Source organism: Phalacrocorax aristotelis, chromosome 3 (assembly GCF_949628215.1).
Source record: "Phalacrocorax aristotelis chromosome 3, bGulAri2.1, whole genome shotgun sequence".
Lineage (NCBI taxonomy): Eukaryota > Metazoa > Chordata > Aves > Suliformes > Phalacrocoracidae > Phalacrocorax > Phalacrocorax aristotelis.
This window is the reverse complement of record NC_134278.1, coordinates 51707916-51983877: the sequence shown is the minus strand read 5'-3', so window position 1 is coordinate 51983877 and position 275962 is coordinate 51707916. Positions and strand designations below refer to the sequence as shown.

At 41.0% G+C, this 275962-nt stretch overlaps 4 protein-coding genes and 1 long non-coding RNA gene across 6 annotated transcripts; 1 reads left to right on the top strand and 4 right to left on the bottom strand.

Moving 5' to 3' along the window:
- Window positions 1-16110: 16110 nt before the first annotated feature.
- On the bottom strand, window positions 16111-30043 carry RPF2 (ribosome production factor 2 homolog). Its single transcript, XM_075087450.1, has 10 exons — window positions 29913-30043; window positions 28928-29060; window positions 28056-28093; window positions 27325-27364; window positions 24155-24236; window positions 23986-24062; window positions 22682-22781; window positions 18183-18285; window positions 17100-17244; window positions 16111-16739 (listed from the first exon to the last, which is right to left on the bottom strand). Exons 1-10 carry the CDS (start codon window positions 29933-29935, stop codon window positions 16563-16565), a joined length of 918 nt encoding a protein of 305 aa, XP_074943551.1. The 5' UTR covers window positions 29936-30043; the 3' UTR covers window positions 16111-16562.
- Window positions 30044-33191: 3148 nt separating this feature from the next.
- On the bottom strand, window positions 33192-39291 carry GTF3C6 (general transcription factor IIIC subunit 6). Of its 2 annotated transcripts, none has more exons than XM_075087452.1 (6): window positions 39056-39291; window positions 37772-37852; window positions 34929-34992; window positions 34309-34353; window positions 34061-34171; window positions 33192-33853 (listed from the first exon to the last, which is right to left on the bottom strand). In XM_075087452.1, exons 1-6 carry the CDS (start codon window positions 39119-39121, stop codon window positions 33558-33560), a joined length of 663 nt encoding a protein of 220 aa, XP_074943553.1. In that variant the 5' UTR covers window positions 39122-39291; the 3' UTR covers window positions 33192-33557. The 2 variants fall into 2 exon arrangements, with proteins under 2 accessions (XP_074943553.1, XP_074943552.1); XM_075087451.1 differs by having other exon boundaries at window positions 34061-34174; window positions 39056-39221.
- Window positions 39292-60488: 21197 nt separating this feature from the next.
- AMD1 (adenosylmethionine decarboxylase 1) lies at window positions 60489-79692 on the bottom strand. Its single transcript, XM_075087449.1, has 9 exons — window positions 79169-79692; window positions 68341-68427; window positions 66703-66829; window positions 66094-66196; window positions 64712-64754; window positions 64470-64614; window positions 63384-63476; window positions 63151-63306; window positions 60489-62618 (listed from the first exon to the last, which is right to left on the bottom strand). Exons 1-9 carry the CDS (start codon window positions 79297-79299, stop codon window positions 62478-62480), a joined length of 1026 nt encoding a protein of 341 aa, XP_074943550.1. The 5' UTR covers window positions 79300-79692; the 3' UTR covers window positions 60489-62477.
- A 29687-nt stretch (window positions 79693-109379) lies between these two features.
- CDK19 (cyclin dependent kinase 19) lies at window positions 109380-245587 on the top strand. Its single transcript, XM_075087448.1, has 13 exons — window positions 109380-110033; window positions 128840-128915; window positions 159595-159705; window positions 173898-174038; window positions 204968-205025; window positions 206467-206598; window positions 225607-225750; window positions 226006-226075; window positions 227280-227352; window positions 231618-231715; window positions 233253-233331; window positions 237276-237542; window positions 241180-245587. The coding sequence occupies exons 1-13, from the start codon at window positions 109906-109908 to the stop codon at window positions 241309-241311; spliced, it is 1509 nt and encodes a 502-aa protein (XP_074943549.1). The 5' UTR covers window positions 109380-109905; the 3' UTR covers window positions 241312-245587.
- On the bottom strand, window positions 170048-191668 carry LOC142054643 (uncharacterized). Its single transcript, XR_012659634.1, has 3 exons — window positions 184281-191668; window positions 179018-179079; window positions 170048-170139 (listed from the first exon to the last, which is right to left on the bottom strand). It is a non-coding gene; the product is annotated as an uncharacterized LOC142054643 (long non-coding RNA).
- Window positions 245588-275962: the final 30375 nt, after the last annotated feature.

Below are 275962 nucleotides of genomic sequence, written 5' to 3'. Positions count from 1 at the left end.
AAAAACTGTTAATCACACTCTCAGTCTAGGAATTCATTCTCTCATTATAGTTTGATCGTATCAGCATGACTGGAAAGTAAAACATAGTATTTCAGTCAGTCTGAAATATTAAGTGTTTAAAGTAAACCAGCTTTTTTGGCAGGACCTGGGTTCCTCTTCCCACCCATTTTCCTTGTTTGCTGCCTTCAATCCTCAGTCTCACATCAGGGCAACTAAACTTTAAGCCATGCAAAGCTTCCTTGTTTTGTACCCTATTTATGTGTCTCGATGTAAAAAGGTCACCAGAATGATTTAAGAAACATTGGACCTCCTTCTTAACCCTTTCTGCTCCCCACAGTGAGTTACCACTCCTGAGCCATAGAAGCTCACGGCATTCCTTAAATACCCCATTGCAGTCAGCTGCACAGAGCCATTTCACTGTGAAAATGGAAGAGGAATTCAGGCAAGGAAAAGGATAATGTCGGTATATTTGTCCATTAACCATAGTTCCAACTTGCTGTCTCGCTGTCTTTTTACATCATCCCTGAAACATTTTCCTTATTCAGCAAAGAACCTAACCCGAGTTTACATTATTTTCCTGCAGCAGCTTTCTCTGCTAACCTGTTCCAGAAGTTTGCCATTTATGACATATATTATCCTTACTTGCATGCTCTGCTTTTTTTTTTTCTTTCTGAAATTAAACACCTCATTTCCCCTACATCTGTGACAACAATAGGAAACACACACACACATTAAATTTTTCTTTAACTTCAACTCCCCACGTTGATCGGACCCTTTGATGTGACAGGAAGCACCCCAGAAACAACATAGATTTTACAATACCATTAAAAAGGGACAAAAAGCTCCTGTACCATATGTTACACCAGCGTAACAGAGAGTTAAGTGCTGGGTGAACAAGTCAGAACAGCATTAAGTGCTTTTCTCCTTAACGTATAGCAGTACTTATTTCACAGACTGAGAAGCTCCAATATCTGATCTGTTAGTAGATGTAGATGACAGGGAAGCTGAACTCAATTTCCAGAGGTGTTTTTACACACAATATAATATTATGGAGACTCTTCTACTGCAAACTCCTGTTTCTGTACTCTTTAAAGGCCGCCTACGGATCTCTTGAAGAGCAGTAATTGCCATCTGCCGGCCAAGCCGGGAATGGTCTTTGTCTATAATTTATTTCTTCATCTGGCTAAATTTGGAAATGGATTTGAGCGAAGGAGACAGTGCAATGTGGGAGCAGGACAGTGCAACTGGCAGCTGAGTCTGCACACTGGGACAGACGTGTGCGGATACTTCCCTGTTTCACACTGGAAAGGAGGAGAAAAACTGTAGAGGAGGAGATGAGTTTGGGGGATCCATGACATTCCTATGGTTTGTTGAGGTGTTGATTTAAAAATAGATAGCCAGCAAAATTATTGTTAACTTCTCATCTGGAAATTAAACTTTACATTTTATACTTTTGAGTGACAAAAAGAGAATGTACAGGAAACGAAACCCTTGCTGCTGGGAGAGGAAGGCCAGGTCTCTGCAAATTTCTGTCTCTAGATCAGAGCTGGTTAAAGGCAGCAGGGAGGCACCACGGTAATATCTGCCCATTCTCCCCCCAAATCCTGTGTAGCACAGCATGATCATCCCCTGCCTCTCCCTTCTTATCTGCTTTTTCCCAGCTGCGACTTATCTCCCAAGCCCTTCTGCCTCCAAACTCATTTTGCAACCCCCCCAACTCTCAGTGTCTAACAATTTCTCCTCATCGTTTCAATTCGGAACACCCAACCTTCTCCATCTTTTCCCCCAGCCTTCCCTAATTTCTCTTTCTTCCCAAGAATTCCACCTTTTCCCCTAGTCTCACACTCCACCCCATCCCCAACCTTCCTCCCCCAAGATGCCCCAGCCCACAGGGCACACCGCTTGCCCCCAGTCCTCAGTGCAGGCCCTCACATCTGCCCCAGCTGCTCTGCCTGCTCAGAACAACTCCACCTCTCTAAAGCCAACCTGGGTAAGGCACAGGAGGCAGAAAGGCATGACAAATCTTGTGAAACACAGATGCAGGGTAGGTTTATTTGCATACTTCTTCTCTGATAACTACCCATTAGGTGGTAGAAAACAGGAATTAGAGCCCCCTCTTAGTCTTCTCAGCTATGTATCCCCAGCCTGCACTGGTTCATGGGGTTATGACATCCCAGGTGCAGGATTTTGCATTTATCTTTATTGAAGTCCACAGGTTTTTGTTTGCCATTCATAAGGAACTTGCTAAGCTGGAGGAACGATACTACCTGCTTGCCAGCAGATTGACTGCTTTCTCCAATTCAGTGTCATCCATGAGCTTCATGAAGGTGCAGAGCATCCCACTGCACAGGTGGTTGGTAAAGAAGTAAAGCAGTAGCTTCCTCTTAGTATTCCCTGACCTTAGTGGAATTGTGATAAATGGACTTGTTCTATCACCCGGTATTTTCTAGTAGGAGTTCCATAGCTTAACTGCTATGTATGAATGTATCTATGTATGAAAAAAAAAAAAGCATCCTTCTGTGCACCATCTATTTCCTGTAAGCCTCATTGGATAGTCCCAAATTAACTGCCTCTTCCTATATAAGAACAGCCTTTTTCTATTACCCATCTTCATATCATCCATGAATTCACGTATCTTTGCTGTATTCCCTTTCAGTTATATCTTTCCCAGGAAGAAAAGCTGTGCTGGTTTTGGCTGAGAAGGGGTTAATTCTCCTCACTGTGGGGGTCGGCTACCTTTCCAGCTTCCCGCGCTCTGCCGCGTGGCGTGGCAGGGGGGGCTGGGAGGGGCAGGGCCGTGGTGGGGACGGCTGACCCCGACTGGCCAATGGCAGGTTCATTCCATACCATGTGACACCATGACCAATATATTGGGGGGGGGGGGGGCAGTGGCAGCGCGGGGGCGGCGCGGCGTCGGGTCGGCGGGCGGCTGCGGCACGTGCGGTTTGTTTCGGCGGTTCGTTCCCCCTCTCCTCTCCCTTCCCCCTCCCCCGGGGCTTTGCGCCTCTCGTTGTTCTCCTTTACATTGCATTTCTACTGTTGTTTCTTTTAATTTTAATTATTAAACTGTTCTTATCCCAACCCACGAGCGTTACCCTTCTGATTCTCTCCCCCATCTACCGGTGGGGGAGTGAGCGAGCGGCTGTGTGGGGCTGAGCTGCCGCTAAACCACAACAGTCATTTTGGCGCCCAACGTGGGGCAGAGGTGATAGATAGACTCTGGGGTTACGACACAAATATCTCTTCCTCGCTTGTCTCTGCTGTGGAGAAACTATCCCAAGAGGTCCAGCAACTCAAAGAAGATCTGTCCTACTCCCCACCTCGACAGAGCAGTGTCTCAGCTGTTAGGAATAAGCGTCCTTTGGCTCAAAGAAGGGGATACACACCACGGGCCACCCTATGGTTCTACCTGCGTGACCACGGAGAGGACATGATGAGGTGGGATGGCAAGCCTACTTCGACCCTACAGGCACGAGTACATGAACTGCAAGGAAGAACAGTCAGTCAGGGAGGCTCTTCCAGGAAAGCTGCTGCTCCAGTTTCCAGCGAGCAAGTCCCCAGACAGAGGAGTAGAAGCGCAGATTTTATTTCTAAGTGTAATAGAGGGACTCCTGATTCACATTTACAGGAAGTGAGTTGTGGCTGCCATGATCAGGACTAGAGGGGCCCTGCCTCCAGCCGGGTGGAGGAAAGGGATAACCGGGCTTACTGGACTGTGTGGATGCGATGGCCTGGCACGTCCGACCCACAGGAGTATAAAGCTTTAGTGGACACCGGCGCACAGTGCACCTTAATGCCATCAAACTATATAGGGGCAGAACCCATCAGCATTGCTGGAGTGACAGGGGGATCCCAAGAGCTAACTGTATTGGAGGCCGAAGTGAGCCTAACTGGCAATGAGTGGCAGAAGCACCCCATTGTGACTGGCCCAGAGGCTCCGTGCATCCTTGCCATAGACTACCTCAGGAGAGGGTATTTCAAGGACCCAAAAGGTTACAAGTGGGCTTTTGGTGTAGCTGCCTTGGAGACGGAGGAAACTGAACAGCTGTCTACCTTGCCCGGTCTCTCAAAGGACCCTTCTGTGGTGGGGTTGCTGAAGGTCAAAGAACAACAGGTGCCAATCACCACCACAACAGTGCACCGGCGGCAATATCGCACCAACAGAGACTCTCTGATCCCCATCCATAAACTCATTCACCAACTGAGGAGCCAAGGAGTCATCAGTAAGACCCACTCACCCTTTAACAGTCCCATATGGCCAGTCCGGAAGTCTAATGGAGAGTGGAGACTAACAGTAGACTATCGTGGCCTGAATGAAGTCACTCCACCGTTGAGCGCTGCTGTGCCAGACATGCTAGAACTTCAAAACGAACTGGAGTCAAAGGCGGCCAAGTGGTATGCCACAATTGATATTGCTAATGCATTCTTCTCAATCCCTCTGGCAGCAGAGTGCAGGCCACAGTTTGCTTTCACATGGAGGGGCGTCCAGTACACCTGGAATCGACTGCCCCAGGGGTGGAAACACAGTCCTACCATTTGCCATGGACTGATTCAGACTGTACTGGAACAGGGAGAAGCTCCAGAACACCTTCAATACATTGATGACATCATTGTGTGGGGCAATACAGCGGAAGAAGTTTTTGAGAAAGGTGAGAAAATAGTCCAAATCCTTCTGAAAGCTGGTTTTGCCATAAAACAAAGTAAGGTGAAGGGACCTGCACGAGAAATCCAGTTCTTAGGAATCAAATGGCGAGACGGTCGTCGTCAGATTCCAATGGATGTGATCAACAAAATAGCATCCATGTCTCCACCAACTAGCAAAAAGGAAACACAAGCTTTCTTGGGTGTTGTGGGTTTTTGGAGAATGCATATTCCAAATTACAGTCTGATCGTGAGCCCTCTCTATCAAGTGACCCGGAAAAAGAATGATTTCAAATGGGGCCCTGAGCAACGACAAGCCTTTGAACAGATTAAACGAGAAATAGTCCATGCAGTAGCTCTTGGGCCAGTCCGGGCAGGACAAGATGTAAAAAATGTGCTCTACACTGCAGCCGGGGAGAATGGCCCTACCTGGAGCCTCTGGCAGAAAGCACCTGGGGAGACCCGGGGTCGACCCCTAGGGTTTTGGAGTCGGGGATACAGAGGGTCTGAAGCCCGCTATACTCCAACTGAAAAAGAGATATTGGCAGCATATGAAGGGGTTCAAGCTGCTTCAGAAGTGGTTGGTACTGAGGCACAGTTGCTCCTGGCACCCCGACTGCCAGTGCTGGGCTGGATGTTCAAAGGAAACATCCCCTCTACACACCATGCAACTGATGCTACGTGGAGTAAATGGGTTGCACTGATCACCCAGCGGGCTCGAGTAGGAAACCCCAGTCACCCAGGAATCTTGGAAGTGATTATGGACTGGCCAGAAGGTAAAGATTTTGGATTATCACCAGAGGAGGAGGTGACACGTGCTGAAGAAGCCCCACTGTATAACAGACTGCCAGAAGATGAGAAGCAATATGCCCTGTTCACTGATGGGTCCTGCTGCCTTGTGGGAAAGCACCGGAGATGGAAGGCTGCTGTATGGAGTCCTACACGGCAAGTAGCAGAAACTGCTGAAGGAGAAGGTGAATCGAGCCAGTTTGCAGAGGTAAAGGCCATCCAGCTGGCCTTAGACATCGCTGAATGGGAAAAGTGGCCAGTGCTCTATCTCTATACTGACTCCTGGATGGTGGCAAATGCCTTGTGGGGCTGGTTACAGCAATGGAAGCAAAGCAACTGGCAGCGCAGAGGCAAACCCATCTGGGCTGCCACATTGTGGCAAGATATTGCTGCCCGGGTAGAGAAACTGGTTGTAAAGGTACGGCATGTGGATGCTCACGTCCCCAAGAGTCAGGCCACTGAAGAACATCGAAACAACCAGCAGGTAGATCAGGCTGCCAAGATTGAAGTGGCTGAGGTGGATCTGGACTGGCAGCATAAGGGTGAACTATTTCTAGCTCGATGGGCCCATGACACCTCAGGCCATCAAGGGAGAGATGCAACATACAGGTGGGCTCGTGATCGAGGGGTGGACTTGACCATGGATATTATTGCACAGGTTATCCACGAATGTGACACATGCGCTGCAATCAAGCAAGCGAAGCGGGTAAAGTCTCTGTGGTATGGGGGACGATGGCTGAAATATAAATATGGGGAGGCCTGGCAAATTGACTATATCACGCTCCCACAGACCCGCCAAGGCAAGCGCCATGTGCTTACAATGGTAGAAACAACGACTGGCTGGCTGGAAACATATCCTGTCCCCCACGCCACTGCCCGGAACACTATCCTGGGTCTTGAGAAACAAGTCCTGTGGCGACATGGCACCCCAGAGAGAATTGAGTCAGACAACGGGACTCATTTCCGAAATAGCCTCATAGACACCTGGGCCAAAGAGCACGGCATTGAGTGGGTGTATCACATCCCCTATCACGCACCAGCCTCTGGGAAAATTGAATGGTACAATGGACTGTTAAAAACTACACTGAGAGCAATGGGGGGTGGGACATTCAAGCACTGGGATACACATTTAGCAAAAGCCACGTGGTTAGTCAATACGAGGGGATCTGCCAACCGAGCTGGCCCTGCCCAGTCAGAAATCCTACATACTGTGGAAGGGGATAGAGTCCCTGTAGTGCACACAAAAAGTATGCTGGGCAAAACAGTCTGGGTTCTTCCTGCCTCCGGCAAAGGCAAACCCATTCGTGGGATTGCTTTTGCTTGAGGACCTGGGTGCACTTGGTGGGTGATGCGGGAGGATGGAGAAATCCGATGTGTGCCTCAAGGGGATTTGATTTTGGGTGAAAACAGTCAATGAACTGAATGGCACAATGTGAACTGCTATATAATACTGTGTGTCACCTCTGTGTTGTATCAATGATATCAGAGTACGAGCCTCCCAACCCATGGAAGATCAACTATGAAACAAGCCGTGCAGCAGTGATGGAACGATGACTGACTCGGTATGCAGCAACCCACCGCCACACACCATCTCTCCCACCCGGAAAGACTGATACAACAGATGGAGCCCAGAGTCATGGACTGGGTGAACTCAATGGACATTTTAATGGACATTTTACAGGGAAGGTCCATGAACTAAGGGAATGATGTCTGTGTATTATGTTAAAGGATGGGAAGGGGAGGGGTGGTGGTTGGTACGGTTGTATTGCATCATATGGGACCTGGGCATGGTGTAAATGGTATGGAATAAGGGGTGGAGAATGTGCTGGTTTTGGCTGAGAAGGGGTTAATTCTCCTCACTGTGGGGGTCGGCTACCTTTCCAGCTTCCCGCGCTCTGCCGCGTGGCGTGGCAGGGGGGGCTGGGAGGGGCAGGGCCATGGTGGGGGCGGCTGACCCCGACTGGCCAATGGCAGGTTCATTCCATACCATGTGACACCATGACCAATATATTGAGGGGGGGCAGTGGCAGCGCGGGGGCGGCGCGGCGTCGGGTCGGCGGGCGGCGAGCGGCTGCGGCACGTGCGGTTTGTTTCGGCAGTTCGTTCCCCCTCTCCCCTCCCTTCCCCCCTCCCCCGGGGCTTTGCGCCTCTCGTTGTTCTCCTTTACATTGCATTTCTACTGTTGTTTCTTTTAATTTTCATTATTAAACTGTTCTTATCCCAACCCACGAGCGTTACCCTTCTGATTCTCTCCCCCATCTACCGGTGGGGGAGTGAGCGAGCGGCTGTGTGGGGCTGAGCTGCCGGCTAAATCACAACAAAAGCTGATTCAGTCGTTCCTCTTATAGAAGCCACTCCATATCTTTTGATCACCTTTGCCCTCCTTTGAACTAGAATCATAGAATGATAGAATATGTCAAGTTGAAAATGACCCATACGGATCACCAAGCCCAACTCCCTACTCCTCACAGGACCGCCTAAAACTAAACTGTATGATTAAAAGGTTCATCCAGACACTCCTTGAACTCTGACAGGCTTGATGCCATGACCACTTCCCTGGGGAGACTATTCCAGTGACCGATCACCTTCTCAGTGAAGAACCTTTTGCTGATGTCCATTCTGAACTTCTCCTGAAGCAGCTTCATTCCATTTCCTTGTGTCCTATTGCTGGTCCCCAGAGAGAGGAGGTCAGCGCCTCCTCCTCTGCTGCCTGCCTTGAGGAAGCTGTAGGCTACGATGAGGTCACCCCTCAGCCTTCTCTTCTCCAAGGTGAACAAGCCAAGTGATTTCAGCAGCTTATCCTAAGTCTTGCCCTTGAGGCCTTTCACCATCTTGGTCACTCTCCTCTGGACACACTCTAATAGTCTGATGTCCTTCTTGTATTGAGGTGCCCAAATCTGCACACAGTACTCAAGGTGGGGCCACACCAGTGCAGTGTAGAGTGGGACAGTCACCTCCTTTGACTAGCCAGCTATGCTGTGCTTGATGCACCCCAGGACATGGTTGGCCCTTTTGGTTGCCAGGGCACACTGTGGACTCGTACTCAACTTGCCATCAACCCAAAGCCCCAGATCTCTTTCCATAGTGCTGCTCTCCAGCCTCTTGTCCCCCAATTCGTACGTATAACCAGGATTACCCCATCCCAGGTGGAGAATAATTCAGCACTTGCTCCTGCCAAATTTCATTCGGTTGGCAATTGCCCAGCTTTCTAGTCTATCCAAATCTCTAAAACTAGATCTGTTGTAGCTCTTTTCGAGGTGGGGGACAGGGATAGCTGAACTGTGCACAGCAGGCAGGGTATGGGCACACTTTGAATTTATACAACAGCAAATGTCCATACTCTATTTAATTTTCCTCCTCCCATGCTAATTCTTAACATTTGATTTGGTTTTTCGACTGTATCAGAGTGACTTTTTCACCCTCTAATATAATCACAAGGTCTCATTCCCAAATACTCATGGTTAGCTCAGAACGCATCTTTTTTTTTAAGCTAGTGTCAGGTTTGTTCATCACTTGCACATACCAACACTGAAATTAATTTGACTGGCATTAAAATGGCCTTCACAGAAGAATCTTTTGGATATCTTTGCAGGGGGCACTCACCTTTACAACACCGACTTATCCAACATTCAACATCACCAGCAAGCTTTGTCATATCATTGTGTTATCAAACTTCAAGCTGTGGAAGAATTGGAATATAGCCAGTAACTGGGAAGCGAAATAGCAGGTTAAATTCAATACTGAGAAAAATAAATGTGAAAAAACCCTTCTCTAGGTACACAAAGTAATGGTCTCCAGCATGGTATTATCATTAGAAAGTTCATTAGAGAAGAGAGGGATTCGACTTATTTTGGCTCCTTCTCTGGCAGCAATAGCTCCCTAAGCAATCGTATCTAACAGGCACAAAGAACATTAATCACTACTAAGAAGAGAAAATCGAAAAGAAAGTCTTGCCCACATCAGAATTAGTCATACAACAATACCTTTGATACTACCTACAATTCTGTTCTCAGAAAGAATATAACAGAACTAGAAAAAGTGCAAAGAGGACAAATTTGCAATATGACGCCGTTTCTATGTGAAAAGCATTTAAATTGATCAGGACTCTTCATCCCATGAAAAAAATCAGTAAGGAAACTGAGGCCTGTAAAATCATGACTGGCATGAAATAGGTGAAGGGAAATGTTTAGCTGCAGCTCTGAAATGAAACACCTAAGGGAGATCCAAGAATATCAGGCCTCAAGTTTAACCCAATAATTACTATTTCACTCAACAAAACTGAATTATGGAACAATCAATACAAAGCATTTAAGATGCCAAAACGATACCTTAACAAACCAATAGGAAGAGTCACCAGAGAAAGATGTGGTAATAACAAGACACAACAAACTGGAGATTACCTCCAGCTCAAGAACTTTATAAACCACAGGTATCCTTATACTAGGAAACAATGGGAGAGATATTGAAATAAAGCTCTGCTGAGCTTCTCCCTGTTCTCATTCCCAAGTTCTCTTTCCCAAAGCACCTGGAAAAGGACAGTTATACTCGTTTTAAACTTCCAGGGTGAAGCACAAGCACAGTTCCCTGCTACCACAGATGCTGCAGTTTATTTTCCCGTGCTTGGGGAAATTGCACGGACAACGACAACCCATCCAGCACATAAGGGATGAGTCTTACTTTCGGAAAAGTCACCCTCTACATCATGTCCTCTCAATGAAAAGAACTCCTGATGTGAATTGGGCATGGTTGTTCTTTTGGTGTTGTGACATGGGTGAAAATCTGAAATGGGTAGAAGTAAAAATGTCCAAGTAAAGCAACGTGATTCCAATTAACTGAATTTATTTTTCTTCACCTTACAAAATGTTACTGTCAATGTTGCATTATCAGCATGTTAGACTGAATACAAAGGTGTGAAGTGCTTCCATGGTCACAAATCAACTTTCTCCCATCCCTGGAATTTTCATTCAATGGGAAGCTTTGTCTTTTCATTCTGATTTGGAGCAACACAAGGTTTGCAAATGTTGCAATTCCCAGAAATTCCGTTTTCCTAACAGCTCACTCCTCATCATAGACTGACCATGAAACACCAGTGTGTTTGTCTGGAAAAGGCAGGTTCATGTCACAACAGTCATCTTGTAGATACCTTTATTCATACAACTGCTAATCCTTAGTGTTCCCACTAAGATCTCTCCCTCAGCAAGAAGGTAGAGCAGCAGCGAGCCCATGTAGATTTTCTTGTCCATGGAAGCTGGAGGCAGCAATTCTGATGCAGCTGGATACAGCAATCCCACACCTGAACTATCAATCTAACACAACAAACCACTTTAATCACACAAGTACTTCTAGGCAAGCACAAAATACAAAAGAGGGATAATGGTTTTCCAAACAAAGAAACAGGAATGCTTGTTCTCATTAAGGGTTTCCCCTGAACTTTACTCAGCAGCAATAAGAAACAGGGTTCTCCAGGGCAGGCTGTGTTCAACACTCTTCTGCCAACGTGTGATTGCAAGTAAACAGGAGCCCTTGCAGGATAAGATCTTAAGGCACATTGTTATTTGTTTTTCAAGGAGAAGTGACTACAATACAGGAAAGCCATGCTCAGTCTCTGGAGAGCCATGCACTGCTTCAATGCCTTGGTGAGGACTTTTTCCTTACACTCTGTTTTGTACTACGCCTAGCACAACGGGGTTCTGGGATCCTTTGCGGAGGAACCTGCATATTACTGCCCTACGATAAATAAAAAAATGTGAGCATTCAAAACTTGTTCTTCTTGAAGGTTGGACTGTGACTTGGGTAAGAATAGAATCAGATTTCAGACAAACCTCTCCAACAAATCTGCCATAAAACTGCCTCTGCCAAGTAAATATAAAGTTGAGAAGTGTGGTTTGGGTTTTTTTTAAATAAGTCTCAATGGGGCCTAAGACCTTTTACAAATGGAACATGATTCACAATCCTTAGGTAAAAATGATATGTCACTTTATACTGCAGCACACTTACGGAGACCCATGCAGCTATGTGGGTGTGGGGAGTGGACAGCTTTCGCTGTGTGACATATGGGAAAAGGTCTTAGAGCTCTTGCTCCAACTTTCATTTTATAATTGACGATTCTTTCTCCCCTGCAAAAAAACACTTTTCATAGAGGTTTCAAAATTGGGTTTGCAGGTACGAATAAGTATCATAGAAGTTCTTATCTCTCCTTTTCCTATCTTCCAAATCAGATGTCTAGTTCAATGTCTAAGAGGGGACTTAGAAGACCAGAAAGTTTCTGATTTCAGTCATCTGGCTTTTGCTGTGAGAAAACACCTCTGCTAATTCCGTGTCTTAGGAGTTTGCCTGTTCTTTCTTAACACACATTTGTTTTGCTGACAGAGTTAGGCCCATGGAAACCAGCTCTTTACCTCCTAGGCTGAAAAGTTCATCCTGTTCTACTTTTTAATAGAAAAACAAAACTTTCCCATAAACTCAGTTCAGAGAATCCATTACAAGTCTATTATAGCTGGCTCTGATCAAATGCTGGCACCATTTTAATAAACCACAAATTTTGACAAGTTTTTTTCCTTCTGCTCTGCTAGCATTTAATACATCTCATCCTCCAGGCGTGCCACTCAGGTAGCATAAATCTGCCGCAAGCATGAGTCTCTAAAGGAACGAGATCTACCTTTGAAAGAATCTCACATGAGACCATTTTTAGGGTAGATTTACTGTGTCCTGTGCAGCCCACATGCTGAAAAAGCATTTCACCTTTCACTTTTTCATAATATTCCTTTAACCTTACTTTTTCCTCAACAGGGACAGCTTTGTCTATATGCACTTAAACTCTTCCGTCACTTTACCACGTAAGCCACAGAATAGATTTCCTTCCAGGAATTGAAAGAAAAGTAACTGAGAACCTAATCAGCTGTTACCTCCTGAAAACAGCAACATAGGTCTAACGGAATTTAAATGAAATTTTGAATATTTTTCGCAACTGGAGAAAATAACTAAATCTGTCTTCAAAAGATTTGCAGCTCATGCTAAGATGCAGCATAAGCTTTCCAAACGTAACATACCGCCATGCAGTGTTTCTGATCATGCTCAGACTAGAAGAAGCACAACTTAATCTTTTACTCAAGTTCATTAAATAAAAGCGTTCAAGCAGCATAAAAAGTCTTCTTCATCGCCATAGCTCCATGGCATCAGAGGGAAAGGAAGTACATTGAAAGATCTTCATAGTGGAGAAAATCCTTCTAGCTAAAACAGAAGCCACATGAGGACTTTTGTCAGAAGGTAAGTTTACTGAATATTATTTTGAAGGTTACCTTAAAACCAATCTGAACAGGTTTCTTCGTGTTTTGCTAAAAGGCACACAGATGAACTAGTGTCTCTCTTACTACTGACTGGGGCTGGGTGGTGGTGACCTTTGTTGACAAACCTCAAAATCTCTGAGGGGGTTTCTTTGCAAAGAAAATCACAAAATGTGAGTGGTTCCACTTAGGTCAACTTCTTCCTGGCCAAGCGCTGTTGACCACTGCTCCAGATCCGCCACAGCACAGACTCTGGCCACAAGACGGTACAGGAAAGCCACCAACAGAGACCACACGGACAGGGAACTCACAACTTTCACATTTTACCTTTGTTCCTAAAGCAAATCCCTTCTGAAAAAGTCAGTTAACCTTTGCTGCCACATCTGTAAAATGGTGTTAAAAATTATCTTCTCCACAGGAGAAGCTGTGATGAAGCTTACTGGCAGATGTAGGTCCCAAAAACCATAGTTTTTCTTAAGAGCAGACTCAGAACCATAGTAATTCTCAAACGTAGACACCATCTTACAGATATTACTGTAAGCAGCAATACAAGCAGCAGGAGTTCCCTCACGTCTCCCATCCCGTTCCCAGCCTTTTGCTTCCTCCCCAGTGCCGCAGTGCACCACCCAGCTGCGATGTGAGCCAGATCAGGGAACTGATCTAGCTTCAAAACAAAGAGCCCCCCCTTTTCTCCCCACCACCCCCTGCCTTTTAAAGCCAGTTTAATTCCCTGATCTGGTTGCCAGTCCCACAAGCAGCTGCACCTTCGTAACTCCTTACGTCAGCACTGCTGCTCAACTCCCCACATGGTGTTATCGGTAGCGTTGGGTTTGTGGGTTAGTTTTTTTAAGAAATATCACTACCTATGGCCTACTGCCCTTGAGAAACTGGAAGAGGCTAATGGCAGGAAGGGTGGGTATCCCTCTCTCTCTGGAAGGAAAGTGAGAAGGAAACTCTCAGCCATTACCAGGTCTTTGAATATTTCTTCGTGAGCCTTTCAGCTCAGCCCTGAAAAGCTGAGCATCTGGGACACAAACAGAAACCCCTCACTCATCAGCTACAGAGCGCACTTGAGTCAAACAGTTGTTTGCCTACGATATCAGTGAAGCCCCCAGGTATCTCAGGTATGTTCAGAGAAGAAAGAAGGAAAAAAAAAAGCGCCTATAGACTTCTTTTCACGACATAAAAAATTAAGCCTACCTAATATTTCATTCAAACAACCCTAATGAGTGAGGAAATATTCCCCTGTGCAAAGTAAGCCAACAGCAGCTGAAATCTGTCACCTCTTATGAATTAAAAGCTTATTACTGTTTATTGGCATGCTGCATGCACACTTCAGAGGGTCTCATTAATTCTTCATAATAATCTGTTTTCAATTTAAAAAATTAAACGGCTCTGATGGGAGGCGAATGCAAGCTCTGCATCGCACTTTTTGTGGCAAACCATCCCAACACAAACTTCCAGATACAGCAGATGTGACTGCCCGTCTTTTGGCAGTGGCACTTGCCAGACAGCTGCTTGCTCATGAGAACAGGGAGAGCTCAGCTTTGCTTAGAGATGTTCAGTGTGAATTTACACTGCTGAACACCTTACATTTCTTTGTTGCATTGGGACTAGTTTCTGTCACATATAAGAGCTGACACAACAGGAGAGAGAGGGGAGGTTTTGCCTTAATCTTTTCTTCTCCCCTCACTTCTGCATTCCCTTCCTCACCTTCCCCCAGAGGAGACAGCAACGTCTGAGCCAAGGAGCTCAGTTTCCACTGGAGAAAAACATTAGCAACTTGCAACCAAAACTGAAAAGACATAACTAACTACTTGTGGACTTTGTTGGATTAGGAGAACAGAAACCCTGACTTAGTACAAGGAATACACCTCTATCTGGAAAACAGGGAGGGAGAAGGGAGGCTTTTTAACTATCTTTTGGCAACAGCTGATGTGAGGCCCCAGCGTGCCTATCTACAGCTAACATAGGTAGTCACCTTTGCAGCAATAATTCCAGAGCACAAAGCAGCGTAGGTAATTCCTCTGCCATTTTACCACACAGGTACAGCCTCTGGAGCTGTGCTTTGCTCCCAGGGATTTTCTTGAAACCACATTTATTGCTACACTCAACCCATAAATAAAGCTATCTCCAGTGCGTTGGGGGTGGGGAAGATGAAAGCCAAAGGAAAGGGGTGAACATGCCAGTTATGCCTTGCCTGTAAACATGCCTGGGGCCATGTTTACATGTTTTCAGAGCATAGTGAGTTCTGGAAGCAAGGAGCAATTGAGGCAAGCCAAGCCCCTTTCATCAGCTGCCCTTTGAGCACCACATGTTCTGTTCCCCACACACACAGCTGCATTACAGCACCTGACAATTTCCTCACACTTTAAAGACTGTGGGAAATAAGAACATGCCACTAGAAAGGTTATATTTAGCTCTCCTATCTCCATTCACCTTGGGGTAAACCCGACACTCAGAATGTAGCAATTGCCTACTATGCAGAGGTGCAGTTGTACATGCCGTGCATCTGAAATCACACTAGCCACCAGTCTTGTGGCTTAATCATTGCTTCACAGCAAGGCTGAAACTTCCCTGGAAGAAATGGGGTGAACTCAGTTGCTAATTTGGCTCCATCCTCGTCATACAGAGATCAGTGTGGTTCATTTCTGGTGTGAGAACAGAACTTCCCACTCAGAGTTTGCACCAAATGACACTACTACATGAGTAGTACAAAGTATTTATCAGAAATTGAGCAAATTTTAATCCTTGCTAACCACACAACTTTAAAATTATTAGTATGGAAAAACATGGCCTAACTATCCTTACACTATACCCAGGTGAATTTCTCCTTGCCTCACACATCCAATGCATTTTGTCCACCACACGGCTGTATTTCACAAGAACAAACAGTAACAATAAAAGGCTATTCACACAAACAGCCACAGGTGTGGAACTTCAGGCTCTTGAAGTTCCACTTGAAGTCAGCAGAGACAAAGACCCTGCAAAGGGTGAATAAATGCACCAGGGTTCTCCCCATTGACCACTTTCCCATGCTTGAGGACTCTCTGAAGCTGCACAAACTGCAGGGGCTAAAGACTCATCCCCTCTACGCAAGTCTTTAACTGAGTCTTCACTAACTCACGAGCACAAACTTAGGAGGAAAGCAGGGTAAGACGCAATGACTTGTACCTTCCGTGGTTGCTTCACGGACTTCCATTCTGGGCACAAATCAAGCATCAATGATTGAACCTCGAACTGTACAGGTTTCATTTATGGCTACAGCAAACATCAGGTACTTTGGTACCATGGTGACGAACACAGTAAAAGCACCTTAATCACTCCTGATTCTGCAAGTGTAAAGTAGGGCTTGGTGCAATAGTTAAAAACGTGGTCTGGCATCAGACACACAGTGTGAGCTCACACTACAGAAAATAGTTTATTGAGTTGTGCAAAATCTGAAATACAAAAACAATAAACAAACAGAGAAGTTGTGCTGTGTATGTTATGTGTATGCACTACTCTGGCCCTGCGCAGAATTTCTAAGATGAGTTGATTGAAGAAGACATAATAGCCGTAAAACTGGGAAATGAGTCACCTGCTTGACTCGCATGTTTGCTAACTCTGAGAGAATAAACACTCAGCTTCGGAAAACTAAGCAAGTTATATCACATTTTTTATTTTAAATAACCAAGTTCCATGTTAAAGCTCAATACCCCCATGTTCCCTTTAAAATGACAAATCATTAAAAAGATTTTTTTATAAAACTAAAGCTAACAGCTGCTGAACCTTTTACGTCTGACACATTTATATTACAACATATATACTAAGTTTGAAGGTACAAAGTTTTCAAACTGTTCCAGACTATCAACCTGATTTTGACTTTTTGGGACTAACCCCATCTTCAGCTGACTTCTCTGCTGGCCTCTTTTTTAACCCTTTCATTTTTCGCGTTTGCAGTTTACTAAGATCTTGCTTCTGCATGTGGATTCGACCATAAGTTGTACCAAACACATCATGGGAGATATTCTTTTTCTTCTTAGGCTGTAAGGGAAGAAGAACATCAGTATTTCTGAGCAGAGATCGCCAGGAGCTCTGGTGAGAAGCCAGATACCTGGCCTTATCATCACCACGTTCGTCGGTAAGTAAGCCACCAAATCAAGTGCCTAAAAGCAAGGCCGCATACATTGTTTGGAGCTTAGAGATTAAGATTTGTTCTGCTCTTATATGCTGCCAGAGGAGGGTTTGTACACCAGCTGATCACCACAAAAGTGCGACAGACCCAGAAATATCAGTTGGTCTATATAAAAGTAAGCTTTGGTCAAATATACAATAATTAATACTTCAGCTTTTGCTCTTCCTCACATATAGACCTGGAAATAATAAACTTTCCAAGACAGGTACCTTCAGGGCTTTTGGTTGTTTTAAAGACAGTTTATAAAGGTCATCTGAAGCTAAATGTGTCCTCCTCATAACCAGGTCTAATGAAGGTCCCATCTCTTCCAGTTCAATCCTTGGTATTTTACAGCCAGATTTCTTCAGAAGCACCCTAGAAGGTAAAATCAACCAAAATCAACATTGTCCTCTGTGACAAAGATTTATCCATCTTCCTAAAGGGCAGGTTCAATCCTGTAAGTTCAGAAGACTATTAAAAACAACGGCTACTGATTACTCTATCATTGTGAAACATGTCTGTCAATAACAATTTACAATATATTAAACCTATTCCATCACAATTTAAACACACCCAAAATACAAAATACAACCTAATATAAGTTGTTTGGGTTTTTTATTGTGTGTGGGTTTTTTGTGTTGGTTTGTTTGTGGGTGTGGTTTTTTGTTTTTTTTTAATTGAGACTGGTATTATCAATATTACTGTTAAAACTCAGTCCCAGTACCCTGAAAGCCACTTCACTCCTCCAATTCAAAATAGCATCCTGGGTATTAACAGACATGAAAAACACTATTGTTTACAGCAACATAATCGGAGCACTAAACGAGAAAGTTTTTTGTTTGCTCGTTTTGAAGAATGAGACCGATAAAAGCGGTTTTATTGTAAAAGAAATCTAAATCGCATGGAACACAAGCTATGAATGCTCACAGCCTAAGACAAGATCATGAACTGTGAGGGTGAACACCAATGCAGCAAGACAGACTGTCTTGTCCTGCCTTTTCCTGTTTTCCCTTGCGTACCACTGGCTGCAGCCTGCCACCTGTCGTTCTCTGACAAACGCCTAAGTGGACAGACTAAGTCTAAGACTGTACTCTGAATTACAGCTAGAAGGGGGAAGCTCAACAGGGAAAGAAGCAGCAGGTTTTGGGCTTAGGTGTTTTCCTTCTGCTGTACAAGCTGCTCCGCGTTGTGCTGGAACACCTCTATACATCCCGTGTTTTAAATGCAGCAAACTATTGCTCAAGCCAGTTCAATCACACAACTATGAGCTAAATTTTGGGAACAGCAAGCAAACAGAGAAAACATATACTCACTTGTAGCTTCGCATGTAAATTTTCCCATCTACAGCTGTGAAATGCAAAACATACTCTAAGCCAGCCAGACGAATACTGGGCACACTAGGACCTCTGAAGAAATCTGAAAAGAGTATTTAAAAAGAATAAATGCCAGGTTTCTTGGCTGAAAACCAAACCAACAGATGACGGTAACAAATTGTTTTATTTCATAAGGGACCCGCATTCACATCATTATGTGAACTGCTTGCCTATATAGATATTTTTATTGCATCTAACTAAGCAAGGCTATACATGGGATGGCTCTAGAAAAGCCGAATCCATATGTTTAATGGGAATCTCATACAATAGCCGCTACTTAGAACTGCAGCCCAGCCAAAACACGGGAGAGAAACTTAACATTATAGATGTTGGCTCCTGCACTGGTGAAACCAAAACGTGTGTAGAAATCCTGACAGGAACACGGTGACTTCCCAGAGATAATTTGGCAGCAATATACCCACTATCCAAAAATAAGTGCATGGATAAGAGCAAATATATTTTCAGAGCAGTAACTTAGTCTTCTTAAGGTAATTGGGATAATTGCATTGTCTATTCTTCTAAATATTTGGCTCTGAAGTCAGAAAAATTAAATGTATCTTATTTTGTGCTTAGGCCAGTTCATGCTCAGCTAAACATACATCAATGCAGAGAAGCCATCAGCCAGATATCTGTTTAAAGACATAATTCAACAAACTGATACTTAAGATTCTTAATCAAAGCCAGATTTCAATCAGTACAAAGAAGATTAAAAACCAGTACAAAACAGATCGAAACTGTATCTTGTCTACTCTTACCTACATTTTCTCTCACTAGCTTGGGGAAAAAGTTTAGATATATCGTTTCTTCCATACCTCCCCCACAGCAAAGCACTTCTGTCCTTTAGGTAAAGCAGTATTTGTCATTACAATTCATGTTTTCTCTATTTAACAAGCAACACAACTATAAAAATAAGACACCTGAAATACTTCCTTAGTTTGCAGAGAGACTGCCAAAACACAGTTTAAATACAAAATGAGCCGTCTATAGCGAGGTTCTTATATCAGGCTATGAAAAAAATACCGTGCAATCAGACAGCTTGCAACAAGCACAGCAATCTGTCCAACATATGCAGAGGGTGGAGAAAGAATGTGACCTTGACTGAGGGAAGAAGGTGTGCTAATAAACATGACAGAGCAATGCTGAAACACAGAACTGCTAACAGATGCAAACACATCAGTCTTCTCTGCTCTGTCCCATTTTCAGATCCCTCAGCTAGCTGTCTTTTCCTCCACTACCTTTTTTTCCAAGAATATCAGCATTGGAGCAACATCCAAAACAAAGTCTTGCTGGCAGGTATCAGCTGGAGCCTAGCCAGGAAATTTCCTCCGTCGATTAAATACTCTCTCTCCTCCTCTTGTGGGCTGAGCTTGTAGGTAGGGGAAAAGTTGCAAATAAAATATTTTGTTCACTTCTGGCATGTATCTTCCCCTTGACTAGTTCTCTGCGGGTCCACGAGCTTACATCTACAGTGGTTTTATTGCCAACATCTCCCTTTCGAGTTTTCCTGTGGCACCATACATCTTTTCACCCACAGGATCGTCTCTTCCAATAAGTGCAGGTGGTCACGAATTTCTGGTTCCTGGCAGCACTGAACAGCTGCAGAAACCTTCCACTTCAGTATACCCAGAGAGTTGAAGTTTTTTTTAATGTATTCTTAACTCACAGCTCTTGCTTTGGTTGGACTACAGACTTGCTTTCTCCTTTCTTTCCATTCCTACTTCTTTCTCCGCCTTGTACTCAACATGCTTCCAGAAGTTCTAATTTACTTTTTCCTGCCGAGAGCTTCACCGGACCTTTCCATTTCCACATTAAATCCCTAAACTATTTTGGAACATGAGTCTATAGGCTTCTTTCTGTAACAATTTGTATCAAAAAGCTGGTAACACTGTAACCTATGTAGCTATGATTAGCATTAGCAGAGTTCAAACTATCCCAGCCATTTCCCCTTCTTGGCCAGAAGGAACCCACAAATCTTTTGACACACTCAAAAAAGTCTGCATGAGGAAGGCTGAATGAAGAACAAGCTGATGTTCAACCTAAAATTGTGGAGTCTCCTGGAAACCAACATTTTAGAACGTGTATAAGCAAGTCACGTAGTGCCCAGACATTTTTAAGATGAAATGGGTGTGCAACAACAGAACTAGCAAGCAGGCAGTGTTGTAAGAGGTGAAACATTTTACAAATACAAGCATAAAAAGTTATTAGAATTTCATGAACTGCATTCCAAGGACTTGCACTGTAAATGAATTTCTACACTACCACATCAGTAGGCAACGAAAACCAAAAGAGAATGAGATGTCTTTGTCTTCCAGGTGTCTAAAGAAAAATGCAGCTGCCATTTATTTCTCCTCAATAACTTTTTCCACTACACAGTTTAAGCGGACTATAGGGTTTGGTTACCATGAAGACAATAATTCACTCTTGCCTTTAATTTTACAAAGGAACTGCTGTAAGATGATATTCCAAACACGTATAAACGCTTTTGATACCACAAAAGCCAATGAAAGCTTGGCTGTTCAACAGCATCGCTGGCATCACGTTGCTTTGGCAAGAGGAAGCTGTTAGCTATCTAATATTCCCTCTGGGATCCCAACAATAGTGCTACAGTAACAAAATATTTGCTGCTAAAGACATTTTTCTATCTTTCTTAGCAACAGAGTGGCAGCTTAAAAGCACTATCTGCTGCAGGAAGGGAAAGAACCAGTTCTTCCCTATCAGTTACGAGCAGTTTTGAAGCAGGTCAAATTACTACCCAGTGATTTTAATTGGTTAGCAATACCTTCAAGCCTGTGCACTCTTTTCCCTTTGTCTACTGTTTTGCATCTAGTTATTTCATAGAAGTCAGCAGAACATTAAGACCTGGAGAACTTTGAGTACATTTGAGAAGTAAGACTGGGTGTCGGTTTGGGTACATTTGACTGCAGAGTCATTAAAAGCAAATAAATAGGAGAGAAGAAAGGACAGATGAACATCAAAAGAAATAGGACAGGAAACACTTGTTAGTTATTTGGCAACTATCTAACGATGCATGTCTCCCCTCTAAGGCATCAGGCTGCTTGATCACAGGGTGCATGAGCACATCTGGATGCCAATCACCAACGTTGTGCAGATGCCTGAACGAGATACACTTCAGAAAATAATGCACCTGCTTCCTGCAGTGTAAATATTCCTTTAGAGTGACACAAACAGGCAGTATTAAAACTCACTATTCAACATTCACCCACCTCCAAAGGTTTATAAGCACAGTTACTAGCTTTTCATCTATCCCCAAGAACTAGTCAGCTGTATCGAGAGGATGCAAGTTTTCTCCCCTCCTGCTCCCTTTTCAGTCTCATTCCAGATGAAGCACCTTGCTTTAAGGAATGATAATACTAAGGTGGGGGGCAGGGGGGATCTAATTTTTAAGGTCTGTTTCTAAAGAGCAATCATTTATCCGTTTGCCTAGAAAAGAGGAGCCCAACCAATATTTATTTTATATGAAAGGGAGATCTTGCAAAGCTGTAAGATTATGAATTGGTACAACCCAAGAATGGAACTGAAAGAACAAGGCTGTTCTTATTGGGTCAGTTTCAGGTTTAGGGTTTGCTGGGTTTTTTGTTTTTGTTTTTGTTTGTTTGCTTGTAAGCTCTGGTAAAAGTAATCTACTTTTAGGAAACTTATTGAAAAGAAAAAACACACTACCGTACTTACTAGATCTAGTTCTACAAAACCAGATGCATTTAAACGTGTCAAGAGATACAGTACCATATGACTTCTATGTCCCAAAAAGCTACCCTAACAAAAGTAAAATAATTTTTTGTAGTTGCCCAGAAAGAACCCACGATGTGTCTCCAGCCTTGAGGTAGGAAAAAACTTTATGCTGTTTTGTTTACTAAGGTCCAAAGCCTGCCCTGAAGTCATGACACAGCTATTATCTACAGTTGATTTTTACTGCACATGTTCTTTCCAAGTACTTTAATCAATGGCACTTTTGTTAGAATTGGTCAAATTTCCAACAGAAAATGCTTTCATTATAAAAACACAAGCTCATTTATGCTTTGACTTTTTTTGTAAGCAAAACCATCCCACTTTCTGAACTTAATCCACCGATTTCAAATTAGACTTCAAAAATACTATTTGGCTAGAAAAGTGATGATCCAGTGTAACTACAAGGTAAAGACTTTTTGAAAAATACCAGAACTTACCCACAAAGTCATGAGTTTGAGTGAACACAAAGTTTCAACCTCAGCATCTGTTAGGCTAGTCTTTTTCCCCCCCTCTAACAGTCACGATGATTAGTTAACTTCAATTTCATGTGACATGAAATTTACAAGTGCCTGTTCTTGTTTTCTTTCTGTGCTGGACACAAACAAACACTTATTGACAAACCAGCATTTCCCAACAGATCATATGACTACAGATTTACGCAATCCTACTGCTGAAATCATCAAAATACTGACCGATAAGAAGGCTCTTCAGTCTTCTGTATTCTTCATTTACATCAAACATGTCACCAGCAAATATCAACATAGGTTTTGTTCCTTCAGGACATTTACTGTTCTGCAGGATAAGAATTTTAAAACAGAACAAGAGTTCAGACCGTGTTAGGGAGCATATTATTAACTTAATAGGTGGTTAGCTATTCCACACTGAATGAAAAATTGTTGTGACCCCGTCATCAATGTGTACAGAATAGACTTTTTTTTTCATTGAAAAACACTGTATGTGTATGGAAGGACTTTGTTTTTAAAATGGTGAATTGTATTATTCTTTGTGCTGGATTAGAAACAGATATTCTTTACTACAAAATATATGATAGCACCGTCTGGTGAAAACGAGTGAACTTGACTGCAACTACTGACAAGAAAACTAAAATTAGAGGCAAACAAGTCTATTCTACTTCTGAGACTGAAGAGTACATGAAAAAGGCTAAAGGAATAGTTTAGTCAATCACCTAATTTTAATCCTGGCCAACAAATACTTTTACTGAACTATAACTTCCCTGCTATAAACAGTGTTAAGATGATACACACTACAATCCAACTTGAAGGGGAAGATTCACTTTTATAAACTGTAATTTCTTCACTATCCCTCTAGACTCTCCTGCCAATTTATACACTGTGATGAGAATAAGGACCACAGACATTTCTTATTTTTGTGGTGGATGAACTGCTTGATACAAAAAGTGCATACATACGAAACATGGCTATGTTAGGCTCATTTTGGCAAGACTAAAACATAAAAGGTGAATTTTCTCTGCATTTAAATAATCAATATGTTCACTCCCTGCCTGAATTAAGTATAGTTCCCTGAAAACTGGTGTTTATGTTCTACTGAAAGCTAAAGAAAGTTTCAGAATCATCTCAGTCGGCAGAGTGACCCTCTTTGATTATAATTTGAGAAGAAGGATTTCAGTTTTCAAAGCCCACGCCAGTTTATATAGGAACCTACCATGAGCAGCACCCGACTCAGGAATTTTGTAAATGTACCTCTTTAATTAAAATGAAAATATTAGAGATAAACCAAGTCTAAAACAAAGAATCTGCAAAGTTGCAAGCTTGCTCAAAATGACCAAAATAAAATATAAAGCACATCCTAAAAACAATGTTCTGGGGTATACAAATTAGCAATCCTCACATACTGCATGAAACACTTCTTTAAACAACTCCTGTCCTTACTTCAAAGCACAAAAAAAAGCCAATGCACCAAAAAAAAAAAATCCACCAGTAGATGTCACTGAAACACTGAATTCGCAATTCTTTACCTTGACATCTTTTAGGGATACAAACTTCTCAACACCTAGCTCAATCATGTCTAGGACATGATAGTCAAACATGCGACCTGTGAAAGTAAAAAAAGAAAATCCAGCTATTTAAATATTATTTGAAAATTAGACCTTTCATACAAATAAAAACCCAAGTGAGACATATTACCTATTATCAGGTTGTTAGGTCGCTTCTTGTTATGAGAGCCAAATAGAAACAAAGAACAGTCTGATTTCTTGGAAAAAAATTCCTACAATTGAGGAAAAGAAAAAAACCCATGAATTTCAGTTTGTAGGATTTAAAATATGTGGTGAAGGTATGCATCACAAACATGCGAGTTTAAGAGCTGCTTAACGAGAAGAGCAACTACACTCAGCAGAAGAGTTTCAAGTATGTCCAAAATTGACAGCTGGATTCAAGGTTCAAATAATGATTAATTTCTTTTTTTATTTCCTACTGCAGTTTTAAAGATCAAGCCAGGCAATTTTTTCTTGCCATTTTATCTCTAATGCCCTTTTCCATAATTCCTCGTTATTATTTTTACATAAGATACTTTCAACCACTTCTCCTTGCCTGAGGAGTAAGTGCAAGTTAGTAGCAGTTGTAATGCCTGATTTTAGTTACCCAGATAAGCTTTATGCAGCATATTAGCTTTGCCTAACAGCTTCTGAACAACCAGTTAATTCCCTCAACAGCAAGCCTAGGGACATCTGCAAATATGAAATGCTCTCACACTTGGCCATGAGAGTCCTACTACAGAGCAACTTCACATCAATTTATTATTTAAGACTAAGATGCTGCTTAAAACCAAGCCAGTGGTGACTATCATAAAGAATATTTTTACTCCAGGTAGAGTAGATAGAGAACCCATGATGATATTATGTCCAGAGCCAACACTACAGCAACTCTTTCTGAGGACATCCAACTCCAAAACCTTTTTATGCACTGCTGCTTCTCAAGGAAGCCCCTCATTCTGTGTATCACCCACAGTTCTTAGATACACACACACGCTATTTATCCAGTACTTCCCAGAAGTACCACAGTTTCTATACATGCCCTTAGCAGCTGTGAAGCAGGAAAAGCCACTGCATCTCCTCCCACCCCTGCAACAGCAGCAGCAGCTCAGAGATGCCTTTGCAGCTCTGCCCCTCTGGGAGGTCAGGAGAGACAACCCCAAGAGCAATCCTAGGCTGGATTAACTGCACATACAAATCGCAAAGCTCAGCCCTGAGCCCTGCCGCCAGGTCTCTGAAAAATACTGACTGTAGGCATACCAAGAAAAGAACCATTCCCTTGAAACACCTGCTCATACAGCTCTGCTAATCACTGAGTGTTGATGATATATGTAAGTACTCTAATAGCTGTATATTTTATTAAAAAGATGCAACAAACTCAAATGCCTCAAATGTGTCCTGCATATACTGTGACATACATTGCAAAGTTGCCCTTTTAAAAAAATGCCCGTAACCTGATTAAAAAACAAACAAAATGGAAGCCTAACTTGATTTGACTTCCCGTATCTTTCTAGGGTCTGATTATTTGCTGACACTGTTCTCAATGACCCAGCCCCACTGTTTTGAGGTTACAAGAGTTAAAGTTCCCTGTAGGACCCCCTTTTAAAATATCAGAATGATTTTAGCTATCATGTTGTCCCAGAAACTATCAGAGGTTTAAAACAGTGGCCAGCTGATAATCAGCTAGCTCCTATGTGACTGTGAAATCAAATCATCCAGCTACAGGATTTTAAGAGGTTTTGTTTCAGCTGATAATGTTGCAAATCGTTCCTCACTGCCTACAGTAAGTTTTCTATTCCACTCATGATACTTTAGGGATGGCTGCATTACTGTGCTTCCTGCCAAGGACAGGAGAGAAGCACATACTACAACACCTTAGCATCTGTATTAAGGCAGATTAAGTAACTAACTTCGTTGGTGTATCTATGCTGCAAACACAATGATTTTTTGTTCCTAACACATTAAAAATGCTTTAACCCAACTGCCCAATACAATGTCAGCAACTCCTCCAGTGCTCACTATTGGCTGCCTCCACTTTTTAAAAAAGGATCCTTAGTGATCATTAAGAATCCTTAGCTACCTCTCCCCTTCTCTCCCTTTTTCTTTACAGAGAATTCCTCAGACACGTTTCCCCTTCATTTTAACAATCCCTTTCAGACAAATAAGTGCATTTGTGCTCAGTGCATATACAGGCATTTTTTTTCCCTTCACACACAGATTTACTTAATACAGTACCCCCAACTTCAGTGTGCATTTGCAGAGTTATTTCAAAAAGTGCCTCAGGCATTGGAAAGCTGACCCTCATTTCCCTATGAGGATCAGCACCAGCACAGAGCAAACATAACCAAATCATGATCACTGGGAACCAAACAACTTACTTGGGGATAAATCATTTTTGTCTTTATTGTATAACCACAGCTGTACTTCACTATCTCCCTTCTCTCATTTTGTTGAGGGAAATACCTTAACTGCTGAAATATGTCTGTCATAAACACAGTGTAAGTAATGCTTTGATTGAAGCGCAAATGTGTGAGATATAATCTTAGGATTAGCCCCTCTATTTTTTGCTTTCCTGCTCATAAATTATTTTGACCTTAAAGCACTGAATCAACACCAAATCCAGACAGGGGCATATCACCAAATGTATTGCCAAACACACCCCCCCTTCCAAAGTACCCTCCGAGCCTCTGAAGAGCCACTTTTCCAACTCTTTGCAGGCCAAATACACATATTTAACTGAAATTGAGCATTCTTCTGACGGTTCTTGACTGAATGTTGGAACAAAACTCTCAGCGACCATCTCACACTTGCACAGCTGATGCATGTGTTCCCCTGTGGTACTCTGCTAGGCTTTTCTTCCTCTATTCAAACATGAGGAAGTCGCAGAAAGCTACAACCCCTCCATTTAACTATTTTAACCTATGAATTCACCAAACTGAAAACAAGTTGTTCACAAGCTACAGCACTTCAGTGGACTGACTTCTAGAAAACTAAAAAAAAGTGGCTTTATTCTTCCTTTCGTATCAAGCACTGTTCCTTACAATAGTGTTACAGACTCCCACGTTTGCCTGTCAGTTTACGGAAACATGCATTTAAGGTAAAGACAAAGTCCTCACGTGACAATTCTGCCTTGCAGCCAGAGGAAAAATATGCCTACTGATGCCACAAATCTAGACATAGCCCTACCTTCAACTTATCCAGCTCTCCATAAACTTTGTTTCTCATCTAGTTCCTCACGGAGTAATATCAAATTATCCTCCAATAAAGTTCTTCATGACTTTAAGGCTGTAAAATGTCACAAGAGAAGACGTGGTTTATACTTACCAATGATGTCTGATCTTCAAAAGGCCTAGTAATATTTTTCCTGAGAGGATGGAAAAAAAGGAAGAAAAAAAAAAGAACAGGCTGAGACAAGCACTTCCAATTAGTTCTCCAATAACAAAATTCTGCATTCTGCTGGGAACTCCAGCAGCAGAGGTTCAGTTTTAGTTCAAAGCATAGGCCACATTAATACTGCCAGGAGTTCCTTGGTGCCGCACTTGACATTTTAAGTACTTTCTTCCACGCTTCCTATATCCTGGGGCCTGACCTCTAGACTATCACCAGTGACATTTCATAAACAACTGCCTTTGCTTGTTCATCCAACAGTAGATTTGCTCTACACCATACAGATACCGGGTTCCCATTCTGAGCAAGACATATCCATCATTACAGCCTGTAACTTGAATTCGTAAGAATTCGGATATAAGAACTCCATCCTACCCAACAGACACCGAACCTCGCTAGCTGTTTGCACATACCACTCAGAGAAGCCAACTGTTCAAGTCTGCTGAATCCTGCTCCACAAGCCTTGGGACAGAACTGGGCTCAGCACCAACACCGATCATGTGTAGCTTGTTTCCAGTCTATTGAAAGTTATGACGAACCTCAGTCACCTTCTGCAACCCTTTCCATTGTTCGAGCCCCCAGGCTAGCCAACATCTCTATTCATGCTTTGAAATTACCAAATGCTGTCTTGTCAGAGGACTCAAAGATGTCAAAGTGAGACCACTTACTTTTTATACAGTACAGCAAAAGGCTTCTTCACAGCATACTGCAAAAGACAGTTTAACACGTTATCTCTAATACATTTAAGTGCACAGCACTGCTTTTTCTAAAACCCTGCAACTTACACAATCACATGAAATAGAGTAATTGTTTGTGCAAATCACTCTAGAAAAGAAGTCACTTCAAAAGGTCTGCTTATAATAATACTCTTCAAGTTAGGAGTACTAATCTTGGTTTCAAATTAATTGCAGGAGGACTTATTTCCAGAAACCAAGGGATAACAAAGTAACTGAGAAACAACTGAAATCAAAGACATGTAATGGAATCTCTGCTTCTAGTGGCATGGGGAAAACCAGGGAGTGAACCACCACCTGATTATCAGCGTAAGATGGTAAGAGAATGACAAAGCAAAGGGAGAAGAGAGTGTATGAACAGCTATAATATTTTCAGGTATGGAGTTAGGAGACAGGATTGGTAAGTTTAAATTTTAGGAGAGGTTGAAAGCAAGCAGGTTACAGGATTTAGGATATTACTTCAGCTGTGTGATCCAGTCCCAACTCTGTACCTACTTCTCTTGTTTTCAAATGGACTTGCAACACCTCACCTTATTATACCGACAACCATGGAAAAATAATGAAAAGAATAAGCTCAAAACTTCCGGCAAAGAGAAAATAGGAAAAAAAATCTCTATCAAGGGGTAGGTAATGACACCTTTGGAATACCAATCAATCTGAAATTTGGGGAACAGAGAGAGTATGAAAATAATTGATCTTGCAGCAGACAACATGCAAACTCTAAGAAAGAGAAGGAGGAAGGTACCCTTGGTGTAGCACAAACGGTAGCACAGTTAAAGGCTGCATACATATGTCCAACAACTTACAATGTCTTTAAGCACTTCAGTCACTGTTAAGTTTGCATTTCCTCCCTTTATGAGCATAGCATTTTTTGTGTTTTCTTTAAGTTTGGGTTCTCTCTTCTCAAGAAATCTTTTTGCTCTCTTAGTTTTAGGCTTTCTGTAACAATAAATTAACAGTTGAAAAGCGCAGTATTAGTAATAACACCCGACACCATAGAAAACATTAAAACAAAACAAGAATTGGACCAAGCTGTGTTCACGCAACTTGTTTCAGTGACTCAAACTAATCCCAACCTGCAGAATTACAATCAGTGCTAAAAGCCCAGTCTCAGGTGAATGTGTTTTACTGCCACTCCTCTTCCCCTCTGTCCCCCCCCAAAACTAGCAAAGGTGGTTTTACAGTTTTGGGCTTCCCAGTTTCTGCTAATTTAGAGCTTAAGCTATACCAGAATTCCCACAAGACTACCGACAGGCTGAAAGCTTCCCCTCACACCAGCTCCCTCCCCAAGTCAGGGACTGGCATATGAGAAAACAAAGTTCCTCAAAGACCACCAGCGGCAGTCAACAGCAAAGCTCAAGCACGGCACATCTGCCGGCGCGAAGCAGAGAGCAGCACCCCGCCGCATCTGGGTGAAACACGCCAGCCTTGGCAGCGGCACCGAGCTTGCAGAGATAACCGCATGGCTTAAGAACTACATTTCTCTGCTACAAGAACGTAAAGATTTTACTATCTTCTCCGTGAAGCATATCTATTTTATTTACAACCAAGAACCCCCACACAGGTACTTCCAACTACAGACGACGACTCTTCTTTCTTTCAAGCATAGAGAAATACATAAACTCAACGCCAGCTGGGGCGCCACGACTCCTTTAAGCCACCGAGTGCGGAAAGGCTGCCTTGCCGCCAAGAAACAGACGTCACCACTCGGTATTCCTCCTTCCCGCGGGCCTTTCCTCTCCGCCGGCCTCCCCCCCTTGCAGCCCCACGGCTGCCCCCCGTCACACTCACACCACCCGGTCCAACGCGTCCATCGCTGCCGAGTCGCCTCACGTGCGTGCCCCGCCGCCGCCAGGCAGCGTCATCCGGTACGTCACATCCGCCAAGGGAAGGGGGAGCGGGGGAAGGGCAATGCGGGCGCCAGAAAGCGCTCGGGGTGGGGCAGTGAGCATGCGCGGGGCACGGGGGCCGCATTGCGCACCTCTGACGTTTAAAAGCCGTCTCCCCCCTGTGGGGAGGTGCCGTGGGCGCGCTTGTGCCCCTGGTATTGGTGTTAAGTGGTCGTTTCCGGTACTGAAATGGCGAGTCCCCGCTAACCAGCGGGTGCAACTTAATAAACACGTTTTACAGTTTAAGGATTAAAAAAATAACGATGCAGTTTAGCAGCCGTACATAATTGCATTAGTTGCTGATCAAACTGTTTCTGACCTCCTCTCAGCCCATGTGGTGGGAAACACATGAAAGTTGTACAGCTAAAGCATACCCTTGTAAACCCAATTTACCCCCAACTTCACTTATCTGGAAAGACAGGTGCAACTATTACGACTGGAGAACGACCTTATATGTGATGGAGACCACATGCCAAAGATATATTTCTGCCTAAAATTCCTCATGGTAGCATCACTTTCAACTGGTGTCTACTCTTAACCTGAAAAGCTCAGTTGTTTCAAAGACTGCAGGCCTTCAGTCAGTTGGCATTGTTCAAATTTGTTCAGGGTGCTGCTGTTGCTCCTCAAGTTGGTGTTTAGAATAGAATAAGCAATCTGGTCGCTGACTTCTGTCCAGTTTTCTTTGGCTTATCTCCCCTTCCAGCTGCAGTCCTGGATATTGGTTTGGCTAGCCTGTGTCTTCACAGGACAAGAGAAGTATTTCTGTTTTCTCTCCTCTGAGAAATTTACACATTGTAGAATATAGAAAAGAGTATGAAATACTGAAAATTGATTTAGCAGAACTTGGATATTGCCTTTGATTTTAACTAGACAAAGAGCTTTACTACAACCTCTTTAAAGACAAGTCATTTGATTGCGACTTGAAAATTGAAGGTACAAGAAAGCCAAACTACCCCTCAAAATCCAAAGACCTAAAGCAGAAAAATCAGCCCCTGCCTGCCTACATCTAATTCGAAACCCATCTCCCAGCCTTCTTGTAAGCTCAACACTTCACATGCTGTGCTCTGCTGTTGTAAGCACACTTGTCTCTGAATCTTTTCCAAAGTTTTTTTTTCCTTTTTTTTCCCTCCAAGTGCTAACACTGAAAATGCGTGCTTATTTTACCAGTAGCCTAAATGTCACATGCACTGGTAACTGTCACAACATGCAAAAAAGTGCTTAATCCCAGACATGTCAAGCAACTACAGGGATGGCCCAGTGTCTTGGCACAAGGACAGGAACAATATATAATAACCAGGCAAGGACGATGACGGTAGTACTCCTATGGCCAGCTACCACGCTTACCCAATACTCTTTTTACTCCACACACCCCCTGCCCACCAACTTTGAGCTGTACTTGAAATAACCAACCTGATGGCCTTTTTTGGGTGAAATCAGTAAAGCTGAAGAATTTGCTGTCAGCAGCAGTGGACTCATAGAACCTGCTTTCTGGGCGGAAGGGGGAAAAGATGGTTAAAGAGTGAGTATGGTTGCAGAAGTCGGGGCTAATAACAGAAACAAAACCTTGAGCATTATCAATAAAATTTGAAATCTAAAAACCATTATTATGCAGGTACTCAGCTTATGATATACATAAAATGTTTTTTAAAAAACTTGATTCCCAGATAAACTAGAACAAACAGCTTCAGTATATATTACTGAAAGAAAAGGCTGAAAAAGGTCAGGAACCAATTCTGCTAGAATACTCCTTGCACACGGTAAAAAACTTTACACGTACATAGCAACAGGTTTAGCAACTGGTTAACAAAATATAGGAGAGAAGTTGCTATGTTCACACACTGACAGAGAACAAACTCTTGGAAGCACCAATCTGTTCTCAATGGCAGAAGCTACAATGGCAAGTGCTTTCCACCTGCAAGCACACCCAGTCTCTCTAGCAGGAAGTTCAGCTGTCAGCAGGTGCAGCCCAGCACTGCAAACGCTCCCCACTGCAGACAAGAGCGTATGTTATACCAGTTCATAATATTCCCAAGATTGTTAGTCCAGTTGTAATTATCCTCTGTCTATCAGCACCATACAAATCACATTTGAACAATGCTTTTAAACTGCCACGGTCTCAGTTAAATCCAGAGGGAAGGCTGAGCGGTCTCCCTGAAACCTTAAGCGGAGGCACTACCATGTGAAAGATCTGTAACCAGACTGGAAGCTTATAGAACATATTCTCTCTTCTTCCTCACCTTCCTCTCCCTGCCTCCCCTCCCCCCATGACTCAAGTTACTTCTATATAGAAAAATGGCATAGTGGGATGGATGGTTTGAAACTGTTGCACTGTTTTGATGACTTTACCAATCCTGTGCTGTGAAAAACACTGGGGGTGAACTTCTCCCCTGATCATAACTCATTAAAGTGTTACATAATTATGCTGGAATTAATTAGGCATTCCCATCCTCACAGCATCATTGCAGTTAAACTATTTTCAGGGAGACAGAGAAAGGTAGGAAGGAAGAAAGGTCAGGAAGAAAATGTCTTATGTTTAGAAAAATGCTGTGCTTTTAAAAACATTTTCATGAATGCACCACATACTCAACTTTTATATTAAACACTATGTGACAATATAAATGATGCAGCAGTATGTAGTATCAGCCCACAGACTAGCTAGGGGCCACAATACAGTCATGTGGCTCAGTTTGCGAACCACTGATACACGGTTATAGGATCTTAGGCATAAAAGCCTTCAGAAAAATACCAGAGAATATCAGAGCCACGAACTTACTGGGGGGGGAAGATTCTTTTTGGGTAATGTAACATACATTATATTATGTACAAAATGGGGGAAGGAAGAGTGACAGATCCCTCATTAAGACCTCGATTTCAGTTGCTGACTAGTCCACAGGGGTTTTCAAGACGTGACTGGACAAAGCCCTGAGGAACTTGGCCTGAATTCAGTGTTTACCCTATTGTAAGTAGGAAGCTGGATAGAGACCTCCTGGAGACCCTTCCCACATGAGGGATTTATAAGATCTGTCAAGGGGACAAAGGATGCTACAGAAAATCCAAACGAAGCAACCTGATGAGTAATTCAACAAGCAATAAAAGCTACACTTACTTGAATTTTTCTTTCAATAACTGCTGTACAAGAACAGACGCAGTATGCAGCTGAATATGACACACAAGGTGAAGCTATACTTGAAAAATTCAGGACTTTATTTTAAACATTTATTTTTTTTTCTTTTTTCTTTCTACAAAATGTTCCAGACTGTGCAAGACATCAACGTTTTTCTAAGGTGAGGTTTTTTTTAATGTAACCATTTTCTTTTCTTCAATTTTGAGGTAGAGACACACACATTCCAATCAGCATTTTTTAAAAACACTTAAGCCCTCCCCACTATAATCCAAGCATAAAAGCAATGCACAAGAACACAATGTCCATTTTTCCACCATTAATTGCTCAGATGAACTAGAAATCAGGTTACAGCCTATAAAAGTTGGCATTTATAAGTTGGCCCATTAACTCCATGAAGAAATCCTGAAAAGATCAGAGGTGATATTATGGAGGGGCATCATCTAAGGCAACACTTCCAGAAGGAGAATCCTCTGCCCCAGAAGCAGGGCTGTCAGGCAGAGGAATAGAGGCATCTACTTCCACGCTGTGTTGCTTCTCCAGATCACAATTCATGTCAGAATTTCCTCCACCACTCACCTCTCCCTCTGACTCTTCAGTGAATTTGTCTTGGGCCTGAGCTGACTCCTCAGAATCTTCTTTTTCACGCAGAAAGCTGCAAATTGTATTAGGCCTACTGTAGGAAAAGTCTCTGTCCTTGATCTGTAACCACTCCACTCCACCTGATGCAAAGAAGGAAAATTGATATTAGTGACAAAGGAGTTAAGAGTTAACAGCAGGTTTTTGGTTTTGTTTTGGTTTTTTAGTTTAAGCTCATTGTTATTAAGTTCCCCTAACTTCCTGCACACTCTTGAATCAAACTTAATCAAGGCTGACAGTCCTAAGCATAATCCATCCATGTCCCTATGCATCAGAGCAGGGGCACTAACCAACATTCTCTTCTCCTTCCTTCTTCTCTGTCAGAAGTGTCCGGGTCATGTTCAGCTTCTTCATTGTGTGGCACTTGTATTTCAGCTGTACTTTTTGGTTGCCCTCTGCATCTACTATGAAGAGAGGAGAAAAAACAATACCCAAACCCTAATCATTATAGTGAATTCCACTATCAACTGAAACAAGATAAATATTTTTAACCTCCCAGGCTACCACAATGAACAGGACATCAAATCACAACAATTACCATGCTCTGTGTTTTCTTCAAAAACCACACAGGTTCCCAAGGTATCTGTGGAAAACAAAGTGAGAAAGTCTTAGAGACAAATTTATATCAGCTGTAGATATTGCACCCACTGGCACAGCTCTGTGAGTGTTCTGACTTCCAGCCCTTTGCAAAGGCCCAGTGCTGGGGACCACACTGCCAACTCAGGAACAGGCAGGAGTATCACGGTCATTGGAAGTCACTACAAGGGAGGATTCCAGATCATTTTCTTCCAGACCGATGTTGTCACCGTAAGGCAAATGGGAGAACTACAGATTGCACAACACATCAGCCCTGCTTTTACAGGGGACAACAAGCACTTTATAGCATTTTACATCCTGCATTTTTCCCTACAGAAATACCAGCTGATGCACCTGGGAGTCAGCTTCCAGGCATACTTTCCAGTCAGTAACATGGGTGCACGGCTCATTTAGCCATGAACGCAGACTGGTGCTACTCTATATGGGTTACACAAACACCAGACAGAACTTCAGCACCTCACAGGACCATGTTCTTCATTCGCAGTGCAATTAATGGACATTAAGAAAATTCTATGATTCTATGTGAAAAAGGAGAGATTGTATCCACATCATTTCTCCTACCTTCATATTCTCCTGCAAACACATATCTGTCCACTTGTAAAATGGGCCTCTCTGTCTCTATTCCCTACAGAAAGAGGGACAAAATTGCACAGATGTCAGGTCTGTTAGCCCAGGCGAATTTCTTGCTGAAAGACCAGAGGAAACAGATATATCAGAACCCAGATTACATAAACTCCTGAAAAGATAAATAGTTTAAAAAAAAAACCAACATAATGTAAAAAGAGTAAAACAAGTATTCCATAACATGGTAAATGTGAAATAAAAAGTTTCTTTTGGTATTAAAGGAATGGATTCCAGACAGTAAAGCTTTCTCAAACTGTCAGCTTCATATGAAGAAAAGTACATCTTTAAAACAGGAATTATGGAAGCGGATAAGAGCGTTCTGCAGAGGATATAATTTTACAGAAGCTAGCAGACTTCTGAAAAAATGGCAAGACAGGCAATTAAATTAGTATTTATTAATTAAAAGTAATAAAAGTCGTTTTAGTCATCACAATTGTCCCTGAGGTCTTCCGCAATGTTAAACATCAGGGGTGGGCGGACAAGAGTTTTTGTAGGAGGCTTTGTTAAGCAGTGATAACAACTGTTACAAAGGGTTTGGCCAATCTTACTGTAGAATCAGTGTTCTGTGAAAAAAAAATATGTAATGGCAATTTTTCAGTCCATCATCATACATGTTACTTCAAGTACATTAAATACAAAGAATATACCAGATAATACTGTTCTAGTAATCACAACAAAAACAACAATGCTGAACTGGTATAGAAAATGTTCGAGTATATTGAAAAGGATCAAAGAAATTTAGATCAAACTGTTAATAACAGTAAAATAACACTGCTGTTATTTCCTCTAGAAAATTAATTTAACATTCATTTTAAATTAACAAATAAAAATACATATATTTGCGTGGAAAAAAAAAATCTTATTTTCTAAGCTCCAATTAATAAAAGCTCTATAAAGTGGAATAACTTTCTAAAGTCTTCAGACAATACACAAGGTGAAGAAGTCCAGCATAAAGCATTAAACCAGCACCAGAAGTGCAACTGCAGGGTCACAGAAGCTTCTGTGATCGCTGTGTCTGCATTGTGAAGGAGTTGGAAATTGTTGTTATTTAATTTTATTTTTTTAAATGAGTGGAGAAGTAAGGCAACAGCTCATTCCCTTCCTCTACAGCAGAGGTTTTCCAAATACAGAGTCCAGGAACCCATTATTTGTAATATAAGGTACACCTATAGACTGTATTTTGATAAAAATTAATGCCTGAACAGAATACACTAATTAAAGCCAAATGTCCTTTAATAGTATATCGTGAACATCAACATTATTCAGGACATGAAGATAAGCACATGCTAAAAGTTTTGAAGATGAGGCACTGTGGTAAATTGCATAAAATAGAGAATATCACACAGGTTAATAGGAATTTGTGCGATTTTCCTCTCGTACTTCTAAAAAACAGAAGTAGGTAAGATCAGCAAGATTTAAGCTCTGGGATTCTCTTTCTGCTGCATAAGGTGAGAACACCAATAGCATTAAGCTAACATGTAAACTTATTTTCGGTTGGTTTTTTTTTACTACAGGGAATTAATTAAAAAAATGAACACATCAGTACTAGGCAACAGCATTATGGTTCTTGAATATTCAAAACTTTATTCCTTTGGCCAATTTGCATTCTCTTTTTGGACTATGCAAAAGTGGAGACTGTCTTCCCCTTACGTGACCAGCATCACAGAAAACTTACTAAGCAGAATAACACAGAGTAGAATCTTTCATTGGAGTTTTAATAACAGTTGTCTGTTATGAAAAATCTGCTTACTCTGTGGAGTGAGTGCAGGTAGATTTGGATATGAGTAGGATACAGTACAGATACTTAAAGTTTCTAGTAACATTACAAGAGAATCTCAAAGCACAAAATTTAAAAGAATCCCATTAACACCAAGAGTGTTAATTGGTTAATTGGTATTTGGCCACCAGTGATGAATCTTCTGTGTAATACATTTCAAGCAACTTCAGTCAGATCCCAGAAGCAAATCTGCTTATAAAAGCATATTCATCCAAGTGATGGATAATTTATTAATTTTGTTTGTATTTCTACATTTGAAATTTTCAGAATTGCCTTTACCACCTCACACATATTCTGAGCAGTGGCATGCTCCGAGATGTTCTCTTCCATCTTTTCAGTCCATAATAAAGGTCTAGATTCAGAAAGTATTTGCAAATCAGTAGTACTTGTACTATCTATACAGTTCTCATAGCCAATGTAGGTTTTGAAGGGCAAATACAATTTATCCCATACAGACAATGCAATTAAACAACTCAAAAGGAAGACAGGTAAGCCAGATTCTTACAATAACCTCACAGCTAAGCAAACAACATCCAAAACTGTTTACCAAATGCTTAATACCCAGTTATCTTTTACAACACTTGAACTTGCCAGGCAGTATCTGCAAAAAAAAAAATACAGTGCAATTCATAAAGATTTTGGCTTTACCTGTCAGTTGTATTCAAGTTATTTGGAGAACTGTGCTTAACAATGTATTTTTTGAGTGTGTAAAATACATAATTTTAAAAAATTAACTTAGAGCTTAAATACAGATGGGGTAACAGTCCTAGCTTATATATATTTCTGAAAATATTTCCTTATATTTATATGATACTATATTCAAAGGTATATGTTATTTCTCAGAGAAGCCACAACATGCAGCCAAATACAGCCAAGAGACTGCACGTAATTATCAAAGATTTGATCTGAATGTTATTGACTTCAAGGAATTTAGAAACAGCCTCAGTCCCTCATTCACATGCGTACTGACTTACCCCTTTCCTATTGTGCTGTAATCACTCACCAAAATCTTGCATTTGTTTTCACATTTTTCTAAGAAGTCTGAATCAATAATTCCTGATAGTTCCACCATGACCAGTTGCTCCTACAACATAAGTTTATAATGTACATCTATAACTGATACATCTGAACTCAGGAAAAAAAGAAAAACCAAACCCAAAAAAAACCCCAAACAACCCAAACCGAAAAGAACAGCATACAATGACCCAGACCTTCAGAATAAACAGACCCCAAATCTGACTTATTCTGCATTTTGTCTAGAGAAAATAGATGGTAGACAGATATTGCAATACTCGGGGAAATGCCATGACCCACTACTCCATCAGACACCTGTTTCACACCTGAAATTCCTGGCCTTTTTTTCCTAGTTAGGAAGGGAGCTCCTTTTTCACCCTTGAAAAATGAGGATCTACATGGGTAAATGATTTATGCATTATAATATAACCAGTTACATATTCCAAAACACATTTTCCCAAAGCTTTAGTACCTATGTAAATAAGACACCATAACGAGAGGTTAAGCAACGTGTTGCTTAAAATGGTTACTTTTTATAACAAATTGCTTTGAAATTAATTCCTGTTTGCAATTCTGTACAGTTTTGGGTGAGAAAACGCAAAAACAAAACAAAAACATTGCCACCTTGAAAAATCTTTTATTGAAAGAAGGGTTTTTAAGAGTCACCATCTACTAAGCATCCATGAATATCTGCAAGAAGAGTAATATTTTGTATTTTCGGATTCTAGGGGGATAGGAAGCAACCGAAGCGGGAAGCGTGCTTTCCGACAACGCCGCTCCCCGGGAAACCCGAAGCAGCACAGCCGAAGCCGTACAGCGCTCGGGGCGCGACGGCTGCCACGGCAGAGGAACCCGCCAGCCCGCCGGGCCAGGCGCTCGCTGTGCCCGACCCCACCGCCCGCCCGCGGGCTACTACGGCGGCCCCCACCTCCCCCCACGCCTCCGGCCTGCCCCGCCGGCCCTCCTGCAGGCGGGGCGGCGGCGCCCGGGGGAGGCCTTGCAGGGAGAGCGGTGAGAGGAGAAAGGCCACCCCCTCCCTCACGGGAGTCACGGAGCTGGTGCCCAGCCCTGGCAGCCCGCGGGAGGGCGGGCGCGGAACCCTGCGCTGCCGCTCAGCGACCGCAGGGGAAGAGGAGCGAGGGGCCGGGCCGGGCCCACGGGCGGGACACGCCCCGAGGGGGGCCGGCCCGGCCGCGCCGCGTCCCTTCCCCTAACGCCGCTCCAAGGGAGGGGAACGCCCGGGGCGCGCGCCTTGGTGTCGGCATGCACCAACCTCCACCTCGTCTTCCTCATCTTCATCTTTCCTCTCGCCCTCCTCCATGCTCGCGGCCGCCGCCATATTGCCAGTGAATGTCTCTCTTTCCCCACCACACCCTTCGCCTCAGCGCGCACCACGTGGGCCCGGCGCCACCATCTTAGAGAGCGACCAGTCCTGCCCGCCCCTCTCCCAGCGGCGGCGGGAAACGGCGCCAACGGCGGCCCCGCCCGACGAGCTACCGCTCGCGCCAGCCGCCCCCAGCAGGAGGCGGGAGTGAGGCACGTGCCTGAGCGACCGTTAAGCGACGGGACGTAAGGAGCGGTCCCGGGGGCGGGGGGGGGGGGTAAGGTGGATGAAGCTGGGCCAGGGAGGAGCCCCGGGCCGTCGGGAAGGTGAGGGACTGCGGGAGCGGGGGGAAGGAGGAGGGGTGGCTCCCCGGCGCACTAGGCTGAGGTGGGGCGCGTGGGTCAGGCAGCGCCTTGCAGGGCCTGAGAAGCTCTCTTTCAAGCGGGCTTCGTGTGCCCGAAGCTTTCTGCCTCCGAGGCTTCCCACAAACCCAGCAGTTGTCCAGAGCGGAGTCACACCCTGATGCTGGGCCCTCGTTTTCCAGGTTGAACAAGGTGCTTCGTCCCTGCTAGACAGAGTCCTGGTTTCGCTCTTCATCCTAAGAGCCCACCTCTGCACCTGTTCCAGATATCTCTCTTAAAGGCTAGCCTTGTGTGCACCGTTATAGATTAAATCTTGCCAGACCCTTCTTTAGCAGAAGAAAGGGAAATTTTTGCGTTGTGCGTGTTTAAATTGTATTTGCTGTTTCCATGGCCTGTGCCTTATGCTTTCTGGTTGTTGGGTTCAGATATGCTCCTGTCTCACTTCTATCTGATAGGGATTTCTAAGATAATGTGATAATTTCTTTTTTTATATGTACAGATGTTGCACTACATAATTCTCAGTCTCATACTGTTTTTTGTAATGTAATTCTCCCTTGTTTTCCTTCTCTATGCTAGGTTCTGGTTTTGTGCCAAAAGTATCTTCCTACTCATTGTGTTGAAGTCATTAATTAAAACATTACATAAAAACTGATCCCAAGCAAGTTCACTATATATTTTCTTCCAGCCTCTACTTATCTCCATCTTATATAAGATAAACATAATTCTCAGCATAGTACTGTATCAGGTGTTTACCAATGTCCAGATATATGTAATCTAATGTGTTTCTCCTTTTTCCTAAAAAAATCACTGATTTTAAACACATCAGGTAAGTTTAGTAGGGTTTTTCTTTGGGAAGCCAGCATTAGGCTTTGTGTCATTTTCTGTTAAGCTTCATGTTTTTAATTTTTCTTTTCTCAGAGCTTGTTTTAGAATACTGCACACTGCTGTAGTAAGAACAGCCTGTAAATTTGGATTAGTTTGAAGTACAGAAGAAGGTGCTGGTCCATGTTACCTTTTGATCAGGCAAATTGCAAAGGCTTTAATTTTGACATTTACTTTTGACAGGGCAAAATAGCTGTGGAACAGATGTTTGGTATATTACAAGTGTTAATTATTAGATATTTTAAAATAACAGTTTGTATCATTTACTTAGTGTGGGCTGCTGTACTTTAACCATTTTAGAAAATAACAAAAATAAGTTTTTTAGTATTTGATTTCATGTTCTGCCACTAGAAGGAGATAGATAAATAAAAGTATGCTTAGAGACCTTGTTCAACATTTCTGATGTTTTTAATGAGCTTCTAACTTTTAAAGTTGTATGTAAATGTTGGTAACTTTAGCTAGTTGATCTTATGCTGTATAATATGAATACATGTGTAGTAAACCCAGTCTTTTTATAGTTCTTAACTACTAATTTATTAAATCCCTGTATTTGGCAGTTACATTTTTGCACCAGGTCTTCCTGTCTTTAGATAAAATTCTTCTTGTTTTAACAAATCTTTTCCTGAATAAAGCATAATAAACTTTCTATTCTGAATACATATTTAAAAATTGTCAGAACTGAGAGTGCTTCTGTAACTTTACATTAATACCATCGTTCTGTTTTTATAGATGGGAGGAGGGTAAGTGACTTAACTAAAACTACAGAAAGCCCTTACAAGAACATAAATGGGTGGCAGATCAGCCTGTGTTAGATTGTAGATCAGCATGAACTGCTGATGGAGCTGGTACATATGTTTGCTTTTATACCAGCCTAAGTGTCATGTAGTATCTGGGGTCATCTCAGTTTCCTAGTTATCATGAGTCAGGGTGTGCAGCTGGGTGATGGGAAATTTCTGGTGCATTAGTGCCAAATGCATTTTAAAAGAGACTACCTCATTGTCGGGCTAAACTTGCTACAGGCATTAGTGGTTTGCCTTGGTCTTTCATATCCTGGCAAGAGTATTTCAACAACTTACCCCTGAAAAAGAGGCTGTCCTTGGAGTCTGCTGGGGAGCTTGAACTGCTTGATGAGATAAATGTGGAGACACGTGTTTTGAGAATCCAGGTTTTGGGTTTCTGAGGCCTCAGCTAACAATCCTGTCAGTGCTGGAACAGATTTATGTGTGTGTGCTGCCAGAGGCAAGTACCTAGGTGGCACTTAGGTCAGTTGGAGTCAGTGACGACCAAATGGTAAAGTCAAAATAAATGACTGTGTTTGAGATCTACATACGTAATATGTATGCACTAGTTTTGTTGACTCACAAACGGGGTTCTTTTACCTGCCAGTCTTACACACAGAGCCGAGATACTTGTTTATTCCATTTGCGCAAAGACAGGTGCTAGGCGGTAACTCCACAAAGCTAGCACACCTGGTCAAAATCTCAGTGGGTATTTATCCAGTTAAATGTGTCAGTAACACCTAATATTGACTCCCTCCCCACCTAGCTAGTCATTGGTTAACTTTCTTGCTTCATCTTAAAGGTACAGCTCCTTTTAAATTTGCTACCCATGCTCAGAGAGCAAGTAGCTTATTCAAGTAGGGGGCTTTTTCTAGTTAGGAGGTGTGGTTTTCAGATTATAATGAGATGGCTCGACTTTGGGGCATCAGTTTAGGACATTTTGCTGATCTGGTACATAAACACTGATCCTCAAGGATATATGTCAGTTGTTTTAAATTTATGTCCTTCTTCCCTTCCTTGAGGTTCTTCTAGAGTTAATTATCTCCGTACACTTTATCTTAAAGGTCAAAATAACATTAAACAATCAGTTGTCAGTTTCAGTGAGTTCACTTGCAATTTATACGTATTTTATTTTGGCCTCTGCAAATTTTAGTTGCAGAAGTTAGTCTTGGACTATCTATTTTAGCCAATAAACGTTGCAGTTAAGGTGCATTACAGGAAATCAGAGTTCACTGAAACACATAATGAGTAAGTTCTGGCTTTCTACTTTGTCTCATTTTTCCATTTCTTTTTATTTTTATCTTCATGTTTGGAATTCTTTCTCAATCCTTTTGCAGAAGGCAGTTACCATTTCTTCATTCCCTCCTGAACACTTTCTTTGTGAGGCCCTGGCACTAGTGTATATAAGTAAAAGGTTTGGTGGGTTTTTTTGTAAAAACACAGGGTAAGATAGTCTTTGTTTTAAGTTCTTGAGTTTTGTCTGTTTAGCTGTGCCTCTGGTTGAAAACCTTTTGTATGACATAGTGAAAAAAACACAGAAGTTGGTATTTTAAAAATTATGATAGATTCTATGTGTGCATGTATACACACACACACAGAGTATACATATAGTCTATGTATCTGTACTATTTGCTGACTTGACTGCCTCAGGAGAAGGGTGTTGTAGTTCCTAGGTTTATTTTAAATTGGAAGTGTAACTAAAATCAATGATGTGACAAAAAGTGATTGCCTGTGGATATCGGAAGAGACTCCTCAGTAAAATGTTACCATGTGAAATGGCTAAATGTAATAATGCAGTGTTGTGAGGTGCAGAGAGATGCAGGAGAAAGCTTGTGAGACACTAGTGTGTATTTCTGACTCTAGCAAGGGTTACAAAAGGTGAATCAGCCCCAGGACAAAGGTAGTTTGCTGATTGCATTACAGAGGATGATTTCCATTTCCCTGTTAGGAATTTGCAAGCCAAACCAGCTCATAGGTGTTGCCAAAAAAAAAAAAACCAAAACAAAGGACCTGCTGGATTCCTTTGCATCTGTGTGTTGGACTTTTCAAAAACCTCCTTAAAAATCATATAAGGAAATCCCAGCAACCCAGTTAGACAAAGCACAGTCAGAGAAGAGTAGCGTATAGTAAGGGGTGCTTTATTTCCACAGTGCTTATTCTGTTTACTATGTCTAATCTAAGACTATGGGGTGAGATGCAGTACAGTAGGATGGAGGGAAGGAAGAAGTTGAGTGAAGGAGCCTTTTCTCTTCCACCAGTTCTTAATTTAGATGGTGTCACTCCTGTTTTCTTGGAATAAGCATAGTAAAAGCACAGTAAGAGGAGGGAACAGAGAGGCTGGGAGGGAGTCTTGGGCACAGGTGATCCTACCGTAGTCTGCTGGACTTCTGCTTTTCTTTTAGCAGCTGGAGTCAGATGCCAGCATAGAGAAGATAAAGACGGTGTTAGATGTTCCCTGAGTTCTGTGCTCAAGAGTCTGGAGGCTTTGTGCCAGTCTAGGTGTCATAGATTCAGTTGTTACACAAGGTAGTCTGCCCAGGTGCTTGTTACCTGGCCTCTCCTTCCCCAGTCTCTTCTGTTTCATTTCCACAGGCACTCAGAGCCAGATCTGTCATGGTAGGAGCAGGGAAAGTTGAGAAGTAGCATGTGAGAACATCCTACCACCCAGTGCATCTCAGCTGTGAAAGGGGAATTTTACTGGGAAGGGCTGGGGAATCGGAGGTAAAGAAGAGGCAGGCAAGGGCAGGTGCTTGCTGCTGAGAGCCCTGGTATGCCTGCCTTACATGCACGTACACTGCAAACGGCACCACTTCTGCCATTCCCCCAGACCATGCTGTCCATGGGAGAGGATGCAGGCGGGAGTGTTCTTCTCTCCTACTCCCTGGGCTGAGGTAGCAGATGAGAGGAGTTGACAGCAGGAGAAACTTAGGACAAATTGCTTTACTATTATTTTAAAAAATAACTGAGAAACCAGTTCTGCTTCTGGACAGGTATTAGTAACTTTTTGTATTTGTATAACGTATGTTTAAAACTGATATAAAAGGCACTTGGAATTTTTTTATACAATTATGTAAAAGAGAAGGTTATTTCTGTTTCATATTTATTTACTGATTTTTATCAATGCTTCCAGGGCTTACTTTTGATTAAAGTGAAATGTTTTTATTGAATTGCGTTTTGTTTTCTTTGTACATGAACATCGCTTTGCTTGTTAGTGAAGTGCTGTTAAAAATATTTTTACACACCTCAAGAACTGCCAAAGTGGTTGGCAGTGTAGGAAATAAAACACTTATTAGTCAATCTGCATCAGAAACATCAGAGTCTTAATTCAGTAGGCTTTTATTGAGGTGTAACTTGGCAGCAATTTGGAATTCCTGGTAGTTTAGTGCTTTTGTAGGTATGCCCACTGACCTACAGAAAGTGTTTCTCACCCAGTATAAAAAACAAGAATCAGATTGCTGAAGCCTGAGGGTAAATGCTATACAAATTTGTTTTTCTTACTGTAATATTACTACAAGCTGTTAGAATGTTGCTTTTTCAATGTTAGTGCATATTATGTGGGTAAAATCATAAACGCAATCTGTAGCTTCAAAGAACAGGACAGAATTGACAAAAGCGAGGTAGGACATAGTGAAGAGTAGTTGAACAAATAAATCCCATTGTATAGCCAACAGAAGGATGCACTGACTCAGTTATCTGTGTGTGCATCTCTAAGTACTAAAATTCTATTGCTCCATAAACACCAAAACCCCCAAATCCAGAAGAGGAGAACAAGAATAGCTAGTTTAAATAGGGATCGTGCAATACTGTACATGTTAGACAGTTGAGGGAAGGAGGATAAACACTAAAACACTCTAACACCAGTGTATAAATTATATAGGGAAGGTGAAAAAAAGCCTTTTGAGGATGTTGAGTCAAATCAGAGTTAAAATATATCTTTATAACAAGTAATATACAACTAATATGAATTCTAAACAGAAAACATCTTATTAGGACTGTACTATCTAGATGGTGGCAATCACCTCCTGATGACAAAAATCAGACACTGTAAAAGCAGAAAGCAAAAAAGTAAAAATTGTCTAAGTACTCTTGAGTATTCTAGGTAAATGTCATATTGATTGGAATTGTGAGACTAAAATTCTTGGTGCCATAAATTTGAGGGAACCTACAGGATAGAAACTAACTCTGGACTTGGTTCTTGATCACCATTGTACATGATCCACTTGAAACTGATTTTACAGAAGAGCCATTCTAAAATAATGATCTTAATGTACTTGCAGTTGATGGTCTTGCATCAGAATGAAGATCTGTTTGCTTTTAAAAGAAACTAAGCTGCCAAGGAATAAGAAGTTGTTCATATTGATTAATGGTTAACAAGTGGGAAATCAAGGGTAGGAGTAAATGGTCTGTTTTCAAAATGGAGATCATTAGTGGAGTTCCATGGAAATTTGTAGTGTTAAACATATTCCTAAGCTATTTGTTTTAAAAAAAAAAAAAAAAAGGCAATGGAAAGTGACATACTGAAGTTGGATAATAATACTGTGTTTTCCGGGTTGTACAAATGAAAGCCTGCTGTAAAGATTAGCACATGAATGATGGGATGGTAAAATGGCAGGTGAATTGCAACCATTCTCTGGCGAAGGAACTCCTGAGCCAAATACTGCTGAAGACTGAGGAGATTTACAAGGTGAAATACCTTTGCATGCTAGTCCTGCCTGTTGTCTCTTTTCCAGGCATTCCCTGTGGGCTGATTTAGGTGACAAGGGTGCTGGCTAGGTGGATCTTTGATCTAGCTCAGTGTGTGACTGGTTTGCTCTCTTAAATATTTGGTGCAGAATGACAAACCAGCCAGGCAGTCAACCTGTTAGATTCCTTTCCAAAGTTTGTAAAGGCCAAAATTTACATGAACTCAATGGGAGACTGGACAAGTACTTGAAGGAGGGATCCACTGGGGATTATAAAATGGGACAAAATCATATCAGGCTGAGTACATGAGTTGAGCTGAGAACAGTTGGGAGTACACTGTATATACTTGTGTTCTTCACTAGGTGACTAGTGTTGTGAACAGCACACTGAGGTAGCTAGACCCAAAAGATGAACCCTTGTATGAGCCCTAAATTCTGCTTACTAGCTTCATTTTTCATTCCTGCTATTTAACTCAACTCTGTCTTGTACAGAAGCAGAGGAATATAACATAGTAGATAAATCACAGCAAATGACAGAATGAGAGGTGGAAGTCCCTGTGAAGATCCCATTGTCAGCTAACATACCATGACATTTGGCATGCTTTCAATTACTGCTTTTACTCATGAAGGCATCAGTACCTGAAAAAGGCTGTTATTGAGCTCTTCAGGAATTCTGTGTGGGAGGACTGTGAAAAGAACTGTTGTGAATGACCTTTAAACCTTTAAAGCTTTTGGAAAAGTAATTTTGAGAAGTTGTGTTGGCTTGGTCTGATGCAAAGCCAGCACACTGACCCACTGACAGCATGCCTTGCCCCTGTTTTCAGGAGGAGGGGAGGGTAATGAATAGGGAAGAAGGACCTGCATCTATAGCAAAGCACGCTTACCATTTCCACTGCTTGAGGAATACTGTTCAGAAATGCCAAGCAAAGAGCTGAAGGAAGGAAATTGTCATGGTTGACCACATTCTTTCAGTAGTTCTTACTTTCCTGATTCGCCTCATTGTTTGATAGAGAATGTGTTTGGAAACCAAGGCAACTAATGCAACGTGATAATCTTTCCCATGACAGTTGGATCTTTTTAAACGTTTTACATGCATTGCTGTTTTAAGAGGAGAGTAATGCTTTAGAGGCAACAATGGAAGTGGCATGGTCACAAGTATTAGACGGCAATGTGGAAGCATTCTACAGAGGATCAGTTTCCTGATACAGGACAAGATGTAAATTTTTATATGTATTTTCAATAATAATGAAAAATTTTAAAATAAAGCAAGTTCATGGATCTGTTTAGTTTTTAAATTTGTTTTACAGACACGCTCAGGTGCCACACTGTTGTGCCTACGTTGACAAACACACTACTATATCCTTTAAGATTTTGTTGCCTCATTTCCAATATGGTTTTATTATGTAATAAAAGTGCAATTATTTGGAGAACCAATTCTTAAAAATAGCTTTTGTTGCAGCACACAATGCCGAGGGTCATTTGAGGGTGTATCTACATGGATGGGAGTGGACAGTGACACGTTCACTCTGCCTGTGCCCTGAACCAGCCAGCTGGGAGCCACCTCCGGTGTAGCAGCTGTGTAGCTGTGATTCGTGTGTTGCCGAGCCCGAGTTAATAACACTGGCTGTGAGGCAAGATATATTAGCTTGGGCTCAGAACTGTGCTAATGTGGCCACATGATTTCTGGAAAGAAGCTCATCTTATGTCCAGCTGGCTCAAAGCATGAATAGAGCAAAGACACAACTCTCTCTGTAAGCTAGTCAGAAATGCAGGTCAGGAGATGAAGTTTGAGAGAATTCCTCTACATTTCTATAGCTGCTGTCAATGAGATTTTTGCCTTTATTAAAAAGAAAAAACGTGATGCTGACAATAGCCTCATTTAGTTTACAGTATGCTCATGGTATTTTCAGTATTTAGGAATGTACACTTTTGATTTCTAAACTGTACCAGAGCAGATTCTTTCTTAAAAAGAGTAATTTAAAATATTCCCCCTCCCCAAAAAGCAGATGAACAATCTTTTAAAAAACCAAAGATCTTTTAGCCTTCAGGCTTAAAGACCTTACCATCCATTATTACTTACATCTGCAGGGAAGCATAGCTTTTTTTTCTCAGCAAGCAATTGAGGGAGGGAGATACAATTGTCAGCTCAGATTCCAAATTGGACCTAGGCAGCTCTGGAGGGAGTTATTAGCTGTCTGAAAATGCCTCAGCAGTACTTACTGCTGATTCGATTTTTTTCTTGCTGTAGAGTTCTGCTCTGAGAAGGGAAAAATTTATACCTTCTCTTGTGGATTTCTGAATGATGGATAGACCTGAGCCACTCTGTACAGGTCTATAACAAAAATGGAGAATATTGAATTCTGTTGGCCTTGGCCTTTTTAGCTCTATTTCCTCTCTTGGAGATTCTGAAAGCATGTTGTTTACACTTACATTCATCTTTTGCAGTCAGCAGCAACACACATATATTATACCCTCTACATATAATTAATTGAGGACTTTCTTTTCCTATTTCTGTTTTCAGGCATGTGTTGTATTTGTATTAGGTCCCCAGTGGGTGAGCTTCTAATACCTTTTGTAACTAATTTCATAACTTTTTATTGCAGTTCTTGCATTCTGAGTAGTTTATACTGAATAAAATATCAGTCACTGAACGGTGACTGATGCTAAAGTGCTTTCTTCTGAACATATGTTAAATGTTCATCTGAACATGTGTGAGTTTTTAAAAAGAGATTGCTGTAAGTACTGCTTTATCTGCCAGGACCTTCACATGGTAATTGAGCAACAGAATTATAGGAGGTGAGAGACGATGCCTAGAAGTTTAAAGTGTCACATCTGTGTTTTGATCTGATATTATTGCTTTATCATAGAATCGTTTAGGTTGGAAAGACCTTCAAGATCATCAAGTCCAAACGTTAACCTAACACTGCCAAGTCCTCCACTAAACCATGTCCCTAAGCTCCACATCTACGTGTCTTTTAAATACCTCCAGGGATGGAGACTCAACCACCTCCCTGGGAAGCCTGTTCCAATGCCTGACAACCCTTTTCGGTGGTGAAATTTTTCCTAATATCCAATCTAAACCTCCCCGACGCAGCTTGAGGCCATTTCCTCTTGTCCTATCGCTAGTAACTTGGGAGAAGAGACCAACACCCACCTTACTACAACCTCCTTGCAGATAGTTATACAGAGCAATAAGGTCTCCCCTGAGCTGGTCCTCATAAGACTTGCTCACCAGACCCTTCACCGACTTTGTTGCCCTTCTGTGGACACGCTCCAGCACCTCAATGTCCCTTTTGTAGTGAGGGGCCCACAGTATTCGAGGTGCAGCCTCACCAGTGCAGAGTACAGGGGCACAATCACTGCCCTGCTCCTGCTGGCCACACTATTCCTGATACAAGCCAGGATGCTGTTGGCCTTCTTGGCCACCTGAGCACACTGCTGGCTCATGTTCAGCCGGCTGTTGACCAACACCCCCAGGTCCTCCTCTGCCAGGCAGCTCTCCAGCCACTCCTCCCCAAGTCTGTAGTGTTTCATGGGGCTGTTGTGACCCAAGTGCAGGACCTGGCACTTGGCCTTGTTGAACCTCATGCAACTGGCTTCAGCCCATCAACCCAGCCTGTGCAGAACCCACTGCAAAGCCTTCCTTCCCTGAAGCAGATCAACACTCTTGCCCAACTTTGTGTCTGTAAACTTACTGAGGGTGCACTCAATCCCCTTGTCCAGATTGATAAAGTATTCCCTAAAGGAGTGAACATGACATTCCAAACACCAAATCTGAACACCTTAGCTGTAAGGCCCATCATTATTACCTATCATGGGGTCAAAATTCCCCTGCAAAGAAGTAAGAGACTTCTATTTTAACAAATAAAGAGTATGTTGGCATTTAGATACGTATGTTCTTATGGAAAAAACACCAGATACCAACTTTAAGATACCAAAACACTTCTTTTTTCAAGGGGACAGTTCTTTTAAAAGATATGGGAAACCCCAAGACGTTCTGTCTTCAATAGTTCTGTAATATAGTGCACTTCCACTGTGCATGAAAGCATGCCCGGTCACTTGGAAGCAGAAAAGTTCTCGTTGTAGAAGCTTAGACTTTCTCTCCCTTATAGCCAGTGCGTTAAAACACATGATGAAGTGTAACTGGCACCATCTCAGTTTCTTTAGGCTTATTCAGCCATCGCTGTTCTGGAAACCAGAAAAGGCAAGGCGAAGCATTACAAATACCCTCTGTCATCTTCATTTTGGGAGCAGTCCAGATGGAAAGATCCTGCTGATACCAGTCCAGCTTTGGGCTGGTCTGGGCAAGGGATTGTGTGTTTGGCAAAAGCTACAGAATGGCCAGTGCTGGCACTGCTAGCAACTACAGCAGTCACTGCCAACATCTCTCTTGTACTTCAGTTTCTCTAATCAGCTCAGAATTAGCAGGCAGCAGCCCTGAATTTGTGACTAGAAGCAGCAAATAATTTTCTTTCTTGTTTTCTGTGCTATTCCAATCAGCTCTTCCTCCTGTATTAGCGGATACACACAATGACCAACAGTAAATGATTCATTAGTTGGCTTTACTGCCTCTCTGGAATTCCCCAACTGCACCCTTTTTTCAGGAAGTGTTCTCAAGAATTTTAGAAACTATAAAAAAACTAATCCTAGTACAGCACTGAAACAAGAGATGCTATGAAGAGCTCTCTCACTGCTGGGGACAGCAAAGAACTTAAAAAAGGATTCAACCGTTACATCTTTATCCTGGTGACTTCAATCAATGTCATTTCAGTTACTCAGAAGAGGGTGAGTGGTTCGGATCTTTTGACCTAATCTAGGATACATATATCTATTCTTATGTAGCCTTAAGATTGGTTTATCAAAAGAATCCTCATTATATCAGGGAGTCAGTGTTGTTACTAATGAAGGATCATTTCATTCAGGCTCTGCATGTTGCAACTTTTTCTAACATTCTGGTTGCCACTGGTGCTTCTGTCAAGTGACGTAGAATATCCTTCTATTTCTGTACTGTGTAACTGGTTTATAAGACCGTGAAACGACTAAGGACTTCCGTTCCTGCAGGCAGTCCTACTGACTCCCTAGCAGTCCAAGTTTCAAGATGAAGACCTCTAGGTCATGTCTCATTCCCATTTGGTCCTTTCAGAGTTTAAACAGACCGTTGTCTGTTTTCCTGGGCGGCTTCAGATGATGTCAGTTTTAGTTGTATTTCAGGATCAGTACAGTAATACCCTGCATGCCTCTTTTGGATCGTATGGCAACTTGTGCTTGTGCTTTGTGCTGTGTTGTTCCTCAGCACCTTGGCTGCACTCAGCCTGTTCTTTAAGGGGGAGATGCGCATCGTATTTGTGTTCTCATCAGCATACAAGCAACTGTTCCTCAGATCCCTGTAGAGTCCCTGTGGTGGTGGAAGGAATGATCCAGCATCTGCAAAAAGGCCTAACTTAAAATCCTCCCATTCCATCCCAGGATGCATAAAAATATATCCTTCTACAGAAGGGTAGAGGCCCATTAAGAAATTGTATGGGACGTACGACTCCTGGAATAACAGAAACTTCACGCTGTCTCAGAGCTCAGGCTCTCTTGCTGCAGGGCAATTTGTTAGATTTGAAGATAGAGTGATCGAAAAAATTTAGAGTGCCTTCAGAGGCTTGAACAATCTTGCACATTAAGGATTCCAAAATAAAAAAAACTTGAAGAACTGTTACAAAAATGATATCCTAGAACTGTTTGTATTTTGTGTTATAGTTTGCATATTTATATATCAATATATACACGTGTATATTTATTTTGTGTCTAAAATATGTATTGTAGTTTGCACATTTATATGTAAGTATATACAGGTGTATATTTGTATCGAAAATATGTATTACATGTGGAACACAGAGATTGTATTAATTTATCAAGTCACCATCACATGAACTGAAAAAAATAGAATATTTTCAGAGATTCAGTATGAACTGATCATCTGTTTCTGTAACCATCTATTTTTCGTGATTTAATTCCTTTTCCAAAATCTTTCCAATTCCCCAGGGTTTTGCATACAGGATTGCAAAAACCAGTATACAGAGTCCTACTTCTCTGGACACAGGGGAACCAAGCTGAGACTTACCTTGCTCAGAGCTTCCACTCTTTTTCAGTTAGCACTCAGCCCAATAGTTTTATCAATGTGCTTTTCTTTTAAAAGTCATATTATTAGCCCTTGTGTGCCTGGGGCTGGCTCTCTGTTCCTTCTGTATATATCCCTGTGTTAGTTCTTCTCTCTAACAAGCACACGCACACATAGATACGCACAGAATCATACCAAGCAGAACCCTCCACTTACCCCCTTCTGATTTCTGAGCAGATTCGTACACGTGTTTACTTTAGACAATGACATATTTGGAGAACTCTTGGCCTGGACAAGCAGTGGCTGTAATAAATCATAGGTTTCAACAGATTTTAACCAAATGTATAATAACATGCTATGCTTAAAAAAAATACTAGCATGTTTCTCTGGCATATAAAGAAGTATATTTATGTTATGTAAGACAAAGTGCTCTCCTGCCTTTGCTTGATTGAGATCTCTAAGATCAAGAAACATATGTAAACTATAGGCCAGCTTTTACACTAAAATCCTATTGTCAAGCTTTATTACTGTAAGAAACTGAGAAGTGGCTCACTGAGATGGCACTGTCCAAATTTAGCAAGAATAACTAGGATTACAATTCTTTAAAAAGGAGTTAGGAGGGTTTTATGAAAGCTGGTTTAAACATGTGATTTCTACGTGTCTCTGCAGTGTTCTGTATGAAAAATAAAAATAGATAGCTTTTTTCCAGTAGCTGATTCATTTCTTACCTACTGCTTGACATAGTAACATGAGGAGTTAAATGGAAAATCACTCGTTTGTAACTTCTTGTCTGCTGAGTCCTTCTGGGTGGTCTGCATAGTTTAAATATTTCAGGAATGAAGTCTTTAACAGATTACAACATTAAGAGAGCAGGTAATCAGAAAACATATCTTCCTGTTATGTAGCAGCACATTAAATGGAAGACTTGAAAGGCACAAATATAAATTAATTGTTCGGTTTTTCCATGTCATGGCACTTAACAGCCAGACTACAGCTGCAAATAAACTTTTTACCAAGCTTAAAACTAGAATATTAAAAACTATGAATTTACAGTTGATTGTCTGTCTAAAAACAGTGAAAGCAAAGCCACATGAATTAAATACTAACATAAACCCCAATATGAATCATAGAAGAGTACAGTGAATTACAAATATGGCTGTTCGTTTGATTGCTTTACTGTTTTCACTAGTCATGTCAGCTTCATGCTCAGTATCCTTCAGTTGTAGGTGCTGTAGCTTCAGCAATTACACCCTGAAGCCTCTGTAGCTTTGTCTTGTTCTTACATACGCCAGCTTTCACTGCAGCACACTAGGTAAACTCTACCTTCTGTAACAGGAATGAGTCATTTTCTTTATCTTACCTTATTTTTCTGGCCCCCCCAGCATTTCACAACAGTTTGGAGGAATAAATACATTAGGTCTTCATTTAAATCAGCAACTCTATCTACATGTTTTGTTTTATATCAGGTTTTCACTCTAAATAATAAAATTTGAGAATTGGAAACTATAAAATGTTAGGTCTTCAAATCTGAAACACCCACCCCCCAACTTCTGCACTATCTGAATATGTCTGTAAAATACGTGTCTGTAAGAACCCTTAAAACTGGGAATTTTGGGCTACAAGAGAGATGGTTTGGTCAGAGTGTCCTATCTATAACCTAGCTAATAACGTGGTTTTAGGCAATATGCAGCATATAAAGAACACAAATCTCAAAATCTAATCAAATGAACGTACAACAAATACTCCTTACGATATATGCTTTGCAGGATATTGTAACAGTATTGGAAATGCTTTAATAACTGAATAAAAGCACATTCTTCCCTCCTCTCTCAGAAGATGCAGCAGCACTAGCTTTGCTTTAGAACGGCATCACAAAATAAAAACAGGAGACACACATCCTTAACAAAGAGAAGACAGTGAGCAGGGGGGTGTTTACCATTAGAGAACTGCCCTCAGAGGCTTAAGCCCTTGGGTTAGTTTTAAGTTTCACCCTGAAATAGCGTGGAAAATGTATGTTACTGCTGCCTCGGCTGTTAGGGATTCTGGCTGCGGGATACCAGGGCAGCTAAAAAGGAATTTTGTAGTTAAGTATAGTCTAGTTTTATCTACCTTTTTATAGCCTGGATTCTAACTTTGTAATTGGAAATCTGACTTTGTATTTGGCTAAACATTTTCTAAGCCTTAAGATAAAGTGTTGTTAAAGATGAGTCTAGTGAAGCTGACAGATACACAGTAAGTTCTGCTCTGAAAGAAACAAGTCCAAATTTAGGGACTGGAGATGGCTCTAAACTTGGTGGCTGGTGAGCTGATGGAGCTGTCACACAGCACGTTTTAAAGAATGATCTCCAGCAGGCAGCGAGGCCAGTGCCTCTTCTGGAAGAAGCTGATGATGAAGTGGCACCATATTGCTCTAAGTTTGTGAGCAAGAAAAATGGACTTGGAACACTGTGTCTTGTTCCGTTATATTGGCGTAACTCATTGGTGTAACTCTTGGGCGCAGTAGGACAGCACACTTTCTCTGCACAGAACCTCTTTTCTAGAGGATGGAATTTAAAAAGTAAAACAAGCACCAAAACCTTACTTTTGCCCATGAAGTAAGTCAATGAAATCTAAAGATGGGTATTAAGACAGTGGAGTCAGAACTTCCACTTTTAGGGCTACTTTACAGGCCCAAACCACAACTTTGCACCTTTCTAATGCACAGGCACATATCAAAATATCTGTGGTTATAAAACAGCGATCCTATTGTGATCCATTTGCGCAATAATTTCCATTTAATTGTGAAATAAGAACAAAATCATCCCAAAACCAAATAAAAAAACCAGTTCTCAGAAAGATGAGGTGTAACACGCAATTGCGTACCAGCCATGCCATCTGCGTAGCTGCAACTTAGTGACTCTATTGACGTTTAAGTGGCCAAATAGATTTAACAATAACGCTATCACTTTATTCACTCTCAAAGACAAAACCCCCTTATGTTTATTTTTAAGGTAGTTTGTTTTAAAGCCCCCTTGCATGTCTGAGTTACAGTTGCTAGGGATCATCTTACTCAAAATGCACCATTACTTTGACATCAATGTGAAATTTGAAAGATGTTCTGGAGCGCTACAGCAATGAGTCACGATTCCGTTTTGGAACATGCTCCCATATAAGTCATTCTGTTGAGTACCCTGGGATTTAATTCACAAGAGTAAACATGCATTACATTTCACCGCTCAGTGCCCCATCCCTTCCCCTTTAATCAGCAGCAGTATAGGCCAGGAGTTGAATGTGTGCATGATTTCAGAGAGTACTCTGAGCTACTTAAGGTTCTAAATGCAACTGCTTAAAAAAAGGTTTCTTTTTACAAAATACCTGTTTTCATCTTTTTAATTTGTAATATTCAGCAGTCTATTTAAGAGAATTAATGGGGTTTGCTTCAGGAAGCTTACACGTGTCTGCAAGTTCTGCTCACAGAAGGAGCTAATATTTAATGATCTGCTTTAAAAGTGGTTTAGGAGGAGTATCACATTGTTTTGTACCTCTACATGCTTGTTCTCAAGAGTGTAGGAAACTGAAGAGGAAATTGGCAGAAGCAGCATTTTCCTAATGTTTGGAGACTTTTTCCACATGGCTTCTGGAATCTAGATTTATTTCAGTGTCTCTGGAAACCTGCTGGCTTTTGTTTTTGTAAGTAGGCTCCCTGCAGCTCAGGTAACTTGCAGTTTTTCACAGGTGATGTCTAAATGGACTACTATAAACTGGATCACTGGGATCAAGCACTGTATCCATAATGAAAGCTTTACTTTGATCGGACCATTTCAGAAGCTCTGAAGAGGAGGTAGCTGCTTTTGTAACTCATCTTCAAGAACGGACCCATTTTTGGCCAGTGAGACCTTCAAAAGGAGGTCCTGCACTGTGGAGCTCATCTCGAGCAGCCTGATCGGTAAGTCTTGCTTCTGCTCAGATGGAGGCAGAAAATCAGAAAGCGTAGATACGCGCATGTCTGCAGGCGTGGTTCATCTGCCATGCACATGCCTTATGGTTTTGCATCCGAGTGATCTTCTCACTACCCTAGTGAAAAGATTATCTTAACTAACCCATGCCACTGCTTATAAGTTTACAGTAATTGATGTGCCAGCAACTACATATTTACACAAAATGTGTTTAACAGGTTATACCTGAGTCCATTAAATTGCATCTAACAGTTAATAGAGCAAAATGGGGAAAGTATTTTGAAAATCAGATTTCTAATTTAGCCTTTCTGAGGCCAAATGCTTTGCATATCATAAATCAATGATTTTTGTTTTCTAAGTATATAGATCTTCAAAAGTTGCTACTGAAATGAAAAATGAAACTTCATTGCAAGTCAGCCAGTATTAGGTTACATATTGCAGATAATCTGACAGTTGTACCTGGACTCCTGTTGATTGCAGTTAAATTAAGTTTCTGCAACTCTAAGAACAAGCAAAATAAAATTCAGTGGATAGCAGGGAAGGAGGAGAGAAGGAACAAGTTGCACTTTTTCTGTCTTGGGTCGCATTCAAGTCTGCAGAAGTCTAGGAGTTACTAAAGGAATGTGTGTCAGTCACAGGCTTCGCTGCCTGCGTAGCGTGTCTGGAAAGGTCACCAAGGAGCCAGCCTGACCTCTCTCAAGGCTAACTGTTTTTTTTTTCTGGGTTTGTTTGGGCACCAGGAACCTTGTACTGGCATGGCTACTCATTCTAGACTCAAAAGCAGCAGTTTCAGTGCATGCCTTCAGATGGGCAGATGCCTTGCATGCTGTTTTGAAATCTTACTGTTTTAGGACAAGTTTAGAGCAATGGACTGAGGGGATCAATATAATCTAGGAAAAGTTATGTGGGGAAAATATCAGGAATGCTTCAAATTACATAATTAAAGTTAGGGATTAGGTAAAGCACACATATTTGGAACTACGTAATGGCAAAAATGTGGTTTCATGTTATGGCTAATCCAGGAATGAAAAATGCAGATGATATTGTATTCACAAGTCTGATTTTCCTCCTAAATGTGATTTTACATGTTATACTTGCACATGTATATTTAAAATTTATAGCAGTTGCCAAAGGCAGAACTAAGCATGTTACTGAGAACGTAAAATTTGTATCAGGATGTGGCTCTTGGGCAGCTGCAGAAGCAAGACTCTCTAGGGCCTGCTTTTTTTTTTTTTATTAAATTTAACAGCTACTCTGGTATTGCAAGTACAGCATCTAACAAGAAATAGAAGAAAATTGATCAGTTAACTTGAAGTTTGGCTAAACCTCATTTCCAGCAGTGCTTCCTTGTGGGCATGAAGCATACTGACAGCAAGTATTAAGAGCAATTTTTACCCTAATCCAATCTCCCCCAAAGAGCAGAGGCCTGCCTGAACTGTAAGCCATAAGCAGAATACCCCATGGACTACACCACCGGCAATTCTACGGGGTGAAATGAAGCAGGATGGAAAAGTGCAAGCATAACTTAACCTGAAGTTAAACAGGTAATTGAAAGTCAAATGGAACAAACTGTCAGAAAATGCCCGTCTCCGTAGCTTTTTGATGACAGCACTCTCTTTCAAGTGCTCGGCTGTAGCTACGTTGACAGTGTGGCTGTGCAAGCATTTCACATGGTTAGAGTATTTAACACCATGCAGGTGATTCCCTGCATTCCTTTGCCTGTGAATCCCATTTGCTTAGCTCTATCTAGCTGAGTCAGAGCAGGTCCTCACTTGTCCATTAGCCTTCCTACTGAATCATCATTACTGTAGTCACCTGGGAGCTTGGCAGGTCAGCACTGGGCTAGCCTGTTCTTTCCAGGCTTCGGCCACAGGCTCTGATTTAACACTTCAACAAGCTTCAGGCTACACATGTGTGTTTGGAAACCGTTTTTTTCCACCTCTAATGTAGTTTTGGCTGTACGGCTCGGGAGAACTCCACACTTCTTAAGCACATCCTCAGCACTGTTTCCAAGCCTTGTGCCTTTAGGTATTGGTGGCATTGCTTTTAGGACTATCACCAGGGAAACCCAAGTCTACACCATGCCAGCTGGGAAGCTCCAGCATTTCTCTGCCAACCTGTAATCCCACACCACCAAAGCAGCAGCCAGACCGACAGCCGGTACCTGTTCCCAGAGTTACTCTGGGCTCAGGTCTGACTACTAGAGCAGATTCATCTCTTTGGCATCAACATGTTATAGGCCTATAACATTACTTATACTTATTACTTAACATTACTGGAACCTGGTGGATTGTAATGTCTATTCAAATGGCTCGATACCAGCATTGGTGCCAGCGGCTGTCTCCACCCTGTGTTGAAATTACCTTGGGGTGCTCTGACACAGAACTGCCCAGCCCTCTCTGTCCTGCCACAGTCTAAGGTCACAGAATAATCAAGGTTGGAAAAGACCTCTAGGATCATCAAGTCCAACTGTCAACCCCACACCACCATGCCTCCTAAACCATGCCCCAAGTGCCACATCTACATATTTTCTGAACACCTCCAGGGATGGTGACTCCACCTCCTCTCTGGGCAGCCTGTTCCAATGCCTGACCACTCCTTCAGTGAAGAAATTTTTCCTAATATCCAATCTAAACCTCCCCTGATGCAGCCTGAAGCCACTTCCTCTCATCCTTTCATTAGTAACTTGGAGACCAACACCCACCTCACCACAACCTCCTTTCAAGTAGTTGTAGAGAGCAATAAAGTCTCCCCCTCAGTTTCCTCTTCTCCAGGTTAAACAACCCCAGGCTCCCTCAGCTGCTCCTCATAAGACTTGCTCTCCAGACCCTTCACCAGCTTCCTTGCCCTTCTCTGGACACACTCCAGCAACTCAATGTCCTTCTTGTACTGATGATACCCTCCAGCTTTGCAACAACCAGTATTCTCTTCATTCCTTTGACTTTCAATGGCTTCTATGAGCTTTGAAGCTCGTCTCTTTTTCTTGGGACACTGTGACCCCATCCCTCATCACTCCAGACTGAGCTCAAATGCAGAAAGTCCACAAGGAATCAAAGAAAGGACAAGCTACCAAGGGGAAATACAAAAGCATTTCCTAGGCACACAGATAAAATGGCCAAGGTCAGTTTTAAAACTGCTGAATCAAGCAGGTGACTGAGCACCAGAAAAAAACCCAATATACTCAGTGCCTTCTCCTGAACCTCAGCCATGAGGCTGTCTCCTCACAAAGGGGACAGTTCTTGGCAATTATGAGCAAAGTGTGTGGAATGAGATGTGCTCCCTACACTATACAGAGCATCAAGTTAAGAGACTAATAAAGCTGGACCTCACAAACCCACAAGGCTGGATGGGATTCATCTGACAGTAGGAGATCACAGAAAGCTCTTCCCATGCCTTCACAGTGGTCGTTCCTTCGATTTACTCATTATGTGGACATGCAGACTCAGTGCTGGTGCTGTTTCCTCCATTGGTTTATGAGAAATCTAACACAGGTAGTGACTACAGCAAGCTTTGCATTTGTGTTGCTATAACAGACAGAATTATGTAGATACCATATTCTCAGTTATCAGCACTATTTGCAAGAGAGAAGGGCTAGTGTAAAGGAGTATTGTCAAAGAACGCTCCTGAGGCGAAAAATGTGAAGATGACAACTATTGCTACAGGCAACCTGAAAACTTCAGACTAAGTGAGGTACAATAAAAAAACCACATTAAAATGAATCTTCAGTTTTGTGGAAGTCAGGCTAGAAAACAGTTCTTCAGAGGTAGGTTACTGTTGACTTGTCATAGCTGAGACTGTTAGACAGGATCACTCGATCCTGAGAGTTGGAATTCCTTCTTTTCATAGAAGACTCAGGCATTTTCAACAGTGTTGAGTACTTGAAAGAACTAGAAGTTCCTATTCACTATCCGAAGCATGATTAAAGTCTAGAATCACAGAATACACCGAGTGACTAGTAAAACCTGTATTCACAGATTAACAATTTGAAGGTATTAGGCCTTCAATGCTAAACACAAGTTTTCCCTACTTAGATGGCTTTGGAGTACATCAGCATTGTTAGGCCTTTGCAGGTATTGTTAAACTGCAGCTGTTATTCCAGCAGGACTGTTCACATGGAATCAAGGAAGTTTCAGTTACATTGCTTGTGTCTGCTTAGCACTGACATTCCTGGCCACTAACTTCCGGTCTAGTTTACTATCCAGATCAGGTATATGCCTACTTCATCTTAAGATACAAACTTCACCTTGAATTCTCAAAGTCATTCTACGTGTAGGTACCATAAATGTACATCAGAGCTTGTTACTTAAGGCCAACAGAAGCATGAGTTGTCTTAATTCAGAGGAATATTTTAAATATTTAATGTTGAGGAAAAATACAGGCTAGATGAAGACAGCAAATTTCCAGTCTTTGTGTCTTCATTTAGACAAAGATTCTTAGCCTCAAGAACAGCATAACATTTTCATCTGGCTTCATTCTAAACTACCAACATATTAACAGTTGAGATGCACCCCCTGCAAGGGCAGAGTAAATTTGAAGTAATTCAGGACAAGAAATGCAAATCTGTTTCAGACTTAAATCATTTGGTACCAAAAAGTATGAAGAGCATGAAGGGTAGAATCGCTGGATCATCACTACAAACAATTTAAGCGAACTTTTATTGAAGCATTAAGTTGTGGTACAGATATTTTTAAATGATCAAAGTCTAACACCACAGAAATTATAAACACCATACTCCCCCCCCATCCTGATCACCATAGATAGTTCAATAATCCATTCAACAGCTTTCATTTTTATCGCCAAGGCTTATGCTTCTATTTGTAAAACGTGCCTTTCAGTATTACTTGAAAAGGGATCGTCCATCTACTTAAAGGACCTCAAGCCAACAAATGTCAGGTCAGTTGGGACAATGTTGAAGAACAAAAAAAAACCACCGAAATATTGGTCCTCAATATTAACACCAAAAAGCATTAGTGCCATTTACAGCATGTAACTGATAACATTGGTAAAGAACATCAACAATATGCTTAAAATAAAATTCAAAATGTTCCAGCCACTTGATTTCTAACCAAGCAGACTTCAGTTTAGAAGTACTGAAAAAGCACTTCATTTATAAATACGGAACAAAAAAAAACCATTGCATCAAACCAGAAAGAGTCAAAACATTGCAAGGACAAGGGGGGGAAATTATCTCAATTTTGTAGTTAACATGCTGGTCTCACAGCTGTTAAAATCCCAGTATTTGCAAACATAGCTGAAAGTATGCCAGCTCTTTAAAGCCTGTATTTTAGTCAATACCCATTAGAGTGACTTTGAATTACACATTCATTCATGTTCTATGAATAGCATCCTATTTCACCTCTGTCCAGGTGTCCCAGACAGTTCTTGTTTTATGCCTTCACTTAATGCCCTCAAGTCACAGTAAGAGGAACCACCTTAGTAATTAGGAGGAAAAAACAGATGAAGTCACAACACTCAAATACAACAGAAGTCACATGCACAACAATGTCACAGGACTGTCACAAGACAGAGGCATTAGCTTTGCTTGGAACAACAAAATGAAGTGACACTGGACCAGTTTAGAAGCACTCATTACAATTAGAAGTGGTAGGTCACAGGTTTGACAGAATAACCCAAACCAATCAACACACCCAGCCCGGCAAATTCCACTCCTTCATTAGATCTACCTGCCAGCACTTGAGAGCACCAGCTTCCTAGTCTGACATAATTGGTGATGAGGAAAGAAAACATCTGGTACCAGTATGAACTTGAGATTTGCAAAGCTGTCGCACAACACCTGCGTCCTGACTCAGCTCCTCCCCTATCAAGTCTTGGACCTTCTTCAAATTCTGCCATTGTGTAGCAGTGTGACAGCTTGGGGATGTGGACAGATAAATGAGCATTAATATAAAATGAAATTCAACCTGCATTAGTACCGATACCCACATTTCTAACGGTGAAAGACCAATGTATTAGCCCAGTGCTACAGTACAGCCAAGTAAATTCCTATAAGCTTGAGTAGAGCACGAAAAGTCAGTCTGATTTAAATCAACCACCACCTGTAGTAGCAAAACAATTTGTAACTGTTTTAAGAACTTTCTCCAAACACAGAAGTGTTAATTAGGAATCAGTTTCATTAGAAATCATAAAAGTTTGTCAAAAACTGTTTTAGACTGAAATCACAACATAGACAAAAACCAGTGACAATTTATCAGAGATCTGTCCACAGCAAGTAGGTTGAGGCTAAAGTCTAATGAGGACGAAAGCCTTGTCTGTGGGGAATTTTTGGTGATACCTGGAGAAAAACTATACTGTGTGTAATTCTACCTGAATCATTTTTACAAGTGTTGTAATGTTTCATACAGTAAGATTTTTCTACATGCACTTCAATTTCACAGCAAGAGTGGCATAGAGTACCTAAACACAGAAGAGAGCATTCATGCAAGATATCTAACTCCTTGATATAATAATGCATACAATTCAAAATGGTTATACTATGATTACACCTAGGGCTTTCCACAACTACAAGGTGGTGGGAGTGGAAAGCATGGCCCCCTGAATCATTAACTAGAAAGCAACCACCACCTCCTATACGGGATTTCTTTTTGCGCTTTTTCTTCATTCTTAATCAACTGTGCTGTTGCTGGCGATTCTTTGTAAAACTGGTAAAAACAAAATTATAATCACTGAATTGGGCAATCTGGTGATCAAGACGTTTAAACCCTTCAATCTTCTGGGCAGAAGAAAACACGGTACGACATTTAGAGCTCTAGAAAACAAAAAGTGAAATTTACTTTTTTAAACTTAGCATTTACAGGCAGATTAACAAATATGTGTTTTGTGTGCTTCCTGTGATACTGCTACCAACATGCTTCAAACCCCTGCCTGACGGTGCTGCAGGAAGTTTCAATCCCAAGCAGCAATTCTGCTACCTGCGTATGGTGCTTCTTTGTTCTATGAGTCATTAGCTGGCAGCATCACCATTAGCAGCGCTTCTGCAACTGACAGCGGAAGCCAAATCCGGAAAAATGCCAAAGCAAGAAATTACATCTCTACAGAATCACACAAAGAGTCACTGGAATACTGAGATTGGGCTGCCTTAACTTAGTAGTTCGTAAGTTTTCTGCAGATCCGGTTTAGTGCATGCAAAGCAACACTGAAGAGTATTTTTACTTTCCAAAGAAACTACCAAACAGGTGCAAACTGGAAACTACTAACACCCCCATAAAAAGCCTCTAGCCTTGCTCTGTTTATGTCTATATGCATTTCAGGAGCTGACAAGCTACTGCAAGAAAACTCACCTGATTAACAAAGAGGGTTGTCACAAATTTTCCTGGCTTGAAAACCTCTACAACTTTTCTAATCAGGTCATCGTAAGAGGTCTGACTTATGTTTGTTTCAAAACTAACGTAAGAGAACTCTGGTTCTGGAGTGATGTGAATAGTCCAGTAAGTTCCCTAAAAAAAAATATATTATTACTGCCAAATAATCACTATTTATTTTAATATTCATTATCAACAAGTGTAAAACTTACATCTGATTTCATCCCATTCATTGAATACCCACAAGGATTGAACATTGTAGCATCAATAACAGAACCTGGTATCAGGTCACGAATTCCACTCATCTGTAATAGAAAATTACACCACTCAGTTTATCATGCATCCTTACACTTGTTTTAGATTTAACTCAAAGGTAGAATGAATACCAACTGAGGGGACAGGACACCAGAATTCTCCCAGTAACAAGTCAGTTTGATAATTTGTACTGCTGTAGATGAACTTGCTTTGCATCCTGTCACTGATCAAATAAGTGACTGAGTGACAAGTTGCATGCAAATTATCAGATACTTCGCCTCTTATAGAACCAAGCCATACAGCTCCAAGATGAGGGAACAGCCTAGAAATATGGAAAACAGAACTCCTGTTTAACAGTATCCACAAAATAAAGGCTGTTCACATTTACTCCTGAGTGAGAACGTACTTCATATTCTAGAATGAGGCGCAATCCCAAGCACTCTGATCTCCCACACAGGACTTTAGCTACAACCAAATCTCAATAGCAAATACAGTATGAGAATCAAAGCCTAAGATGGAAAACCAGCTGAAGTCAATGTGGTTGTCAGAGAAACTTGTTCATGTCAAAGGACTTTGTCATTTGGAAAAAGGAGAAAAGGAGGCAAAAGCAAGTTATGCTTAGACCTTAAATCCACCCCCTCCCCCCTAAACTATCCAAATGGCTCTGTGATTTAACCTTAATTTTGATAGAGTCCCTTGGCATTCATTATCTTCATTCATTATCTTACTCCTCGTAATCTCTCTCCTTCCGTGGAAGTTACTCAATTGTGTTTTTATTCCTATTCCTCAATTTTTCAGAGGATAAGCTTCCCATCACCCAAAGAACTGCAAATTGCTCCTTCCAATAGATTAAAGCAGGGGCATTGAAAATGCGAAGTTATATTCCCAAAAACATTCTAGAGTTAGACTCATTTCACCCCCAAAACATTAACCTGACATTTTCTACGAGATCTTTACTACCAAAAAAAGCAAGCCTTGTATGAAGCATTTTGTTGCCTAATTTCCACCATTCCCAAAAATGCTTAGTTTTCAAGCAAACATACACGAGTGACATCATTTGCAGTAACACCATCTTTCATGTAGAACTGGTCCATAACTACTGGGTCAAGCTCACTCATCAGAATTTCCAGTGTCTGGTCAGGCTGATTGGATATCCGACTCTCTGGGAAATCCAGGGTGTACAGGTACCTATATAAAATACAAATCACTTATGTAATAAATACTAGCAGCACCAAGTTACATTTTACTGTAAGCCCCAAAGGTTTCCAAGTCTTCACATACATACCAGCAATCAGAATTCATACGCCCCATGCAATAAGCTGCTCCATCTGACAAGACAAAAAGTCTCCAGTTAGTGTACCCCAGCTGATCCTTTATGTAAAAGATGAGTTTTGTTTCATATTAAAAGATAGTAGAAGCCTTGCACAGAACACTAAGAGGTTCACCAATGCAGTCAGCATCTGTATCAAATAAGCAGGTGTTTAACTTCAGGAATGTGAAGCCAATAATCAGAAAAACAGCCTCCCTCAGAAGGTGGTCTGGACACCTGTGCTGGTTTTGGCTGAGAAGGGGTTAATTCTCCTCACTGTGGGGGTCAGCTACCTTTCCAGCTTCCCGAGCGTGGCGTGGCGGGGGGGGGGGCTGGGAGGGGCAGGGCCATGGTGGGGGCGGCTGACCCCGACTGGCCAATGGCAGGTTCATTCCATACCATGTGACACCATGACCAGTATATTGAGGGGGGGGGCAGTGGCAGCGCGGGGGCGGCGCGGCGTCGGGTCGGCGGGCGGCGAGCGGCTGCGGCGCGTGCGGTTTGTTCCGGCGGTTCGTTCCCCCTCTCCCCTCCCTTCCCCCCTCCCCCGGGGCTTTGTGCCTCTCGTTGTTCTCCTTTACATTGCATTTCTACTGTTGTTTCTTTTAATTTTCATTATTAAACTGTTCTTATCCCAACCCACGAGCGTTACCCTTCTGATTCTCTCCCCCATCTACCGGTGGGGGAGTGAGCGAGCGACTGTGTGGGGCTGAGCTGCCGCTAAACCACGACAACACCCCAGTTCAGAGCCTACTAGCAGGAAATTCCTGTTACAGCTTTAGCTACACACAGACAGAAACCCTAGTACTCCTAAGCATCTATGTAATGAATTAACAATTAACATTTAGTTTCAAATACCTCAGGTAAATACTACAGCTCCCACATTCCTTCAAAACACTTTTCTGCCAGTGGTGAAAATTCAAGGTTTTTCTTGAACATTTTAGATTTCATTACATGTTTGAATTCAAACATCTTTGGTGCAGTAACTTCTGAGAAAAAAAATCTACTATTCTACAAGTCATGTACTCTGCCTTTCTAAAGAGGCTTTGTGAATTGTGCAGACTGAATTACTATGCTCCATTTGGAAGCCTGAAGATGACCTCAGTTAAGACAAGATGTTAAGTGTCAAGCTTAGTACAATTTAAATTTTGATCTTGGCAAGGTAAGTGTCAAAAATTCAGAAAATAGTATTTATAGCTTTTGATATTTATGCAGACAAAGCTTGTGCTGGCTACAGAACTGCAAGGACTGCTGAATGAACGGCGTGGCAGCCTGTACGTATTGTACTGTGTCACTTCTCACTTCACATCAATACTTCACAGAAGCTGTGCAACTTTGCTGAAGGTTAATGAACTTACTTGGGAAAATTTCATTAAGAAACTCTACTTCTTCCTGGAAATTCCTATGTGGGTACTCCTGGTGAGAAGGCTTCATGAAATTCTTACGTGAATAAAAGAAGCTCTGAAAAAATAAAGGTGCATCTTAGCTACTGAATATATATGTCCACCTTCAATCTAAGAATCTAGCAAAATACAAGCATTTAGTATAAGCTCTCATAGCACCTAAGTTTTAATTGTCAAAATGCTGCTATATGTATTTCCATTTCAGAGGCATGTGGCTATTCCTCACTTAATTTGTAAGCTACAGGAGACAGCTTACTTCCAAATTTTTTTCCACATGAAAACATCAGTGATTTCAGCACTGACAATGGGGGCACAGAAGTCTTTCACCCTTAAGTAAAGTTAAATGAGCACAATAGCATTTGCAAGTTAGCACCCTTTAAGAGGCAAATAGAAGGCTAAGTCCTATAGCAGAGTAAGCAATCTTGCATTAGTCTTCCCATTCTGGGCAGCATAGATAAATGGCAAAGGAAGTTTCAGAATATTTAATAAAATCAGTGAATTTGAAATATTAGTAGATATCTTCCCATACACTCTAAGGGAGGTGCAGCATTTCTGGCACCTTACCTGTATTGAGTCAAACCCACTGTACTCCCTAGCAAGCTCCAACAGGGGAACCAGTGCTTGCAGTAAGAGGGTGGTACCACACGTCTTCAAAATGAAACGTCTCTTGGAGACAAACATGCTACTCTCACTGTAAAAAAAAAAGAGATAGTGTTAAAAATATAAGGTGCTCTATATTAAACAAGCCAGGAGAGAATCATTAGATCTTGGTTCTCATCCCAATGAAATGTATTACAGTTAGCTAACATTCGTCATATGGTACGTCAATATGCTTGGCAAATGGATCAAACCGATAGATTTTAGCTAACATTTGAGACCCATTATGATTTCCCAAAACTAACACCTGCTGCAACCATGGTATTACCCAGCTACAACGCTACAGGGAAAGCAGTATTACATGCATTACATATCCTCAATCTATTTAAGAAATACAAATGCACTGTGAAGGGGGTACACAACAGAGACGTGCAGTTTAATTTCTTTACCCAGACACAGAACAGGGTCAAACTGGAAATCTGACTTTCCTAGCTGAAATAAAGCCTATGAGGAAGTCAAAAAAGGCAAAAGTCTTTAGAGAATTTCATAAATTGTCTAGCTGCATCTTCCAGGAAATCTGACTACTGGAAGGTGCTAGGTCAGCACCTGCCCACAGGAACAGGAAGTCTCATAAGAGTATAGGGACAGTTCCTCAACATGCCTTATGCATAAGATACAGACATTAGCTACATGAACCGTAAGTCAGACACTTAACTGGAGATTAGCATTGATACCACATCCAGAACACTTAAACATGTGTAACAAGTATCTTCTCACCAAGTAACAGCACAATGGATTAAGTCTAGCTAAAATAACTAACCCAGTCTGGAATGCTGTTTCAAAGAAAAGGTTATATTTCATCCACAATACAGTTGTAACTAGTTACATTCTTTTCAGAATTTTGTTTAAATACATGAAACTTGCAGAAACAAGACTTCAGCGCAGTTTCTTTGAACTAGCTTGCTTTTAGCCCAACCTTGCCCTTAAGGCAATCTTTTCAGAGTACAAAAGTTTCAGTTTTTGCAATCTCAAGTAAAACAGAACATCAATGTCTGTAAAGTTCATGTAGAAGACCATGAAAGTATTTTGCAAGATGAAAAACACATGGCAGAAGTAGTGCCCTTACAACTGCTGCGCAACACAAAAATTCCAAGACTTCAGAAAAGCAACATTGTTACAGATGCCCTTAGCTCAGCTGCAAGAGCTGTCCCACTTGATTGCATTATGTGGAGTTAAAGCTGACCTACTGATACAGTTTTTGCTGATCTAAGAGTGACACTTACATACACTATTCTGCAGAAGTAATCCTAAACCTCTTAATTGGGGAGACTTATTTATCCCTGTACAAACTTCAATGATCAGGTGCAGAAACACCATAGCCCTGTCCTTAATCCTTTCAGTTAAAGAAGAGAGACAAACACTGGTAACTAAGACAACATTTCTGTACCAAACAGAAGCATGAAAGTAATGTGATTAGCAGACCCCTGCAAGTGGCAGGCTGAACGGCAGGATCTTAACCCAATATTGGATTCTCAGCCAAGTGGATCCCATGCAACAGCTTTAACTTTGCCTCTAGTAGACTAAAAGAATAAGCTATTGGCTTACCTGAGTACATAAGCTTCCTGCTTGTCAGTTTTTGTCACACTTATGATCAAACAATGCACATTCTCCAGAAGTTTGTCCCACTCAATCCTGTGAAGAAATTATAGAAGAGCAGAAACAAAAAGTTAAACAAACCAAAGCTTTCTGGAATCCTGCATAGAAAGTATAGCCCAAAGAAGACTATAGCTCTCATCTCGAGTTGCTGCATCTGAGAGCACAAAAGGTTGTCTATCACAATACAGTAATATCCAAATCTTAGCTCCCTACAGCTAAGTATTCCTCAAGATCTGTTAGTGTAATCTGCTGCCCAAGGACAATTGTCAATCAGCAGCCCCAAGCTTCTCACTAGGCAAGTCAGGGTAACCTTAGAGTCCTGCATCCCACATGTGCTAAGACAAAATTAACTGTTGTAACTTAAGGTATGCTTTAGGTTGAACCTCCATGTATTTCAATCACAGCAGTCATTGGCAACTACTAGAGTAATAAACCAGCAAGTTACCATTAACATGTTTTATTTATCCAGCTTAGAGTCAAAAGTCCATAATGTAATTGAAAACCCACCCTAAAAACAAATACATCTCAATGACCTGAACTCCCCTTTGACCATCAAGATCATGGGACTCCTACCGCTAGAAGATATAGAAGACTTGTAGCAAATAGTCTGGAATATTACACTTAAAAGCAAATAAACGGAACTATTTTCATGCAGCACAAGCTGAAGCCACAGTCCTAGACTTCTGTGTAGCAGTAGACGTTCAATATTTCAGTTCCTTACTGTCATTACTCATTCTACATGGAATTTTATTATGAAATGGGAAAACTCAAAGGGCTCAAATTAGCCCAAAGATTTCCAAGTACTCATGAGAAATTACAGACATGCAAAAAACTACTTTGGTTGTCACTTCCCTCTTGTGTCTACACCAGGGCAGTAGATTCCAACATAGTCAAATTTGCTATGAAGTAGACAGGAAAAGATACAGCTTCCTGAAGCTGCAAAATTACAAGGCTGCCAGATGCCCTACTTCCCACAGCGTATTCCACCTGCAGGTTTGTGCTGGCTCTTGCACTCAGACCTGTCATGAACCAAGAATTTTACTAACCCAGCATAAAACTAAGCTGCCCATCAGTAGAGCTGGAACAACTACAGGACAAGGCAAGCTATTGGATTGGCTCAGCTGCCCACATAGCTGTCAGCCTCTCCCTTCACTGACACTGCAAAGGCTCTACAGCTGTACTTCAGGACAGAGCATTCACTGTTAATTCCATCAGCAGGGTTCCTCCAGCAGCCACCAATACCTCCCCTTTGAAAACTCATCAGTTTGGAAAGTTGAAGTTTTAGATTCTGCCGTACATTTAACTAAAAAAATATCCAGATGTTCTTTACTTCTCTAAACACCCCAGCAAACAAATGCCTTAATTTCTCCCTCACTTGCGAATGTCTCCTGAAACTGAATTCTGTACCTTTATTACTAATACTTGAGGATTTTCGCTTTTAAAGGGTATATTGCACTAAACCAGTATATTTATATCGGAGTCAACCAGAACAACATACTTAAACTTTTATAGCCCCCTTTCAGATCAGACTGAAGCTATTAAAAATTAGTTTAAGAGAATCCTACGCATCTTGAAATCCCTCATAATTAAGGGCACATCTGAACAAGTTCAAGCTCAGTGATTTTACTGGATACCTGAAAGGAAAGCGAGGTTTTCCCTACCGCCCCAGTTAGGGAACCTTGATGAAATACTCTTCTGGAACTATAGAAGTGACAGCACTGACCACTCTAATCAGAATGTCAAATAAAAGACCAGCTTGTTTTTAATGCTCAGATGAAATCACACACATTTATTCAGCTCTACACTTACGCCACTGACTGGGTTTAGCTCTGTTCCTGATACTCAAGTACGTATGAAAATGCAAGTGTCTGCTCATCTTTGATAAACCTGGTAAATGCAAAGAGTGAAATAGTTTATACTTATTTTTGAAACACTCCTAGACAATCAAGCTATTTTACTGAGAAGAGGACTGAAGGATTTAGTTTCTTCCGGAAGCTACAGCACACCTGCATAAACTTGCCAACCATAATATCTTCCCTCTAATATCCTATATTCTTCCTGTAAACTGAACTAGGTAATGTGTTACTTTGGTTCAGTAGGGTGGAGTAACTGTTCAACTCATTCCAGCACTGCTACTGATGATATTTTATCTGCCATTAAAGAAACACTCAAGTGTCTGACATGGCATTTATGAAAGCTGAGGCAGAGTTCCCTTACAGTGCCTGATGCTGAGCTGCAGTAACCCCATTTGTACATTACTACAAATCCGATTTGGTACTTGTCTAGGTATTAACATATATGTAACCATGTCAAGCTTCGCAAGAGCATGTGTCGCAGCCTTCAAAAGCTTCTTACATGGTCAGACAGTCAAAAACCTAGCTTTATGTACTCAAGTGAGAGCTTTCTTTAAGTATCACTGCAGTGCAATTCAGTGCAGACATGTCAGGAAAATGGCTCATTTAATTTTCAATCATGTATTTGTACAGGCAGATGTAACAATTTTAGTGTTCAAGCTGTCCAACAATGAAAGTTCAATACAGCGTACCACCAACAATACAACATTGCATGTTGAGTCCAAAGCCTCCATGCAAAAACATCCCTAGTTAGTGCTATGTGCATCAGTACTACAGCACACCAAACGTTGTAGTGCCACATGCATTAGTACTACAGTCGGTATTTAGGTACCACAGCTAAAAACTGCAGTTGCACAAGACCTTCACACATTAAAACTTCACTCAGTTCTTCACTGTGCCACTACAGAAACCATCAGCTAATCATATCCTAATGTTCACGTGATCAGCCTTTACAGGAATAAAGGGTAAGTTCATAATTCAATCTGATTAGAGTAGCATTACAGAGGAAAGCCTACAAGTTGAGAAACACAAGATGTCAGTCTTCATCCAGAAGCATACATAAAATAGACTAGCAATGGGTTGCAGCACCCAGGATGAGACTTGGTCACATTAGGGAGAAGTTTTGCAGGTATACTGGCCTGTAGCTGTATGCATTTTGAAGTTAAGCACAGAAAACTACAGAAAGGCCACTAATAAGCTGGACTTGATCTCAGTATAATCTATTTAAACAAGATGACCTTTGTATTTGAGTTTTTCCATTGTTTAAAGCAGAAAGTTAAGTTAGAACATCTGGGACTACTTTGTAACAAGTAGACCAAGTTCAGTAGAAGTCTAACTCTTGCATTTCTTCCTTTTCTTCCATCTGTATAATTATTTAAGCGTTACTAGTTAGAGACAAGAAATGCCCATCCCCACTTAAAGTGGAAACAAAAAATCCACCTTAAAGATAGTATTGCAACAGTTATCAGTACGTGTATTGAAGCTAACCCCATTTTATTTTGTCAAGTAAAAATTCTCAAAGTTAGTAAAAATGAGAACATTACTTCCTATTTCATAACTGGGAAGCAAAGCCTCTGACTGAAAAAGGGAAGCCAAAGACTAATTTTTTCAGTACAATGCTCTCAAGGGCTTCTGCTCTTCAACAGTCCCCTTTCAATGGGCAGTATACAGGCTGCATTACTATTTCCTAAATTATTTCCCACAGCCACCTATCAGGACAATTCCAAACACTTTGGAGACTGCCTCCCTGCACTCAGGCCAAGCATAGTAGAGCATGATGCATGACAATCATCGGTAGCTGAGCTCCACAGCAAACCTGCATCCTCTGGAACCCCAAACTGAAAATGCATTTGAGACCAACTCCTCACTGTTACGTAGGCTTATTGCCCACTTCATTCCAAAGCTGTCAGATCCTGTTCCTGAAATCTCAAATAACTGACACCTACTGAAAGTCAAAATAGTTTCTTCAATACACAAGCACCATCCATCTTAAGTGGCTGCACATGCTCAGAGACTACCAAATGAAAATGGAATGCATCCACTCAAAATGTGAAAAACTGTCCATGCTCGAATGGTAGAAAGCTACTTGTTCTACATGTGACTAGCAGAATATGCCAAAAGAAAAAAGCTGTCAAGTTTGCAACACAGCTATAGGAGTAGATGGCTAATGTTTAGTGCCTTATTAGCACACACTTGTTACCAGAGTGCAAATAACTTCCACTCAAACTGCCACCTAGGTATGTCCATATGGAAGACCTAGCAGAACCAAGAAGTATTTTAATTTATTTTAGGAAGTATGCCTAAAGTGTGTAATGAAATGAATAGTCAGCAGTCCCTCTCAGCCAAGTACCAAAGCATCATGTATGCTCCTTTATTTCATATTTCTGAGAAAGAGACAAGTAATAAGCTATGAATCAAGTTTTCCTTGCCAGATAAAATCATGCTTTCGAATGCAGGTTCTTGGCCTATTCTGAGCCTTTACCGTTAAGGGTAAACCAGGTCTTAAAACAGGAGTCACACACATCAGGCAGGAGCACAATACTGCTGTTTCAGGCCAACTGGGAAGGGGATAACAGGAATTTAAAGAGATAAAGAACTACAAGAACTTGTTCCTATCAGCAATTAACAGCTTCCACAAGCATACCACCCCACCACCCTAGAAATGGTACCTCGCTACCGCAGCCCAGACAGCACTGGCAGGAAAAGCTGTTTTGCAGCACGGCAGGAATTCCTAGGAAATAAAGCCTATGCAACTCCTAAAGACAGCTTAAGCTGTACACATACTCTTGCACAGCTTTTCACTAAAATAGAACAGCTGACAAGTCTGTAGGAATCAATGTAATAAGCATTTTAATCTTGTACTTTACTGTAAGACCCTGTTTTAAAAATCAAGCATTCAACTGCAGAGCAACTTTTTATTCCCTCACCTGTTACCTATTAAGTATTTTTAGGAGCCAATAGATATATCAGTTACCTCATTAGCAGGCTACATTAAGTAGGCAAATTCCTACCAATACCATGATCCAGAACAGTCAAGCTCAATGCCTTCCCTAAACTGCACATGCAGAGGAGCTGAAGGCAAGGAGCATGGAAGCTGGCTAAATATCAGTGTCAGCAGAGTTGCAACATTAGGTTCAAGCATCCTGAAACAGGTAGATACAGTACAGACCACCTACACAAAAATCACAAGCTTTTAAAGCACCTCCTAACAGCTGGTGTGTTTTTCTGCAGACAAATGCATGTGAATTATTCCCTACTAGAAATATAACTTAGATTATAAATTGCTGTTGAAGAAGGATTATCTTGAACTATGTTCACACCCTGAACCCTGAAGTTAGTCACGGGAACTGGCAGCTTGATAACTTTACTTCCGCAGTATCTGGAGTGCACAAAACCCACACCTCCTCTAGATACTCTGAACATAGATATACAGAACAACTGTCTGCACCTCCCTTATCTTAAAATTTAAAAAACTCTCCAGGGTCTCCAGGGTCACGCACTTCTTTAATAAAATCTTTAATTAAAGACAGGCACCTGAATCGACAACTGCATCCACATCAAAACTGATTCCGAACAGTACTCCTCACAAAATGCTTCTTACCTAGAAGGTCCCGAGACAACTACTAAAGAGAATTACTCCCAAATGACACCAAGATATTTCAGCAATGGCACACTGATGGCCACAGATAGTGCTTTAAAGGCTGCACATTGTTACTGTTGCAGGCCTTTTATCATTACTGCAGTTACAGCAGTATGCATGGAATGGTGACTCCATCATCTATATCCAAAGATATTCAGATGGGTATTCCCAAGTCTCATATCAAAGGACAAAACATACCTGACACCCAAGACATTCAAGGAAGCATGAGCCCCAAGATGCACATCAGGGCTTCAACAAGACAGAGGCAACGTCAAGTGTAACCTTCTACAGAAGGAACATGCTGTAAGGCAGCAAGTATCTACCATAACCCTTAAATCTTCCTGTTCTCCTAGCTGAGTAAGCAACCATTAGGAATGCCCTTTTAGGGATATACCAGCAGCTACATACTTTAATAGGATGCTCTATGGAGTTTCATTAAGGGACCAGACCTTTGACAAAGTGACTAACCAAATTTTAGCAGTTTCAGTGGTAAGGTAGGAAAACAGCAAAAAGCCTTCAATATAAGTCTTAACTTCCCACACACAGCATTACAATCATAGTAGTAGCGAGTGTAAAAGGCCTTCTTTCCTTGGTGTGCAACCATTCTTTAATTACAATTGAAAGAGTTATAAGCAAACATACTCTACCTGTAATTTTGAATTGGTTTGCTAAAATCTAGTGTACGAATATCAATTTTGATGAGGGGAAGGCTGAATTCTTACATGAAGTTCTCCAGATCACCTTTCATCTCCATATAAAAAAAGCTCAGCAAGCACGCAGTGACAGAAGCCCTTATCCTGGCACAACCCTGCCTACCCTGCCTTCTTCCCAGTCTCCACACAGAGTAGCTCTACTCTGTTTTGTTCCAAAGCACTGCAGGAAGAAGTCGAACAGGGCTCACAGCCCAGCCTCCTTGTACCTTCAGTGTTTGAAAAAACTGGCAGATAACCCTGCCATGGTCCTAAGGACCTGGGGAGGAGTTAGAGGTGCAGCAGCACTGCAGCAGTGAGCTGACTCGAGCTATAGGACGCAGTACAAAGCAAGTATTTACAGGACTTGTATCAGATGCTTGACTGAATCCGGACTTAGAAGGTGTCATGTAGCACAGGGTGAGAATCTCATATCAGTGTCACTCCATATTGCTTTTTACTGCCCTGTTTTTTTCTCCAGTTTCTTGTGTCTACATAATATAGACAAATAGGAAACACATTAAAGGTCCATAAACAAGCTTAATTTTGGACTACGCTTCAGGGTTGAATGCCTGAAATATGGGCTCCTAATTCTTGCATCATTAACCTATGGTTTCAAACTTCTGTACATTCAAGATCATGATAAGCCATAAGACTGGAAATGAATAGTTGCACATCATCTGAAGGAATAAACAGCTTATTTCACTGCAGGGACCGTGAACGCACTACTCAGTCACCACAGGGTTCACAGCATGTTCATTGTGTTTTCAGCAAGCCCTCCTTTTTTTATACATAATTTAAGGCTATTTTTAAAAAACGTGCTTTACATAGCATAGTGAGAACAAGCACTAAAGTTAAAGCAAATTATTTCAAAACCACAAAAATGTTAACTTCGTTCCACTTTGGAATGAGAGCAGGGTAGTCATCTTCACTCACCACTATTTCAACCACAAGACTTTTGCAGAACTGATTTGCAAATTAACACCCCCTTCCAAAGCTTAACACCAAAGTAAAGCCCATGTTCAATACTTAAGTTTTTAGTTGAGACCTTTACTGAACGTATTAAAACAATAAGTATAGATCTTTTCTGAAATACTTTACACCCATCCAAACTCTTCTCTAAAAAGCAGGCTTGCCCACAGGAGAAAAAAAATTGGAAAATTTCTTAATTGCAGCAGTTCTTAAACTTTTTTCTTTTTTTTTCTGGTGATATCCAGCAAATACTTTGAAATATCTAATCCCTAGCAAACACACACAACATTGAAATTTTCAGCTTTGAACATCAGCTTAGTCATTTGCTAGATGAATGGCTCACATTTCACTACTAAGCAGGTATTACAATACAAAAGCAAGCTCAACTGGTTTGCAACTTGATTCTAATTTAGCTATTGTTCTACAGTTTCAGCTTTGATTTCAAGTTCTGTTCAACAAACCAGCTTATTTTGTTGCCTTTACAGAATTAGCATAGTGGGATATATTGCATTCAGAATTTTTTCATTTGCATCTATCAACTGTAGTAAATTTAATTCTGACAATTTTGTAAGAAAGAATGTTTGTAAGACTTCATTTCACACTCACAACACAGTATCACTGATAGTTACTCCTGGACACAGGTTAACAGCAATTTTCAGACATGTCACAGCTTCCTACCAAAAATTACACAGCTTCAGTTGACATCTTGTATTAAGAGCCAATTAACACAAAAGCCTTCAAAGCTTGCTCACAGCTCTGAAACTGTGTTAAAGACCACATGTTCAACAGTTAACAGTTTGTATCTACTCTATTAAAACTTTATAGCCATATCTAAGCCATACAAAGGAACCATCACAGTGCCTGCCTTGCAATTACATTAAATGCCACTGAGCAGTTTTAGAAATTAAGTTTTCAGTTTTGTAAATGTGAACCTGAGCTGATGAACGGAACACTGGAGAGCATGAATGCGTCAGTGAGGAAAGCATTTGCAGAATGTAATTTCTGAAGATCTGTATATTCCAACACCAACAGATTAAGTCAAAGTCAAATGAGTACTTTTGTAATCTTTCACATTTAAGGTCAAACATGACAGGAATCCTGATGTGCCTATGTAACTCAAGTCATCTGTACACATTTCAGCTAGGATGTGCAACAGTTGTCCAGGATTGCCTGGACATTAACTATACAAGATGTTACCTTGTGGTATCTGCTACACCACTAGGTCTCAAAGAACTGCATAACCACATCCGATGATTTCCATGTTAACCACGTTATTCAAAGAGGTCTAAATATCTTCACAAGTCAGAAACTTACATGAGCAAACAACCTCATTATACCAACAGGTCAGAGCTAAATGTGTTTTCTGCAGTGCTTCTGGCATGGCAGAAATGAAGCTTCCACTACCCACGAGCTAGTGGTGTATATATATACAGACATGCACACACAACATGGGTCATTCCTTATTTCAGGAAAGTTATCTACCCACTGGCAATTCAACCTTTGAATAGGTAACTCTACCAATATATATACACACACACAGAGTAAATTTGCTGAGATATACCAAACCAAAGGAAAAGACAAACAGCATATATTAAGTATGCCTTTGAATGGAGAAACTACCATCATTACCATATTCCAAACATTCAATACATCATGACAAGCTCTCCTCCGAGCTCCCTTTCTCAAGCTCCCTGATGACTGGATAACAGTAATATACACAAGTGGATCTGGATACACTGAAAATCCGAGATCCTCCAGCTACATGGAAAGTTGAACAGTTTACCATACTGATAGTAAACTACTGACATGAATATAACCTTCAGGTTCACCCCATACACTTAAGACAAGCCTGCTTTTTAACTATATCAGCTGATTACATCTACATACCAATCTTGTCCCTCTAGAAAGCTGTACATAGTTCTGGGTCCAGAATATGGACCAACCTATACCAGCCAGGTCCAGATTCACCACCCTATCACACTAGGGTATATAAGCAAATTTTGCTTTGTACTTAAGGCTTGCGGCCCCCACTCCAGGACACTTGTGCCAGAATATCATTTTCTGCAAATCTACAGCCAGACCCCCTGACCATTGCAAGTCAGAAGTCTAGGTATTCCAGTCCTTCCAGACTCCCCCCCCTCCCCCCAGATACCGTACTGGAAAGCTACAGAGCTACAGTAAAGACGTCTCATGCCGATCTTGCCCAGCAAGGTTTCAAAGATGACCTGCGTGCCGGCAGGTGGCCATCGGCCGTTGTGCTAACAAAGGCCGAGCAGGCATACCTCAGCCGCAGGAGGAAGGAGCTGCCCCCTCCCGGAGAGGGCTGAGTGGGAAGCACGTGTACAAAAAGAAGCTGTGTGGGCCTCGGGCCTTTCTTCCTCCCTCCCCGGGTGGCGGTGAAAGAAGCGCCAGCACATTCTTCGGATGCCCGTTGGGCGGCGGGCGCGGGCCCACCGCTCCGCGCCGCCCAGTTCCCCTCGGCCTGGGCTTGTCAATGGGGAAAAGGGAGGCAGCACGCCCCGGGAGCCCGGCCAAGAAACTCACGTGTAAACCGTAGCTCCAGCCACACTTCAGGGGGAGGGGAGGGAGGGTGTCCTGCCCCCACCGGTGCCTGCCACGCCGCGGGGAGGCAGGGGAAAGAAGCGCTCCCGTGCACCGCCTGCTCCCCTCCGTCAGAGCCGCTCTGTGAACCTGTGCAGCCACAGTGCCGGAGGTGGCGGCGAAACCGGCCATGTGAGGGAACCATCACTCTTCGCCGCGACAGCAAGAGGAATCTCCCCTTTCCCTTTCCGGCTCCCACGACCTGGGAACCAGATGCCTATCCCCCAGCCTCCGCAGCACTGCTGGTCTCAACGGCCAGAGATTGTCCGAGCCTTCCCACCCCGAAACCCCTCCGCAAAAAGCCTGCCGCGGCTCACGCCGCGGGGCCGTGGTGCAGAGCAGTGGGGGCCGCCTCCGTGCCCCCCGGCAGCACTGCGACACTCCGCCATCCGTCTCCCCCCGATAGGCGCTGCCGGCCGGCGGGGCGCACGCCTGGCTCTCCCTCCCCTCCTCTCCCCGCCGCCACATGTTGCCAGTAGGGACCGCACGGGGCTGCACGAGGTGGCGGCAGGGAATGGCTTCCGCGCCGCGCCGTCCCCGGTACCGTCACCTCCCCCCCCGCCGGGACGAGGGGAGGCTCCCGGCCGCCGCTGCCTTGAAGGGGAGGGAAGGGGGGGTGCCTCCGGAGGGCAACGGAAGGTCACCCCCTGCCCTCCCGCGGCGGCGGCGGCGGGAGGGAGAGGCCGGGGCTGTCACTGAGGGAAGGGGGAAGGAGGGCCGAGTCCGCCAGGAACGCGCGCGCGCGCCGCCGTTGCCACCAACGGCTCTCCCGAGCCACCCCGGAACCAGCCTCCCGTCAGCGCGGCCGCCAGCCCGCGCACGGCCATTACCCCCCCCCCCCGCCACCGCTCCTCTCACACACTCCGGCCCGCCGCCTCCCCGCCCAGCTCCGCACTGCCGCCACACCCGGGTCCCGCGTGTGCCGGCCATTCACCGGCCCCTCCCGTCCCCCGGCCGTTAACGGCAGCTCTCCCAACCGCCGCATATCGCCCCCCCGCCCCCCAAACCAGCCGTTAACGGACCTGGGTATGGTGCGAAGATCGCCGGACCCCTTGCTCTGGTGCGGCTCCTGCTGCGCGGGCTGCTGCCGGGCGAACCACACCTCCAACAGCTTCTCGGTCCCTTCGAAGAAGTGTGCACCGTTCTCCTTCATGGTGAGACAACTCGGCAACCAACAACCACAGAAATTAACGACAACCAAACTACTGCCCCCGGCCGCTACCGTTTGCTGCTGCCGCCGCCGGGTCCCGGTTCCTCCCGGGCGGGTTTCACCTCCTAGGGGATTTTTTTTTTTAATATTAATTTAAAAAAAAAAAGAATAAGAAAAAGAAGGAAGGTTTTCTATTTTTTTTTAAACCAGCGAAAACCACCCGAAATGCGCGGCGGCGGATGCGGCGTGAGCGTGTGTGAGAGGGTTACAGTCCGAGAGGGGGTGCGGGCGGGCAGGCGATGCGGTTCGGTTCCTTGTAGTCCGTGTGTTCCCCTGTTACAGAGAAGAGCGTTGAGCGAGCGCTAGCTAATGTCGCCGGCCATACTGTGTAAGCGAGGGGATAGCGCGCACGCAGCCGCTTTTATACCTCGCAGGTAAACGCCTCACGTCAGATCGCGCTTGCCATTGGGCCGTCGTCGCTCGGACCCGCCTTTCCCCGCTTCCCATAGGAGGGTGCTGACGCCCGGCAAAGGATATGCCGGTTCCTCTGGCCCCACCCATTGCAGCCCGCCCGCAGGGCGCGGGAGCTGGGGGGAGCGGGTGGCGGCGGCGGGTCGGGGTCGGGACAGTGACAGTGCCCGGGGCAGTGCCTGGGGCCGCGGTGTGGCGGCCGCGTCGGGGTCGGGACCGTGCCGTGCTGTGCCGCCCCCGGGAGTGGTGGTGGTGGTGGTGGTGGTGGTGGTGGTGGTGGTGAGCGCGGCCTGTGGTCGGCAGGGGGCGATCGGGGGGCTACGAGGGGGAGCAGGGCTGAACATGGCCGGGAGGCGGCGAGGGAGCAAACCCCGGCACAAGTCTGCGTAGCAAGGAGCAAGCTCGGAATAAAGCCTGTTCCCGGGCCGAAGCTGCAGGACTCCCCCCGCACCTAACGCTTCTTTCCCTCTGCGCTTCGTCACGTCCATACATGACTAGCTAGTAAAGAGAAGGTTTAACTGAGCGTTCAAACGTAATTCTCGCTCCCCTCTTCCTTTCGAGGAGCTGCGCGTGTGTGACCAAGAACTGGGAAGTTATTTATGCGTGTGTATGTCTCAGGAGGCGCAAGTGACCGGGAAGAGCATGTGCAGCCTCACGGGAGGGAAAGCGTCTGACCGGGAGGAGTGGGGGTATGTGCAAACATTTGCCTACCTGCAATACCTTTTTTCGTATTTAGAACAAACTGTTGCAAACTAAAAAGCTTTATGGTTGGTTAAAACTTTTTTCGTCAATATTATGATACCTTCTAGTCCAGTATTGCAGTACTTTATAGTCCCAGAAGCCCCTACTACCGAACAAATGAACAGAAAATACTATCTGCCCCAATGAGCTTACAATATAAAGCATGGGACAAGCAGCAGCAGATGGTGGAAGACAAATGAATGAGTCCCTACTAGGAGACAGTGAGATAGTATCAGACAACATAATAGGCAGTGGGTTCTGTCCACCAGCAGGAGTGACTCACTGACTCGGTGAGTCATTCCCAAGGCAGCTGGATATGAATCATGCCCTAGGTGGCCAGTCGCCACTGTATGCACCCTTAACAGAGCCTTATAGCTGGCAGAGAAACATGTTCTCCAGTGCTGCGGTTTCACTGGTTTTTATTAACTTAGTGTAAGTTGTTACTGCCATAAAAAGGTCTTCCTTTCTCGACTGTTTATTTCTGCCTGTGTTCTGCCTCCTTCTTTGCGCCAGTACAAGCATGTCGTGGGTTATGTAGTGGACTGCATCAGGTTTAATGCTAACTACTTAGTTTTAATCATGGTTAATAGTTTTTAATTGTGATCCGCTTTAACTTCCATCAGTTTCCCCAGCCGCTTCACATCCTAGCTACATAAATGCTTGTGGTGGTATAAATAAGAGGTGGTGTTTGGGCAAGCACAAGAAGTTATGGATGGGGAGTGCAGGACACTTCTTTCAGTAGCCATGATGGGTTATATCGGCCTAAAGTCCCTATGAAACTACAACTGAGCGTTTGTGAACTCCACCCAGCCATATTCCCTGTTTATTTTTAATACTAGCCCTCCTGTCCTTGCTTCTGGATCCGTGATATGACTTCCTAGTCCTGTCTCCTGTTAGTTTAACATTAGTCCCTGGTTTTCAGTCAGGTACTCTCAATCCTACTTTCTGTTTGCAAGTGAGCTGTGTGTCATTGCTCCAGCCAGATGTGTTGTCTTCTTGCCTTGGATCCTGTCTTGCATGGAGTCTCTGGCTTCCTCATCTTTGACTATAGTGTGGTCTCACCCCGCGGCTTGGACCACGTGCACACAAGCCCCAGCATTTCCTGAAGTATGACTCTGCTCTTGCCTGTCCCCTTCAACTAGAGCTTTCTCTTACTTTTCCAATTCAGGACTTCAATGTCTTCTCACCTGCTACCAGACGCTAGTTTGAGTGGGGCTAACCCAGGGGCTGTGACTATTGCCCCTTGGTTTTAAGGCACACCAATTGCCCATAAGAATTTTCTAAGACACTGCAGAGGAGGACAAAATTAAAAAAAAAGTAAGTAAATTCTCTTTTATTTCTAGGAAGCTTCTCAGTGTGAAGGATAACCTGCGAAACAGTGTGACATACATGTTTTAAAGTCTAACAAGGGACAATACAGCCCAGTATCACCAGATGGCATGAGGAGGGAAATGATCTCAATGCTGAGTAAGATGAAACAATGAAAGAATTTGAAAACAAAGACCAGTACTTTGTCTGATATGATAGAAAAGTAGCAGGATGATGTAGTATATTTGAAGCCAGAGAGTATGGGTATGAACACCTAAAAAGAGGTTCATATTAGCACTGAAGGCTGCAGGCCTTCCTTTGTGAGAGGCTGGATGGCTGAAAGATACACACAAAACAGGTGGAGGAGCAAAACACTGAAAGCTCTTTTTTGAACTTGACTGACAACTAGACATGAAGAAAGTATTGTCTGAGAGACAGGCTGAGGTTTCAGGAAGGACAGAAGGAGATTGTTGTGGATTAGAGGGAGGTTCTGTGAGTCATCATTGGAAAGATGGTCGCTGAATTCATGTTTACAACTGAGATTACCCAGAGATAAAAGGCAGACTAGGAGCTGAAGGACTAGCAGGTTTGAAAATGCCCATTCAGAGGGGTTGCCCTAATTTAACTAGAGCAGTTTTTAAATTGATTTAATAACATTAGTCAAACATTTGAATCTGGAGGAAGGAAGGCTCAGTAAGACAGGAAGGCTCAGATATCATCATATAATTGTGAGACACAGGGCCAAAAATTGTTTATGATCTGGTTCTTTTGTAGTAATCCACTGGTACAGCAGGCTGTAACTGGCCAGGTACATTACCCTGTGTGCAGGAGGAAATTGCATGTAGTAAAAAAATCTTGTAACTAGATCAACTCCCTTTTGCATATTTTTATGTTAGGTGAGTAACCAAGCCCAACAGTCAGACTTTCTGAGTTTGCTTCAGAATTCCTGCATGTGAAAACAGAGCTTTGGGGCAGTCAGAAACAGGATGCAAGCCTGGTGCTGAAGCTGCTCCCCATTTTCATTGCTAAACCAGCTGCAGAACGCAGAGCTTAGAGTTAGTGTGAAGCAATCTTTGCTCTTACCCATATTCTTGAATAGGGCAAGCTTGGTGTCAACAAATAATCAAGTCCAGAAAGAAAGATGAGAAAGTATGAATGTTTTATTGTACAGAAAGGACAATGATGAATTCTGTATTCTTATCCAGTCTCTTTACATTTTCCCAGTAGCACAAAGGGGCTGTAGAGTTCTTGAAATTTCTCCCTAGGGAATACTCCTTGTGTAGAGGTTTCCTCACTTTGAACAGCTATTTTGAGCTGCTGCAATGATCCATACGGGGCTGTGGCAGCAAAGTAATTTAGAGCTGCCAACTTACATGAGAGGCATTGCCAAGAAAAATGAAGATTCAAATATGGAATAAAGCTGCCTTTACCAGCCTTCTACCTAACAGGCAGCAAAGAATCGTGCTCGCTTTTTGTGAAGGAGAACATTAATTGTTAATATTTATGTAAAGGTTATGTTACGCTAATTCTATGCAACCCCGGTATGTGACCGTGAGAAGCAAAAACTGTGGCGTGCTGTGAGGAGGAGCATTTTTGCTGTCTTCCTCAATTGTTTTGATAGTTGCTACAAAAAGAACAGAAAAGCAAGTTGCTACAGAGCCATTGTAGGCACAAAGAACGCAGGACTTCCAAAGCGTTTTTCCCCTTCTTTTAAAAACAAAAGCACTCATCTCTAATATTGCCAACCTGGCCCTGCTCCTCCATTCCCATTCTGATTTACTTGCCCCTCTTCTCAAATTTCTTCTTACAGTGAGGACAGCAACTGCAGCCAACTTCACAGTTCAGAGAGTCAAAAGTCATGGAACAGAATTTCTCAGTAAATCCAGGCTGTTCTTCTACATGATAGAAATTTTAATCTGTGTCATTATGGTAACAAGCAGCAATGATCTTTCAGTAACTTGAGCTATTTTTAGTTCAAAATAGTGATTGTAAGCACCTCATATCGTTATTTCCTACTGAATAAATGAATTTATTGTTTACAACCAGCAAATATCCTTCTGAATTAAATGAGGAAAGTAAATGAAATGAACCACCTTTTTGGTGATAGGCGTGAAATTTGCTCCTCTCCATTCCCCTGGCAGTAGACCCATGAGCTCACATGCTAGTTACTTTCAGGAATGGGCTGGAGAAGATGCAGTCTTTTGATCAGGCTGCATTAATTTTCTTAAGTTCTGCTCTACCTTTGTTCTGAACGATGCATTTCCATGCATTCCTGCCATTATCTAAACTGCCTGTGCTCCCATGATCAGTCATTGTACTTGTTAAAAACCGAGGCAAAGTATTAGTTTCAGATTAATAGCGAAGTGCAATTTATCTTTTGCCAAGATTATCTTCCATCTCTCTCAATTTCATATTTCAGCACTACAGTCTGTTCTTTATTGCCTTTTGTTTATGGGGATGAAGAATCTTTTCTGTTGTTTGCTTTTCATATCTTTTTGGAAGTCTAACTCAGCTTGACTTTTGGCAATTCTCACTTTGTCCTTCCTTTTCTTAATCCCTCAGATAACATTTCCTTTGTGCTTGATCCCCTTTGCCATTTTGCAAATGTTTTGAGTTTTGATTGTGGTTATTTATTCAACTAACTCTGAAGTCCCTCTGTAGAGCTTTCCCCACTTTCTTGAGACACAAAGACCACATCCTTTTATCCTTTTCTCTTAAAATAATTATATTATCCTCAATATTTGAATTCCTCAGTCCCTGACTTCACAAGTAAGTTTCCTTGTTTATCAAGGATTGTCCTTTCGAAATTGAGAATATTGTTTACTTTTGGATTAGAAGCTCTTACCATCTTTCCCCAAATCAATTTTGACCTAATCAAATTGTCCTCTGTAGTCCTCTTCTGTCATTAGCATCAACTCCTCTTTGTTAGGCAATGACTATTACGCCTATACACTTTTTCATATGCATTTGATTAATTAATGTAATGCACTGAATGCAATAATGAATATAATTCACAATGTAAGGATTACAAAATAAATGTTTTGTCTTTATCTATGAAGATCACTTGTAAATGCTTTTAGCTCTGTTGTAGTTACTTTCTACTTCACTTTCTATTTGTACTTAATTTACTAAATATATGATATTATTCAACCAGATTCTAAACGAGTGACAGGTGATCTTCAAAGAGGTACTGAAGAAAGAGAATTGGGTAATCCTGCTTTTCTCTTATTGATGTTATTTTTTCAGTGTTCCAAAAACTTGTGCCAGTCCCTACATTTGGATAATTTAAAAGTACTTGAAAACCCCCACTTGAGATGTTTTGCAGTTGTGTTTCTGAAAATGAAGACTCACTTAAACCTCCCTTATTCTGTCCTATGGCGTCAGTTGTATCTTTGAAGCAATGTTAGTTTGCAGTCACTAATACAAAGAAAGAAAATTACTCTTTCTGATCCTGAAACCATCCAAGATTGCCTTACTAAATGAGGCAAACCAACAGCTTTCCTTATGACCTCAGTCTTCCTGTGGCACTTGAAAACAAAGCTGTCAGTCAATAGAAATCTTATGCATGTATATATATGCAAAACTCATACATTTTCCCCTTCCACAATCTCCAAACGCCCCTGTTCACATTGGTCATTTTAGTCCAGTCTAAAGGAAGTCAATACACAAAGGCCTTGCTCCTGCAAACATTTACACGTTTAATTTTTACACTGATTTGAAGTCAATAGAGTTACATAAATCTATGAAGCTATTAATGTACAGAAGTACCAGCATGCATAACGGAATGAGAAAAGCTGATTCTTCATAGCTCCTTTGAGAGGAAGAAAAGGTAATTTACAGTATTAGCTATTGTCATCTGTCACTGGGATACAGGATAGTCAGAACTGACCTTTAGAGAGGGGTTCCAGGGAGGAAACTGGACTCCGCCCTTTATTCTTATTAATGACATTTTTTGTCAAAACAAAATCTTATTCTGCTTATTTTCACAATAGGAATTCAGGTTATATCTGCTCTACCCTCTCCCTTCGATGCGCCCATGGTGAAAGAACAAAAGAAACATCACAAAAAATTAGATATTTTAGTTAAATTATTTCATTGCATTGGCATGTACTGTAGTTAAATACTAAATGAACACATAAGAGATGTTGAATAAAGTTGACTTGATTGAGGAAAGCCAGGTTCTCTCCTCTTTGTAGTGGTTGCTTCTGCAGAGACATCTGATTGTGACTGATTTATAATCAACCTTTCGCAGGGAAAATGTCATCATATTTATCACAAAAGCAATGAAAAAGTATTTATATAGCTTGTAATTGCTTACATTGTTTCTAATTGCTCATTTATATAAAGAAGGGATTTACATTTGTTATGTTATTATCAATTTTAATAAGCCTAAGCACAAAAAATCACCAGTTAGGTCTTAAACTAATGAGATTTGGTCAAAAATAATGAGATTTCAGACATTAATAAATTAGGATTTGACCTTTGGGGTATTTGTCGATGTGTACATTCAAAATTTTAAAACTCTGAAACTGAAGCCAAAAGAAAACACATGAATAGAAATACAAATCTTAAAGTAAGACACTGAGTGATACTGATATGATAAAAACAAAATGGCTCTTTATGTGGCTTTATGCACACTGCTATATTTCATCTGTAGCAGGAAAAAGCTGTCTTATAACAAAGAGAGGTAGGTACCAGCTTTAATGTATAATTAGCTGGTTTACAATTGAAATAATTTATTCTGCTCTACATGACAGTGTCATTTAAGTCTCTCTGTAGTAGCATTCCCTATTGACAATGCTACAGCTAAGATTGTGTCAGCATTTCAGGAAAAAAAACCTTTAAAGAAAGGTCGTGACTCATTTCTGAACATTGTTGTAGGATAAATTGTGACAGAGGGCATATTTTTGGATGGTACAAAAAAGTAATCTAGCTGTTTTGGAGACTGGAAGGCAAAGCTTTTACATAGAGTTGTACATAAGTGGAGCTGATCATAATGTCCAACAGGGTGCTGGCAAAAAATATTAGTTTTTCAACACTGCATTCCTTTTTTTTTTTTTTTTTTTTTTTGCCATGGATCAGGAGTCCTCAATTAAACCAGAGTGTACGTTGTGCCCTTACTTCTCATAAATATTTCTTATTAGTTTAATACTACCCCTCTCTCTATGTTTCAAAATACTAGCTAAGGTCTAAATTGCACAACTGTCTTTGATTGCAGCTTTGCATTTGTGCACCAGCTAGGCCAACTGTGGTAGAAGATACACACTGAACTTTTATATACTTATTACTAACTGCAAGTGCAGGAACCTTTTTGTCATTTGATCAATAGAGTATTTCTTACCAGTTGTTTCATTCTGTGTGCAGTTGTAGAATAAATGCAGCCTGGTTACAAAAAAAGGCACATCTTAAGCAATATGGTCAGTTTAATCATAACAATTTGATTTTTTTTACCTTAGTACTTGCAACGTACAACATAACTTGTTCATACATTACAAAAAAAATCTCTTTTATACTCCTACCTACCATCTCTCTGGTCTCTTTAATTCATATTTCTGAAAGTCGTTCAAGGCTTTTCATCTGAAGAACTCTTCTGATATGGATACTCTATATACAAACTTGCCCCCAACAAGGAAGCTTGTTCCTTGTAGTAGGAATGACATACATAAACAGTGGTAGGAAACAGTGCAGATTTTCCGACTGATAGTCATCCAGCATAGTTGGGGTACAAGAGGTTAATAACTTCAGATTAGTTTTTCAAATTGTAAAGCATCCTGTACAAACATTACTTTAGATTTTTCTTCTGTGATTTAGAGCAAGAAGTTAATTCAGACAATCTCTTCAATCTCTAGTTTTACAAGGGAAATGGCAAGATTTAGACAGGTAATCTAAGAATTTATTTATCTTCCTTTGTATCAAGGCCTGTTTATGTCAGGAAAATAATGTAATGCAGCATGCTAACACTGTCTCATTTGACATGACTACTAGAGTGGTAAAGTTTTACTGTTTTCTCAGTTTAATTTTCTAGCCTAGAACAGGATATATGTCAGTTTGAGAAATTTTCCATATTGAATTTTACACAGAAAACTCGACAATTTTATTTATATAGATCCTCAGTAAATTCTGTCCAGGTTCTGTCTGTTTCCTCTGCCTCAGATTATCTGCTCCAGATCTCTGCACCTTTCCCTGTTGGTGTTTTCTTAACTGTGTCTGTGTGCGTTTACTTTGTGGACAGTTTTAAGACGTTAATCACTCAAAAGGCTTCTCCAAGACCTTTGATATGGTCCCCCCCAGCCTCCTCCTGGAGAAATTAATGCGTTATGGCCTAGACAAGTGGTCTGTGCAGTGGGTGGGGAATTGGCTGACAGGCTGCATCCAAAGGGTGGTGATAAATAGTTCCTTTTCCAAGTGGCAACCTGTCACTAGTGGAGTCCCCCAGGGATCAATATTGGGCCCAATGTTATTCAATATCTTTATAAGCGATCTGGATAACGGCATCAAGTGTAGCCTGATGAAGTTTGCAGTTTCCCCACCAAGTTGAGTGGGGAAGTAGACACTCCAGAAGGGAGAGCTTCTCTGCAGGGAGATCTGGATAGGCTGGAAGAGTGGGCCAGCAAGAACCTTATGAAGTTCAACAAGGACAAGTGTAAGGTCATGCACCTGGGAAAACATAATCCGGGAGTGCAGCACAGACTGGGATCCGCCTGGCTGGAGAGCAGCTCTGTGGAAAGGGACCTGGGGGTCCTGGTGGACAGGAAGCTCAACATGAGCGAGCAGCGTGCTGCTGCAGCCAAGAAGGCCAACAGGATGCTGGGCTGCATCAAAAAGTGCATCACCAGCAGAGATAAAGAAGTCATCATCCCACTCTACTCAGAGCTTGTCAGGCCACACCTGGAGTACTGTGTACAGTTCTGGTCCCCCCTATACAAAAAGGCTGTGGACAGGCTGGGAGGGCTCCAGAGAAGGGCCACCAAGATGATCAAAGGACTGGGAAGCTGCCATATGAGGATAGGCTGGGAGAATTGGGTTTGTTCAGCCTTGAGAAAAGGAGGCTCAGAGAGGATCTCATCACCATGTACCAGTACTTAAGGGGCAACCTCAAAGAAGGTGGAGACTCCCTTTTTACAAGGAGTCACATGGAGAGGACAAGGGGGGAATGGACACAAGTTGCTCTTGGGGGGATTCCGATTGGACAAGAGAGGAAAAGTTTTCACAGTGAGGACAGTCAGCCATTGGAATAATCTCCCCAGGGAAGTGGTTGACTTGGCCACATTGGACACTTGAAAGAGTCGTCTGGACAGGGTGCTGGGCCATCTTGTCTAGACTCTGCTTTTTCTAGAAAGGTTGGACTAGATGATCCCTGAGGTCCCTTCCAACCTGTGATTCTGTGATTCTGTGAAACGATTCGTGAAAAGGCTGATCAATATTTTCCTTTGGTCAAAGAAATTTCAAGTCCTTTTTTGGCTTTCAAATAACATGTATTTGAGGTCTTTGGAAGGCATCATATGTTTCATTTTTGCTATGAAATGTCTGAAGCAATTACAGACACCACCAGAGAAATTAATCATCTCATTTAACTTTTACATATGCAATGCAGATGTTGATAACCAAGATGTGTCACCCAGGGCTGTAGAAGAACAGGTAGGTTTAGGGCATGAATCACCTGACCTATTTTAGACAAGGATTAATTAAATTTTCTAGATACACCAAAGGGTCTACTTGTTCTACTGGAAGAGTAGGCATAAGTGTGGCAGTGAAATTATATGGCCAGTCTGGGAAGAGTGAGCAGAGAACTGAACTGCCTCTGCAGCAACAGTTTTGTTACACATTTTCAGGAACACTACAAACTATGTTATAATAAATCATAAACTACGGAATAATTTATTTTATTGATATAATTTATTTAAGCTGCTAAGAATTTTGCACGAATGTGCATGGAACAGCTGCATAAAAGCAGGCCTTTCTGTTTCAGGGATTGAAAGATTGATGCATCTTTACTGGAGAGAAAATATTTCTCAGAAAAGTTTTAAAGAATGGCAACAAAAACCCCTGCTGAACATTGATCTGAGGGCATTTGTCTTCCATCTTTACAGCATCAGAACTGGGATATGTATTCTCTAACTTTAGATGTCTGCAGTACTGATGTCTGCATCTGAGCTAGTTCTCTAGAGTTCAAGTCAAAGCAGAGCAACTGACAATCCCAAGGTTTAAAGATGTGACTACATGAGAAAGTATGTTGTCAGCCTATACCAGCTGACACTGCAACATCAAGAGTACATTCATATGTAGCTGCTCAGCCTGACACAACCCAGCTTCACCAAGTGTGGTTGTACTGGGTGGAGGCACACTAAAATGTGAGGAGGTCTCCCTGTGCTAACTTGTACTGCACTCCTATGCAGAATTTTTCCAGTGTCAAGATACTAGATTCAGTTTCCCACAAACCTCCATTGCACATTCTAAAATACAGTTTTTCTTTTTATTTTCAATCCATACTTTGCAATTTTCTCTCTGTCATCAGCATGAGATCTGTAAGAGGTAATGCACCTTATGCTTCTGGTTTGCATATCTTTCATATATATGGAACTGAAGCAAGTCCTACAATGGTGATTAGTGATGGGACAAGAATGATGACATTTTGAGGAGGAGGAAAAAATAGCTTCACACTATGGAATAATGTTTCTGGGCCTAAAAAAACACACCAGAAGGTGAAATTGTGTGTTGCAGGTTTTGGGTGACTAGCAGTGGATGAAGAAATTCAGAGTGAAGAAAGCCACGTAAATGAAATTGTATGCTGAAGAGGTATTGGCCCTGGCCTTCATCAAAGAGACACCAGAGTGAGAGCCACTCTGATGCCAGATAAGCAAATAGCCTTTGCGCTGCAGAAGTTAGCAATGCTAGCCTGCTTACCAGATAGTGGGCAATCAACTGGGCTGGAAAATCCACAGTGAAAACAGTTGTCATGCAGGTCTGCAAGATCATTAAGCATCTCCTACTTTCCTGAGATTATGAATCAGGGTGGTGCCTGGGGAACAGAGGAATCTGAAGCAGGGGATGACGAGGCTGTGGTAGGGAAATAGGTTGGACGCATCCTGAGTCTTCATCCTCTGAATACAAATGGGCATGTTTGTCCATCGTGTAAACCTTGGCTGATCAAGGAAGATACACAGTACTTAGAGGAAATATTTTTCTTTGACTGTTTTTTATTAAAGCATGGATAGTAAAACTTAGCCTTTGCTTCACAAATGCAGAAACCAAAAAGAAGAGATTCAACATTTGTTTTGGCAAATGCAAAGTGAATTTTGATGATTTACTTAAAATTCACAAGTTACACATCCTATGAAGCCTAGTCTGAGTGAAATAAGCATGCTGTTGTAACTGTTGCATACTTTTAGTTGAGGTTTTGTGAGGCCTGGTTTAAGCAATAGGGAAAGCATGGCAGTAGATAGGCAGGTTGAGTAGGCAAACATCAGGTTAGTTATTCTGGCATTATTTGGTTAAGGGAAACATCAGATCCCCGTAGAGTTGTGTTCTCCGGAGGGCTGTTTGCTTATAGTCAGTTTTCCCATTATTGACCTTAGAAACAACAATCAGTTTCAAATTAACTACATTCATTACTGAATTCTCCTTGGTTTGAGGTCAGAGTCCAGAGGCTGAGGGAGGGTTTCAAACACCCAGAAGCACAAGAACACACTTTGAAAGCAAGGAACGTACAGCACTGATGCAGGGTACTTCTGGAGGGTCCTCCTCTTGCTGCCGCACACATGATCACAGTACCTGCCTCTAGGAATGGATCTGCAGAACAAAAGATCTTCCAAACCAAAATACTAATGTGGATGCACTCTCTGTACGGCCAGAACATTCTCCCTGAGATTGCCTCCCCCTCTCTCTGCCCTCTCAGGAGTTCATCACTTCAGGCCAGGCTCTCCTTGCAAGAACTGCCAGGGGAGCATGGTATCAGAGCAGCAAGTGGCAGGAACCACGTTGCCTGCAGTAAGTCAGAAAGGACTAGCAAAGGGCAAGGCAGATTGGGCTGTCTGGAGTTAGAGATGAAGTGCATGGATGCCTGGGGCAGCTAGGAATGAATGAGGAGGTGGCTGGGTGGTAGAACGGGGGGTCCTAAGGACTAGGGTGCTGTACAAGGATATGTGCTCAAGCTTTAAATGCAAGTGTTTCTACAGAAACTTTTGCTATTCAGTCAGCATTGTCATTACAAAGCAAACCCATTATTATGCTAAGGAAAATGTTGGGGTTTGATCGCTTTTAAGGTTAGTATATAAGCACTCAGTGTAGTTGTAACCTACTCTGCAGTTTTACCTTCTCAGGGAGAAAAGCTGAATTGGTACTACAGAGAACTTTGCAGGAAGTTAATTTTGTAATTTAAATATGCTTATTGAAAGCAAACAAACAAAAACCAATGACTGAGTAGTCAGCCATTGTGATGATCACAGTGATCAGGAATTGACCAAGGCTTTGTTGTTCTGTTAGATTAATGGACTAAATCTGTTAATGTACTGCTAAGGTGTCTCTTTTCTTAGCTAGCCAGTATGTTTTCTGTAGTCAAATTTTCACCAGTCTCCCTGGCTGGGTTGTCAAGCTGGTAAAGGAGCTGGCAAGAGCTGCTGTTGGCAGGGTGGACCAGGAATTACAGCAGCCATGGACATTTGAGAAATTCCAAGGAGGAATTTGAGCCAGAGGGAAGGCTTGTTTCTTTTGCTCCACGAGTCCTAAACTTGCTGTCTGAAGAGCTGATTGATAACAGATGCACCTCTCTGCCTTTCTGTTTTTCTTGAAGCATATTTTTTTTCAGCAACAGGATTTTCCCGGTGATTTCCCCAGGATGTTGTCCCTCTACTGTGTATGCTCCTGGTTAGCATTCTGTGTGGAACAAAGTGGCTCTGGAAGTGTATTATCCCTTGTTTAACCCAGTTTTCTCCTTAATCTGCATCAGTGCTCTAGCAATTATGGAGGCTGTGTTTTTCTAGGACTCTCTATCAAAGGAGAGATTGTTAGATTTGCTTGGTAACAGGAAGGAGAAGGAATTTGGGAATTCCTGAGCCTTCTTTCCCTGCAGGAAGGTCTGACTCCTTCCAGACAGCTCGCTCTGGATGAAGGCATTGCTGCAGGGATGCTAAATTCCTGGGGATTGCCTGCGAGTCCTATGAAAGGGGGAACTGATATAGGGGATCTTAATGTATGAGCACTGGAACAGTGTATTCCGTGTTAAATTTAGTACACGAAGCAGTGGTTATGGCCACCATAATGCCCCCAGCAGTGGCAAAGGCCCAGGTACACACAGTTACATGTTCCCAGCCATATGTACTGGGATACTGGGACGATCCAAGGGCAGATCTTCACAGAGTGAGCGTAAAAAAAGCTTGGGAACCTGAGAAAATTATGTGGAGGGATCAAAAAGGATCCAGGAGGATAAAAATGTCAATTTTACTATGGGTAAAATATATATTCTGAGGAAATCAGAATTTTTCCCTTGTCTGAAAGCCAAAGAAAAGCAAGCTACCATTAAAAGCTTGTTCCTTTGTTATGCTAAGCCACAGAAGAAAAGGCTGTTCCTTTTATGAGAAAAACGTTGAGTTCAAGCACTGCCACAAAGGAAAAAGCGTACCTTTTAGAGTAAAGTGCAGTAGAACATCCTTGAGCTCCTGTCCTCTTTCCTTGCTGTACTCATCTTGACTCTTTGGGAATCTCTCTCTAATCCCACCCTGTTACAGTGAACCTCTGGCTCTCCACACTGACGCCTGCCCTGCCTTAGCACTCTGCTCTCTGCTTGCTCTTCAGAGGTGGGTCTTTTGTTCCATTTCAAGTGTGAGTTGTTCGGGGGAATTATGTTATTCAGGCAACACAAAAGCTGAGTTTTCACATCAGTTTGGCAGTGGAAATATGGATAAATGTGACAGAAGTAACACTTAAATTGTGGCAGAGTATGTACATTTTGTATCACATGTTCAAGAGAATAAATAAAAAGCAACTCAGTGCTATGGCATCACTATGGAGGTTGACCAGCAGAGCGTACTCTCTGCAGTCTCCTCTCATATGCTTCTTATGATGATACATTAATTAATAGCAAATAGATTTATGATCGACAGTCTGTCTGTAGGTCATAGAAAAATAAATGGAAGGCCCTCCCAAGACTTGCTGTACCAGAAAAATAAGAGGTACAAAATATTCCTAAACCTGAACAGGGCCTTTAGCTTCTACAGTTACATCCAGCTTCAGTAGAAACTGCAGCTGTCAATGGGCTTTCACATAATACAACAGAATTACTTGATCAGGATTGTTTATTTCCAATCCTACCAAAAGCTCTGGGTGAGCCCAGTTTAGTCAGGTGTTAAATATGATTAACTGCAGTGGCTTTGGGTGGCTTAACATTTTATTTCCAACACCTAGTTTCTTACAGTGCCACAATATGTGAAGCTATCTGAAGATAATACAGCTATTGATTTTTTAAAATGACACAAGTGTGTTTAATGGAAAACACCATACTAAAAAAGCAAAAGTATGTATGATTATTAGCAGTATATAATATAATGAAATAAGCATAATACAAAAGTTGCATTCTTAGTATGAAACTGAAGTGGTTAATTTTGCCATGTAATTGCAACAGAAAATTGGGGGACTATACAAAGGTTGAAACCATTCTAAAAAGATGCTTACACACAGCTTAGATGCTACATTGGCTCAAAAATTAATAGAGACAAGAAATTCCTTATTCACTGGATTTCATGCTAAATTTCTGGAAGTCACAACTGGCTGCCATACAACACCTTAAGTGTGTCAGTTAAACGACAGACTATCTTCCTGTGAAACCTTACCTCCAGCAGGACTTCCTTCAAGGAATAGCAAAGCTTTTGCACAAATTTGGCATTCTGAGCATTGCATTTGTTTAGCTCTTCTGGGGCATGTCGCTCCCTGTACTGATTTAAGCCAGTATGTGAGACTTTATGCAAATGGCTACAAGCTATTTATGTCTGTCAGGGACACACCTTGGGCCAGCTGCTGTGTGTTCCCGAATTTTCTGCGTAAATGCAGTAGCAGAGATAGGCATCTCACTGAGATAACGTGAAATCTCAGGGTCTGTGGTCCCTGGTACTGCACAGCCACACATTGGTCTACCTGAACTCAGGCCAGTGAGAAATGCAGTTAAATGCTCTGTGCCAGGAGTTGAGATCATCTGTTTTGAAAAAAAGGGATATACCACTCCCTTATTTTCTATCAACAAGGATGATGGTGCATGGTGGCCTCTACTGTATAAGAAAGTGCAGCAACAATGGGATCTACTGCAGCCTACCCACCCAAAGTACTAACTGGTCCAGTTGTTTTGAGCTGCTCAACGGCATGGAGTCACGTTTTGTCAAACCTTTTCCAAGACAGGGTGTACATCAAGTTTTCTTTGTGTCCTGACTTCTAACAGGAAGCACTAGTTTTTTTGCTTGAGGGCTAGTTTATCTTCTGGGTCCTTCTCATGGGTTTCTGACTCCTGAACTGGGAAGACATGTAGATTTTCCATCAAATGCTCTTTGTTAGGCAGGGTTATTCTAAAAGAAAAACAGGGAAGGGCAGCAGTAATCCCATTAACTCCAGCAGGATTAAATCATTATTATGGCTGTCAGTGTGCAGTCCTAGAATTTGCCTCTACTCTGGGATACCCTTACACAATATACCATCATTATCAGCCTATCAGGTCCTGCCACCTCTTTTTGGTACCTGTCAGTCAAAATGTTTTTTTTACTTCAGTAAACTGAACCTTGGCTACAAAAGCGGATAGATTAATGTCTTAGTGTATGATCTTTCTTATAGGTCATCTAAAATTTTTAATGTAGTATCTAAATTATTTAACTCAAGAAATTAAGCTTCTTCCCTGTGTATGCTGGGCTTGCTATTTTTCATATTAGCAGACTCTTTCTTTTTTTTATATTAATTACAGTGGAGCTTCCAGAATGACTTGAGCTTCAAATCCTCTGACTAAGAAAGATATCGGAGTTTGCTATTGTCATGCAGAAATTGTCCCACAGGGTAAAATTATTTGATTTGGTTTTGTTATAAGATTACAAAGAAGGAACCTCCCTACCAGGATCAGAGCGCTGCAAAATATTTGCATTCCTGAGACATGTAGAGCGCCTAGGTGGAGCTTTTACCAAGTATTAAGCCACTTCTGAAGTCTCTAACTCTGACGCTGCCTTTGGGAAGACTGTCATTCAGTTCTTACTCTGTTAGGACTTGGGTGGCTGACAGCCACAGTATGGGATTATTTGCCCACCATGTGGCCTCAGGCACTGGCAAGTGCTCAAATATGCGTTACTTGCCTGCAGGTATTCGTTCTGCACGTCTGTTGTGTGTGTACATAGCTTTACAGCACTCCACTCAGCAGGACGGTAAGTTCTGAGGATTTTGTGATTTAGGCGAACTGAAGGGAAAGAGCAGACTCTTATGACGGAATGTAAACATGCAGAAGGCATGGTGCTAAACTGCACCCGAAGGTTACACTTCAGGCAATAATTTACCCGTTATAAAACTGATAACATGCATTACTGCTATAAAACGCACCCACAAAGTGAACATACAGATAGGAGAATCAAAGCAGGTAAGCAGCCTTACCCCTGTTAATGCAATCTTACAATCAGAAAAATATAGTAATTGTATATGACATGTATTTATGCATTCAATATACATTTGCATATATTAATGACTTCTGGGTAGGTTTCTCAAGGAAGATATTTCTAAATAAGGAGCATAATTTAGAAATATATTGTGTAATAAATACAGTGTTGGGACTGAAGGATTTTAATATCAGAAGTTATCCATTTATTCTGCCACAAAAGGGCATTCAGGAGACCTCGCTACAGCTGGGGGCTATTAGCACCCCTCAGTGTGGCACACTCCATGCCACGTAGCACGGGAACAATATAATAACTTACAGCCCATCCCTCCCAGCTACGTTGCAGCTTCGTTTGCCCCTGCTCACTAGTTTTTTTAGTGTTCTTTTTGCTGCATTAGGCTAATAAAGGCCTCCTAGAACTACTTAAAAATTGCACTTTTTTACATTACAGTATAATTGGATGATTATAAATTAAAATGGGCTTGTGAGATGATAAAGGAAAATATAGATTAAGATAAGAGAAGATACTCATCATCTTTTGTGCTTCTATATTGGCTCAGGACGCAACACAACTTCCTGCTGTATATTGCAATAACTTACTGTATTAGAGATACATTTATAGGAATACCACATCAGTGAAAAAAACCCTTTAGAATGCTCTAAATACGTTTGCACAAGGGGGTTACCACGTTAGCAGTATTGATTTCCAACTCAATATAACAAGTATAGTACCCAAGGTTGTGTGCAGTCAATGTTTTATCATAGTTTAGATCTGTTTATACCGATTTAGCTGTCAGCAAGGCAGCAGACTGCCATTTCCTTCCCAACATAGCTGGAACAGGGGAAGATACAACATCTTGTTACTTGTCATCATCCAGCAGCAGGTTACTGCACCCACATCTGTCAGTGGCAGGAATTGCGTAGGTGCTCCTTGGCTCAGCCATCGGACATTTCACTGGAGGTTGTTTGCCAGCCTTGCTGGCACCAAGGGACCCGTTTTGGAGCAGGCCAGCAGAACCGTGGGTGGAAATGGCCTTTTGAAAAAGGTCACTGATGAAGGGCTGGGGAGTAGTAACGTCTCTGAATGGAGCAACTGTTTGCAAACTTAATTTGTGCTTATGGTCAAAACGTATAGTCATAAACCAAACAGGTAAAAATAGCTTTCAGTCAATGAAAGAGAAACCATACACAAAAATTGATCTTTAGTTAATATCACTTGAATTTAGTCCATATAGCTTCTGTATGTAGGAAAGAGCTCCTGAAGGGGATTTTATGGGCTTTGGCCTGCTGGAAGCTCTGCAGTTGTCACGGCACAGTGCTTAGATCTGCTTTTTATGCATGACCAGATTGAGCTGGGAAATCAAATTCCCCATATTTGGGGCTTTCCTCCATATTTTATCTTTATTTGCAATGTTGTTTCTCATATAGATGTGCAGACCTTCTCTATTATGTCCTTTCTCTGTGAAAATGCATTATGTGCCCTGCTACCTGACCAATACGAGCTGTAATCACTGCATATTGTTTGCTCATCGGTCATTTGCCAAATTTACTCCTCTGTTTTCTGTTCATCCAGATTGGTATAGCCACCAGATTGCTTTCAGGCATTAAGTTCTTCTTAAACACCTTTTTGATGGCTTTTCTACCATTTCAGTGACCTGACATACTTTCAGTGAAATCTGAATTATTGACAGACAGAAATAAAGTAATTTGTAATGCCATGGAGTTCAGCTCATGTCTTTGTCTTCTTTCCATCAAAGTCATATCAAGGTGAATTTGATGTTTGGCTCTGCACACACACCCCCCAACCCCACTTCTAATGTGCTCTGGGAGGTATAAGATGACATGTGGTATCAATACTTAAGTGATATCAAGGGAAAGATATTACACACAAAAGAAAGCAGGCAATTTTATCAGACTTTAGAACAGATATCATATTACTCACACTGTGCCAAACCCAGTTCTTTTTGTACCTGATTTTAAGTTGGATACAGTCTAGGATGTTGGAAATGTGAAAAAAGAATGCACTTAATAAAGGCAGAAAACACACTCAATACATACACAGCATATGGTTCTCATCTGTGGATGTTCAAGTAGAAGATCTTTCCCATGGAGGAAGTCCTAAAGGCAGTGAAGAATCTTGCATCCAGTAGGCTTGTATAGTATGGACCTATGAATACCTGGGGTTTTTTTAAATTTTTTTTCTTTTTAATTTAATAAACACCCCAAGGTTCTGACAACAAACCACAATTTTAGATGTTTGGGAAATTATGCCTAACTGCTGTAGCAGAAACATTTAACAAAAAGTCATGTTCTGGCTCCTGGAGTGTGATCCTGGTCTCTAATAATTTCTGTATTAATCCTGATAAATCAAACCAACTGTAGTTTTTCTGCTGTGATGAGACTAAATGGCTTTGGAGACCTCCCTTGAATGTTGTAAAAGCTATGGAAACTTCTGAGACCAATGTTTTGCATATTGCCCATGCCTTCTGCCCTCAAACCTTATTTATAAACTACTGAGAATTGTATCTATTGTATTGTCAAAGGGTATTTCTCTATGGCTGTAAGCCTCAGTAAACAGGACTTAGGTGATATGCTGTTTGCATACCAATCTTGTCAGACCCTCTCTAATAACTTTTGAGCCCATAAGTTCACTTCAGTTATATTTGTTGTAGAAATAGAAAACTACAGGCTGTGAAATTCCTCCAAGTTTCATGAAACATAACATCTCAGTAAAGGAAAGACCACTTCCTTGAAATTATTATCATGACTGAATCCCTGTTGCCCGAGCTCAAAGGTTATTTATTATGTTCAGTTTGCTGGCAGCCAGCACATGCCTAGCTCAAAAGCAGCCACATCCCCTTGGTTCTCACCCAGCTGGTAGCTGGGAGGCAGAAGAAGGGAGCTGCAGACACTGGGGGAAGGGAAGATTGATGATGGGCAGAGAGCCTGAGCTGTGGACACCAGGAAAGGAGAAAGAATGGGGTGCGGATCCAAAGAAGCCAGGGCTTCATTTCTGCTGCTTCTTAACAGCACAATTTGATCTTTACCTGGGAATGACTCGAGTCAAAAGTGACATATCAAAATTAAACAGATGGAAGTGAGCTCGGCACCCAAAATGGATTCTTAGTGTAACCAGCACAACAGTCATAATTTAAACAAATTTTCGTAATATTAGTTTATCTTCTTTTGAATAAGCATCCAGTTCACTACATACAGTATTCAGGACTTCACCTATGAGGACAATTTGGTAGACTACTGCTATTGTTTCTGTTACCACTGATATCACAATTATTTCCATTTCAAGCATGCTTGCTGCTACAACAAGCATGCTAAAGTTGCAGCTTCTTGTGTTTTGTCTTGTTCCAAAGAATCCAATGCAAGTGATGGACTCAACAGGTTATATGAAGAAAGTTTTGTTTGCACTAGCAACTATCATTTTGCAATAATAAAGTAATAACAATAAAATAATGGTTAATGCTCAGAGTGTCTGAAGTTAGCAATTAGATTTGAGACAGTCCTATTAAAGGTGTCTAAATATTATTGTCCCTACTTTATAGACACAAGAACTGAAACATGTATGATGTCATTTTTCCAATGGTAACAATGAACTTTGGAACAGACTCTGGGTTAAGCATGGCTCCATTAAGTCCCTATTGAAGCTCCATTTGATTTAAAGAGTGTATGAATTTTAACCCCTAAAATTTCAGTCTCCTTACTCTGAGATAACAAACAAAAAAAAACCTTTCCATGTTTTTTGTTTTCAGACAGTCCTGAAAAGCTCATACACCTGTAGAATCCAAATTGCTACAATTCCTCAGAAGTGACAGGGTTAGTGGAGAAGCCTGCTTTGCCATACGTTTATCCAATGGTAAGAAAACTTCAGTTAGAGGAAGATTTTAGCTTGGCTGTCATGATATCAGACAGTGACTGTACAGAATCAAACACAACAATTTCAGACTGAGGAAGATGAGAGATGAAAGCTCAAGGTCATGTGACATCACACTAAAGAGAGGGCAGACTTTCTACAATGACATTATAGGCTGTTGATAAGCGTTCTGCTGTAGAGCTGGGTCCAAGGGACAGGGTAATTTGGGCTTCAGTGGCTTCAGTTTGTTTGCTTTTTCTAACAGCTGGACATATAGAATGTGCAGGAACTTCTGTACTTGCACTGCCTGCTATCTGTCATATGGTGCAGCTCTTGCAGAAGCCACACACAAGCTTCATGTGGTTGAAGAGCTATATGTTGCCTATGCCTGCATTAGAGGTTGAAAGAAGCAGCACATTTTGTTTGGTTGGTTCACAGAATAAGAGCTGTTACCAATTTGTTAATCCTTCTGAGATCCATACTGCCTTCTTGCTGACACAATAGATGGCAAAGAGAAAATGAACTGTGACTTCTTCCACCCAGTCCTAACAATAGGGATTTGGTGGTTTCTACATACGGAGTCGAAGATGAGAGCCATGGTGAACCAATTAGCCTGGTAAGGTGCATCCCACTTCCTTCTTGTTCTTTCCTCAGAGTTTTTCTATCGGTGGGGGTTGACCCTGGCCAGCAGCTAAAACCCACCCAGCTGCTCGCTTACTCTCCCCTAAGTGGGATAGGGGAGAGAATCGAAATGGCAGAAGTGAGAAAAATGCATGGGTCAAGATGAAGACAGTTTCATAAGTCAAGAAAAGGAAAAAAAGAAACAAGTGATGGAAAGGCCCTCGCTCTCCACCTCCCACCAGCAGACTGATGCCCAGCCAGCCTGCAAGCAATGACAACTTTGCAAAAGGTCCCCCACTGTCCCCGTTTTATGACTGAGCATGCTGTTACACGGCATGCCGTATCTCTTTGGTCAGCTCGCATCAGCCTACTTGCTGCGGGGGTGGAGTGGAAAACAGAGAAGGCCTTGATGGGTGCAAGCACTGCTCAGCAATAGCTAAAATGCTGGTGTATTACCAAGACTGTTTTGGTCACAAATCTAAAACACCGTACCATTATGGGCTGCTATGAAGAAAATTAGCCCCATCCCAAACAGACACAATACACTACCAGAGGCTACAGGGAACCATGGGCAAGTTATCCTTCAAAGAAACGTTAATATGGCAGTTGAAAGTACTTCAGCTTAGGTGCACTAATTTAATACTTTTGATTATCTTAATTTTGCTGAATGTCTATGTATAAAATTGGAGTGAGGATAACACAGAAGCCAGTGACAAGATAAGAAGTCTTACTCAGCAGCAAATGCATTCACATTCTGTAGTAGGAGCAGCTAGTGATTGCCTATGGATGCATCATCCCCATACTTCCCTTGCATCAACTCTTGTTTCTGCATCTTCTGTGATAAGTCATAGTCACCTCCTCCTTGATACTTTATCCAGCCAGAAATGCTGTAGGGGCTTGATAATAATTTTTTTGAGGTCTGGTGGCAAGGGTTTAAAAAGTACTTTTGCTTCAACAGTCTTTTCTGTATATGGCATTAACAATAGGTATTTGTCTCAGGATAATCTTTTTTTGAGTTGTAGGGGCATGACCATCGCCTGAAGTATAAAAAGATTTTGATCAGTTCTTTTTTTCAGGCTGACTGAAATTTGGCTGATTGCAAATTCTTTACTGGTTGATGGAGATAGCTAGTAAAGCTAACTGATAAGTTTAGTAATACTTTAATCCAAAAATTTTCCTAAAAATGGGGAAATATTCTGCCTTCCATTACAGATAGAAAACCTGGTCCCAAGGAAATAAAACCACACAGGACAATGGGACTCCTGGCTCCTGCTCTCATTAGACCATCTGGCTTTCTTTTAAAATTCAGAGTTGCTCAACTTCTTCAGCGTAGTGAGCCAGCAGCCAATGCTGTCATTTCCTATTTGGCTGTAAATACAGTTCTGGAATCTAGATAATTCAAGACTTTGCCACTGAGGCACAGATGGAGTTAGGAAATAATAAAATTAGAGTGGAAATAAGAAAACCAGAACTTCAGTAACATATTGAGGCTCTCAGCATATGAGTTCTTAGGTTTTCCTAAATCTAATTCCACCATAGTTTCACAAAGCTCAAAATCATTCACAGGCAGGAGGGATTCAGTTCTTGGATTGCTCATTTCTTTTGTTAGTGCATCTTCTCACCTTCTGACAAATTGTGTAGTGAGTTCCTGAGATTAAAGTTTCCTCTGGACCATGGCATGTAACAGCCACAAATGACACAGTATGAATAAAGTTTTCATTTGAATGAATTGATTTTTATCATTTATTACCCTGATCATTTATATTCCCACCTAAAAAAATCCAAATTTATTTAGCCTATTCTCACAGGATCACAAGAATGGCTGTAGTAGACCAGACCAGAGGCCCATCTAGCACATGATGAAAGAATAGAAGAAAAGGGCAAGCAGATAGCAGTAATCCCTCCTGTATGCTTCCCCAGCTTCCAGCAATCTCAGTCCTGCAGACTTACTAAGACAGAGGCAGTATTTACTGTTTAATAGCTGCTAATGTATTTATCTCCCATCATTTTGCCACTTCATATTTCTGAGTTTTGATTATCCAAGCCTGAATGTTACCGTAATCCTACTATATGGATTTTGAGATGGGGTAACTAGAACTGAGTAAAATGCAAGCAGTGCACCACAGTTACATGCAGTACTATAAATCTTGTTTATGTTTTCTTTTCTTATCCTTTTCCTAAAAGAGTTTACCTTTCTTGTCCTATTAACTACTTTTCAGCACTAAACTTCTGTTCAAAGAACTACTCAGTGACTTCAAGACATTTTCCTGACTGATACTAGCTTTTAGAGTCTGTCATCGTGTCTGCATGTTTTTCCTCCATGTGTGTTACGCTGTACTTTGGAACACTGCTTTTCAACTACCACGACCCACACAGTGTCATTGGAGCCTCCTGCAGTACTTTTCAGTCAGCTTTAGATTATCTTTAGATGTTCTTCAAATGTTGTCACATCACCACTCATTCCTTTTCTCAGTTCACTTACGAACTGTGACCAGCTCAGCTTTAAGTACAAATCCTTGTGGGATAACCCTTCTGCCATGGAAACTCATGGTTTACTTCTGTCTGTTGGTTTTTGTCTTTTAGCTGGTTACTCCATGAGATGAGGCTCCTTCTGATGTTATATAGAATATCAGAGCCATAGAAATATAGAGCTGGAAAGAAAACCAAGAAATCTAATTTCTAGCTGCTCTCCTCATCATGTTAATTCTATCTCACATACAAAATTTATAACAGATTTATCTAACCTTTTCTTAAAAATATCTCATTAATTTTAGTTCTTAAAAAATCTCATTAATTTTAGTCTAATGATTACACAGTATTTCCTGACAATTTCAATATAAGACTGTCTTTATCACTCAAAGGTTTGCCTATATATAAATCTCACTTGGCTTGGTACAACTGAAGTTTGCTCTTTCTTGTCCTATGTCTCCTATCAAAGACTATTTATTAAAGCCTTTTTGAACATTTGCTGTTGAAAACACTTGTAACAGGCCATCACAATCTATTTGGCTAGGAGCAACACAAAGTGTAATAGTTCTATATATATAAATTATCTATGTTCCATAGGCTTGTCATGAAATACTGTTCTACAGTTATAGCTTGTCTTTAGGATAGATTCTGCCATTACAGGGGTATAAAACTTATTACATCCTTTGGAAAAAATTGAAAACATAACCTGAACCATATCAAGTTCTACTGTTATCTGTTTAGCACAGCTGTTTCTTCTGTGGGAATGGACTTAACTTCAGAAAGCTACCCAGACAGTACAGTTCTGCTATATCCTCCTGTGTGTATTTCAACAATAATGAAAGAAACACCCTTCCTCTTTCATTACATGCTACTGTCTTTCCCAGTCCATGGAAAAAGAGCGGTGGATTCTACAGGGAAGTTTAGAATTATTTGAGCTTCTGAAAACTTTAATGACCGGCAAGGAAATAGAGTAGGTCTCATATGGTGGTGCTGGAATGAGGATGCCAACAATGCAGGTAGACTGAAACTATGTATATCGACAAAGCCAAGGAAACTCAGTTACACCGACTGGCACAGCTCCAAAGTACAAAATTTTGGGCTGCTATATTCAGAATTAGAGTTATGCTTTCTCCATAATTACAGACAACTTCTACATTTTTAGAGTTCAAGGCTTTCTCTAAATCTCTGCTTTGGAGGTATTGGCTGGCCCTCTGAACCAGCTGTCATGCTGATTCTCAAAGGTAAACACAATGATATTAGTTAATAGTATCCTCTGACATTTTGGTTCTTTTCTGACAGACTGAAGTAAGGCTGCTATACTGCATGCTGTACCCCACATGAAATAAGATCATGTATCTTGCTTCACAATTCACAGGGAGTAAGTGTATCTTCTAAGAAAAATACACACGTGGTAACACTAGCTGCTCAGGGTACGGTTGAGTTGTAGCTGCGCAATGGTGAACCTGTGGCACACTGTGCAATGCAGAATTTTTTCACTTTTACTTTGCTGTCTCCCATTGCTTTTTAGTTGCCGAATGCTGAATTCCCTTGTTTTTGTCAGGTAACTGTTCAATATTGTCAGTCTGTAAAGAGAAAGTAAGGAATAACTTTTGTGAGGGTTTTCTTTTTCTCAGGAAAAAAACCATGTGAAAAGCAGTACAGCCTATTTTGAGACCAGGTTCTTGGATTACGCTCAAGAAAAGCAGCACAATGTTCTATTTTAGTACTATTTGGATTATGGTACTATAAAAAAATGAATTAAAAAAACCCAGAGACAGCCAAATAATTATATCATGAGAGCAGAAGTCAGGACTCCCATCTTCCGTTCCTAGCATACTCTCTAGATTTACTGTAAAGACTTGATAGAGCCCTTTGGTTATGTACTTTATTTTCTAAACCTATAAAATAAGGTTAATATGTTTATTATAGGTGTTTAGAAGTTAATTGTCATAAAAGATTCCAAAATTCAGAGTTTTACTAGGAATGATAACGTATGAACTTACAGGCAGTTAAAGACCTAATCCTATTAGAAATCCTCTGACATGCTGCTACACTTTCATTAGGCCCTTCACACTCTCATACTAATATGTTTAAAAATCCCAAGTATATTTCTACATTTTTTGGTAATAGAACTGTTAGTTTTTCTCTGCTTCTGTAGAGAGATGATAATACAGTTCAAGTGAGACCTCTACTCATTCTGAATTTTCTCTACTCTTATTCCTCAGACTTCTGAGATGCATCCTTCCACTCTTAAATGAAGCAACATCAGCTTAAATGTGACTGACATAAGTAAACACTATTTGTGTATGTTTATTAATGCTCCACTCAAGATCTACTGGAAAAATGCTGTCTTGATCCCTAAGAATCTGAAATTTCCCACTGGATTAGCAAGTAAAAGCTTACAAAGACAGTAAGTTAAGAAAAGGTGCAACTACTTCCACATGTGACCTAGAAAAATTAAAAAAAAACCCACCACATTTTTTGTCTCACTAAAACACAAAGAGAAAACTGTAAGAGATCACCTGTGACAGAAAATACAACTTACCAAGCCAGGGAGTGAAGTTAAGACAAGCTGTAAAGAAAATAAAAAAGTGCATTTTATGTGCAAGGCAACCTGCAAAGGAAAAAAATGGTCTGTGTGTCATTTTCTTGAGGTTGAAGTGTTAAAGACCAAATTCTTCCTTTCTACATTAGAAATTCGTGTCTTATCTGTCTTGGAGATCTGCTTAGGGAACTGATGAGAATATTAAATTCCTGAACTTTCAGTCTTGCTTCAAACACGTTTCCTTTCCAACAGTCTAGGCACTATTTAACAACAGCAACTTGAGATTTGGAAGAAATGGTGGTTCTAACAAGCAACAACCCTGCATCTTCAGCTAGGCTGGCAGGCTGAAAGAAATAATACTTGTAATCTGCAAGGCTGTCATTTTCTATTTTCTTTGGTGGGGCTACTCAGACTTTTTGCATCAGCACAATTAATGAATGATAGGCCATTACATATTAAACATGTTACAGTCATATCTCTTCTGACTAGACGTGAATAATACAATTAATAAAACATTTTTTAAAAATGTGAATGCTATTAAATATGTATTACCAGTATCACAACCATTCTACTAACATGGAAGAGCAATGGAAATGTCACAGTACTGTTCCGCCTCTTTCTCTCGGCCCATTTGCTGCCACTCAGAGATTCATCTCTGCTCTGTAAATGGCTGCCCACCACTGTTCTTCCTCTGGGAACCACCTGGAGAGGAGATGCCATGCAGCTGTTCTCCTGCAGGCCTGACTGTGTGTGCCCACATAAACAATTCTCTCCATCTTTGTGAACTTGAAGTGGAATCCTGTCGTGTGCTCCAACCTCAAGAAGAGATGAATGTGCCCATTTCCATCTTTTAACCATGAATCGATAAAACTTTTGCTTCAAATGAGAAGATAGCCTCATTCTTACCAGCCTCTGAGCTGGCCTACGCTTGGAGCTGCTTACTTGATTCTATGCTTTTAATGGCTTTTACGTGGCCAACGTAAGGATTCAGAAACAAGAAGCAGGGCTGTGGCATGAGGGAAGGAACTGGGGCACAGATAACATTCTGCATTTTCCATAACCACCTTTGTACCAGTCCAGCTTCTACTGGGGGGGCTTACGAGGGGGATGAGAAGAGCATGGCTTGTTTAGTCCTGCAAAATAAAGGCTGCATGGGGATGAGATTGCTGTCTATAAATACTTTTGGCAGGGGATACACACAGGATACTGGGAAAGGCTACTTCAGGACAGTATTTGTACAGGAGGAAAAGATGGATGTGAAATGGTCACAGGGAAATATAGGTTTGAAATTTTAAGAAGGCTTCCAGCTGTTAGAGAGGTTTCTCTCAGACATCCTCCCAGTAGCAGCGGCAAGGCCAAAACATTCACTGGCAAAGCATGATCAGTTTCTGGAAGAAAGAATAAAATGGCTGTTTGCAACACTAGGGAGCTGGGTACAGTATAGGGCAGAGAAGAATTAAGCTGCTTCAGCTTACAAATGCCAGCGTAGCTGAGCTTCCATAACAGAGGGTGCTGTTAGCCCTCTCTCACCGGGGCTGCAGACATACAATGAATTATATTTATAGACAGCCTTGTCATTACATGGTGGAGTTGAAAGAGTAGAAGACAAAAGCCATTGTGATGAGAATGGGCAATAACAGCTATTTTTTTAGTCAGTGAGGGCAACAGGAACTACTTATAGAGTTTATTATTATCAACAGCAAGGCAGTCCTTATTCCTAGTGAGTTTGAGATTGGATGAATACATCTGGGTAGCATAACATTCTCAGCTACATGCTTGTCTTTTTAAGTCTGTCTCTTTTTCTTCTCAGCGTTGGCTTTGACTACTAAGTGACTAAAGAAGTGGACGCTTTGCAAAATTTAAATGATTAGCTCTAATTTTAGCAAATGTCTCTAATACTGACACTGAAAGATCAACGGTCCTTTCTCTCCTGTGCTCAGGGAATTTGCCAGCTCATGATGGGGCCCTGTTCAGAAAGATCCATGCCTGCAACTGCAGAGAAAAGCACTTGTAGTTCTCTGGAAAATAGTACTTTGGTAAAGGAGTGATGAAGTTTTCTGAGAATTTCGGTTGTTGGCTACCTGGCACAAGTGTAACTCTGAATCATCTATTGCCTTCTGGAAGAAATAACAACTTCAAAATGGCTATGTTCCTCCTGCCATTGCTTGAGAAACAAACTTCTGCTTAGGACCTCATGACTTAGCTATGCACTCGTAATCATATACAGTACCTATCCTATGGTGCAGTTGACCCCTCCCTTTGCTTTGTCAGCAACGACAGCTTCTCATCAGCTCACCTATCCCTCCCATCCAGTCTGTGTTAGGCAGTGCAAAAACTTTCCATTTAGGTAACCAATGCTGGCTGGGCAGGTGAGGAACTGAGATGGTTCCCCTGTATGGACAGCCACTGTTTTTACTCTTCCCTTCTCTCATTTCATTCTGTTTCATTTACTTGTTGCCGACAGTTATAAAGTTAGGTTAAGGACACAAGGCAGGGATTATTACTTGCTTGCATGACAGGATACAACCTTTACATTTGCTTAGCTCTGTGTGGTGCTTCCATAATGCAAGTATGTTTGCAGAGAGTGACGTTTTTCACAAAGAAATCCCTGGATAAGAGACTGAGATATCATTTTAAAAGGTCTAAATATTTCTATGATCTCAAAATACTCAGCATGAAATCTGAACCTGAAAGTAGCATCATGTTTGGCCAGAAGTCCCTATCCTTTATTGAATCTGAGAGCCTCGGAGATAAGCCCAGGTTAGCGTTTGAACACAAACGCTGTCATCTGCCCTTGCGGTTCTTAGTATGAAAAATGAGCTTATTTAGCAGCGTCTGGCTATATCGAGGCACTTTCTGAGAATCCGTGCCTCTGTCACAGAGCCGCAGCATCAGGGAACCCCCACCTCCTCCACCTCCTCACCCCGCCGCCTGCTCCCGCTCGGCCTCCGACCGGCGCGGGCCCGCAGCGCTGCCCCGCCGGACCGGGACACCCGGCACCGGCACCGGGACGAGGCCTCTGCCCCGCTAACGAGCCGTTTGATTTGGGCGGGCCAGGGCCCGAGCGCGCGGCCCAACGGCAACTCCTGCGCACCGCTCGTCACTGGGCCGAGTGGCGGCAACCGCCTTCAGAGCAGGGGCTCTTCCCCAGCACCGCAACCCCACCAGGCTCGGGCCGCTGCCTCAAAACAGCCCCCGCTCCGAGCCGAGTCGGTCCCAGCGCAGCCCGCGCCCTCTCCGCCATCGGGTGGGGCGGCGGCCACCCCGTACCCCCCCAACCCCGCCCACCGCAGCCGCCCGGGGCCAGCGGCGGGGACCCGCGGCCGCTCCACTGCTGGGCGGGGCGACACCGGCCAATGAGAGGGCGGCATCCAGCAGGGTGGGTGGGGCCGGGCCTTGAGTGGCACCTGGCGAGATAAACAAGTTGCGGCACTATTCGGCGCCCCATACTATCAGCCACTGCTAGGCCAGCCGGCGGCGGGCGGAGGTAGTGGCGAGGCGCCTGCTGTCCCGGCGAGAGGCACCGAGCCCAGCTGCGCTCGCCGCTCCCGCCTCTGCCCTGCAATGTGAAGAGTCAGCAAGTTCCCGGCGGCCGCTGAAACGCTCGGCGTCCCCGGGGGAGCGAAGTGCGCCGGCGCCGCGTGGCCGGGGCGGCGCGGGGCACGCCGGGAGTTGTAGTGCCGTCGCCGCCGCCTCCCGCCCGTGGCGCCGGGGCCGGTGCCCGCAGCCGCACTACGACTCCCGGCATCCCTCGCGCCGCGCCGCGAGGAGCCCCAGTTGAAGCGGGTAGCGGCGGAGCGCACCCCCTCCCCCCGCCAAAAAAGCCCCAAACCAAAACAAAAACAAACCGCCCCACCCCACCCGCCCGCCGCCCCCGCCGAGCCCCGGAAATGGCGGCGCCGGGAGGGGGCTTCGCCAGTCAGGGGTGCTGATCCGGCCGCCGCTGTCCCCTGCCCGTCCCTCCCCGCCCATGGGCGAGACATGGACTACGAGTTCAAGTCGAAGCTGGCGGCCGAGCGCGAGCGGGTGGAGGACCTGTTCGAATACGAGGGCTGCAAAGTGGGGAGAGGCACCTACGGGCACGTCTACAAGGCCCGCCGCAAGGACGGGTAAGGGCCGCGCCGCGCCGCCGGGCCGCGCCGCCAACGGCCGGTGGGACCCCCTGCCCGCCGCCGCCCTCCCCTCCCCTCTCGTCCCTGGCCGCCGTCGCAAAGTTTCCGTCAAGGCGCGGGGGCCGGAGCGCGGAGCCCGCCCGGGCAGCCCCCGCCCCGCGCTGGCAGCGGGCCGCGTTCTCCCGGCCCTGTGGCGGGGGCGGCCCTGCGGCGCGGCGCGGTGCGATGCGTGGGTGGCCGCGGGTGGGTGCCCGGCTGCCCACTGAGCCCCGGCGTCGCCTGAGGGGGAGGCCATCCCGCCCCGTGGGTGCGCCCCGCTGTCGCGGTGTCCCGGCGGCCGTGGGACGCGGCGGTGGCCGAGGCTCCGGTGGCGCGTCCCACTCTGCCCCCCCCCCCCCCCCGCGGGTGGGGGTGCGGTGTCAGCAGGCTGTGCCGTTGGGAATCGCCTATGGTTTTCATACCGGGTTTCACGTCATCGCTTTCATCTTTTGTGTGGTCGCGTTCGTGCTGTGACATTCTGCTCCGACAACTTGCAGGGGATTGGAAAACCGAGCAAGTTTGACGCGAAGACCGTCTGGCTACCGCCCGCCCCTCCCCCGGTACTCCCGTTCCGGCCGGTGCGCCCGGGAAACCCCCCGGGAGGCCCCCGGGAGCGCCTCGGTCCCCGGCGCCGGGTGCCCCGCTGAACGGGGGGCCGGGAGGCCCGTCCGGGGGGCTCCTTGCGGGCAGAGCTGGCAGCTTCGCTCAGTACCGACGTCGGCCCAGGTGTGTCTCCATCCGCCTCGCTTCCCATGCGAGAGCAGGGTACTTGTCCTGAAACACCCTGCTCTGGCTGGATCCAGAGAGGTCGCTTAGCCATTAAGCCCGTGGATGTTGGCTAAGGAAGGGCTTCCTTCTTTTCCCTGGGGAACAGACGGCTGGTGCTGTGGGATAGGTGTCCCCTGGGTGCCATTTTCACTGTACTGGGATTAAGAGAGCAATGGGGAATTAGGGTTGCTATTTGGGATTGCTTGGCTGGTGTGCCATTGTTGAAGAGGAGCAGTCCTGAGGAAGTCTCTCCTGCAGGTGCAGGTGCCGAATACAACCCTTTTCTTTCAGAAGAGCCATTAAGCGCTTTTTCACTGTGGAGTGTGAATACTGCACAACATGGACTGCGTTTATAGAAGTGTTCTAAGCAGCCTGTAAAGTTGATAAAACTTACTTGCAAATTGGAGGTGATACTTTCCTAACAGAAGGCCAAAGAGAGCCTTCCATTTCAGGCAACTGAAACTTTGAAAAAGAAAAGATTGAATATGGCAATTTTTAAAATAAAGATCTGGAAGTGGTTAATGGAACACTGCTGCTTTAGATTAATAGAGAAGTCCAGCGATTTTTCTGTAGGAGTAAATTGCATTCATGTGTGTCTTCAAAATTTAAACTCTGAGTCAAGAGGATGTAGTATTAAAGTGATTAATAACTGAAAGGTAGCACACTAATTCAGGTGGAGGATTAAATGCTGGGAAATAAGCTCTGATTCTGACTAGCTTGCTCTGCAACCTTAAGAATGCTAAAGCATAGCTAACTTGAAAAGGAAATGTTACAGCCTTTCTGGGTATTTCAGCTGCCACAGAGCTCTTCTAATATTTGTGGGCTTAGTAGTCATGTTTTCTTTTTTTTTTCCTTTAAGTTTTAATTTATTTATATTACATAAATATATATGAGATATGAGAGGAAGCAGTAGTAAAAACACCCAAAATGCTGGTTAAATATTTTTTGCTGTTCTTTGATACAGTAATCCTAAAATTGCTGCTTGTAAGAACAGAATAAAAGAGGCAGAGCTTTGAGTTTACTGTTTCATGAAAATGAAATTTAATGTCTGTTTCTAACTTATCTGTTTCATTTCCATCATTGACAATGGAAAGCCTTTGCAAGAATTACATTGATGCTACAAAGCACCATAAAGGACATGTCTTCAAAATCCCTGCAATAGTAATAGTAGTATGAAGGTAAATGGGTAGTAAAGCGAAAGTAAACATGATGAAAAGATAGTTAATGTGTCAGAGCTGGGAATAATCAAAGGGAGACCTTGAGTCATAAGAAAATTAACTGATAAAAGGAAGTGCAAAGTTTCAGTAGCCAGTCAGATAGATTGAAATGCAATATAATATGGCACAAATGCAACTGTACTATATACTCGGATGTTTTACTTCACAAAGCTTGGAAACAGGGTTATTCTCCCTTTTTTTGGTTTTCCTTTTTATGGGATTGGTGAGTTTGCTCTCAGTAGCTTTTGTGTAACTTTACGACCTTGGGTGGAAGTAAGATGTGAACAAGTTAGAAAAAATAGAAAAAAATTAGAAAACAACCTAAATCATTAAGATATGGCAAGTTCCTTGTGAAAATATCTAGCAAAAATATCTCTGTGGGGTGGAGGATATTTAGCATTTGTTCTTAACTTTAAGGAGTCCTTAATGATGGAGAGAAACTTTTTCCAGTCCTGGCAACAGAAACCCAGCAGTGATGCATATTTATAGTGTGCTGATCACTGGGGGATTTTGAGCCTCGTGTAAAGGAATTCTTCTTTGGCTGATCATAGAGACTGTTTCAGTATTTCAAATTTGCAAGGCATTCCAGTATAAAAGGAAAAAAGATTCTGGCTACTTGCTTCTTATAGTCAATTTACAGTCTTGGGAGGCTGAGGGCAGTAAGAACCATGTAACTCTGCAGAAATTCCACTGAGATCCTGTCACTTCATGTTTCAAAAACTTGGCATATAAACTTTATGAAATAGTAAAATGTGTTTATACGGAGCTTGGCAAGCTCTTCGATAAAATGATTGTAAAAAAAAGTGGTTGCATTGCTTAGATCTCTGTGAATGGCTTGGGCATAAAAGCGGTTTTTCAGCAAAGTAACAGCATAGTTAGGCTTTTTCAGCCTAGAGTGGAATATCATTTGGGCATGTTTCTAGTGAGCTGATTGATTTCTATGAGAGTTAAAAGATCTTTTTTTTTTTTTTAACAGGCAGTCAGGTTTGAACAATGTTGGTGTGACATTTGCATTCACTGCATGAGCATGTTTTTAAAGATGTTGAGCACCTGCAGCTTCCATTTACTTCAGTAGTGTTTGTGTGCTCTGATAAGGTTGAGAGCTATTACCTGCATTATGCATTTAGCTAAATTAGGCACCTAGGTTTACAAAACTTTCATTAATGTATTTGTAGTCCAGAAAGGCTTGTTTTTAGCTCTTGTCAATATTTTTAGCTCTTTACGTAGCTGGGAGATCTTTTACGATTTTTGTGTGTGTGTAGTGCCTCAAAACTTCATGTTGGCTTTCGCTAACTTTTTTTTTGGACACTTGTTCACATTTGTCCAGTAAAACAAAGAATGCAATTTTTCCAGTCATTGTTAGGAAAGCGTGATTTAGTTTCATGCCTTACCTCTCCTTGTTACATTCCTTGCCACTTCTTTGATCACAGTTTAAGCCACGATGTTGTGCTTAGTTGTTTTACTTCCTGTATCTCCTTTTCACATGGGAAGCAATTTTTAGGATGAAGCAAGGGTTGGAAATTCTGTTTGTATATGCCTGAATTATTTCCTATTACTCTTTGGGAAAGATCAATCTATGGGTTTGGGCCCCTACAAAGTGTTTATGTTCCTTCACCAAGATGTCAGCTCACCTGCAGTAGGATGTTTGGATGAGTCAGCAAGCTGAAAAGACACCACTGTTGGTTAGTCAGGAGCGCGCAAGGAATAACGGGATGCACAAGTCAAGTAGAAAATAGGCCACCCTGTTTTTCATTCTGTAGCAGTGACAGCAGATGTAGCACTTGCAAAAGCTGAAATCTTCGTGTGAATAAAACCTTTCTAGTTATTGTTGCTTCTGCTTACCTTTAAACGAACAATTGAGCTGGCCTCTTTCTCTTCTGCTATGGCTATGTTATTTTTCTTTTACTCGCTACCTGGTTTTGGGCAACAGAGGTTATTAAAATAAAATCACAAACAATTTTGGGTTTCTTTTATTTCCAAGTAACTATGTAGGTTATGTATTTAGTCTGTGTGTTTCAAAACAGCTTTCAAAAAAGCAGCATCACACAGGGAATGTCAGAATTTTGTTTATAGAGGAAATGGCAGAAATCTGGAGTGATCAGCTTCCAAGGCGATGGCAGCAGAAGGGCCAGGAGTTGTACCCTGGGCAACTCCCAGGCTTGCCACCTGCTCAGTAGCAGGCGCTGCGTCTGCAGACCCTCCTGCCACTTATCCTTTGGCAAGTATGAAGGGTTTGGCACTGCCTTGTACTGTACTGTACAAGGTGGTGAGGCACTGGCCAGAGAAGTTGTGGATGCCCCATCCCTGGAAGTGTTCAAGGCCAGGTTGGATGGGGCTTTGAGCAACGCGGTCTTAGTGGAAGATGTCCCTTCCCATGGTAGGGCGGTTAGAACTACATGATCTTTAAGGTCCCTTCCAACCCAAACCACTCTATGAAATTGGGCAACAGTGATGAAAGTCCAAAAACATCACTGTAAAGTACAGGTGTAGGAGGGGGAAGACCAATGAAATTGTTTCCCCCCAGTTTTTGAGTACTGTAAGCTTGTAACTAAAGAGAAGTCGGTTTTCCTCCTTGGACTGACGTTGGTGTGCAGAAACATGAATGTAAAGTTCTTAATGCGGGTCTGAAGTGCTTACAGCATCCAAGTCCACACTAAAGTCAAGTGAAAGTTAAGGGAAGAGGAAGGAAGGGGAAGCACATAGCCAAGGCAAGTGTATAATCTAATCTAGGAATGCTCGCTGTGGTCCTGGCCATGTAACCTTTTGTTTGTTTTAGTTTTTTTTTAATTTGTTGAATCTTATTTGTTTGAAGCAGGAGTGGAAAAATACTGATTGAGGGAGGAAAAAATAGCATGCTGTGAGCATGGCTTTATTGGAAAAACAGGCTTCTTCCTGGGGCCACTCACTGTGGCTGAGTTTTCTGCTAATATCGTTATGTTGTTCAGAGGTTGCATCTGGTCACACTTATGACTGAGATCACTGTGGTGGTAGAAAACTATAAGTGTAGAAGAAGCAAAGGTAATCTGCTTATGCTCTTGTATCAGTGTTCATATCACAATAGTTTGTGTACTGTTCTCTCCATATTATTCTGCAGTGCTTAAATTACTGAAGTCATATAGCATGAGTGTGTCAGGAAATGAAACTTGCACTCAAGTTGACTCAATGCTACAAATGAATGATGCTGGCGGTAAAATCACAGAGGGATGGTGCATGTGTACTGCAGTTACATTTACTGTTAAGAGGGAGGTGGCAAGGGTTATACTCTTTTGAATGTGAAACTGGAGTGTTATGTACCAATGCATGCAAGTATGTACTTGTAAGATATTTGATAGTGTGTAATAATTTGTGTATTTACATATCATTATTTTCTCTATTTGACATTGTCTTGAATGTAAGTAATTTGAGTTTTCAGTGCTGTTTGCTAATGTAATCCTGTCACAGGCTAAATCACAGAAATATTGACCCAAGTCGGAAAGCAACGTATTTGATGCTGAACAATTACCTTTCTGTGCAGCAATGTCTCCACCAGTGATGGTATCTAAAAGGCTGGTTTTGCTTCTCACTTTCATAAATTTTTTTTCTTGATGAAGCTTATTATCTTAAGAAGGTAGAACAGCTGAAGGTGTTCATGCCTCGCTATAATCTCTCAACAGCTAAGTAAACCTAAATACTAGTTTACCTGTGAATCCTGGAAATACTTGTTAGCACTGAGTGCTCTTAGTATGTGTGAGAAGGAGCAGCAGAACTAAACCAAACCTGTCTAACTAGATGCCTGCAATGCATTCTAATAAAAAACCCTAAACTAGTATTTTGTAACTGTGCCGTACTGAAGGCTGCTAGTGAAACTATATTGTGGCTCTGCTTCCTGCCCAAGAGGATAGTGCAAGTGGTGATGAGTAATTTTTAGTGCTTCCCAGAGGCTCTTACACATGGTCTCTCCGATGGCTATGTTGTCCTTTCTTTAGTTACTCTCCCTGAAATGAAGCGCAGAAATGAGCTGTACAGCCCATAGCTTTTCAGAAAGCGAATAGCATTCGGCTGGTGTTTTGTTTGCTACTACGGTTAGCACAAAGGTGGGGTGGTGGTAGGAGCTTTAGGAAGAAAGGAGGTGAGTGGGGGTGATGAGACATGGAAGAGGTTGCGTTTGTTTGAGAGAGAAACAGATGAAGATTTTTGCCAAGCTTGCAGAGGAAGATTCATGCATAAATTAGCCCATAATAAGCTGGGAAGGAGAACCTTTCAAGATTTAGTAGTGTGGTGGGTTTTTTTAAGAGATGAAGAGGATAAGAAGTTTCCTGTTACGGGGGGGGGGGGGGGGGGTATGGGGGGGGGTATGGGGAGTGGGCTCAGAGTTTTCCAATAGTGCTGCAGGAAAAGGAAGTAAGAGCTTGGGGGGGAAGAATAGATTCCTTTCTGCTCCCCACTTGGTAAGAGGGTGCGAAGCAAGGCAGAACAGGGGCTAGATCAGAAACTAAGTATTTCTCATGTGAACTACTTGACGTAGAAATCTAATACATTGGTGTATTTCTGGGTCATCCAGTCTAATCTGTTGTATTGTAGGTAGAAGTGTTGTAAAGTTTCTTTCATAAGTTTACTTTACAGATGAATATTTTAACATCATGCATGATTTAAAAACAAAACAAAAACCCAACAAAAAAAAACCAAGCCCCAGAGCTTGCTGTGATTCAGAACGTTACAGATGTGTTTGCACAAGTAACCACTACTTCTGTGGAATGTTGTAACCAAATTTCACGAGAGATTTTTAGTAACATTAAATTTTCCCACGCATTTTGAAAATACCTACTGAAAGATTGTGTTTGCATCTCTGTGGCCTTAATCAAGCTCATGATTTGCATAGATTCCTTATAATCCAAGTCTTTCTCCTCTATTTTTAACTACCGAGTTCTACATTGTAAAATAAGATTCTATTTGCATGTGCTCACTGCTGCTTAACGTACGGCTCAGATGTTACGGTTCATGTGTATGATTGAGGAAGGGATTGTTAGCAGAAGTGATCAGCAGCTCTTGCATTCTGCTACTGAAGATGTGTCTTTTCTTGAGCTCCTTTGCTGGCATTTGAGAACTGACACAGGCTGCGTTTCGGGGTTGGTTTGTTTTTTTCAGTCTTTCTCACTGAAACAAAGTATTACAACTGAAAAAGATTTATTTGTTTCAACAACAGTGTGTTTGCCTGAAGGAATGCTGAAACTGGTCCAGGACAACTGGTTTTAGAATAAATTGGCTAACTCAGCATGTGACCTTCAGAAATGAAGGACAATTTCTACTTGTATAGCAAATAAACTTTACTGTTTTGACTTGACTTACAAGTGTCATGTATCTAAATAATTTAGGTTTATATAAGACCTCCCAGCTCTGGGACTTCATTTACATGGATCACTTGAGGACAAGTTAGATGACTGACAGATAAAAATGCTGGTTGTGATGATATTACAAATTATTATGCCTCCTGTGAACTTCAGCTATCTTAACAGAATCAGGAAGAAAAAAAGCACAGAAACCTTTTAAATAAAAATTAGTTATTAACAAAATCCTATGATAGTCTTTTAAATCAACTGATACTTCTGTATCTGAATTTCTTATTAAAATGTTCTTAGACTTCTGTGGGAACATGATTCTTTGGTTTAGCAGTTGGGTTTTTTTGAGAATTTATGAAATATGAGTGTATCTGATAGACACCAATTTGCAAAGGTCAGTTAAAACTATAACTGTAGGGTTTGGGTTTTTTGTTTGGTTTGTGGGTTTGTTTTTTTTAATTGCAAAGCAGAACTGACTTTTCTTGTGAGAAAGATCGGAGGAGCTGAGATTACTGGAATGGTGGATCTCTGAAGTGAATTGTTCATGTCTGCTTCTGTCTTCTGCGATTAGCAATTTTTAAATAAGTATTTTCAGATGAGGTTACAGCATAACTGCTTGTTGCTCCCTCAGTTGTTGTCTGTTTTCTACAAAGGTCATGATCTTGAAAAGTTTTAGGGTCATTCATCTTGTAGATGAAATCATGCTGAGGTCAGGTTTTCCAACAGGCAAAGCAAGAGCTATAGCTTCCTGTGCATGCTGGGAGTGTGGGATCGCTCACTTAAGGATAAGGGTTCCGGACTAAGTAAGAGCACAGATACCAACTGGGGACAGTCTCAGACAGTGTGGCTTTAAACATGCGCTCCCATAAACTGGGCCTCACGTGTGCTATGATTATTTTTTTGTTCATTCCCTGCTGGCTTAAGTAGAAGACGCTATTGATTTCTTTTTACGGACAAGTGAAAATAAATGTTATAGGCAATTGACTTGAAGGCAAAAGCTAGTTCTTCTGGAGTGGAGACTACACCTGGAGTTAAAGCAGGACACATTTGGTGTTTTGAAGCAATGTATCTGGTTTCCTTGTGAATTAATTGCAGGAAGAGTCAATCCCTCTTCCGTGGCCAGAAGGTTTTCTGTCTCTTCTGTCCCTCCTTCCTTTCCCCGTCCTCACTAGAGCACTTGGAAGCATTCACACAGGTAATGCTGGGACTCTGCTCTCACGGCAGTTGTCCTTGACTTGCCCACCTCTTCGGTATCTTGTGGGGTCTGAGTGCCTGAAGAGATCTGATGATACAAAGGCCACTCATGCATGAAATTCTAGCAGCATATTATCTGACTCCTAGGTAGATTCTTTTGAGAGAGATGCTTCTTATCTTACAGCTCATGAATTCTGCAAATTCAAAGGTGTTTAGAGAAAATTCTCACCCATATTAATACTTCCATGGATTACCACAGAATCATGCAAAGATTTATCATCTTGCTCATTGAAAAATGTCATGTTTGTTTTTGATTCATCTGACAGTTTCTTTGAATGGGTCTGTTCCTGAACACAGTTGTTGCCATGCTCTCAAGGGTGTTGTGGACTTCAAAGTTAGCTTTATGTTCATACCTTTTGATTAATATGATATGAATGAATGAAACGTTATTATTGTACAGAATGACCCAATCCTTTGCCTGATTCTGTTGTGTTCCAAATGAGAAATAGGGGTAGACAAATTACCAAATTTAGTTTGTCTTTGGTTCAGAACAACCAGAAGACTGTTACAGGTTGAATCCTATTTATTCTACCTTTAGCATGAGTTCAGCGGCAGGAAAAAATGTCATTGTAAAACTATTCAAATGATGCTCTTAAGCTACAGAAAGAGCACGGGAGAAACCTATTCTCACTATGGGATGTGCAGTTTTGAAGTTCAAAGGAGGCAGAATGAGACTTGGATTATGGGGGAGCAGATATGATGATTGCTGACTAAAGGCCTTGTTGCTTGTTGGGAAGTAGCAAGACTCTCTTAGTGGTTGGAATAAAGATATCCGTAACTTTGTGAAATCCTAATTGCTGATCTTGAAGTGAGGGGGAAGATGTAGATGCTTTATTAGCAATAAAGATTTTTATTTATTTTTTTTTTCAGATTGAATGAAGTTGGACCCTGTAGTGACTTTGTAGAATTTTGTTCTGGTCCTTATAGCTTCTTGCAAGGGTGTTTTTTCTACTCATCAAGTTTCCAACTATAATAAATGTGCTCTGTTGTGCAACAGATAATCTCTGATAAATCTGGGCTTTCTATATGCTTGAGGGGAAGCATTTGGTTGTGGCATGAACTAGAAAAGGAAAACTGAATAACTTCAGGTTTTAGGCTGTTGTCCTGATAGGTCTTGCATTGAGTCAATATTTTTTTTCTTCTGCTGTAGATGATCCTAATGCATTACAATGGTTTAGAGAAAAAAAATCCACATTTCGTGTTTCGTATTGACATTCTCACCAAAGAGACTTAAAAGAAATACAGGCTTCTTAATATTTGGTGTTTTAGTAGTAATTTTCCACCTATCAGATTTGTAGTTTTTAGCCAGATCTAGCACTATAGGGAAAGAAATGTGATGCACGTTAGGCTGGACTGTGTAGTTACGGTATTTTTTTACAGTATGGTGTTAGGACCTATACTTAAGAACTTTAGCTGTCTGGTTTTCAGTAATTTTTTGAGGTTTGTAGTCACAAACATTCTTCTTATAAGTGATTTTATGAAACAAATGATGGATTCTTTTTTGGCATAGTCTAAAGGACCCTGTGTCTGTGGCCTTGGTAAATAAATGACAGAAAGAAAATCTTGTTTCCTCTTTATTTCAGAGGTATTTTTCTTCTTGTTGCTGTGGTTCCTTATTTTAGAGATAACAAATCCTCACGTGCAGTATCCTTTCTGGAAGGGAGGTATTTCTTAAACCGGTTCATTATCTGTAATCAAGCCTGTCTATAAAGAAATAAGATCAGGTACAGCTCTATCCCCTGCTTTAATGCAGCAAATGCTGGAAGAAATTACCTGAGCTGCAGAATAATTTTACAGCTTTCAAAATTTAATGTGAACGCTTCAGTTTTTACCTTTATAAACAGGCTGTCAAGTCTGCATATGCCAATCTGTTATAAAATACACCTACTCATATGAAATTCACAGTTCTCAGTTGCTCAAGATATTTTGGAACCAGTCAAATTTTAGCAATGGCAACAACCCTGGAGCTGATTGAGATCTCTGACTCTTCATCAGTAGATTTGGATTGAGGGTGGCTGTGGCTGAAGCTGTGCTCTCTTTCCTTAAAAATACAACTTTTTAATTATTATTATAATGTAAAGGCTAAATTTTAATATGTTTAAGGTTAGTAAGATGTCCAATGGTCTGTTATTACAGAGATCTTAAAAATCTGTCTGTGGTTGTGACTGTGAAATAGTCTGAAACCGTTGTTAACAGTCAGGAAGTAATCTATGCTACAAAGATTTGTTTTTAATTTTCTGAATTGGAAACTACTGGGAAAAAGGGAAGAGGATATTGTTAGGTTATGTGTAATGGTGCTGGAATAGTTCCAGTCTCCTCATGTTGATATTAAGAGACCTCTACTCCCACTCCCCAGTCTAATGAAATGACAGCTGAGTAAAGGAATAACGTGGTGAATCTGAGCACTGATAAGATTTTTCTGGTTTGTCTTTTTAATCAGCTGTCATCAGCTGTCATACATAAAGAACAAATCACTTGTGGTAGGTGAAGATTGTGTTGGTTTTTTTTTTAATAGGTATTTAGCATCTTTTGTGAGACTCTGTGGAAGCACACAATATAAGGGTGTTGTGTTTAATGGCAAGGAGCTTAGCATCACTTTAAGAACTTGCTTCATTCTTTAGCATGCACATTTGCTCCTGAGTTTGTAGACTGATTTAGAGAGGAATAAACAAACAGAAGGGTAGCCATATCAACTGTGTTTTTTAGAGGTACATCTGGGGATATTCTATAGAGAATAGAACAAAATGTGAGTATAGTTCAATGTCTCATAGGGTACTGTGGTAACACTCTGTCTAATCATAATCTGATGCCTATATGGTTGGAATGTGCCAGATTTTCCAGCAGGCTAATCTCTGTAACTGTTCTGGTGTGTGTTTCTCATAATGTATGTAATGAAAGTCATATTTTTAAGAACAAGCTAATTGTTGCAATCAGTTGCTCTATATTTGACTGTCTCTCCCAATTTATAGTAGACTTAACTTTAGAATGCTGATTTCAACAAACAGGATAGAAAAGCTCCCCCTTTGGGAGTTTTTTAAAACCAGCCAAACAAACAAAAAAATCACTGTTTTTAAAATTCACAGATTGAGTCTTGAGTTTGTCGTCTTTTGGACATGCATTTATGCAAGTACCTGACATTGGCAGGTCTATAAAATTATTGGAAGGTGGAGTAGGAAACTATGCTTAGTGTTCAGGAATTTGGTATTGCATTTTGAAGAGTAACATCTAAAATGACACAAACTTCTGCCCTTTATTTCTGCTGTGTTCATAGATCCCAGAAGGGCTTCACATATGGACTTCAAGTCTTGGTGGTGGCGGAAGATAAAGTGCTGCTTTTTGGTGTTACTGTCTGTGTATGCTGGCGTAGCTGGCATCATCTGGGATGTTTGGAGGGAGACCTAGCAGAGTTTAGTGGGTATCGTCAGGCAATGACACCAATGAGCTGTGTAGCATTCAGGCCCCTTTTAAAAAATTGAGATTATAAAGACTTTGTGAGATGAAAGATTCAGAAATGCAGTATGAAACATAGCCTATTGTTTACATTCTGAAAAGTTTCTCCTTGTATGTACCTGGATCAGCCTTGGAGATTCTCTTTTCGCTCCAGCTGTTTTTGTATTGCATAGTAAAGACTGTCCTGTTTGGTGTAGGTTTGTTGCCTTGCTCCCACTCCCCAAGTTTGCTTTTAGTTCTTGTTCCAGACAAGATGCAAGCTCAACTTTTAAAGACTCTATATAGTCACTGCCTGATGGAGAGGTTGGCTTCCCATCCTGCCACTAAGAGGAAAGTCCAAGCCCAGGTTTGAGTACATGAGATGACATACATGTCTGCTCTTTGTGTGAGAAGTCCTTCCTTGTGCTATACACATGTGAGTTCTGTTTGCAACACTGAGAAGGTTCCCACCAAACCTCTAAGGGGTGCAGGCAGGCCAGCCACACAGTCCATAGACGTTACTGAAATGGTCAACTTTTCACCGTAGCAGAATGAGGTAAGTCTGCTGGTTTCATCCATTCTTTTCATGGCCCAAACCAGCCAAATGTAACTCAGGTATCCATGTTGTATTGAAGTTGGCTGGGACTGGGCTGTAGGAATAACCTGTAGCTGCTGTGAAGTTTTTTAGCAGAGCAGCAGAGAGCTGTCTTTGAAGGTGAAGAAAGACAAACCCTTTAAAGGACTGGTGTGGTCCTAGATTTCCTTTAAATTTCTGCTTGCTATCCTTACTGTTGCACATTTTGAGTTTCTTAAGTAGTATTCAAAATGAACTAATATATATGCATTGAAATTCAGCACGTATACTGTTCTCTAGAAATAAATTAAGGTCAGCCTGTAGATTCCCAGCTTCTGTCATTTGTGGCTGGTTGCCGCATGGATGAAAAGGAGTTGGCTGAGCTGCTGACTGGATAAGGCTTGATATGGTTTGAGGACAATGATAAAAGAAAATTACTTTCCTAGTCTGTTGAAAAACAGGTACCCCAGTGATAACATGTGTGGATTTTTTTTAATCTTGCAATTGCTTGTGGGATTATGGTTATTTCTATATGCATAAAAACAGTAAAGCGTAAGAACTCATCACTTTTTGGGAAGGATCAGGTCCCTTTTTCCAGTCAGTCATAGACGCTTTTACTGGCACTATTACCTGTGTAAAGGGCTATAGCCACATGCTATGTATAGAATTGTGAGCATCTTACATAAGGTAACCAGTGCTGAATGTGATTGATTTAGTGGTTTTGCTGCTGTGTTCCAGATACCACAGAGGGTTTTTCAGTTAATTCCTAGGTGTACTTCAGTGTCATGGTTTTTTCCTTATCTTAGGGGACAAAACAAAGTTTGCAACCCTTGGTGATCTCCTGCTGAGTGATTAACTTTATTCTGTATGGCAGCAATTAAACAAAGTTGTTAGAGCATAAGAAGATATCTATAGGAATGTTGTGTTCTGGGCAGTACTGTGTTTGAAGGGCACTGAACTCTGTAGGCTTTGTCCTACAGAGTCACAAACGTTTTAATTCTATTAGTGTTGCTTACAAGGGTGTATTGTTGTTTTCTGTTAGGTTTTTCTAGCTAGGTCTTGGAATGTTTTTATGGTGCACTTCATTTGTTTAACAAAATGTGTATTTTAATTATTATTTGTTTTTGTAATTGTCCATTTAATTTAAGAAAGTTATCGTTAGTATATACTGTAACATTATATCCGTATTAACTGATGTGATAGCCACAGTTGTAGCTTCAGTGTGATTGCAGTCTTTCAAGCCAGTTCCTTGATGTGGATAATTAATTCTGAAGTTGGGATGTATGTTAAATTATGTGAATTCAACAGGGACCATCATTAAAAGTTTAGAAACTTGAATAATAGCGATAAAACAATAGTTTGAACCATGCACTGTTTTCAAATCCTCCTATAATTTTTTCCTTATGGTTTTGGGCAAGTTGTTTCTAGTTTTCCATTGCCTTGTTTGTAAAGTAGTTTCTCATATGATGGGAGCACTCTGAAGTACAATTACGCTAATTAAGACAGTTTAACTCCTTTGAAACATTTTAATTATCCTAAGTCTTCTGAACTGTACCCTTATAAAGTGAATTTGGTACTTTCCAAAGCATTTGGAAAATGGTAGCTGGAAGTGTTACCCAGAAGAAGTAGTAATCATATTTTTATTTTCTGCATTGAATACTGCAATAGGACATATGCCAGCTGAGTACAATTTTGTGAGGGGAAGAGGACAGAGTTTTCCTTTGTACGGTAGAAATTAAAATGTTAACGTCAATGTTGAGGACTTGCAGAATGGGATATTTATTGGTGAGGGAGAAAAGCTTAAGCTGAAAGACCAGGTTATGGCCTTAGACCAGTATGGATTTTTATGAGAGATGTTCCGGATTATTGGTGGTAGGTGTGAGGAGCCTTGTGTTTGGATGCTGCCTATGGCTATCTAAAATACCAACTCAGTAAGTTTTAAGGACAAGGGTATCTCATCAGTTCCACTTTTGTCAAAAGTTAATCTCTGTTAAAATAGCATGAATTCTAATGTGTCTGGAACTAGAAACAATGTTCATTTTAATCTTTGCCCCGAGTTTCAGATAAGGGAACTTGGAACATGGAGAAACCTCATGGAGGTGTGACCTGGTACCAGTTTTATCAGGCAAATTCTTCTGAATCAATTTTGAAAAGCTTTAATAGAACTTCTGAGTCGCAGCCTCTTAAAGAATAGAGTTCCTTTTCAGTTATGTTTTGCTATGTTTTTTGCTTGGATTCATTGGGCACATCGCCACCATTGGCCTGGGGTGGCTGTTTAATAGAACCTGCTTGATTAAACCTTGGTCTATGCTGCTTGCTCCCTGCCCTCAGACAAACACCCACACAGCAGGACCTTCAAGTTACTTGGCCTGATCCTAAGCCAATATTTCTGTGACCAGATGAAAATTATTATGGTCAAAGACCTTGCATCTGTTGGCTATCCCTAGCACGGGTGCTTTTTGCCTCATGCCAGAGCTATGTAGTTTGTTGTTGTTCAGGTTTGGTTTTTAAACTCAATCACACTTGCTCCACTCTCTAGTGAAAAATGTACTGATGTGCGATCTGTCAGAAAAGGATTTATGAAAACTTTCCTGTTGTATAAGTCTGTAAAAGTTCTTGAAATGTGTTCAAAGTTCACTAGAGTTTCTCTGTATATTCAATATGAAGTAGAAATACTTCCCCCTGCCTCAAGTGTTTTGTAAGAGCATAGATCTTTAGGGAGTTGAATGGTATACTTACCTATCACACATACCATTTGACATTATTTATTGAATTCTTAAAAGAGGGGAAGTAGCTAATAAAGTACCTGGTTTTTTTTTCTTTGGCCCTTTAATACCATTTTATTGAGTAACCGGAATTGTGTATTTCATCAGATTGCATTGCTGACTTGGTATTGAAGTTTTAAATATATTTCTTTCTCAAATTATCTTGAGATTACTATTAAATAGGAGATATTACTAGTTAAAATACCAGTTGGTGGAGATCTTTTGGAAAGTCCTTTAAACAGCTAGTATGTTTGCATAATAGTTGACTGGAGAAGTATTCATATAGACTTGCATTTCTGCCAAAGCAAGTAAATGGTATTTAGGTATTTAGAGGAGGCTATGTTTATGATTCTGAAGCAGCTGGTGAAAAAACAACTAGTGAGATCTAGTGTATGGTATCTTTGGAGTTCTTCAGCCTTGATAACCATTTATTTTAGGTAAGTATTTCATTACCCTCATTTTTGCTCAATGTTGACAAAACCCAGTCTCCTAGAAGCATGTTGTTTGCAGCTCTGCAAGATTGCCATCTTTTCCTACATGCTATAATTTCTCAGGTTGTTTTGTTTGTTTGTTTTTTTAACATGATCATCATTCCTCATTTGTATCTTAAAATCCTGCATAGAGTGCCTGACTGTTAAGTGGTGACAGACTCACAGTAGCAGTGGTGTTAAGCAATGCTGTTGAAGGCGTTGTGTGCCAAACGGCATGCCCGGTCTTGACGCGACCTTCAGTCTGAAGTTCTGAGTAACTGAATGCAATGCTTGCATCTGTAGAACTAGTTCAAGGGTAGCTGTATCAGTGGGGTGGCGTGCCTGTTTAAGTAGACATGCCAAAAGAAGGGTATATTGCAGTGCTGTAGTGACTACATTGTTTTGGGATTCAAGCTGATATGTCTGCATGGGGCTGTTCTGTACTGCATAGTTTAAGCTATGGCCGATTTTAAATGGCCAGAGTTGGTTTTGGTTCTGTGAAAAACATAATTTTGTCTTCACAGTCTCAGTAAGCTATCTGAGTTATGGAGTTAATACTTTGCAGTTTATTTGCATAGATAGCAGAACTGTATGAGAGGGAATGAGCATTTATTTACTCTTTAAATTTTGGACTAATTAATGACATCAAAAGCAAATTCTGAGAGATAAGATATGAGCTTATTACCTGTAAAGTTACACATTTCTTGGTTCTGCATCTGTCTTGAGCCAAGTTCTTATAAAGGACTAATTCATGAAAATAAAGGGCTGCTCAGTTGGGAGCAAAGAAGGAATCTGAATTATTGTATCAGTAGATCCTGATGAATCCTTATGCTTAAGAAGCAGACATGTCAGCTTCTGAAGTTACTCCTGAATGTGTACTTGGTGAACAGCTCTTAAGAGCTGTTAATAGCCTAATTTTAGTAGTGAATAACTTGTTAGCCCTTGAAAAGTTTTGAGTGTTTCCCCCCTTCAACAAAAGTACAAAGTCAGAAGTTGTATGTTTAAAATATTGTGATACGGGGTCCCTTCCAACTTGAGATATTCTATGATTGTATTTCATTTTAGTTAGCATAGAGGAATAAAAGTTTGTTTTAGAAGAGAAGGATCCAATCTTATGTTAATTTGTCATGTGTGTTGGTTGTTAAGATTTGCATCCAAGTATTGGAATGGGTGAATATTTTGGGGGTAGTTGCAAGGCATTTTGTAAGTTGCTGTCCTTCCCGTTTCTCCACGGAAAATCTGTGCAGAATGAGAATGTATTTCTCTTTGGTGGTTCCCAAATCATTTAGGTCACCTCAAAGTAATCCATTCCTTTAGTTTCAGCTGCAGAAGGATATCCTGTTATTCCAAATGTATCAGGAGAAAGAGACCCTTCAAACCTTTAGCCTAACATGCTTGGTCTTGCTTCCTTAGAGATCAATGTTGCACCAAATCCCAAACACATTGAAACACCCTGCTTGAAATAAAGCAGATTGTAATTCTGTTACAACTGAATTTCTCTGTGTGTTTTTTTTTTTAACTGTGGAGGGAATACATTCTCAAAGGCTTCCAAAGATTTCATGTAAATGCTTGTTTGAGAGGAGTAACAACTATTTCTGAGTTTAGGTTCAGCACCAGAACTCAGGTTTCTCAGGTGGAGCAGCTGCTGAGTGACTTCTGCTTAAAAGGTGGATTTACTTTTTGCAAAACTTGCAGTGCGCTGAGTTTTCATGTGTAGTCAGACTGCATCTGGAATTTTTCTTGTCATATTTTTGGCTTCCATTTTGCCCAATGTTTTTTTGAAGCAAGCACAAGGTTAACTATAGATATGCATTGTGGTTTTAGCGGATACTGAAAATTACTGAGAAAAATGATCACCTGTACTTACTGATAGGTGTAGGCAGTTATAATTTCCTATCAATCTCATCCCCTCCCTGTATACCTCCACTTGGCCATTTCTCATCCCATGAATTTCAGAGGTGGGGATGGCAAAGAGGCTGGATCTGGACAGGACACAGACTTCTAGATAAAAGCAAGAGAGGCTGAAACTAATTCAAGTTAATTTTTCAGCACAGCAAAACAAAATGGTTTGGGACTGGATGAAGGGGAAACTGAAGTCCACCAGAAATGCCATATGGAATTTAGATGGGGGTTAGTGGGTTGATGAATTGTAACTGATGAGTCCATGGAAGTGTGTCAGCACTGTTGGTACTGGTGCTTATGAACATCTGTCGATGATACCTGAATCCTGCAAAACCTTACCATAGGTAGTAAGCTGGTTATGTTGTATTGCAAGGTCTTTGAGATGCTACTTCATTTTCCTGTTCTGTTGGTATTCCCTCTAAATCACTTTAAACTGTGATTATTTAAATGATAATACTGTGTTTTGGCTTTGTACTTCAGAGCAAGCAGTTTCATATACCATGTAGGGGTCTGCTGGTAGCCAGCATTCAAGAGTTTTGTGCTTGTCCTCTGGCAAACACAAACTTGCCCGGTGAAATTAATGTTCTTTCAAGAAGTATAATTAGTTTAAAACATAATAGTATTTCAGAAGTGAAAGTGGATTGACAATGGCTCGTAAAATCAAGTAAGATCCTTGTGGTTCCTAGGTACTTCTAGGAGAGTTTTCCAGGCGTGGGATACGATGCAACTGTGCTGCTTTTTCATGGTGGTAGATAGTATCCTGGAATTTCAGGAAAAGTGTCCTCCAAAAGTCTCTGTAGCCGTATTTGCAGTTATCTATATGGTTTCAGAGGGAAATGGATATGGATTAACAAAGTTTCTTTATGTGGGAGTTTGGAATTTTTGAAGCCTGTGTGAAAAGGAAACCTACTTTTAATATCTAAGTGTAATTTATGCATAAAAAACAGATTGGCTTTTCAGCTCCGTGATCCATACCAAATTAAAATGAACCATTATACTTGTACTGATTCGTGTGATAAAGTCAGAACTAAAAATATTCCTCTCTGTGTGTTTTTTTTTTTTGTATACAGAAAAGATGAAAAGGAGTATGCACTGAAGCAAATTGAAGGTACAGGGATATCCATGTCGGCCTGTAGAGAGATTGCAGTAAGTGTACAAAAATGAAAATATTTTTACTGACACCATTATTCAACGGATAAGTTTTTTTTATATTTATTTCTCCATTTTCTCCGAATTAAATAACATAAAGTTTATCTGAATGTTTTCCTTGAAGTATGCAAGCATGAAAGTTATTTAAACGTAAGAATTTCTTAAAATGCTTTCTAAATAATACTTTTTCCAGAGTAGAGAGAGGTGTTATTGCTAGGTAATGGTAATGCCTCTTTCTAATATAGTTTTGTTTTATCTTCTTTTATGTTTTGAAAGGGAAATAGACGTGAACCTTTTAATGAAGATTTATTTTAAAACTGGATGTTTTTAAAATGACTTGAAGGAAAAAGGTTCTGAAAGATTACAACTGTTACTTTAAGTCCACTTGCTAATAATGTGTTTTGTTTCAGATGAATGGTAGCTTACTCTTCTTTAGCACCTGAGAACAATTTGTTCTCCTGTTCCTTATTTGCTTTGCTAAGTACAGAGAAATTTCATAGCAGGATAAGCAGGTTTATTGTATTATTACATGTGTCTTAGGAAAAAAATGGATTCAGAAACCGCACACTTTTGAGCACAGCAGTGCCCATACATATGTGTGTGTATATATATAATTCTTTCAAAGTTGGTAAGAATTGGGTGTTTGTATATGAAGATAGATTTTGATCTTTAAATGGTTGTTTTATGACAGAAAATGTGTGTTACTGTCAAAGTATTGGATAGTGAGTAAAACCTTGTAATGCATGAATTTCTTCCATTGCAAAAGTAGTGTGTTTGCTTGATTAAATATTTACCTTGTTTGAATGCTGTCACTATGCTTTTTGACGTCTTAAAAAAAAAAACCAAAAGCAACCAACCTCCTTTTCCCTCCCCAACCCCCAAAATTCAAACCCCACCCATTTTCTGTGGGAGTTAAGAATGTGGGAGAAGCATCAGTGTACTTGGTTCTGTGTGTGTTCAGAATATTTTAATAACTCCATAACCTGAAGACACTCGAGAATGTGTTTGAGAAGTATGTTGCTGAACTAAAAGGCAGCCAGTTTTGCAATTCAAGACCATTTTGTGTGTAATATTGCCTGGACACTCAGAATAAGAACTACTAGCTAACTTTCCCTCAGGGAAAAGGTGGACTACTCACTCCTCTCTTCTGATGTTACAGACCAACTTGATGTGTCCTTCCTTAGGACTTTGAAAAACATGAAGTCTCTCTTACCGCTACTAATATGAGCTTTTTGTGGAAGAAGGCTTATGTCAGTGAAAACACATAGGCGGTGGTTTCTGGAGCAAGTGATGATTACTTCTATTCAACAGTAGGGTGATACTTGCTGAAGGAATCCATATTTTAGCCAATTCTGTTGTACTGAATATGAAAATACTAGAGGGGATTCTTGCATAATAAAGAGTTGGGGTGGAAAGCTAATTTCTGCTTTGTAACTTGATTCTGTTCTGAAGATAACTTTAATGCCAACTATTTCTGTGTTCTTGTTATGAGGCAGATTATTGCTACGCTTAAGCAATAGCATTTTTGAAGAGTAGGGCTGGAAAATATGAGTAAGAGTAGTGAAATGTAGAGTTCTCATTTTTGCATGACGAGTTAACAAATGTGACACCTCTCTCAACTCAAGACTTGTATTAGCTTATTTTTGAACCAGTGATGGATGAAATGTTTTCATTACTGCTTGAATATCAGGGTGGGATTTCTATTGTTTTTGTAACGTGGGCAAAAAATTTTTCCTGAATTCCTAGAGCTATTTATAAATAAAATAGCTCTAGGAATTTTTTATTTTAGTTTGCACTGTAGAAGATGGAGGAGAAATAAAATACATTTTTAGACATTAAGGCCTTAATAAAACTCTATTCCTTTCCATTCAGAGGCGGGACATCAGGGCATATTCATTGTGATGTAGTTTGAAGGTATATTGGAAGCCTGCAAAACAAAAGAGTGTATGATTATGCTACTGGGTATTAGGGAAGGATATAGATTTCTTGATGCAGGATGAACTTTCCTGTATCCTTTGATTTGGAAGAAGGAAACTAAAGAGTTGAATGTAATCAAGTGTGGAGATAGACAAGGAGAGTAAACTGAATTTATAAATAACCTGATGCATGTCTGGGAAAAGTTTTTCTTCATTATGCTGAAAAGGTAACTTAAGTACTTTTTTTGGGGAAAAGAAGGCTTTTATTCAATTCTGTTTTCTTTGTGTTCTACTTTTTGCTCCTTACCTTATCTAAGCAGCTTTCTCTGAATGACTGATGGAGACAGAAGAAACAGACCAGAGGGGTATTACTTGTTAGGGCTGTTTTTTACCTGTGAAGTATCTTGGCCATTATCTGTTCAGAATCAATAGGTATAACTCTAAAAGTCTGCAAACAGCTAATGGTAGTGGAATTTTGTATTTTTTAATCAAAAAAGCATCAGAGTGATACAGCTTTATCTGAGATTTCTTGTCCCAAAGGCTTTATTTCCTGTGAGAGGATTATGCTGGTTACTTCAAGTATTTTGCTTCCCACAACGAAGAGACTATAAACTTCTAATTGTGGATTTTGGGTGAAACTAATTCAGAGAAAAGAAAAACATAAGCCTTTCCTTAATCGGTGCCCTTCAGTTGCTACTTTCAAAATATCTGGGTAGGCAGTCTGTCCCTGAGCGTGGAAGGACTTCAGTGCAACTGTTTGTGAGAAAAGTACAGTCTCATTGTGTGTATTTATAAAAGAAGGGTAGGAGAAAGCAGTAAAATGTCTTTGCTTGAATTTAATTTTTTTTATTCAGAGAAAGAGATTAATTCAGTGATAATTGGACAGTGGATATTAGGCTATGCTGCTGGGACCCCAAACTGTATGCAGCTGTCTCCTTTGGAACTTATTTTAGTGGCTAAGTCACCTCCAAAGATTGTGGTTGTCTGTTGCTTTTAACATCATGAATTGCAGAAACTAAAGGCTGAATGGTAGTAGAGGTTAATCTGGAAATTCTCAGAAAAACTGTAGTCTTCAACAACTTGGGGAGCTACGATATGATTATTGTTATTGGCTTATTTAGCTGATATAGTGGAGTTTAGGATCGTAAGTGGAGGGAGCACACTAAAGAGCAAGATCACAACCCTGGACTTCAGGAGAGCAGGCTTCAACCTTTTCAGATATCTGCTTGGAAGAATCCTATGAGATACAGCCCTGGAGAGAAGAGGGATCCAGGAGAGGTCCTTGATATTCAAGAATCACCTTGTCCAAGCTCAACAAAGGTCCATCCCAACAAGTAGGAAAGCAAGCAAGGGCAGCAGGAGGCCTGCATGGATGAACAAGATGCTCCTTATTGAACTCGGACATAAAAAAGGAGCATATATGAGGTAGAACCAGGGTTTGGTAACATAGGAAGAGTATAGAGTTGCTGTTTGATCTTGCAATGATAGGGGTTAGGAAAGCCAAGGCTGACCTGGAGTTGAATCTGGCACGGAACCTGAAGGGCAACAAGAAAGGATTCTGAAAGTACATAAACAGCAAAAAGACAACTGCGGAAAACATAAGCCTGGTGCTGAATGGGAACAAATGATGTGGAAAAGGCTGAGGTACTCAATAACTCTTTTTGCCTGAGTCTTCACTGGTAAGACCAGCTTTCAGGAATCTCATGCTCCTGAGATCAGAGGAAAAGCCGAGCAAGGAAGACTTACCTTGGTGGGGGAGGACCAGGCGAGGGAGCACTTACACAAACTGGACATACATAAGTGTCTGGCGCCCGATGAGTTGCACTCATAAATGCTGAGGGAGCTGCCTGATGTTATTGTGAGACCACTCTGTTCTCTTTGAAAGATCATGGTGACTGGGAGAGATTCCTGAGGAATGGAAGAGAACAAATGTCACTCCTGCCTCCAAGAAGGAGGATCAGGAGAGCTACAGGTTGGTCAGCCTCACCTCAGTCCTTGGGAGGGTGATAAAGAAAATCATCCTGGAAACCATTTCCAAACACATGAAGGACAAGATGATTGGGAGTAGTCAGCATGGATTTATGAAGGAGAAATTGTCCCTAACCAATCTGATAGCCAGGCATCTCATCGTAGGCAGCTTGGTGAAGGAGGTGAATGCTGTGGATTCTGTTTATTGTGACTTCAGCAAGGCTTTTGATACTGTTTCCCGTAGCATCCTCCTAGACAAGCTAACAAAGTACAGTGAATTGAAAACTGGCTGAACAGCTGGACCCAGGAGGGGTTGTGCTAAGTCCAGCTGGAGACAAGTCACTAGCGGTGTACCTCAGGGGTTGATACTGGGATTGGTACTGTTCAGTATCTTCATTAACGAACTGTACGCTGGGACAGAGTTCATCCTCAGCAAGTTTGCGGTTGACACAAAACTCTGAGAAGTGGCTGATACACCAGATGGTTGTGCTGCTGTTCAGAGGGACCTCAAGAGTCTGGAGAAATGGGCTGAGAGGAATCTCATGAAATTCAACCAAGGGAAATGCAAGGTCTCACATCTGGGGTGGAATAACTCCAGGCACCAGGGTATGCTGGGAGCTGACTGGCTGGGAAACAACTCTGCAGAGAAGGCCCTGGGGGCCTGCTGAGCAGCAAGCTGACCACAAGCCAGAAATGCACCCTCAGGGCAAGGACAAACAGCATCCTGGGCTACATTAGGCAGAGCATTGCCAGCAAGTCAAGAGAGATGATCCTTCCACTCTAATTCAGTGCTGCTGAGGCCACACCTGGAGTTCTGTGTCCAGTCCTGGGCTCCCCAGTACACAAGACGTGGAACAACTGGTGTCAGCCTAGTGCAGGCCATAAAGATGATGAAGGGACTGGAGTATCTGACATAGGAGGGGGAGCTGGGACTGTTTAGCCTGGAGAAGAGAAGGCTTGGGGGGTCTTATCAACATATGTAAATACCTGATGGGAGGGAATGGAGAAGTGGGAACCAAACTCTTCTCAGTGGTTCCCAGTGACAGGACAAGAGGCAATGGGCGCTTGTTAAAAATACATAAAATGCCATCTGAATACAAAAAGGTGATGCTTTACTATGAAGGTAACTGAGCACTGGAATAGGTTGTGAAGTCTCCCATCTGTGGAAATGCTTAGAGCCTGTCTGGAGACAGTCTTGGGCAGCCTGCTCTGCCTGACCTTGCTTGAGCGGGGAGGTTGGGCTGGATCTCAAGAGTTCCCTATCAACATGAAAGATTCTGTGATTCTGTTATCAAACTTCTAGTATTTCTGTCCATTTAGCAGAAATATAGCCATGTCATTCAGATGTGTTTCTAATAAGCACATAACCATTTTGTACTAATGAAATAATACATTTATACACTACTTGGCAGTGAAATACGATGAAGAAACATTTGTTTGATAAGTTCCAGTAAAAGATGTAAGACCCTCTTATAACCCAAGTTGCTCTTCTGAGGTTCCTGACTGGTCACTGAAATTAGGTATCCTACACAAAGCTCTTGGAAAATTTTTGAAGAGTCTGAGCTTTATTTCCAAATTTATTTTTTGGGTCTGTTTGTCACCAACCACACATTTACTCTAGTACTTATAACAGTACCCTGGTATGAGTTGTGCATATTTGACAAAGAACCAAAACCAAACCAAAAACCAATGACATGAAAAGTAAGTTCAGTTTTCCTCCAAAAAACAGTCAATGTTTTTAGTGTATTCTGGCTGTTCTCTTACTGAGACAGTTCCATGTAAGTATATTAAATATAGTAGTAAAAATGTCCTGGAAACCAATGAAATATTTGTAACAGTTGCTTGTACTGCAGTGAATACAGTCTTGCTCTGAAATTCTTCTTAACCCAAAAGAGGATAGTTTAAGAATGTCTACAGGCTGTGCTTTAGGGGGGGGGAAAAAAAGATCTTATAAAAAGACAAAGATGACTACTACTAAAGGTGTCATGTGAACCAATGACTTGAGTTAGGTCCTAGGAGGCTCTTCTGTCAACTTCTGGTCCTTTCTAGCTTTTCTCCCACCCCCTAACACTGAGAACTTTCCCTCTTTCAAGGATAACTTACCAACTCTACCCATCTTCTCTGTAAATAGTGCACTTAATTCTAAACTTCATTGGATTTTGCTGTATCAGGGTGGGTTTTTTTTTTTTTATAGCTCAGTAGCCTTTTTTCTATGGGGAAAAGAATTAGAGTAGGCTGTTACAGATTATTTAAATGGGAGCAGTAGAGCCACAAACCAGGAGCATTTCTCTCCTAGCTTTGTTTAAGAGTGCCCTGCATGGATGTTGGGTCTGGGATGTGTTACCATGTTAGTTGCCACTTCCTGTGCCTGTGTGTGCTAGTTGTTAGTGAGGCTGCTCCTTCTGGGAGACCTTGACACGTTGCCAGTACACTGTGGGATACCAGTGGGAGCATTAGTTGGCCTTTGTATTCATTCTTGCATTTATGGGTACAGGCTAAAATAATGCAGACTGTAATGTTAAATGAGTTACTGAAAGCTCATTCGAACAATTTAGTGTGCACAAATTATTCTGAGGCCTTTTGCCTATTGATGCGGTGTATGTTACAAAGTGCTAGAGGGTACAAATATTTTGGCATCCGCAGTTTGAGGGCAAAGTTTTTGAAGCTTTACAGGTTAAATGTTAGGTATTTGTAACTTTTTTGTTTGTCAGCATTCTTGAGCAAGGCTTGGTCTCATGGTATTTATGTTCTTTTCTACCTCCCTGCTGTCTGTGGCCTTCCATTGCATGTAGGCAGCTCTTCTGGGGCTGCATCTCTGTCCTCTTGGCTTTGGGGGTCTGTGGTGTTGTGGTGCTGCAGCTGAGCCAGGGAGGTCCAGCTAGACGTACTGTCTCCATCTTGAAGCACTTTGTGCCTTTGCCTTGTGCTTCTCAGCAGTGCTGCTGGCAGCATGGCACAGGGGCACTCAAGGGGACATGTCACATCTTGGTGGTAGAGCTAGTAAAGCTCATTTGCTTTTTTTTTTTTTCCCCTCCATCAGGTGCTGCGTGTCCCATTAGAAGCTGTTCTTACTTCCGTAGTCAAATGAACTAACCATGAAGCTGCTTAATTTGAGACTGTGGCTGAGGCTGGCTATATAACCTGTTTGACTTGTCTCTACATCTCTTAAGAATGTAGAAAAGATCAGCTGTTCAGGAATAATGATAACTTTTCAGTATTAATGAGTCACTTTGAAGATTTTTAGTGACATTGACTCTCTTCAAGTACGGTTACACAGAATTTCAAAATAGGTACAAGCCTTTTGCTTTGGCTATATTGATCTTTTTCTTGCAGTATTTACTGTTATGTAGATAAATGGGTTTCTAAACCTTGGTCACCAGCTGTGTTTAAGGCAAGGTTGGGTAAAACAAAGCTTTAAAAATGTCTGTGTCCCTCAGTACATTTGCTGTAGGAGACTTCTTTTGAATGTCAGAACTTCTTTTCCCTTGCCAAGATAATATAAATGTGTAGAATATTTGGCAATGTAAAATCTCCCCATAAATTCTCTACTACCTAATTAGAAATGATTGTTAGATTTGTGTTTGTGGAAACTTTGAAACTCCACTCCCTCTTTCAATAGCTGGAGGTAGTGAAATAAGTAGAAGTTAAAAAAAATGTGAAGGGATTTTTATTAGATTTAGGACGTGTGTTGGCTAGAAGTAAGTGTGCATCGTGATTGTATAAGCATGAATCAGCTGGAAGGAGCTTTTTAGTTCAGCTACATGACAACTAATGTTTTGCATGCCATAGGAAGAAAAAGAGCTTGCTGTGTTACATGGCCTAATCTTGTATAATCTGTGTAATTTAAATGCTTTTTTGTGTAAAGGAGTACTTAAATTCCTGCTTTGGTTATTCTTCAGAAGGCTTCTGTGGACTTTTTTTTTTGTATCTGAAAGAACAATTAAAGTACACAGGTAGTAACTCTGTTGAACAAAAAGAGATTTTTGTTTTAATCAGTTAAGCTGACTTTCTTCTTATCAGCCAATATATGCACTGTAATGGTTATGAAAATAAGTTTCACAGCTTGAAGTATAATTTTCTTTTTGTCAAGTAGTTGTGAAAAAATTACAGCATCATCCGAAGCAGCTAGTCAGCTCCATTGTCTAACTACAGCCACCTCCTTCAGCAGTTTAACAACAACAAAGACTATGCAGAAGAGAAAGGAAAAAGGAAACTCTGCTTTCATCAAACCATTACTTTATGACAACAGTATTTGAAACTTTTTTTCCCATACAGAAGTTAATTTCCTTTTCTTGAAGTTGTGCCTCTGTGCTCAAAGCAGGAGAACGGTATCAACAAATCCATGGCATGTATGTTAAAAAGAAAGCTGCTACCCCGTTCTGACAGTGTGAGCTGAAGAAGCGTTCCCTGGAAGTTTGGTAGTCAACATCAGCTAGGATATAATCCAAATTCCCAGTGAAGCTGACTGGGGAAAATGGGTCTTCAGTGCTGTTCAGGCTCAGTTGTTTTCAGTTTGATTTTGCTGTTCAGTTCAGATCCTGAATATTCTTAGAACACAGAAATGCAAAACCAACTGACGATGCCTTCAACAGAAATGAACAAAAGTGAAGCCAAGCCCCTTCAGGTTAAGTTGTAGGCAGCAACGCAAAGCAAATCGCTACTTTATCGCTCAAAGAACAGAGTTGCAGATAATGCAGGAAAGACATTTTTAAATACTTATTTGCCAAACTTAAATATTCCCTGCAAGACTGAGTGTGTGTGTGCATGCATGAACATGTATGTTTTAGTGTCAGTTGGAATGTTTTGTAAATTTGGGGTTCTTTTTGGAACTGGTGTCAAACCTTTCTATTTCCTCTTCTATTTCACATTCTTTCTCATTACATATTTTCCTTATGTTACTCCATTTGTACTTTACCTGTAGTCAAGTAAAATTAGTTTATACATGTTTTCAGTTTATTCTGTGTGGAGTTGTAAAATCATTTGAATGGTAAATTGACTTTACATAACCATAGAATGCGCCTTTCTCTAATTTAACATTATGTGTGTCTGTTTTTGGTGCCTCAGGCTTGAGAGGTGATGGCATGGATTTTCAGATGATGGATTCCGTTTAAGTTGGGACTTCCGTCTTCAGATACTGTTATTAAATTGCCCACTTCATTCAGCGACAGGCTCACATTTTCTTGTTCAGCCTTTCACAACTAATGTAGTAGCAGAAGCTCTTGATGCCCTCAACATTCCTTGCAAGTGTCAATTCTTGGTGAGCTTTGGCTTTCCTGACACCATCCATACATGCGTGGGCAATGTTTCTAAACTCCTCTGATGTAGCCTGTCCCTGTTTGCACTCCTCTGTATACTGCCCTTCTTGCATTGGAGCTCTGACAATCTGCTTAGCCAGGCAGGTCTCCTGAAACTTGTATTTTTGAGTAGACCTGCTGGCTTTCCTGAGCTCCTTTGCTCTTCAGACCTGCTTCCCATGACCACCTACCAGTTCCTTCAGTAAGCTGAAATCTGTTCTCCTGAAGCTCCAGGTCTGTGCTCTGCTACTTGCCTTCTTCACTCAACTTAGGATTCTGAACTGTACTAATTGATGGTTGCTACAGTCAAAGCTGCCTTTGGTTGTCGTGTCTCCAACCAGTGATGCATTGTTTGAGAACAGCCTTGTGCCATCATTGTTGGCCCATCTGGTATGTATATAAAGAATTTGTCCATGATATCCTCCAAAAATTACCCGCGCAAGCAACTTGCGCCCTGCAGTGTTGCCGTTCCAGCAAATGTCAGGGAAGTTAAGGTCTTCTGCTAAGAACCAGGGTTTGTGGTTCAGAGACTTTTTTGAGTTGTAGAGAAGACTTCATGTGAGTCCCCATCTCTATCAGGTGGTTCTCTAATGTACTCCCAACACAATGTCATCCTTATTGGTCTCTCTGCTGATCCTGACCTGCAAGCTGTCTGAGTTCTCTCTGTGTCTATTGAGTCTGTGAGGCAGAAATAAAATATTAGTAGTAGTGCCTAAACTGGATAAATTGATACAGAACAGAGGTGGCTGGATTGAAAATGGAACACCAGTGGAAAAATCTTCAGTGCTTGAACAAATGTTTAAAAAGCCGCTTTTTTCAGTACGTCATTTGGCATTGGTTTCAGCCCCTGTGTATGGCTAAGGGGATGGTGTTTGTAGTCTACAGTTGTATTTTACTCTGCAGGTTTTTGTATATAAATTGCAGTCAGCTTTGTTACTGAAGGCAAGATGTCATGTTACCTTCTACTAAAAGTTTATTCACTCTTTGAATTTCATGATGTTAAAAGTTTGTGTGGTATTTGTTTTCTTGTGAGCCTCTATGTCTATCTTAGTGGTAAGCTGAAAAATAGCTCTGTTATAAATACAGCTTCCATTGTATCTTACGGAGATTTTTCTTGTCTTTAAGATGACTCGATATACTATTGTATGGGGATTTTGAGACACAGGGAGGCTTTCCTGTTTCCAAACTGTAGTTAACAGTACAATAGTCACTAAGTGGATAGCCTGGATGTCTTTGATTGTCTGATGCGTCTTGCACACAGCCTTACAATATTAGGTTGTTACTATGTAGAGTTTGCTTAGCTTGCATTTTGATAAGAAGGGTGTGAGCATCATGGTTTTGTTCTCTGCTCCATTTGACTATCTGACTGGCAAAATGCTCCTGCCTTGTAGAAGGAGCATCATGCTTATCCTTCCTGTCTCACCAGCGGTGTTGGGATGCTTCCTTAAACCTGCCTGTTGCCTGTATGTAGCACATGTACTAAACTGTGGAGATTATATATATGCTCAGTATACTTTGAGCTTTTTCATGTGCAGCCACCTGAGGATACTGAAGGTAAGGTAGTCCTGACAGCCTACACTATTGGAAAAAAGTTATCAGTTTTTTGAATATGTGAGCAGTGTATTGAAAGAAGCTATCAGTAGAATAATTTTGATTATAGACAGTTACAAAATACGACATCTGCTGCCAGTTCTTGAAGACATTTGAGAAGCCTCTGCCTTTTCTTTCTGTGCTAATGAACTTATCCCATCTCGTGGCCCCTGCAGAGTGTGTTTCTCAACTCTCATTGTCTTTCTATATTTTTATTTGTTTATTAGATTACTCTAGTTTCTTTTTTACCTCAGTTGCCTTTTGTACTGTTTTCCTTGCTTTCTTCTCCCTTTATCTCAGGATGCTTTTTATATTTACAAGCAGTACAGTGGTTTCCCATGCACTAGCTCTGTCCTGGATGCATTTTGGTTTGACTTCTCTAAGCTTCTACTCTAAAAAACCCTTCTTATTACTGTGATTAATGATCTCTCTCTGACCAAAAGCTGAAGTTTGTTCAGTATCCTCACCTGCCTTAGTATCTTTGCCCTTCAGATTAATAATTGTTCTTTCTTTTTCGACATGTTATTTTGTTATGTATTAGTGAGTTTGTTCTTCCGTAGGTTTTATCTAGTCTGTTTTATTTTTCTGAGGATGGGTGATCCTTGCAGCTTTACATTCTACTCTCAGTATTTGTTATACTTGTGGTCTAAAAAATGTTTTGCTGCTACTAAATTGTCTTTTGTACTGTTCCACATCTGAAATTCACTGAACTTGCTTGAAGTTTTGTAGCCTAAATGAGGAATTCTACTGTGATTTTAAGTTTTAATCATTTTCAGCTATCTCCATTGTTCAGATTTTCATTCTGAGGCCAGATGGATTATTTCATTTTTCCTTCTTCTGGGCGTCTCAAATCCAGATAATTTTCAAGCTCTTACTTTTTCTTCAGTACTTCCAGTACTCATGAGGTGTTTTTTCAACACAGATGGGCCTGAAAAAACGATCTATATTCCTATCCCACTGGGATTATTTTGTTACCTTTCTCCTGTGAAACACTACTGTATAAGATACTGCTAGAGAAGCCTTCCTTTAAGCCATTCCATTTCTGTCTTTCCAAATTAAGTGGCCTTGAAGTCCTCTCTGCAAAAAATACAGAATCTGCAAAATAAATAAAAGCCCATGCTTATCTTCTATCATTATTCTAGTTAATGCTCAAAATACCATCTACTTGCTTATCAGATGTTCATATAATTATTTCTGTGGTGTTCTGCATAGGAGTGGCAATACAACTTGTCAGAGCATTCCCATAAAAGTACCAGTCGTGTTTGCATTAGTGAAGTCCTCAAGTGTTCAGTTCTCTTGTGTGGTCTGTGGTGAACTGATTGCATGTATTTTGGTTTAATAGTCTTTTCTCCTTCTCTTGCTTGGCATTTTTTGGTGCTATTGACTTGTACTGACTGACTAACTTGAAGCTTTAAGTACATACCCAGGGCATGATTGCTATTGCATGTGCAAAACCAAAGGCATGAAAGCTACAGGGGTTCTCCTAGAGAAGTTTCCCCCCAAACAGGGAAAGCTACAGCATATGCATTTAGGGATAGACAGTGCTGCTCCTCTTCTCAGAGCCAAGAAGGGAAGAAGGTGAAGGAGGAGGGGAAGTACTTTAGGGTCTTGTCAGAAGGAAGATGAAGTGAGGTGAATTTAGGGTGACAGTTGAGTGGTGGTGATTGTTTTGCAGCTTGTTTTGCCGCAGTGAGCTCTTTCCCTTTTGGAGTGCCTAATCCTTAGGTGTCACACATCATTTGAACTTCTGTGTTCATTGATCCTCCATCACATGCATATAGGCACGGGTGGGGGGGGAATCCATCCAACTAAAGCATGCAGAGCAATTTGTCATCTGTTGCACTTTGTTGTTGTTAATATTTCGTCAATATTTATAAAACTGGTGAGTTTGCTAAGGCAGCAAAAGGCATCTTCCAAAGGTTATTCTACTGCTGTTCTCCTTAATTTGGCTGGAGGGCACTACTGAGTGCCTGTATGGAATGAGTTTCCATAGCACTTGAGTATCTCCAGTAATCCAGGGGCATGGCAGTGAAGGACTGTTTCTGGACTGCTTTCAAGGGAACTGAGCTGAGATTTCTAGATTTGATAGGACTTGCTCTCAGAGTACTCATAAGCTGTAGCATTTTCAGCTTGACAACTTGGCAGTCATGGTGGTGGAAAGTGGCTGGATACAAAGCCTCAAAGTGACTGTTGCTTGGCCAAAGGACAGTAACACAACTGTTACTTTTAATGCATGTGAAAGTGGGCCTGAGTTTGTGATCTGATAAATATGGGCTTAATGTTAAAAAGTCACAGCATTCATTTGCATTAACGGCAATAAGGGAGCAGTGGAGAGAACAAATATGAAGTGTGACTTAGGTTGGTATTGCCCTTTTATAGTGTGTGATGCTCAGAAGGATTCTGTTGTCTAGGTAACAGGGTCTGTACTTAATTTCTTAAGAAAGATGGAACAGATGTTCTTGCAAGAAACGACCAATTATCACCAGTGAGAATATTGGCAGTATTTAATCTAATTGCTCTGTTGTAGCATATGAATTGGACTGTATGCAATGAATAGTAAAGAAAATTTAAAGGAAGGAATCTTCCTTGCATGGCTTTTCCCGAATGAGGTTTTTGAAAAATATTTGCAGTTTATGAAATAGCACGCATCAGTGTGTCTTTTCACACTTCAATTTATCATTGTATTTTCTTCAATATCGTTCAGGCTTTTTATTTGCTATTTGTAACATCTCTTTCATGATTGAGTCCTGTTGCTCCATCAAATCTGTGTCATATCACATTAATTTATTTTGTTAATTTAAAATACCTTAAAAATATGAAGGCAATGGTGTAAAAGGGTGCTCAGAGTGGAATAAGACTGAGGGGCCTTTCAAAGTCATGTAAATCTGTTCTGAGATTTTGTGTTTTTTTTTTTTTTTTTGTGGCAAAATCCAGGCACATGCTCGGATAGGGACTGTGCCATAAAAAGCTGGGGCAAAAGGGGAGCCATATAGACACATATACACCTGAAACCCCACTATGTGCTGCTTAGCATATAGCACGTATGTGGTGAGCTAAGCAGCTGGTGATGGGGCAAGAAAGAGAGGAGGGCTGGAAGGGAGACTGTGGAACAAGGAGTGCCCGAGCTCTCTCACGGTAGCGGTCATCAGCAGCGTGCTTTGTTTTTATGAAAGGTTGTATTAAAGTAGCTTCTTGTATGAATTAAAGTACTTTTGTGCTTATGGATGTAGCTTTGTCTTCCTGGGAGATTACTGCAGTCTTTACAGCATAGGATATGCTCTTGTCTTTCGTAAGAGATTTTGGGGGTGGGGGTGTGTGTATATATAAATACAGTTTTATACCTTTGGGATAAAAACTTATGCTGGGTATAAGGTAAAAAGAGAGGGCGTTGGGACCAGATTCTCAGGACACTGTGGGTCCTCAGCAAAGCTAAACCGTACCATTATGGATTTCAACAAAACATCTGGCCCCTTGCCTGAACTTTTCCATGCTTCTTGACAAATACAAAAGGTCTACTCTGTTTTTTTAGGTGGGGCACTGCAAAAACATAGGTTTTTTTTGTCTTGGCAATAATAGGATAAAGGAAGAATCCTTGACCTACTCTCTTATCGGCTCTGATAAAGGACGTGCTGTTTTGATTTTTATCTGACTGTGGAAAATGTCATAATGAGTGGAAACAAAGTGCATGTTGCACTTAAGTTATTTGGCTGAGTTATCCTATTATATAGTAGTGACATGCTGATTGGGACAAAATGTCTTGTTACATTCAGTTAGTTCAGTAACTGTTGTAAAACATTTGTGGTCTGAGTAGGAAAAAAAAATATTGTTTATAGGGTTTTTAAAATCCTTTTTACCAGGCTATTTGCATGTAACTTCTCATTTTTAGCTTGTCATCCTTCCTCCGAATCTGGCTCCTGGCTCTCTTTCTGTGGACTCCTCTGCCTTCATCCTCTGTAATTGAATGCAGATGATGCATCTGGTCACTTGGTTGTATGTACAGGCTGCGTTCACCTCTTCAGTCAGGGACAATACTGCTTAAATGCTTGTGTACACTAGCAGAGTCGCTCTTTTTTTGTCCTTTCTAAATATTGTTGTCTCTAATTCCTATTCTAAACCTTTTCTTTGTCATATAATTTCTTCTTTGTATAGTATCCTTCATATTCTGTTGCCTACACTTCCTTATGATATCTGGTGTGTAAGTATTCATGACTTCTCATATCCTCTTGTTCCTGCTTGCTTTTCTTCTGTGGTTACACTTTCTGATTCTCCTTGTGTTCCCCTGTTCTATCACAGGGTCTCTCAGTAGCAATATTTACTACTTTTGCCACTTTTGTATGCTAGAGTGCTTTAAAAAAAAATCTTACAATCAGCTTCTACAGATTTTTCACTTGCTTTCATGAGTGTTTTCTCAGTTTTTAAAGTTTAATTGTATCACATACCGTCAGTCCAGGTTCTTTCCACTGCCCTTGACATACCCTTTCAGCCCTCTTCTTTTTCTGTCTTCCCTTTTCATACAAACACAACTGATTTTATTCCTGAAGGTCCTGAAGGAAAAAAGAATTTGACAGATTCTATATATTTTTCCATTTTCTGTCCTGGAAATACAAGCTTCTTCCTTATGCCCCTTCATTTCACGGTAATGCCTCTATTCTCTTATGCCTCATTTTCTCTTCTTTGTGACCTGCTTACAACACAGACATTTGCCTGCCATCATAAGAAACCTCACCTTCATGGAAGCTAATGCTTAAAAGAAAGGAGGAGGGCACGTTTGTCAGAGCGTTGGTGGGGCTCTGGACTTTGTGTGAAGGTTAAGAAAGGTGCTTGCTGTTTTGGACACTTGTGTGTGCCCCTTTCCCCCCTTGACTTTTCCTGTATTTGCCCTCTGCTTTCCTTTCCTCTGGTCTTTTTGCTTCAGTCTTGTTTTTCCTACCTAGTTCATTCCTTTTCATAATCTTTGTCCCATTTCCTACTCCTTGCCTTATCAGTGCCATGTTTTTTCTCTTCAGATTTGCTAGCGTCACCTGTTCCACCCCTTTCTGTTTCCATACTCAGTCCCATTCCTCACCACTGATTCACTATTGTAATCCCTTCTTTCTTTCACCTTCTTTTTATCTTCTTACCTGGTGCTGTCTCTTTTCTAGTGTCCTTCTCCAGGGTTTCATGTGTCTCCTTGCTGCTGATTCTAGCTATGCTGTTCCTGCTGCTCCTGGTGTTGCTGAGCAGAGCAGCTGGTAATCTGCGGCCTGTGTTCCTCTCCTCCTGCTGGCTGCCACACTGGTTTCCTTCTCCCTGGGGTGGTTCTCCTAACTGACTCTTCCTTTGCCTTCTTCCTACTGCTCTTCTTTCTGGAGTGATTTTCATGTCCCTTGCCCCAGAAGAAGTCAACCTTCTCCTCAGGGACTGAATTAAGCAGGAGAAAAAGGGGGGGAAACTTTCTCCTTTGTTTTGATGTCAAAGCCATCTCTGATGTGCATCACTTAACAGCTCTAAAGGTCTTGCAATTCCATTTCTACAGGGCATGCACAAATAAAATTTTCGTTCTAACTATCATTACTCTGGTGCAGGTTGAGTGTTGGGGGAGAGTCTTTGAATCTTCATCGCTATTCTTCTGGAAACAGCTCCAAGTTCGGAAGCAGTCAAAAAGGCAAATTCAAAGTCACTAGAATGACTTTAAACTGCATTACTGAAGTTAAGACCTAAGAACAAACCAGACTTGGTCAACCTTATAAATCCCTCGTGCATTCACATGTATTTATGTGCCATCCTGATCCCTTTCCACATCAGAAAGGATACAGTAGCACTAGAAAAGATAAAGAGAAGGGTGAGTCAAGAAAGTTGGTGATACAAAACTACTTCTTTATGAACAGAGACAAAATATACTGGGAATCTGTGTGTTGGAAGGTGGGGGTAAGCTGAAGGAAGATGTGGGAGGTCTTAAAATCACAGACTTATATGGAAAACTTAATTAGGGAATTACTATTCTGTGTTTATCAGAACAGAACTTGGGCAACTGAAGGAAGATAGCCAATCTTTCCCCAGTACAACTTAATTTTGAAACACAGCTCCTCATATTGTAGAGACCAAGGATAGTACTAAGTTGGGGAGGAGGAATGTGGTTGGGGACTAATCAAGCAAATGCACAAAACCAGTGAAGGGCTTTGATTTAAACTGGTTCTCAAGTCCCTGATCTGGTGGCTTGCTGGAAGTGGACTGTGCATACCATGAAAGGCTCGTACTGTATGTGCTGCTTTACGTGATCTTTTCCTTGGTGTTTGCCTCAGCTACATCAGGGGCAGAATAGTAAGCAGACTTAAAGTGATTCTTGAGTCTGAATCAGGTACAGCAGCTCTTACTTCTTTGAGTAGGAACATACATATATTACATGTTTTGTCCTCAGTGGTGTTCTTGCAAATGCAAGAACAAATGGCTAAACGGTTTATGTGAACAATCAGATGTTCATTAGTGCCCAAGCTGGAAAATCTCAGCCCAAACAATTAGTTTGGCAAAGTTAGGAACTTCAAACTTGCAGGGGAGGCTTTCTGCAGTCTTGGAGATTCTTAGTAGTGGATGGTGGCACAATTGTGTAAGAAATTTTCCTGAAAGATATATTTCTTTTTCTTCAGGCAGACTGAAATAGTTATTCTAGAAGGAAGATGCACATAAATGAACTCTGACATTTTCATTAGGATTATAAAAACGTTATTTGCTACTGCTAATTGCTTAATGAGATATACCAGGTCTGGAAGAGTTCTATTGTAGGTCTTGAGAGTGACTTCCAGTTGCTCATTTCTGCATAATATCTGGGACAATATCTGCACTCCGTTCTCAGGAAGGTCTAACGTGAGTGTATTGTTTTCAGGGCCACATGGCTTTTGCTGCCTTGTATAAAATGTCAGTTCAGCACCCATTTGCTTGCAGTAGAAGTGGCTTTAGAAAAAGATTATATTCAGTGGAACATTACATGCAGAACACCGTGTGCCTAACCTCTCATGGAGGTAAATATTAACCAGTTGCTAGTTTCTACTGGTTTGTTCATCTTATTACCTACTGTTGTTTCACTACCTTTCTTACAAAACTGATGTTGTTCTGAGTCCTTATGGGTTGCCATAAGAGCATATTTACTATACCTTGTTTATATTTTGTGAATTACGTTAAGCCACCTTCCCGAACTGTATCAGCCTTTATTGGGGGAGATACTGTTTTGCTGCATTCATTGCCTCGTTGAAGACTTTTTCATATTTAATTAAAGAATGAGGAAATAGCAGTCTTTAGATTACAAACTGACTTTTATTATCCAATTGCAGTTCTGATCCTGAGAATATGAGAGGAATCTTGTGGTAGGCATTTAATGACTTGGGAGACCTCCAGTGAACATCTTGTTTTAGCTTGCTTCACACATTAGGTTTGTCTAACGTGCGGCTAAAAGGATTGCAGAAAATTTAGGTAAAAAGTGAAAACATATAAGCAAAAGCAGAACAAATTTAATGGGTAATTGTGTTAATAAACACTAAGAACGATCTAGCCTTGTGCTTCCAGAGTGAAATGCTGAATTTGTTTTAAATAACTGTCAACAGATGAATTACCTCTATAATTCTTGAGTAAAAGCTCTGAAAGAGTAATATTCTTAAATGAATCTTATCCTGAAACAGTATACAAGAAACCTGATTGTAAAATTACGTGCAAAACTTTTGCTATTTTAAACAGACCGAAATTAATGAAAGGAAGTTAAGAACCAAAAAATACTCACATTCTCCCCTCTGGTCTGCAGGCATGTTTCTCACTTGGAGCATGGTATTAGACTCAATTTATACTTGCAACTGTAGGCTTGTCTATTAGCTTATTTAACTAAAGGTAAGACATTAAAGCAGATCAGTTGAAGTACATCAAACTCTAATGGATGCTGTCATTCAGAACAAAAACAGCTTTGACTTGATTCCCATAAGGAACAGAGGTTTAATGTGCTTAATATGTTTTGAATTCATACCTCTGATTTGATTTAATTTTCCATTTAAAGAAGACTTGAACTATAAATTATATATCTAAACTCCTGCCTCGCAGGCTGGAGTAAGTAGAATGAGTACATAAGAAGAATAATAATTAGTTCTTTTTTCTTTTTCTTGCTCTAACTGTAAGAAGGTCATATTTTTGTTTAATCCTGAAATATTAAAATACATGCAATTTATGCCACATAGTACTGTCACTGAAAGCTTAGTGTGATGTACGAGATCATATTATCCTTTCCTGAAAAAAATCTACTGTTTCCATGATTAAGCATCACAGAAACAGGACCTAACAGAATTGTATCCTGGTTGGAGGCTGCTGTTGTGTTGGTGAATCAACCATCAGTGTTTGATCCAGACTGGCACATAGGTGCTTGATTTAATTTCTTTTTAGTTTCTTAGAGCATTGGCTTTATGCTGACTGCAGGATAGCTGATACCTGATCTATTGCAAAACCAATAAATGCAAAGTTAAGCCATCATAGATTCCCCCCCCCCCCCCCCCCCGAACAGTTTTGAATCACAGGAGAGTGTTGGATTAATACTTTATATTATGACATATAAGATCCTTTTTAATATACTATTGGAAAATCTAAATTATTGCTAGACTTCTGCCTAATTATAACACTTAGCTTGTATTCCTCTCTATTTTTGTATCTGAAAGATAATTGTATGCAAGTTGAGGTTGTGGATGTGACAGTACTCAGCAGCAGCATATCCTTCAACCTTGAATGATACACAGAGTCCTTTCCAAAGCAGGGGTAGAGTTAAATTCTGGAGTTGGATTCATAACATTCAGCATGCACACTTGAAGCTGTGTAAGATTTAAGTTACTTGGTGTATGCAACATTTCTTGGCGTTTTCCAGGGCTGGGATACCTTCCTTCAAACTGCAGGGAGTCACCTCTATTTACTTGGAATATTGTTGTGAAGTTTTTATGTGGAGCTGTGTCCTTTCAGGCACTGTGCCCCTTCCATTCATCAGGTCAGAGTGGTAGAGAAGACTGAAGCCAGATTTGCCGGTTGGTGGGAGTGCTTTGGTTATTGAGCTGTCAGATCAAGAGGAGATGCTGGCAGTATCCCAGCTTGTTACAGAGCTGAATCTGTTACATATTATCTGAGAGAACCCCTCACGGATGGAATTTTATAGGTGCTTTTGGCAGAGATTTTGGATCTTGGGTATAGGTGCAAGAGAGGTGTTGAGCAGCTCAGCATTGTCACGCTTGATGTGCTCTGGGTCTGTATAGAACAAAATCAGGAAATTTTTGTGTCATATGGTAGCAAGCTTGAGGATCAAAAGCAGAGACACAACAGAGTTGCACTTTTCTCTGAGTCCAATAGATGTATTTACCAAGTTGGGAGTCTGGTCATTATCACTAGTAGACTACAAGCAGTTGTTGGATGGAACTCTTTTCAAGATCTAGATTTTATTTTCATGGTAATTGTCAAATAACTTGCCAAATAACAAATACCATAACTTTTGTTGTGTAGCTTGTAATGTATAAACTGTGGAAAATGGAACAGTATCACAAAAATGAAAATCTAGTAACAAATACATTAATCAAAAAGTCATTTAGGTAGAAGAGATAGTAAACTTTAGGAATAAGGGGAAAAATCGGTTGTAAAAATATTTCCTATGACAATTCATTTCAGGATAGCATTGCAATTGCTGCACAATACTTTGCAAAGGTTAGAAATTTTTTACCTCTTGAGGGATGCATCAATATGGTGCCATAATTAATTATGTTGAGGTTGGAAAAACATACTTTTTGACCATTCTTTTATAAAACACTATTCCTCTTACTCTGGTTCATGTAAAACTTACTTTCTGAAATATTCTTGAGAGGAAAATCTACTTTGAAAAATGGATGATCGATCAGAATTAAATGTCTAGTCTTGTTATTTGCCCTTCTATAAGGGTTTTGGAAACACCTCAGTTGCTGTCACTGTTTTGCACTGTGTTTCACAGAGAATGGAGCGGGGTGGTAACTGGTTGCCAGGATATCAGAAAAGTGCAGAAACGTTAGAAGTGCTGCAAGGGTAAACTAGTTGCACTTTAAAAACCCAGACTGAATGCTGAAAGTGTAAGTTTGTGGAATTATGTGAAGGTACTTCGGAATTTTAAAGATATATTAGTGGTGTGTCCTGTTTCCCCCTGCCCCATTGTAAAGGCTGTTCTAATACAGCCTTAGGTTTAAGAGTCTTTGCTAGTTTGATGGGAAATTTCTTTATCTTCTCAGTAACAGAATAAATTTCTTTTCTAGTGAACCAAAAAGAAAACTCAGGGTATCTTAAAATCTTCAGAAATTATGAACATTCCATATTGCTTTCTGTAGATGTTTTCAATTTAGTAGTTGGCATTATCTGAGTGGATGAATGTTTTTTTTTTTATTTTATTGTGGGCCAAATAAGGAGAAAAATCTCTGAGAGAGACAGAGCTTAAGTTTCTCTATACCTTTAAATTGGAAGGAAAATGGTTATTGTTAAATCTCTGTCACACTGACCAAATTTGACTACAGAGCTGCCTTTAACAGAAGAGAGTGTAGAATTTGGTTGTCCTAAAGGAAACTTCATTTCCTTTAGAAAGATGCAGAAAATTCAATAATAATTCAGATGTATTTTATAGAAAAGATATGAGAATAAATATCTTTAATGTGTGCACTAGAGCTAAGTTGATATTGTATGATCTTAATACCAGCATTTCCTTATATAGTTGTATTAAAAATTAACAGGGTTTTTTTGTTTTGGAAGTAATTTTACAGTAGTTCTTTCTGTTTAAAATCCATGTCATGGTATATCATATTGGTAACTAAGAAATGGAAAGAATCATTATACTTGTATTTCTGCCTAGGTTCTTCAAGAAAAATGCTAAAGTTACTTAACTTTCTCTTGCTGGGAATATCAAAAATTAAAAATGCAGCTATCCTTGTTTCTATTCCTTTCTTTAGGTCAAAAAGTAATACTTAAGAAAAGTGTTCTGCCAAGCTTTTGTTTCAGAATAATAATGTTATTTAGCAATGCCAGACCATTTTCAGCTCCCGAAATGAAAATATTTATAGAACAAATACTTTCTTAATCCTTGTCATAGGAGGAGGGTGGGGCAGGTTTTTGTCTTCTTCCTGTCCTGACATTTGGCAATTTACCGGCTAGGTTCTGTTCAGTGTCGTTTTATGTAATTATTTTTTAAAACATGTTTTATCTTTCTCTTGTGCAAGTTTGGAGCCCTCACAGTTCGGAGGCTGTGTGCTTTAGAGAGATGGGAGTGTGAAGAAAGGAGAAGGTTGAAGGATGTGTATAGCAGACTTGGAGGGTTGTTTCAATATGAAGGACTGCTTGGGAGAAAACTGATGAAAAGTTGGGTGCTTGTATAGAAGAATTAGAGGGAAGAAGAGAGTCTGCTTGCACTCATGGTTTAGCTTGTTAATTTTAATTTGGAGCGTGCCTTCTAAACTGAGGCAGCACTCCCAGCAGATCACGTAAGAAGGGCAGTTGTTAACTTTTGGCATTTCAGTCTGCTTCCCCTGCTTGGTTTTGCATGCCAAAGGCTGCAAATACAGGGCTTGACCAGACCAGTATACGAAGAATATGTCTTCTCTGAACCGGAGCTTAAGCTGCCATTTAAATTTTGCCCTTTTTTCTTAGGTTCTTTGGAGAGTTCCTTGGTTTTTTTTGGTGTATATGTGTTCATGGTCATTTTAATGTTGACTGTGTCTTTCATGTGCCAGCCACAGACATCTTACAGCTGGAAGGACTGATAAACAAACCCTCCATACCTGCTTAGTTTGAAGTTATTTTTGGGTAAAGACTTTTTTACTTCAGTTATGTAGTAACTCTGAAAGTGGAATTTTTCCAGCTAGAAAAGGGAATCCAAACTGGAAAATCCCAAACTCAAGAATCAGTTGGATCACTAAACAAAGCTGTATTTTGGGTATTTTTTTAATGTGGTACACTGTTTCAGTTCCCTTCTTTTCTTATGCATAATAACTTTGAGACCCGTAGCACGGTTAGCAAACAATTGTTCTTAAAAATCTAAGAAAATTAATAGCTGCCTGTTTTTATTTTTTATTTTGGAAGACCTATATATACACCTCCCTGAGGGAAAAGCTGGAGCATGAGCTCAATATGATAATAGGCATCAGAGTGTCTATGTGGAAAGGATAGTATTAGTAACACAGAGGAGAGGATCTGGTCTTGATTAATACATCTAAATAAGTTGGAATTTTTAAAGAGCTTCTGAAGGAGTAAAATGATCATCTTTAAGTTCCTTTGAAAATGCCAGTTTCAATTGAAAACCAGTGTCAGTGGCCCTACAGTCTTTGAATATATTAACCACACAAGAGGTGGCTTTGAAAGTCTACACTGTACAATTCCCTAAATGAGCAATCAGGTCTTTCCTATGACTTCTTCTGATCCACATCTCTGCCAGTTAAAGGTTTGGGTTCGAACCTTGAAAACGGTTAAATGCATTACAGAGTGCATTTCCATCAAAGAAACTACCAAGGTTGTTTCAGGTGAGTTTAACTACGTAGATCAAAAGACCAGAGTAAACTACGTGAAAGAGAGGAACACCTCTTAGATGAGATTGGCCTCATAATAAATTTCTGAGGATGATTATGGGTTTTGTCATTGCTGACACAGAAATGCATATTCACTGCAAGACTTACTAGCGTAAGTAGTGAGAGCAGTGTTTGTCCTCCTGGGTTTCTTTTTCTTATTTTTCTTAGGTTTCCCTCACAGCGAGATGAAAGTGTCTGTCCTCACTCTGCTTTTGTAGGTGGTAGCTAGAAAGCATTAATCATCCTATGGTGAAAAAGCGTTTCTGTGCAAGAGTTACTTCCTTGAGGAATGTACTGTCTGACTATTTTTGAATGTGCTAAAAGACTTCATAATTGATCATGTTGTTTACATTAGTAACAGTGTAAGTCTCCTCCTTCTGTTTCACAGAAGTTGTCTTTTTCTTAGGGTGGAAAAGGGCAGAACTTTCTGTACCTCAGAATAGGAAGAGACTTCCTAGTTGCACTTGCGTTATAAGGTGGCAGACAATTTGTAGGCAAAGTTCAAAGAGTTTAAACCAAATTACTGCAGGATTGGCTATCAATCAGTACATGATCTTTTTCATCTGCTGGAGATGATCAATAAAACCTCACCAAACCCACCTTTCATGAAGGCCTCTATTAAGGCACATACTACATAGACATCACTAGTATGACTGTTGTATTAAATTAACAAAATAATTTTTTTGCCAGCAATGATCAAGCTGCAGATGAGATACACTGTTTTCCCTGCTATTGAAAAGCTATTCCTGAACCTTCCAGTTCACAAGATACCATCTTGCAGGGTAAATTTATCAGCTGTATCTGTTTGTTCTTGAACCACGATTGCCATTTAGCACAATTACGTCTTTCATCTTTGGCGCTCACGCCTTTGTATTTTAGTGGATATCAATCTTATTTCCTTTCAGTATTTGATTAGTTACGTAATTGAGCAAGCTTTTTCTGCCCTGTTGAGGGATAGATTGTTTGCTCCTTAGATTACCCTTGGCCTCTTTCAGGGTGAGTTCATCTTTTTTGTGTGTGTGTGGAGTGGGAGGTGTTTGAGCATAGGTAAAGAAACCATATATAGTATTTTAAAAATGTATCACAGAAACTTTTTATGTATTGATATCAACACATCCCTTCCTCTCCTGTAAATATGTCAACTAGTATATCTAGTATCAGATTTACCCTCTTAATTTTCTTTGTTATATAGTAATCCAGTTCTACCTTTTTCTCACTTGCACTTCTCAGTCTGTAGTAGAAATTCTTGGTTAGTTTCTAAGCGCATGGATTCATATTTTGTGCTGTTAATTTCATTCTATTTCTGTTACCCTTCATTTATTCAGTCATGAAGTATTGTAAAGATGATTTATTATCATGCTTCTTTTCTTCACTGGGAATGCTACCTTTATTTAGTCAGATAATTTCATTCACTCATTTTGATGCTAAGATGGGTTTTATTAATAATCACAACACCTATTCTTTGATTACTCTCCAAATAGTTATTATATAGAACTATTTAACGTTGACACATTTTCCATCAGCAGCTGCCTTTTTAGGGAGTTTAATGCTCATCTCAAGTTCCTCCCAGTTGTCATCTTTCCAATCTGACAAAGTACGTAACACTCTTATAAAGTTGAAATTTCAACACAGATCTTCTGCTTGTGTAGAAAATCAGGGTAGTTTGGTTTTAATATATTTTTCTCTATATTCATGGTTTCAAAATTTTTTTTTATTCTTTGCATGATATTCTTGGATTAACAGGTGTGCAGATGCCGTGTCTCCTTTCCTTGTCCTCTTTATAAAAATATGTGCTATATTTGCTAACCATATGATGGCACCTCTGAGTTCTGCTTTTATCTGACTTGTGCTAATTTCCACTCTTTTAAATGGGAGGCATTTCTTTTATGTGTTCTTTTTGTCCATGTTTAGTATTGTAGCTGTTGTTAAAACCTGAGGTAAAATATTTTAGATCTTTATTTTTGTCTTTAAACCATATGATCCCACTTTTATTTTCTTATTCTTGTGCTTGCACACTCTTGTGCTCCTTCTCTGGCTGGACTCTCTCTCCTGTTTATTTTGACTTGCCATGCAAAATCTAACTGAGCTTGATTGCTGACACTTCACTTTTCCAATGCTTTAAGCTTCTATATGAATTCCGTTGACAACTTAAATTTTTCTCAGGCATCAGACACTTTCACATCATGACCTCCACCCATCCTCTGCTGTAAGAGACATTCATTTGTGAGGGAAATGCTCAGTGTCCAGACAGAAGAAGAAATTGCTAGCAATTGTGTATATACTGTGAAGCTGCCTGGAATCCTACAAGTTGTTTCATGCTATTTGGGCTATCCAAATGCAGCATTTGAAAATTTTGAGACCGTGGCATCAAATAAGAGCTGTGATGAGCAAAGGTGCTTGTACAATTCTCTTAACCAGAAGAATAATTAAAAAAAATAATATAATATGTTTGCAAGAAAGCCGTTGTACAGGAGAGTCAAAGCTGCATAGCTGTTGACAATTCAGAATGACGTCCTTCTCAATGACTTTCTGCCTAAACTGCTTTGTATGCCATTACCACGAAAGAAATGTACTGTAACTCACCTGAGAGACAGGCTTTTATTAGCATTTTATTGCAAGTTGGGTATGATGGAACTTAAATTTTAGAGGAACAATAAGCTAAAGTACTATTAGAATATGATGCTGTATTCACTTAGTAATAAATTCTAGCAGTTGCAGATCCTTTTTAAGTTTGGGTTGTTATCTTGCAGTAAAATATTGTCAGGTACACTGGGATCTTTCAATTACTAGGACAGTATATTAATTTCTTCTTTCTAGCTTTAGACTTGAATTAACCAAGTCTCTAAACTGATCTACTTCTGCACAACGTCTTAGAAAAATAGTGTTGGTATTACGTTTCATTCATCCATTTTGTATGTTTAAAGTGGTGCAGAAAAGCTGTAGACAGTGATTTACTGTGTCTTTGAAGTTGTCCTTGGGATTCTAGGTACGGCTAAAATGCACATTTGTGAAGTGTGTTTATGGTGATGAACGGACATAAAACCATTTCAGAAAAAGGTGCAAGACTTAACTGTTAGATGTATGAGGTATGTGACAGTTTAAGTGAGTAGTGCAAGGGTGAAACTGCAAGGTGAGCCATTAGAATAGGCTAACGTCTTACCTAAATGTAGTCTTATGACTCTCTCTCTTTTTCCCCTTCTGCCCTATTCTCCTATTTGGACAATATATTTAAAAATGAGTTCTGTTCCCTTATTCAAAGAATTGGAAGTCAGGTTCGTTCTCGGCCTGCAGAAAGGCAATAGGAGCCCCCAGTCCTTTATAGCAGAAGCTGCCAGAAAAGCCAAAGTGGCAGATCTATCATGAGATAAGACTTTGTTTTCAAGATTAGGGTTAGCTGAAGGACTAGATACTACCCTTGGTATCCTTTTATCCTTCAAAATACATAATTTTGAAGCCATTTAGACAAAAATTTATGACAGTATAGTTAGGTGGTTGGCATAGAAGTTAAATATTGACAAAATTCTAGTCAAACATAAAAAGTCGTTAGGGTAGGTAGTTGATACAACTGTGGTGCAAGTAGCTTTAAATATGTCCTTGTATTTTCACATTATTGGTTTCCACCTGTCTGCTTTAATGAAAATATTGTTTCCAAAGCCTCTGATTTCTTTTTAGCTAATCTTAGATCAATACTTGTCTTTGAAACAGTTGTCTGAAATATGCTCTATCTTGATTTCAATAGCTGTGTATTTGGTTCTGCCCTATATTCCTTTCTGATCATGCCTTTCCAGTACTTTTTGAATCACTTTCCTCATCTCTTCTCTTTTTCTGCCTGTGAGTAGCATCGGTTTGGTCCCTGTGGTCACCCTCTCTTCTGCTGTAGTCCATCTCCAGAGGAGACTACTTTTAGACATAAATCTGACCAACATTTCTGTTCATGACTCAAGCTAGTCACTTGTACCCTAAGCTATAGTTTTTGATCTCTTCTAATTGGTGTCTAGCACTGTTGCAAGCCCAGTGTAGCTAGAGCAGAGCTCCCATTCTTGAACCAGTGTGTTGGACTCGAGAGCTGATGCTTCCTTGGTCTGGCTCCCGCTGCTGAAGCCCTGGCTGCTGCACATTGGTAGTCTTGACGGCCAGAATGCAAGAAGGCCTTTAAAGCTGTTCTTGTTTGCACGTGTGTCACTTCTTTCCGCTTGAAACTTTCTATTTTACATGCAGTTCCTTACATCCTGCTGCTATGTCAGGGTTGTGGCTCCATAGAAGAAAGAAGGATAAAGATCTGTTATTTGCTAAAACTACAAAAGTGATTCCAAAATTACTATCCGTGGTAGTTGCAAAGCAGTCACTTAAAATAGACAAATGAGAATAACACAAAAATGGAGTTGTCTTCCTCCTTAATTAACAAATTTATTCACCTGTCGGAGTACAGAATAGATGACAAAAGCTTGTTTAAATATTCTTAATAATAACATCCCAGTATATTCTGTTATATGCTGTTAGATGGAACAAGATAATTTGACAAATCTTCAGTATAGTTTTTGGTACTGGTTGGTGTCTAATACACATGCAGAATGAGTTTAAGTCAGGGAATCAAGTCCTTAAATGTTCTGTATAAATTATTGATGTCCTCTTAAATATAACTGTTAGATAAGATGTGTTTTGGTAAGTATTCACATTTCTGAAATGTTTTGCTTTGTAACTGCTCCTCTTGAGAGAAAAAAATACAATGTTATAAGGCTTCTGTAGCCCCTATAATTAAGGTATTGGGAACCTCTCTAGACCACAACTTTAAACCTTTAACCTTATTGATTTTAACATGCTAATTTACGTGGTTTAGAAAAATTGCTAGGTTTTCCGAGCAGAAAAGACTTGAGAAGCAGGTGGGTAGAGTGGGTCTGTAACCTGCGTAAGCAAACTTCTGTCATTTTGGTGGGAGCTCTTGCCATCTAAGGCTGCAACTATGAACAGTCATCTGCTAGCTGAAAAACACAGTGTCAGAGCTTTTTTGCAGACTGGCCTTAGTGTTCTATTCTTTAGCTCAGATACAGACATTCTCTGTTAGAAACCCAACATGTGTAGTGTAAAACTAACATAATGATTTATTCCTCATGTTCTCATGGTTTTTACAAATATCAGTCTTTAAGATCATACCAGTAACGGTTCGATTGTGTCATGTGAAAAATGCTGGGTTTGGATAAGAGTGTTCGTTGAGTCATCTAAGTTGAATCAAAAGAGGATAAAAATGTGTTAGAAATAACATACACATTGTAAATGAGTGTATGTCACTGTTGTTTTGGATAAGAAATTTAGCACTTTCTTTTATATGGAAGCATCCTTTTTCATTACTTCCATGAAAAGGAGAGGTTTCAGGATTCATTTATTAATCAGGCTGTTCTGATAGATGGTGACCACTGCGACATACAGTTTCTTTTTGTGGACTGGTGTGAGCAGTGGTGTTTGAGAGCTGCAGAACATACACATTCATGTCTCATTTGCACCTTTCTGTTAATGCACACCACCTCAGGCATTCTTCTTATTCTTATGCTCTACATAGTATTTCTGTTAACTTGTTTATTATACGTGAGCATATAATTCATAAAGTTGATATGGAACTATATACTCTTTGGCTGTTTCTTACTCCAAAGTTCTACTTATTTTGAAAGAATGCCGCCTTTTTTCTCTTTTTGAACAATTTGAAATTATTTTATATTGCTATTGCTGCCAACAGTTTAAGAAAAATCTAATGGCAATTAAAAAAATAATGTGCCTACTATAATTTTTTCCTCCCCCTAGTTTAAAAATTATCCTGAAATGAAAAGAACTCTTTATTAAAAAAAATAAAGAAAGAAAAGGCAGAGGCATCACATCGAATCCTTACTGGAAGACAGTTTTTTAATATTACTAAAGACAAGGTATAGAGCAACATGTCTTGATGCATGTGGAAGACACAACTTTAATCTCTAGGGTTTTGTTACTTTATAATTCTGCAAGTTGTTACTATGTGTTAGGTGACAAAATTATTTTTACTGTGTCTCATAAGTGATACCTGGGCATGACTGCTGATCAGTTCATTAAGGAGGAATTTCTTTTACAGCTAGAAATGCTTAGTGTTAGGGAGAGGAAGAAACAAAAAGAAGGAAACACTTTCTGCATGGTAGAAAATACATTTAAATTATTTCATTTGCTGGAAAACTGGAATAGATATAAGCAGTTATAATATTCTTTAGAAGATTTATTGTCGTCAGATATCTGTATAGCCAAAGGATAATATAATTCAAAATTAATCATCCTACTTATCCCCCCCCCAAAAAAAACAAAAAAACAAACAACAAACAAACCCATAAACCAAAAACCACAAAACACCCAAAACATTTCGAGTCTTTTTCTGTAAGGTGAAAAAAATGGAAGATAAATTTCTCTCAAATGTGCCTTGGAAACTACTCCAATTTACTATTTCGCCATTATAAATTGATTCTTGGTAATTTATATACTAGTGTTGCAGATGCAAGCAATTTTCAGATAAAACAGAAGTGACCAATCATTCTGTGAGTGCAGTGTGGACTGGGGTGGGGGGGGAGAAGTGATTACTTGGAAATTATATTTTTGGGAGTACTGCTTTTCAGCTCCTACTGAGGACTGATTTAAACTGTCAGCTGGCTGAAGGGTGACTTCAGCAGTGGTGCCTGCTTTAATGTGCTGTCTTAATTGGACGTGAGACCTAGTTTTCTTTCTGGAAAGCAGTAAAAAAGCTTGGGTTTATTTCTGGAGTACAGGATAGTAGTCGAAACAACCATTAGAAAAATGGTTTTGGTAAACTTTTCTTTGAAAACACCCTTATGTTCTGAGATGAACAACCCCATGGATTTCCAGGCAAGCAAGGCAGGAATACAATGCAAAAGAAAACTATTGGTAGTACGATAATTATGTGGTGATGAAGAACTCTGTTGTCCACAAAGAATTGGACCAGCTGCACAAGCTTCATTCTGGCTTCCTTAAATTCTGATGTTCACCTTTGATGAGTACAGTTACGTTTGTGTGCAATAACATCCTTTAAGATGGAAGCTGAGGGTGAGTGGGATGAATAGGTAGGATGGGCAGCTGTGTGCTGAGCATGGGACAGACAGAAAGGTAGCTAGTGATGGTCGGCTGTGCTTGTAGAACAGCATCCTGTGCCATGGAGGCTGTGTATATCCTGATTTTTGACATTTTGAAGGTAATGTGTTGAATCAGTGGCATCTTTTCTCCTAGAGCCTGTTTTAGGATTACTTGTTTGCTAAGACCTGTTTTGGTTTTTCTGTTGTTTGCTTTCCTTAACAAGCAAAGAGGTAACAAGAGCTTCTCTGTTTCTCTGCAGCTTTTACGAGAGTTGAAGCACCCTAATGTGATTGCGTTGCAGAAGGTTTTCCTTTCTCACAGTGACAGAAAGGTTTGGCTGCTGTTTGATTATGCTGAACATGATTTGTGGGTAAGTACAGATTTTCCTGAGTGTTTAAGCTAGTGTAATATGAGCTTGCTCAAACAGAAGTGTGTGTGGCATACCTTCATACAGCGCAAAGATGCATAAATTTCTTGCTCTGTAATTAAGGGTCTAACTGACATCCTGTTCTTTGTACACTTTAAAACCTGCAAAAGGCTATGTAGAATTTTTTTAAAGTCAGATTTCATTTTGAAGCTAAAAGAATTTTCCTGCAAGTTAAACTTTTCCTGGAGTTAAAGAAAGCATTCCTAATTTGATACCTTCTAAAATAGAGTTTGGAAATGTATTTAGTAATTTTTTTACCCTGCAGTTTTACCCTCACCCCCCTCACCACCCAAAAAAGAAAGGAGAGGGACTGCTTTACTGAATCCTTTCACTGAGGTATAGCGGAAGTGACCAACATTCAATCACCTAATTCTAAACAGTGAATTTCTGACAGTATGAATGGAAAGGCAATAAGAAAAAAAAAGTAAGCACTGTGAATTGGGCCTACTGATGGACTATCACTATGTGGAAGAGGAGTAGAGACGTAGATGTCTGTGTCTAAGTTTCCAGCAAAATATTATATGATTTGATTTAATCTGTTGTAGAGGTGGACATCAGTGACATCATTGAACTCAGACAAATATTCAAGCTCCAAACCTATTGATAAGATGTGAGTTTCTTGGCCTGGATTTGTATTTAAACCCAGAAGATATCAAGCGCTTAGTAAGAGTAATCAATGTTTGTAATTCCTTTTGAAAATACCGGCAAGGAGAGGAAGTGGTAATATTAATTTCAATATTACTTTTTAAGGCTTCAGTAATCTAGAAGTTGCTGTTACTAACGTTAGTGACAAGTTGCTCAATTTTTTTGTGCTTAGCTCTCAAGACACAAAATTGTAATTTAGGAGGAAAGTGAACTTAGACCATGCTCAGAACAAGTAAAATCATGGTATTTCATTCCCTTTCATATGCTTAAAAAATAATTAATATGGTTTCTCTTCTGGGTTAGCAGCTTTGTATTTTAAAAGTTTTCTTTATCAAAGTTCAGTGTACACTGAGTCTGTATTTCTCACAACTGGTGACAGTGATGATGAATAGGAATGCAGCAGCTAAAACCCTGTATGGACAGAATTTATTTGTGCATCAAGTGAGTTTACTCATTTTATAGAACAACCATAACAAACACATTTTACTGCTACATTGAATGGCATGTTTAAAACACCTTTTGTCTAACCTTTTCCATTTGAATTTATTTTGGGCATGTGGTTTTTACACTACATGGTGATTTTTCATGTGATTTAACAGCTGTAGATAAAGAATCACTGCAGTCTGTTCTTACCACTCCTCACATCTGGCTGGGTATTGGTTATAATCTCAGTGAAGTTAATTCTTTTCTATTATTTGAGACTGAAATGTTTGTTACACTAGTTATTTGATGTGAACTGGTCTCCCACTTCCTAATTCTCTTACTTTTTTGTTTTTTCCTGTGGGACATGCTACACAAATCATTTCTCCTTTCCTGTATAACTGCCCATGTTTCCTTGCTTCTTAAGCCTTTGCCAGGAATTCTTTTTCCTCCCTTGCATAAAGTTAGCCGTGCTCAAGGCACTCTTGGTTCTGGCTTAACCTTGGTCTTCATTTCCTTTACCGTCAGCACTTCCCAAGCATCGCTCTTAATTCCCCTTTTGTCTCTTTTGCTCACTCCCAACTTTGTGTCTTTTTCCACGCTGCCTCCTACACATGGAACAGCCTCCCAATTAACGTACGTAAAGTTCCTTCACTATCCTCCTTCAAAAAGCTCCTGAAAATCCACTTACTTTGTAACGCATTTCAGTAATAACAACCACTTGTCATTCTGTCTGTGTTGTGTTGTGTTTTGCATTTCCTGTGCTTTACAGCTTGTGCCCTTTCAGCTGTAGAAATCGTAGCAAGGGACTGGCACGTTTTGTTGTTGCTTAGCACCATGTGCTCCCCCAGCACTACGTAAAAACAAAATAAGTCTATTCATTGTAGGTATCAGTTTAGAAGGATTTAAGTTTTGGAACTGTAGATGTGCTGGCACTAGAGAGATGTAGATTCCCAGAGGCTGTTAGTTTCAAATATAGGTAGCTTAGAGTTACTTACCAAAATTTGTCTGTAGGTATGGGAATCGTCTTTCTGTTCAAAGCTGCCCAGCTTTAGTAACTCCTACTGGCTCAGTGAGGAGAGTAAATGCTCATCACTTGCAAACATCAGATTAATTAAAATCATTAAATTTTTGTCTTCTGTACTGGAAACATTTGGCAAGAGATGAATAAACTGTATTAGATGCTATCTTATTTTGTTCATTTTGTAATACTGAAAAAAATTGTCCCGTTCTAATGAGCAAAAGTGATGGTGCCAATTAAGCTTATTAAAAAGTTCTTTTATGGTGAGCAAGAACTTTTTTTTTACTTTGCATTTAATTCACAAGGATTAGACTGCTCAAATCTGTAATTTGAGTGTAGATAGCAGCATACTTTATAATTTGCTATGACTTCTGTTGATGCCATTACCAAGGGATGAAGAAAGCTATGCTAATTTGAACTACTTTTCACAGGTATTGATGAAGACTTATTATGTTGACCTTGCCTACAGACGTACTCACTGTTTAATAGCTAAGCCTATCAGAGATTTTTCCTTCATCACCTCTGAAGTTACATTATACAAAACAATGCAAAGCCGTTCATGAGATTACAATAAAGAATGTCTAAGAACATAGCAGTTCTTTTGACCAATTGATTTATAACTCGTTTGCTTTAATCACCAGAAATCTTAGTGTAATCCACAAATGATTTCTGTATCGTCTTCCTCAGCTATTAGTCTCTGTCAACTGGTAAAGCTCTTAGGCGGTTGGATGTGCCACATGTGTTAATTTATAGTGTTTACGTCTACACTGTTACCACTGCTTATATATGCTCATGCTGTGAAGTAAATGCAAGATTCCTTAGCTTGTACCTCACTGTAAAAAAAAAGGAGCATCTGACACAAGGTTAAAAATATGTACGTCCGCAGATTCCATTGAATATCTCATACTTTACAAGCCACATCCTTTCTTAATTCCTGGTAACTTGCTTCAGTCTCACACCTTTATATTCCGATTGTCTGAAACGTTCAGCTTTGTATGTTCATAGCCACAGAACCAACCATCTCCTGTTCCTTCTCTTGTGAGAGGCATTCCTTTTTCCGTGTCTGCTCGTAAGGTCTTGGATGCTTTTAATCTAAACTGTATCCAGGTTTTCTGCCTTGATTAATTTATGTTGAGATTTAAAAAAATGTAATTCATTTAACACATAGCTGAGTTAATCTTAAGTCCACAAGTGGAACTGATACGATTTTTAAGTTACCTTTTCTAGTAGACAGTTAGAACTTCATAGTCTTACAAACTATGTGTGGGTGAAATCTTTCCAAGAAAAAGTAATTCCTTCAACTGATACGTGTATTTTTCTGCTATGTTAATTTTTGACCTTGGAAAAAAAGTGTTTCAAATGCATGAATTTTTTCTGTTTCGTTAATAAAGAATAGCTTATTTCCTTAATCAACTCTCATATATGTTCTTATTTTACCTTAGTCTTTAGATGTGCACTGCTGTCCAGAACTCACTATGTAAACCTCATGCACTTTAAGATATTATTCAAATTTATATTAAATACACTAAATGCATGATGATTACTTAATTGGACTTTAAGAAGAGTTTGATACAAAAAATGAGATCTGCTCTGGAGGTTAATTCTATTTGTTGTCAGTGTAGTTACTATAATGTCTTCAATGGCTTAAAGTACTTAAAGCTTTTCTTTTGCTTCCAGCTACTCTCCTATACTTCTACAGCATCGGCTTTTTAGTATTGGAAATCTTTTTAAAGCACACATTTCTGATTTTAGTACTGAGATAAGTACATGTTCAATGTCTTCAGTTCCGTAGTCTCTGTATTGTTAAATAGGATTTTTGATGCAAAGCAACACTTTTATAACTAATTTTTAAAAAATATTCTAAATTGATAAGGTTTCTGCTTTTCTAGCTATGGTACAGATTTAATTCTCAGACTCACTTAATATGTGTGTGTAACCTCAAAGCTTTAAGATGCCTTTTTCTGGAAATCTATGTTGTAACTTAAATCAGAAGCTTCTGAATCTTTGTTTTTATCTCATTCTGAAAAACAGTGACATTTTTATGTCACTGTTGAACGTGACATGAATGGCATCTTGAATGCCATTATGTGGCACATGCAGGACAACCAGGGGATCAGGCTCAGCCAGCATGGGTTTATGAAAGGGAGGTCCTGCCTCGCTAACCTGGTCTCCTTCTATGGTAAGGTGACCCACTTAGTGGATGAGGGGAAGGCTGTGGGTATTGTCTACTTGGACTTTAGTAAGGCCTTTGACACTGTCTCCCACAGCATTCTCCTGGAGAAGCTGGCTGCTCACGGCTTGCACAAGTGCACTCTGTGCTCTGTTAAAACTGGCTGGACGGCCGAGCCCAGAGAGTGGTGGTGAATGGAGTCAAATCTGATTGGTGGCTGGTCACGAGTGGTGTTCCCCAGGGCTCAGTGTTGGGATCGGTCCTGTTCAATATCTTCACTGATGATCTGGATGAGGGGATTGAGTGCACCCTCAGTAAGTTTGCAGATGACACCAAGCTGGGTGGAAGTGTTGATCTGCTTGAGGGCAGGAAGGCCCTACAGAGGGACCTGGACAGGCTGGATCGTTGGGCCGGAGCCAACGGTATGAGATTCAACAAGGCCAAGTGCCGACTCTTGTACTTGGGTCACAACAACCCCATGCAATGCTACAGGCTTGGGGAAGAGTGGCTGGAGAGCTGCCTGGAGGAAAAGGACCTGGGGGTGTTGGTTGGCAGCTGACTGAACGTGAGCCAGCAGTGTGCTCAGGTGGCCAAGAAGGCCAACGGCATCCTGGCTTGTATCAGGAATAGTGTGGCCAGCAGGAGCAGGGAGGTGATAGTGCCCCTGTACTCAGCACTGGTGAGGCCGCACCTCGAGTACTATGTTCAGTGTTGGGCCCCTCACTACAAGAAGGACATTGAGGTGCTGGAGCATGTCCAGAGAAGGGCGATGAAGCTGGTGGAGGGTCTAGAGAAGGAGTCTTACGAGGAGCAGCTGAGGGAACTGGGGTTGTTTAGTCTGGAGAAGAGTAGGCTGAGGGGACACCTCATCGCTCTCTACAACTACCTGAAAGGAGGTTGTAGCAAGGCAGGGGTCGGTCTCTTCACCCTAGTAACAAGCGATAGGACGAGAGGAAATGGCCTCAAGCTGTGCCAGGGGAAGTTTAGGTTGGACATTAGGAAAAACTTCTTCACCGAAAGGGTTGTCAAACATTGGAATAGGCTTCCCAGGGAGGTGGTTGAGTCTCCATCCCCGGAGGTATTTAAAAGAAGGGTAGACGTGGTGCTTGAGGATATGGTTTAGTGGTGGACTTGGCAGTGATAGGTTAACGTTTGGACTTGATGATCTTAAGGGTCTTTTCTAACCTTAATGATTCTATGATTCTATGGTAATATTGAATACAAAAAGCGGTGTCCCTCAAGGGTTTGTACTGGGACCAGTACTATTTAATGTCCTCATCAATGACATAGACAGTGGGATCGAGTTCACCCTCAGCAAGTTTGCAGATGACACCAAGCTGAGCGGTGCAGTTGACACGGCAGCAGAACAGGATGCCATCCAGAGAGACCTGGACAAGCTGGAGAGGTGGGCCTGTGAGAACCTCATGAGGTTCAATAAGGCCAAGTGCAAGGTCGTGCACCTGGGTTGGGGCAACCCACATTATCAGTACAGGCTGGGGATGAAGGGATTAAGAGCAGCCCTGCAGAGGATGACTTGGGGGTACTGGTGGATGAAAAGCTGGACATGAGCCAACAATGTGCGCTTGCAGCCCAGAAAGCCAACCGTATCCTGGGCTGCATCAAAAGAAACAAGGCCAGCAGGTTGAGGAAAGGGATTCTGCCCCTCTACTCTGTTCTGGTGAGACCCCACCTGGAGTACTGTGTCCAGTTCTGGAGCCCTTAGCACAGGAGGGTCATGGACCTGTTGGAGCGAGTCCAGAGGAGGGCCACAGAAATGATCAGAGGGCTGGAGCACCTCTCCTATGAGGACAGGCTGAGAGAGCTGGGGCTGTTCAGCGTGAAGAAGAGAAGGTTGCGGGAAGACCTTATTGTAGCCTTTCAGTACTCATAGGGGCTCTATAGGAAGGATGGGGGTAATTGCTTTAGAAAGGTGTGTTGTGACAGGACAGGGGGTAATTGTTTTAAACTAAAGGAGGGTAGATTCAGAATAGATAGAAGAAAGAAATTTTTTATCATGAGGGTGGTGAAGTGCTGGAACAGGTTGCCCAGAGAGGTTGTGGAGGCCCCACCCCTAGAGATGTTCAAGGTCAGGCTGGATGTATCTCTGAGCAACCTGATTTAGTTGAAGATGTCCCTGCTCCCTGCAGGGGGGTTGGACTAGATGGCCTCTAAAGGTCCCTTCCAACCCAAACCATTGTATGATTCTATGAATGATACATTCACTGTCCAAGATCAGTTAATCCATGATCTGGGTATTTGTTAGGTTTGGTTGGATGTTTGTTTATTAATACTAGATTCCAGTGATCTCTAACAACTGCTTAGCAGCAAATGCCACTGAGAAATTTGGGGTAAAATTAGTCTTGAAATTATTGTTGATAATAAAAATATTTCTGCAATGGACAGACTGGCTTTGTATTATCTGAAATACTTGTTATGTATATATTTTTTATTTTTAAAGATGTAGGATAGAGATTATAAGCATAGTTGTGTGTACCCCAAAATAATCATCAGGTAATGGCTAGAAGAAAATATTCTTCCTACATGTGAATTTGGTGACACTAGCTGACTCAATATACGAATAAGTGTACTTAATTTCAGCTAATGACATTTTGAATAATGTTCATGTATGCTAAATGAAATGGTGAAGGTGTTGCATACTGGTTTGTGCAACAAACCTGAATGTTTGCTTAATCACCTGAATGTTTTCTAGTAGGTCTGAGTTTTAAAGTCTTCCTCAAATATGGTGTCATCAGTTACAATTCTCTCTTCCACTAGGATTCAGTTTAGCTCTTAATCATGCGGATAATTCAGATGTTAGTTGATCGCAAATATTTTTATATACATGAAAATACTTTTCTCAGTGTAGCAGTTTGTTCTCTTTTATTTTTCTATAGTCATCTGTTTTTGTTTTAACTCAGTCCTGCTCCACTAGGTGATTCTTTGTGCAGTCTTTTCTGTCCTGTGCATATCCACCACTATAGGAGTCTGCTAGCTGACGCAAGAATGTAAGATTTGTTGGGGCAGAAGGGAATGGGCTGGCATAGGTTTTGATTGTTTTCAAGTTACAGTTTTTATCATCAGCCGTTGTTACAGAAAGTCTTCATGGCATGATTTATCCCTTCCAAATATAATGGATGGAGTCTTGACACTGAAGTGATGGCTGGATTTCTTGCAGAGAGCAGCACCATTCCTTGTTGATAGCTGTCTGTTCTGAGAATATACTTGTCCTGTCACAAAACTTGCTCCTTCAGCCAGAGTTGTGGGGATTTGATGGTAGTTTGTGGGCTCATTTGCTGTACCATAAAGTGTGAGAATTGGAGGAGACAACAGATAGGAGCAGACCTCAAAGACAGAGACAAAGGTGCAAAAGCATAAAGCGTGTGAAGAATTAATATGAACAGAGTGGCATGAATACTGGGTGTTTCAGAAGTATACTGAAAGGGTAGTTAAATTCTGATATTTTTTGTTATCGTATAGAGTTATTTTGACATATTTAGGTCTGAAAGATCCAGAAGAACAAGAAAGACCCCATCAGAACCTGAGAAAATGATACTGAATCTGTTTTCTCTGTTCTTCAAAGCTTAGGTATTTAAAGCAAGTTATCTTCAGCAAAAGTTAGTATTAAAGCTCCTTTCACTGTTACTTAAAATGTTGACCTCTTGTCACTTGGAAATGGATTTTTTTGTTAGGCAGTTTGGTTAATGACATTCTAAAGAAGATATTTGATGATGGCAGTGTACTGGCATCATTTAGAGGGAGGCTGTTGAGGCATATTTTTTTCCCTTCTTTTGAAGGACTATGATATGTTGATTGCTGTAATGCTCCCAAAACTGGAAATGTAAGTGATTGCTGTAGAAGTACTTTTACCCACTTTTGTTTTGATTTTATTTTATTTTACTTGTGATATACCCTTGACAAAATTTTTTTAGTGTTTAAAACTCTGGTGTCTGAAATGAGTCCTAAGTGTAGGCTTATAAAGCTGTGATTTATTTCTGGAACAGCAAACAAATGTTATTCAGGTTAGTTGGGTCTGTCATTGCTTCCAACTTTTGAAAATTGTGCAAACAATGCATGTATAGTTTTCATAGCACCTTTAGATTTTGATATATTCTTCCACAGCCTTTTAAGTGCTTTACATTTAACACTCAAGAATCTCACCTTTTTTTGGGTATTGATTGCTGAAGAGAGAAGGTGGAAATTATTTTATGTTTAAACTGAGACTTGAAGCCATCTAATCTGAATGTTCCTCTTAATCTGGGCACAGATTTAATGTGTATCCACACTTCCATCTCTTCAATATTAAAAATGTAATTTTACTTTTTACTGGCACATTGACATAATTCTGTTTTATTCTCAAAGGTTGGATTAGGGATTGCATAGAAAGGAGGGGTTTTGCTAAAGTGTGGGAAAAAACAGTTTACTTCAGCAGGGAGAGGCATTTGTGTTGACACGATTGCATTTCAGTTTGATGGAGATTTTGAAACAAGCTCTGCCTTTAGCTGTAGAACTCAAAGTCAGGTTTTCTAGGGGGTTGTGTCTTGAGGTCTATGGATCATCTCGTGTCTGTTGAGGTAAGAGCTCTTACTGTAACTTCATTTAGTCAGACATGCGTAAAATCTCTCCTTTAGCTGGCTTCTTACTTCCATGAAAACTTTCCAGGTCTGACTTGTTTGTTGTGGTTTTTGTGGGTTTTTGTTTTGGTTTGGTTTAACCGCTGTCATACTGAACAGCAATTCTTGGAATTGGGAATAGGATGACAAAAACAGTATGTTTGCATCAGATTGACTTCATTGGAAGCAGGGTAAATACTAGAGATATTAATGGAACAAATTAAATGAGGTTGCTCTATGTTGTCATGCATTATGTTTTACTTTGTTTTTGGTGGAGAATTTAGAAAATGTACATGGTCGTCATCAGCCAATTTTCAAACCAATTTCAACACATTAAGTAACATAGAAGGTAGACAAGCTACTAGATTGAGTACTGTTTCATGAGTCACCGCTATACTTTCTTTTGGAATGCTTAGCTCTGTTTCACTTGTTTATTATCATTTATATGGTCTTGGCTTTGCTAAAGCTAAAATGGTCTCGCTGAAATAAGCTGGTTCATCTGGTTTTTCCTCCTTCAATTCTATTATGTTTTTTGAAGTAGAAAATTGGGACTAAACAGTTAATAAATAAAACCAATAGTTCCAGAGGTTGCAGACAGAAAATTATTGCAAGCCTCTGGAAGCTTCATTACTTTTCTAGAATGTTAATAAATTTATACTTTAACATTGGTTAATGAAGTATTAATTTAATTTAGAATAGAGACTTAAAGCCACTGCCACAAAGTTGATGCCTTATTTGAGGTTAAAACAAAATACACAAAAGCAATAGAAATATTTTACATTATTTTTATTCTCAAACTGAATACCTAATTGGCTCACTATGTTTACTGGGTCCAATCAGTGGCAGCATGTTTTTAAGATCTGAGAATCTGAAAATATGGTTGCATGGGAAGGGAAGGTGACTTGGCTACTTCTGCTGAATAGATTTGAATATTGCTTGAAGTTTCATTTACCTTGTATGACAAGCATTCTTCTTTAGTTTTGAAGCATCTTAGATGTATCAGAAGGGGAGCCTGCACCTACAGTGTTCTAATGAACTAATTAAAATGAAATTATGGCTGGTTAATGTTGGGGATGGGTTTCTGTTCTGTAGCATGTGACTGGTATAATGCGCATTGACAATTAAGGCTTCCTTAAACTTTTGCTGAATGTGTCTAGGTATTTTCCAGCTTTTGTGGCCAGGTGGTCCATCAGAATACAAGAATTATACAGAATACAGGAATCTTTAGGGAGTGACAGTGAAAAGGATATGGAGAATGCTGAAGCTCTTTGACCCTCTGTCTGCTTGTCATCTTACTACAAACATGCTTCTGACTTGACTGGGTTGTGGCAGTCCTCACGTTTTGTTCTTAATGGTTATCCATTAGGGGTAAGGTTCAGCAAAGAACTTGAGCAAGAAGCTGCAATGTCCAAGCACACCTTCTGGTTCCTGGAGAGAGATGCAGAATGGCCTTCATACCTGTCAGGATTCAAATTCCTGTTTCATGGGGACAGTCTTGATCCTGTGCTATTCTGCAACAAGATTTATTGAATGAGAGAAAGGAGGAGTGGGGTTTTGAAGCCTAGCAGTTAAGGCAGTTGTCTGGGGAATGGGAAATGCAGGTAACAATTCCTGTAAATTATTCGATACCTTTACTAGGTCTAAGTTTATGGCTGTTACATGCTGTACTTGAGGATGCACTTTGGCACTATTCAGGAAGTGAAGCTAGTAGAGAATGCCGTATCCACTTGCATAGTGCGGTTATGTATAAAGAATGTCCTATTTTGTACTGGCACCTGCACCCATTTCTACACCTGAGGTCTTGGATTTAAACCATTAACTATTAAATGTTTTGACATGAAAAGAGCACATCTCCCTGCCATAGCTGAAGACAGCAGAATTGCTCAAGGTAAAAAAAAAAATTCCTTTAGCATGGCTGTGCTGGTATGGCATCCTTTGCTTTTGAGCTTACTGTACACCTGATCTGGCAGACCTCAAACTTTTGTGAAATTGTTATGACCATTCATTTATTTCTGTTCTAATGCTCTTTTTCATCTATTTATTGATACAGTATTTTGAGGAATAGTTTCCAACAACAGTGCTAGGGCCATATAGATACATTTCTGAAAACGTAAAGAAATAAGACAAAGCTTGGGCTTGCTGCCTCCAGCAGAAGAGATGCTGTTCAGCAGTGGCACCTATTTGCCCTTCTGTTTCTTAGATGGACACTGCTGTTAAAATTGCTGTTCAGTGTTGGTTCTGTGTGTTGGTCTTTCTTCATATGGCTAGCTGCATATAATAAATTCGATGAACTGCTTTTATTACAAAACTCTCGAGGGTCGGTCTTAGTCACGAGCACTATGGATTCATTCGAATGGTGTGAGGCAAATTCAGCTTTTCAGTTCCCTGTACTATATGGCCCTGCAGTATGTTTTTAGTTTAATTTTTGTTCAGTTCTCTAATCTAAACTGTGATGGGGTGAAGTCTGTGATTTGACGAAGATAAACTTCTGTAGACTAAGTTTGCAAAAATACCTTTTATTTGCTTTTGTAGGAAATTGAATTTTGTCTAATGGTGATATTGCTTGCTTAAAGCAAAACTCAGTTTTACTTCACTTCTGCAATTCAAGAACTCCTCCAAGAAAGGAGTGTGCTTTCTTAGCCTTTCTGACTGGGACAAATCAACATCAGAGCCGGTATGATTTAGGATGTGCCTAAGTGGTATTTCAGAGGCAGGTAAGAGCAAGCTTTGCTGTCTCCTGGAGTGTGAGCCAGCTTTGTGTGGTGGTGGTGGTGAGCCTCAGCTGGCAAGTCTGGCTGGGTAACTTAGCTTAGTGCTGTGCTGATTTAGTTGTGCTGGCTCTGGTTTAGAGGTAACTTGCATACCTAAAGCTCAGCGTAAGGGCAGGTTATCTGCCTCCAAAGTTCACCTAGGTGTTCCTGTGGAACAAGAGGAAGAAAGAGGGATGCTGCTGCTTTGAGTCACTGCCGGAAACCTTCCCCTCCTGCACCCTGGTGTAAGCTTTGCTTTGCCAATCTAATGGATGGCCCTGGCATACTAGTAGCTTGCTCTTGAACATGTTCTTCTATTGCTTTAAGCATCTGCTCAGTCCTTTAGTTTCTCACAGGACAAAACCTTTGGCAGGGTTCCCAATCCTTTGGGAGGGCGGGGGCAGAAATGAGAGGGCACCAGCCTGGTGCTGTCATGCCCCCTTCCTCAAGAGGTAGCCGAGGGGCTGTGGTAGGGCCAGAGGCAGAGTGTTCCTCCTTAACATATCTGTGGTTAGCTGTGTCCTATGAGTCGCTTTTCAGTTTCATTTTCTATATGCCTTTATTATAAGGAATAATATTCTGTGTGGATACTACTCAGTTTTTAAATGGGTATAGAAATCCCTTTAAGTGATTACATGCATCCTGAAAAAGGGCTGAGCTGGATTTATGGGTCTCTGTGTTGTGACCTTTGCTCCTGTATTTTTTCATACTATGTATTAATACACAGTATGTTTGGGGTTTGTGGTATTGTAACTGCTTTATAACTCCTTTTGTAATTACACATGAAGGTCATGATCTGGTGAGCATTGTGCAGTACTGGAAGGTAGGGACTCCCAGCTGAAGTTTTGGCACAGGATATTCTTGTGACATGACAAGAAAAAACTTTTCTAAGGAAATGATCCATTAAGGCTTTCCATTATAGTTTTCAGAGTGACTGCACAATTAAAGGATCAAGTACTAAGAGCTTGGTTTGTTTACTAATCCTCATTTGTATATTAAAAACTGGTAATCCTGTAGATTTCTTTTAGATTGCTTTTTAATACACGGCTGTCACTGGGAACATTGCTGCTGATAGGGAGTAAGCAGGCCCTTGTTCTGATTAATTTGGGGCGTTTTGTGCTTTTTTTATTTCTCTTTAAATGATACTGTCTACGCCTTTGCTAAGTACAACTTGACAGTAGCTGAAGTATTGGTGACAGCCAGAGGTAGCGTTTACCATGAGGAAACATTAACCCGTTACCATTTTCATTGGGAACAGTAGTGACAAACTTGGCAGGGGGATGGTGGTGGAAGGAGCAGACATCTAATGAAAGCATTGGCTACCTGTTTGACCTGGGGAGAGAGATGATGTTGAACTAGGCAAATGCTATTTAAAGAGTTGGGTAATTAGTAGTCTTGTCACTCTACGGATTAGCATTTTGAATTGCTTTTAGTAAAAATGCAAACTGCCTTTATTATTTCTGTCTTTCAAAAAGCATGTAATTGAAACTACTTTGTTATTTGAGATGCTTCTTTGAATCGCCTTCAAAAAGGAGATTTTTTTTTTTTAAGCTGAATAAATGGATTTAGTTGTTTGCTGAATGGCAATATGTTAAGATTGGGTTTGTGCCATGCGTAGCACCACCTTGTCTGAGGATTGCAAAGGTAGAAGGGCCTCACCCCACTTTATTTCTTGTATGGGGTAGCAAAACCAAACCTAACACATCACCTCCACATTGATTTTACAATAAATATTAATTAGTTTATGAATAATTTATGATACTCAGCAACCTTTTAATGATCTTTTTTTCATTCCTTCAACTGACTAATGCTGGGGTCCCTTTCTGCATTCTGTGTTTTTCAAGCAGTATTTGTTATCTAGTGGGCTGACTGACTTCTGTAATCCAAGAACCACTAGCTTGTCATCATCAATGAAGTATGCAACCAAAACTTTGAAGTGAGAATATAACCATTTTCAGATGTCTGCACATGATCTTAGTCTAATGTTGTGGTGTGGGGTTTTTGGAGTTTCCCTTCCTCCGCCATAAATATTTATTTGAATATTTATTTAGTCTCTCTCTACCTGGGATTTTCATTTATTGGGGGAGCAGTAAAGTAGTTCAAGCACTCTGCCTGGGTGTTTTTGGAGAGGAGGAGGAAAGATGTGAAAGCATAGAGAGTGGTCCTCTTTCTGGTAGATACTGCTGGTTTGGAAGCTTCTGCTCTAGCAGCTGTGAGGATAAGAGGATCCCAAATGGGGAGGAGGGAGGGAGGAGAACGTCTAAGATACTTTACTGGAGGTAAGTAGCCAGTCTTTAGATATTAACAAAAGCTTGACAGCTGTTTTTTAAAGTAACTCAGAGAATAAAAACAATTTAAGAAAATTGTGAGCCCATCGCTATTACTTTTTATTGCAAAGTTCAACAAACTTCGTATTTCATTCCATTATTTCGTGTTAATAGCTTAAAAAAAACCCAACACAACAAAAAACCTTTCCACTTATCTAACATGCTTCTTGTTTCTACTTGTTTCATTTCTAGCATATTATCAAGTTTCACCGTGCCTCAAAAGCAAATAAAAAGCCCATGCAGTTGCCAAGATCTATGGTTAAATCCCTACTCTACCAGATTCTCGATGGAATCCATTACCTCCATGCAAACTGGGTGCTTCACAGGGATCTGGTAAGTATTGCGTGTATTACCTGGTTAAGAAAGTTGCACGTGCATGTTGTTGGGTAGCGGAAGAAAAGCCCCTATTAGTAATCTTGCATATCGATCCGTACAGCTTTTCCTGTTATTGTTGCAGGAGACCAATGGAGACTTCAAACATGAAAACAAACTATGTTTTCACATTGTTTTTATCTGAGTCATCTGAGCTCAGACAATGATGCTAGATCCGGTAAAAAGATTGCATATATCAATATCTGAAAACAGTACATGGGCCAGCTGATATATGTTGGTTGAACATTCTTATAAGTTTGTGCATAACTTTGAAAAGTCATTTAAGTAGGAAAGTGATTGATACCCTTGTACATTGTTTGGCTTATGTGTAAGTTAACATAAAAGCCAGTGAAAGAGTAGCCTCTTCATAGAGTATTTCTTTTCCATGTGGTATTTTTTTCTGACCGTGGGAAGAGAACTATGAAAGAGTTGTCGTCTTGAAATTTCTCATGACCTGAAGTGGCTCTTTAAGTTGATTAGAGATTACAAGGGCAGTCAGTTGCCTTGTCTTTATTTACCCTGTTTCCCTTAAGGTTTCCCACCACTCCTTGTACTCAAGCGAAGCGCTACCAAGGGTTGCAAAAAGAATAATACTAATATGGGTATAGTGCTTGCTGCCACTTGCATTGTAACTAGAATTTTTGGCATGAGACAAACATGATGGTTAATATGCCAAATCTGTTCTAATAGTTGTGCTGTTGCAACATCAGTAGTAGGTATGGTAGGAGAGGTAGTGTAATCTGTCTATAAAGCCACTGCTTTTATTTGGTTGTGTTTCATCATTGCTCCAGTAGGTCAAAATAGGGACGCATGTCCAGAAACTTATAATCGCTAAGTTTTGTGAGACACAGATTGTTCTTGAATCTTTAATAGTAACTAGGGGCTTGTATTAGTTTTTGGGTAAAGAGCAAATCTTTTAAGAAAAGATATTAATAACCATAAGGCAGTCCTGGACACAGGTCACAGACATCTTCTGAAATAAATTTTATTTAATATTTGTCATAATGCCTAATAACAGTGGGCAGAAGTAGGTTTCGGGTTTTGGTATGGATCATTTTTTTACCTTGCTCCATGATATTTATTGTCAATTTTTCTGTTAAATTCCAGATATTAGTATATTTTTGTGGTTGGGTTTTGGTTTTTTTTTGCCTTTGGAATAGTAGCCATGAGCAAAAGTAGGAAGCACCGTACAACCCTGATTTTCATGCTACATGTACTACTTTCCTAAGGAGGCAGCTGTTGCGTTGGCAGAGTGCTGAGATGTAGTTAGATACAGCTTGAGAAGGAACACCTGAAAAGTCTATATTCAGCTGTGTTTAAAGGAAATGTATGTGTTCATGGAACTATTAAATATATATACACTCAGATGGCATAAATGCACTTGGTATCTTGGTAGGAAATACAAGATGATATCTAGGATAATAATAACAACGAATACCCTAGAGAATTTTCTTGCTGGTGATGCTATTTCCCGCCTGCAGCACCAGGTGTTTTGCATGACTAGTGCTGCTACTTTACAGGTCTTATCTGTTGTTGATGTGTTGCAGAAAACTGGTGCCTAATGTCTCTGTCTTTTCTCTTGGAACTCTGGGAGGTGATGGCTGCTGTTACAAAAAAGGCGACTATTTTTCATGACACCTGAATGATAGTGCTTGATTGATGTTGGCGTAATTGAGAAGGGAGAGGAACAGAAATTTGTGAAGTCTTAATGTGTGCTTGGTATGCAAATAAATTTAAGCTAATGGATTCTGGGATACCTCAGTGAGAGAAAGGAAGCTATTTTAAAAATTGCTTTGGTACTCTGGTGATTTAAAGGTGTATTCAGAATCTTTTGCCTTTTTAAAAATTATTGTGGATTTCTGAAGAATTTCAGATATTTCACATAGTTATTTTCTATCTTGAACACAGTAATGTGTTATTTTGGATGTGTCCTGTCTACTCATGCAGTTAGGAGTTAATGTAATCATCTAGTAACCAATTTAAATTCTCAGTTAACCAAAAATTTCACATATCTCTAATTTTTATTCATATGCTCATAATTGTGATTTTTGATTCTAAGGATGGTACCTCAGGCATGATTTAACTGGGATCAGTTTCTTGTATAATATGTAAACACCAACTCTTTAGAGTCATCTTAAGATGAGGGGCAGTTTGGTTTTTTTTTTTTTATTCTTAGCTGTTTTAATTTACATCCACTGGAAAAATATCCTTCTGTTTTATGTAAAACAGTATTTTGCATCGAGACACCTTGTACTTTCCTGGTTTAATATAACTTTCTTCTTACTATTTTTAGTATGCTTTTGGATGTAGACCAAAGATGGTGACATCCATAAAAGTCATGTTATGCTTATTTCATTGCTTTAAAAAAAAATTTAGTTTCTCCAAGTATATTTATAATAATAGCCAAATTCTCCTGAGCCATGTAAATGGCCTTTAGAATTTATTTAACAAATGTTGCAATGGAAAAACAGAAACATGGGAGGTTAGGTATTTGTGATAGTACTTGTTTGGAGGTGTTTGAAGAATGTTGCTTAAATCTGAATTTAGTACTGTCTTAAATCAAAGAGTTTTAAAAGAAGCTAGAATACCAAATATGCTTTTTGGAAAAACTCTGATTCTCAATGGAACCATATTTTTAGATACCTTAAAATTGTTACACTTATTTTTAAGATAGGCAGTAGCTGGCAAAAGCATGACAGAGTAATAAAACTGGTGAACAATGTGAACTTGCAGACTTGCAATACATGTCCTGTCCTTGGGCTGAGATAGGGGCTGGTTTCTACCACAAGGAGACAGCCTTGTTCCCCTCTTCACTACCACTAGACATTGCTACCCATTATAATGGCCTGGTGGGTGACACTCACCTGACTGGTGATGAGCTCACTCAGGGAGTTAAACCTGCACAAAGCATTCACCCTTCTCCTGCAGAGCTCATTTTCTGCAGGATAAGCTACCTGAGGGGTCTCACTGGGAGCTTGCAAGTGCGCCGGAGCTGGTGCGGAAGCAGCATGAGGCTGGAGATGGTGGCAGAAAGCTGAACATGTCATTCTGGCATCATCTGCCATTAGATCAGATTATTCTATTGTTAAAATGCACCTTTTAAATTTTTAGATGAAAGTGCAAGTGTTTTTAAAAGATTAAACTAAATTGTCGTTCTAAATCAGTATAACCTCTGTTTACCTTTAATCTCTTCTGATCCAAGACTTATGTCAGCTTAAACTCTTCTAACACATGTCCAAGTTTAGGTAAGTGCCCAAAATGAGGCAAATTATAACACCAAATACTCTCACGCTTGTACTTCTAGAAATACAAAAATAATTTAGTGTATATTTTAATTTATTGTAACACTGGGGTTATTTTGCCTCTGGTTTTCTTATCCTGAAAGTAGCTTAAAGGTGCTAAGTGGCTTTTTAGGTGCATTTTTTGGCTAAGCTGTGAATTCCTGTCAGTTTAAAAATATTAAGCAGTGACTTTCTTTACTGCAAGATTCAAACCAGTATAGAATATGGGACAGGAACGTTAAGAGTTTTGGTTTCTTTGAATAGCATTGAGTCAGTTTGTACACCTTGGAGTTGACTTAAGTCTGTAAAAATCCATACGCTTGTTCTCCTATCAAGCCCTTTGGAATGGCATTTTGTTGCTGGGTTGCATGTTGTTGAGCAATGATTGTTTTGCCTTTTCAACATAGCAGCACTCCTGAATCCCACATGTGAGAGGAGGGAGGCTTTCCTGGCTCTGCTAGGTGCTGGGCATTTCATTATAAACAAGAGGTTAACATAGATAAATATTAGAGAAAGGACTTCTTTGTACTAAGCTTTTGTTTCTTAAAAGTGCTCTGTATACACTGTGGGCTGTCCAGTTGAAGGAGATCTGAAATTGTGCTCTGTACCTTGAGTCAATAGAAAGTTAGAAGGTGCAGCATGTGGAGTGCAGTATTCAAGGGTATTATAATATCTTTGTTGCCTGCTCGCCCAAATTAGAATTCTTTAGATTATACAGGAACATTCAGCAAAGGCCTTACTTTGCAGAGATGTCTGAAAGCGGAGATCTTCCATACAGTGTTCACAGTCCGTGTTCATGTTCACAACAGAAAGGATTTTGGCACATTTTCTTGTGCTAATAACCCTTCTGTAGTTGATGTTAGTTGCTTAAGGTCAAAAGGAGGCAGAGGCTATTTCCTTTAGAACTTGGTAAAAACAATTTCTATTTGTAATAGGACAGATTTTCCTGGAAGGAGGTATTATCTATGAGGTGTTTTAAGTGCACAGAAACCATACTGAGGAATTAATTTAAGATACCGCTTACATCCTTGAGTATTTAATAACTTTAAGCAGAGTACTAGAGAAAACTTCTGGTTTGCAAATGAATGTTGGAAATCAAACTTGCTAGAGAAACGAAGATTCCCTCCACCCCCCAGCCCCAGGATTGTGTTAAATAGTTGCTTTCAGCATTCTGAAATCAGGAACTTGCTCATTGCAATAGTTGTGTAAACTAACTTTGTAAAATGAGCCAAATTTCTCAAGTGTATTGATTATAATTTTAAATATTTGTGACTACAAATTTCCCAGTTCCTCTGCTATTGCCCCTCTACAGCTCTAGAATGTTTAAATTGACAGTTTATGTTGTTTTACTAATTAAAGAGATTAGTTTACAGAAACAGTCTCATAGATGGAACAACAGTGATATAGCTGAAAAGACTCCACATTAGACACACCTTTGGACTCACAATTTTGATTTACACTCAGAGGGCAGAGTTAACGTGTTCTGATAGAACAAAAGGTGCCTGTGAGTCTTAACGTTGCAGAGATTTCAAACAAATTCCTTTTCACTCTAATAATCTATTTGTTTAGGAAAAGATTTAGGTGGCTAAAGAATAAATGAGACAGAGGGGAGATTGTAGATGGGGTGATTCCCTGGGCAGGTTTGGATGTATAACTTACTGTTGCAGAAGAAGGCGTGCTGCCTCCTCTCTGATCTGCTGTGCTTCTCTTCCTCTTCCAAGCTGGGGGTTGGAAAACTAACATGAGTTTAAATTAGACTCACAAAGAAAAGGCTGATCTGTATGCGAGTTTGTTCTCTGATCAAATTCAGCACACAATTACACAAATGCTTATGTATGGTGAATACATAGGCAAGATGGATATATGTGTGGGAGCCAAGTGGAGAAGTGTTGTGGTTTAAATCGGCAGGCAACTAAACACCATATAGCTGTTCACTTATCCTTACCCTTGCCTCAGCGGGATGGGGGAGAGGATTGGGGGGAAAAAAAAAGTAAAATTTGTGGGTTGAGATAAAGACAGCTTAATAGGACAGAAAAGGAAGGGAAAAGAATAGTAATAATAATGATGATAAAAGAATATAAAAGGTAAATGATGCATAATGCAACTGCTCACCACCTGCTGACCAATGTCTGTTCATGACCAGTGACTGCTGCCCCCTAGGCAAACTTATATACTGAGCATGACATCATATGGTATGGAATATCCCTTTGGCCAGTTTGGATCAGCTGTCCTGGCTGTGCCCCCTCCCTGCCCGGCTTCTTGAGGACCTGGCAGAGCGTGGGAAGCTGAAAAAAGTCCTTGACTAGTGTAAGCACTGCTCGGCAACAACTAAAACATCGGTATGTTCTCAATGTTATTCTCATCCTAAATCCGAAATGCAGCACTATACCAGCTACTAGGAAGAAAATGACCTCTATCCCAGCTGAAACCAGGACAACAAGGATGGGACATAAGGGAAGGGTAGACTTCCATTTTCAGTGACATTGTCCTATTCTGATGGCAGTGTTAAGTGTATGATCAGTAATCTTCTTCCTCCTTAGCCATTTTAGTACCTGTAAATTTGTGGGTGCCTAGATTTGGCCAGTAGGAACAAAGTGAGCACCTGAAGCTTCTCAACATAGAGATCTAAGATTTGGTGTTTTGAGTTGTGTTTTTTGAAGAATGTAATTACAGTTGTTTGAAATAATATTTTTGCCAGTGGCAGAAAGCAGAGAGCGCCTGTTTCTCAGGTCCTCCAGTGTACAGTCTATGATGTCAGTATAAATGCACCTTCCTTGGCATTTAAAGCAAATACGAACAGCAATTGCAAGAAAAGGGTACTTTTCCTACTTCTGCTGTGGAAGAGAATAGGTGGTAATGTGGCAGATTTCTGCAACCAAGTGACTAAATCCTGACGCGAATTCTTGATGTAGGGCCCTTATACGCTGTATGACAGCTCTTATGGTGGTATTCAGTGAAGAAAGGTGGTTGTAGCAAAAACTATAAGGATTGTTTTTGTCACTTAGAAAGGCAGCAAATGTTTTAGAGCTTTGAAGCTGATAGCTACATCAACAGAGCGGAGACAGTAATTGATTTTGTGGCTTGTATTACTGGATAGAAGTAGAAGATGGGGAAGAAAAACAAGTAAAAGGAGTTACAGTGGGAAACTGAAGCCAAGGTGGATATTTTTTTTCCAGAAGACACAGCTAATGGAGAGAGCAAGAGCAGCCAATGTAAGTCTTCCTGCAGCTCTATCAGCCATCTCTGTGTACATGCCCTGCAACACCATGCATCACTTCCTCACTGGTAGCCAAGATTTGCTTTTTCCAGGGTTTCTGTGATCTCACACCCCATCATTCTAGTCAGGCCCGAATCTTACTTGAGCTGCCCCTTCCATGACTCTTCAGCTGCTGAGTGGGCTAAGCTGTTGAAGCTTCCATATCCACATGTGGTTTTTTCAGTGTAACCCTTTTTCTCTAAATCAACCTTTTCACTCTAATTTCACTAAAGGGAGGAGGAATCCAACTGTGGTGAAGACTTGGCCACTGGTTTTCCATCTCCAGCACTTTTATTACCATACCCTTGTCTTTTAAAGCAGGAGGAGATCATATATGCATACTGTAGTTTGCTTCACTATGTTGTCTGTAGAAGATATTTTCATTGAGTGCTTAAGCTAATCAGTTTGCGTTTCTTCCCGGAGTGGATTATGGAGTGTCTGTGCGCTTCTGCCACTTGCAGAATTTATGAAGTGCTAATCTGGGCAGTTTTGGTGGAAGGACATAGCAGGCAGCTGAGGTTTGATACAATTTTGACTCTGTATACCTGTTTACGTAGTGAATGTCTATAGACAGTCTTTAGGATCATCAGACATGTGAGCTCCCAGGATCGGGCTTTTAACAGCTCCCCTGAATATCTGGCTGCTGCAGTAACAGTAAACCTAGTATCTTTCCAAGGGTAAATCTTCAGCAGAGCCACAAGGCGCCCATGTGGTGACCAGTGCCAGTTCTGGCTGGCCATGATTGCAGTCTGGGCAAGTTGTCTTCTCCAGTGCTCCATGTCCACATCTCTTGTGGAGCGCTGTGTAGTAGACAATGCAGTAGTTGTTCTCTCTCAGGGTTGTCTGGAAACCATAGCTGTCTGGAGACTGTGGGTTTTCTTCTGTCAGAAATAAAGGAGAAAGAGAAAGCCCAGACTGAAAGGGCCAGACATGACTTTCTGTGGGAGTCGGCAACTTCTGCCTCCCTCAAAGGCACAGCCTATTCAGAAATGATTAAACTAATTATTCTTTCATCCTCTAACTCTGATAATTTGCGATTTAAAAACCCCCCAAACATTTATTATTGACTTATTCAGAATGTGTATTTTAAATGCTCCGTCGTGATGTTTGTATGGAATACCAACATTTTACTAAATTATTGGTAATTCAATTATATTAAATAAAGCTCCAACATTTTTCAGATATTTAGTTGACCAGTTGTCTTTCAGTTTAAGGATTAATGAAAACAACAGTCATTATTTTCTGATAGTAATCCTCCCCTAGCCAGTGTGTAAATCTGCAATCTCTTAACATGGACCTGTGACTGATCTCTGCTCTGGAACTTTGCTGCCACATTACACAGCTCACTTGACCTGTCTTTGTCTCTGTTTCCCAATCTGTTAGCTATTTGAGTATAATTTGTAGCTTACTGCTTTATGTGCTATGAAGTCTTTGAGTGAAAACAGTATAACATGGGTTGTTTATGTAGTTAACTATTTCTTTTTGTTGTTTGATACTCTTATTCTAATGAGCTGGAAGTATTAACGGAGACTGAGAATTAAAATGAATTGCATGTTGTATGAAGGCACCAGAAAATTTCTTAAAATTTTGTTAAGTGCGTACTGACTTTTTACTTCTGCTTTCATGTCAAAGCCTTTGAAAAATGAGAAGAGTCTCTTGACACTTATTATTACTAGTTTATGGTATTTAACTAGTCTCTCCTCTGCCTCCGTGTGCCCTCCCAACATTTTCCAGGCCAATAAATAATGAGAAAAGCTACCCAAAAAGCAACAGAACTGAGGTTGTTTTTAAATGTCCCACTTGCATTTTGCTAAGCAAGTGAACTGTGGGTTTGAAAGATAAAATGTAAAACGACGAGTGTGGGAAACTCCCCTTTAACCAACAATTCTAAAAATGGACTTTTTTGTGCTGATATAAAAAGTAATTTAGACATAGGTTCATGCATCCTTCCCTTGACAAGCAGCTGCTGCGCAGGAATGCAGAACTGTTGGGTCCTGCCTTCTGCCAGTAATTTTGCACTGGCTTGAAAAGCTTCTCGGCCCCGTTCACCCGTTTGGGTGCGCACACACCTCCCATAAATAAATAACGAGTCAACCTGTCTGCCAGTGTCTTTAAACTTTTTAAAAACACTGTAATAGTAATCCTCGCCATTCTGTGTCATCGCGTGTGCGCGCGCGTGTGTGTCCCCACGCATGGGAAAGGTGCACGAATGTGTAGGGACACACACTCCCGACTGACATTTTCCCAAGCTGTGTATGGGTTTGGGCCTCTTAATCCTTTATTATTCCATCTGCATGATCTCTTTGGGGTGAAGGGGACTTTCCAGCATGTCAGAGAACCTTAGTGATGGTCATACTCAGCTTGCAGATTTCCCAGAAGAAGGGAGATGCAAGCTAAACCTACGTATTTCAGGAGATTAGACTCCATGATGACTTTAGAAAGTTATTTGTATTTATTAGCCGAAAGGTTAACATATTTTTCCTCTTCCGTATCTCTTTAACGAGAAGATACACTTTTTCATTTACTGCTGAGGAACAGCAGTATGTGGGTGGTTATATGTGTATGTATATGGTTATGTGCTTCTAGACAGATAAATGATCCAGAAATTTTACATGCTGAATAGCAGACTGAGTTTTATCAGCCTATTCTTGTCTCTTCTTTCTTTTTCTATTTAAATATTAGGCATATTTTGAGGAGCACCTAGTAAAAAATGGTGCATTTCTCATTACTCAGAACTGTGCTTTTCTCTTTCAGTTGTAAAAACCAATCTTCACGTGATTTAGAAAGGTGTATGAAGACGTGTGCAGAGCATTACCTCTACTGAGTGCATGGAAGCAGCAATTTTTCTGAGACTGACTAATGCATACCTTTTGGTTTGTGGCAAGGGTATTAAGAAGATGTTTGTAGATTAATTTTTACTAATAAAAATAATTACAGTTGAAGAAAAATGTTTTACCTGAGGTTCTGAAACAAGCTTCTACCCATAAAACCCTGACTGGATATAAATTCAGATGAGTCAGAAGAAACAAAGGGACTGATTTAATGTTCTTTTGGCTGCGTTTTGCTGCTAAAGTCAACAGATGACATATGGCTCCTGTGAGCTTCATATCTCTTTTCCTGAGGTGGAAAAAGGGTGAGAAGGAAGCAAAAGTATTAAAGTAATTCTAGAATTTATTTGGGTTTTTTTCCTGATACAGAAAAAACAGAAGCAAAATGTAATCTTTCCTAATAGCCCCAATTCAGATACCATCCCCTGTATGAAGGTTTCTAGTAAATACTTGATGTATTTAGCTTACTGGTACAGGTGACTCTTTGGAGCGAATAAACTGGGTTTTGAGTTCTAAATGAAAAATGCAAAGTTCAGAAGAAGCTTTTAAAAGTTTTTCTTTTGTAAAAGACTTACCACTTTTTTTGTGTTGGAGAAGGTACCCTTGGGGTAATGGGATAGGCTACAAGTGTGTCTGTCAAATTAATTCTGTTTGGACTCATTGCCCCTTCTGAATAAGGCTACAAAGGTTGGCACCACATTGTTGACATGTTCACATTTATAGTAGTAGAAATTAATGAAGGTTAAAAGAAGTGGTTAAAATCAATGAAGGCAACTAATGTAACAACATATAATCAAGAAAAAATTACAATGCTGCATTTGTTCTTCATGTTACTTACCATCTTGTGCTTTCTCTTGTGCGTTTCTCTTCATTTGCAAGCATACTGTAGTTATTACTGATCTACTAAGAGGTTGCAATAACGTTGCAGATTGTCTTGTGTTTAAATTAACCATCTTTGATCAGTGATCCAGGAAGCTGCAGTGACTAACAAAGAATGTTAGTTTATTCCTCAGTTTTGTTAGCTGTGAATGTTGTCAAAGAAACTGGCTCTGCTGCAGAAAATGATTGATCAGCTGGTGTTTCACTGATGGCTTATCTCAGGGCCACTTTGTCTTCCTCAGCCTCCATCCTTTCTGCTTTCTTGCTAATGTTTCAGAAATCATCAGCCTTGCTGTAGCTGTAAGACCAAATATGACAGTTACAGCAGTTAAAGAAAATGAAGGAAATCCATTATACAGTCTGTGAAGTGACTGTGTGAAGTGCTCCTCTCAGAAACTGGGCATTAGGTCTTCAAATTTGTCTTTAGGGAAGAATATGGTAGTCTTATATTGTTTTTTCTGAATTTCATGTAAAAACACCTTGGAATTCAATTTTAAAGCCATTTTAATAAATACAGGAACAAACCTTCAGCACATCTGAAGCACTGGTAAAAGTATGTATAATATTCTTTCACTTATTAACAGTGAAGCAGCGAAGATTTCCAGACAAGAAGGGCTTGTTGTAATGCAAGTAGTCAGTCTTAAATGCGTACGGTTCTCTGTATACCCAACCTTTCTACTAACAGGATTTTTTTAAACTGTTCTTTCTCTTATCTGCTGCTTTTCTGCCCTCTGGAAGCTAAAGCCCATGTGAATGCATGAGAGGTGTTTTGACAGACCCCTGTTCCACTTTGTTCGGCGCCTCAGTGGTGTTAGAGCACAGCTTGCTATTTATTACCTTCTGGTTTCCTTTCAGCGGCTTGTAGAAACACTTCACCAAGAGTTCGGTAACCTTCTTGTGCTATGTTGTAAAGTAGCAGAAAACAGTGTGGAAATTCGTTTATTTTATTGAAGTAAGCTGATGGCATCTGAAAACTGGTTTTTATATTGGGATTATGGTTTTGCATTCTCAAACAACCCCTCCCTCCCACCCCCAAACTAGCCCCTCTGTGTGATGGTTTGATTCCTATTGGTATAATAAACATTAAATATAAATTTTGGTTGGTTTTGTATTAATTTATTTCCATTTAACCAATTCTGTGGGGGTTTGTTTTGTGGTGTTTGTTTTTTTCCTTATTTTAAGAGTTTTAAAAAAATCAAAATAGTAATAAAAATGTAGTAAGGTGGTGCTCAGTTTATGCATGCTTATTCTGCTAGCTTAAATATTGAGCCCAAATCCCAAAGCTTAGCATGACAATGTTCTATGTAGCTGGTGTTCTTAAATATAACTCATGTCTAAGAAAATAATTCTATAGACAATATTTTGCATTCCTGAAATTCCCCTTGGAAGTGGGGGATTTCAGCTACTCAAGCCATTTTGTCTTATGCTGTAGTTGTTGCCAAAGAGTGTTTTTTTTTTTTTCACAAATGTGTCTTGTTCTACATTTTTCTTTAATCCATGAAATGTGTTTGTACATTTTTACTTTGATTTACCTTTCATATAGTTACTTTTGATGTAACAGTTGTGGATGATGATTGTTAGAATTATGAATTAAGTGCAAACTCCAGTAGGTTACATTTTAATGAGCTGATATTGACTTCTAATGCTATGAAAATTATTTTTGTGGCTGTTGAACTGCGAGTATGATGAGCTGTTTGCCAGCTCAGCTGAAATGATAGCTCTTAAATGGGATGTTAAAGTTTTTTTTGCTTCTTGAAATTGAGGATGTGAATTCCAGTCTTAGCCCTAAAACTGATTGCTTATCAAATAAATATTGAGTTCTTGATAGTTAAAACCAATAGAATTGCAAACCCATTTAGGGTTTGGATAATGTGTGTGCTTGAAATTCTGGTTATCTGAATAGTATAATTTTGCAGTAGCTTCTTAATAACTTTACTGTCAGCAAATACATATGCTGTGGCTGGCTGACTGCCGCTGTTTGCTAGGACGCAGGATTTACTTGGAGGCTTATTTCTCTGTGTGTGTCTCCTTGCTCTGGTGGGGAGCTGCTGTTCTTCAGTTCCAGCTTGTGTAGTGGGATGGGAAGGGCTTGCAGTAGCAGTGAACCTTTTAGGGGACCTAAAAGTCATCTTCTCTATATAATATAAAAATTATTGTGTATATTGCAACAAGTAGGGTGTTAAGTTTGAAAAAATGTAAAATAAATCAAGCTATTTTCTAGTTTATCTCATTTTCAATCTATTTCTCCTCCTGCAGTGTGGAGGTTTTGATGCTTGCTTTATCCCTGTCTATAGGGTTATATATCCCTTTGTAACCTGTCATTTACTGAAGTGCTGATCCCCACAGTTCTGCTCACTTAAGACTTTTATTTTTGCTTTATTGGAAAACATACTAGATACTAATCTCTCTCTCTGCCCCCCACCCCCCACCCCCGGGGTGGTGAACGTGGGAGCACTCAGGAAATTCTGCATTAATTGTTGAAATAGATTGACTAAATTGCGTTAAACATCTTCGTGGCTCTTCTGAGTGGTCTGAAGACTGAGCTGCGCTCAGTTCAGCTGTGCAGGAGCGAGGTGGTGCTGTCTCAGACCGCCCATCCCTCCGCTGTGCTGGAGGCGATGCTGGGTACCACGCAGTCAGTGATGTGAGCGTGCCCATGGTCCTGGTGCTAACTTCTGCCCTTGACAAAGTATATTTTTTCTTGCCGAGGTGCTGTGGTGGGCTGGAGGGCCACGGCAGAGGAGCCCATTAACTGCAACAGTCTGCTGTCTGGATGATTATCTCCAGTGGAGAGACAGCATGGGCTGCTAGAGGCAGTAACGTTTGAAACTGTACAGCTGTTTTTCTTGGTGCACACTACTTGGAACCCTCCTTCAGTATTTAGGTAGCTTAATTCAGTCAAAAAATTTTAAACTAAAGCAGAGGGTATGGCTACATGAACAAGTTACAGCAAGGCAGTCTAGGGTGTGGATTTACTCTGCATTAGTTGCCCTGTAGTAACTGCTCACCTGCATGTTTTTATCCTGCAGAGAATGCATAGTTCTTTGATATCTCACACCTTAATAGGAGTGAGATAAAATTGCCTAATGTACCATCATTAAAACTGGACAGCTACTGCATTAATTTCCAAGTGCCTTACGTTGTTTCTGAGGATGATTTCATTAAAATGCTGGTAACTAAAATGTCAATATAATAATGACTTAGGGTTTTTTTCTTTTTTTTTTTCAGGTTGGTACCCATATGTTGAGCTTATAAAATTCAACCTTTTGGGTACAGTCCTCCCACAATGCATGTCCAGTTTAGTCTTTAGTATGCAAGAACCACTTAAGTCTTACAGAAAAAAATGTGTTCAGAATGAGGGGGGCGTGTGTGTCAGTATTCCTTTTCATCTTATTAATATCAGATTTCAAGTTGTCGAATGAGTTGATACCTTTTGGATTGTTAATAGTAAGGACATTACAGCCATTAAATCTGTATTAAAGCTATTATTGCCTCTAATAAACCTTCCCTAGACTTTCACCCTGGTCCTAAGTTTGTGACATTATTATTTTCAAAAGGGATGTTGTAACTATGGAGAAGAGTTTCAACTGATGGGCATAGCATATACAAAACATGGGACAGAGTAACACGGAGTAGAAAGTGCTCTGATGGTATGTTCTGAAAGCCAGGGGTTTTCTCAAAGGTATTTAGTTGCACAGTAGGCTTTTCAAAAGTCATAATCTGGCTTTGAGGAAAAGGAGGAGTTGAGTGCCTAGCCTATTTATGCAGCTTGAAAAAAGAAAATAAAAATTCCCACAGGGATTTTATTTACATTTTACGCACTTGATATTTTGTGAGAATGTCCAAAGACTACAACATCAACAGTGAGGTAAATTATAAACTTCGAGCACTAAAAACATAGACATTTTTCTGAGTAAAGTGGGGCAAATTTGCTGTAGCAAGGACAATCATGTCTTTCTTTGAAAGTGTATCTTGTGTTTGGAGTTGTGTAATTTAAAAAAAAATTAGGACAGCTTGATCTGCCACACTTTAACATGCTCATGTTTTTGGCATGAATCACGGAACATTTCTCAGGAATTGGCGGTATCTCACAGCCACTGCAGGTCTATGCAGGTTGTCTTTCATTTTAAAAAAAGGCATAATTGTTGAATGGAAAAATATTATAATTAGTTTTGAAGTATTTCAGATTTTGTTTTCAGCACGTAGAGCCTTCTTCACAACTCTTCTGTTTTCTCTCTTGACACAAATCTTTCATTTGCTTCCAACTTCCTGCTCCTCTGCCCACATTCCTGTATCTGTTGATCTGCCTCTTGCCACCTCTTTAACATTACTCATATAACCTTGACTCAGCTTTGACTTTCCTGAAATATTCCTCTTTCTTCATCTTCACAACCTTAATTGTTACTCCTCCCTTCAGCCTTCGCAACTTTGAGCTCTGCAGTGGCTGGCACAGGTAGAATGCTATGTTTCATGCCTTGACCGACATGGGAGAAAAGCTCACTCATTCCAGGTGGAGTGACTCTCCTTTATTTTAGGTTCTCATTAGAAGTACCATACTAACTCAAAAACTTTATAGCCTCATTAACACTCAAAGGTCTCTAGATTCTGAAGTTGGTAGCTACTGTGGCGGTTCTGCCTCAGAGAAGACGTTGCGAGCAGCTTCCTTAAGGCTTTTGACTCTGAAGACAGCTTTTCTGTGTTTTCCTGCTCAAAATCACATGTACCAAATCTTCTTTCTCTATGCCTTCTAGCTTTTAACTTGCATTAGTAGCTTTAAGAATCAAGGGTGTGATCATGGTCATGTTTGTTTAAGCTACTACAGTCTGTAGTTCTGACATGTCTTAGTTTATATGTAATTCTTGTAAAGCATTTGGAGATTATTGGGAAAAATCCTTTACAAAATAAAAAAGGGGGTTTATCCATTTTGGGTTTGGCAGGCTTTTTTTTTTTTCTTGTTTAACAGCGGATAACTTTTTGTCCTTTTTTGTCCACTTTAAAAATAAAAAAAAAAAAGAACAAAAAATATTTAATTTTCCAGAAATGTTTGTGTTATTTATATTATTGGAAGTATATGTACTACTGACTGCAGGGCTTTTGGAGGTGTCAGGCCAATCCCATATCATGATTAATTAACTTGCAGTTATTTTGCATGGCAAGCTTGTAAATGTGTCTGAAAATCTTCAACCATGGTCTTCAGTCCAGAATCTGCCTCAATTAGTTATTGATTGAAAAACCTTGTAATGGTTGGTGCTGAAAAGTGGTTGTAGGATTTCCAAATCAGTAACTAATTAGCTCTTCCACATGATATTAGATACAGTACAGCAACTTCAATTCAATGTGTAAGAGGGGTCTTGATGCTTACTGTAGAACTATTATAAAAGTGTTGCAAATAACTGCAGAGACATGAACAAGTTAATAAAGAAATAATTGATACATGTTAGGTTAAATTTTTCTAAGATGACTTAATGATTTTTTGGTTTTGTGCTGTATGTGTCATTTGGAAAGAGCCTAATCTTCAAAAGCGGTTAATGATCAGACTCCCACACCTTGTCTGAAGTTGGCTACCTAAAATATTTAAGCACCACCTGTTTATAGACTGCCAAGAACTGCTTTTTGGTTTGCATTAATGAGAACAAGCAATACTAATACCTAATGTATTTGTTCATGAAAGCATCTGTTAACATAATGGTCTTTTGATGTGTTTTTATTTAGGTAGTAAAATAAAAATTAAGATACTAGCAATATGCTACAGGAACAAACTTTTAGAATCTGAAATGTCATGTTGTAGCTGTACATTACACTAAATATTGTAAAGTAAATGTACTTATTTTGCCCCCAAAATTCTTGTACACGTCCAAAGAAAGGAAATTAAGAAATTGCTTGCCTCTTGTGGAAATTATTCTGGCCTGGTTGCCTTCATTGCTTGTTCCAACATCTTTTTGTCTTCTGTTTACATTCACAAATCAATACAGTTTTAGGACAGAAGATTAACATTTTACTAGCAACTGTGCAGCTTTTAATAAATTGTTGTAATTTCTATGAACACTTCAAGTCACTATATCAAATATGCTCAGTATGAACACTCTTGATCTTACCTGGTTATTTTAAACTTGAGGGATGGAAAGCTGCCGTAAATATTATGGGAGGCTTAATGGAATAATCCTGAATTTGACAAAATGTCATTGCCTCAATCTTGAGTTGACTTTGTAAACACAGTAAGGAATTGGGGTAGACGGATGAACTCACCATTAATCTAGAGAGATGTCTCTGATGCTCTGCCACAGCTCAGTTATCATCTGTGTAGTCTCTAAACTGAGGAACCTCTTCACCTGAGACTTGCAGACCAGAGTATAAGTGTGTTTTCTTGATGGAGACAACATTATTGTGAGTGCAAGTGAGAATATGAAATCAAAACCCTTTACCTGCTCTACCTGCCTGTAGGCACACTTTTACCAGTGGTATCCTGTGCTAAGTAAGAGATACCTTTATTCCTTCATGAAAAGGAGCAAGCTGCTTAGTGCTTACTGTGAGATACCACATGATAAGAGTGTGCCCATGGCAGTTACCCGCATGTTAGCAGAGGTGCTGACAACTCACACTTTCACTTAGCCTAATTAATTTGCTCATCTAGCTGCAGGAATTTCTAAGGCTACTGCAGATGTGTTACTCTGCATATGAAAATGTCTGTAGAAAATACTCAGAATGTAACCATGACTGTGTAATGGATGTATCTATAAACCATTTTTAAGTGGGATCCCACCTTGTATATGCTGTTGAGAAGCACTAAGCCTACTGCATTTGGTTATTCAAGCAAATGGATGAGGGTCCATGTGTTTCCCACTAGCACCAAAGTGCCGTGTGAGCTCTTTGTGGCCAGAATTTTTAGGTTCAAGAACAGGATGCCTAAACTCATGTGAAATTTTTACCCTCAAACATTATCTTGTTGCTAGTAAGAGATTCGTAGATGGAAAAAAGAGGTAGCAGTGTTCACAGATCTGAAGTGATAGTGTTGTGGAGTTATGAATCTTCCTTAGTTTTGTCCAGCATACTTTGCCTTGGTATCTGCAGAATCTTTATTTTGTCGTTTTGGAGGTGCTTGTTTGAAACAAATGGCTGCAAAGTATTCTGCAGAAAGACAGACTCTTCTGCATAAGGAAGTGACGTTTTCCTGAGTGAAAACATGGAAGCTGTAGAAGCGGTTATGGGCACAGAAAAATACTTCCTGTGCCCAAGACAGCAGGGTACATAACAGTACTACTTACAGCGTTTGCTTCCAGCTCGTCTTAGGCTGTGACTATTGATACCAAAACACAAATCACAAATGCCATTCTATGAAGTGAAACTTCTTTATGTAAAAAAAAAAAATACTGAAAATCAGTATTTATTAAGCCGTGTAAATACTATGGCATCTGAGAAATGAAAATATGTCTCTCTTTCAAGACAAGAAAACTTCTCTATCTTGGACCATACATACAGCAGCTGAGTAACTGGGAAAAAAGCTTGAGACTCTTAAAAGATAATTTGTGGTCTCCATAACTTTTTAATTGGTGTATTAAATCTTAACTTCAAATAGTTTTTCTTTTCTTGAACCAAGTTCAGGTTTTCAGTCCCTGTATTCTGAGCCAGTTTTTCTGTGTTGCTTATGTACCTCTCCCAGCCTCCACCAGCTGTGCCTGTGGCTGCAGACACTTTCCTTGGTCTCTGTTCCTTGCTCCTGCCACCTCTGTTGTTTTATGGGTTGGTCTTTGCTTGAAAGAACCTCTCTGGTTACCATTCTCCAAGTTCTCTTCCTCCTTGACCCCAAACCCCTGAGCCTTGTCTGTGCCATTGCTGTTTCTTCTCTACCCAATGTGCCCCACTCTGTGTTCACTTGTGTGCCCTGTTACTGTACTGGCCTCTCTGACTTGAGCTTTTATATAAAGCAAGAGCCATTTGTTCAGTAGTTTACCCATTCTGCTCTTTGTGTACAAGAAGGGTTGCATAAGTAAACAACAAAATACTTGAATTGGGTTGTTGTGTAAGTGGTGTTCAGTCACGCTTGGAATAGAAGTATTCTAGATCTGTAACTTCCAGTTGTTTATGGTTGTTAATGAAAATACCTTCTGGATTCAAATGGTTTATGCTTGTTCCTGCCTGGTCTGTTAGAAAATACTTTTTAATTGGTGGAAAATCTGGCTAAGCACATATGACCTTTATCTGAAGAATTGTCTTGATGAGAAGGTTTCAGATTGGTTTGAGATGCTGATAATTCTGAATTAGTGTTGATTTAAGCATTAGGTCTTCAATTCTTCCATCAAATCTAGACCGTGTAGACCTTTATTGTCAGACTGGGCTTATGCTGCAGTGAAGTTTGGAGCTTATACTACAGAAGGAATACCATAAAAATTTGAATGACAGCTGAACATTAGGCTCCTTTCCATAGCATTTACTGATTAAATGAGCAGAAAGGGAATGCAGAATTCCTCTAAATTTTATGGAGGGTGATACATTAAAAATACTTGCTATTGAGAAACATAAAGTCATCATTAATATAAACACACGCAGATGTGCTACTTAATATCTCTTAATCGCATTTGTGCGTGGGAATATCTAAAACTGGCAGGTAATCAATAAATCTCTTCCAGGCTTCAGAAAACAAGTAGATGTTTTGTAACTTATGAGTCTATCTCTAAATGTATCCTTTGTTACGTCTGCCTAACTTTTTTTTTTCCTACATTAAAATAGCCTAAGAAGTCTTTAGAGGATCATTGTATCGTGTTGGTTATTTACTAACTTTGCAATATTGAAGTCTAGTAGTGAGTACTGGTATGGCAGTGTATCCAAAAATGTTTTGCTGTGTGTCTCCTGTTAAGTTCACTGCCTTATAAAGTCTCATTAGTGCCTTTGAATCCAAAGGAACCAGTGCAGCGGCAGCCACGATGGAGCAGCTTGAGTGTGAGAGCAGACTGTGCAGGGGCAGAGCACACCAGCTACCCGGGAGCCCTGCTTTAAGGAGCACGGTTGTGCAGCTGTTGAGGACAGCCCTTGAGATGATGTGGGATTCTGCTTTCCTGAAAACTCTGGTTAATCTTGTGAAACAATAGCACTTCTGAAGAACATTGGAAATGAAATCAAGAATTTGTTACCACAGCTGTAGCATGCCCCAAGGCAGACCACATTTACTGGTTACTTTTAAAACTCCGTATCTGCTTGTTCAGATGGAGACACCTTGGGACAGCCATCAAGTGGAAGCTAGGAGAATCAGTGTTCTCCCACTTTGCTACAAGACTGGGTTTTGGAGTATAACTGTTGCTAAGGTGCTCAGCTCTGTAAAAATCAGAGCCTGGATGGACCTGAGGATACCCCTAAAGTCAGGAAATTGAGGAGTGAGGGAATAGCTTCAGCATGAACTGACAGAAATGGAGTGAAATTTTTATCTGGGGCCTGGGGTGAACCAAGTGATTGTGATAAACTAGGAAAAGAGGTTCTGTTAGGATGGATTTTGAAGCGTATGCTAACTTTGTTTGTAATGAATGTATCCACTGAGCAGCGGTAGTTTGTGCATCTGCTCACTTTGTGGTCCATAGTTGCTTTTTCCCACTGCAAGCCATGTGAGGTTGTGCTGCCTCAGCTGATACATAAGTTGTCTAGAATGTGGTAACTGGATGGTGAGTCTGAGACTTTATGGTCCACTGCACTGTTAAATCCCAGTTGTTATTGCTGTAGGTGTCAAGGCTTGTATTAGGGTGATAAAATTTCTTCCTGAAGTCTGAACACTGATCGGCTGGACAAACCATGGTGAAAAAGTGACATGTAACTTATCCTTGCAAAGGCTGGAAGCCAAGAGCTTGCTTCAAGAAGATACTCTGAGAAGGACTATGGAAAGATTGGGGTTATGTTGTAAATTATTTCCACAGGAAAGAGAAGGTGATGCTATGGCATAGCAGACGTTTAAATTGATTTTCTAGTCTTTAGACTCAGTATGAAAGAAGCAGGGAGAACAGATGGGTCCTCCTTCATATTTTTTTTCCCCCTTGAGATTATAAGCATAGGAAAAGAGCATATAGAAAAAGCGGATAAATAATGTAGTTTAATGCTACAAAATAATGTATGTAATAAACTGATATACGAAATATTATTGACATAAACCTTTGATTGTTAAAATCCTGTAAAACTTAATGTATTTATTGCTTTTCTAAATCTTACCAAAAGTTTATGCCCTAAAATAATAATTAAAAATGTGTTCCATAGTTCTGAGTCCCTTAAGCTATAGTCCCATGTCCATGTGCAGACAAAGAGGGACTCTTAAGACCCACTGAACGAGGAGGTAACCTCTTGTCATGGTTTAACCCCAGCTGGCAACTAAGCCTCACCCAGCTGCTTGCTCACCTCCCCCCGATGGGATGGGGGAGAGAACTGGAAGAGTAAAAGTGAGAGAACTCATGGGTTGAGATAAAGACAGTTTAATAGGTAAAGCAAAAGCTGCGCACACAAGCAAAGCAAAACAAGGAATTCATTCACTCCTCCCCATCAGCAGGCACATGTTCATCCATCTCCAGGAAAGCAGGGCTCCATTACGCTTAACAGTTACTTGAGAAGACAAACGCCATCACTCCAAACATCTCCCCCTTCCTTCTTCTTCCCCCAGCTTTATATGCTGAGCATGATGTCATATAGTGTGGGATGTCCCTTTGGTCAGTTGGGGTCAGCTGTGCCATCTGTGTTGCCTCCCAGATTCTTGTGCACCGCCAGCCTCCTCGCTGGTGGGGTGGGGTGAGAAGCAGAGAAGGCCTTGACTGTGTGCAAGCACTGCTCAGCAGTAATGACATCATCTCTGTATTATCAACACTGTTTTCAGTACAAATCAAAAATATAGCCCCATACTAGCTACTGTGAAGAAGATTAACTCTACCCCAGCCAAAAGCAGCACACCTCTCTGAATAACCGTGCTACCTCTTTCTTATTTTCCTTTTTGAAAGTTTGATTAAAGTACTTTGACTGAATTAGGTTGAAATATTAAATCTAAGCTATCCAAGCAGAATCTGGTTTGTAAGGAAGATGGGTTACATTTCTAACTATTAGTTTGGTACTATATTATTTATTGCAGTCAGAAAAGCTTTGTTAATTCTTTGACTTTACTAGACTCTCAGGGGAATTGAGGTATTGGAGTTTTACTGCCAAAGATACTTTGTGAAAGGCAATTAACAGAATGTTTTATGGCACCATCAGCAGTCTCACTTTCAGTCATTTGTCCTTTGGTTGGATAGAGGCTTCATCCTCCTGTCTTAATAACCATACTAAGCTGGGAGGAGTAGTCAGAATATCATATAAAATAAATACCAGGATTTGGCAATGGTGGAATTCAACGCTGAAACTGAAACAATTACCAGATACAGCAATTATGGTATCTAATTTTCGTGCTGCTGTAACAGAAACAAAGTAATGCAAATAAGTGAAGAGTTCCCACAGCGGGAACAGGTGAGAATCTCATCATGTCATTTCCCCTCCTCTCGAGCTCTAGTCCCACGATTAGTACAGTCATAGGCTTTCTCAGGTTAGCATTCTGTCAGACTTGGTGTCTCTTAGCTTTTGCCTTTAAAAAGGTGAAGAAAGTGGTCATGTTTAATGTTTCACACATGCAAAAATCTTCTCGGTTTATTTGCCTTTGGGTAGTTATTATGAGGAAAGATCATGTGTGAAGAATACCTAATAAGGACTTGATGGCAGTGATGCATGGACTTGGCTTGACTGCAGTATCTTGGGGCATTCGGGATGTCTCTTGAAGCCCCAACGGAGGAAGAGTTTGACTGTGCTTTTATGGAGTGAAATTTATTTCTCCGTTTCCTCTTTGTAATATATTAGAAAGCAGAGTATTCTTCCAAATTATTTGGGAGCTGAGTCTTTCATCTGTTCCCTTGCATGATGGGCCTGCACATCTGCACTGCCCAGAAATGGGGTAGCAGAGGTTGAGCAATCTGTCTTGTCCTGTGCTCTCCTTGTCACTCTCAAAGAGCCCAGACAAGGTCTAAAGACAAGGCCCTAGATGATTGCTAAGCAGCTTCATGGGAATTTTGCTGGAGTGTGTACTGTAATGTGATGAAAATACCAGGGACAATGTGAATTCAGTGTATTATTTGAACATTTGCTTTATGACATTTTATTTTTCATTGATAATTTACGATCATGTTTTTCTCTTTGTTTCCATCTTCCCCCTTCTTTGTCCTTCTCAAGGTTACATGTAACATTTTAAGTTCAAATATGCTATTGCAGCACTAGAACCAGCAGAATGCTTTGGATAATGTTGCATAGCAACATAAAATTTAATTTGTGTCAAATGTTTTGGCATTCTCCTAGCGTGAGGTTTTTTTCATTCTTTTCTTTTTCACTTGAACTGCATTGTCATTGATTGGGGTGAAACCACGGGTACACTAGTTCATTGTGAAGATTGTTATAATAGAAGCAATGCCTGGCATCCAAAGTTGTCTGGAGTTTTCATTTTTGTCTTGCAGTAATTTAATGCTCAGCCAGCCATAAGAAACCTGAAAGAAATGGTGTGTGAAAGGAAGATTGTTTCATTTCTGAACTTTTATGTAGCCCAGAGTTACATTCTCCTCTTGTGATTATTCTTATTTCATATTCCCCTTGTGTTTGCAGTCCATTTTCCAGTGATGTAACTCGCAACTATATTATCCATTGATTAACCAGGGAATAGAGTTTGGTGAATAGTCTTTTTCCTGTTTCAACAACTGTCAAACACCTTGAGTTTATAAAACAAATATCTTTTCTAGCAATTGCCTAAGATACCATTGTTTCTAACTGAGTTTTGAAGCAGAGCATTCTTACAAGGAACATGGATGTTTTGGCCATTTTGGGGGAGTGCCTGGGTAGGGCTGAGTGAATTTAAAGAAGTAATGTCAGTTGACGTATATGCTTAATTACCTCTTGAGAACATCCAACCTGTGAAAAAATGAAGTAAAACAGAGAAATGAGTACTTACCTGACCACTGATTTCGTTATCATAAGGACAGTTATATATGAGAGTAACTGAAGGCGTAGCAACTTGCCTAGAATGTACGAGGTAGTTTGTCTATATGTGATTATACGTGATTTGGTTAAAATTAAGGGGGTGTGGGTGCCTGTCTTTCCCATGGTAAAACACATTTTGTAGTGAGTGTGTTCCAGAGTGTGGACTTCTAGGATGACTCTGCCATCTCAGGTATTTGTTTCGTATGTTAAACATATAGCTATGTAACTGTTCAGCCAAAGGTGCAATAAGAGTATAGCAGAGTGACAGAGATAGCTTTGCGTGTGTCAGCTTTACTGCTACTGCCCTCAGCAACATGCAGCGTTTTCAGTGTGGACTTTAACTGCCCAGTGGGAGGTTGTAGAGAAGGTGAAGCCATTTTAAGAGGTATGCAGAAGGAGGAGGAAGGGGCACAGACACGCATTTCCCCAAGATACATTTTGATTAAGTGGTGAGGAACAATTTTTTGTCATGAGAGTAGTCAGGCAGTGCAAGGGTTGCCCACCAGAAAGGCTGAGGAACCTCCATCCTTGGAGAATTGCAGCTCCCTTGGTTATGAAGCTCAGCAACCTCATGCAGCTTCAAAGTTGGTTCTATCTTTGAGGTTGGCACTGTTTTGAGTAGGGTGACCTCCCTGTTTAGAGCTGATGACCTCCAGAGGTCCCGTCCAGCCCAAAGCATTGTATGATTTTGACTGATTCTCCAAAGAGTATCCAGAGTCATGGGCTGGTTTATCTAAGTCTCCAATGAAGCCTGCGTAGTCACATCTTTGCTGTTGCTGTAGGCTAGATAATCTTAAATTTATTTCAGGGCCTTTTTTTTTTTTTTTAAATGTATGCAGATCTGTGGTTGCACTGTAGGCATAGTTTTAGTTTTTCTGCTTGCTTTTGCTTTCTGTGCATAGAGGAGTTTTAATAAGAACACATGAACGCACAGAGATTTCTTTGATAGCTGGCTTTGATAGGAAGACAGTACATTTCCTCTCTCAGCACATATTGGCTACAGGCAAGGAATGCGTTTAACAAAAATCTTTATCAATTCATTCCAGAGAAATATTTCAGTTATATTCTGTACAGTTTGTTCCTATTTCTAGCTGGTTACCATCACTTCCAGAGCTTGAGGTAAATTCTACACTTCTGGTTACAATTTCTGGTATCTGGATTTAATTATTATTTTGACCATATCAGTTCAGCAGCTATGAAATACATAAGTCCCTAACATAATCTGACACCATGGTTTATGATGGAATATCCATTTTCCATCTCTCAGAATTATGCAAAAGATTATTTCCTTTCAAACAATGGCACACACTTCCGTGTCTTTCAGTTCTGTATGTTTAATTTTTAAATTATTTTTATAAGCAAGAGTGGAGATAAAAGTAATTGTACCATAGATATATTATTATCATATTAATATATTTATATGCATTAAATTTAGTTTCCTACATGCTACAAATAAATTTGAAAATGTTTTTGTCACTGACGTTCCTCTGGTAAGTACGTTTTTGAATTTAAAGTTAACGATCTGGTGATGCTTAGCTGTAAAATTTTACATGTCTGCATTTGTTTGTATTTCCATTTTTTATTGCAAAAACTCTTGGACTGATTTTGGTTTTGTTTTCTTTTTTTTTAATATAGCTATAAAAGCCTTCTCTTGTACTCTCTGCTTCCTACATTGCCATATATTTACTTAATGTGTCTGCCCCTGTTGTTTTTCCCCTCCTTTCTAGATTTGAACAAGTTTTTGTTTCATTTGAATGATGTACTATTTCAAAGCATTTTGCATTCATTGTTATTGCCTTTTTTAGATCATGTGCTGTATTAGTCAGCTTTATTTTTGGCCTTGCTGAATTTGATAATATCTGTAGAAACATTATTAATTTTAATTAAATGATAAATATATTGATGAGATTTGTTAATGGTATTGTTTTGCAACGTCAACCATTTTAACAGTAGAGAAACAGGAGAAGAAAATTGTATGGATTTACAAATCTAGGCAAAAAATATAATGAAATAGCGTGGTTTTTTGTAAAGTTAAGGATAACAGCTGAAAAAAATCAAGTTGAAAGTGGTGTTGTATAATCAGAGCAGTGACTCTTAATATGAGTTTGCAGTATGTAAGGCTTGTAAAGAGAAGCAGATGTGAAGATATTTTACTCTATATGGTATACTTCTGTATAGTGCTTCAGTATGAGAAAAATGTTGCCCAAACGGTTTTCTAAAAAAGGAAAGGGAAGTGATGATGATGAATTTTCTGTATGGTTTTCAATGTAATGCAAATGGAAGTGATAATGATTTGGAGGTTTGCAGTGCGTAATAAAATCTTTTCAGAACCATTTATTTTTTTAAATCCTGCATTAATTAGATAAATTGTTGTCAAAAGCATTAGTACCAGTATGCCAGGATATTGATCTGAAAACAATGTCTGGGTTTGAATAGCATTGACTTAAGGCAGGGAAGTGCCTACATATCCTTGTGGGTGAGAAGAGCAAAAGCTTTGATTGCAAATTTCTCTGAACAATCCACAGCTCCCTCTTAATCTTGAACTTAAAGGCTCAGTGGTCTTTTGAGCAGTGCCTGCAGAATGGAACACTGTCGTCTCGTTTAGGACCTTTCTCATTTGTAGAGCAGTGTGCTAAGATGAAATCACCACTACTATTGTTTTTGGCTTGTGAATTGAAAGCGCATCTATGTATCAACGCTGTGTTTACAATTGCTTTTTTAAGTAATTGAGGCTTGAAAAGACTTCATCACAAGCCAGTTTCTTTAATTGTGGCGAGAGCTTTTAGATAAAAGACTTGCAATATCTTTTACAATAGAAGCCTCTTAATTTCAGATTATTCTTTGTCCAGTGATACATTCCAAAAGGGAAACACATTTGTGAGGATATAAACAATAAAGAATGGTGTATGTCCCTATGGACGTTTTCTCACAGGAATGTAATTCTGCACCAAATCTCTTAAGAATTGTGTCACTGCTGTACTTGAAGAGATAACAACAATAACCACTAAAACTAAAGTATTGCCATCTATTGTTAAGCTGTTGTTCCTGTTTTGACCTGTAATGCTCTTTCAAAACCATAGATGGTTTATTTTCCTTCAACCTTTATTTGAATCTACTGTCTAAATATTTAAATAGGAAGCATATTGATTAAGATAACATGGATGTCCATATGAGTCCCATTCATGACACTTCTATTATTTATGAAAACATACTTGTTAGCCCAGCATTTTCATTGTGCTCCCACCAAGATCTGTTAATTGCTTTATTCCCACTCTCCTACTGGTGCAGAAAAATAAATACATTATCCACGCTTTTTAATTGTAAAAAACCTGTTAAATTATTACCATCTACATCCCTTTTTGCAGATGTTTCAGGTTTTAGCTCCAGTTGTTTGTTGCTGTTAACCTTGCTCTTTTTGCAAATATTCTTTAGACATACCTCAACTGCATTTCTCAGCAGGGATTTATCTGTTCATTTTTATAGCTGATCTTAAATGTGAGGCTCCCAACTCTTACTGTTTCTCTTGTTTCTATAGCAACTAGATAGGTGGAGACGCAGCAGCATTGCTTTGCTTCCCAGCTGGTGTTTTGTGTTCTCAGCAAGGGGAGAGTTTGAGGAAAATAGAGCGGGTATTAATTGGGATGTAACTGGCTCAGAAGTGTAGTCTTGTTGAGTTATCTCACCCTTTACTAAGGAGTTAGTTAATAATTTTAAGCAGGGCTTCTCAACCTTTCTTGAATAAAATTCTGTCCTCTGGGAAAGAGATGTGATATACTCTAAGTATGTGTCAGGTTTTGGTCTCTTCGCTGCTTGGGCCTTCCATGTTTTCTGCCACCTAAAACCCCATTTTCTCCTTTGCGTCGACAGCACTAAGATTTGTTTCAGGAACTAGACTGGTGCTTATAACCTGCATGTAGGCTGAACATACATGAGGTGTGGGGCTTTTTAATTCCTTGGATTCACACTTTTTAATCTGACTTTTGCAGCTGTCCAGTAACTATGTTATACTAGACTGTAATTCTAGTTTGACTATCTCAGAGTAAGATGTTTCGATACTTAAAATCCTACGTATCCAGAGATTAGACTAACATGTTCTCCCTTCTCCAAAAAGCAGTTGTTTGCATTCCCTTTAGCAGTTCTCTCACTTACCTCATGACTGGAAATGTTCGTTACCTAATTTCCTGAGGATGTCTGATGCCAAATTAATCCCTCTGAAATAACCCAAAGTCTCTCTTCCATACCTGAGCACCTGGAGTTCTGCTGCTCTGCCTTGGTGCTGCTTGTTTAGCCAAGGTCCCGAGGAACCCCTGCTCCTTGAGGGTTGGGTTGCTCTCAGCGCAACTTGTGTGTCATGAAGACTCTGGGGAAGTGAGGAGCTTACACTGTTAAAGTCATTATTATATAAAACAACCACAAAACACGTGACCTTTGTTTTAAGCTCCTCTGAAGCTGTTTATTTTTATTAGATAAAAATTCATGGGCACAGGGGCCTAGATATCATTTGTCTCATCTCAGAAAGATGGGTCCTGTCAGGTTGGTGCTACTTTGACTGGTTCAGTATACATACAGTTGAAAATGCTTTTCTAACCAGAGCAACTTTGATTAGCAAGAAGAACTTGGAAAGTTCTTAAATTTTTAGTAGCTGATAACCAAGCAGTATCGTGTGGGAAATAAAAAGCAAGTTCAGGTTGTGTTCTTCTGACTTGAGGAACAAGTTTGAATGAAGACTTCTCACCTCACAGGAAGCTGCTGCAATGCAAGCTCTTAGTGAGAGAGCAGTGTGCAGATCAGTGGGGGATCCTGCAGGCACCAGGATGCCATCCATGAAATGCCTGTTGTTCCCCACGTTGGTGGTGCCGCCTCAGGAGAGGCACTTGCTTTTTTGGAAAGAAGACTAAGTTTTTGATTGTTTCACACTTGATTCCTTCTGTTTTCCATCTCTCTCACCCCATAACTCTCTCAGAGAGATTCACAAGAGCTAATGGATATGTAATCTGGTGAATTTATAAATCAGTGTGCTTCTCTGCTGGCTGCTCGAGCAGGGTTCTGATCCTCAGTGGATTAAATATTAGTACAGATTTAAATTTTAAATGAAACAACATCTTTTCAAAATGCTCTGGCTTAAAAATACCTAAACGGACAAGTTCCTTGTTTCCATAGGTTCTAACCTAGTCTATCCCCTTGCATATAGGGCCACTAAGTTGCTTAGGTGTTCGGGGTGTCTTTCTGAGGCTGAGGGAGCTGGGACTGTTCAGCCTCAAGAAGAGAAGGCGTGGGGGGGATATTACCAATATGCATACATACCTGATAAGCATGAGTAAAGAAAACTGAACCAGACTCTTCTCAGTGCTATCCAGTGAAAGAAGAAGAGGCAGTGGGCATATATTAAATGTACAAAGAAACATTTTTTTTTTTTTACTGTGAGGGTGGCCAAACACTGGAAGAGATTTCACAGAGAGGCTGTGGAGTCTCCATCCCTGGAGATGTTTAAAACCCAACTGGACTCAGGCCTGAGCAATCTGCAGTAGCTAGCCCTGCTTTGAGCAAGGGGGTTGGACTTGATGATCTCCAGAGGTCCTTTCCAACCTGGACTATTCTATGAATATTGTGGTTTATGTCAGCAGATAAAATTGTACTTTTTTCTATGAAGAAATTGCTGCTTGAAGAATCTTGTAATATTACAGGTAAAATATGAATCTTATGAGATGTTTTGAGAATCCTGTTGTATCGGCTTAGGTGTTAAATTTTATCTTAGTACATCTCCTGGTGTTACACAGTTCATCTCTTACAACATACTTCTTCGGTAGAAAAAAATTAACCTAGAAATCGGTGCAGTAACTGCATTTTTATCAGCTCTGTTCATGTGACAAATAAATGCATTTTATAGTGTCTAAAATCCAATTCTGAATGTAAAGGTCTATTGAAGTGGTTTTGATTCATACTCACCTCTCAATCAAGGTTACTAGGCAGGATTTTAGGGAAGAATTCTGACAAGGAAACTGGAATTTTGCTGTCTTGGTTGGGACAATTTTAGCTAAATGATCTCTAGCAGGTAAAGTATAGTGTGAACACGCATGCTTCCCTTGCTGCCTGGTTTCTGATTATGCAGAAAGAGATTGTTATGTTCTCCAGAATATTCAATTCAGGGTAACACACAAATGTAAATCCAGAATTTGACCAGTTGCCTTGAAGCGTTGATTTCATTATCATTAAATATTAGCTAAGAGCAGGCATCATCTTTATCTTTCCTAGATTTGCTGGTGAGCGTTTACTCAAGATCAATTAAAATAGCTGTTGCATTCTCCATGGAGGGAGTGCGTATTCCTCTGAAGGGTTCAAAAAATATGTTGGGGAATGAGAAGTCAGGGGTGGTGTTGAGAATTATACTGAGATTTAAAAAGGAGGATTAGAAGAGGCAATGGCATCTGGAGCAGGACTGGAAAGAAAGGCTGTGGCTGAAGCCAGGGAAGAAGCAATTTCTAGTGCTGGGGGTGAGGTGGGAAAGGAGAACAGCTTCCTGGAGGGAAGGAGAAAGAATAGGTGAAGTAGTGCAATTTTGAGCTATATTAGTAACCCTAGTTTGAGTGTCTCATTTCAGGGGAGTAGTGCAAGTGTTAGGAACTGAGAAATTTAGTGAGATTCTGACTGTAGCTTTCTGGACATCTCTTTCAGATTCTTGAATAAATCCTGCTCAGGCAGACCTCTTCAGGCATTAGGGATTTTAAATATAAGTAATGTTCAGATGGACCTTCCAGAGATTCTGCTTTGAAACTGTGTTACACATCTTTTCATTCAAATCACTTAATGTTTTCAATCTCATTTGCTACTTTACAGCGGTTAACACAAAAGGGGAAAAGCTTCCAAGGAGTGACTATCGATGTCTGAGGGAACCTAGATCCTAACTGCAGAACAATTGCTGTGATTTCACGTGCAGATTTTATACAGTGTTCACAAGCGGGTGGTTATGAGCAACTGCAGATTGCATAAAATACATATAAAGGTTTTGTTCTACTTGTAAAGCTGCTGTCTGCACTGTCAGAAGCTTGTGGATGTAACTGTCCTTGTATACTTCTGTTTTAAGTGAATTCTCATAGCATGAAATCAGCTCACTCAGGGGAAAAAATGCTTTTGCCAATGTGATTTTTATCATTCATACACTTAAAAGCAAGCACAGCTCTAAAAATGTTGATATGTTAAAATATGTTGATAATAAAAGCAACTCTCATCTATGCATTTGTGTACCAAGATTTGGCATAATTTTCAGTCAGTTATACTAGCAGAAATAGTTCTTGACTGATTATCAATGTGTAGCATAAATGTTAGCCTGGTATAAAATTTTCCTGTAGAAGAAAATCTCACCAATGAACGTGATCATTCTGGTAAAAATGGAAATGAAAATTTAATTAAAGAGTGCATGTCTTCCTGTGAAATGTCAAAGTACTTTACTATTTTTCTAATTGTAAAATCGGTAACTAGGGATAAAAGCTAAATGTCAGCAAAACATAAAGTTATGGTAATTTTATACTTATAAGGGTATTTATGGAAATGTTTTTGTTATAAAGTAAATGCACATATTTTTATTATTCTTGAAGATAATCACCAAAGGCCGGACAACTAAATAACCTGCTTTCTCTTTTCCAGAAACCAGCAAACATTCTGGTAATGGGTGAAGGTCCTGAAAGAGGAAGAGTAAAAATAGGTAAACATTTTGAGAAAATGTCATTGCACAGCTAAGGAATTGCTTAAAAAATTGCATCTTCAGTGCAAAATAGAAACAAATCATAATTATTCTTTGAGTGTATGTATGCAAAACATCTAGTTCAATTTTAAATCTCATTCACTGAGTTTACAAGCTTAAGAGATTTCAAACATATTATTAGGCATTTATAAAGCTTGCCAAGGACATCTGGCGAAATAAAGCATCTGTAAGAAACAAGAAAGTAATAAGCACATAGAACAATGGCTATGGCCAGGGTTCTTTTGACTTCTACTATGATTAGTTAGTATAACATTGTTCCTTGTAAATTGTATTTGTTCTTAATTATTTTTATATAAATAACATCAATGCACACGTTTGTAGAGGTCCAAAGATCTGCTATGCAAAAGGCTATTCAGCGCCAAGGTGGGAAACACATGTAACTGATGGTCTTTATCCAAAATCTAATTACCTGCGCAGATCGTAAGCTTTAGTCATGTGGATATAAAGGTGTTTTTTTTAATAAAGCTTGTGGCAATCATCAAGAAAGAAGTAATGTACTGGAACCTCTTTTCTATTAATTGACTTCTGTTGTACTTGAAAATGTTCAGCTAACCATTTCTGATTCATATGCTTGTATTAATATGGGTAACTGCAAGAAAATTATACCTGGCATTTCATAACTTGGAAGCACAAAGATTTAGGTGAAGTTGCGTAAAATGTAAGTTTCAGACTTGGATTAATATGTATGGTTTTGAATATACACCCAAATTTTGTACTTCCCTGTCTAGCATTTCTTAGTTACTTACAAGGTTGTTTCTAGAGAGAATTTTTGAGTTGTATATTTTAAATGTAAGCATTCGTTTTATATCTCTGTAACAGTGTACGCTCACCGATTTCAGTAATACCCAGTTAAAAAGTTTTTCCTGATTCTGGAGTTTGTTCTTCCAAATCAGGTAGGAGGCATACTTTGAAATATAGTGCAAAGCAATCTACACTGCAGTTGTTTTGGTTTTGCACTTTGGGTAAATATATAGCAGTCACAGGGGCTCATAGTTTTGTAAACCTATATTAAAATAAAGAGAAAATGTGCATTGGAGACCTACTACTATTGACTTTAGTTAACCAGGTTTCTGTTACAATTCCATTGTAACATCTGTGTTATGTAAAGTTTTACAGTATTATGATGAAAACACTTAAAAGTCAAATGTCATCATTCATAGTCTTATAAATGAAGTAAATAGAATTCAGCCTTAGATAAATTTGGCCCAGTATTGTTATGAATAACTTGTTGCTTGCTTAGAAACTTTGATTTGTAAGTTTCAAACTTTCTGAGCTTTTGTTATAATTGCCTTTTGGCAATACTGTTAAATTCTGATTTAGTTGTATTAAAATTTTAAATGGTCTGTCTCTTTTTTTTTTTTTTCCTCCCGCCCATCCCCAGCTGATATGGGTTTTGCAAGATTGTTCAACTCACCTTTGAAGCCATTGGCAGACTTAGATCCTGTTGTGGTGACTTTCTGGTACAGAGCTCCAGAGCTGTTACTTGGAGCCAGACATTACACAAAGGCCATTGGTGAGTTCTCTGCAAGAAAGAGGTTTACCTTTAAGTGTTGTAAAGGAGAGTAGCCTTATAGTAGATATGATAATCAACTGACCAGCTAGTTTTTTTCATGAAGTAGCAGCAGATGGAGTATGATCCAATCCATAAAAGATTAATCCAGATTGAAACTTTTTGAGGACTGTGCTTTTATTTGTCAATATGACTTAAGGTTAATGTTAGACATGTCAAATGTGTTGTTTGCTTTTAAAATAAAAATATTCTTTGCATTGGTTTCTATGGTTTTTTGATATGGGCTCAGAGATCTTGTAATCTTGTAAACCTTCAAAAGAGAAAGAGTATGGCTGTTGAAGTGGTGGTGTTCTGGGGTGCTTCATGTCCAGATGCTTCTATGAAGTGTGTGGCTTGATAAGGAGAAGGGCAGTCTCCTGTGTTGTGCACAATCTGTAGATAATTCACTCCTGATGACTTAGGAAGCTCCATGTTCAGGAAATGCTGGTTGCCAGGCTCTTGTCTGTCTTACGCCTTAGTAAGTTCCATAAGCACAATCAGCCTCGTGCCTAACTGTTTAGAGAATAAAACCACTGAGATGCACTGGAGGTATCCTGTCTGTGTGATTAGGTTATATGTTGAAGAGAATGGCAAAGGAAATGGTGTCCCTCTGTTAATGGGGTTACACTGTTCCTGTGTGTACACAGGTGACTTTCTTGGGAGTTGCAGGCATTTTCCTGTTATAGAAGTTTTTGGAGATGCTATGGGGGCCTTTGTGCAGAGCATTACAAAACACAGTGTTATACTAGCATCTCTGTTCAAATGTTCAGCTGGGTGAACCAACACTTTAAAAGTCTCACAGTCTGTCTTTTTCAAATAACTCCTGCTGTATATGATAGTTTGAGAAAGGTTAAAAAAAAAATTAATAAACCATCACCTGGCTTTGTGGACTTGCATTTCACATTTCTTTATTGCTTTTCTCTCCCATTTGGAATCCTCCAGTGCAGGAGGACCTGAGTAAGGCAAAACACTGCTTGCTTTGTTGATCTTGCCTTGAATGTGCAGGAACTGTTAAGAAGGGCAAAAAGATCTCTGCGTAGCTCTAGTGAGAATACATACGTTCAAGTCTTGCAGGCAGGTAACATGCGTTTCTATCCTTGGACAAAGATTGTTAGCATGAAAAAGCCAAAAAGTTGGGGTTTATATGCTAGCGTTCCTTTTCATCTGCTGAAATGGAAAAACATCGCTATTCAGATGAAGATGTCTACATTAGCAAGTAGTGTGGCACAGCAGCAGTGCATCTGTAAAGCAAAAGGGTACTGGGTACCTAGCATCCCCATTATATGTGTTTTGGAGAAAGGGGAGTACTTTGGGCTTTCTTTGGCCTAGTCCAACAGACTACTGCTCATTAGTGGCTGATGCACACCTTTTGGTTTAATTTCATCCCAAAGGAGTTTATTTTGTGTACTCTGAGAGAGCTCTGCAGCACAAGCTGAAGTGTCATAGGTGTGGACAACAATCCATTTCAAAAGCAAACTCCTGGTCCAAAGTAAAATACTAATGCAGATAGATTCAGTCAGGTCGAAAGGGACCTTAGGAGGTCTCTTGTCCATCCTCTTGTTTAAAACAGGGTCCACTCTGAATTCAGAACAGGTTGCTGAGGGATTTGTCCAGTGTTGTGATTTAGCTCCAGTAGGCAACCAAGGACCACGCAGCCCCTCACTCACCCTCCTGGCCCCCTGGTGGGATCGGGGAGAGAATCTGAAGAGCAAAAGTAAGAAAACTTGTGGGTTGAGATAACAACAGTTTAATAATTGAAATAAAATAGTAATAATAATACTAGTAATAACAATATTAATACTAGTAATAATAATAAAAATTTTAATGAAAAGGAAAACAACTAGAGAGACTGAGAAACAAAACCCAAGAAAAACAAGTGATGCAGCCCCTCACCACCTACCTGCCAACCGATGTCCAGCCAGTACCCAACCACCAATCACTGCCTGCGGGCCAACCAGTCAAATACCCCCAGCTTATATACTGAGCATGACATCGTATGGTATGGAATATCCCTTTACCCAGTTTAGATCAGCTCTCTTGGCTGTGCCCCTACCTGACTTCTTGTGCACCTGGCAGAGCATGAAAAGCTGAAAAGCCCTTGACTTAGTGTAAGCACTGCTTAGCAACAACAAAAACATCAGTGTGTTCTCAACATTATTCTCATCCTAAATCCAAAACACAGCACTATAGCAGCTACTGGGAAGAAAATTAACTCTCTCTCAGCCAAAACCAGGACATTGAGCCAGGTCTTGAAAATTATGTAAAACAAAGGTTCCACACCCTCTCTGAATGATCTGTTCCAGTGCTAAATAGTGAAGAATTTTTTCCTTATACCTAGTCAAAACTTTTTCAGTATGTGCCTGTAATCTCTCGTTCTCCTGTCATATACCACTGTAAAAAGCCTGGCTCCATTGTCTTGGTCAGCTCTCTGTAGTTACTGGGGAGGCTGCTCATAGGTTCCTCTTCAATCTCGTCATGACTGTGTCCCTCAGCCTCCCCTCCCAGAGCAGGTTTGCCAGCCTCTGACCATGGTGGTGGCTCTCCACTGAACTTGCTCCAGGTTGTCAAAGTCTGTCTTGTATTCAGGTCCCCAGAGTGCCTCAGATGTGGTCCCGCAAGTGCTAAGTAAAGGGGAATAATCACTTCTCTGCCTCTGCTGGCTGTGCTGCTGTTGATACAGCCAATACATCCTATTGATGCTGTTAGTTCATCACTACCAGGGTACACTGCTGGCTCATGTTTCACCTGATGTCTACTGGAAACCCCACATGCTTTTCTGCAGAAATGTTCACCAGCCAGTCAGTCCCCCACCTGAACCACTGCAGGGGGTTAGTCCATCATGAGTGCTGGACTTCGTATTTGTCCTTGTTGAATTTCATGAGTTTCCTGTGGCCCATTCCTCCTACCCTTCTAGTTCCCTCTGAATGGCAGCTCTACCCTCAAGTGTATCAACTGTTCCCCCAGTTTTCCTTCATCCACAACCTGATGGGGGGATGTTCCAGCTCCTCTTCCTTGGCATTGGTAAAGATACTAACCTAAATAGGTCTCATAGGCCTCTGGGGTACTTCACTTGTAATCAGCCTCCAGGCTGGAATATAAACCGTTAACCACCATCCTCAGACCCTGATGATGTAGCTAGTTTTTCCTGAAGCCCAGAGCCTGTGTTCTGCCACTTGCCTTCACTACTCCACTATTTCATGGTTGTTACAGCCAAGGCTGCCATTATATCCCCAGCCAGTTCTTCCTTCTTCCTGAGCAGCAGATCTGAAAGACGACCCATGTAGTATCTGTATGAAGAAATTTACCCCAACGTTCTCCAGGAACTTTTGCAGGGTCCCTGAGGTGACTTTATTCTCCATGATGCTACCGAGTCTGTTCACCTCCTCTCACAGCTCCTTTCGCTGGTGACTCAGTGCCCCAGCCTGTGTGTATCTCACTGTGAAGCCAGTGTCACCCTGTAGCCAGAGTCCTGCGTGCCAGCACCCTCTCTCCTCTGGAGCTCTGTCTTGGCTGAGGCCTCTGGTTCCCCAGGGTATCTTCTCCAGTGGGTGCCTGGGGGGTAGAGCCTTGTAGTGCCTCCCACCCTGCTCCCCTCCATGGTTGTGGCACAATCCCATGTTGTCTGAAGCAGACTGTTAGGGCTTCCTTTGCATTTGCCACTATGCAAACTGGGATGCTGACTTCTAAAGTGTCTGTTTGCTGTACCCTGTAGTGGGTGAAAACAGCTACCAGAAGTGTTTAAAGAAAATGCCAACAGGATTACCTTAAACGCCTCTAAGTTAGATGCTTAAACTTCCCTACGTTGATTTTGTGAAACACAGATGTGAGTGGACCAGATTACTGGGTGACTTGTGTGCGTGGTACTGGGAAGTTACCTTAAGTGACAGTTACCTATTTTTGATAGATAGCATATTGTTTGCAGATTTAGGTGAATGATATGGACCATTATCTCAGGATATCTCTTTGAAGAATGAGTTAGTATAATGCCGTTGGTGTTTTAAATTATGTCATAAATTACTTGGTTCTTGCCCTGAGGGATCTGTAGTCTGCACTAAAACACTGACAAGGAGTCCCTATGAAACTTTAGAGGATGATGCTGCTTCAGAGAGATCTGGTTTTGCTAGTAGTTTATTATTTCTGAGGCTTTTATTTCTTGTATCAGAGCCGCACCAGTGAATCCCCAGGAGGGGTGTGAGTGGGTCATATAGTACCTGGTGTGCAGTGTGAACGCTGAGGGCACTCAAAACAGTTTGGGGAGCAAAGTGAAAAATATGGAAATGAAAACAAGGAAAGTTTCAAGGTGAGATTTGTAGGCTGACTGAAGGATTAGAGGAGCATGTGACTGAAAAGAAAAGAATAAAAGTACCTGGAGGTGATCTATGTGCAGCTTTAAGGCAAAGGGAAGACGTGGGTAACAAAATGACAGCAGTGATGTTTAAGCAGTTTATGAGTCCAAACTTGTGTTTTGCTTCTAGCATTATGTGCACTTAAAAAAAAGGCAATCTTAATGAGCTAAGCACACTAGTGAGAGTTTAACTTGAATGCTAATGTTTTTGGCAAAGGATGCAACTATTAAAGCTCTCTCTTAAATCTCTATGCAAGAAATACATTTTTAACCTCTTCTAATATTACCTAATTCTCAGGAGCCCTAATATATCGCTTTTAGTAATAACTCATAAATTATATAAGATTCTCATTTAACTGCTCTTCAGTTGGAAATAATAATTTAGAAGAAAGGTGATTAGGTAGCAATTTATGAAAAAGGAAATGACAGGCTATTTGGTATAGCTGCGTATTTTCCATAGCTATTTTCTTATGCCTTTTATATAATATACAATTTTGTATAATTGGTAAATATCAGTAAAATCAGATTAAAAGCAATGTCATGCCAGCTTTAGTCTGTTCTCTTCCCATTTTATCACTGTGAGAAATATTTTTGTTTCAATTTGCTAGGAGTGCACTGTCGTCAGTTCTTTGCTGCAACACACTGAACATTGTCCAACAGTTGCTACATAATTCAGATGTTTGCTTAGGTTTTTACTGTGGCTTAGTCTTGATTTTATTTTACTTTAAATATATTTTCTGTATTCCATATGTAATACTCTCTTCCTTATCTTCACATATAATGTTAATTATTATTCATAATATCCTGGACACTGTCTACTATAGTGTCCTGTTTGGTTTCGTTCTTGTAATAAAGCCTTTATGGATTCTTGCTTGCATGTAAATACTTCTCATAGATGATCAAAGAATGAAATTAGAATTTTACTTTTGTCTCACTCAGGATTTTTGTATCTGTTTTCTGGACCTGATCTTAGTTATATTTTGTGGGTTTACCTTTGGGGAAATATTGGACTAAATACAGTCTGTTTAGAAAAACTCTATATTACACAAAACAGTATATACACACGTTTCATTATTTTAGAGGTAATTTTTCAGCGCCACTTTCCCCTTTATTTAATTCATTCCTTCACAGTAATGAAATATTCTACTTTTCATTTATTTGCTTGCAGAACAAGTAGTTTTCATCATGTATATAACATGCTTTAAGGAGATGCAGGAGTCAAGAAAATACTGTTGCTGAAAAACAGAAATAGCTTTTGCATTCTGCATGGTAAAAGGACAGTAAAAAGCCTGTGTTAGGGTTTCACGGGGAATAATATTTAGTTTCCTGAACTGTGAACATTTATAATCTAAGCTCTACTTGTAAATAAAGTTTCTTATATAATCTGCTACCATAGTTACAAGCAACTAATTTACTAGATGAATACAAATTGGGAAAACGGTGTTGTAGAAGCCAAAGGTCACTTTCTGTTCTGTTACCACAATATAAATTTGTACTAAATTTATTGTAGCCTGTGGAAGTCGGTCTGCATTTCCAGCACCATAATTTAAAAGCAGAATCTGTTCCCATGTGTTCATCGGATCCTAATGCTCTGGCAAAGAAGTAAAATATGCAAATAAAAGTAACTTGAACAAGCTTTGGGAAAAGCCAAGTAACTGTGAAAATGTAAAATGCTCGTGATCATGGAAACGTTAATAAAATTACTGAACTTTTAGAAGCTCTCCAGCACAACAGAAAATGCCTTTATACTCAAAATACTAAAGAAACAACGTTGAAGTAAGTGGCAAGGTACAGTGTTCCTTTCATGGATGGGCAAAGACTTCTACACTATAATTTTAAGGAAAATAAAGGAAATGACTGTGGCAAAATGAGGGAAAAGGTGAGCTGGAGCTGGCTTTCAGCTTGAAAGGAGAAATTAGTCAGATTTTTTTTCACTCTGGGAACATCAAAACAGTAAAGAATGTTTTAGTAAGTAAAGTAAGTAGTAAGAATTCTTTTTCATCTTCGGTTTTTAAGAAAGCATGTGGCAGTCTCTACTATGATTCATTCTGGGGCATCTTACAGCATTAATGTCAAGGAAGTAGCATAATTAAGACTTGTTTTTTATCAAGTTGCAGCTTGTATAGTTAGCAGTGCTATCAAACAAGAGCATGTTATCTTATTTCTCTTTAGCACTTGCCTTAATTAAAGAAATAGTATATTTGATAAATGGCATCGGATGGCTTATCGTATTTCAGATGGTCTGGATTTTGTTGACAAAAGAGGACTCCAGAGCGATCATTCAACCACCCCAGAAGCAAGGCTAAGACGCTGTCTCGCGCCGAAAAAGGATGGGATTATTTATTGTGAAAAAATAAAGCTGAGAACCCAAGAAACCTCTATTGCTTAGTTACCTTTCCTCATTTGTCTAGATTATAAGTCAGCAGGAATGTCAGAAATGGCCATGTGGCAACTGCATTTACCAGCCCGAACAAGATTTAGGTATAGAGAAACTGTAATTTAAAGCTTGGGCAGTGCATTGTCACCTCATTCCATATCCAGACTAACATATGGTTATGGAAGCTGGAAACGTGTGAAAGGTATAAGCAGATATCAAAATGCCTTTGAAAGCAAATGTCACGGGAAAATATTAGGTGTATCAAAGGGAATGAATTTATAATGAATGCTGGGATCCGTCAGCATTTCAACAACTTCATTTGACTTTATGCAGGAAAAAAGGAGAGGGAAGTATCTGGGGTATATTATGTAGGATTTAGGATGGAAATATGTGCATATGTGTTCCATATTGCCTATGCAGCGAGTCCCACACATTCTGAGTGCATCAGATGTCCTTACTGTACGCGCACAGATTGTTGGCACGCTGGCCAGGCTGTGGGGCCTCTGGAAATCTTGGACTAATGCCTAAAGCTCTTCTGGTCTCTTGTTCCAGGAGAGTTGAGGGGAAGGAGGAGAAATAAGACCTATCTGGAAAATCTGGTAAACTAGACGTTACAAATGGGCCTGACCAGAAGATTGAAAAGTCCTTAGGAAAAATGCACAGGGGAGGTTCCCCACCTGTGGTCTGTGGAGCCATGGGAGTATGGGGACTGCTTTTAAATATCCATCAGAGGTAGTTAAGAAAAGCAAATCTAGTCAGTCAGCTTCTGTTTGCTGCATAGGGATCCACTTCCTGATTGTTAGAGATTTTGATTTGAGGGGAAGGGGCTGTGGAAAAACTAGAAAAGTAGAGAAGTTTGGAAAATATTAATTTATGCGCTCTGAAAAGAAAAACTCAGGCTGCACCAGGAAGGGAGCCTTGTTCATGCCCTGGGCAATGTTATATGACATGGGAAGTAATTGGAATCAGACGATATTTTGTGGTAAACTTATTTTGGCATGTGGCAAGCTTTCTTCATTTTCATTATCGCAGTTGTTCTCATGCTTTCTCTGAGAGGCAAAATATTTTAATACCAAAGATTAATTGTTGCTCTCTTATCTAGTTATTGCAGGTGCTGGATGATATACTGCTGTTTTTTCCTCTTGCTTGACAGTGATCTCTAAAATACTATACAAATATCTTTCTTTTTTTTTTTTTTTTTAAAAAGGCATTTGCTACCTCCACAATCTTATCACTGCAATCACCTAAGAAATGTAAAGTTTTATAAAGGATTATTAGGTCACTTAAATAAAACAATTTAAAACTACTTTAATTAGTCTTTTGGGAAACAGCAACTCCAGGAATATTGTCCACAGGGTTGTTATACACTTTAAAACATTAACTGTTTTGAGATTTAGCATACTAGTTCCTGCCTTCTCCAAACAGCTCTGTTGCTCTTGCTTCTCAAATATGCTGATGACTGGAAATTAGCTAGTAAAGCTGGTGGCCGTTGTCAACTCTGAAGAGTCTGAGAGGTATGTTGGAGTGTGTGTTAGCTTAATAGTAAGGAAAATGAGAACAGTGCAGTTGGTCAGACCTGTATCTGCTGTTATAAAACCAATGGAGGTACTCTAAAGTGGGGCAGACAGTAAAGTTTTGTCTCTTAGAACATTAAGCTGGGTCTCAGGAGACTTGGATTTAAGTAATGGTTCAGTCCCAAGTGTTGTATGTAGTTTACAGCATGTCATTTAATCCATCCTATGTGGTGTTTCATTGTCTATAAAGTGGGTATCCTCTTAATGGTATCGTCCTGAAGATAAAATCATCTAGTAATAATAGGGAGCTCCAGCACAAGTGTGTTATGAATTATTTTTGTTACCTCAGTGTATGGATTAATTTGTCTGAAAACCTGGGATGTCACTTAGCATCTGCAGTTAGCTTAAGAAATATACACATTCTGGACATTAAAAAGGAAAAGGAAAACGAAAACAAAACTGCTGAATCTTCAGTCACAACTAGAATCTGCTAATAGTCCTGATTTAGATTGCTCTGTAAATTAACCCGGAAACTTCCACTCATGGTCACCAAATACTTTTTCATATGTTCGTGATTCTCTCCTCTTGGAAAACATATGAAGAGAACAACCAGGTGGTTTTGCCTGTTTATTCAATATTTTGGCACATTTGCTGTTGTGTGATTACTATGACTTAACTGTACATGGATTATTTTAGAGCAGGAAAATTAAAATAACATAAAAATACTCAGAAGACAGAATATCCTCTGTAGTAACAGCTTTGTGATTAAAAGCCACTTTGAACAAGAAGTGCCTTCAAAAATCTGTCTCTGCTTAGCTCCCATGTACATCAAAAATCGTCAATGATTTGTGGGCCAAAAAACCCCTCCCTGCTGGTGGTAGTCTCAGTTCCATGTCTTTTTCCTTCTAATTATTTTTCACTCAGAGTACCAGTTTCATGTTCTTCCCAGCTGTTAACAACTATAGGGCCTCTTACATCAGCAAGCTTTGTCTTCGCAAGTATCTCACTGATTTTGCCCTTTACCAGGCAGATGAGCTTTGCAGCAGCAGCAGCAGAATTGATTCTCTAACCTCCCTGAGCAACCTATGCGGTGAGCTCAGTTAAAAAAAAAATATTTAGGGAAATAAGGCAGGAGTTCTTGCAACATCTGTCATAGCCCAGAACAAATAATGGATCCTAACTCCTAACGTGGAAATGGAACATGAATGATGACCGGAGAAAGCAAGACTCAGCATTTCACAGAATCACAGGTTGGAAGGGACCTCAGGGAACCTTTCTAGGAAGAGCACAGTCTAGACAAGATGGCCCAGCACCCTGTCCAGACAGCTCTTTCAAGTGTCCAATGTGGCCGAGTCAACCACTTACCTGGGGAGATTATTCCAATGGCTGACTGTCCTCACTGTGAAAACTTTTCCTCTCTTGTCCAATCGGAATCTCCCGAGGAGCAACTTGTATCTATTCCCCCTTGTCCTCTTCGTGTGACTCCATGTAAAAAGGGAGTCTCCATCTTCTTTGTAGCTGCCCCTTAAGTACTGGTACACGGTGATGAGATCCCCTCTGAGCCTCCTTTTCTCAAGGCTGAACAAACCCAATTCTCCCAGCCTATCCTCATATGGCAGCTTCCCAGTCCTTTGATCATCTTGGTGGCCCTTCTCTGGAGCCCTCCCAGCCTGTCCACAGCCTTTTTGTATAGGGGGGACCAGAACTGTACACAGTACTCCAGGTGTGGCCTGACAAGCTCTGAGTAGAGTGGGATGATGACTTCTTTATCTCTGCTGGTGATGCACTTTTTGATGCAGCCCAGCATCCTGTTGGCCTTCTTGGCTGCAGCAGCACACTGTTCACTCATGTTGAGCTTCCTGTCCACCAGGACCCCCAGGTCCCTTTCCACAGAGCTGCTCTCCAGCCAGGCGGATCCCAGTCTGTGCTGCACTCCCAGATTATGTTTTCTCAGGTGCACTTGTCCTTGTTGAACTTCATAAGGTTCTTGCTGGCCCACTCTTCCAGCCTATCCAGATCTCCCTGCAGAGCAGCTCTCCCTTCTGGAGTGTCTACTTCCCCACTCAACTTGGTGTCGTCCTAACCTTTGGAGAAGGTTAGGAGATCATTTTCCCCACGTTCTGATCACACTCAATTCCATTCTGTGTATGTCAGTTGGGATATATTGTGATTTTTGGGGATATACTGCAAATGCATTGTTCCTTTTATTATATGAGCAGGGGAATGGTTTGGTGCAGAGTTGAACTTGCATCTTAGAGATGTTTGATTTGGCGTTATTTTTTTAAGGCTTCCTTTACAAAGCAATGGATTAAAGACTGATTTAATTCTGAAATGAAACATGAGGTTGCCATTCAAAGATCCAAAAGGTGCTCTGTTATAAAACCTGGTTCCATAAACACTTTACCCTAGCTAACTAGTGCAGTAATGAAGGCTTTTAGTGTATTCTATTTACTACCATATCACAAACGTTCACTCACAGAAGTTGGTTTTGGTTCAAAACCAAGTACCTACTATCATAACAAGGTGCATGTGTCTTGTGGAGAGGAATTTTTTTTAGATAATCCAACAGTTTGATCTTCAGGCACAATTATTTCAGCAATATCAGCTGAAGCTTTCAACACTCCAGCACTGATTCAGTAGAATGACTTGTTCTCAAGACAGGTGGGATTGCCTCACAAGTAGATTTCTTGGCAATAGCTGTGACTGACAGCAGAATTACATTTCACGGCAGTTTATTTTGTTGCCTATCCAATAGATTTGTTTATAATTATGTAGGAGTTATTCTCTGTGCCTTATGAGAAATAGCTGTAAGGCTGAACCCCTTAGTAACAGAAATGTTTAGCTACTGCAAAGCACTCCATTTAGATGGACAAATAAACCTCTCCATGCTAAGAGGCAAGATCTCTTCGTGTGCATTCCTCTCTGTTGACTGAAATAAGGTAGGCATCAATACCTTTTAGGAAGTCCCAGGAAAGACTGTCTGACTTGTGAATTGGAACAGGCCAGGAAAGTACTCTTCACACATGTTCCTTGTTATAACTTCATCTACCAGATAGCAGGCCTTTTGCTCACCTTATGCTAGCTCTGAAAGTGTTGACATGTTGGACCTAGTAAAAAGTTGTAATTTTTAGTTAATGACAGACAAGCCAAGTGAGAGCACACAACAGATTACAAACTCATCGTCCCTTGTCATTTAGCATGGAGTTAACCTCCAAAGACCTCCGTTGTGTGCAGAAAAGCTGTTTTGTTAAAATATTCTGCATTTAATTAGGGAAATAAGTTTATTTCCCTTTCAGAGAATACGTACTGCTCACTTCTCATTTGCTACAGTTCAGAGGAGCACAGAAAATGGCAACAATTCTCTAACATCCTGTGCTATTTGTTTAATATAGATTGTACCATATTGGACACTTACCTGCAGTGATGGAATAAGATGGGGGGAAAAAAATGGGAGGAGGGGGAAATTAATGATAAAGCAGCATAAATAGTAATTGGGAGTTCCTGGCTTTCCAGTCCTATGATTATATGATACTGTCAATCATTCTTTTTACATGATAAAGTGAAAATGCAAAGCTGTGGATGTTCCCTGAAAAGCTTTTTAAATACTGTTTTACCAAACAGCAACATATCTTGCCTGTTCTTAGTTCTTTCATCATTACATGAGGAAATGGCAACAGTTTCTGTATTAGATGTGCCTGATACTTTGCAGTATAAAAGAGGCTTGTGACCTTTGCAATGAGAAGCTTTCATACTTCCTTTACTTGCTGCATTTGTTTGATATGTGGTAGGGGGAAGTAGCCCTGAGGCTACAAAGCTGCCTTTTGTGTCACCCATTACATTCCTTGTGCTTTTGATGAGTTGTCACTGAAAGAACATTCTTCTTTTTACTTTTGTTGCTGTGAAAAGCTTTGGCAGCCCACCAGAGTACCTCTTGGACCCTCTTAGGTATAAGCACTGCTGTCGCTGGAACAAAAGTAGAAGTATGTTTTTTACTACATCTTGGAGATACTGGAGTTGGCATAAAAATAATAGTCCTCTGCCGTCTCTGACGCATCTGAAGGCTTAGGATTAGGGAGAACAGGAGGCTGTAACACACTGTCCTTGCCAGAACTCGGCACTTGTCCCAGTGACCTAATTCTCTGCCCTGAAGTGACATCACCTGAGGCTAGAGCTCACCCCGGTTTATAGAAGAACTGAGAGAAGAAACAAGATGGAACCATCACCCTATTCTGCATTCATGCAACCATTACTCTGTTCTGTCTCTCAAGGATGTTAGCCTGCTCTACTGCTAGCTAATGTAGTTAATCTCTAGTTTATACAGTAGTAGCCTTGGAAGACTGAACAGTTAAAGAACTGTTGATGAAAAATGTGGTATATAGGATTGGGGGGGGCGGGGGGAGGAGTATTTGGGAAGATCGGCACTGAAAATCTGTGCAATAGTGGTATCATATTGGTAAAAGTTTAGTTCTCAAGCTACTAATGTTGATAAAAGTTCAGTTCTTGTGCTCTATGGTACCATTGTTGATAAGACTGCATTTCCCTGCCTTGAGGATTCCTGTCTTTTTCATTACATAGGCTGCACCAGGAGCATACAGGGCTGCATATAGAACCATAAACCTGGAATTTCCAAATTTTTGAATGTGAAAGTCTGTAAATGACAGATTTAAGTTCCTTAACAGGGTTTCTTTGTTTGCAGTTGTATTTTTGCTGCATGAGAGGACTACTTAGGGCCTCTGGTCCTATTGCCTAATCCCCATATTAAATCTATTGTACCTATGTTGTCAAGGTTACCACAGTAATTTAAGTCTAATGTTGCAAGTTAGTTAATGTATGTAATGCACAGTAGAAGTCTGAAATCATATGATCCAGGATCTTCATTTAATGCTGATATGATGAGGAATAGACATTTAAGTGGGGAAAATAAATATTTTGAAAAGGTAAATTAACTCTGTTTAGAGAGAGTGAAGAAATCCTGGCCCACTAAAGCCCTGTAGAAAATTACAGTTGATTTCGGTGAACTCAGAACTTCAGTCAAGATGCTTCAATATTTTTAAGGTGTAGTAATTGAAATAAATTAAATTCTTAGTATGAACATGAGAAAAGGGCAGCTTAGTTTAAAAGGCTAGGATGGAAGCATACAGGTAAAAAAAAGTGTGAGGATAATAGATTTCATGACTGATTTAAATTAACATGGTTTTGTCTTTAAAAGTTTTGAATTATCTTGGCACTGCATCATGGCACAGGAGAACACACGCTCTTGAAATAAAATATGGCTCTTAGATGCACATTTGACTGGCTGTGAGCGTCCTTCAGATTACTGAGAGGTATTTTTTTCTATCTGCAGAGCATTCGTCTTTGTGGCTTTACAGTATAAACTTCTGTTCTTCAGTCAAGTTCTGTTGGGATGCTGTTTGAAGATCAGTAAACATTGCCTAACTTACCAATGAGTGATAGCAAATTTCTGACCGTTAGCCCACTGACACCATTTTTTGCTTCCCCTTGAAAAGCCTGTCACATGTAAATGTTTGATCCCATTCTCAGTTCTTCATAGAAAGAGTCAAACTTAAAAGGCTAGTAACCACTTCATCCTTGACCTTCTCTTTTGCTGATTGAAGTTTAAATGAAGCATATAAAAATCGAGACCTTAACGTACAAAAGGAAGACCTTTCCCTTGTGTATGTGTATGATAGCAACAAGTATGTTCTAATCACCTTATCAGACCAAAGAAGTGGGAAATCTCCCTTTAGAGGTGTATTATTATTTTAAATATAATTTCTAGGCATTTAAATTCAGTGTAAAACTTAATAAACTTTTTCTATAGTAGCTTTATGCTCCTATGTCACTGTGTGTAAAGATTCCAGGTGAGTTTAGAATCTGCTGCTGTGCTCAGCGTAAGAGAAGCAAAATTTTCTTATAAAGAGGTTAGACCTTTTCATTAGACCGATTGATATACATTTGAAAAAATTAGACACGTGTTTGCTTGCACAGCCACCTTTTGGGTTTTAAGTCTGTTGGCGTATTTGTTGTCCTTGCCTTGATTTGCACCAGGGGAGGTTTAGATTGGATATTAGGAAAAATGTCTTCACTGAAAGGGTGGTCAGGCACTGGAACAGGCTGCCCAGGGAAGTGGTGGAGTCACCATCCCCAGAGGTATTTAAAAGATATTGTAGATGTGGTGCTTAGGGACATGATTTAGCGGCGGACTTGGCAGTATTAGGTTTACGGTTGGACTTAAAGGTCTTTTCCAATCTAAATGATTCTATGATTGGAAGATCTGGCAAATCTTACATAAACATTGTAGCTCTTTATGGGGGACCTGCATTGCCTTTTTTGGGGTAAGGCCATGCTAACTATATTTTGGTTATCCTGGTTGTTGCATTAGCCCTTGGTGGACCTAGAGAAACCGAATTCTGGTGCCCATCCGCTGTTTGCTTCCTTTACCAGCATTCAGATGTGTCCTAGGGTCTAGACTTTGTGTTCAAACCAAAACAAAAAAAGCAGGTTGGTTGAAGCTGCTAGGCTAAACCTACTAGTGATGAATTCCACAGATCAGTTGCAGCTAAATAGATGTTTTCACATTCTTAACTTACTTTCTTTAACAGAATCTTATTAAGCAATTATATGAGGCTAAGAGCTTGTTTATGTATTTTTCTTGGATATAGTTAAGAAGCATAAAATATTTTGTCTTGGACTCTTGTCCTGTCTTCAATGAAACATTGTAGTTAATATGCATGGGAAAAGATGTTTCATTTTGAGAATCAAGGCTATTGCTCAATAAATTGTCTTGCTGTTTTAAATTGTCATAATGTTCTTAAACAATGTTTCCAAAATATTGGAACAAATACAGAAGCGATATTATTGTGCCATAGAAAGGAAAGAATACTTGAGCATTTGTCTGCGTAATCAGCCCTATCATTGAAACAGCAATGTCAGCATCCTTTTGTACTTGCTTCTTGGCTACAGCACTAAAGTAGGGCGGGACATGCAGGATTTTCTTGGCTTTAGTAGCTGACCTATAAAGCTATTTGAGTCACAGGTTTAAAACTAGGACGTGGACAGCCATACAAATATTCTAATAATCTGTGCGCCCAGGCATATGTATGGAAAGTCTGTTTACCAACCACAAGTGTCCATCTTTAAAAGGCTAATTCTTCCTTTTATAGAATTATTATTTAATACTTGAGAAATATTGTTGCAGTGAAAGGACATTTCACTGGTGAATAGGTTTGAATGGGACCTGAGAAAGCTGTTCAGTGAGGAGTCTAGGGAAAGGAGTATGCTACAAAGGCCTTCACTCACACCCCTCTTTCCAGAGCGTTCAGGTTCAGTGTAACTTGGGAAAAGTGTCTGAAAGTCTTGGAGGGCAAAGTAAAAAAAAAAAAAAACCAAAAACAAACAAACGAACAAAAAAAACCAAACAAAAAACAACAACAACAACAAAAAACCAAACCACCCACAACAAGAAAACAAGCAGTAAGAACTTTTTACCATGGATCGTTCCTGAAACCTAATGATAGTAGAGGCGAGTGTAGGAAATGGAATCATCTTTATAGGAATGGATGTATTACTTTGGTACATTTATTAGGATCTTCCTGGGACATCGGGTGGGAAAACATTTAGTATCCAATGCAACCTTGTAGGACCTATATGGCCCTGTTTTCTGTGGTTCTGGTACATAACAAGTTAAAATGGATACTGTTTGTGGTTTGCCCCTTAGTTTTGGCAGTTGCTTTTAAACAGAAATTTAATTTGTAATGAAGTTGTTATCCAGCCTTATAAGAAGTTCCTATGTGCTAGAGGCAGATGTGCACTAGATTAATAATGCACCGTAGTTGAAAAGTACTTCTTATGTGTTTTAAGCTTTGTCCCTGTAAATGCCCACTTCTGACGGGTAGTACTTCTTATTTGGAGTAGACTTGGAATAGAAGTAATAATCATTAATCTTTTTTAGGGACCACAAACTGAAAACATATGAAAAGGCAGTGGATAGGGAAATTGCTAATTATTGACACATTTTCCCATAGTTAAATCCGAAGTTTGTATTTGGTTGATTAACATGAACAATATAGGAGATAAATACCTGTTAGGACTGCTTGTATTGATGAAGCTTTTAAACTTGCCAGAATTTAATGAGGTGTTCCTGCTAGAAAAATGCCACATGTGGTAAATAATTACTGTAAATTATGAATGTTATTAAAAAAAAGGGACTAGCCAAACTTAGCAGAAAACCATTAACTGTGAGAATGGTTTCAATATGTGCCAAGGATGTGTTTGAGATCAGGTTACATAAAAGTTAGATTCACGAAGGGAAGACCCTAACCTGCTTGAGCTGCATGGCTATAAGGCCTTTTCCAGCTGTTTAATCTTCACTTACGGAAATTAAAGCCTCAGGTTTTCTGTACTAAGTAGTTTGGGTTACTTTATATTAGTTCTTTGAAGCTGAAGGGTATCTGGCAAGAGACCTAAAGGGTTGAACCTCAGCACTATGAACTACTAGAGACTATAATGACTGATCAGAGCAAAAGTATTCTCATGCTTGACTTGTCCAGTAATGCCATCCCATAGAAAATAGAATACCAGCTTGGGATTTACCACTGTTTATTCAAATGTAACTTCCAGTTGGTAAATGTCTGTCTTTCTGAATTCTCAAAGGGTTTAAAACATGCTTTCTGTATTAATCACAGAGTTGGGAAGTGGAAATGCGTTGCCACAGTGGTTCTGCTCTCACACAGTTCATCTGATGAAGGAGGAACAGTTTTGAAGTTTGCTGTGTCACATCAGGGAGATTTCCTAGTTCAGCTTTGCTGTCAACAAGAATACTACATTTTTCTTCTTTAAAAGGAAAAGCTCAGTCTGAATAGAGCACTAATGAATAGAATAATAAGCAGTGGCCCAGCCCCTCCCTCACTACTGGATGGACAGTGAGCACTGCAGGAAGTCACGAAAACCAAGAGGGCTGCAACTCCTTTGGCCTCTAGATAAACCATCTCCAAAAGAATTTGCTATCTAGTATGAAAATGAGTGGATAGATACAGTTAAATGAAGATGCTATTCTTCAAATAATAAGTAATTTCCATTCTGGAGTAGATAATTTATGCCTACTACCCAGGCAGGAATTGTGATTAATATGCTGCATTAGCTGCTTGAGTAGATAAAATCTCAAGAGCTAAAGATCTTGTTTTCATGCAGATAAGACTAATAAGAAAATCAAAGGAAGATAAAACCTTGACAAAGTGATGTAATGCACAGAGCAAGTTGTACCCTGTCGAAACTGTAAAGTCTGAATGAAATGTTATCAGACTTTCCTGTTATGGAGGTAGGAAGAAAGGCTTATAAACTGGGGCACCCCAAGCTCCACACCTGTAACATGATGGAAGTGGAACCGACCTGTTTTGGCAAAGTGTGTGATGGTTCTTTTTTCCTTCCCTACATAGGAGAGCAGTGCTTTTTTTTCTTTCTTCGGGAGACCATGTGTGTCACAGGCAGCCTGGGCCAACCCCACCACTGACAGCTGGTGGAGTTTTGAGTCTCAGATTAGTTGCAACAAACAAGACACTTCTTTTGGTGTTCTCTTTAGTCTGAATGTAATAAATCAAACTCCAGTTAAGTAATTTTTTATCTCTGAGACCTATAAATTAGGGTAAATTATTTTCTATGTTTATGCTATTAAATTTTATAAAATCCAGAAGGTTTCCCAGGGTCATCTGGTTTAACCTCAAGCAAGTCTCCACACTCTTGTATTCAGCAATCTGTGCTCATTATTCATTTGATCTCAACATCTTTTTCCAGAGTCTTATCCCAGACACATATTTGTCAATGTAGCAAATCAATTTCTTTGCTGCTAGTAACCTTCTTCTCACTGACAAATTCACACTTTCATTTTAAGATGCATAATAAAGCATTCGGGTCATGCATAAGATGAGTGGTGATAGTAGTAACTAGAATGAATACATGTAATCTAGAAATTTCTTCTCCTGTAAATGAAACTAATGTTCTTGTCCATAATAGATTTAATTTTAAAAAGTATATTAATGAAAGATTTATGAAGTAGAGGTTGTTATTTTCTTTCATTAAAATGTCAGTATATCATGCTGTTGTTTTCTGTGTGTACATGAGATGTAGATGAGAGTTCCAGTATTGTTCCAGTGGGAGTCAGTTGTCAAGTAGGAAATTTTTTGTTGTTGTTTCCTTTAAAGTTCGGTAATCACTGTTCTACTCTTGATTAAAATTAGGATCTTGTTTCTCCATTTTAGCTAGCTTGCACTATTTGGCTCAAAATATGAGATATTAGTCTTTTCATTCTTAGTATTTATTTGGTTATCAATTACATGTTTGGAATTGTTCTGAAATAGGTGATAGAACTTTTATTTTAATGTATCTTTATGGGGGATTTATGGTTTGGTTTTGATAGTTGAATGCCCTTTAAGCTATGTTGTCAGCAAATGTTGTGTAGGTTTCTGTCATAACTGTGAATATTTTCAAGTACTGGACTGCCCATGTACAACTTGAAGGAGAATTTGGAGACTCCAGTTTTGACTGGAAAAAACTACATCTTCAGATTTCACCCCTTTGTATGTATTTTATTACAGGATTAATTTTAAAGTACTGCATGTAATTACACTGTGAGGCATTTTAGCTTACTGTGGTTATACAGGTTGTTGAGAAATTGTGCAGAAACAAAAAACAGAGTGATGAAGCACAGTAAATTTGCATTAATTATCCTCCTCCTTTCTTAGATATTTGGGCAATTGGCTGCATATTTGCTGAACTATTGACTTCGGAACCTATATTTCACTGTCGTCAGGAGGACATCAAAACAAGTAATCCTTTTCATCACGATCAGCTAGATCGTATTTTCAGTGTAATGGGATTCCCTGCAGGTAATTTATTTTCATTAAAACGTCAGACATAATGCTACCGAGTTGATTTTTTTTCTGAAGGAAATGACTAGTTGTTTGTATAGGTATGAAGAAGCTGTCAGTTTGATGAATTTGGAAATGCTGACAATTATGGAACAATAGCACTGGCCAGCAAACAGGAAGTCAAACAACTGCTGTAGTTATTTCTTCTCGTGCATTACTTAACCTACGCTTTCAGAATTGTAAATGCTTCTCCTTTTTCCCCCCCCACCAAAGATAAAGATTGGGAAGACATAAGGAAGATGCCAGAATATCCAACTCTTCAGAAAGATTTTAGGAGAACAACGTAAGTGATGACAACACAACAAAAGTTCAGTGAATGTAGCAGATAGGCAGAAATTAGCTCCTGTCCTCTGACTTTTGGGGGAGGGAATTTTGGAGTGTTTGGGCTCAAACACTGTGACACCTGTCCTGTTTGAATTAGCTGTTTTGCTTGAATGGTGTTTCCTCCCTCAACTGCTTGTTAAAAGCATCAACTGGGTGGCCCCCTTATTTCTCTAGAAAGGGTCGTCACAAGTGCCATTTATTCTATGGCAGGTACAGACAAATGAGCTTGCTTAAACCACTTGTGTTAGCTGTTCAAGATAACTTCATTCATTTTGTGTGAGAAAGTATAGGGAAGCACCTCCCTGGTCGTTTTGACCAGCAGATGTGTGGAGACAGTAAAGTAGTGAACAGAAGTTTGTATGGAAGGTAACATGTTCAATAGGTTGTGATGCAAAGCCTACCTGGGATCTGAGCATTTTCCACTTCTAGTGCTTCCTGGTGCTTTGGCTAAATTAGTCAAGTAGTTGTGATAGATCAGAGGGTGTAAGGAGCAACACAGACTCTGTTGCATGGCAGAGGGCATGGATTCAGGAGTTTTGGATTCTGTTTCCAGCTCTGCCATAGATCTGTTATGATGGCTTTAGACAAGATATGAAACTTATCTGTGCACAAACCTTCTTTCTTCTGAAAAAGGCTGTAGATAACCTCTGGATTTGTAGATTAAAGGCAAGGCGCAGGCCATACATATTTGAGACATTTTTGAGCTTGGGAGCTATAACAACTGTATGGTTTGCAGGTTGGGGTCAGGGAGACAGAACGGTAAACTAACTGCTCTGCCAAATTGCAACTGGAAACAACTTAATAGCTTAGCTGTTGTGCTGCTATGAACTGCTGTGCACTTTCTGTGGCAGAGTTGCTTTAGAAAACTAGAGTATAAACTTTAAGTTGAGTTTCTCTGCCGTACACCCATGTCAAAAGCTTATCCATATGCTATAAAAGTTGCATGTTCCATAGAAATAATCTGTATACAGTTGATACTACTCCTGTTAGTGAAGAGCACACTTTATGCGTGCAACTGCTGGATAAATATCTGACATGTTTTCTGGTAGCAGTTCTTTTTACCGTTTAAGGGCTGGTAAATGTTTTTGTGATCACTGGCTACAGTTCCATATTCTTAATGCTGTATTATTTCAGAGATGTCTTTTTTTAACTGTATTTTTCAGATATGCCAATAGTAGCCTCATAAAATACATGGAGAAACACAAAGTCAAGCCTGACAGCAAAGTTTTTCTTTTGGTAGGTACAACTTGAAAATCACTGTGATGATAGGAATGAAATGGATTTCTAATAGTAATACCTGTGTCTGTTCTTCTGTCTCATTCTAATGAATGCAAATGTTCAAGAAAGCTATTTATCACAAACTGGCCATTTTTGAGGTGTTTCCTTCATATAACATTCATGCTGAGGGTGTGCTTAAACTGCTAGTATTGAAGATCTGAAGGTCTTTTTGGAAGATCTGCAAGGCACTCATATACCCAGCCTTACCCTTAGGTCTGTTGTGTAAATGGGATAGTGAGTATTATATAGCCCTTGATTCTGTGTTGTTTCAGAGAGCAAAAGAGCTCCTAAAAGCTAAAGAGTTTTGTGAAGAAAGGGAAGAGGAAAGGAGAAATTTAATGATTTCCTGTAGTAATTTTCTTTTTTTTTCTTTCTTTTTCTTCCCTCTCATGACAGTTAACCTCTGTTCTATGGGTGATTCCAAACAATATCCCTAAACATGTATTTGCTGGTTACCAAGTTGAGTCATTCATTGTCGGTGAATACAAGGTTGCTCTGTCTAATACAGCATAATTTCTTGATGCCTCTGTGAAGACAGTGCTGTCTAAATTTAGGAATGAAGCTCAAAGTTACTTTTGCTAGGGCTGTGAACAGGGAGTCTCTGTAATGAGGCTGTTAGTGCAGCTTGAGTTCTAGTGGTCTTTTTTCATCACTAGTTACAGATTCAGCATAGCAGTCTTCTCCCTAGGTCCTGGCAAAGATTTGCTCTTTGACTTGTTAGTAGCAGTAGTAGTAGTAGGATGATGACACAAATAGTTGTGGAAAGAGAATAGGTTGGTACCAAGTGGGTGGAAGGGAACCATTCACGTAAGTGTGAGACTTAAAGAAAAAATAAATAAAATTTCTTAAACTCAACTTACTGGGCACACATTGGAACGATCTGTAGGAAGACTCGAACTGAAAAGATGACAGTGTAAGAGACGTCGTTAGTTTGCACCTAAATTTCCTCCTGTTTACCTGCTAAAGGCGGAAGCCACCAGAAAGCCTGGTGGAAAGACAAAGAAGTAAATGGGTTGCTGTCAGCTATTGTGGTTAATTCATCAAAGCTATGAAACTAAGCTGAGAGTCATCTTGGGTGGGTAGGCTACTTTTCCAGGGGAAAATATTAAGTGGATCTCCAAAGGACACAAAATTAACCATAGGGTGGCAAAATACATATACATACTTTACATATATTTTTTTAAATATATATACACACGCGCACATATATTTTGCCACTGTATGTAAACAAGGAAACTTTTCCTTATGGAGAGGTAGTGAGACAAGGATATTACAGACTGAACAAATAGGTAGGTGTCTACCTATGTATTCCCCTGTATAATTGTGAGAATGAGAACTGAAATACCCAAAAGTCTAAAGGCTCTTTCCAAACATCATGAAGAAGAAAATTCATGTAGCAAGGTAGGTTCTGTTAGTCAAATTTTTCTCACCATTCGTAATCAGGGATAAATGAGGGTGGTTTAGTGATTAACCACAGAGATGGGAGACTGTTCGCAAATAGGTCGGTCTCCCAGAACTCTGTGTGAGAATGCCCAGGAACATGGGCAGCCTTCTTGAAATCTCATTGCTGCACTGAGGAGATCTATATACTGAAATTACCGCAGCCATGCTACAGCAAAGGGGTTCAGTACCTGCCTTATCTTGTGAAAGGTCCTAAAAATCAGCAGAACTTGAAGGAAAGGTGTGCATTACTCTCTCAAATCAAGAGAGATTGGAAGTACGCGTTTTCTGAGGCAGACTCCCTAAAAGGCCTTGTTCGTATCCAAGATAGTTATGTTACTTTTTTGAAGTAACCTCCCTCTTGCAAGGTGACCCCTGAAGATATCTACTTTGTAACCTTCATTGGTCAGGACTCTGCGCTAATGAGTACAGAAAGTGTGGCGCATAGAGAAAATACAGCATCAGGTAGCAAGTGCCTCTTGGCAAGGAGGAGGATATTGTGCCACTCTGCTGATTGACATTGAATGTTAATATCTAAATGAAGGGCAGAATGTTTCCTATCCAGGAAGAGGCATCTGTTCTTGCTGTCCTGGAAAAGGTACAAGCATGGTATTTATAGCTGTTGTGTCAGGCCAGTACAGCCTGACAGCGAGCAATCTTGAGAGCTGCTGAGAAGTATGAGGCTGTTGATGAAGTCCAGTCTCACAGGCTTTCTATATTGTGTTAGCAGCTACTACCCTGAAAGCAAATTGTGTCCAGCCATTTTGTATTTACTTTCCTAGGAGCAACAGAAGCTACAGAAGACCAGATTTTGTCAAAGAAAGTTGGCTCACAGTAGCATCACTGATAGGCAGGATATCTCACCTGGAGTGATGTGTGTGGAATGGGCAAACTCATTATATCCTCTGAAGTGGAGGGGGATTACTAAAGGGAATGAGCAGATCATTGAAAGGTCCAAGATATCTTTAGGTCTTCTGCTGTGGCCTTCCCTTTGAATGACAAAGAATACAGGTCGTGTTTGGAGGCAGCTTGTGATGAGCGTGCTATGTGGCAGAAAGCTAGAGGAGCTTTCTCTTGAGTAGTACTGCAGCAACCAGTTCTGACGAAGGAGTCCAGGGGGCAGAGGCTGATGTCCTGTACTTGCCTGTCAATGACCACATCTGACCAGGAGTCACCTTATACAGAACACGAGCTTTTGTCACTGTGGGGGAACTGGGGAGAAGAAATTTGCATCACCTGTGTGTGTGTCACAAGACACTAAAACTAACAAAAACTTTACACGTAGGGGGAGGTGGTGATTTGACATAAAGATGCTGAATACCAAAACTGTTGTTTGTATTCATTGTACCGTGTGAGGTCACTGTGTAGAGAGCCAGCAGCACAGTAGAGGTTGAATTTGTTAAGATATTCAGGAAATATAGGGTTAAGGGTTATCTGATGACATAAAGTACAGTAAATAAGTGCACCATGCAAACTCTCCAGGTGTGTGCAATGCAGGACCATCCTGAGGTGTATTTATGGACAAGCAGCAGGAAAAAACTCAGGAGCTGGTTGCAAGTGAGCTGATAGGTGGAGAGACAGCCCAAATGGCTCTTCGTTGCGTTGTCAGAGTGTTGGGGTCTGTGGCATAATAAAGTATGGGAATAAGGAGAGGTGGGAAGGAAGTGCCAAAAGTAGAGAGAATTTTATAAGACCTCATCTACAAAGTAGGGTTAACTACAGCTACTGAGAACGGAAATACAGGGAATCATCTGCCTTGATCAGGATGAGTGCTTTTACTGAGGCTATTTACTGCACCATATATATAGAATACAGAATTGTGTAACAGATTTTTGATTTATTGGAACAAAAAGCCCCAAACACCCATGCCAAAATCACATTCTTTTGCTGAACATCCAGGGAATTTTTGTTGGAGTCCTGGAAGATAGAGTTTGAGCTAAGATGTGCTTTGCAGAAGGAATTTTATTTTCACTGTTGGCTTGAACTGGGAGAGTATTGTGTGAGAGCAGGATACCGTATGATGTAATTTGAGCACCCAGATTTCCTACTGTGAGTTTATCAGAATGTGATAAATAAATAACCAGAAATAATGTTATCCCTATAATTCCTGTTTTATACTACTAATATACTGTAATCCTCTTTTATAGCCTGCTGCAGTCAACAGCATTCTAGCTAATAAATTTATTATTGCTTTCCTCCTAGCAAGGAAGAAAGGTTACTAGGAAGGGTCTGCTCCACCTCTTTCTCATTTCAATACCAATTAGAGTGGGATTGGGAGCTGCATGAGTGGCAGAGTGCTCTGACTGTGGAATGTCATCAGGAAGAGAGATGAAGATTTATTGTTTCTGTCCCTAAAGTGATATGGAGAGTCTGTCTGCAAAAGTCAGTCTCCTCTGTACTGCTGACACAACAGGAAAAAAGTGTCAGAACAGTATAAAAGCTGTACATGTGCCACAACGAAACACCATTATTTAGAAATGATGCTTTATGAACCTGTAATAGGTGAATTTAGTGTCACTTTAGCACAGTGGTTCAGCCTTAGCAATTAATATTACCTGATACACTTTACTGTATTACTTAAGTGAGAAGTGCTTTGCAGCTGTAGTGCTTTGATGGATGTGCATTCTAGTTCTTGGGAACTTCACTGAACAAGCAATGCTACCTTAGGCTTGACTGGACAAGCCACAAATAATTTAACGATCCACAACCCAAGACATAAAGTCATTGTTTGAAAAATGATAGTTTGATAAGCTCTTTGCTGTTTTTAATGTTATGCTTTGCAGCTTCAGAAGCTTCTTACTATGGACCCTACAAAGAGAATTACCTCAGAGCAGGCTTTGCAGGACCCCTACTTTCAAGAGGATCCTCTGCCTACATCAGAGTATGTATTCCCTCTTCTGTGCTCTTCAGGGGTGTTGTCTTCTTGCTAAATGCTAATCCCCGAAATGAGATGACAGCTGAAAAATCCATGGATGTCTACCTATATCCACAAGAAGTAGTAGCTTGGACAGCTCAGTAGAAACTCTTAGTGTAGTACTGAAGTGTCTATATCTACTGGTGCTAGAACTGAGCAGCCGTGGACAACAAACCAGTACCGCACTAAAGTTGTAATTCTGAATGTACTACCAAAGCTAGTATGACAGTATTACTGCAGTACATTATTAATCTGTGCCCTGTTCTGTTCTGCCTTACACAGCCTCACAGAACCCTGTTTTCTGTTGCCTGGTTTCATTGTGCCTCTCCCTGGGACTAGTCAGTTGTCTGACCTACAGCCCCTTTCCATGCCCTCTTGCACAGAGTAACAGTATGAGGAGAGAAGAGTGAAGAGATCAATGACTGCCTCAAATCCCACAAGTCCCCTGTTCAGAAGGCTTGAGAGTACAGATTTTATATCTCTCTATATTTTATTGTCATGAAAAATTCAAATGATACATTCAATTCCTACTGGCAGACTTTCTTTTTGCAGTTTCTCTTCACAGTTTTTAGAAGTGTGGCGGTTCATAGCATTATGAACCATAGGAAGGGCGACTTCCACCTTTGCTTTCACTGCTTCCTCAGCTAGCAGGCAACACTAAAAGGAGGGAACAGCCACTGGAGTGCAAAAGGAGTCTAGTTAATACCAGTTGGGTTTTTTTTTTTCTTCTTTCTTCTTCTTTTTCTGTTTGGATAAGCCAAACACTACATAGCAGCTAGATTAGGAACTGTTTACGCACTTTTAAAAAAAAATCATGTCATGTTGATTGTATTCTGAATGCTGGCACAGAAATCTAAGAAATTGATACTGGTCGAGATCTACCAGTAATTTTCTATTCAGTGTTTATCTGATGCTATCTTACATAGAGCTATAGCTCCCCACAGATTATAGGATAACGTGATAAAGTCTCTGCCGTAAATGTTAAGGAATGTTCCAGATGAATTTTTAAAGCTCTTTTTTTCTCTCTAAACAAGACCTGAGAAGCTAATGGAAAGTAACTCTGCGGTTGTGATTGGCAAATATATTTAAGCCCACTGTAAGCCAAGGTGGGCTCATAGACATACATATTATTTGGATCAGGCCCTTTATTCAGTGAGCCGTGCGTGTTCCAACTAGGTGTTGTGGAGCCTCTGACACTGTGTTTGTTTGTTTTGCCATCTGGATCGACAAGTGGCCATTCTAGCATTCAGGCATGTTCTACCATGTCATGATTTCTAAATTATGGCCTCATGCCAACAGCAAAGAGATACAATATTCTGATCAGCACCTAACTGCTGCTATCTGCTGCTATCTTGGGTGCTTACAGTGCCATTCAGTTATGGAAACAAGAATCATGAAATACAAGAAATTAAATTGTGCTATATTCAATTGGTTTTAATATAGCATTAAGTAAATGTGTCACATGTACAAATTTGTGGAGTGTTTACTGTTTACTGTGTTTCAGTGTATTTGCTGGCTGTCAGATTCCATATCCTAAAAGAGAATTCCTCAATGAAGATGAACCTGAAGAGAAAGGGGATAAGGTATAATAAACTGCTTTTTTTTTTTTTTTTTAAACTGTGCAGTAAAAGAGAGTCATGGTGCTCCTAAATGAAAACTAATGAAGTGTGAAGAGTTAACTAAAAATGTGTTTTCCAGGCAAGGCTCTCTTAAAACTGCTTCCCAGACAGATTAAAAGCATCAGGTGACTTTGGGGTGTCTCAGGCAGCATCACCAACATGGTTTGCCCTGACCTGTGAGGAATGAGCTGGATGGATTGTTCTGTCAGCAGTAGTCTGCTTTCAGCTGCCATCATTCCAAGAGGACCTTGCTACCTCCTCCTGCATTTCATGATGAAAATACATTGTGATCACGTGAAAAGGATGGAATTTCCATTGTATGACTGGCATACATCCAGCCATTTGAAAGTAAATGGCTGTCAGGGTCTCAAATAAATAGTGGCAGCCTGCTTCTTGCACCTCATCAGAACATTTCATCCGTCTGTGCAGTTTCCTGATTGTGTTTTAAGGGCCCTCAGACAAAGGAGCAAAAATCTGCTCTGAATACTCTTTCCCATAGTCCCATAGATATGGGCAAGAACGTGTTTGTGTGCATACTAAATTCTGGTGTGTTCGCAACATAATCTGACCAGCTTTGTGCGTGTAGCTCAGCTGTGCTACGTGACCACAGTGACTGTCCCATCATGCTGTGCTATAGTGTATGAAACAGCTTGTAATTTTCGCTTAAAAGTGTACAATGAGACACCAACAGTAATGTGTAGCTAGCAAAATGTGAAGAAGACAGCCTTAAACTGTAATTATCTGATGACTACATAAGGGCTGTTAATCTTTTGGAGAAACCATATGACTACATGCATCTTCTTTCAGATTTTCTGTGTAACGTGAGAAACCAGCTGAGTTTAGAAGTGTGCCTGTCACAATACATTTCAGACAGCAGATTTTGTTTTTCAAAATAGATATTGTAGATTCTTCTGTCCTGAGAACAAGTGGTAATGTCCTGGATTTTTGAGTCCAGATAGTTTTTTTCAAAAAGAGCAAACAAGACACCTAAGCAAAAATACAATGAAAGTCATGATACTGATTTGATTGTAATTTACTTACTAGCTCTGCTTCGACTCTCACAGCTTCGAAAACAAGAACAAACCTCCTGAATTAAAATGACTCTGGCATTTGTTAAGTCAGTGTATTTAAGAGTAAATACCTTTTTCCTGGGAGTGTTGGGGGTGGGGGGGAGGGGAACAATGACATGTTTATATTCAAAACAGCCATTATATAAACGGTCTTTGAGATTGCTGGGGACAGTCACGTATGTACGCACACTCCAAAAAAAACTTTTTTCATCATTACTGAATGTGTTCCCACAGTGTAGAAAATGTGAAGGTAAAGGATATTCTGAAAGTTGGATCTCTGCCGTGTTTTGTTTCTTAATGTTGTTGCAAGTGAGAGGATGATTTTTTTTAATAGTGTTGGTTTCTGGTTTATTTTTAAAACCATAAATATTTGTATACCCCTTTGGAAATGTAGAGGAGTTCTCTGTGTTTGGAACTTGCATCTGAATTGAATAACCTTTAACATAAGCATCCATTCTTCAAAATGGTTAATCATTAGTCAGCAAAGCTAAAATGAGTGTTCGTAAAACAAAGTGGAAAAAATTATTTTCTCATTCAAATTCTGTTAGGCAAGTTTCTGCTGGGCTCGTTTCTAGGTAGGATCAGAATTTCATTTTGGTAATTTGTGCCTGAGAGGTGACACATGGTAACATGTTGCTAACTGTAGACCTTTTGCAAGTTTATTAATTTAGGATCCACCATGAACTAGACTGACCTGAGGACAATGTTTTTGCTGGCATAAGCTGTTTTTGTGCACTAAGGTGATGCAGCTAAACCCCAGCCAGAGTCTGACAGAGTAGATCTCAGTCTCTACCCAGGCAGTAGCAGCAGTAGCTGCACAGAAGAGCAAGCTCAGACTAGTCAGGTAAATTTTGTTCTAATGTCCAAAGCATGAAACATGGGACCTAGGACAAACTGTTGTCTTTGATTGTGAGAGTTCCTGCAATATTTGTTTACCTATAATGAAATTGCAGTTTTTCAGTGCTCTCAGTAGCAACACCCTCACTTGCATCCAAACACCCCTATGAAAACACAAGTTTCGGACTTGTAGCACAAATACCGCCTTAGTTATTGGCGTTTGTTTGTATAAGTGAAGCTCAAACCATTATGAAAAGATAAACTGCATCTTAACAATTTGTTTTTACAGGCTAGCTTGATTAACTTTTAAAATTGTTGAAGTTTAAATCTCCCGGGAAACAGAATCTGACTGAGATGGGATTTGAGGACTACAAGAAGGAGTATATATTATTGGTTTTGCTAAACGAAAAATGGAAATGCAAGCCACCTCTTAAGTCCTTGAAGATGCAAGGCTTCTTTGTAATCTTAAATGAATACATCATTGCAAATTTCATCTGAATGTATCTTGGGAGACTATTGTGATGAATGACATAGATACAGATCTTTTACGTCATTTATCTAAATGCCTTTTGGTGATTGGGGACATCAAAAATTTTCTGCGGGTGGCAACTGGTTGTCATGATTTCTGAGAAACTAATAAAGTGAGGTTTTTATAAAAGGCTGCCATACTAAAGCTTTGATAATTATATAAGCAGATATTCCAGGAAAAAAAGACTGTCCTGAAATGTTCCGTACAGCGTATTGGGGAGGAGGGTAGTAAGGCTTTTTAATTCAAGCCATGACAATTGTAGGTTTTTTCCATGATGGACAAGTGACATATCTCACATTTGGTGTGAAATTGCTTTTCTTCACAATTCTCTGATGTGCTTTAGTTCTCTGATGCAGGAGCCATCCCCAGTGCTTGAAACCAGACAAATGGGTGGTCTTCCCTTGTAACTCTCTAACCGTGGAGGGCAGTTGCACTCGGCTGGTTTTCTAACCTTCCCTCCAGTTCCCTAATACTCTTTTTAGTCTGTAGCCCTCTGAGGCCAGAAGAGTACAATGTCTTTTGCTCTTGTGTTTCCCTTCTTAACTTTTTTCTCTCTTTTGTGGCACTTTTCTCTTTGTGTCTTCCTGCTAGGTCCCAGTGTCCTCTTCATTGTCTGGCTTCTCTTCCTTTGCTAGTCTTCGCCTTCCCTTGCCACATTCTTCCATCAGCTGTTTCTGCCTCTTTTGTCTTCAACTCTTTGGCTGTGGTCAATTTTCACTTTTCTGCTATTTCAATAAGATTTTCTGACCCCATACCTAGCACACCATGCTGGACCACATTCCCAGTACACCACTCTCTGCAAGGTACTTAAAAGCAGAGAGCAAAATAGTAATGAAACCCATTTCTGGTTCTGCCACAGAATTTCCTCACAACCTGGAAGAAATTATATCATTCCTCTGGTCTCAATGTGCTTACCTTCCTGTCAGTAATGCTGCCGACCTCCTTTGGTTATTGTAATGTGTGTGAAAGTTTGAGAAGTGGTTTTGATTCTGAGTGAACGAGGCTGTTGAAGCACTTAGAATAATTTACTGTGGTTCACCATGTCTCCTGCTGAGCTCTAGTGAAATTTTGGGGTTTTTCAATCCATTAGGTGATTACTGTTTTATAAATGGTTCCTTCCACTCTCTTCTCTGAATGCTTGGCTAGCTGTAGGAGGCACTAGGCTGTCCTTCCAGTTTTAGTCTAGCTTGCTTTGTTTAAAACAAACAAACAAAAAACAAAAAAAAAACCCCAAAAAACCCCAACCAACCAAACAAAAAGCAAAATGACCACAAAATGGGATGCCACCACAAAGTGTGCAAGAGTGTACAGAGGATGCATTTCTCTCAACATACAGCCTTGCTGTGGTCTTCCATCGAGCAGCAGGGCCTGCCGCCTCTTCCACAGACACGGTGACGCTGGGGTTGGCAACTCCGTAAAGCTCACAGACTAGTTCAGTGCAAGTGACTGTGTTGTGCCACTTCTTCCCCTAGAATCAGCAGCAGCAGAACCAACATCAGCAGCAAACAGCACCTCAGCAGCAGCCGCAGGCAGCGCCGCAGCAGCCGCAGCCGCAGCAGCAGAACAGCACCCAGACCAACGGGACAGCCGGGGGCACTGGCACGGGAGGAGGGGGTGCGGGCGCAGGACTCCAGCACAGCCAGGACTCCAGCCTCAACCAGGTGCCTCCGAACAAGAAACCACGCATAGGGCCTTCAGGCACTAACTCAGGCGGGCCTGTCATGCCTTCAGATTATCAGGTACCTCTTGATTTTTTTGCTGCTTCTGATACTGTAGGGCCAAAATACTGGTTTTCCCCCTTCCCCACTGAAAGAACAGGTCATGTTTTAATGACTTTCTCATGTAACCTGAGCAGGCGTGCTATGATGTATTAGATAAAAATGGGGGTTTGAAGGTTTAAAGTAAAAACGTTTTGTTCTGTGGTTAGTAATTTTGAAAAGAAAACAGGTATCTGCTGCATCCTGTGAAGTGTTGAGGACTAGTTCAATGCAGGAAAGCACTTAAATGTATGCTTAACTTCTATGTTTGAGAGTAATCTTACTGAAGGCAGTGGAACTATTTCATGCACATAAATGCTGTGTTAGATCAAGTTCAGGGTACTCAGCTCCCGGCAATATTAAATCCTGTGTGAGAAGCAGATCTATGAAGATCCTGAGAAGCAGAAGTAAAGTCAGAACCAGACTCTCTCATTTGATTCTTGCTTCATTTTACCTCATATCATCACATGTATGGAGTAGTTCTGTAGTTTATTCTAGTATCTTGCTAAGTCTACCTCTAATGTTAAAGAAGAAAAATGTGTGTTAGCACAGGAATGATGTTTTGGTTGATCAGTATGATTCATGCTAAAGTAGGGCACAAAGAAACACATCGTTTGTAATGTGACCAAAGTTGAATAGATATCATGTGCAGTAGCATTTATAAGTAAAAGCAGTATCACTGAATTATTTTTGGATTTCCATACTCGGTTTTGCATCCTAGAATGATATTTTCCACTGGAAAAGTGCCTTACACTAAATATAGAAAGCATTGAACTTACCAGGATGTTCAATACTTGTGAGTTTGTACCTGCTGGGACAGCAGTGAGTTGTAAAGCAGAATAAGGTAGATATTAAAGGTAGATTTTAAAAGATGCTAGGGATGCCATCTGCTACTAGCCTTCGAAGGGATCCCACCTTGGAGAATGGTCTTATCAGGCTGCTTTAAACTTAAAATAAGTAGCTTTTAAAAAACCCAGCTCTGGAGTTGCCTTGACTTAGCCCTCCAGACCTTCTCCACAGACAATTGATTTCTTAGTGCCAGACGTTTTTCTCCCATTTCTGTTTTACTCTTTTAATTACAAATGATCATGAAGGCATTGAGGGCAATTCAAGGGTAAGGACAACTAGTTTTCTCTTTTGAAAAGTTCCAGACAGGCTTGAGGTCTGGACAGATCACTACAGCTGTCTGACTACACAGTATTTATGGCTGGCCTGTTCTGGTCTGTATTTTGAGGACTGGTGTGCTGCGTTTGATGACATCCATCATAGAATCCTTATACAGCTCTCTGAATTGTTGGCAAACTTCCCCTTACAAGTTGCTAGCAGTCTGGAAATATATTTAGATAGTTAGATTTTCTTTTTTTACCCCCTGTGACTCTTTCCTTCTAAACTTTAACAGCACAGGCATCAAAACGATAATCTGTATGTTTCCTTTACATCACTTGCTAATTGTATGGTCCAATTATCCATTTTTACACTTGTGTTTGGCTATCTGCCCTTAAATTCTAGCTGACAGTCTTCTGTTCCAGAAAGGAATGTCTGCAATTTGTCTAAGTCTGACTTCGTTAAAAACAAATTCTGCTCTGTGGAACAAAAATAAGCATGGGCAAGTTAATGCATTCTTGTAGTCTTATGGCATTAATTTTACTCCATTATATCTTAGAAGCAGGAAGAAGATTCCCTTTGCTTTGAGTTTCATTTAGCTTGTGATTTAAAGTCTCCATTGAAATTTTTTTGGTAGTTCACCAACCTCAATATATGTTGCTTACACAAATGCCAGTGCGAATTCCTTGTTGAATTTTACTGAGCATTCCTTATGTGACCATGGGTGTTTTGCTTAGCATGGTGAGCTGATGCTTTTCATCCAGAACATGTTTCTATAAAGTCATAACATTTATCACAACTCTTTCTTTTCTGTTAGAAGTTGCAAAAACTTTCAGAATTTTGAGACAAATTCCAGGTTTCAGACACTCTGTTAACAATCTAACCATTCAGGCCAAGCGTAATCTGATTATTAACAGCATACGTGCCGCTGGCAGACATCTCTTCCAAAGCCGGTGTGCTGAGCTGTTATCTCCCAAACTGACCTTTATAAACATTGATACTATATTGAGATACAGAATCTGCAAGATTGGACTGCTGTCTTTCTCTCTTTAGCCTCACTGTGCTTCCCCTTGAAAGCAACCTTCATATTCCTACATTAGACAGAACACAGAAAAAGTAGTGTGATATTTTTAGGGTTTAGTATGGTTTACAATTCATGTAAAATTAAAGCTATGGAACTATGTTCAGAAACAAAGGGCAGAAGTGGTTTATGCTGCCTGAACTTTAGGCTCCTGCTCTTCATCCAGCTGAAAAGTTGTCAGGAGGCTTTCACAGTTCTCCTGGTTGGGCTCCAATGGTTAGATGACCTCACTGACTGGGGTATTGACTTCACTGAGCAGATTCTTGGTCTGTGGAGGATGTGGTATTCTTACAGACCCACTGTCTCCATGGGATTTCCATTCAGAACTCGAACTTCTCCAGAGGCTTTCTGTAACTCATAATCCTGATATTTAATCAGAGTGTAGGATCTTAACACTTTTCCTAGACGATTGCTGTTGGCCACAGTCTTGCTGCTGACCCTTGGGCATAGCCAAGTAGAACCATCAACTAGACAGTGGACAGAACTCTATTGAATGGTCGCCTGACCCTGCACTTAACTTGGCTGGAAACAAACTGTTTACTGACTGCGAATAGGTTTGTGTTTCTTTTTGTAGACTCTCCTTTCTTGTGGACTGGGGTGGGGTTTACCTTGCTAGAGAGTCTCCTATCCATTGTGGAGCACTTTTTCTGCAAAGTGATTTTGCAGCTTGCATGATTTTGCAGCTCATTATTAATTCTGCACAGGGAATGGATATGGTAATAAAAGGGCAAATTCAGCAGGCTGGAAGTTGCAAATGATCCATAAATTTGTCTTGCTGAGACTGGGGTCTACTGAGCTAATATCCCAAACATCGGAGGGAAAAAGAAAACATTCTGGAAAATTAATGTTAGGTTATTGCACATACGCAATTGTCCTTGCTTCCACTAGATAAGGCAGCAGGTTGAAAGGCTCACCTAGAAGTATATTATTTTATCCTACTAGACATTTTTGTCATTTAGATAAATTGAGTAACTCTTACTTAAGTCATGGTTGTCTCTTTGTCAGGAACAGAATAGATTGTTTGTCTCTAACTTTTAGTATTTCCTATCTCAGAAAGGGTGTTTGGCCTCAGCATTTTGTTTTTGCATTAATAGCACTTAGAATAATGATAGATGCAAGTTTAAGAAACAGCTGAATTTTGCAATGGAGTCTGCTCTCTCTTGTGTTTTGTGTATTTTTCCTTCATAAATGGGTGTATACGTGCTGTACTTCTAGGTATCTGCCAGTGACCTTGTGTGTTTTGTGTGCTGTGTTAAGGCTGATTGCAGATCAGATTGATTACTTATTTTATGGGACCTTAAACCGTAACACTGTTTAGTCAGCTTCTCCAACAGTCACATTTTAATGAGCTTCAGAGAGGTTAAAAGTTTTCTGAGCTGCATAGTCCTAACAGGCTGGTTTTCATTCCCCTGATCCCACTCTCTTTTCCTGCAGCACTCCAGCTCACGCCTGAGTTACCAAAGCAACATTCAGGGATCTTCTCAGTCCCAGAGTACAATGGGCTATTCCACATCGTCTCAGCAGAGCTCCCAGTATCACCAATCTCATCAGTCTCACAGGTACTGAGGGGGTTAACGGACTGCACTCAGAAAGGAACGGACTAAAAGCCAGAAGACTCCAGCAATATGAAGTTCATAACGACGAGAAGAACCAAAAATACAAACTATGATGCAGAATTAAAATTCATGATGATAAAAGGAAAACTTCACTCCACTGAAGACTTCCCCCCTTCCACCCCCTGCCCCTTTATTGCCATAAAGGAGATTCTCGTGAAGTTTTCCTTCCTCCCTGCCCTTGCATGTGCTCCATTGTGGTTACTCTAATGAACCCTTCTGATCTGAACCCAGCACTTAACTTCTTTAACCTTTGGAATTTTGAAGGATTCCTGGTGCACCTTCCTTATGCTGTAGTGATTGCCATAAATCTGTCTTTTCAATCTCTTTGATGGCATTTTAAAGTTTTAAAATCTTGAACTCCCAGGCTTTCAAGCTTGTATATAGTTAGTTTTATACTACGCAAACCAGTTTAGCTATACAGGTATATTGCACCTTTTTAAAGCACTATGTTATTTTCACAGGATATTACTGGTTTGCTCATGGATGTCAAGAACAGCAAAATTTTACTGTTCCAGAGTATTTTACTATTCTGTTTTTATTAGTCTAGTTTTCAGGCGAGGTCTTAAAAATAAAAAAATTTTAAAAATAAATAAAATTAAAAAAAGAAAAAGGAAAAAAGAAAAAACCCACCCAAGTCTCTGCAGCGACAAATAAGCTTCATGCTACTGGACTGAATGCCAAACAGAAGATTGCTGATATTTCTTAACTCATTCACATTGAATTCTTGAAATCACAGTGATCATGCTCTGACTAGTTTTAAATTAAGTGTTATTTTGAATGAAACCAGGACAGTCACATAAAAAGGAGATGCTTTCAGGATCTGTTGGAACAGAAGAATGGAATGTCTTCCCAGGCTGGACACCAAAATAGTCAGGAAAATGTATTTACTGCCCTCAAGTCTCAGTAGGAATGTGGATGATGGGCTTATTTTTTCTTTTAAGCAGCTGATTAATGTATGTGAGAGTTCTATAAATTTAGCTTTCTTTCACATTCCTGAGTCAGTTTTCTAACTGTAAAGGTGACAGAAATACTAAGACTTGTGAAAACAGATGCATTTAATCATTTTATGTTAGAATTAATAATTAAGAGAAATTAATGTGCAGTTTGAAAAGCATGTTGAAAATTGTTCCTTCTTCATGTTTATAATGCATATTCTGTGTCCCTCACATTGCTGTGATTAACCCAGATTAGTTACACCAGATGCGCTTGATTGCACTGGAATGTTTCTTTTTCCCTAGAGCAAACATGTTTTGATTGTGCCTAAGGACTGTAAGCGGATGGGTAGCTGGCAGAAAATCCCCAGTAAATAAGAGTTCAGAAGCATAATCAGAGGATTATTGTCCAACTTCTGCAACCACAGTTATTCGGAGAGACACAACATGTAATTTGGGACAGCTTCATTTTTCCTTCAGCCTTCAGAAATAAGGCTGGCTCTTGTTGCAGAAAACCTGGAAAAAAGCATTTAGAAAGCTACTAGCAATGTAACATCACCGAGCTTCTACAACTGGTGTCCAGAGAAGAGGTGAAGTGAGAAGAGTTTCTATGTAAACAGTTAATGTTACAGGCTCTTATACCCCAGTGTGTTCTCCGCTGTCCTGAGTCCATACAAAAAAAGTGTCTATACCCATACACATTCACACTGAAGTGGTGATCATACCTAGCAAGATGAGAAAATCTGTTTGCTCTGAGGAGAATGCTTTTCATCACAGCTAGACACATACATGTTTCTACTGGATTTGATCTCCCAATCACCTTTAGTGCCCCCTTGCTCCTCAAACACATGTTGTTTTCATACCTGCTGTGAGCAGTTGGCTTGCTTTGGCCATATCTACCATCATGTGGTTTTGACAACACCCAGCTTCTCTGGAAAAGCAACTAAAACCTGCTTTTGTCATCGAACGGCAAAGAAGGTGGTGAAAATGAAATGAGGCAATTTGAAGGAGAAAAATATTTCTGGGGAAGGATAATCTCCCAAAAGATACTTCCAATGTGTAACCGTTGAAATGCTACATATTATACCTACCCTAGTAGCCTGTTTGAAAGAACATATTTTAATTGTTCCTTTATTTTATTTCAGTGAGTCTGGGGTTACATTCTTTAAGTGGAATGTCTCACTCCTTACTGATGTTAGGATGAGGTACCTTTGAGCTAATGGATATTTGACCAATGCCATAAAGTAGTGTTTACTTTACATTTTTGTGACTTGTGACATAGAATGTCCTGACTTGGAAGGGGACCCCAAGGATGATCAAGTCCAACTCCTGTCCCTGCACAGGACAACCCCAAATTTACACCGCGTGTCACATACACCAGAATGTCACATTTCTGGAAACTAACCGCTGGCAGAGTAATTTTTGTCCCCTTCTGTTCTCTTTACCCTTCTGTTCTCTCAAGATCCTTTTTTCTTTTCCATTAGAGTTATCTAATGTTTAATCTCCCTACTGTGACGTGCAGCTGATCATCAAAATTTGTGTAACGTCAGGAGGTGACAGGGAGGCATGTTACCGTACAGTTAATTAAGGTGGGCTCTTGTGCCAATAAGGCAAATCATGGTGTAGATTAATCTGTATGTAGAGTGTGAAACTTCACAGCAATGTAAGGTGCTTTAATCAAGTGAGCTTCCAGCTTCTAGAGCGACTGCCACAACCTCTCTCTAAGCTGAACTGGCGTTTCTGCCTCGGTTAGGTCTGATAGACGACCGCATGCTGCTCCTGTCTAGCTTTTGTGTGCACAGGCGAAGCTGAGCTGACTTCCTCCGTTGCCTTCAAACTCACAAATGGGAGGAGAGTGAATAAGAGCAGAAGCATTTGCTGTGAAATGTAGGCTGTGCACGCTCTTCTAGTTCCTTCCTGGTGGTGAGATAATTCGCCTTTTCTTGGGAGCTTGATGTGCGTTGCCGGGGTGGGTGGCAGTCATAGTGGAAGAAGTCTTGCTCTCCAGGGGTCATCCCATGGGGTAAAAATGCTCCGCTTTCAGAAGCGAATCGTGCAGCGTGTCGTGGGAAGCCAGGACCACGTCATTTTAACGTTCTTTTTTGCCTGTGCAGTTTCATTAGTACTCATAGCTCTGCCTCTGCCCATAACCTTTACACCTTCACCAAAGTGTTTCACACTGGTACCGAGAGAGGCAGGTGACACCGGCAGAGCTGTCTTCTCCATCCTGGTCGCCTGCTGGAGAGCGGGCCGCCGAGTACGGCTTTGCCCATCGTGGCTCAGAGGAAACAAACGTGTGGGGAATGAATGGGACGAGCGGCCTGGTCCACATTGGTGAAGTTTATGTAGCACAAACTGCACAATGAAGGAAAAATATAGGGAAAGCTGCGAGTCCTGCACTGTATCTGTGACACTGTATCTGGGGAGGGGGAGGGAAGAGCATTCGTAGCGGGAGGGGTGGCGGGAAGCTAGAAGTGTTCAAATATGTATAATATTTTATATAAACATAATAAGCTTAGTTCCCCTTCATAATCTTCAGGAATGGTACTTTAACACCATTAAGCAAAGAATTGTTTTAGGATTAAATAAATGTATTGTACATAAGGCCATACATAATCTTCTAAAAATGTCGCCAGACAGGAGCGATGTGTATTACTATATGGAAAAAAAAAAAAGTCCTTAATGCACTGTTATCTCCTAAATATTTAGTAGTAAATTAATACTATTTAATTTTTTAAAAAATTTGTCTTGTGTAGACACTAAAAAGTATTACACAAAATCTGGACAGAACATGTCCTTTTTAACAGCAATTTAAAGAACTTTTTATATATGTAAGGTAGTAACTTTTCAAATTGTTCTAGTTGTATTTTCCCATGTTTACTATTTGTGGAAGTGTGCCTGTCTCTATTCAGTTATATTTTTTTTTCTAATAATTTCATGCACGCATCTTTCATTTTTGTAGTTTTCATTAGAAATTGTTGTGTACGCGCCTCATGCTGCCACAAAACTTTGCCGCTCTAGATCTGTGGTGGCCGCATTCGGCAGCACCTGTGCCAATGGGCTAGCAAAACCACAAAGCGAAATACTTGTTTCTCATTCTAGAGTTGAGAGTTTACTGCTTTTAAGTTGTCTTGATGTCACTCTTGAAATGACTGTTAAAACTAAACTATGAGTTCATTGCATTTATTTTATATTCTTGGTTGTAATGAAATGGAATTGACTTTGCTTCAGTGTGAATTTTTTTAATAAAATAATATACATTTGTAATAATAATAAAAAGTTCAAATCAAATAAGCGTGCTGAAAAGTTTTTGTAAACATTGGCTTTGGGCTACCAAGAGGGAAAATATAGCCCACAAAATTGCAGTTGTAATTATATTCAGGATGTTTATGATATCGTACACCACACAAAACAAAGCTTGCAAAACCTCAGAGTTGAAACTACAGCTTTTAAAATGCCCATGAGGATATTCATGGGTATGTGTCTATCAACACAGAATGAAGCCTTTTGGAAAACAGGATCGATGGAGTGGTTCTGTTAGATTTTGCCCTCTGCTTAAAAGTATTCTGGCATGCCACGGTGATGCCACTTGTTGAGATTCATTATTACTTGCGTGACAATCTTATAGACGTGTCTTCTGGAAAAAAAAAGCTGACTTTCTGCATTCTAAAGCTAAATGCCCTCTTATTTTTGCCTTCTGCTGGACCTTGAAGGATGTCAAGTGACAACATAGAAAGCAGGAGCTAGAATGTATTGTCCATCTAACCATTGTTTCACAGATGGATAATTAACTTCTTCCAAAAATCCCACCTGTGTTGTCCATAACAGTTGCATGGGTAAGAACAGTTGGGATTTACTTCCACTACCAATCACGGTAAGGAAGAGGTTTCGGTTTCTGATGTGCCTTTTGCACAAGGATAAGACTAGAAGTAGCCTTTTGCCAAAACGCTCAGTCTGCATTTCTGACACCTCATGGATAAGGAGCTGTTGCTTCAGCCTCAACGCAACTGAGCATCCCCAGCTCTATACCACTCATAGTTTCCTCTCTGTTTCTGCTGTCCTGTTTGTTGGTAAGATTGTGCTTCGTCAGCAGCGTTGACTTGGACATCCTTCTTGAAACCTGCTATGTTGGCTCTGTCCCAGTCTTTGTTCTTCTACAGCATCTCTCACTGTTTTTCCTACCTGGTCATGCAATTTACATGGTCTAACCAGCCTCATCATACTGATCTGAATTACAGTTACATCTGTTTTTCTGTCCTTGACAACTATAGAGCTTGCACTTCACAGCCACTCAGAAAGTTGCAGAGTGGGTTGTCTATTAGTCTTTTGCTTTGCGTTGTTGCTTCCTGCGTTGTGTTACTGCCCTGGCTCTGCCATCTCTGTTGCATTAGATGTAAAGCTGCTCTCTTCACTTGTACATCGCTGCTATGTTACCCCACCCCTCTTATTCAAATCAAGTTATCCAAGTTGTCTCCTGGTCTGATCAGTCCCACCAGGTCAATCTCTACACACCCCCCATTTTAGATTTCCAAATAAGAGTTTTTATGTTCTGTTTCCAATTGCCCAGTGTTCCTGAAGACCTGTTGCATAAATTTCTGAAGAATTCCCTCCTAGCTGTCTTCTGCATCCCTCATTAAAGCCCTTTGGCTTTGATGTCTACAGCAGTTTAATATTTTAAACTGCTGGTGTGCTATGAGTCGTACCTATTGTGTTAATGAAAACTGTCCTGGTATTTCATTACACCCTCCAGGCTCTCTGCATCCATCTGTCACCTCCCTCTACACTTGCTGTAAGCTCCCTGAGACAGGAAGGGTCATTTTGTCCTGATACAGTAACTTCATGACTGGTGCTTGCAGGCACTCTGTAAAGCAAATAATAATCACTGTAATATCATAGTTTTTTACTACTGGGCAATACCCGGTCGTAGCATGAGGACTAATTTCCACGTGCTGTTTGAACACAAAAAGCATCGTATCGGTGCCAAGTATCAGTTTGAGCTGCCTAAACGTGGAACTTGAGCAAGCATTGTTCCAATAGCCAGCAAGCGTTAACGATGGTTTACCTGTAATGTCTTTTTAACGGGTAGGTACTGCTTTTTTACATTCCAGAGAACTTCATGCCCTTAAGATTGCAGAAAAAACAGAATCATTGATTTGTATTTTTATAGTAATGTAGAAAAATATTATTGCATGATTGCTACAATGATTTTTTTCATTTGGGAGAAATATTTATTGGAACAGTAATTGTTTGAGGTAGATTAAATCCACCAACAAGGTTATGGAAGATGTGTGTACAGTCATAGCTGAGCTGCTGACACTGCTGTGGGAGTACCACGGTTGTTATGTAACAGATATCCAAGATAATCCAGAGTAGGTGTTTAAAAGAATAATGATTATGATTATTATTTGAAGTCTGAAAGTAATGCCAACCTACCTAATAATTTTTATATAATGTGCTTGCCTTGGAGTACTGCTGCAGGATCAGTTTTTCTGGCTTTGTATACCGGCATACTGGTAGGCGTATTGTACGGACTGTAACAGGCCATTTCTGTGATTATTTCGTAGTGTGTTCTTTGAAGTATCTTGAAGAGGACAGAGACCTTGAGAGTATGTAACTTTTACATATGCATTGCATACGTCAAACACATGGCTGAATGAAATATTCATCAATACGTTCCTTTAGCTAAAATGTCATCTGATGATGTTTAGTAAGAAGCTACGTGAAACCTCCAACTGGTGTTTGAAGTCATTGCAGAAAGGATACCTTTGCCCCAGTCCATTGTCGGAATGGAGTTTTGGTTTGCTTAGGCTAGCAGTAAATGTTACAAATAAATCAGTAAAGGAGAATCTGCATTATTCCTTAAATATGACTTTAAGAAGTAAGGAACAAAATAATCAGGTATTTGTTACTGAGTCTTGGATGTGACATGGTAGCCAGCAGTAACGCGTTTTGTGCAATGTCCATCCCACAAGACTAATCGTGTATCTTAAGTAACAAAAATCCCAATATGTGAAGCACTAAAGAAAGGAATTCTTCATACCTATCAGCAGCAGAGGAAGTTTTGGGATTATGGACCAGGTCCTGTCAAATGATGAATGGCTCAAACATCCTTTCCGCAGCCTGCGTTTGAGCCTACATTGGTAGGGTTCTTCCCTACATCCACAAACAGGAATTCTTTGGGATGTTAGGGAAAAAAAAGGAGTGGAAGTGTGCAGCCTTTTGCTTTTGTAATGAAGTTTTAATGCTATCCAGTTTTGGTGTCTGAAGTTCTCTGGAACATGATGAACTTTTAAATACATTTAAATGTGTATTTTTAACGCTTACATTGTTAGAAGTACTTTCTACCCTTATCTGGGCAATGTGGCACAGCCCTGCTCTGGAAGATGACCTCTAACTCTGCATGCTTGACCTGGTCAGGGGCACGGCTGTCAATTCAGTGTCTTGCAGACAATTTACACAAGTGGACACTGAACTTTAACCTGTAAGCTTAGGTCACACAGGTCTATGGAAAAGCAATCACCTTTTAAAGAAAACATACTTCCTTGGCTGAAAGGTGAGCCAGAGAACTGCAAAATTAAAGGCTTAAAGTCTTGCCTCAAAAGGTTCCTGTAGTCCTCCAGTTTGACAGATAGCGCTATGAGATGATTGTAAATTGTCAGATCATATTATTATTGCTAGGCCATGCAGTTCAAAACCATCTGTTGCTGGTCTTGCCATTATGTAATACAAAGTAGAATGTGTAGTTTGCGGAATTATAATTACAATTTTCTGTTTTAATGGTATGACTCGTTCTTGCGCAGCGGTACAGAAGAAGGACAGTTTCCAATAGTTTGGTTTTGGCAGCAAAACTCAGAACGTTAACCTGATAACAAAGAGGAACCAAAGGAGATCAGTCTCCTGCCTTGCTGGTGTCCTCCTTTTGCTGCAGCAGAGGGGATTCAAGCAGGCAGATCATATCATGGCTTATGTAGTAACTGCAGTTGTTGGGAAACATTTGAGTTTGAAAGAGAAGTGTTTATCTCATAAGTATAGCATCAGAACTGCAGAAGGTGCACCTAGCAAAGTTGACAGGTCTGGGCCACCTCTACAAAATTCCCTGCACATAGCAAGCAAACTGGCTCAATCACGTCAAGAAGTTTATAGACTTTGGTCTTACCCACCCATAAATGCATGAAAATCTGCATAGTTTATGGTTTCAAAATACTCCCCCTGGTAATAATGGAGCTTTTGTTTAAACATTAAAAAGTTTCTTGTAGATTTCAGTATCCCACAAGCATAGAAATAAATCCCTACCCGTTTAAGAAACAATGGGGGCATCTACTAACATGCCCTAGTGGGTATGTCCCAACGGGGATTATCGAGAGTCGCTTCTTACATTGTGCTGCTGCTGGATGAAAGCTGGAAGTCCCCTGTGACTTTGAGACAGTCTCTTCTGGGAAGCAGGAATGGAGTAACTTCTGTTATCATCCAGAGTGATATTAGAGCTGTTTAAGTGCATTTGAGTCATCTGAGACTGTGATGTGTGTCGTATTTGCACAGTGGCTGTATGCTTTCATCTCCAAGAACTCAATCTCCCATGATAACATTTACATATATTGTCTGTGGAGAAATGCTCAGCTGTGGCTCATTAATGTAAATCTTATAAAATACTTGTCAGTGGATTGTGTGTGCTGGAGGATGTAGGAAACGACCTGCCAGCTAGATCAGAAGCAGGCATGTTCTTTCCCACCTAAGGTGCCAAACTCATATATCAGTCATAGTGCGTCATGCTTTTATTAATACACAGTGATTGTGCTATTCCAAGACTGCGTTATCACTGCAGCTTCTCAGGTATCAGAGCTGAGGTAATCCATTTGTATTCCACCTCGCTCCTTCATGATGTTTTGCGTATGATTGTGGGGAAACCAGCAACTCACTGGTCTGTGGCTCTGGTTAGTCTATACACTTCCTTAAAAATGAATTCAAAAGAGCGTGATAGCAGTATTCAGTCTTGCCTGCGTGTGGACTGAGATTTCAGTGCGTGCAACATGGCATGCTTGTGGAGGGGACAGGCGAAGAGAGTGGGAAGAATCCCTGGTTCTGTGGGATTCTGTCTCTGGGTATGCTACATGTGGATGTCAAAACAAAACACACTTTTGCTTTTGGATTTCAGGATCTTGCCAGCCAGGTGAACTCCAGCAGTGTGCTCATTCCAATTATTAGGATATGTCCTAAGTTTGTTTAGGCCAGCATGGCTAATAAGACCTAGTAAAACCATGTTGGCATTGGTAGTCATCTGTCACCTCATAAATTTAAAAAAAAAATTACTAAGAAGTTTCCTGTGTCTTGCTCTTCTCACGCACATATCCAAATGTGGAGCTAAGGAATAATTCATTTCCCAAAAATGCAGTGAGAAAACAGGATACCCTGTGTAGCCAGAATAGCTAAGCATACTAAATATAACAGTGCTGAGCATTCATAGAGCAGGTTTCAGGTTTACACCACGTACCACAGCTTAGGATGTTCAGGGCCAGACATCCCCACCACGTAACGTGATCGCTTCCTTCGGGTGGGTGCAGGACCAGCTCTCAGCCCCGCAGCTGCTGGTGGGGAATGCAGTTACCTGAGCCAGACCCATCTTCTCCCAGCCAGAACCACCCCTCCTGCAAGAGGAGGTGATCTGTGCCGTGGGCATTTTTGTCAGCCCCTGCGTAGACCATGGCACCCATCTGATGTGGAGGTTGGCCACTGCAGGTGTTTGCAAGCCATGGAGTGAGTCAGTCCTCTGAGAGGGTCTGGAAGCAGTGGGGTTGGTGCAGAGGTCCCCTCTTGGGTTGCAGTTGCAGTGGTGAATGCAAGGGGTGGTGAATGCAAAGCACCATCGCAGGGCGGCTCCAACTGCGAGGCCCATGTGCACAGATGGGAAGGGAGATTATCCAGCCTGAAGGAGCGATGGGCCCACCTTATGTGAGCTGTCAGCACACGTTGCAGGCAGTGGGCGTCTCGGGAAGGTGCCAGGAGCACCTGGGGCAAGCCTAGAGAGGGTGGCAGTGCTGCTGCACTGCTCTCCTATCTGGGACAGAGAGGCTCTGGCAGCGAGGTCTGCTTTCTTGGATGCTTTACAAACACCGTGGCACTTCAGAAAAACTCTCTGGACCCCCAGGAGCCCGATCACAATTCCCACCCTTGCAAATTAGAGCACAAGCAGCTGAAAGCGTGAAAAAGCTGGAGCCAGAAGCAAGGTGCCAGCCAGCACAGTGGCGGGCATGTTGCATGCCGCCTCTTCTCCCCACGCACGCCACTCCCGAGGGCCTCCAGGTGGGAGAGGCAGAGGTGGAAGGTGCCACGTGAGGACCAGCTCACTCCTGACTGTGAAAACATTATGCACCGAGTTGCTGCGGCTCGGTGGTTGGATGCCTCTATGGAGTGGGCCTGCGGTACCCATCTTCCAACATGTTTTAGGCCTTGACGTTGCTCGGAGGGTCTGATGTGTCCCACATGTGGGTGAGGGTGGGACTTTTGGAAGTTTTTTGAAGTGTGTCCTTCTGCTTCTCTACAGCATTCCAGCTCCAGACCTTGTTTTGCTGTGTTTGAGGTCTGTCCCGCAGAAGGGTCACAAAGTAATGGGCACTTCACTGGATTTGGATGGGTTTAGGCGAGGTCTGATCCCCTCCTATCTTTTCTTCCCCACTCTGTTCTCACCTGCTAGGGCTGCTGTAATCTTTGGCTAAAATGCCCTTCTTCATACTGTGACTCAGCTTTGCCCAGTCCTACACAAACTCTCTCTTCTGCAGACGCCTGCAGCCTGCACCTGAGGATGCCATTTTATGGCTAATGGTAGATACATTTTTTAAAAAAAGGCATATATTCAGAGAGCCCTTGGGTGGTTTGTTTCACTTCACTTTTACTGCTGGGGAGGGTGTTGTGCTGCCGATGCTGCCTGGGTCCTGGCTGTCCTGGGGAGCTGTCTGACAGCTCTGGTGTTTGTCCATCAGGACATCTAACGTTACAGCATCTATTTCAGAGCATGGCCTGAGCCCTCCTGGGATTTTTGTCTTCAAATTTTCTTACAGATTATACTCTTGGGGATGGAAGCATCGTGCGCCTCATGGGAGACTACTGAAGAAGCGAGAAAGAAAAATCCTTCATGGGAGAGAACCAGCCCGTTCAGCACTATGGCAGACATCATCTGCCATGAAGCTGGATCTTCTGTTTGGAGGACACAAGTCTTGCCCAGGAAATGCATTTCATTGACCTGCAAGTCAAACAGAAAGGGCTGATGGAAATTCAGATTCCTTGGCCATGACAGGCAAAAGAAAGTCTGCCGAGGCTGTGCTCATGTGGGGCTCCCCCCAGCCCCTCCGGATTAGGTGATGTGTGGTTCATGCAAGCCCTCCACCAGCAGGAAGCTGCTGCCTCCATAAATGATCTGCTGGGCCAGCAGCCTCATCCCGCTGAGCGAGGAGAGGCAGCAGGGGGGCTGAAGCCAGAAGGGAGTCTCCAGCATCATATTGCAGGGCTGCGGGATGACTTGCTGCTTCAAATGGCAAGGAGGGGCCTGGCTGCCCCTCGTGCGCTGCAGAGGGACCCTTAGCACCCCACCGGCATCATCTTCTTGGCCTCCTCCCTCTGCAGCCCCACTTGCCTGCCCTGAAGACCCAGGTGGCAGCTGCTTTGGTGGAAGACTACCAGCAAAAGACCTACACTGACTCTAATGACTTTCCCACTCAGGAAGAAGAGGGCAAGAGCTGGAGCTTTGTGGGAAAGCCCTTGAAAACACACACTTTTTCTTCCCTTTGCAGGTGCTGGCAGCGAAAGAGCACAGGGTTATTTAGGGAGGATATGAACAAACCCTGGCAGAGCCCATTAGAGGGACTGAGTTCCTGGGAGGGGGAGAGGGGTGGGGGTGGATGCCAGGCCTCAGGGGGTGCTCTTTTATATTTCATTTATGATCTGTTGATTTGCATCTGGCTGGGATTTGAGCCCACATGATTCACATTCACACAGGCAGGTAGGAGTGGCTCCATTATTTTCTTTTGAATCACCCCACATTTCTCTGTCACCAGAACATGCTTTAACAGCCATGTGTGCGTGTGTATGTGTGCGCGCACGCGCAAGACGCAGCGAGCCTGGTGGGAACAGGCTAGGCTGACTTTGTCTCAGCTTGGTGGACTTGGCAGTGTTATGTTTACGGTTGGGCTCAATGATCTTCAAGGTCTTTTTCAACCTAAATGATTTTATGATTCTCTGATAGAACTATGAGCAAGTGCCATTCTGCAGGAGTTTCTAATGGCTTCTGTTTTTTACACGAGGTTCTCCAGCAAGAAGTCAGGAGCCCCATTTTGGGTCTTCCACTGGGCTCTTAGAACAGCAGCGTGCTTATTCTCCTGACTGCGTGGCTGGGCAGCATGAGCCTGCAGTAGTCACTGCTGTTGGACCTCAGTGGTGGTGGGGTCATCACAGACCCGTGATTCCCACCCACTGTCCAGAGACACGTAGACTAAAATTTTCTTGCCTGTTGTATTATGAAGTGTAAAAGGATAAGTCGGTTCTGACCTGTTTAATATAAAGAGTCTAACTAAATCTAGCTACACGTGGGCAGGGCTGTGTCAGGCAGCAGCATCTTGGGAGGAGGATTTGGAGTCCAAAGATGGGATTATCGTCTCATGCTGCTGCGTTTAGGGGAGAACAACTCTGAGGTAGCAACCTCAGTTGAGGGCACAGCCAGGCCAAGAGATAATGTACATGCTATGGCTCACAGTAGCAATATGACAGTGTTCACCAGAACACTGATGTGATCAGCAGTCCCCCCCGCACACCAGCTACCCCCTGGGCAGTGCCAATGGGAGGGCAAAAACCCACTGGTCGCACTGGTTAACCAAAGCCTGGGAGAGATGTTTAACTCCCCTGAGCTGCTACGGTTCATCTGCAAGGGGAGAGCCGCGGTGAGAAACACCTTGGGCTGCAAGCACCCAGGCCCTGCACACCCCAGGTGCCAGAGCACGAATAACGTACGGTCTGATTACAATGCCCTTTGGCACCTGGAGAGAGTATCTGCAAGCTGGAGGAGGGGGGAAAGCCACAAAGCCCTGCTGCCCAACCCAACAGCCTGCGGAGCCAGGGCTACTCAGCTGAGCTGAAACGGCCACAGAGCCAGCACCATCCCACCAGTACTGGCCGTGGCTCCCGATGAGCCCAGGAGCACCGGGGGAGAGCCAGGGTTTGCAGCCCTGCCAACAGGAGAGTTCCTCTTTAGGAAGCTCGTGCTGTTTATCAGTTAGGGGGGGTTGTTTTGTGGCTTTTCCCCTCTTAATAGACAGCTACATACAAATGTTGAAATTCACATTTCTCAACAGGATTTTGGCTAAATGCTCTCTGTCACATAAACCGCAAACAATTTGAGCGCAGGTCTGAGCCAATTTTTTTCCTAGAGCCTTTCAGAGCAGACTTGTCACTGGTTTCACCGTGAGGCTTCAGAACAAAACTGTTGCAGTCCAACTTTGCTTTTGCAAATAGCTTCTTGAGGCCTAAAAATGAAATGACGGTCGCTAGCCATTGCCATTTTGTGCTTGGCAGGTCTCTCTGCCAGCAGCCTCCATGGTGTTTTGACGGGGTTTGTGAATGGGGGTTTGTTTGCCTGTGTTCTGGGCGGAGAGCGATGGCCAACCAGGGCAAGTAGGTACAGGGATCCTGAATGTGAATTCTGCAGTGCAGTGCCTGTTGCTTGGTGTTGGCGCTGTGTCTTTGATAATGGGCCTTTTCTTTTTTTCCTTAAATACAAAAAGAGAATTTAATATCAAAGGTTGAGCCAAACAGATAACGCTGCATGAGGCCAGAGGCAATGAATGTGGTATCTGGCCTGCTCGCTCTTTCCTCTAAATTTTAATGTAGAAGTGTTTCTCTGAGCTAAATGACCATCAGATAGCTGAGTGTGGCTCTCTTCTCTGTACTGCTGGTATTGGAACCAAACACCTCCATGCAGCCTTAGCTGAACACTGGCTCTTCTCCATCCACCTCTTGAGGGCTGCAAATTCCCACAGAGTGTTGCTGCACCCGCACGTCAGGTGGTTCGACTCAGTGCTGCACCTGGTGCGGGCGCAGGTGAAGGGATGATAGGGCAAGGGGCAGGAGAGCTGTGAGGAGGGAGACCTTTTAGCTGTTCGAATGGGACCGAGGATCTCAGTAGCCAAGTGTGGCTACCTCTGCCTGGGGTTGCCTGCCATCTGCTGGCAAATCCCATGGGATGGATTGTTGCCCAGGAGGGAGCTGGAAAAGGAAAGCTGTTGTTTGGTGGTATCGCGCTGGCCAGACAGTACTACGTTTTTCTGATAGGACCAGGGACTGGAGCCCCATCAGAATGATGCTTCCAGCTGGTGAGGCTGAAGGCTGTGTTACTGTCCAACCTGTTTCCATAACCCCATCGCTCTGGCCAGGCTGCAGAGGGATGTGGCCCCAGCAATGCCAAGCCCTGAAAGGCCTGACCTGCCATTGCCTGGCATCCACGTCCCTCCTGACACCGACGTCTCACCTCTGTGTCCAACATTTACCCATCTCCAAAAGGGCCTGCAGCGACCAGACCCCAGGGTCAGCCTGTCCTCTGCAGAGTTACGTAGCCCCGAGCTCTGCTGGATTCAGGGCTATGGCACTTTCTTGCCAAGGGAGGTGCCTTTCCCCTGGGGCTGGAGGAAGACGAGATGAGGATAATCCCACAGCGAAGCATTGTCTGCAGGGCCAACGGGGCAAGGCCACAAAGGGAAGCAGCCTCTGGGGTTGAGCCCTTCACTTGCCCATGCTGGGACTGACGCCAGAGCAGAGATCCATCTCCCTCAGGCTGGGAGAGAGCTGCCATGCTGCCCGGCTGGGGCAGACAAAGCAGCAAGGTCTGTCTGGGCACAGGGGGAGCAGGCAGCTGGGCACTTCAGCGATGCAGTGGGGCAGACATTGGTGAGTTCAGACTGGCCGTCTGTGCGTTTTGTGCCTCTGGGCCAACAGTGCCTGAATCTATTTACATACCAGAGTGCTCTTGTGGTCTGGGGCCCAGGCAACCAGGCAAAGAGGATCTGTACATGTTCCCAGTGCAGGAAGAACAACGCTGTGATTTACAGCAAGTGCCTCCCTCCCCACTATCTCTGCCATGGAGATAAGCAGTGTTTTGCCTGAGCCTTGTTGCTTGCACAGGGAACCTGTTTTCCAGATTACTGGGCACGTATTTTGGCTTCTTCACATCTGAGTTGTCAGATAATGCTGGAGACTAAATAAACGTGCAGAGCAAAGGCACGCCAAGAGCCCAGCCTGCCAGGTCAAGCACCATTAGCGCTATCAGCAGGCACAGCAGATTTGCCCACGTGCCATGGAACTGGCATAGGTGAACTGGGACGCTCTGTGCTCCCCACTGGTGGCTGGGACTTCCCTCCTGCAGCTGCCATGCTCTCACCTCCTTTGCTGCAGAGGGTCATCAGAGTGTCATGCCATTAGCAAGGACACCGGGCAGCCCCTGGGCCGGGAGAGATCCAGCAGGAGAGCAAGAAGCAGCCCCTGCCCCAGCAGGCACTGCTGGTTGTGCTGTTGGCTCAGTCTTGCTTCTCTCTGCTTGGGATTTCTCCCTGCTCTGTGAAAAGCTGGGCTGGAATGCACAGCTCAGCGTTGCCCACCATGGCCATGGTTCTGATTTTTATCCCTCTGTTCCCCTCCTTTTTTTTCCACTAGGATGGGATTAAGCTGAATTTTGTGGCTGGGCAGTCTGGAGTAGCACCGGACCCTGTTGTGAGCAAAGACACTTGTGTGGGACAGAGATTTTGGTGAGTTTTTGTATAAGTTTGTGGCATTCCAGCACATCTGTCCATGCAAAACCAGGTGGTGTGCCTGCCCTGGCTATGTGTGGGCAGCTCAGAAATGAAGCCAGGTGTAGTTCTGGTACCGGGAGACAGATGTCCCTGGGTATCAACTCTGGTGGCTGTGGCAGTGACTTCTTTAGCCCTGAGCGTTACAGGAGCAGGTACCTGTGATGCTTTTTTGCTACACCTTAACTTTGGGATTTTTTATCCACAAATTGTCCTGGTCTCTTTGACTCTCTTGTCTCACTCAGGTGTGCTAGCTGTGCCTCTTCTGTAATAAACTTTCAGACACTTGCAAACATGATTGCATCCCTAACCTGAGGAAGGGATTATTATCAGCCACATAGCATTCCCATCTGGCAGTGGCAAGCCCCACTGCAATTGCTTTGCAACAGCAACTGGAGCAGACAGGTGGCCTTTATGTAAGGCAGGTATTTGTAACTGGGATAGTTATCGTGACTGTAAAAAGAAGGAAGACCCTTTTTATGTTACGGGAAGTACAGGAAGACCCTGTACTACGTATGTTTGCAACATTTGCTGTAAAGCTGTAAAACCGTCTGTCTTTCTCTCTAAGCTACTTTCTGGCTGTGTTTCTGTATCCCCCAAGATTTGGAGCTGTTGAAATAGTTCTAAACATTAAGGGTATTGCACAACTTGAGATAACGTTGCTAGTCTTGCTCAATGGCAGAGGGATAATAATGGCAGGCTCCTACAAAAAATACCTGCGGGGAGAGATCCTGGTTTCATTTGCTTGTTTGTTTTAAGCTAAACTGCCGTATTTGCATTTGTTCGTGCCAAATTCTTTTGCTCCCTCTTCCGTATAATTGAATGCTGGTTTAGTTTCCTTAAAATGCAGCCTGAAACAATTCCTGTTTCATCAACTGCTGGAAATCACATTGCTGAGGAGAAGGGAATTGAGGCATTTTCAGGAGATACTTCAGCAGTGAAAACGAAAGGTGATGCTCAGGGGGTTGGCACCTCACATGCAGCTCTCCAAAGAAATTCAGTGCAGGTTGGAGAGGAGTAACAGGACTTCCTTCCTTCACTTGCAGAGCTGCAGCCTTTTACTCTGCTCTCCCTGAGCCACCTCTCCATCTACCTATCATTAGCATTAAAAACCATACTGTATTAATCGCTGTCAATAGAAATAGAGGGCTTTCTGTCCTGTGCCAATAGAGAGGGTGTCTCTGCATGGGAGCAGAGCCCCTGAGCCCTTTGGCGGCAGCACGAGGGCTCCCATCGGCTCTGGCGGGTGCTGGCTCCCGGCCCAGGACAAGCTGCCGCTTGCTCTCTGAGTGAGAATCCGATACCAGGGCAAAACCCAGGACAGCTGCAGCAGTCACACACCAGAGCACCATTTGGAGACTTACACAGGGGCACAAAAATGAGTTGTGTCTTAATATAACTTATTACAGCCATCTAAGCCGCGCTTTGCAGAAGAAGATTATGTCCTCCACCATATATCTAAAGCTGTCACTGCATCAAGGCATTCTGAAGGCACAATAAGATCTTAAAAATGCGTCAGACGAAGCACAAGAGTTTTCTTCAATTGTCACAGTAATCCCAATTAGGGCTATAATGCATGAATGTGTGAGATACATGGTTTCTTAAACAGGGGCTGTTTATGCAAGCGTTTCCTTGCCGTGCCTGCTGGGAATACAGCCTCTACAGGAAAACGACATTTGCAAACAAATGAGCAGAGGGACACCAGCAAGTTCCCATCTCGGAGGGAAATTAGCATTTTAATATTCTGCACAGGGCTTTGCTAGATGGCCAGGGCTCGTAGGTGCTGTGTAATAATGACACTGATAATTAATAATAAATCTGATGCTGAAATGCCACGGAGTCGGAGCTGTCTGCATCCCCAGCATGCGGCAGGGGTTTGGGGCGAGAGCTGCTTTCATGGCAGATACCTCCCTGGGGGTATTTTACAAACGGGGGTAGGAGAGTCATGGCTAAAATTAAGGGATAAGAGAGGTGGCTGGTAAGGGAGCTGAGCGGCATGGAAGTCAAGAGAAAACTTTGGTGCTGAGAGAAGGGAGGATGAAGGTATTGCAGGCCTGAATCTGCTCCTCCTGATGTTGTGCTGGGACCGAGCATCCTTCAGCAGCGCTGGCCCAGGCCTTCCACCCCTTGCAAACAGCTGGTCCCCTCTGAGCAGAGACAGCGGGGACATGGGGCCTGCGGGATGGGGAGTGGGATGAACAAGGACTGGGGGCAATGCAGTGGGGTCCTTGCAGCTCTCAGGGGATAAGTGACTCAGTCGGACAGGTGGAAGGCAGCAGGGATGGAGCCTGACCCAGGGGACAGTTCTGAGGCTTCGCCCAGCAACAGGACAGGCTTTGCCCCAGTGATGGCAGGCTTGGGGACAGCAGGAGGAGAAGGCAGGCAGGGAAGTGAATGCAGCTGATCTGAGTGTGAGTGCCTGGTCTGGGGGCACGTGTCTCTTCCACGGCCTTGCACAGAGCTGGGAGGAGATGCTGTTGCAACTCCCAGATGGCCCAGCTCTGCCATGGATCGTGGCATTGCACGACACATCTTACAAAGAAAGGGTGCAGAAATTATCAAAACCATGTGGAGCAGTTTGCATGGGGAACATCTCCCACAGGCAGCTCCTCCCATACCTGGGTCAAGACCACCTATTTAAGACACCAAAGGTTTGAAGCCTGCCCTGGCACAGGCTGTTTAATGTCCGCCTGCCCTAGTCCCATCCTGGGACTGCGGGATCCAGGCTAACTGGAAACATTCATCTCATCAGGCGGCTTGAGGAGTTTTATTCCCCAGCAAGCTGCTTGGAGGGAAGCAGCACGTGGAAGTTTTTCACAGGCAGGACACATCTCTTGCCGCGGTGAGGAGTTTCTGGCAGCTGCTGACGCCATGGCAATTAATTAACAGTGGGCACAGCAGGTGCCTCTTTAGCCCGAAGCTGCAATTTCACCACAGGCATTTCCCCATAACCTGCTTCTGATGTGATTTTTCTGTCAAATGTATCTGTTGCTCTCACTCTCTTTTTTTTTTTTTTGTAATTTTGATGCCGACTTTTACTGTTCTCACCAGAGCCATTTGCCAGCTGCTGCAGTCAGCTATTCCCCACACATGCAGGAGAGGCTCAAAGCAGGACTTCATTTCACGGAAGGTGAGAAACGCACGGGCTGGGGCTGCTGACTGGCACTGCTCCCTCACCAGGGTGCTCTTGGAGCCCTGACTGCTCTTTTCTCTCCCTCCTGGGCCTGGCCAGCATAATCTTAGCCTTACCGCTCTGGGCGGGAGTTTCTGGGGACTGACTGCATGTCAGTGTTTTATCTCCTATTTCTGTGTGTGTATTTTGGAGGTCTTTCTCTGAGGTCTGCCTGGGTGGCTTTTGCCTCTTTTATGGGATTCTAAAATTATCGGCTGATGCTTATTCTCTTCATTGGGTGAAATGTTTACAGCCTCTTGCTAAATCCAAACGGTTCCTCTCTAATTTGTGTTTCTGTCTTCTTCAAACCCGAAGGAGGGAGAGATATTTTGAGACCAAATTAGTTTTCTGGAAATTGTTCTTTGAGGGAAAAACCATACTGCTAACTGCTGTTAACTGTGCAGTAGGTAAGGCTGAAACCCAACTGAGAGCTACGTCCTCTAGCTGGGGAGATTTAAGTGAGGCCATTTTCTTCCCAGACGCCCATTTCACTGGGCTACATGCACTGTTTGTATAAGCGGGAGAGCTGATTTTAGATCCCTGTTTTCATAATAATGTCATGGGCTCATATTGGTAGTATCTTAATGCCCCGTGCAACTACTGAATTGAGTCCAGCCTCCTGTGTTTTGAGTTGTGCCCTGTCTTCCCTGCCATGAGGTATCCACAGGTTTGGCATCTGACGTTGCCTTTTGTGGGCCACAAGCTAGACAAATCCCAAGCCATAAAAGGCTGGTGGCACTGAAACCACAACATAGATCACCTGTGGGGTTAATCCAGACAAAACAAGGAAGAGTTGGTGAGGCTGTAAAGTAATTTCTCCAGGCAAATGAGATTGGAACATCTAAGAAATGCCCCTGTCAAAAAATGACTGCCAGCTGACTGAGTGAGAGTGTGTTAGCAATGGTTTTAGGACAGATAAAATGAACACACGTGTAACCCACAGAGCTTCTGGGAGAGGAAGATCAGGCCTATAACTGGAACAATAACAGGGGAAAGATCTGCTGTGGTCCATATTTCTTCAGTCACTCCTAGCATTCCTGCAAGGTGGCCAGCCATGTGGCTTAGCATTAGGCAGGGCTTTCTTATCCTGCCACCCTTTGCCTGTGCTTAGTACCACATCATTCATGACCACACCAGTCTTGCCCCAAAATAAATGATATATCAATATGACAAAAATGTTACCATTGCAATTTCAGGTAGAGTTTATCCAGATCTGCTCTATTTCCCTTGTGATCAGGTTAGTTCTTGCACAAGCATAGCTCTGAAGGCAAATTGTAAGACCTGGAAATGCAAGAGTACACTTTCCACAGAGGACTGTGTAGGTCAGTGATTTACACTGTTTTTCACTTGCTGCAGGATGTCTGTAAAGCAAAGGGAGCTTTTCAAGAGAATGTGATCATCAAACACACCTCCAGGATTTTGTTTTGTTAGAGATGGCAAAGATGTTATTTGCATTCTCAGCAATAAATACATTTTCTTCTTCTCTCTGGTGCCCAGAGTGTCCAGCTTCCATGATGAGCTGTATAGTTGAAGTTGCAGTTTTTTCAGCCCTGGAAATCTAGCCAGGATCCCTGAGAGAGGTTGGGGATATTAGCTAGGCCTCCAAAATAAGTGTCTGCACAAGCAGGAGGTTGTCTGGAGCCTGACTTCTGGATATATTTTAAAATTTATTTTTCAGTCTCTTCTCAAACAGGCTGTCATGCTGCCTCCCTGGCTCTCCAGTGTACACATGCATCTTGGATGGAGATAAAGTATCACCATCTACTGGTGGCTGAAAGGATAATGGCAGAAAAATTTAGAAGGTAATGAAATGAAAGAATTGGCTGTGCTTTTGCCAGGTGCCCGTGTGAGATGCTGCAGAGAGCCCTGCTCCAAGGGAGGGGGAGGTGTCTCACAGAGCTGCTTTGCACTGCCTCACCCTTCAGGTCCTGCTCCTGAAGCCTCCTTGGCTGCATTAGAGCAGCCGAAGCCTGACAAGGTACTTCTGACTCACTGTTGATATGGTTGTACCTGCCTTTTGGTCTTGTGTGCATGAAAAAGCAACACTTGTGGCACCCGTGGCAACAGTGGCACTGTTTGCACAGGGTCTGCGTGACATATCAGGTGATGTTTCGATGGGCTGGAACAGTTGTGGCTTGATTGCCTGGAAATGGGAAATGAAGGCTGTACCCCTGAACCACGCTACCGCAGGAACCACACTACACCAGTCCTCCCCCACGGGAGCTGGGTCAGGTCTCTGGGCCATGAAGGGCTCCAGCCAGCTGGGCAGCTTCCAGGCTGTCACAGCCAGGTGTCAAGTGCAGCAAAGATCTTGTTTCTACTATGCCCTTTGCAGCAAAGTGACCAGTGAACCCAGAGCAGGGGTGTGTGAAGATAGGAAGATGCTATTTGCTGCTCTGTCTGATTCATACATGTTAATGGGTTGTTGAGATCACACAGGGACATGACAAGTTGCAGTGACCTGGAGGACAGGGAGGTGGTGTGGTCATTTTCTGGTGACAGGGAGGGTGCTCCACAGCCCACGTCTTTGCTGCTGTCCTTGCCTGAAAAGTGGGGGAAAGCACAGCCATGGTTTGGCTTGCACTCCCCAGAAATGCCCCAGCGGAGGTATGGGGTCCCGCAGCCCATGCACAGCCTTCAGCAGGTGAAGGTGTGCGTAAGCATGGCTAGAGACATTGATGGAGGGAACAGTGCTGGGGACAGGATCTCTTTGCTCAAGGGCCCCCATAGCTATCAGGACACATATGCTGAAGGCAGTGAGAGGCAATGGAGTATAAGCAGCGGCGCTGAGGTGGACCTGTGGCACGGGCACGCTTTTGTTGAGCTGAGAGAGTGGAGCCTGTGGAGTTGACCACCAGCAGCACAGAATGGACCACCTGCATCCAGCTGGGATAACTTCCCAAGGGGGCTGCAGACAAGTCCTCGCTGATCTTTGACCAGTGGCTCACCAGCACTGGCAGGGCCTGGGGGAGATGGAGTAGAGGATCAAGGGAGATGACTGGAGGAAACAAAGTGAAGGAGTATCAGAAAACATCTGGGAAGCTGACTGAGAGGAGAACAGCCAAGGACTTCATGGCAATGGTGAGGGATCTCCTTCAGTAACAGCAGCCCTTGCCCTGTTTCCCCAAGGTACTGGTGTGACTTGGCCTTCTCATAAAACCTTGCCTTTGGTTGACATGCAGAGCATGTCAAGGTGGCAGCCACCCTGGAGATTACAGTACAATGTGGGCACACAGCTTTATTCCCTACACAGTCGCTTCCCCTGCTTCCTGGATAGGTTTTGAAGCCTGGGCCGAGCTTCGTGTTGCTGCAGCTGCCAGCATCCAGGTTTTAGTGTGGCCACAGCTTCTGCTGAGGCAGCAGTACAGAAACAGTCTACACATACATTTGAGTCAGTTTTCAGTAAAGGTGCACAGTTGTGTCTCTTCTTCCCAAGCTACTTGGACCTGTTGTGTTGAATAATCCTAAGCGGAATTCCTAGGAACACCAGCACCCAGAAGATGGGTCATGTGGACTACTAGGATAGATACCACCAGGCTCTACTAAATCTTGACTTTGCTTGTGATTGCCAGTTAAAAGGCAATCAGAGGGAAGAGGGACTATGAGCCACCCACCTTTAGGTGTTTTAGGTTTTTTCTTACTGAGGACATTATGACTTCTCTTTAAGCACTACCATCGCCCCCCTCTTTGCAAAAGGCCATCAGAAAGCAAAGAGAAACACATCAGGGTTTCAAGAAAATACTGTTCAGGGTGAGCCTCTCTGTCCATCCATCTCTGAAGTTTCCCTTTCTTCAATCTACAGTTCTGAGCATTTGCAATGTGCCACAGCAACCACAGACTGCGTTCCTGCCCAAGCAATGCCTGTTGCTCACACCAGGTTGCAAATGCCCAGCAGCCAGTGGAGAAACTGCTAAGTTAGGAGGAAATGGGTTGTGCTGGGTGCCTCTTCTGACGCTGTCACAGGGCATTTAAATATTTTGGGTTTGTTCCACCTAGCCACAAAGCTCCAATATATCAGATTTTGTATGAAAGGAACTGCAACCTTGGCTCTGGGGAAAGCAGCAACTCTCAGACCCTGGAAATCGTAGAACTGTGGGCTCCTGAGGAGTTGAAAATACAGCAACTTGTGTTGCTGGGTGCATGACTTCGTGACAGGCCACCAGGGAATAGTGCTGAAGGACTGCTGGGGACATGTGGGCTCTGCTGGAACTTTGTCAAAGTCACAACCTTTCCACAAAATGTTTCATCATCACTGAATTGGCAAATTCTAATTAAAGAAATATTTCAGCTGATTTTTCTCTACCCTTCTTGTGGGTAACACACAAAACAAAGAGAAGAGAGTGTTAAAATTAAAATAAAAATCTATTTTTAATTTTTAAAAGGCAAGCCTTGCAAACACACATTGTACATTATGATACAGCATTTAACTATATAATCAGTTCCCAGGGCAAACATAGAAAGGAGTGAGATTAAGGATGCAGAGGTTGCTGTAAATCTAGTTTCTTATACTTTTCTGACTCATTTTTTTGCAAAAAAAAGAAAACATCCCTTTTTCATTTAATAATTTCACATGCCAGTATATGTGATAACACAAAAGCGGTGTGGCTTGGAGCCAGTGCAAGAGGACAACAGTCCAGTGTACAAAGCAATCATCTTTCTGGGATAGCAGAGAAGGAAATGTCAGGCAACAGGGCCGTCCCCCAGGCTGGGAAGCACACCAAAGCATTTCCTACCCCACGGCAAATGCAGCCGCCTGCCTCTCCCAGAAAGAAGAGGAGGACAGAGGTTCATTTTCCTAGGTCACTGCTGCTATAACCATTAAGATTTTTGTTGTTCTCAGATTATTTTGCTTTGATTTATTTTCATTGGAGCCAAATGAAGACATTGAAAACTACAAATGAGTAATGTCTGATCTCAAGGTTGAGCTATATGTCTTTACTATTTTTTTCCTGTTCCACCATGAGATGTAAGGAAAAATTAGGTTCAGCCTTGCAGTCCTTATATATTGAAAATATCCTTCAATATGCCAGTGACTGCACAGGGCGTACTTGTGTGACTTGAGATATGTCCATGGATCATTTGCTTTGTTATTTTTTCCAGTACTGGTGTTTTTGCAGTTTATTTTGGCTATCTCTTTATAGAAAAAAAAAAAAAAATTTTTCAAGCATATCAGCAAATCGGGCATTATTTCGTGGACTGTGGTTATCCTACGCTTCTCTGACAAGATCTTCAAAATAAATAAACTTCTAAGAAGAGCATTATGAAAATACCCTACAAGTGAAAAAAAATGTGTTTTTAATATCAAAATTTTTGCCTCAGCCATTTTTCACTGTTTTGTTGGCAACCACTGATGTTGGATCAGAGGGAAAATATGTTCCAAAATATATTTTGCAGTGACTATTTTGGATTCAGTTGCCCACTTGATCATGCCAAGCAGATCAACATTCAAAACACCTTATTAATAAAATTTTCTCTGCTTGTTTGCAAAAGCAAAATACAAGACCTCTTTATTGAGAGATCTACTTAAAAAAATATTCCATGCCCATGAATCATGTGCACAACAAACCCAGTTGTTTCGTTAGTTCATTGTCACTTCCACACAGACAATTCTGCTTTTTTAGGGGTATTATTTTCAAAGAGTTTCTTGCTGAAACCAGGGTGACAGCAGCCCTGGGTTTCCCCTGATATTCTTGGGTTTGTATTTGTGTCTCTGACACCTGTTGGAACTGAGTCCTCTCTGTCACTGGGGAGAAACTTGGGCTTTCCTTGGCAATAAATGCTGGATTTGCTGATGCAAATCGAGGTTCCCTTATATTATTACTTCCTCAGCAGGACACACATTCCTCACAGCCTTTTTTTAGCCTCTGCAAAAATCTATCAGATTTTTATTGGGGAAAAAAAGGTCTATCGGAAAATTATCTAAGAGAGACTGGTTTTCTTTGTGGTTTTGCACCACAGTTGTCCCTTCACTATTTCTTCTTCCTTCAGTGAGGACTGGATGCAAGGTGAATTTTTTCCAACAGGTTTTTCAGTACATCCCTCATTCTACAGCAAATTAGAAACGCTTTGCTCAGTGGCATTTGTGTCGGTACACGGCAGCCTTGTTTTACTGCCTATTGCCAGGTAAATAGTACCATGGCTTTGAACAGGATCACTCACATGGGGGCAGGTTGCAGGATCAAGCCTTTGATCTAGATTCCAATATATTTTGAAGCTAATCCAAAAGAAAGCATTGATTTTACTATGTAAACTCTGTGGGATTTTATCAGTGTGTAAAGGTCATGTGCTTGCTTAGCTCTAGAGCTGCCCAGTAGTGCTAAAGCACTTGGTGCTTTACATCCACCTGTGCCCAGGGGCCCTGAACTTCCCTGGGGTCCTTGGAATAAGCTGAGCCAAGAAACTTAAGATCCAAGAGGTCTATCACAGGTTTGGGGAAGAGTGGCTGGAAAGCTATCTGTCGGAGAAGGACCTGGGGGTGCTAGCTGGCAGCCACCTGAACATGAGCCAGCAGTGTGCTCAGGCAGCCAAAAAGGCCAACAGCATCCTGGCTTGTATCAGGAACACTGTGGCCAGCAGGAGCAGGGAGGTGATAGTGGCCCTGTACTCGGCACTGGTGAGGCTGCACCGTGAATATTGTGGTCAGTTTTGTCCCTCACTACAAGAAGGACATTGAGGTGCTGGAGCATGTCCAGAGAAGGGCAATGAAGCTGGTGAAGGGTCTGGAGAGCAAGTCTTATGAGGACCGGCTGAGATAATTGGGGTTATTCAGCCTGGAGAAGAGGAGGCTGAGGGGACACCTCATCGCTCTCTACAACTACCTGAAATGAAGTTGTGGTGAGGTGGGTGTTGGTTTCTTCTCCCAAGTTACTAGTGATAGGACGAGAGGAAATGGCCTCAAGCTGCATCAGGGGAGGTTTATCTTGGATATTAGGAAAATCTTTTTTACTGAAAGAGTGGTCAGGCATTGGAACAGGCTGCCCAGAGAGGTGGTGGCATTGCCATCCCTGGAGGTGTTCAAAAAACATGTAGACGTGGCACTTGGGGACATGGTTTAGGAGGCATGGTGGTGTGGGGTTGACAGTTGGACTTGATGATCCTAGAGGTCTTTTCCAACCTTAACAATTCTATGATCTATGATTTTGTTCCTGTTTACTGAATACATAAATTCAAAAGGAAGTTGGGGGTAGGGGGACTATGGAAAAAAAGATATAGTGTTTGAATTTTATCAGTGAAGAAGAAACTGAAAATGTACTATAGGAACAGGATCATTTTGTCACATCTGGATAACTTGGAAATGACCAGCTGGGATTTTATCACATTTCTGAAAATGTTGTGTTTCAGGAAGCCAACTAAGGAGATTTGCAGTCTAGAAATGATTTTGATACAAAGTTTTCAACAACTCAGTATATACTGAAGACAAAAGTGCCAGCAGTGCCCTGCTGCCTCTGCTCCCTTTCCAGAGGAAGGAGTTGATCAATGCTTCCATATTGGGCGTGACCACTTAGTTAAGATTTACTTTGAAACTATGGTCCATAGCTTTTAGCCAAAGCTTCTCATAGTTTAATAGCTAAAACAGCCTTAAAACAGTATCATCTGCCTTGCAGGACTTTTTATTCCTAATTTGATCTGATTTTTTTTTTTTAATTCAAAATGCAGGGAGGAAGAATACTCCGGAGAGTGGTGTTGGGCATCTTTCTCGGGGTACAAGAGTATGTCTCAACTGAGACCCTAACACTGAGCTTGTCAACTCCATGAGTGTCCTTCTGGCGGTGGGTTCGTCCATTGAGCTATGGATGGTGTTATTGTGACTTGTTATGTTTAACCAAAGTGTTATTTTCACCATGAAGTAATGTTCCCCACACAAGGATACTTGCAAGAACCTTGAAAGCTTTCAAGCTCCAAGAATGTTTGGGGTGTTTTGGAGACGTGGTGCCACCCCACTCAATGCATGGAAGAGACTCCAGGAAAAGCCTATTTTTGGCAGCTCTTCAGTGATGTAGGATCCCGGGCCCTGGCTGAAAAACGGTGTAGGCTTTCCAGGACGTGCAAGTGTCATTAAATGTTGACACAACATTGTTTCTCCAAACACTGAGATGCTTTTGGAAAAGCTGCCCTAGAGTATGTTTCTGCCAAGTCAGTGGTTAAATCAAGATTCAAACTCCAAATCACACTCTGGCAGAATAAATATTTCAGGATTTTATCTGATATTTAAATAAATTTACATCTCCAAGAAAGTCTTCAGTTATGTTATAATCCTGCTACAGTAATGATTAAATAAATATTTATCTACTTGAAACAGGAAAGCTGAAATAGCTGTAATATTATGAATAGAAATGCATGTGAAAGCTTGCTCATTCAGTTAACAATGGCACCAGGGTTTATGGCTAGCCTGGTGTCAATGACTACACTAGATATGAATAACCTCAATAAATGTGAGGCTCTGATTTTTTCTCAGCTGCACTGTTATACATCCAAACTATTTACCTGCTAGCAGGGGAATTATCCATAATACTGTACTAGTAAGATCTGTATAAGTAGCATTGCTATCATTATATCAAGTAGCTAGGATTAAAAATGGTCCTCCAACATTTTAGGTTGTAATTACGAACTTGATTTCTGAAGTGGGATCTAGTTCCATACAGTGTAATTAAGAAGAGTAGGAAGATCTGAGTTATATTACATAATGTTTCCTTGCAGAGTTTTGCAGATACTTGGTAGAAACAGACTTCTTTTTATGTTGTTCACAGGGATTTGCTCAAAAAATTGGAGTCAAGTAGAGTCACTTTCTTTCTTACAGAGGGGAAAAATGGTGCTACCCAGTTTTAGCAATAAAGTGCATTACTGAACTCTTTCAACACTCACTGCCTCTACAGTTACTTGTTGTCATCTTCACTGGAGCTGGGAAAACTGACTAGCTCAGCCACCAACTAGTTACCTATCAGATGGCCCCAGCATTTCATATAAAGAGACTGCATTTGGAAAGATAGCTAAGAATTGCATACAGGCACATTAACCCTTTCTTCATAAGAGGTAACTCTTGTCATCAAATGCAAATATTACGTCTGTTATTTTGACAGATCTTTCAAATGGGTAAACAAATTCTGAAGAGGATTTTATTTCAAGGCATGTATGGGAATGCTGTTTCTTAGTATTCTGTAAAACACTAAAAACACTATAAATAACATGAAATTGATAATCCTGGTAGTGATTAAAATTGACTATACTTTCTTTCCAAACAGATATTTTTTTCTGGCCAGCTCACTTTCTACTGCTTCATTTAGATACTGTGAAAGTGAAGGAGAAAAGTCCATTTCTAGACATGTCTCCTGGTCTGGTCAGAGAAGCCACGCTCTGCAGGGGGTCTTAGTGCCTGCCTGACCCCGTGCTTGAACAGGTTGCTTTAGTATCGACAGGGCACTTCCAAGTTCCTTTAATGATGTATCTTTTCCACTTGAAGTGAAATAACCTTTTGGTTCTTATCCTGTTTTAAATCTCTGGAGAACTTCCTTGGGTGCAGAAATTGAATGACACCACTCACCTATGCTGTAGTTTGAGAATCTGAGTCCTTCTGAGGATAACTGCAGAAACAGCACAGTGACTGCTCATAGAAATGGGTATCAGAAAGACAGCTATCACGCAGGAAGAAAGGTACCATCTGCCTGAGACTCAAACCCTTCTGGTACTTAGGTGCCGACAGAGGCTAATGGCTGCCTCTACTCTTTAGACTCTATGGCCATCCTCAAGTGTCCTGCATAGCAGTGCTGCAGGGGCTGCTGTGGTTCTGCCAGCCTGGAGCACATCTTTGTGGACACATCCTTGGTGTGGTGCTGGGACAAAGGCCTTGGCCTTCCACTTCCCTGTGGCTGTTGTCAACACCTGGTTATTCTCCAGTTGGTCTTTCTCCTCTTGGAGGCATTGCATGCAGCATGGGTATTCCTCTGGTCAGGTGTGAGGTGCAAATCTGCTTTCTGTGCCCTTGCTACTGTGCCAAAATCATTCACTGATTTTTTAGTCAACTATTTATCTGTAGCAGGGGTTGTTAGACTCTTGGATACTCTCTTGAAAACAGGGCAAAGTGGAGACTTGTGTTTACATCCCTTGAGTCCCAAAGTGAGCAGGCAGCCACTAGGCAAGTAATTATTTCAGAGTTTCTGTTTTTTAATAAGCATTAAAAAAATCAGATCTGTGCATTTTAGAATCAATGTTGAAGGCTGAGAGTTCAAAATAGAGCCTGTTTCCCACCAGTTAGCAGCTCATGTGTCTGTTTCCTTCTCACATAGGCGGCTCTCTTTCTCATGTGCCGCTAGTTGCTGAAATAGAAACCTCCAGGCAGACTTATGGAGGATGAGCTACTCAAGCCTGGAAATTCACACACACACACACCAGGGTGCAGAGTGGAGTGTGTACCCAGCCATGCCTCCTTCTTAGAGGGTCCCCAGTGGGGAGCAGGCAGGCTTCAGGCCCAGGGGTACTACCAGCATCTACCTCCAGTTGTCAGCTTCCTAACATCCAAATGCCCCATGCGCTCTGGCCAAGGGGGGTGAGCGGTTGTGCCAAGAGAGGCCAGACCTGTGCCTCGAAAGGCTTCTCTAACTTCAGTGTGGGTAGTTGCTGTGTGGCACCCATAGTCTCAGGCAGTTCTCCTGCCTGAGAGAAAGTGACCAGGGTTAGGACCTTTTGTTATTGCTGTTATTTTCTTTGTACATGGTGAAGAGCATAGGATTCCTCTGAAGAGCAGAACTCAGAGTTGGAATGATTGGTTTGCTCTTGATATTAAAAAAAAATTGATAGATAAGCCCCTGAGGTCAATGTTTTTGGCAAAATATTTATTTTCTTTTGAACCCATCTCTATGTTCAGCTGCAGCAGTGTTTTGTTATAGGTATATATTCTTATTTTAAGTCAGCAATTTAATTATATGAACAAATTTTGCCATAAATTTGTTTTCAAACTTCATTGTTTTATTCCATGTCCCTACTTGTGTGTGACAAAAAGCGGTGAATAATTGTTGCCTGCCCATCTTGTCTGTGCTGTTCCTGATTTTACGGGCCTCTGTCATATCACATCTCCCAGCTGGGGATCTATCCAAGTATTAGTTTATGTAGTCTCCCATTGCATGGAAATTACTTTCTCCTCCCTCTCAGCTTTCATTTTCCATCTGGTTCTAGCATGTGTCTTTTGGGATAGGAGGACAAAAACTACACATGCACAAGACAGAAGTGCCTCACAGCTTGGCACAGGAGTAGGAAGACTTTTTATTTTGTTCATTCCAATGAGTCACAAAGTCTCTGATCGAGCACCTTGGCTCAGTGCAGCTCTGTGTGAAGGAAGAGATGTAGAAGTTGCTCAAAAGCATATTGGGAAGGAGGAGTGTCTCTCTGAAAGTGGTGCTGCCATCTGGAAGCTTTCCCTTAGCCAGTTAGGTGCCATCTTTCCCAACGATTCATGAGTAGCCTAACTCTTTTTAAAAATCTGATATGGTTTATAGCTTAATCCAGAATTTTAGCATAACAAAACCTGGTATAACATGGCAAACCCATGGGGAATCTCACAGAAACATCAGCTGTACAGCAGCAGTGTGTCAGGCTGGAAAAGGGTGCATGAGAAAGCTGGAACTTCATATGCTTCTGCTCTTCAAGCTTTTGCTTCACCCTCATGCTCAAACATTGGCCTCCTCAACTCAGACTAGCAAAGTCTCCCTTGTGGAATGACAAATGACAGAAAAACTTCATGCACCAGTTCAGCCTTGTGTTTTGTCTTGATTTTTGTTTTCAGATGATCTCATCTTGCTGTGCATTTTCATGATCAGGAAATTATGTGGACACACAAAAGGGATGGCAGGAAGAGGGCATTTTACCAGGGAAGGGACACAGCTTGTCGGAACAAGCACTTTGGTAACATATCCAAAGCCATGAAATTGGCTCTTTTTGTCCCTTCTGAGTTTTTCATGTGTTCTTCAGTCATAGTTTGATGTTTCTCAAATAAATGGAAAAATCCAGACCCTCATTATTTTACTTCCTTCATTTCATAACACTCTGCTCATTTTCTCCATCTGAATTCAAGCAGCAACAGAGGACAGGAGACCTGATTTTTTTTCTTTACCCAGGTTTATGCCAGGAGTAACTGTTCTGGGATGATTTGTGTTTGTATGTTAGGGAATCTCAGAGAAGCATGAGAGGTAATAGTAAGCACACAAAGTCACTCCTTCAGTTTCCTGAGTTGCTGATATTACAGTTGTTGAAATACTGAGCAGTTTGGTTTAGCTTTGTGTTCAAGTGCTTATGTTAAAGCCTGGTGTGTTTTAATGATGTCCTTCAGAAAATTCAGCTCTCTATCCTGTGTGATTTGTTCTGAACAGGAACAGTATTTAGTACCTTAAAATAATTGTCTTGAGAGGACTGGAAGTCCTTGAATGTGTGCAGACTTAGTTCAGTCCCTCTCAAGTCAGCCAAGCGAATTCAAAAGTAACAGGAGCAGCATTCTGAGTAATCACCTCTTTCTGCTTGAAATCTCACATAGGCCAGGGTGACAGGGTGTAGGAGGAATACTAAATAAACTGTTAATCCCAAAGGCTTGGCAAGAACTCGCTGAGCATACCTGCCTCACTGTGGTCTTTTAGCATATAGCAGGCATCAGCACATCTACTGAAAGATAAACTGGGTCAGCTGGGAGAAAAGCAACTGCAAGAAAAACCCCAAAATCGGTGTAATCCAGGCCATTTCCACTGCAAGATTTAAGAGCCAAGTGTATAAAAGGGAAAGCAAAGCAGCAGAAATTTTGTACGGATATTGGCTTTGCTAATGTGTCATCAAAGTTCATGTTGTACTTTCACACCAACATTTGCCCAAAAAAAGAACAGAACTCTACAAATCTTGAAGAATCACATGTACCAGTTTCAGAAGTGAAAAAGAGGGATGGCTTCAGCTGGCACTGTGCTAAATTAGCAGAGGTGGTTGATAGCTTGCTTAAGCGAAGTGAGTTACTGGAAATGCATAGGTTTTTGATGTAGGGTGCGTGCTATAGAGTGTGAAATGCTGTCTGCTGTGGGACTCCCTACACGGACATGGATAACCCCATACAGAAAAATAAAGAGCTATAGTTAAGAGCATAAGACCCAAAATTGCTAGCAAATTTTGCTAAAATGTGCAGTTTTTCTTGCCGCTGCTGTTTAGGAGTGGTGGTGTGCCTGCAAGGAGAGACAAAACCGTTGCTTGGTAGGACTTCTCCTGGGAGGTCCTCACTACAGTGTTTGCCATCTGCACCACTTGGCTTTGGCATTATCTTCAACTACTCCTGCTTCCCTTGCACTACTGTGTGGAAAAATCCATCTGGAGCATCACTTGATGAGAGTGGCTGCTCCATACCTCTTAAGAAATGATGGATGTGGCAATAGGACTTGGTAAGGGATTTTATATTAAGGGTTGCGCTTGGACAAGGTTGTAGAATTAGAGTTTGGATTTGCTTTCTAGCCGTTTGTGGATTTCACCTGGCTCAGCTTTGTAGTAATCTTTAAAGCTTTAAAGTGTTTAAGTAGCCAATGTCAGCCTGAGATTAGACTTTCTGTGTAGAGGGGTGCTTGAATGTGTCTTTGGAAACTCAGCTAAACAAGCCTCTTTTTTATTTTGGCTCTTAGTAGCCTAAATGCAATCAGTCCAGTGAATGCAAACTTGCCTGTGGCATTTTGTATCCCCAACTGGTACGCAGGGTAGGAATGATTCTATAATTGTGTGTAGCAATAGCTTTTGAATCTGTTGGTAAAGTTGCCTAAAATTTTTGCCTTTGTATTAGACTTTTTCATGAGAGCACCTGACATCACCTGGCTGCATATCTGTGTATAGTCTCTGTCTGATTTTTCCCAAATGCACACAAAATATGCCTCTCATTTTCAGTATATTTCCTACATGAAGGAAGTATTTTTCTCAAAAATTTCAGTTACATTTCATTGCTGTTCACCCTACGTTAAAGTCATCTTACATTAGGAAATAAGTAGCTCCTTCTGACATTCTGACATATGCAGTATAAGTTCTGCTTGTCTGCTTTATTAGCTGGGGTGCTATTTTGCAGTATACAGTACATGCAGTATGTATTCCAGATCCTGAGGCGCTTGTGCTTGGCATCCTTCCTGCTCTGAAATCTGTGCTGCCACTTCCTTATTGCTGAGACCACCAACAGGCAGGATCTGGGAGTCCAAATTGCAGTGGTTTAAGACACTACTGGTGCTCAGGTCCAACCCACCTTTCTGCCAACATAGACAGGGCCAAATAATATGAAATCTGTACCTCAGCCAGCCTGTTTCACAGACCATATATTTGCTGAGGCATCAAGCAGAGGGCCATGGAGCAGACAGCTGGTATCGGTATCATCTTCAGTCACTTCATCTAAATGTCATACCTCTCTTGACTGCACCCTTGGTTATTCATGCTAAATAGCTTAAGCGAACATGATACACTGCTGGTTTTCTGCACTGTTGAGAAGCCACAATGCTTGTCTGTGGGGTCCCAAAAAACTTCAGTTTTCAGAGATAGCTCCATATAAAGGAATTCACTCATTGTCAGCGTGGTTTAACTAATCAGCTGCAACAAAAATTTTGTCTCATCGATTTTCTCTCTGAATACATTTATAAGCTAGAAAGAACAACCTGCATGCCTGATCACTTGCATAGCAAAGGATATAGACTTTCAACGTGCTTTATTACTAACTTATTTGATAAATATATATATATATGAGAACATATAAGAGAATATCTATCTGTCTGTCTATAAAAGAGAAAAGCAGAATGATGTTTAGAAAATTTCAAGGGTTGGAGAATCCATCAGTTCCTTTGGTTGATGGTTCCAATAATTATCTACACTTCCTGCTGTGGACATAGACCTTGTTTCTCATCTCAATGAATCTGGCTTTAACTTTCAGCTTTTGGCTTATATTACCTCTGTCTCTGCTAGCGTATAGGACCACTTATATTTTTTCCTTCTTCAGGTTCTAATGCAGCATAAGTGCTAGTAACATCTTAATTTTACTTCTAACAAGATTACAAAATTAAGCTGTGAGCTCCCTTCCCCTCTTTGATGCTTTTTCTTCACAACGTCTGTTATTTCTGTCCTCCTGCGTGTCAAATACCATAAGAAATACAAACCAGCAAATCATAACTGGTGCAAAATGCAGGTTATTCTAAATGATGCCTTGTCTGTTCCCCAATTAAATACAGACTGGCAGAGAGCAGTTTTCTAACCCTGCTAACACTGCTGTTGCAATCATGTATGCTGCTGATTTAGGAGGGCTCTGGGGAGCACACAAGACCACGCTGTCACTTTTCTGGTCACATTAAAGAAAGGTTAATGGTGAGGAAGTTGTGCGGAAAACCTTGGAGCAGAGAGAGCTTGAGAGAACATTGCTCTGACTTTGCCACTGGGCCCTGTGTCCTCTGGAAGGCTTTCTGATGCTGTGGCCTGAATAATATGTGATCACCAATCTTACAGGAAGGGAGGGAACATATTAAAAGAATAATAATTGAAACAAAATTAAGGACTTGGGATTTTGAGTGTACCATGTTATGTTTAATTAGAGCTCTCTCTTGGAATTTCTTCTTGGATTAAACTTTTGCTAAAAGGTATTTTTAAGATGACTATCAGATTTCTCTGACTTCCATAAGGCATCCCTGAAGAACTCATAAAGATATCCTA

What these genes read in the sequence shown, in the direction of transcription:
- GTF3C6 (XM_075087451.1), bottom strand. Translation starts at nt 39,121, where the DNA reads ATGGCGGCGGCCGCGAGCATGGAGGAGGGCGAGAGGAAAGATGAAGAT. An exon ending in ATGAGGAAGACGAGGTGGAG is followed by an intron (nt 37,853 to 39,055) that starts GTTGGTGCATGC and finishes CTTATGTTGTAG; the next exon opens with GAGCAACTGGTCATGGTGGA. An exon ending in TGAAGAAAACACAGAGCATG is followed by an intron (nt 34,175 to 34,308) that starts GTAATTGTTGTG and finishes CTCTCTTCATAG; the next exon opens with TAGATGCAGAGGGCAACCAA.
- CDK19 (XM_075087448.1), top strand. Translation starts at nt 109,906, where the DNA reads ATGGACTACGAGTTCAAGTCGAAGCTGGCGGCCGAGCGCGAGCGGGTG. An exon ending in GGGTGCTTCACAGGGATCTG is followed by an intron (nt 174,039 to 204,967) that starts GTAAGTATTGCG and finishes TCTCTTTTCCAG; the next exon opens with AAACCAGCAAACATTCTGGT. An exon ending in CTGAAGAGAAAGGGGATAAG is followed by an intron (nt 233,332 to 237,275) that starts GTATAATAAACT and finishes TTCTTCCCCTAG; the next exon opens with AATCAGCAGCAGCAGAACCA.
- RPF2 (XM_075087450.1), bottom strand. Translation starts at nt 29,935, where the DNA reads ATGGACGCGTTGGACCGGGTGGT. An exon ending in GACGCGTTGGACCGGGTGGT is followed by an intron (nt 29,061 to 29,912) that starts GTGAGTGTGACG and finishes TTATTGTTACAG; the next exon opens with AAAGCCTAAAACTAAGAGAG. An exon ending in ATTTACATGCGAAGCTACAA is followed by an intron (nt 17,245 to 18,182) that starts GTGAGTATATGT and finishes TTTACCTTCTAG; the next exon opens with GGTGCTTCTGAAGAAATCTG.
- AMD1 (XM_075087449.1), bottom strand. Translation starts at nt 79,299, where the DNA reads ATGAAGGAGAACGGTGCACACTTCTTCGAAGGGACCGAGAAGCTGTTG. An exon ending in TGAATGGGATGAAATCAGAT is followed by an intron (nt 63,307 to 63,383) that starts GTAAGTTTTACA and finishes ATTTTTTTTTAG; the next exon opens with GGAACTTACTGGACTATTCA. An exon ending in CAACCCTCTTTGTTAATCAG is followed by an intron (nt 62,619 to 63,150) that starts GTGAGTTTTCTT and finishes TTTGTTTTCTAG; the next exon opens with AGCTCTAAATGTCGTACCGT.